Here is a 208470-nt window from a genome sequence, read left to right as displayed (position 1 = left end):
CAGCCGTGTGGTTCAACGCGTTTAACCACACCCCTTGAACCACACGGCTGGCAATATTAAAGCACTGCATTAAACTTTGAAAAAAGTGGTACAGTGCACGTGCCATTAAAATGCCTGGATGTCTCGATTTAATCATGCAATGTAGCAGGTATGGGAATATATATTCCCGTGTTCAGATAACGCATTCATCTCCGAGCAGATTAACTCTTAAATGTATGGGAAAACCATGACGTTGAGAGCTGTTGCGAGGAGCATGACAAATGTAGGAAGTATCATTAGAATATATGACCTTCTCCTCGGAAAATGACCAAATGAATGAAAATGATTATTTATTGATGAATTGATGATATTTCGGTCACAGACCTTCGTCTAAATCGAATTCGTGAAATCGTACAAGGCAAAAGTAGCGGCTTTTTTTTCACTCGCTACTTTTGCCTTGTACGATTTCACGAATTCGATTTAGACGAAGGTCTGTGACCGAAATATCATCAATTCATCAATAAATAATCATTTTCATTCATTTGGTCATTTTCCGAGGAGAAGGTCATATATTCTAATAAGGAAAACCATGACGTCTTAGCAAGGTGGTATTTCTTCTGTTTTTTTTTCTCCCTCCCTTCCTACCTTCCGGTGTTTTCAACTGTAGCCAACCGTGCTGGATAGCAAAATGGTTTATATTGGAGGTCTTTTATCGATTCTTTGTGTTCGTAATGATTTCTTTCTCCAGTGAGAAATTGTCGTGCAACAAAAACAGCTTCTATTCATTTCACATTGTATTGCATAAAACAAACACACTGATGGACAATAAATACGCAGCAACAGGGACAGGAATCACAGTGGCATTCGGACTAGTTGTACTTGGGGGCGGGCTTGTAGGGAGCCGGAGCGGGCTTGTAGGGGGCGGGGGCCGGCTTGTAGGGGGCGGGCTTGTAGGCCGGGGCTGGGTGGTACTCGGGGTACTGGGCCTCGCCCTCGTACGTAACCTCGGCGTTGAATCCGTTGTAGTGGTCGGCGACGTACTTGACGGTCTGGATGCGGCCGTCGGGCAGGGCCACCTTGTAGTAGCCGGTGGTCTGCTTGCCGTCGCTGTTCTCGTTGGCAGCGAAGTCAGCGCCCGAGTAGCCGTCCTTCACGGCATAGTCGAAGGCGTACGGCTTGGGCTCCTCCTTGTACTGGGGCTCCGGGTGGTAGGGGGCCGGCTTGTAGGCCGGGGCCGGGCGGTAGGACGGCGGGTTCTCCGGGGCCGGGGCACCGGCGGCCACGGCCAGGACGGCGGCAACGATGAACACCTGAAAAATAGAAAATATTTAGTTAGATCACCGGGTTGGAAGAATTCCATGCATAAATTGATGCAGATAAAAAATAACCGTAGTCATTTTTAATTCTGTCGTCAACGCCCTGGAGAGCCTGTGCACACACTTACAAGCACACTCGGCAATTTTTCTTCCGGTGTTCACGGCTGACACAGACTGGGAACATTTAACTATTAACCTTTCGTCTCAATTCCGAAACACTCCCTGACCGAGACCCACTTCGGTACCAAATCGCCGCGTTCGCTCTCACCTTCATGATGTGGTGATCCGGTTGTGAGCGTTCCTCAACTGATGTCGGTGTGGAGTGAGAGGCCGCTTATATAGCTGGGCACGCCCGTCACCCCTCCCGGCAGTCAACTGGACCGATCGAACATATCTTCAAGGTCGAGTGTCGACGATGTCTGGTGGACACTGGACAATGGACGTCGAAGTGACCAGCGATGCGTTTTGCTATTCATACACTTGAACCAACGACCATGTTAGTTTTCGATGACGGCTTAGTTTTTCGCTTAAATAAAAAATGCAGGATGTCAGGTAAGTGTACCGCATGTATTTGGAACATTATGAAATCTCACAGATGCACCTGATTCCCATAACGATGCTAGTCAATTTTTTCGAGGAGATTGACTTGAAACCAGCACAGGCAATACAGAAGTATCGCAACCATTCTGGTAATGCCCTGAATCCCTCATCTATGGACAGGTAAATAAGAGACGTCCGGAATCATAGTCGGTTTTTGAAATGTCACATTTCGGCCACGCATAACTTATTACAAGACTTAAGGCTTTAGCCATCATTTGTAGCTCATTTAGAAAAGGGCAGAGCGGGACACTTTCGTTCATTGGGCACATTCGTTTCCCGCAGTTAATGGGAACACGAGTGGCTGCCAAGCTAAAGGTAAATTATAAAAATATGTTCATCATTGCCGCCCCCTGTTCTCCGTAGAAGACAACACTATTACTGCTATCATGCTTGATAAAACCGCAAAGTTGCATTATTCGTGCGCTTTTTAAACTTTTTCATAACATCCACTTTCGTGATCCTGGCTCGAAAATGCGGATCAGCTTTTCAAAATTTTACGGCGAAGAAGCTCACGTTATTCACGGAATTGCTGCAAACTCGTTTGTTAAAAAAGGTGCCATTTTTCAACAAGAAGCTCTAAAATATATTACAAAAAAACGTTGTGGGGCAGCTTCATGTACGCACTGCCCAGGGGCATATTCCTGCATTTCTTCGTTTTTTTTTTGCGACCCATGACTATCTGTAGAAGGTTTCATTTATGACGCTCGCCTGACTCAGTCTTGGCTGCTTGCGACGTCGTGAGTCGTGACAAGTAATTCACGCGACCTTGGCGAGGTCACGGAGGCGGGCTGATGGCCGGCAGTTGGCACATTATTGTTAGCCAGCCCATTCTTTCTACATTTGCTGTGCTATGCATTCTTGTCGAAAGGAATCGAGTGAAATGCCCCTCTGACAACTTCTTTTGGTAAAATATGGAAATGCCTGGTTATTCCTCGAACTTTGCAGGGTGCACGGAAGTGCCCCACCCCTTGCACGAAAGTGCCCTATACCTGGGGTAGTTTCGTGCAAACGTTCAGAGTTTCTTAAAGTCATATTTTCTAATAGAGACTGTAATTTTAGAGGATAACTATTAATGAGGAAAAATACCTGCCATAGTTCCTTTCCATATACTACAATCAACAATTTTACCATTGCATCAACCAAAAAAAAAACAGACATATGGATTTATCCATTTTTTTGCACGAATGTGCAATGTGCATCACTCTCCCCTAAGTACAAACATTGCTAAATAAGTAGTAACAATTGCATATTATCAATCAACCCGCGCCCCGCTGGTATATTAACTAGCTGTATGCGCCTCACGGGTGGGGGCAGACTCTGCCAGCTTGTCTAACTTCCGATTTAGGGATTTAAGAAAGACAACGGAAACGGCAACCGGAAGCTCTCAACACTACGGACCTTTGGAGCGCGAATTGTTTTGCTTAACCCGCGCACCGACGGGGGGGGGGGTCAACCTCCCTCCCTGAGGTTTTTCGTGAATAGCGGAAAACTGCAGGGTGTAGCGTCGCGAAATTTGACATGACTATTTCCTCATTAATTTTACACAAGGTGTGCAAGTTTCAACCTATTATCTTTCAAGGTCGGGTCACCAGGTCACTTCGAATGACCCAACCCCAAATCACTTTTTGCAACTTTCTCACCGTGATAGGGCTACAGTAGATGACGGAGGCTTTTGAAAGTCGCAGGAGGCAATGAGGTCATTAGTAGCTACAATTTGTTTATATCGGAATTTCGAGACCGATGACCTAAGGTCAGGTCAATTTCTTGACCTCCCCATTGTAAGTTTTTTTTTTTTGCTCCGCCAGCCTAAACCTATAGTCTGGAACCGGGGGTCATCATTACATCTGGCAGTTTTGGCCAGGAGCGAAGTTTTACGTTAAGCCGGTTTATGTGAACCCGGAAGCAATATATGTAGGTAATAGCAACGTGGGAGCCTAACCTTAGCGCTACTTAGGCATCTTACCCTACAATTGCATACAATGCTATGCAAAGGTCAAGGTCAAAGTCAGGTCAAGTCAGCAAAGACGAACTGTAGAATAGGATATGTGCGACACAAATCTTAACCCGCGCCCGGCTGGGGGTCCTGGATTTCCACGCCCTGCTGGGGGGGTTGTTTGAACAGCCCCCCCCCCCTTCTAACTCGGCTCCTGGGCCACGTAGCGATACGCGGAAGGCGGCGTTCGAAAGAGCGTCAAAAATAATGAGGAAATCACTTCGGTCAATTTTTTGGTCAGGTCAAAGGTTAGGTCACCAGAGGTCATTGAAGGCAGAATTTCGCCGATTTCCAGGTCGAATGTCGACAATTTCCAAAAAGCCAGCGCATAACTCGGTAACCAATAGAGCTACAGCGCCGCGGAAAAGCGCATTCGATAGCTCTATTAACGCCCTTTCTGAGTAATTTTCTCAGATTTGACCTAACGTCAACGGTTTTGCCTGCAGGGGGCAAAAACTGCAAAAATAGCCGATTTTTTCGGGAACAGTTTTTCTGCAATAACTTTTGACCAAGCCTTGTACGAGCTTACTTTTACCGGCATCGTGTTCCTCTCGTTAAGACGCATCGAATGAACTATAACTTGACCTTCAAAGGTCAACTTGAAAATTTGACCTCAGGTCAAGGTCATGACCTGACCGGAAAAGGTCATGTTGCATATCAGTCGATCCGTATCGTCGAGCTGAACACATCTAAGGCGTTTTCATCGCTCTAGCATGCCTCTATCAAAAGTTATTTGCGAAAAACTGTTAGATACAATTCGTGACCTAAGATGACCTCAGGGCATAAACAGGGGTCACGGACACCATTTTCATGTTCAGTGTGTCTAAACCACTTGTAATTCAGTGTTTGGGAGTGTTTATAATGTCTTTCGTCCAAAAGAGGCGCATTTCAATTATCTCCCATTGACTTATAATGGGGAGGTCGCAAAATTGACCTGACTTTAGGTCATCGATATCAAAATTCTGAGACATACATTTTGTACATGCTATTGCTCTTAGCAATCGCTGAAAGTTTCAAAGCGATCGGTCACTCGGTGTAGCTATGACAGACATTGAAACTTTTTATGAGGTGAGGTCACTTCAAGTGACCTGGTGACCTGACCTTGAAAGACCTTGGTCTGAAATTTTCACAACATGTGTAGAATTGATGTATGATAAGGTGTACCAAAAACGGCGGCGCTCCGGGCCGCCGTTTTTGAGATATTCGCGAAAAACCACAAGGGGGGGTGTACAAACACCCCCCCAGCAGGGCGCGGGTTAAGGGTCATTCTGCTCATAGAACTCAACGGGCATGCTCAATTAGTGATATGGGCCATATTTAGAAGAATTTCAGGTCGAGGTCGCTGGAAAAGAAACGCGCTGGAAAAGATAATGTGTGGCTGGTTGTAAAACGGATCAGTTCGAATGTACGCTGAAGTTTCGTCGCGATCGGTCGCTTTTTACGCGAGATATTCTCGAAAAAAATTTAGGGAGTCCGTTCGACCCCTTATAAGTGCCAGGTTAAAGACCCAAAAAGGTGTTTATCTGATGGGGTTACAGCAGTTTTTCTCGAAGAATCGACAGGTGTGTGTATGTTTCCGTTCACACACCTGCACGGTGGATTTTGGTGAAAAAGCACATTTTTATTTTCCCGTCTGGTGCATTTTGGGCTGGAAAAAACACCGTTTCTTTTATTTGTGGGCCATAATGTCGCTAAATTTCAATAACTACAACATTTTGAACCGATTCCTCCCGAATTTGGAGATTAAAGTTGCACACCTTCCCTCTGTAAAATATTCAATTTTTTGAAGAACTTAAAATTTGGCATTTCATAAAGGCTTTGAAAAAGTTTTTTTTCATTTCGGATGAAATCAAAAAAAATTGGAAACCTAGCTAGCCATTTAAATGACAAAACGCAATCAACTACACGTTTCATTTATGCCTTGATTCTTAAAAAAGTACCTATATAATAGGCATAGGGTTTTCAAACAAAAAGGCGTGACGTTACGTAAATAAAACGTCATTTTTCGAACGTTTTCGGACGGATTTTCGTTCGATTGATAGTGAAAAAGATGATTATTTGCTTGCCTCTTATCATACAAACGTCACTAAACAAATAGTGTTCTGACCAATATTCAAGCTTCTCTGTCGCATACCTATCATCATTGTCTTGTGCTTATTGCCCGAGGTGGAACGAGAAACATTTTGAACATTTCCCCGGCGATTTCTGAAGAATACGGAGAGGTATCCACCCTGCTCCAGTCATAGATAAAACGGTATAATTCATCTGTTCACTCACAAAAGGCTATCAAGTAGAAGGCAGACAAAATCATGTATTATAAAACGTGGCAGGTACGAACGCTGACAATAAATATCACAACACAAACAAGAAATGCCGCGTTGCAGTCAATTTAGTAGGCGGGCTTGTAGACCGGGGCAGGCTTGTAAGGAGCCGGGGCAGGCTTGTAGGGGGCGGGGGCAGGTTTGTAGGGGGCGGGCTTGTAGGCCGGGGCCGGGTGGTACTCGGGGTACTGGGCCTCGCCCTCGTAGGTGACCTCGGCGTTGAATCCGCCGTAATGGTCGGCGACGTACTTGACGTGCTGGGTGCGGCCGTCGGGCAGAGCCACCGAGTAGTAGCCCTGGGTGTTGTGGCCGTCGCTCTCCTCCTTCTTGGCGAAGTTGGTGCCCGTGTAGTGGTCGTTGACGGCGTAGTCGTAGGCGAACGGCTTGGGCTCCTCCTTGTACTTGGGCTCCGGGTGGTAGGGGGCCGGCTTGTAGGCCGGGGCCGGGTGGTAGGGGGCCGGCTTGTAGGGAGCCGGGGCCGGGTGGTACGGAGCCGGGGCCGGCTTGTACACGGGAGATTCCGGGGCCGGCGCGGCGGCAGCCACGGCCAGGACGGCGGCAACGATGAACACCTGAAACATAACACAAAAAGTTAATTCATAAAGGCCGAAAAAATATCCCTTATTCATTAAAAAGTGCCACTTCTTTGTTCCGTGAAATGAATGGAATCATACTTATGCTCAGTTACAGTCTATGGCTCAATGCAATACAGTTACTGGAAAAATATCACCTACTGCAGTTAATGGCAAAATGCGCTACCGCAACCCACGCCATATCACTGTCGCCACGTCAGGTCACTGCACGACACTGCACTGCTCGCCGCGGTCCGCTGTGCTGGTCAGAGGCCGGCCGGCTGACCCCGGTCCCAGCGGTGGAGCCGGCCACTGTACCGCCGCCAGCTGCCAGCGACGCTCGCTACACGGGGGACACGGACAACTGCACGTGCGGCCGTACCTTCATGGTGGTGCGGTGTGATCCGGGGTGGAGCAGAACTGGTGCCGAGCCGTGCCGCCGCCGCCGTTATATAGGCGGTCCGGACGGCAGGGGCGGGGGTCACGGCCGCGGCGCTCCGGCGGTGCCGCTGTGGAGAAGGGGGCCCGTGTCGCTGGGTGGGCAGGGCAGGGCGCCGACGGCCACGGGCTGTTGCACGGGACTCTATCGCACAGTCCACGGTTCAGCGAGACCGTGACAGAGCTGCGTATTGGAGATTCGGAAACAGGTCATGCGGCGAACCTGGGAGGCTGAAGAACCTGGGAGGATTTACCCCGCGGTCGTTTTTGCTGGTTTGCCTATAAATCCCTTCTAGCCCGTATACCTGCAGACTACTCTTGATACCTCTAGGTGAATGTCGTCACACGTGCAACGTGAAAAGTCAATGATGTTCAAGTTGTTCTGCTGATGTAGCGTCATTGAGAGCCGAGGCCTATATCACAGCAGCCGCTGAAGAGATTGACTTGCGGCAATTTTCGTAAGGTAGGTTTATCTCCTATACCAAACATCAGATACTATCGATGCGTATGAGTGACCCCCCACCGCACGTGCGAAATACAAAATGAAGAGGTGTCTAGTTTGCTCTCGTTACAATAACTCGCACAGCTACTGTGACGCCGCTTATGTTTGGTATGCATGTAGGCACCTACCGGGCAATGCAGATCCATTTGTCGTGGTTAGAGTGCTACCGCACGTGCGCACGTTGGGTCGCTTCCAGATCTCGAGAACGACTGGGCCAATTGCGCTCAAATTTGGCATACGGTTAGGGACCGGCGAATAGGGTGCCATGCAAAAGTCAGATGGGACGCAGTTTGCTCGTGCGCATATGCAGGGTGACTCTTCCAGATCTTCAGAGCGGCTGGGCTGATTGCGTTCAAATGTAGCACACTGACATATACCGGTTAGTAGGGGGCCGTGCACAAGTCAGTTGGTAGAACCTACCCCGTTTTACTAGCGTGCAGGGCTCACTCTCTTGCGCGCTCGCTTGTAACCCTCCCAAAAGTCTTAGGTACTGGTTTTATGTCTTTTAGCATATTTTCCTGCATTTCATCTCGGAAGCAAGATGATGTGTTTTATCTACTAGGTCTATCAGGGAATCAAGGCCACGCAATATCATACATTTTACGGAGATATAATGCTGTGGTGTGTCGGATAGGCTATTTGATGGATTCGGTCTAGTCATACAGGTAAGTACTTTTTTCATCTCAGTTCTCCTGAGTCCTGAGTCTCTAGATCATTGTTAAGAGCAAGTGGATATCAGATCAGAGATGAATGCGTAGGAATATGTTGAATACCTATGATTAATAGGTACCTATGATTCGCCATCTGTCACGGTTATTCAAGGCTACCTGAGTTCACCTGGGGTAAACCTCAACCAACGCTATTCCTAAACTTAACCCGCGCCGGGCCGGTGCTCTGAGATTCCGCGCCGGGCCGAGGGGGGGGGGGTCTGAACACCCCCCTTCTAACTCGGCTCCTGGGCCACGTAGCGACACGCGATAAGCGGCAATCGAAAGAACGTCCAAAATAAGGACGAAAACACTTCGGTCATTTTTTGGGTCAAGTCAAAGGTCAGGTCACCAGAGGTCACCAAAGGTAAAATGTTGACTATTTCAACATTTTGGAAACTGCCAACGGCTATCTCGGGAACCGATAGAGCTATAGCGCCGCGGAAAAGCGCATTCGATAGCCCTTTTACAGACCTTTCTGGGTAATAATCTCAGATTTGACCTCAGGTCAACAGTTTAGCCTCCAGAGGACAAAAACTAAAAAAAAAACGTTTTTACGAAAATCGGTTTTTCGGCGATACCTTTTGACTCAAAAGAGCCATGACGTTACTTTTGCCAGCATCGTGCTCCTCTCGTCGAGACGCGTCGAATGAACTATAAGTTGACCTTGAAAGGTCAACTTGAAAATTTGACCTCAGGTCAAGGCCATGACCTGACCGGAAAAGGTCATGTTGCATATCAGTCGATCCGCAACGTCGAGCCGAACACATCTAAGGCGGTTCAGCGCTCTAGCACGCCTCTATCAGAAGTTATTAGCGAAAAACTGTTAGATTCTGTTCGTGACCTGAGATGACCTCGGGGCCATAACGAGGGGTCACAGTTGCCATTTTCCGGTTCAGTGTGTCAATTTTACCTACATCTCGATGTTTGAGTGTCTAGAATAGCGTTCGAGCAAAACGGACGCTTTTCAATTTTCTCACATTGACTTGTAGGGGAAGTTGGGGCAATGCCGGAGTTGGGGCAAAGCCGAAATTCGAGATATTTCGAAAACCGTAAGACATGGATGCCACCTGTCAGTGATGCTCTGAAGCTTAAGTGACTACAATTATCGCATGTTTGTTACGAGTCGTCATTCGGAATACTTCGGCTGTGAGAGCGCCAAGAGCGTTTTCAAGGTACGCGTTCCTTGTACTACATGCGCCTTTGAAGCTGCATTTCTTACTCATTATGCTACCGTTTGTCTGGCCAATTCGGTCAAGTAATCTTCAGCATGTCTTTGCATAAAGTGTGCTGCCTATTTGAAATTTATACGGCACGTTGAAAAGTTATGGGCCTGCAAATGAAAGTATGGCTGGCTGGGGTAATGCCGAATACGTGCAATTACGCACGTTAAAGCACGCTACGTGGACTTTACTGCTGTAGAATAGCAACGCGAATTTTTAGTCACACAAATTACACTTTCAACCGACACAACGGCCTGTTACCTATAAGGAATTATTTACCTGGCATTTTCTTATTATATCACACAATTATAACTTCCACTGTGCACCAAGCGTCCTCAAGCTCTTAAAACGCGTGTCAGCTTTGATAAATTCTGGATAAAGTTTGAGATAAAGTGGCAAAACATCAATGTCGGCATTCCCCGAAGATCATTTCTCCCATTTTCGGCTTTCCCCGCAGTCCGGGGCAACGCCGAAAAAGTCACTTCTTTGATATTTTTAGTTTGTGCGCTTAACGGTATGCGAATTCATCAAATGCGCCTGGTATGTTTGAAAGGCAAAAGACTGGCCTCTCGAATGACGCCAACAAGAATAGATTATGTTGTCTACCTTGCGTGCTACGGGCGTCAGAAAAAAAGTATTCGGCGTTCCCCCAACTTCCCCTAATGAAGAGGCCGCAAAATTGACCTGACCTTAGGTCACCGATATCAAAATTCCGAGATAAACATTTTATAGACAATGTTGCTCTAATCAATCGCTGAAAGTTCAAAGGCAATCGATCAATCGGTGTAGCTATGACGAGCATTCTTATTTTTTTCTGAGGTGAGGTCACTTGGCGTGACCTGGTGACCTGACCTAAGGTGACCTTGGTCTGAAATATTCACAACATGTGCGGAAAAGATGCACAAACAGGTGTGCCAAAAACGGCGGCGCTCCGCGCCGCCGTTTTTGAGATATTTGCGAAAAACCACAGGGGGGGGGGTGTTCAAACACCCCCGGCCCGGCGCGGGTTGAAGGTAGTGTGCCACCTTCCAATGATTTCCCATTTTATTTTTCCTAGGATAAGAAGCTTCTGTTTTTACCTAATATCGCAAAAAGAAATCAAAAATGGGCCTAAAATAGTGCTTTTTTCGCCTAAAAGTTTATCGGTTTTCGATATGTATAACAACTGTAGTGGGCTGACCTGCAAACAGGCGCCGGCAACAATCGCGAATGCGGCGCACATGTGACAATAAGCAAAGGTCATTATAGAGTTACGACGTACGGGAATGAGTTATCAGCTGTCTAATCGTAGACAACACAATGTCGAATTTAGCTGTAAGCCTGTATTGGTATTGTTTCTTTAATTTGGCTGTCGAACATTAATTTATGGTTTGAAATATGATTTTATGTAAAATAATTGATATGAAACAGCCGTCTCTAAAGTTATGATCCCATCTCACCACATGAAAGTGGCAGAAATGACAATGATCAGCTGACGCATTTTTCTTGGCCGAAGTCAGAGCGCGCGGCCCGACGCACCACCACCGCACCACAAAGTATGAGCAGAAGCCACCTGCAGAAGACCGCGCCCAAAGCCAGGGCCCCGGTAACGTGAGGTAGCCGAGTCGGGGCAGCGTGCGCTGACCCAAGCCGGGGCCGCGGCTTTGGGCGCGGTTTACCGCATCCCCGGGCAGCCCCGGGCTATCACATGACACCGGGAGGACGCGCGGCCCCGGCTTGGGTTAGCGCACGCTGCCCCGACTCGGCTACTTCACGTTACCGGGGCCCTGGCTTTGGGCGCGGTCTACCGCACCACCTAACAGGCGTGTTTGAAACCGCAGGAGATGATGATGAACGGGTTTATCGAAACTTGATTGGATGAGCCTATCGGTAATAGCGATTTCAGTGTGTGCATTTATTGTTCATAGTGGTGTGAAATGTGGTTGGGGTACGACCGACACGACAACCCGTCGAGGCGAATTTCGCACTGGGGTACTCAAAATTTGAAGAATTTAAGACGTTTTCATGAGTTTTGAAGGTATGGATAAGTTCCAAAAATCCGATTCTCCTTATCTGGGCCATTAACTCCATACGGTCCAGGAAAGCTGGCACACTACCTTTAAAGGAAATCGTGCAAAAGGCCTAGACACGATCGACGTAAATGTAGGTAATGTAATGTTTCGCACCAAAATTTCGTCCTGGGACCGTTTTTTGCCAATAAAAAATGTTCGTCAAAGACGAAAGTCCAATTTTTGGGTCGTTGATTCGACTCTCATGACTAGTTACCATACTCTGTATTCTGCGTTAATTATTTGAAGTAGCAAACTTTAGGCACTGCAACCCAGCTGAAATCATCATAAAACTAAATCAGGTGATACACAGCATATACATAAATACGAGAAAAGAGGCGACCTAACATATGCTTAGGATAGCTTTTCTGAGAACGAGCAAAACTCACTGACGTTTACTTCAGACCTGAGACATGGAAAATGACTACCCTTTTTTCTCATAAACGGGAGCACGTTCGTTCTTCCGCGAGACTCTGGCTGCTGGCTAGCTCAAGCATGTATGTAGGGCTAAACACTAAGGCGTCGTACCAGTGCCCCCAGACTCGTCGAAGCATATGCCTACTGGTCATTGAATTTCCTCTTTGATGAATGTATAAGGACCAAAGTCCTTATACATTCATTCCTTTGCGTTAAAAACGTAGAACGTGTAGTGACATACATTTATTGGACACAAGACAGCAACAATTGCACAATAAATACAATATTCAGTATTCACATCTGCCACTCAGACGTAAAACCACCGTTTACTGGTACTTCGGAGCCGGCTTGTAGGCAGGAGCGGGCTTATAGGGAGCGGGCTTGTAAGCCGGGGCCGGGTGGTACTCGGGGTACTGGGCCTCGCCCTCGTAGGTGACCTCGGCGTTGAATCCGTTGTAGTGGTCGGCGACGTACTTGACGGTCTGGATGCGGCCGTCGGGCAGAGCCACGGTGTAGGAACCCTCGGCGTTGTGGCCGTCGCTCTTCTCGTTCTGGGCAAAGTTGGCTCCCGAGTAGTGGTCGTTGACGGCATAGTCGAAGGCGTACGGCCTGGGCTCCTCCTTGTACTGCGGCTCCGGGTGGTAGGGGGCCGGCTTGTAGGCCGGGGCCGGGCGGTAGGACGGCGGGTTCTCCGGGGCCGGGGCAGCGGCGGCCACGGCCAGGACGGCGGCAACGATGAACACCTGGAAAATGTCACATGAGCAAAATTAGTGCCGATCATTGCAGCAGAGGATGATAATGATTATTGAACTGGACATTATATCAAATACCTACCAATCCAGTTCCTATTCCGGGCTTGGTAGACATGATATAATGTGGAATTTTAGAGATCGTAGCCATTCATAAAATTGGCTCACTTTAGTTCCAAACGGCCATTCGTTAGTTTCTGTGTTACCTTCATGTCTGGAGTGAGTTGTTCCGACTGTTGTCTCGGCTGAACTGATATCGGTCGAGAGTGAGAGGCGGCTTATATAGCTCGGTGGGCCTGACCACCTGTTGTTAGGCCGGAGGGTTAGTTAGACCGACACTGAAACATCAGGTACGATGAGCTTGTCGACATTAATGAAATATACGTTTTAATGTCATGTGATGTGGCGATATTATGTGACTTACCTTCAACAAAAGTGCGTTTGGTGTCTGTGGCCGATCTCGTCGAGGGATACTATGGCTGCAAGCTACACCAGTCTCCATGCCATTGTATAATGCATAGGGCAGCCCACTGCTTCCCGTGACTCATATTTTTCTAGCAGTCATCACAGCTCTTAACCTATAGCAATTAGCATGGTACTGAAATTAGAGCGGAATGTAGAGAAAACTTGTGCATATAGGATGAGTTAGGTACACTACAAACCAGTATAACGCCTTTTGGGGCGACTAACGGAGCGAGCGAGAGGGTGGGCCTTGCACGTACGAAATTGCGAGGGGGTTCCTCCAACTGACTTGTGCACGGCACCCTACTAACCGGTCTCTAGCGATGTGCCAAATTTGGGCACAATCGGCCCAGCCGTTCTCGAGATCTGGAAGCGGCACCCTGCACGTGCGCACGTGCAAAATGGGTCCCAACTGACTTGCGCACGGCACCCTACTAACTGGTCCCCAACCGTGTACCAAATTTGAGCGCAATCGGCCAGGCCGTTCTCGAGATCTGGGAGCGCCCCCTGCACGTGCGCACGTGCTGTAGCACCCCAACCTTAACACATGCAGATGAATTATCTGATGGAGACCTAACTGTGTACCGAGTTTCAATTCAATCGGCCCAACCGTTGTGCCGTTATTGAGGTTGCAATTTTGGGGGTTCTTAAAAAATGTCCAACTTTACCACGCACCACGTGCGGTAGTTGGCAAGAACGCATGGTGGCCATCACACCACAGAACTTTTACGTCCAAGTGACATTCAGTAAAGAAGACCGCTTGTCAATCGGATGTCCCGTTCCTAAGATATTAGCTTTTGAAGAGCGTCCCCACGGCCGGCCGGCCGGCCGGCCGGCCGCTCATACTCAGGATTTTCCCTTAATTCAGTATGAGACTCCGCTCGCTTCGCTCGCTCCGTAATCATATATGACCTCGCCTTTTGCGGCGACTAACGGAGCGAGCGAGAGGGTGGGCCTTGCACGTGCGAAATTGCGAGGGGGTACCTCCAACTGACTTGTGCACGGCACCTTACTAATCGGTCTCTAGCGATGTGCCAAATTTGAGCACAATCGGCCCAGCCGTTCTCGAGATCTGGAAGCGGCACCCTGCACGTGCGCACGTGCAAAATGGGTCCCAACTGACTTGTGCACGGCACCCTACTAACTGCTCCGTAACCGTGTACCAAATTTGAGCGCCATCGGTCCAGCCGTTCTCGAGATCTGGAAACGACCCCTGCACGTGCGCACGTGCAGCAGCACCCCAACTCTGGCACATGGATATGCATTGCCTAGTGGGTGCCTACCTACATGCCAACTCTCAGCGCAATCGGCCCAGTAGTTACCGAGATATTGCAACAATTACAAAAGTGACACCTCTTCGTTTTGCACGTGGCACGTGCATAAGGGGTCACCCACATGCATCGGGAATAGTGCAATACTTGGTAGAAGGAATGAAGCTACCCTACAAAAATTACCGCATGTAAATCGGTCAAGTGGTTGCTGAGATATAAGCCTCGCAAAAGCGTGACCACGGCCGGCCGGCCGGCCGGCCGCTCATACTCAGAAATTTCCGTTAATCTAAGGAAAGACTACGCTCGCTTCGCTCGCTCCGTAATGACCTTCTCAGTTCTCGTTGTTTACTACTTCTTCACTTATGAAGAGGAAGAGTTCACCATCTGTCATCAACGACAGAAGGTATAGAGGAAACGCATACCGTAAGGCATTTCCTTGAAATCGACTTCAATCGAAACAATCATTCAGAAGCGTGAGTGAGATGTTTTATTTAGCACAAACATAAAGAATCACAAATAAATAAAATATATACTTCAGACACATAAGTTGCCTAAATCACAACATCTTAGTACTTAGGCGCAGGCTTGTAGGGGGCGGGAGCGGGCTTGTAGGCCGGGGCCGGGTGGTGCTCGGGATATTTCGCCTCGCCCTCATAGGTGACCTCGGCGTTGAATCCGTTGGTATGGTCGGCGGTATACTTGACGGTCTGAATGCGGCCGTCGGGCAGAGCCACGGTGTAGGAACCCTCGGCGTTGTGGCCGTCGCTCTTCTCGTTCTGGGCGAAGTTGGTGCCGGTGTACTTGTCGTCGACGGCGTAATCGAAGGCGTACGGCTTGGCCTCCTCCTTGTACTGGGGCTCCGGGTGGTAGGGGGCCGGCTTGTAGGCCGGGGCCGGGCGGTAGGACGGCGGGTTCTCCGGGGCCGGGGCAGCGGCGGCCACGGCCAGGACGGCGGCAACGATGAACACCTGGAAAAAGAAGGAAAAACTAAAACTAAACAGAATAACAAAACGTATTTTTCTAAACTTCGATATCACACGCACCAATTTAGATAGGCATGTTTAAGGAATGAATAAGTGAAGATGGGAACCCGTTGGATGAAACCCGTGGATGAAAGTAACGTGCGCGGCGCGCGCTGACTGAAAATATGGCACATCCAAGGTGTTGGAACAGAAGATAAGTGATGATGAAGGATGCAGTAGTAGGAAGTAGGAACCATAATCCAGCAAGACTTAATAGAAATGAATTGGAGACGAACGAATCTCAAAATCAATCCAAGCTGCGCGCTCGTAGTCTCTAGTTTATTGCAGACGACTACATTGATTAATTATGATGATGATTCACCCATGACTAATCGACATAACAATCAGACGTTGCTTATTTTTATTTCTTACATATCGGGCAAAGCTCTGGCGGCCAATTTTCACGGTAAAGAAATCGAGCACCTGCATTTCGAGTATCACTATGACCCGTACCATCTACACATTTACTCTACATTTTCCCAGAGTGTAATATGGCGTCAGCCTTACCTTCATGTCTGGAGTTGTTTGGGGCTGGAGCGTCACCACAACTGATGCCACTGTGAAGTGAGGCGCGGCTTATATAGTTCGGTGGCTCTGACCACCTATCATTAGGCCCGAGGCCCAGTGTTACATCGCTGGTTAGCATCAAGGATAAAGCCATTGAACACATAGCCTGGGGCCGCGTGTTTAGCCTGTGTGTGCCAGTTGTTACTATTTTTATTCCCGCCGAGTTTGTTTCAAATCAGGCAGAAGAATCTCTCAGCATGAACAATATTGGTTTGGGCACGGAATCAAAATTGATGGGTCCATCATCAGCCATGTGCCGGTCTCTGATTTGTCCACCAGCTCAGTCCTGTCTAACCCATCGACCACCAGTCCAGCACCACCCCTGCGTCGGCCTCTGACCCACTCAAATCCACCCAGCGCCGTCTCTGATCCATCCACTCACACTCGGCGCCCTCCCCGGCGGCTGGAGACGCCCGTACCGGTCTGACCGGTTCACCTCAGACCGGCGGGGATGTCCCGAGTCGGACCGAACCGGTCGGAGCGGCCCAGACAGCCGGGTGCCGCCGGCCTCGGACGTCCGTTACTACAGTTCCTGTCTGCCGGGCACAGACCGGTTCTGGCTGCCCACCTCGGCCGGACATGGGGTGAGGTGTGTTGACTCAGCTGGGAACATGGCGAATGCAGATGGAAAGTCAAGATTTTTGTTGTCTGTTGAGAATATGTTGATGTCTAGCCAGGCAAATACAAGACTTCCACTTTTTCGCAACATCTCAGCCGAAATCATTGATCTTGCAAGGCGCCTGTAAATATCTTATCACTTGCTTACCCGAAAGTCGTGAATGATAAGATCCTTTGATAGGTTGGTCAGATCGTTAGACACAAAGGTGCCTTCTCACAGGTCATGGGTGCTGGTCATTTGCTATGCACTGTCTTTTGCTTGTCCACGGTCTGAATGAGATATTGCTGTGGGGTGTGGCACGCGATGAGTGCGCTGCATTTCATAGTGCGGTGCATTTCATACTGTATACAGCATCCAGCAATGCGCATTGAACATATCTCGCCAATGCATGGGCGGCGGGCGCCTGTTGCGCCGCTGGGTCATTCCGGCTGTCTCCGCGACCTCAGACGCGCTGTCTCGGAATCCGCAGGTGTTGTCGGCGCTCACACATGCAGTCGACCTGCAGAGGTCATGGGAGCCAGGCTCCGGAGCCAGCCGGCGCGCCGCCTCGGGGCCGCCGAGGTATGGCGTAAGCGGCCCGTGCGCCTGACCTTGTCGGCGTCTCACCGTGGGTGGGTGTGGGTCAGCAGCCAGCAGGCAGCCGGCCCGCGGGCTGGTAGTGGTAGCCAACGTAGTCCATGGCACGGCTACCACTCTGACTCTGGCTGAACTGTGCAAACGATCGACAAACTCATTCGTAAATCGTACAGTACGGCAATAGCAATGCTGAATGTCATTATTCAACCTTGTTAGCTGAACAGTAAACGTTAACGAGTCGTTCATTCATCCCTCTTGACGTTTACCCACTCATGCTGTTTGTGATAGCCGATCCCTTGAGGCATTAACAGTCTATAGTTTATTCTTCATGGTAAATTTACACCATGACATTTGAAGGTCTCCACCGTGCATTAACCAGCACCGAGCGACAAGTGAGCTGTAACATACAGATGGTCATGAGGTTGGTCAAGCACAATGCCAATGAACTTCTAATACCACGTTATGTGGTACCCATTTAGCTCAATATTTAGCGTTTATTGCGCAAGTGTGCAACAACGACCGAGGTAACTATGGCGTTGCGTGCTGAGAGTGATTCTGAGAGGCACTCACGAGGCATTTGAACCACGGTATCGTCTGATTTATGTGATAGCCCGTTTTCCAGTGGCACGAGCGGCCTGGTGGAATAGTTGCGGCGGGTCGCGGGTCAGGTCTGTGTCCCAGTCGACCTCACACAGGCAACTGTGCGCTATGATGGGAGGCACGACAGGTCGGTGTGGTTTGACCCGAGGAGGCTGGTTCGTGAGATGAAGACGAGGCATGGCTGCGACGAGGCGTATTGGATGACGACACTGAGTGATAGCTATATCTTATTGAACGCTATATCTCATTTGACCCGTCAATAATTTGTACTTTGGTGGCCTACCGTTTGGTAATGATTGGCAGCACTTCAGTTTTTCTTTATTATATTACAGCTTTTGCAAAATAAAGCCTATAGAGGGCAACTATAGACTCGTGCAACATGACACAATTTGCATCCATCTCGGGAAAAGGTCAGCCATCTAAATCATAGAGAACCCAGAATGGTGGATAAATGAATCTGCGAATAAAACATAGACCCTGGATCGTCTACGTTGGTACCGCGTGACGACCATATGAACTATGAACAAGCATGTCATGAAACCTGTAAACGATGCTAAGCATGCAATGTCGTTGTTTCGTTGAAAGACATGTGGCCCTTACTCAGTGTCATGTGGCCCCTCTGTTTCTTTCACGTATATTGCAGACATTTCAGCTGCCTGTGTCTGTAGGTAAGTCGGTGCAGACGCTTCGAAATGAAATTGGCTGTTTTGCTATACCTAGTGGCCTTCAATTTCGGCAGATGGTGGACAGGCCCGCGTGCCCTTCTCCCTCTCCTCTGCAGACATCGGATAGTGATTAGTGTATCATGCCTGTAACAAACCCGGCGTGACAAACTCGGCGCGGCGGCGTATAGTGGCGCAACGAGACACCATGACGTCACTGAGTGACACAGGTGACGCCCGAGGTTCGCACCCGGCTCTCTTTGTGAAGGCTCGGGACGGCCAGAGTGCGAACTGCGAAATGCCGCGAGTCTTCTGTGACAAATGCCCGAAGAAAAGGAGACGCAATGAACTGTGAAGCGGAGGCGTGATGCTCGTATGCTGGGAAGCATGACTGGTCTGAAACCCTTGGACAACCCTGTAAGCTTATAGATAATGCAAAAATAAAATGCCTTTGAAGTTAGGACGGAATTTTGAAAGATGCGTTTGGTTTTTAGATGTCCGAGGCTGGCCTTTTGTCCTTTGACCGGCCGATGCAGCCGGTCGGTAGTCAAGCGGATCGTCGTTCTAGCATAGGCCTGTCGAGATGCTTGTTTTTATGCAAATAAACATAAGGTCATTCGTCTCTTTCCCCTCTCTCTCTCTCTCTCTCTCTCTCTCTCTCTCTCTCTCTCTCTCTCTCTCTCTCTCTCTCTCTCTCTCTCTCTCTCTCTCTCTCTCTCTCTCTCTCTCTCTCTCTCTCTCTCTCTCTCTCTCTCTCTCTCTCTCTCTCTCTCTCTCTCTCTCTCTCTCTCTACCTATCTATCTACCTATCTCTCGCTCTCCTCTACTATTCGAATCAGCGCTACCTAAAGCTGATTCAATTGCACATTATACGCAGTGGCTTATAGTAAGCATTTGCATATAGATCCAGGTCAATGGACCATGAACGTCAGAGACAAACTTCAAAGACCTTTACTGTTCAATACCACTTGATGATCTCTTCAAAACTACCACTCGCTATAATACGAACGCACTGTGTCGTTTTACGACCGCCATAAATCGGTGCCATGACGCGGGGGTTCACGGAGTAATCAACTGCCAGCGGGAGCGGCGCGGGTGGCGGATGGCGGGGCGGCGCCCGGGCCGGGCAGCATCTGACCGGCACGCTTCATCAGCTCCGTCGGCCTTGGGCGTAAAGGAGCACAAGGGCGCGCCACGCCGCAGAGCGCTGCTCCCCGGTCCGCTGGTGACCTCAGTGACGGTCGCATGGTGGCTGCGGGGACACTTCGATGGCCGGATATACTGCGGGAACAAGCCGGCTTCCTGTTGAGCAATGCCATGTCGACTTGACGTTATCTAACATTAATGGGTTTGTAGCGCTCAGTTCTCGGCATAAGGCCGGACATTCTTGGGACACCATGTAGCCCATTAAGCATGACTCATTGTTACTAAGAAAATCACGAGAATCTACCCCAAAATCATCGAAGCGATATTCTGCAATCGCTGAAGAATGAAGAAAGCTCGAAGTCAGTCATGCCCAAGTGTCAGTTATCGTGGTATGTTCACTAACCCGATCTACTGGATCAGACCTTGGCACCAGCCCTTGCGGTTTCTCACACATGACTGGAATGCGATAGGCTCCTTATGAATAGCTGCAACACAAAAGTGTTTGTCATGGCGCGGGTATGAGTTGCGCCACTATCCACGGCGTCTGACCACACCCCCATTCATCATTAGCTGAATCGTGCCCTGTTTTCACAAACTCGCACCGATTAGGCAGGGAAGGCTGCGGCGAGCCGCTCGACCCGCCCGCAGAAGGCGACTGAAGCCGCCATTACCGACCCGATAAGCACCGGGCGAGGACAGTGCCGTCTTACCCGACTGCCTGGCCGCTCTGAGAGGGCAGGGCTGCCTCCAGATCGGCCCTGCAGCCGGCCGCGACGCCAGCTCATTAGCGTAGCTATACCGGCGGCGTCGAGTGCACGGCTGCGGGCCTCGCACGACCGAGAGACACACCCGCACCGGTTGCGTAACAGCGCGGACCCACCCGGTGCGCAGCGCGGCACGGCCGAAACTGTAACTGGGTCAGCCGATCGGCGTCTGCCCCCCCCCCCCCCACACACACACACCGTCTGCTGTAGGGGCGTTTGACCAATACATGGTCTGCTGTGGGTGTGTCTGCTCCCCCCTCCCCCCCCCCCTCAGCACTGTCTGTTGAATAGGGGGACGGTGCCTGCTTGTCTGCTTGTGTTGGAAGGGCAACTGAAATTTCTTTGCCACCCCGACTGAAGCCCTAGATAGTGTCTACCGGGCACTGTCTGCACAGATGAGGGTGTTGCCATTCATTCCTGGCTGGAGGAACGGCTGGTATTACCAGTTATCACTGATTGAGGAGACAGCTGACGTCTATGTTGACATAGTGACATCAACTTATTCTGTTCCAATTCCCGCACCTGAAGGGATAAACAATGCGGTTAAAAACATGCGAAATTAATAATCTCTTTTATCCCACTGCCCATATCCAACACATGATTCCCGGGGAATATTCTTAGAAACGCTAAGGCAATAATTTCATGGACCATGGGCAATGTTATGAACCATGCAGATCTCGCTTCTGACCCGTTGCTATCGCTAGTTTCTATTGGTAGATAGCAAACCCGATCTTTTCTCTGATACTCAATGAATGCATTGTTACGAATTAATGCGAAACATGCTTCACACAATCAACATGTTTATATGTTCACACACAAATGCAAACAGAGAAACAGTCAACAAAGGGCGTACAAAGTCTAGTCTGTGACTATCATTGCATGATAAAGATGTGAACAGATTTTGTTAGTATTCATCGCATACTGCATTATTCATATGCCGTTTGGCACTGAACAGTGAACACGTGATGCATTCTTCTTATATTTGCGGTATGGCTCCAAGCTTGCGGGGAATGATGGCAATGAACGAGTGATATGTCCTTATTGGCGTTAAGGTTCCGGGTGCAAAGAAATGTGATGTGTTCTTATTTTGACATTAAGGTCCCTAGCTGCTGGGTTAGGATTACACCGAACACTGGACAGGTGATGCTTTCTTACGTTGGCGTTGGGGGTCCGTGCGTCTGGGGAAGGATTTTACTGAGCAGGTGATGTGTTCTTATGTTGGCGTTGAAGTCTCGAGGATGTGTTTTTATGTCGGTGTTGAAGTCTCGAGGGTCTGGGAAGGATTTCACTAAGCAGGTGATGTGTTCTTATGTCGGTGTTGAAGTCTCGAGGGTCTGGGAAGGATTTCACTAAGCAGGTGATGTGTTCTTATGTCTGTGTTGAAGTCCAGAGCTCATTGGTGGGCCGCAAGATTACACTGAACAGTGAACTATGTGATATGTTCTTATGTCGGTGTTGAAGTCCCGATCATTTGCACTGAACACTGAACAGGTGACATGACATGTTTTTATGTCGGCGTTGTGGTCCCGAGCTCCTGGAACATTTAAGTAACAAGCATTGTGCACAGACAGGGTGTTGGTTCTTGTGTCGACGTTGAGGTCCCGAGTTTATAGGGAAGGATGGCAATTGCCACTCAACGAGTGGTGTGTTCTTAAGTCAGCGTTAAGGTCCCGAACTTATGAACATGAAGTGGGACCGGTAAGATCTGAAAATATAATGGGCGGCACTGTGCTCTGAACCAACAAAAATGTCTGTTAGCTTCAAGAAGATGCGGATAGTAAAGGAACTCCTAAATCCTTATCAATCGTTACAACTGATGTGTGACATTGCTCTCATGACAGGCAATGTTTAAAAAAATCATATCACGCGGCGTTCATCGAGTAGAAATGTCATCCTTATGTGCCGCTGATCACAATTTCATCGAAAATCTGTCATTGTGACCATATTGTGACGTTCGATATTCATGGTTGATAGCAAGTCTGATCTGTTTATTTATGCTTTCATGAACAAACTTTCGAAGCTGCTGGTTACATCGGATATTCTTGAGAAAACATAACGTGCATATATTCGATTTCTTAGGGGTTGCTTGCAATCATGACGTGAAATACTGTGCAGGGTGAGCTTTCTTTTGCAGCATGAAGCGATTTCTGAGTCGCTGTTGCTATCTTTGTAAGGTGCAATATGGAATTTGCTATGCTAAGCAGTTACCGTCATTACAATATGTGTGTACGTGTGTGTGTCTGCCGCACATTTCATGGACAGGTGCCGACCGCTCACTAGCTGCTGTTACATCAGAGCAGGGCCGACCGCAGCACGCGCAGAGTCGCTCCGGCCCGCCCAGCCAGCGCGGCGGCGCTATAGCGCAGTTCGCGCGCCAGGCCTGCCCTGTGAGACGAGTATGGCGCCAGAACTGCCCTATGATATAAGCGTGGCGCACCAGCGCCGGTATGACGCCACGCCTCTCATTTAGGTGTCGACAAACGCTGTATGGCCGGCTAGGTCTTCGCCAGGCGTGAAGGGATTTTTCTATCTCGATCCGCGCGGCCGTTTAGAAAGTGTTCAGCCGCGCCGAGAAGGGAAGGAGTGAACTGTGCCGAGACAAAGGGAAGCATGTTTGGTGGCAAGACATCGGCCACCTGTTGTCCCCGGATTGCCACAATATTTCAGCGGCTTGCTCCACCGGGCATGGTGCAACCAGACCGGCTACGGCCATCGATTGTATGCTTGTCATAAATTGCGTCGTGCTCTCGCAACGCATCAACGAACTTAAAGCATAACGTGGTCTTAGCTCTAAAATTACTGAACATATGATAAATATCGCACCGTCCTGAGCTTTCGCTATTGGGGTGCAATATTAGGTATTACTACAGAGGGAAAACATGTTTGAAGTTCGGCATTTTAAGTCTCATTAGCTCTTCTGAACCTTCACTTCATTTATAAGTATTTGGCATGCATAAGCGATACATGAATATTATTCTTTAGGTATATTGACGGAGCAATAACCAATTAGTTGGATGTCGAATTAGTCAGGAAAGTGACCCAGAGCGATTAGAAGCTTTAAGGCGTTATCCAACAGAAACCGATATAAAACGTGTGTTTACCCAGTAACAATTTCATTCATGACGTTTTTTTCACCCATAGCGCAGCCATCAGCCTCAGGAAGTGTCCCATGTCCTCGTCACCACAGAGGTCTGTGCTGTGCTCCACCGAGTCCCACGCCGCCCAAGGTCTGTACCGGAAGTTCGCAGCCCTCGGGGGCGCCGCGCTATTCTCGGCGGCGGGGTGCCATCGCCGGGTATCGGCTCGCCAGCCCGGCGGCGCGGCGGGAGCGTCGGCCGGGGCCGGAAGCGCCGGTCGCTCACACCGCCCGGTGAGAGTGAGAGTGACCGCCGCTCTGTGGGTCAGTGAGCCGCCGCCGCCGCCGCCCCAAGGTCACGGCCGGCGGCGCGGTCACTGACAGCCCCCGCCCCGCCCCGCTCTCCCATTCGGTCCGGCTAATTGGGCGCGGCATTGGGCGGTGCCGCCGGGCGGGGGCGGGGGCGGGGGCGGGGGCGGCGTGATTACCGGAGGCGGCGCGCCGGAGGCACTCTGCCGCAGCCACGCTGCCGTGCGCACCCGCGCCTTGACCCACTTGGGCGCGGCGCCGGCACAAAAACGACAAATTCGCCGCGTCTCAGCGGGGTGCGGCGCATGATTGCCTTACATCTAGAGCACTTCAGGATATGTGGACCAACTCAATTGGCCATTATAGTCGCTTTGGTTCTTTCATGGCCGTAAATGGTTAGCAGGCGTAAAGAGCTTAGCTCGACCATCAGGAATGACCTTGATATCGGAAATGAGTTTGTGATGTAAACATTTGCTTCCGTTTTGAATTTAAAACAAGTTTAACAGTTTTGGAATTTTTACGGGTATGACTTCGTTTTATTCGAGAATCTCGTAGCGCTATAGTACAATGATACCTATAAAAATAAATGAAGACTTTCCTCGTTTGCAGCATACATCTCAAACTGATCAAATCATAAAATGGCATGGTTTGGTTCTCATTCACCTGCTGTGCTAGCTTATTAATTAGCTGTGACGATTTTAAGGCATCCTAGCGGCATCAAAAACAAACATTTAAGCGCAACTCTTAAACATTTTGTTTCATTGCTGTTTCGCACATTCAGCTTTCGAAATAGGCATGGACCTAATTAATGCAGTTTCGGTCTGCAGTAAGTCTATAATTATCCAAACAGCGAAGTTTCTGCCAAACCTACACCGTTGCCTATGTTTAGCTCAACATAAAAAGCGGCTCTTTTTGTTCGTTATCGAAACCTTCTTCATTGAAAACACTTTTTTTAAGAACACCATATGGATCATCACTTTACATGTCTGACATCCGCGCTACTTCCCCTAACCTAATAACTTCCATACAAAGGAATAAGAGCACGGAAACCTGTCGTTCCGAAAATTCTCCCGCTGTATAATGCACCAGTGAATGTTGCACCCAAGGCCGTATATTAGGTTGCACCTATCGAGCTCTGGTTGCACCCGAGTTACCCGACTTATCCTATGCATATTTCACAGCGGTTGGTTCCGCTGGCTGGCGTGTATCGGCAATGAACTCCGAGCGGCCCTCATCCATGACTTCCCACTTCCCAGCTCACAGCCACGGCTTAGAGAATTGCGCAAGGAACGTGACGGATTGTAAATTATATGTGAGGGCAGCGTTACCTTACTATGCTTTGGTAACTTTGTTATGCTGTTATATTATGCTTAATAAAGAACTGTAAAGAGCTGTGATGCTTTTGAGATAAATGGAGCCGGAGGCATAACAAACGCTAAATCAGGCATTATCTAGCAGTAGTCTGATAAGTTCATGTTTGTACCTAAGCTAGCAAATGAGAGCGAATTATCATGAAGGCAACGCTAAAACACGAGTGAAATACACCTAGTAATCTTCGCACCTCCACATGTTTAACAAAGCATTATGACAGGCAAGTCTCAGATCATTTATTCGAAGTGTTACGTCTTATTTGCAAATATGCGCCCAAGCAGTCACGACTCTGGATCCTATACTTTTACAAAACTTTGACACCGCATTTGGAAATTCGCCATTAGCATGCGCGTATGTTCACGCTGGAAGAGCACTGCAGCCGGTACAGGTTGAGGTGGTCGGCCGCGCGCGTTGGAGCGCGGAGACGGGCGGTGATGACGTCACCGGGAGTTGCCTCACGTCACCGACAGCCAGCGGTGCAGCGGCGGCTCGGGCGGGCCGCCCGCGTCGGTGACTGGATCTCGGCAGTGCAGAGCAACTCAGTTCGGGGACCATCTGTCCAGTCCACGTCACCGGAGCGTGACAGCAAACTCAAATGAAACTGAGCAGCCTGCCCTTCGCTAGATGAGAGAAATTAATAATTATATCATCGCTGAGATGTCTTCATCAAGGATTCACATCAGTGGATGTGTGACAAATGGCTGCAGCTTCCCGAAGCTTGCGCCGGCACTACACATGACTGTGATTTAGGAAGGAACAAAACTATTAAATGCCGTTTCGAATTAATTAATTTTCTTAATGGCGGCCGCCAGAAAGTGTGATAATCGAAAGTTGGAGCACTTATTCATTCATAGTTCTATAAAAGGGAAACCTCTCAAGACCACCTACCACATTCAACCATTTGCAGGTCATCAATCATTCTTAGATCAGAAACTCTCAGTAAAAGGTTTCATTGCCAATGTGGGTCGAACAGCCAAGGTGAAGTGCACTTGTCTCCTCTGAAGCAGAATGATGTCAATGAGCCGGCCCGACTTTGGTACCACTGCCAAGGCCAGGCGTGGGAAATGTAGATCACTTTTCATTCACAGTGCCGCCTTTCTAAGACTGCCTTTGATGGCTCAGGCTCGACCCTGTGCTGCGGTATGAAATGTCAACGAGTCTCAATATGGGCTCATTTTCAAGAGAAGCTACTTCAAGATGGCAATCAGTAACCAATCAAGGGAACGTGAATGTGCGGAGGTGTACGTGTATAGTAATGGCGAAAACGTTTCTCTGCAGCGTCGTATACCTAACGCAGCTAGCTGCTCCTTATCTCTGGTCACTCATCCAAAAGTCCGACAGTTAACTACCTGGCATGCCTGCATACACAGAACCTGCACACCTGATTCTTGTTATATATGGGATATCGATGCTCGGACGACAATTATATCTGTTAGGCATGGCTGGTCAATGAAAGGATACCTACTTAGCCGCAGTGCATCAATCATTTTAAAAGAAACAGCGTTTCCTTTCAAGCTCCAAAGCAATTCGGATAAGCTGTATGAATTGAATCATGTTTGCTTTTACACCGTTTGGGAACGGAGCAATGAACCCATTTCGTTTAGGTTTAGAGCTATTCGGTCTACCGTCGCCCGTCACACTGTCTCGGCAGCCTATTCCCGCGGGCTGCACCACCGGGCCCTTCACGTGGCCAGTGCTCGGAGCGCGAGAGGCAGGCAGGCCCTGTCGTAAGCGGCCCGTCTGTCAGCATCCCGGCGCTGGCGTAACGTCACCACATTGAATTCTGGTCGCCGGCGCGGCGGCCGTTCCAGTGGCCAGTTTCGGGTGTTCGCGGTCGACTGCCCCCGGCACGTGCCGCCGGCTGCTGGTCGGCGCTGCTCGCTCCCCCGGGGACGGCCCACCACCGCCGGCAGATCCCACTGCTTCCCGACACTCCCTTGTGTGTGCACCGATGCGCGGCGGTTCTAGCAGCAGATCGCGACACTCGCGGCGCGCTGCGACGACGGCGGCGCGCTCGAGTGGAACAGTGCCGTGAATGGCGCAACGGAGAGCGGGGTCCGTCCGAGAGGCGTGTCTGGGGTGCAGGTGGTCAGCCACCTCACCACGGGGACCAGCTCAGCACGGAGACATGCCTGATGCCCGAATCAACCTGCTCACCACGGAGAAATGTCTAATGTCTGGACCGGAGGATCTGTGCTCATGTGCTCGCAACTTACTCAGACACTGACGATACCTGTACTAACTACTTACCGATGTAACTATGTAAGCTGACCGTTGTAGCTAGACAGTGACACTACACAGAAACTAACACCGCTGTTTGAAACCGACCGTGTCACACAGTCAACGACGCGCTGTCCTTTCATCATTGACTTCTATCGGCACATATCTCAAATGCTTGAAACGTGCTGACACCGATAGCCAGCCTCCGACATGATACAACTTCATCGACACTGACATACTGACACCGACCCAGACACGAGCACCCTCTCCCCTCACCCTACACCCATACTGACACAATCCCCACCCGAATGCCAAGGCACCGTTTGTCATACGTGGGGGCGAGTTGGCGAATGTAGGCCGAGTCTAACTCAGGCAAAATTACTAGTGTCTTGTGAATTTTCACGATAGGGAACGCAGCGGCCTTCAGGCTGGTTCCATTGTGCGCATGGCCCATGTCTAATGCCGTTGAACAGGTATGGCGCGACTCTCGGAAGCCACATGCAGGCCTGTTTGGAGTCCTACATGCTAAACGTCTGTGTCATTGACGATTATTGCATGTTCACCCACTCGAACATGATATAATGGCTGTTAACTCGAGATAACCTCTTGGAGCGCGCGGTGAGCGGAACCGGGCTAAGTAGGTACCGAGTTCAACCCGTCCTCGGACTGTGAGAAACTGCACTTTGTAATGCCTGTCTGCTTCTCATACTCATTACTTATACATTGAAAAATGGTTTCAATGAAAACACCGACTACAAGTGCACCCACTTGACACGATAAACCGTTTTTAGCACGGCAGTATGCTCATTGGCTGCGTATAACTTTTACATACAAAGGAGTTGTACCGGCCAAAAGTATCACCTGATCGCCAAGATTGAAGCAAATAATTTGCAAAATTACGATGTAGCTTCATTAGTAAATTTCATATTGCTATTTTTTCATAAAACTGAACATTCTAAATCACCGATGGAAAGGCATTCGCCACACTTCCTGACTGATCTGCACTTTGAATAATTCAACGGCGTGCTAGTGCAAATATTGCAAGCGCTGCTCTTGGTTTCTACATTGGCGTGGTCAGCGATGTGAGACGAGCCGCCTGAGTTGTCGGTGTGGTGTAATAATTTTACAGTCTCTGTCAACTGCCGTGCACCTGACGCCCAGGTGACTCCTTTCGAACAGTTCCAGGCATCAGCGGAAGGCGCAGCTAGAATAGATGGCTGTGCGCAGTGGTCGGGGATAAGCGCTCTCTGTGGAAAGTTGAGATCATGGACGGATGAACCAATACCGCTGTAACTTTAACTTGTTAAATCTACATCGGCACATCCGGTAGTTTTGGCTCTATGCATCTCTGTAGGGTTCTTTTGCAGAACATCTACTTCACAAATCGCCCATCGCTCCAACTTTCGAACCATATCTGTCAACAATGCCATGTCTAAACCACAATCGCTACCGATCCATTTCCCATCCATTCTTCTACATGAGGGTGTGCCACCGTGTGTGCCCACCGCGTGACTCCGCGATACCAGTGACCCGATGACCTCCGTTGCCCGCTGTATGCCGAGGGGGCCGTCAGGACGAGGTCCCGTGCGGGTCGGTGTCCTGGCCGGCCCTCTCAGTTCCCACGTGTCTGGAGGACATTTCGAAGGTCCCTACCGAAAGTGAGGCGCCCTTCCCACGGCCCGGGGCGGTCCCATGTCCGGCGCTCGGGTCATCAAGCTCGATAGCCCGCCAGGTTCCCACACAGAGGGGCAGTAGCAGCGACAACAGCTCTGTTTGCGAGTCGAGGAGCCCACGCCGTACCTAGCCTGTGGTAAGCACCGCCGAGCCGAGGGGACGAGGTCAGCTCGGCGGCCGCCGCGGGCCAGGGCGCGCCCTTTGACGTCACTGGGTCAATTGACGTCAGCGGCGGTGGGTCACGAGGTCAGGGTGGGGTCAGGTAGGGTGTTGGGGGGGGAGGGGGCGCAGAGGGCCGGGTGGGTGCTGCCAATGGAGTGTGTGAGCCGTGAATGATCGGCTGTCTCGATCAGATGAGATGACGTGCCATGTCCTCGGTTGGCGGACCCTCATACATCACTCGCATGATATTGGTGACCCATTTCCAGAGACGCCATCATATTGACTCGATGGGCTTTCATCAGCACCTGCCTCGATCGCCATATTGTTGGCGGACAAGTGTTCTTCACAGGTATCTCAATAAGTCGCAGCTGGCGAGCGGTGCGAACAGAAGGTCACGGTCCCGCCTGGAGGACGGCATCAATCCTGATCCGTCGATGGCGGCTTTGTCGACAGCCCTGTTATACAAGGCCGATACCGTGAATGCCTGATTGTCACTCAACCGAGACGCGCTGTTACACCTGACTGAGAGTTTCCGACAGTAATATGATCTGATTAGTAGAAAACGAAACGGTCCTAACAAATGGCCGCCTAATCATAGGCTATTAGATCAAATAATCGGTTTTTAAATGCCCACGCGGATGGAGTGTGTTTCATTGAATAAATTAAAACTGCGCTTCCATTTGCAAGCAACCATTTGCATTTTAATTTACGGTTACTGTAACTGAAGTGCTGTTAGTGGTCTCTCACGGCGAGTCGACTGTCTGTCTGAAGCAGAGGCTCGGCTGCGTGCTGTTGTTATGCCATGACATCGTGATTCAGCCGAGGCCAGGTGAACCCTACACCAGCACAGCAGCAGAGGCTGGCCGTTTGTTTTGATCTCGGCAGCCATTTACCTGCGCGCGCGGCCTCCACCGCAGCTGTTTACGAGCCCCTGTCAGAACGGCGTGCAGGTGAAGGCCTGCGTCTCGGGGTGCGCGGGCGCGGCGCACCGCCCCGATCTGGGTCAGATGCCATCTGGGGGCACGGCCAGGCCACGGCGGCCACGGCCGCGGGGCACGGCCAGGGCGCGACGCCGTAGCCGCCCGGCGCACCGGAACCATCGCCCGGGGAACTCGGGTCGTGGTGGGTGAAGTAGAATCTCTAGACCCTGACAGGATCTGTCCATTCCGAGGTGCCATTCCGAGGTGACCGCTTGAGCGGCTGGATAGTCTGCCCAGGGGCACTGCCGTCGCGTCGCCACGGATTAAGCAGTAGTTGTCACTTTTCGGTGCTCTGTATCATCGTTAAAAGAGTTTAGTGACCTAGGCAAACAAAAACGAGAAATCATAATATTATTAGATCCTGCATCCAATGCTGATCCTTGAGCACGCCTCCCTGTACTGGGCTGACGGTTACCGCACTCAAGCAGCCTGTGAGGGCAGCAGCTGCCGGAACATGCCATTCCGAGGTGACCGCTTGGGCGACTGCCTAGTGGGTCCAGGGGCACTGCCGTCGCCACGGAATAACTCATTAACGACGATAATTCCGTGGGCAAATTTCGGCAGTTTTTCTTGATGCCCTGTGCTTCTACATGCACTAGAAATGCACATACGGTGTATTGAAAAATAGAAATATTTTTAACATATATTTCTGGACTGGCAACTATAGTTGCCACTCGGCGTTGGCGTAGTCAAAAATTGCCGCTATCGTAACTTTTCATTAAACAAGTACTAATCGCCGGGATGCATTGAATCTATTTATGTCCCAACTTATCCCCCACGAGCCTTAATCCAATTTCCAAACAGAAAAAAGTGGTTACGCCACTTCAATATAAATTTTTAATAAGATAATTACGTCTAAGTAGTGGAATCTACACTATGCCCTATGGTATAAGCCTGTAGCCTGTGCCCAAAGCAGCTGCAGTCCTTGGCAGGGCCTCGTCTAAGGAATTTTCACTGGGGGGGCAGAGACTGAAGGAGCCAAACCTAGGGTACCCCCAAATCCTGTTTTCTCACCGGATTCAGGCCACTTGTTTTTCGTCACAGCCCTGAGACCATGATTTTTTAACAATTTTCTTTTTTTAATTTGATTTTTTATCCCGCGCCGGGCCGGGGGATTTTTGAACACCCCCCTGCGGTTTTTCGCAGATATCTAAGAAACGTCGGCGTGGAGCGCCGCCGTTTTTGGCACACCTGCTCATGCATCTGTTCCGCACGTGTTGTGAAAATTTCAGACCCAGGTCACTCAAGGTCAGGTCACCAGGTCACGTCAAGTGACCTCACCTGAGAAAAAAGTTAGAATCCTCGTCATAGCTGCACCGACCGAACGATCACCTTAAAACTTTCAGCAATTGATGAGAGTAACAGTATATACAAAATGTATATCTCGGAATTTCGATATCGGTGACCTAAGGTCAGGTTAATTTTGCGACCTCTCTATTATACCTAAGTCAATAGGAGAAAATTGAAAGGCGCCTTTTTGGACGAACGTCATTCCAAACACTCCCAAGCATTGTGTTACAGGTAAACTCGACAAGCTGAGCCGAAAAATGGCACCCGTGACCTCTCCTTATGACCCTGAGGTCATATCAGGTCATAAAAGGTCCCATGAGTTTTTTTTACAATAACTTTTGATAGACATGCTATAGCGATGAAAACACCTCAGATGTGTTCCGCTCGACGATACGGATCGACTGATATGCAACATGACCTTTTCCGGTCAGGTCATGACCTTGACCTGAGGTCAAATTTTCAAAATACCTTTCAGCGTCAAATTATAGTTCATTCGACGCGTCTCGACAAGAGGAACGCGATGCTTTCAAAATAAATGTCACTTCCTTGAGTCAAAAGTTATTGCAGAAAAACGTTTTTCATAACAACGGGTATTTTTTAGATTTTGGCCTCTGGAGGCTAAACCGTTGACCTGAGGTCAAATCTGAGGACACACCGGCGAAAGAGCGTTAAAAGAGCTATCGAATGGGTTTTTCCTCGGCGCTTTAACTCTATCGGTTCCAGAGTTAGCTGTTGGCAGTTTCCAAAATTGTTGAAATGGACAAAATTTGACCTTTGATTACCTCTGGCGTCGGCGATATCAACTTTGAACTTCCTAAAAACATGACTGAAGTGTTTCCGTCATTATTTTTGACGCTCTTTCGAATGCCGCTTAATGCGTGTCACTACGTGGCCCAGGAGCGGAGTTAGAAGGGGGGATTCAGACACCCCCGGTCCGGCGCGGAAGTCGCGGAGCACTGGCCCGGCGCGGGTTAACATTGTGTTACCCCCTCACCAGACAGTGATAAACATACTTATCCGTGTTGGGCGTTTGATTGAGTGTGTGTGGGGGGGGGGGGGCAAACACGAGCTGGGTCACTGGCCAGCTCTGCTAATTGACAATTTGCTAATTGGCGCTCTCAGCTCTGAAAATCACAAAACTCTGGCTTTTCCCGTAGCCATGAACAGTTATTGAACAAATCATTTAATGTTTCTCGTTAAATCCATGTAAGACTCCTAGCAAAACGTGTTGCCGATAAGGTAATTTTGTGAGAAGTTCACGTGTTGACTGGGGGGGCAAATGTTGGCCACTGGGGGGGGCAATCCGCTCGACTGGGGAGGCAATTGCCCCCCCAGTTAACATGTTAGACGAGGCCCTGGTCCTTGGTATCCAGGAAACACAGTTCATTTATCCATCAATAAGTGTTTTTCTGTACCAAAGCAGATGCTCTTTACCAGTCCTTTTTAACCATTTATCTTGACATGCATAAATAAAATCTGCTCGAAAACAATTCAACAAAGAATGCATATTATCTCATACGTAGTTCTCACCAGATCCCTATTTACGCGTACATGGTTGATGGCAGGTATACCGTCCTATCACAAAACTTTCTACCGGGTATGATACATTTGTAAAAACTCGGGGTACAAAGCAACTCGATTATTCATGCCTATTTGCGAGCACGCTGATTACAGGCCTACCGGAGCCATGGAATTGTATAGTATATTTCTGATTCCCGCATACGTACGTACTTCTGCTGTCCTTACCTAACCAGTAAATCCGTTCGCCTTCGAATGTTTTTTAGACTGTTCGGACGAGAGTCTGGACAAATTGGATCCCTTTCGTGATCACGACTCGAGCACACACTGGCGGTTGTACTTCAGAATAAGAAGGGGGATATGTTGATTGACGAGTAAAAGTGGTGTAAGTACAAGGCGACCACCACTACTTGCACTTGAACACATTCCACGTGTCATAAAAATATAGTTCAATTTCATCTAGTTTAGGACAACTGAGCAGGCCCACATATTTTCTACCACCTGAATCCCCATTTCCTCGTTTCCAGCTGGCAGTGCCAGGAATCAGCACTGCCCCAAGTCAGGCGATGTCTCGCCTTTGGTTCACAATTTTCATTCAGTCCCATGAGACAACATCAGCTACGTGATCGTAACCTAAAGTTTCGTGTGCTGTTATCCTCGCACGAAACCCAAAGCACAAAGCCGCCTCCACCGTCTCATTCAGCTGAATCACCAGCATCTGCTGTGAAAGTTCAGATAGCAAGCAGCTTCATCGGAATCAATTCGGTATCACGACTGTGTCAAGGTCATAATCGGCGTCAATGGGAGCTCAGCGGAGGAGGTGGGGGAGCTTTCGTTTATGGGTCCCTGTTTGTAAACGTCATACAGCGTCTTTACGATGCTAAAAACTTAATTTGTTGATGCAAATAGGCTTAATACCTACGTGCCCCTCCAAATTGAAACACGAGCTGGTCACACGATTTAGCATCATGGCACGGTGCCTGCAGATGAGCATGCCTGAGTTTGGTTATGCATACTGCAAGTGGCGCGACTAACGAACGCTAGGAAAAACCAGCAAAGCATAGTCTTCGACATAGAAAGCGAGAGCGACTCTGGTTTATCCAGAAAGGTGATAGGTGATATCACACGCAGCAGGGTTTGAAAATTCTCGTACCTAAACTTCTCGGATTTCGGTTTGTTATAAATGCATTACTGTGCAATCGTAGGCAATCTTTATCGTATAAATGCCGTTTTAGTTCTCTTTCTTTACAAAGAAAACGAAACAAAATCGGGCAAGTCGGACTCTGTGAGCTATGAATGTCCGTAATGTTTCCTGCATCCGCCAGTGGAGGAACAGGGAAAGAGAGCGAGAGAGAGAGAGAGAGAGAGAGAGAGAGAGAGAGAGAGAGAGAGAGAGAGGGAGAGAGGAAAGAGAAAGCGAGATTGCATCCCATTCCACAAAAATATCTTCAGTAGATGATAAACATAAACAGATTTAACAATGTCGAGAATAGACCAAGAAAACAATGGATGGGGGTAGGGTTCACTATGGTAATGTATAGACATGCATGTATTTTTTAATTAATTTCTGCCTTAATTGTTAATTTATTTGCAAAAGTCCATGTAACTATGTCCCAAGGTATACACGGGGACAGTCTGGTTGAATAACATATGTTTCGTTACAGTATATCCGTAAATACAACTATTTAACTATGAACCGCTCATATTTTTGACTACGCCAACGCCGAGTGGCAACTATAGTTGCCAAGTACAAATCTAGTACAAATAACTACAAATGAGTAGAGTGCTTTCAAGTTTTGAGACACTGGTAGCCTGCCTACATCCTTTCTGGATCAAAATAAGCCGAAAATGCTCGGAAATACCGGACACTCTGGAAAAACAGCGTCGTTTTCTTCGGGACCGTCAAGCCAATATGGCGGCCGTCTCTGCAACGTCTGACTATTTCTTGATTTGTGAAGCATGTTGCGCACAGGACGTGACTAAAACCGTCTGATCATGATGAGAAGGGACTATGCTGATTAGGCATCCCACAAATGCTGTTCTGACGTCATTAACTTGCCTTCAGCAGTAGGTTTTTGTAGATGGCAACTATAGTTGCCACTCGGCGTTAATGAGATAAGACTCAGCCGCTGCACTGTGGCGCACCGGTAGGTGGTCGGCCCAGTTCAATACCTTCTCGTGCCTCAACCCTGACGTTGAATAGGAAGAAGCCAATCCCAAGCCAAGAAAATATAATAAAATAAAACTTGCACAAAGAAGGACCATGTCATCACGGATCGACCTACAGTATACTCATTCAGTATAATCAAAATACTTTTAATTTAAAGTTAATACAATTAATAACGTCATAACATACGGGAAGCGTTGCAGCATAGCAACTTTGATGGGCCAACGAGGAAATAGCTTAGCCTATGTGATGCCTTTATTCATTAATAGTGAGAGTGGTAACACCTAATACGTTCTACTAAGTTTCATTTAATGACAGAACGCTCCACATTGCGTACCTGTGAGCCTTGACACTATAAAGGAAGTGACTGTGACTAAATTGGTTATTTCTTCAACCAGAAGTGCGTTCAACCGACTGCGCCAGTGCACAGCACAGTAACGATTTAAGCGTGTGCAGCATGGTTACTAATTGCCCTTACTACAAAACGCACATGCATGAGCGATGGTGAAAGGGTTTCATGGCGAGGAGGACCGATTCAACCACGAATGGTCCTTTAGGGGGCACCGGCAACCTAGGTGTCGGGCCCTAAATATTAATAGAAATTTGATGTAATAATGAGCTGAAGGTCCATGGCGTTCTGCTGGCGTTCAAACAAGTCACTGAATATGAAAAAAATGACAGAATGTATAAAAGCCAGAAGCATTATTTCCCTTGGGATGTGGAACCACCCATTTACGGCCTCGGCCTCACGGCTCCGGCTCCGGGCAGACAGTAGGTACCGGCTATGGCTCCTTATCCGGGCAAACTATGCGTATTGCGTGTATACCGACCTTGTCTCCGGCTCAGGGGAAAGTGTATTGCCTCCGTGTAGGTTTCGATTCGGCATTCCAGATATTTCCGAAAGAAAGTAAAGCAACAACTGACGGCCCAGTCTTCAGGTAACGAATCGTTCATAAAGTACAAAATGAAAGATTAACATAAATGAAAACAGCATTTTTCAATAGGTACCTACGCAACAGTTTGTCAATGGATGGTGATCGTCATAAAGCTAAAGATATTAATTAGTTCAGATCACCAAGATAAAAAAGAAACAACATCATATAGAATGTTTGATGTCGAGTAGAAAAGAAAATAGGCCAGTAAAATAGAACATGGATTAAAGTATCTAATCCAAAAAGAGCTGCAAAAATGTAGACATCACCAAATTATAAGGAAAAAATGAACCTTTCATCCAACTCTAAAAACTATACCGAGCACTATATACTTGGTGGGTATTCATAGCTCATGTATGCTGAAACTTGCGTTGGTCACTTCGACGTCCATTGTCCAGTGTCCAACAGACGTCGTCGCCACTCGACCTTGGAGATATGTTCGATCGGTCCAGTTGACTGCCGGGAGGGGTGACGGGCGTGCCCGGCTATATAAGCGGCCTCTCACTCCACACCGACATCAGTTGAGGAACGCTCACAACCGGATCACCACATCATGAAGGTGAGAACGAACGCGGCGATTTGGCACGGAAGACGGATCTCAGCCTGGGGAGTGCTTCGGAATTGAGACATGGGATTAAAAGTTTGTTCCCAGTCTGCTTAGACCAACCGTGAACATCGAAGGAAAAAATTGATTGTGCTACAAAAATGTTTTTCTCATGGTTATAGGTGAGATAATTTATAAATGACAGCACCTTTTTTTATCTGCGTGAATTTATGTATGGAATTCTTCAGAAGACCACCAAGTGATTAAACTAAATGTTTTCTTTTCAGGTCTTCATCGTTGCCGCCGTCCTGGCCGTGGCTGCCGCCGCGCCGGCCCCGGACACCCCCGTGTACAAGCCGGCCCCGGCTCCGTACAAGCCGGCCCCTGCCCCGTACAAGCCGGCCCCGGCCTACAAGCCGGCCCCTTACCACCCGGAGCCCCAGTACAAGGAGGAGCCCAAGCCGTACGCCTTCGACTATGCCGTGAAGGACGGCTACTCGGGCGCTGACTTCGCCGCCAACGAGAACAGTGACGGCAAGCAGACCACCGGCTACTACAAGGTGGCTCTGCCCGACGGCCGCATCCAGACCGTCAAGTATGTCGCCGACCACTACAACGGATTCAACGCCGAGGTCACCTACGAGGGCGAGGCCCAGTACCCCGAGTACCACCCGGCCCCGGCCTACAAGCCCGCTCCCTACAAGCCGGCCCCTGCCCCCTACAAGCCCGCTCCGGTCTACAAGCCCGCCCCCAAGTATAACTAGGGTGCTAAGCTGATGATTATTTAAGTGTCGTGTTCGTTATTTATTGTCCAACAGTGTATTTGTTTTTGGTAATACAACGTGAGTCGGAATATTTTGGTGTATTCTTTTGTTGCTTATCTCTCCCGACTGAGGGGTGCCACTCCTAGGTGTTTTTTTTTCGCGACTTGATAGGGTGCTGAAAATCGGCAGGCTTAGCGCATGCTTCAAGTCGGACATTGTGACACCAACCATGTTCTCAGATCAGGTCATGTTACTGACCTATGACGTCATAAGTGAGCCTATGCACTGCGCAAAAACGTCGCCTGTAGTGCAAGGGGATCTTTCGTAGGGACGAACGTCGTTTTAAACACTCTGAAACATCGACTTAAAAGTCAACATGACACACTGAATCGGGAAATGGCACCCGTGACCCCTCTTTGTGCCCCTTTGGGTGACGAAATGTCCTTTTTCACGAAACATTATTTTTATTTAACAAAAGCTTTTGATAGAGATATGCTAGACCGGTGAAAGCACCTCAGATGTGTTTAGCTTGACGATACGGATCGACTGATATGCAACATGACCTTTTCCGGTCAGGTCATGACCTTGACCTAAGGTCAAATTTTAAAATGACCTTTCAAGGTCAAATTATAGCTAATGCGACGCGTCTGGACGAGAAGAACACGACGCTGGCAAATGTAAGGTCGTAACTAGATAGACCTCAGTCATTTGCTTCGGTATTTGGCAATGACCAACACATCTGAAAGGACAAGAAAAGAAGCATCAGGACAGTGGGATGTACTCAGCTGGGAGTGTGGCAGGCATAGATTAAACAGTTGCAAACGATACATGGATACCATGGTCCTCTATCCCCCCCCCCTCGAGACTTTAGGTACCGTGGTGCCAAAGTCTGACGACAAATGGGCAAACGCAAAGAATTCTGTTGACAATGAAATAGAGCAACATCGTAACGCACAACGGAATAACACGTTACTCGCAAACATAGTCATCGAGGTACTGCGGTCGGTGGCGTTCCAGGATGCTACGACGAGTATAGTCTCTCTTGAAAGTATCGCGTCCTGGGCTGCGGCGGCTCAGCGAACTATTCCATTTAGTTTGAGGACCCCAGTAGGGAGGTCATGGCCTGTATCATAAAAAGTACGCTGTAACACGATTTCACGCCAGCGGTAGAAGGAAAACTGCTATATGACGCAGGCCCCAGCGGCTGACAACTGGGTCAAAACAGGCGGAGGCCGGCCAAAGGTCATGCTCGTATCGCTCTCCCTTGACCCCGTCCACCGCCCCAGGCGTATACCGGTGCCTCTTGGGCTCACCAGCCGGGCGCTCATTGGTGTGCCTTTCTGGGCGCCAATCACTCTGTGTGTGTGACGCGTAAAATCACAACGAAGCGAAGTTCTGCCATAACCCTTACTATAATGAGGCCTTCTGAATGACGTAAACAGGTCATGCGGGGTGTGGGGGGGAGCCTGACATCAAATAAGTTTTTAAAAAGAACATGGCTGCACAGCATTACTTTTTCTTTTTTGTCGCCGTTCACTAACCGGCTCATTAAAAAGAGAGAACTTCAAATATAGGACTAAATGGCTAGACAGCGAATGTGCGAACTGGCTAGAGAGATAATTCTTGTTTTTGAATTCGCTTACGAGTGCATGTGCAAGCACGGATGCATTCTGTTAGCGGTGCAACTGATGATTTTTGGGTATATTGGCACGAGTTTCCGGATTTTACCCCCCCCCCCCCCAAAAAAAAAGGTGACAGTCGTGCCGATGACGAGTCAAATTGCTAACTTTGCAATGAAACAAATCTCAACAAATCCTCTGCGAGTAGGGTGGCCTCCGTTGACCATATGCTTAGCTGCCATCACAAGTTACCGGATGGCGACTGCCCCCCCCATCCCTCCGCAGTCCGCAACCACTCCCCTCGGCCCGCTGCGCCGGTTGCCTCCGCGTGTCAGGCTTCGGCCAGTGCTACCAGCGGCTCTCAAACCTTTCCGCTCAACCGCGGCTGGGACAGGTGGCGCCTTCCCTCGGAGTCGCGATACTTTCAAGAGAGACTATACATCGCGTGAGAGCAGAGGGCGAAGTGGCGGGTTCCCTCTCGTGCGCGACCGGAGCAGGAGAACATGTGCGCGCTCTTCCCGGGCGAGCGGTTGAGTGTCGCGGATGGGGCGAATTGGTGGGAAGGTGATACGCTGTCTGGCTGGCTGGCCGGTTCAGGTGCCGGCTCACGGGAAACGGGAGAGCGGGGAGACGAGGCCATGTCGCTGTGAGGCGGCGGGGTGGACTGGGGCGGTTGGCGAGTGTGCGCGAACAGTCGCCGGCGCTGTGGGACAGTGGCAACCCGCGCGATGGATCGTGCCTGTCTCTCTTCACAGAACTCTCGTCTCGGAACTGCGTACATTGTTGACCTTGTGTGACGTCATATATCATGACGTCATTAAGGTCATAATAAGTTTTTTGTCAATAATTCCCGATCAAACTGAGCTATACCTGCCGAATCGAACAATATGCGATATAACCTCCTTCGACCAGTTTCGTGACCTGAGGGCTCCGGAAAGCTATTTATCAAAAACCGAACCCGTGCCCTGGGTCACTTGACCTGACCTCAGACGTCACCGGTTGATCTGAGAGCTTAAAATTGGGTACCAGTCGCTGTGTCTCGTAACGGCGCACACACTCCATTTTTCCGCAAGGCTCTAGCTCCATCAGGGGCGAAACGGCGAGGGGTTCGTACACTCGGGGGCAGATTGATGTTCCACCACTCCCTACCCATTGGGCCCCCATGGCTCAGCACTGGCCGCTGCCAGTGTTGCCTGCCCTCAGCACTGCTCAGCACTGCCTGCCAGTGCCAGTGCTGCCAGTGCTGCCACTGGCAGCAGCCAGTGCTGAGCCATGGGAGCCCGATGGGCACGGAGTGGTGGAACATCAATCTGCCCTCGAGTGTACAGGGACCCGCAGTTGCTTCTGTACACACTAGTATTTCAGCGTATTCTTGGCCTGTGACACCGTTGGAGGCGAATTGGGAAATGATTGTGTGCTTATTAAAACCACCACCTGACGGGCTTTAAACTGATGTGCTGCTCTCCTAATTCAGTGAACTGTTTATGGCTGTATCAGCAAAACATTGTTTTCAGCGCTTTTTCCTGCCCCATTCCTTCTGAAACCTGAAACCGCTTATTCCATTCACTCCTGCCATCTGACGATGGTCGTGCTGATTACTAGTTCCAGCGCTAGTTACTGCTCCAGTTTTGCACCCGGCACAAACTCAGGCGGCACCGGGCCGTGGCTCGACCAGTGAGGGTCGGACCGAGCCGACTGCCTGGGGCGCGGTTAGATCGGACGCCTTGCTGGGGAAGGGGACGGGAGTGGGTGGGAGGGGAGGAGGTGGTCACGTGGTCCGTCCAAGCTCGCAGACGACCTGTCCCGCGCCCAGCCATGTTCCGTGATCCAAAATGGCACTAGAGGGCTGTGGAATGCCTGGAGGAGACGCTTCGAAAGCGAACTTCAGCAGCACTAATTGAACATATTCTGTGGATATAAATGAATATTATCTTAATGCAGAAAAAAATTATGCCTTAGCTGTATAAGCTGTATCTTTTTTAAAGCTGTAAATAGGATTATTTTTGGGGACTTATAGGTTTCGTATACACACTGAAGTGTTACATTAAGCCGTTTCACTCATATGGTTTGAGAACTGAAGAGTTCTCCTTTTTTCTCACAGGGAATGACAAGACAATAACAATACGAATAAAACCAGACGTTTCGCACAAAAAAGTGCCTCCGTTAGTGGCGAGAAATAAGTAACTAGGCATAGATGTTTTCTTTCGATAAAATCGATGATGTAGTTATCTTTATTTTTTAAATATATATTTTCAACAGTTTTGTAAGCACATCATGGGAGCTTATAAACATTTGTGTATTTTATCGGCAACCCGGCTGGCCAGACCGAGACTGTGCCGCATATAGTTCTCATCGATGTTAAAACTGAAACAGACTCTTTCCGCAGTCAGGAAATCGCATGCGAGAGCCCATTCAAATGCATGGAAGCACGCTCGCCTCAATCGCACGCACCTCCCGCAAGCGATTGATGCGAGAAGAATTATAATGTATTTGAATAGGCTCTCGCATGCGATTTCCTGAACGCGGAAAGAGTCTGTTTCAGCCTTTAAACCTACACTTATTTTTCTTCACTGACGAAGGCATGTTGTTGTCCGAAACGTTTGGTTTTATTCGCTTTGTTTTTATATTGTCATTGTCCATGAGAAAAACATACTCATATGGACTGGTCTCAGTTCATGTAGAAATTGTCGCACATTCATCAACATGGATAAAATGAATATTAACCCTCACCACACATATACCTAAGTAGAGGTAAGTAGACCGTGCCCCCTGTTTTTCACCAATAAATCGCGGCAAAGCGAAGGATTGCGACGATTCTTTGGTGCCCTGGAGGTAATCAATTTTACAACTTCCCGGAAAATTAAATAGCCCTTATAATTTTTGCATCTTCTCCGAGAATTTTAAATCCCTGAACCAAATTACCTTTGACCTGTGATTATTTTTCTCAAGATCATGTCAGGCCAGAATAGCAATTGAAAGTCAGCGCACATCTTCTGTGTGTTTCCATAGTCGTTTCGTGATTAGGGACGTGACAACATGTGATTGTGAAGTATACTATCTAATGTTTGTCTCATTGATTGTTGTGGGTGCCAAGGTCACGTGAAACTCAGGTTAAGGTCATTTACTTGAAATGATCTCGGTTAACTTCCTTAAATTTACACCTTTTTACTGTGGTTTTTAGGAAGTGTTGGTTTGAAATTTAGCACCCATTTTAGCATTTGAAAACTAGGCATACTTAGGTATCAGTTATAGTGCCTATGCAACATGTTGCAAGGCTGTCAGAGCTGGTTAACATTCTATGGATGGCCGGCGGAACGCCTAATGGGTGATCTGGCGTGACCCGTCCTACCCCAAATGCTTTGATACATCATCTTTGATCAAAGCAAGTACAAATTCGGAGTCAGAAGCAAGCCAAGTCCCAGCAAACTTCACTTGTAGAAATTCTAGCAGGACCCAATTTTCCGTGCTTTTGGTTATATATCTGATCTGGGAGGTCAACCAATGACCTAGGATCTCAACATTGATCAGGACATAAAATAATTGACTTTCTCTCGTCAGCGATAACCAGGACCCTAAAAACATCGGATTTCTCTCGTCACGAGCAGCACGCTCTTTTTTCTTTCTTTCTTTTTTTCTTTTTCAGCGAAGCTCTGGCTCTTTTATCAAGGGCCGAATGGCTGAGGGCTTCTACGCCCCTCCGTTACATGTAAGACGCTGAAAAAAATGCCTAAATGGGTGAGGATTTAATATCGATTGGTTTTTAATTGCCAAAGCCGAAGACTTAAATTTACTTCGATAGCAGTTTTTAAGACCAACGAGCTCGAATGCTATGACTTCTTGAACAACGTAAGCATCACATAAAATGAATCGTGAGAGAAGCGGCTCAAGATTGAGGAGCTATGAGACACTTAATAACTTAACTTGCACTGGTTTTTAAACCTTTTCGTTGCAGACTGGTAGATCAAATTTTAGGATTGATTTCAGCTGCTGCTCAAATGATGTAGAGCTATTCATTCGTTCATTCATGCGACCATCCATTCATAAAAAGGCCAGTGATAAAAATTTTCATTTTAGATAAGTGTGAAATACAAACTCAATAAAAGTTTAATGATACGGCAAATTTGACAGCTTTTATAATAAATAGACAAATAACTTTAACAAATCAAAGTTGAGAGCCCCAAATTACGTAACACAATTGAGGGCATTTTAGGCCATCACAGTATTTGTCAACAATTGCTGTTGGGGGGACTGGGGAGGGTGGTTGCTGGCTCATAACCTGTCACCCCCCCTAAAAAAACGAAATCGATCATCCGCGAAAAGAAGAGCTCGAACCGAGGTGACGAATCGATTTATATGGTATGCAGGATGACTAATGATGCCACTTTTGGACTTCTTGTGTCATATAAATTCCATCATCTGGATAGCACGTCAACATTCTATTTGATATTTTGCAACAAACGTATACTATTTGGCGCGACTAGCCTCAGAAATGTTCTGAAACTAGAACCGTTTCTTCGCAATTAACTTGGCCCACGTCACCCCAGCTTATGCACGACAAAAATAAAATAATGCTTCAGGATCACTGGCCTGAATTCCAATGCTTAAGGTTTACTCAAAACCGGTGTGGCTGAGGCACTTCGCTACATCTCGTGACGGCCTTGTGTTGCATTTTTTCGGTAAGCTATAACTTAATAAGGAAAGGATTGATGAGTGGGTTGAAAACAGCCCTCAGCCTCCACCCCCCTTCTTCTGGAAACATAAGTAACCGAAAGATCTGGCGATGGTTTATCCACCTCGTCTGCCACCGCGCTGCGAGGCCTCGATTCGTTCGGTATGTGGATTCCTGAGCGGTCCTCCCCGGAGGCAAGGTGAAAGGTCATGGCCTGTATCAGAAATTTATACGTTCCTGAATATGTTTTACAGTTCTTCCAAGGCCTTGGACACCGTTTTATTATATCGGATAAGCATTGCACTTTCTTGTCAATCAATACATTTAAAGAAAACCTTATCATACTTTCATACTGCGGCAATTGTAGTTCTGCTTACGGTTGCCTCTTTATGATACGGGCCACCACCACCTCCACTGCGCTGGAGCTCTGGCGTTCTACCCCTCCCCGCTACGGACCGGCCCTCGGGCTAGGTGTGTTAGTACTGAGCGCAAACGTGTAGGTAGTAGTCACGTGACTTTCATTCACGTAGCGGGAACGGAAACTATAGGCGATACCAAGGACGGGCTCTGGGGAGGCAACCGGCACAGAAAAATAGCACGATTGTAGTTTTGAAAGAATATCTGTTGCGGTAAGAGGAATTATACAAAACATACGTCCTAGGAGCAAACATGTGGTATTCCTCCATACTTTGCGCTACATTTCTTTTCTCCAATGGCCAACACTTAGCAAATAATAGCACAATTCTAAATTGGTAATATATGTGTACACTAGCAACTGCGGGTCCCTGTACCAACATCCCCCCCCCCCCTTCAGCCGGTGCGTATGTAGAAAACCAATAGGTCCGGCGAGGGTTGAGGTCTAGGGCAGGCCACTACTGAACCTCACGCGGTCCCCTATCACCGATCTATCTTAAACTATACAATAGCCACGTTCGCCGCACCGTATAATGGCTCAGCCCTGTCCAGCTCAGGCTCGCCATGTCCCGTGCCTAACCTGTTTCTGTCCAATGTCCATGCTCGCGGTGCACTTCTTTCCCACGCTCCTGTGTCCTGTTGTCTCAAACTATCGCACCCTCCTATCCCAGACTCATCATATCCTGCTGTCCCAGACTATGAGACTAGGACACCCACTGTCCCAGACTACCGTATACACTAGCGCCCCAGGCCTACAGTGCCCTGCCCCACCCCGGCGACACGGGCCCCCTTCTCCACAGCGGCACCGCCGGAGCGCCGCGGCCGTGACCCCCGCCCCTGCCGTCCGGACCGCCTATATAACGGCGGCGGCGGCACGGCTCGGCACCAGTTCTGCTCCACCCCGGATCACACCGCACCACCATGAAGGTACGGCCGCACGTGCAGCTGTCCGTGTCCCCCGTGTAGCGAGCGTCGCTGGCGGCTGGCGGCGGTACAGTGGCCGGCTCCACCGCTGGGACCGGGGTCAGCCGGCCGACCTCTGACCAGCACAGCGGACCGCGGCGAGCAGTGCAGTGTCGTGCAGTGACCTGACGTGGCGACAGTGATGTTTAGAAGTGCCTTTGCACCAAGAAAAGTGCCCAGTTTTCTGGCCGCCGAATGTAGAGATATTTATGAGCTAAAAAGATTGCAACATTAAAAAAGAACACAATTCATATTTGCAAAGAAACAGTAGTTTTGTTCAATCCAATGCCGTCGATCCATAAATGTATTAAATTTCGACTGTGTATCATGTTTCAGGTCTTCATCGTTGCCGCCGTCCTGGCCGTGGCTGCCGCCGCGCCGGCCCCGGACACCCCCGTCTACAAGCCGGCCCCGGCTCCGTACCACCCGGCCCCGGCTCCCTACAAGCCGGCCCCCTACCACCCGGCCCCGGCCTACAAGCCGGCCCCCTACCACCCGGAGCCCAAGTACAAGGAGGAGCCCAAGCCGTTCGCCTACGACTACGCCGTCAACGACCACTACACGGGCACCAACTTCGCCAAGAAGGAGGAGAGCGACGGCCACAACACCCAGGGCTACTACTCGGTGGCTCTGCCTGACGGCCGCATCCAGCACGTCAAGTACGTCGCCGACCATTACGGCGGATTCAACGCCGAGGTCACCTACGAGGGCGAGGCCCAGTACCCCGAGTACCACCCGGCCCCGGCCTACAAGCCCGCTCCCTACAAGCCGGCCCCCGCCCCCTACAAGCCCGCCCCGGCTCCTTACAAGCCTGCCCCGGTCTACAAGCCCGCCTACTAAATTGACTGCAACGCGGCATTTCTTGTTTGTGTTGTGATATTTATTGTCAACGCTCGTACCTGCGATGTTTTATAATACATGAATACGTTTGTCTTCTATTCCTTGATGTTTTATGGGCGAATGAATGAAAATGACGGTCTTCCGTTGAGTCAGACCTCTATTGAGCCACGCCGGTATTGGCCATTCTGCAATCTGCAGCGCTCGACGAAATAGGCCAACCCCTCGTGCGTTGGATCCGTACTCCGTAAGCTAGGCTTTGCACGTAAAATGAACGCCCTGAAAAGGTTGCTTAATTTATCAACGGACTTGCTTTCAGACACCACGCAGGCCAGGTGCCGTCTGCGTGGCGCCGGGTGACCATCAGGGGTAAACTCCGATTGTGAATACGGCCACAATAAATAACCCGTTACACGTTACTCCTACCCCTACCCTTAAGCCGTGATTATGAATACAGAAGGTAAAAACTGCCAAAGGCATCCGTAAATGATCAGAGTCTTACCGAAAACGTTTATCTGCATTAAGTTTTGATAGCAAAACTGGAATAGTTATTTACCAGTATCGTGTTCCTTTTTCTCATGTTTTCAAACAATTCATAATTTGAAGTAAAATGAAAACTAAAATTAAATAAAAAGTTGGTCTTAGGTCAATGTCATAATCTAATCAGGTATAAAGGAATCATACATTTCATTTAATCGTTATTGAGTTGAAGAGTTTAATACGGTGGATGATCTTTGAAATGCGGTAAAGAGTTATTAATAATCACAAAAAAATGTGTAGAATGAATTTCGGCTGCAAAAGGCGCAGTAAAAGCTTCGTTTGCTTACATCGAATTTGATACTAAAACATTAAATGATGATATTTTTAATGCCGCCAAATTGTACTGACTTGCCGCCACCTCCAATGCAAAAAAAAAAATCGGAGCTATACGTTTTATAGAGCAGGATACTTGTTCATCAATCGCTGAAAGTTCCAAAGCAGATGTTCATTTGGCGTAGCTAGAGTATGGAGGCGAGTTCAACAGCTGAGTGACCGGGTGAGTCCAGAATTTAGGTGACGTGAGACCGCTTAATCAGCTATGCCATTCGAGGTCAGGGAACCAGGCCACGTAAATCGACTTCCATCAAAAAATGAATGCAAATGATCGTCAGGCTAGATGAACTAAATGTATAACTTACAAGATATATAAAACGCTTATTTGGAATTTTTTTTATCGATGGTTTAAAGTCCGGTCAATTTTGCCATGCAATCTCTCCGTTACCTTTGTTGGCTTCAGGAGCAGTAAAAACCTTATTACAAGGCATGTCGTTATATTCTTCATGTAAAATCAAACGTTTCCTACCGTTACCTATAAGTAACTAGAAAAATGTGAGCTCTACCCTTTTTGACAAAAGACTCTCAAACATCGTGTAGCAGACTAATGCAATATAGTTAACCAGAAAATTGTATCTGTGATCCTGCACCTTTTAGGTAATCATCGGTCATGAATGGTCACTGGCGGTTTTTAACAATAATTCTTCTAGAAACAAGCTAGTGTGCTAAAAACACCCATGTTGGACTCAACGATGCAGCTAGACTGATATGCAGCATGACCTTTCCCGTCGGGTCATGACATTGACATTTAGTCAAATTATAGTTCATAAGATACGTCTCGACTACAAAAGCACGATGCCGGCCTATAAGCAATGTATGTAACTATATCACAGTTTTCACGTCAAAAGTCACTATAGAAAACAATGACAACAAAAAGTCAATTTTGACGGTTCTTAGTGTCTCTAGACGCTATACCATTGAGTTGGTCTAATTTTGGTCATATTGGTGAAAAGCTTTAAAGGAACAATGGAATATGTTTCTCTTAAATACTCTAGCTCTATTCGCTCAAGAGCTATTAGTTGTCAAAACATGTCAAAATTTTCGAGGACCTCTAGTAACTTGACTTTTGACTTCATCTAAAATGACCAGCTTATTTTTGACGATTCTTGGAACGCCGCGTACGGGTGTCACTACGCAGCCTGCAGGGGCCTATCGCGATAGGGAAGAGAGGAGCAAAAACGCCCCTCCAGCCTCGACAAGTTACGATTGAACCACTGTACTCGTATTACCCGCGAACGCCTGGGGGGTCGGATCCGACCCCCCTCCGTTTTTCTTGAATAACTCATGAACCGCTTTCGCTATCTACTTGAAACTTGGCATACCTTCTCCCCCATCAATTTGACGTCTCCTGTGCAATTTTTAAGAAAAAATTTCTAAGATTTTTTTAAAAGATATATCGATTTTAGTGACGTAACTACATTGCGTTTTTAGTCAAAAAGTGGTACATGTTAAAAAAATCGCCAAAAATCAGGGTTTAAAGCAAATTGCAAATTAAGGACATGAAAAGATGCAGCTCAACGAGTTCTTTAAAATGGCTATCTCGGATTTTCCATAAAATGCGTTTTTTACCCCTAAAAATTAAAAAAACTACATTTTTTGAAAAACAGCTAATAAAATCCAAAATCTTGGAATTTCCAAAAAACCTGAATATATGTTGTAGAGCTCTATCAGAACATTAGATGCCCCAAATTTCAACTTTCTATCTTGATTTTTGACCCCCAAATTGTAAAAAATAGCTCCAACATGCATAGGGCATGGTGACGTCATAAGCATTTTCGTGAATTAGAGGCACTTCTGAACATCGCATGTAAAAACAAATGGCACCACTAGATTCCTGAGACAAAGCTCGTCTAGAAAAGTGCATTTTCATGTCAAAAATAAAAAGTTGAAAAATTGACTTTTTTCTTAGCCCTCGTTCAGTTATGTATGGTATAAACGATTTTTTTATGCTTTTAATGCACACTTATCACCAGCACAGTGACTTGGGGTCACATATAACCATTACCATCGGATTCGGCCTGAAAAATAAGCCATAAAACATGTGTCGCACGCCCATGTAGCAGAAAGTGAAAACCGTGACCTTTCGTGACCTGACCTGACCTTGACCCGTACTTAGTATGACCCCTATACGCACATGGTACCTTCACTAGGCCTTTGAGGTCATTTTTGGTGAGTTTCGAGCAGCAGCTATCGATTCCGCTGTCCGTAAGCCTAATCATGCAAAACCCCTGAATTTGACCTTTGACCTGACCTTGACCCGAAAGTTGACCTCAATCTTAAAATCTTAAGAGTGCTTTGGGAAGGTCTCGTAGAGACCTCTCGAACGCCGCCTCGCGGGGCTCGATACGACCATTGGTTCTCGAGATAACAGGGGGGGGGGGGGTCGGATCCGACCCCCCCCCCCCCCCCCCGGCTGTCGTGGGTACGGAAATAGCCCAGGCGGTGCCGGGTTACATTTCACGTTAAGATGTATGTTATGATGTGTTAAAATGGTAGTGCTTTCGACATTCGAAAAGAAAATGAAGGGAGGTAAAAACAAAAAAAAAGTTAGGTACCACGGTGTTAACACTACAATTCATGCACAATCGGTGCATATAAGAACATCTACATAGAAATCTAGAAATCGCCGTCGCCCCTCGACCTTGGAGATATGTTCGATCGGTCCAGTTGACTGCCGGGAGGGGTGACGGGCGTGCCCGGCTATATAAGCGGCCTCTCACTCCACACCGACATCAGTTGAGGAACGCTCACAACCGGATCACCACATCATGAAGGTGAGAACGAACGCGGCGATTTGGCACGAAGACCGGTCTCTGTCGAGGAAGAGTTCAAGATTTGAGACGAGGGGATACAACTTAAACTTTCCAGTCTGTGTCAAGCGTAAACCCTGGAAGAAAAATTCAGTGTGTTTGTAATAATCTACTCTGGGCTGTGGTGGCATAACTTAAAATGACCACGACTTTTTTAACTGCATCAATTTATGTAAGTAGTTATTCGGATAACCATCAAGTGATCTAACTAAATATTTTCTTCTTCTCAGGTCTTCATCGTTGCCGCCGTCCTGGCCGTGGCTGCCACCGCGCCGGCCCCGGACACCCCCGTGTACAAGCCCGCCCCGGCTCCGTACAAGCCGGCTCCAGCTCCCTACAAACCGGCCCCGGCCTACAAGCCGGCCCCCTACCACCCGGAGCCCCAGTACAAGGAGGAACCCAAGCCGTACGCCTTCGACTATGCCGTGAAGGACGGCTACTCGGGCGCTGACTTCGCCGCCAACGAGAACAGCGACGGCAAGCAGACCAGCGGCTACTACAAGGTGGCTCTGCCCGACGGCCGCATCCAGACCGTCAAGTACGTTGCCGACCACTACAACGGATTCAACGCCGAGGTCACCTACGAGGGCGAGGCCCAGTACCCCGAGTACCACCCGGCCCCGGCCTACAAGCCCGCCCCCTACAAGCCGGCCCCCGCCCCCTACAAGCCCGCACCGGCTCCCTACAAGCCAGCCTACTAAATTGACTGCAACGCGGCATTTTACGTTTGTGTAAGTAAGTGTTGTGATATTTATTGTCAGCGTTCGTACCTGCCCTGATGCATAATACATGATTACGTCTGTCGCATACTCGTATTATATTTCGTACTCTTGAGCAGGGACGGCGCCACGCATTTCGCCTTGCGTGGGCAGGTTTTCAGAAAAAGGACCCAAGCAAGATGGGGGCCCAAACTTTCTGAAATGTCGTCAGTACTATGAAAGCCTTCATTTGTACCTTTGACCTACCATTCCTACAATCGGCGTGGCCCCGGCACGGGCCCTCGGGCACAATCGGCGGCAAGGCAAGGACCCGCCTTGGCCCGGGCCCTTTCTACAGCGTCGAAAGATAGGATAGGGCCACAATCACCCAAGATACAAAAATGAATGATTTTGTTTCACCTTGTTTTGCTAAATTAGGCCCTTTTCCAAAAACATGGGCCAAAGCTCATAAGTTTTATCTTGTGAGAAGGCCCCCTTTGGCTTGATTTCCCACTCCTTCTACAGCTCTGCCCAGAAGGCTTCTTTCTGCACAACCAGAGAACATTCCGCCCATACCTTGACCTGCTGGCTGAAAGAGGGATCCCGTTGTTCAGAGTTGGGGGGGGGGGCGGCTGCCCCCTGCCCCCTCCCTGTGGCGCCATCCCTGCTCTTGAACGAATGGTCAGTTGGATATGTGGGCACTTCCTCACCTGACCCGTGCCCTGCGCACGGTGGTCTAATCTAAGTAACAATTAAAAGTGAAATGCTAAACAAACGTCGTCCTACCTCCGTTTTAGCCCCCTCCCCCAAAAAAGGTGCAAAACTTCAAACAACTGTTATAACATCTTCAGTTTTTTTTTTAATGAAGATGCTACAAAACGCATGTAGGTACCGTTGATCCTATTTTGTCATTCAAATGGCGATCTCGGCTTTTCGAGAACTTTGGATGTTGACCAAAAAGCTATTTCTATGGAGAGAAATCGCTACAAAATCCAAAATTCTAAATTGATTTAAAAACGGAATATATTTTAGAGGGGTACCTACTGTCCGTGCACCTACATTCGACCTACATTCCGAGAATCGGCTAAAAATGCAAGTTAAAGGGACCCTCCCACCTTAACATTAGTTTTGAGTTGAGATAGCCAAGTTTGCGGCCAGGCTCAGAAACCACCATTTATCCTGGTCGCAACCCCTGCAGCTTTATGGTGTTCAAGAAATTTCTTCCCTTTACTTGCAGGGTGGGACCAGCGTGGTCCCTATCTCTTAACCATTACGGGAATCTGATGACGTCATCAGGCTTTCGAACGTCCGTTGAATGTTTGACTAAAACGTTTTGTAGCACGCGGTGGTATATGCTGCTTTGCGCGCAACAAATGCCGCACTTTCAAATAAAGTCGCTAGGAACAGCGGAGATCCCAAAAAGTAAACAAAAGTAAAAGTCTAATATCTTGAAAACCGGTGAATATTTTTCGATGAAATTTGGTAGATATTCGTTTTTGCTCTTTCTGAACCGAGCGACAACACTTTCATGCCAATTCATTAACTTTTTTGAAGGTGGGAGGGTCCCTTTAATGCATGTTTAATTAAGTCACGACGCACCGAATAAAAAGGGTATTTGTAGACCTTGAACGGGAACACAAATAGCACTATTCTATTTGACATGAAAAACAGCATCCGATAGACTGCAAGACACTTTTTTGGGTCTTATTAATTTTAAAATTCCACCTTACTTGACCTGACCTCCAGCTGAACTCCATCCTAATATGGCTTTATCAGTCACTAATTCAGTATGCTATGCTCATTAAGCTCTTAAGAATAAAATGACCCATACAACATGTGTCGCATATATCCTACTCCATAGTCCATGGTTCGTCTTTGGGGACCTGACCTGAGCTTGACCTTGACCTTTGCATGCCATTGTTTGTAATACATCTTGTTTTAGTAGCCAAACCCGGCGGCCGCTGGGCCTCCGAGCCACCCACCGGCCGCTGGGGGGGGGGGGGGAGGGAGCATATAGTTCCCCCTTTTACTTCTGCGACGATATTGTCGCAACGCGAAGAGAAAGAGATGCGAAACTTTGCACACATTTCCCTGAATACCTAGCCAAGGTCGTGTCCAAATTTGGTGTCCATCTCATTTAAAATGACGTCACAGTGACGTCAGAAGTCAAATTATAGATTTGCGACTCTCAGTGTTTCCTCACAATATATCCAATATATGAGACCGAATATAAAGGACCGATTATCGGTCAGAAACTAGTTGAAAGTGTACTTAGATGTTTTAGGATGACAGTAGGTGCTGTCTAGTTCATTTTCAGTTGAATTTCATGCTCAGCGACATCACTCAGAAACGGTCCATATCGGAAAACGACAAAAAAATTTGACGTCACTGTGACGTCATCTTAAGTGCTACAACCACCAAACTTTCCTCAAACATTGCCTAGGTATTCATTTGAAGATATGCCAGGTATCACGTTTGCAGCTTATCAGGTTTCGAAGATATTTTACAAAACGTAAAGGGGGCAACTTTATGCCCCCTCCCCAGCGGCTCGTTGGCTAAGAACGCAGTTTGGGTAATCAGTCTCAGTCTATTTTTCGCCAACTGCGCTCCAAAGCCGATAATGTAGAAGCTTGCAGTTCTCACCCTTGACCTTACCTTGACCTTTGCAAGACCTTATCGTTAAATATGGTCGTGCCTTTGCGGTACGTCCATAACCTTATTTGGTGGTTTGTATATTTTGAACTGACATGAGTCCATATAATATTAAACAAAGGTTTCCCTGAATTCATAAAAATTCGTTTGTTTTTGCCAGAAGACGCCAGAAGATGAATAAACACTATGATGAGTGTGAAAATAACTATGAAAACATTCTGAACATTGAACAATTATTACCAAAATGCTCATCGGATTGTGAAAGCCATGTGAAGTCGGCCCCAATCTCGGCCTCGGCTAAGAGCCATCACCGACGTTAGTGATTTAAATTTAAATCACGGAGGCGATGCTTTAGTGATTGGGACGGATTCAACAGATCTGGACAAACAATCGAGAGCTAGGTAAAACATGCATCTGAAAATCATATTCATCGGCACATTGAAATCGGATTTAATGTTTCTTTTCCGAACATTGTTGGGTGTTACGTGTCAATATCCTCAGCAGTAATACCGTACTTAGATATTTATGATATTCACTTACTTAGATATCATTACTACTTAGATACTTCTTAGATAGATAGGTACTTAGATATTTATATTAGATATTTATGCATTGCAAATCTAATCAGACTCAGATTCTAAAGGTCAAGTATAACCGACGAATATCATCCCGATCAATTATTAGCTGTCATTCCGGTAAATTGCCAGCACAGCCAACCAAGGACATTAACGGCTGGAAAGTAAAGGCTCTATCTCTAACATTGGGTTAGTGATTCGTTCGTTGTGGTTATTTATCCTTGGTGGTTAACACTGTCGGTCAAACCCTCCGGCCTAATGACAGGTGGTCGGAAACACCGATCTATATAAGCCGCCTCTCACTCTTGACCGATATCAGTTCAGCCGAGACAACAGTCGAAACAACTCACTCCAGACATGAAGGTAACACAAAAACTAACGAAAGCGTTTGAGACTTGAGAAAGGCAAATCTTATGACCGGATATAAAGCCTCGAAATTCTAGACTTTCATGACAACAAAATCCGGAATATCACCAAGACCGGTTTACATGTTAATAGCTAATTGTATAACTATTTCCATCTTCTGTCATGGTTGCCCACTGACTTTGTTCCCGTTCTTTTTTCCAGGTGTTCATCGTTGCCGCCGTCCTGGCCGTGGCCGCCGGTGCCCCGGCTCCGGAGAACCCGCCGTCCTACCGCCCGGCCCCGGCCTACAAGCCGGCCCCCTACCACCCGGAGCCCCAGTACAAGGAGGAGCCCAAGCCGTACGCCTTCGATTACGCCGTCGACGACAAGTACACCGGCACTAATTTCGCCCAGAATGAGAAGAGCGACGGCCATAACGCCGAGGGTTCCTACACCGTGGCTCTGCCCGACGGCCGCACCCAGACCGTCAAGTATACCGCCGATCATACTAACGGATTCAATGCCGAGGTCACCTACGAGGGCGAGGCGAACTATCCCGAGTACCACCCGGCCCCGGCCTACAAGCCCGCTCCTGCCCCCTACAAGCCTGCGCCTAAGTACCAATAAACGGTGAATTCGATTTTTAATGTTAGGAATGAGTGCAACATTATTTATTGTCCAAATGTTCTCGTCCTGCGCTAAATAAAATATGCAAAAACCAACCTCGGCACGGTGAAGGGGGCGAAAATACCCTCGACGATTATATCAAATGCAAAGGGGTCAGAAAAGCGCAAAACAAGTTCAATGGACAGTGGACACGATAGCTCTCAGCGACCACTTTCGAAAGAATGTAGGTAATCTTCTTCAATGTGAATACTTTAGCTAATGAAGGTCATAAAAAAGTTACATTCTGCGATTTTCCGGACTGAGGCCGGTAGATTCCGACGCCGTACCTGGGTAGGCCCTAAAAGAACATATGTACAGGGTGTCCAGGAAAAAAGATACTACGGAAATTAAGTAGCATTGGGTCCCGAAAATTCTTCAGAAACTAGAGAAATTATCTACGAGAACTCTAGAGAAATTCTCGTACTGATCAATTAGGACATTCAGGGGAACATTATCAGATCGAGCAGATCGCCCAAATGCCGGTGGCTGCGATAATTTCTCTGTTTCTGAAGAATTTTCGGGACCCATGCTCTTTTCATACTGGATCGCGTGTGCCTTACAGAAACTGAAAAGTTCTTCCTATATCAAAATATAGAAAAGAATATTTTGTTATAAAAAGGTTTTATTTTCTTTGCTGATTATTTTGAACATAAAAAATCATAAATCCGTTGCAAAAAAATAATTTCGTGAAAGTGAACTATTTCCTTTAACGCACGTGCCGATTTCTTTCCAACTTCATGTGCTTGTAGTGCAAGATGTGGCAAAACTCATGCGCGCTGTAATACGTCGTTGGAAAGTTGTCTGCCTGCCCTCCGAGATGGTCAACATGACATCAGTCATCTGCAGACTGTGCTAGTGCTGGAGCCAGTGGCGGCGCCACGCATTTTCGCCAGTGGGGGCAAGATTGAGGTGACCCGACTGTTGTCTGATACGCCGATCTGCAAAATCCATGAGCACCTTGCCCCTAGATGTTGCTATTCAAAACTATTATGGTTTCAGGTTTCATGCATTTCGTATTGAGCTGAACCATTAACCCTCGCGGGCCCGCGCGGAAGAGAGGGGGGGGGGCGTTTTTCGCCTCCCCCTGGCGAATATTTGCGATGCCTCACGAACGCTTAGGGATAGAAAGCCAAAATTTGCTGTACCTTATCACCCATTAATTTAACATTTTTTGAAGCAACAAAATTGGACATAGCCTCCTTGATAACGTCTCAGGGCCGATTTCTCCAGGCAAACTTCGGCGCCACAGACGTGAACTTCAACCACCTGCCAAAAAATAGAGTTTTAGAGATAAAGACAAATTACGAGCGTGGTTGTGTAGCATTTGACCGATAAAAAATACTTAAGTAACTTTGGTGACCTGAGGTCAGAGATCAGGTCAACGACCCCGAGCTGGGGCTTTAGTTTTTTTTTCGCAAATAACTTCAACAAAAATGATGCTACGGCAGAGATATCTTCGCATTCGTCTCGTCGAGTCGCGTCGAATGACATATATATTGTTTTGAAAAGGTCAAGTTTTATGTTGACCTCATGTGACCTCGAATGACCTTTGGTTGACTTTGACACATGAAAGGTCGTTTGTGATTATTTCGTAGCCGCTGATCACGATTCTGGCATCCATTTTGCTCTAAGCGTAAGCATTCGTTTAGAGCCTCAGGATTGCAAAACGTGTCTTAATATAGGTATTATGCCTGACTTGAATAAGTGAAAGAGAAAAAGTATAAGAAAAATGTGCAAAGTTTGTGGCCAATTTTGAGCATGACCGTGACCTTGAATTTGAATGTTATGCACATCATGGGAATTCCAGACTCTCGTCTTTCGTTTAACATCTGCATTTTAGCCGGTTTTATGCACCATGCCGTCCTCTGGAACACGTACTTTGAGACCACTATACAAAAGTGCCGGTTTTTGCCTTTGACATTGACTTCTGGCCTTAAAAATTTACCTGAGGTCAAAAGGTTTAGGGGTTTTAAGAATCTTCTCGTAGATATCTTTCATTTGGTACCATTTTTGTTTACGTAGCTGCCTTATTTACGGAGTTAGACAGGTGGGGGGAGGGGGGCTACCCCCGGGCTGCGGTGGTTGGGATTACCCCCGGGCCCGGCCGGGTTAAAAGGTCGCGAGCAAATAAAACTATAAAACTAGATTGCGAGACACAAACCTGTGAAAACGTTATGTTGTTCGTTGAGATGTAAAATGGTCTATTCCTCCAAACAATAGTTAGTAAGTACCTAGTTCTCTTTTTCCCGTAGTACGTATGTATATGTGCGATTTCTCACACACGATTGATACCAGAATAAGCTCCATTAGGGCGACCCACACACATTTCCAGATAACCAGGATCACCCATCACATTTTGTCACACCTTCCTGAGCTCAGTCTCAGTCTAAGGTTTCCCAAAAGATCTCTTCTCTGGCCGACTTTTGACCAGCTGCCTCTCAACCTCCTCGAGGTCAAGCTCGAGGGCAGCCTTCTGGTGCAAATGAAAAAGAGTAGAAGAATGAGTGGGAGTAGGAGATATGCGACAGACGGTCCGAGAACGAACGTTTTGCTGATGCACTTGATACGGGGACGGTCAAAAACAGGCGTACTATTATGTTATTAACCGCCTATCATGAATGTTGCACCGGTCTTCTGTTCCCTTTTCAACATCAGCCAAATTTTGTGGGGGCAAAAACATAGTCTTGCCCCCACGGCCTCCTGCCAGTGGGGGCAGTCTGCCCCCACTGCCCCCACGGTGGCGCCGCCCTTGGCTGGAGCTGATCCGCCGGAAGGCCGCTCACATTGAGAATCTGCTTTGAGGAGCTGCCGTGACTGACCAAAGGGTTTACATGTCATGTGGCACCTGCTGTCTGTTTTGCCATATTTTTGCGAATACAAGCATGTACCATTTTAAAATGTGCGGTGTTTATTTTTGGAATTACCTACAGCAAAAAATAATAGTATCCGTTTTTTCTGGACACCCTGTAGATGGGCAAAAAAAAGGGAATCGGTAGTTCAATGACAAACCTTCCCGTAATTTGTCGACAGATTTCACGCTAGGTGAACCGCCTTTCGTAAAGAGTTCAGAAAAATCAAGGATCATCACTTTTCGCAGCTGCCGTTTTTTAACTCAAATTTTACCCGTCAAATCTATTTTGCTATCATTACATTCATTACATTACATTCTATTCACTATCATTACATTCCTCTCAATGAAACTCGTCGAATAAAAAAGGTCAAATGTAAAAAAGTCGAAGGTCATGTTGCAAATCAGTCAATATGCGTCGCAGCAACACGAGCACATTGAGATCATATACCTACAGCGCACTAGCTTTCTCCTTGCAAACATTATTGACAAAAATGTTTATAAACTCAACTGACCTCAACTGACCTCCCAGCTAGCCGCTGGCCATCAACTCCTTGTTTGTTATTGCACATAAAGGACACAGCAGATAAGTTATGATTATGAAAATATATCGTGGCATAGACATCTGGGCCCTGCACACGCCACACCAGTACAGAGTGTAGAAAGAGAAGACTAAGATAAGAGTAGGTAAGAGTAAAAAGTAGCTGATTAGGTAACCCTCTCAGACCGAGGGAGCGGGGTGGGTGCCACCCACGGAGATAGCGCTGGATTTAGATAGCTGGAAGTCGGCACATCCGACCTTTGATTCAAGCCGGATCTTGCGATACCAACCGCAATTTCAGGTCAGGTCGGGTCACTGGTCTATGACGTCATAAGTGAACCTCTGTACGGTCCTAAAATGTCGCAACCTCGCAAAGCCTTCAGTGTTAGAGAATCTTTCGCAGGGAGATGGAACTTTCAGGACTTCGTGAACTCCCAAGTGCTCTAAACTCGTATTTCACGAAGGTTTCATAAAGTGCACCTGGGTTTAGGTCCGTTACGTGATCTCACCATTATCAGTCAATGGGGAAAATATGCAAACTGCTATTTCGGCACCGAGAATGGTTCAAAACTATCTCAAGGACATGGAATCGCGATTGAACACACTCCTGAGTCCTGGCAAGGTCTGATGCTTGATAGTTGCATTGCTGACCTTACGTGACGTCATATATGACGTTACTCAGGTCATCGAAATTTTTCGTCAATAAATCCCGATCAAATTAAGCTGGGGAGTCGGGAAAGCCACCAATGGACTTGGAAAGACCTGCCAAAGCGAATCGTGTCCAATACGACCTGTCTCGACGAGTTTTGTGACCTCGGCGGCCCTGACCCAGCCTTGACATAAGGTCAACACCATATGTTGGCAAAGTTCAACACAACACACTAAGTTGACTTCGCCCCCCCCCCCCAAAAAAAAAAATCACTTGACGCGACTGGCCATTAATAACACAAAATCGAGGTTCTGCAACTATTTAAGCGAATTCATTCAATAAAGACCTAACCCGTACCTTGGGACATTTGAGTTGACTTAGAGGTCACTGGCTGCCATGTGACATTAAAATTGGGTATTAATCGCTACGTATATTAACGGCACACGCGCTTATTTTCTCTGAATCCATACCTAGCGCAACTGGGGCGAAACGGCAAGATGTTCCTCCCCCATCCCCCATCGGCCGGTTCGAACGCAGAAAACAGGTAGGTCTGGCGAGGGCAATAATAAACTCCCATATATACTGCCGTTCGGAGCTCGCAGTGCCCTGCCCTAGGCTGATGGTGCCCCATGCCCTACAACTGTCGGCGCCCTGCTCTGCCCCACCCGGCGACACTGGCCCCCTTCTCTACAGCGGCACCGCCGGAGCGCCGCGGCCGTGACCCCCGCCGTCCGGACCACCTATATAACGGCGGCGGCGGCACGGCTCGGCACCAGTTCTGCTCCACCCCGGATCACACCGCACCACCATGAAGGTACGGCCGCACGTGCAGCTGTCCGTGTCCCCCGTGTGGCGAGCGTCGCTGGCGGCTGGCGGCGGTACAGTGGCCGACTCCACCGCTGGGACCGGGGTCAGCCGGCCGGCCTCAGACCAGCACAGCGGACCGCGGCGAGCAGTGCAGTGTCGTGCAGTGACCTGACGTGGCGACAGTGATGTTTAGAAGTGCCTTTGCGCCAAGAAAAGTGCCTAGTTTTCTGACCGCCGAATGTAGAGATATTTATGAGCTAAAAAGATTGCAACATTAAAAAAAAAACAGAATTCATATTTGCAAAGAAACAGTAGTTTTGTTCAATCCAATGCCGTCGATCCATAAATGTATTAAATTTCGACTGTGTATCATGTTTCAGGTCTTCATCGTTGCCGCCGTCCTGGCCGTGGCTGCCGCCGCGCCGGCCCCGGAATCTCCCGTCTACAAGCCCGCCCCGGCTCCGTACCACCCGGCCCCGGCTCCCTACAAGCCGGCCCCCTACCACCCGGCCCCGGCCTACAAGCCGGCCCCCTACCACCCGGAGCCCCAGTACAAGGAGGAGCCCAAGCCGTTCGCCTACGACTACGCCGTCAACGACCACTACACGGGCACCAACTTCGCCAAGAAGGAGGAGAGCGACGGCCACAACACCCAGGGCTACTACTCGGTGGCTCTGCCCGACGGCCGCACCCAGCACGTCAAGTACGTCGCCGACCACTACGGCGGATTCAACGCCGAGGTCACCTACGAGGGCGAGGCCCAGTACCCCGAGTACCACCCGGCCCCGGCCTACAAGCCCGCCCCCTACAAGCCGGCCCCCGCCCCCTACAAGCCCGCTCCGGCTCCCTACAAGCCTGCCCCGGTCTACAAGCCCGCCTACTAAATTGACTGCAATGCGGCATTTCGTGTTTGTGTTGTGATATTTATTGTGAATGTGAACAACTGTACCTGTCGTATTTTTCATAATACATGAGTACGCTGTGGACGTTATTAAACTTTGCCTATATTAAACCTCGACGGCCGAGAAGTGGGGGCGGGTCACTGGGTGTCACCCCCTTGACGTTTTTCAGCGAGTGCTCGGAAGCACCGGGGATAGAGAGCTGCAATTTTTCACAAATGACCTTTGATTTAAGCCACATCTTGTGATACCTACAAACCGTATTTTCATGTCAGGTTAGGTCACTGACCCGTGAAAATATAATACATAGAAGCTCTGCACGGCCCTAAAATGTCGCAACTTTGCAACTTCCTCAGTGCAAGAGGAGCTTTCACAGGGAGATAAAACTTACCGGATTTATTAACACCCCAGTTTTCACGACTTGTATGTATATCTCATATTTTTTTCCTGAGAGTCACCTGAGGTCAGGTCAGTCCTCAACCTCAACCAACCTCAGAGTTCAACCTCCATCGACCAACCTCGCGATGTGACGCGATACGACCTCCATCAATCAACTTCGTGACCTGAGAGGCTATGACCTTGACCTGAGGTCAACACCCTAAGTTGACCTTAACCAACCAAAAAGCATATCGTTCGACGAGCCTGAGCATGGCAAACACGATGCCGCCATAACCGCGGCTCTGCGACCATTTTTGACGAAGGTAATCCAAACCGAACCCGTGTAGAAGACATATGTCCGGTGCCTTTCAGAAAAATGAAAATAACCGAAAACAACAAACAGCACCAGTAGATTTCACTGTGGCGGTGGCCGCTTCAACGTCTTTCCCTTTGTTTTTCACAAACATTCTCAAGCATTGCCGTTTTTTGATACACCTTTAGCGGAGTCGTCCGAAAACCGTGTCGGAGATCAAGCTGGTGTATGATGCATTACTAATACCAATCGAGGATAACCTATCCTTAGCTCTCCAGCTTCATGAAGCTCCCAATAAAAAATCCTCAGCCACCACTTATGTAGCCTGGTGCCCTTTCATGACGCCATTAGTTTTAATCCGAACACTTACGCCGATCATTGCCAGCTTTCTCGCCGGATTTCTCAGAACCACACAGTATTCACTCGCCGCCAAAGCGATTCGTCTATTAACAGGCACGGGCAGACACAGACAGACACACGCTCATCGACTACCGACCAGAGTTTGAAATAATAGACACGGCAAAACGACCCCGAGCCAGGGAAGCGGGGAGCTCCCGGGGCAGCGGCTAGAAGGAGAAGAAGAACGTCGAGCTAAGAGGAGAGGCAGGCATGGCAAAACGCCGCGGAAGCTAGACTAGGGTAGAGATTTACGAGAATACCTGGAATTGGAAGTATCACGCACACGAGAAGAGGCTTCGCAAATACATCGGATCAAAACTAGCCCGAATACTGCTGATCGAAGCGACTAGGATAATCACAAAACGACAGCTCCACTATCATAGCTAAATAAATACCCACATGAAAAGATAATCATGGATTCGAAAACGCATGACATCACAGTAGCAACAAAATGAATGTACAAGCGCGGACAGTTGGAGCGCACTAGCACCGAGCCCTCTCATACGCCGCGGTGATTGAAGACAACAGACGGCCGGGTCACCGGAGCGGGCGCGGGGGATTACCCGGCGGGCCCGTGTCAGCGCCGGTGGCCACTAGGGCGCTCGGCGCGCGCTGGAGCCTCTCATACATACAGGGGGCGCGACGGTAGTGCGAAACTCGCGTCAGAACACAGACCGCACAGACCAGACCAGACTAGACAGACCAGACTGGCCTGGCCTGGGTGATTGGGCCGACAAAGTGTCAAGATCAGAATGAAGGTACCAAAGTTTTAAATCCAATAAACTGTGCTAAACGATAAATTCGACTAGACTCACAACCTAATGTAAGGTCGTTCTTATGGTCTTCTAGTAATTGTTGATTAACTTTTAATCGATCGAAATCGAGAACATCAACCTTGTCAATATAATATAGGTAATCATTGCAATATTCAACACGAAGAACTACGTGCCGTCGTCTTTGCAATTAGGCACCTGTTTAAACCGCCTAGTTTTCTAATTTATCCTGATCTACGAGGGGAATGTTCAACGTGGCCTATTTGGCGGCGCAGCGGGCCATCCAATATTGCTCTCACCAACAACACGTCCACACGATCGACGATTTTCTGCTGGCCCGGCGGCAAACACTGAGCTCCTATAACGTCACGGCAGACGGCCGGTGACGCACACAGAACCTCCCACTGTGGATATGTGAATCATAGAATAACACAAACCGACTCGAAACCGCCTCACTACCTACCTACCTCGACCGCGCAGTGTCGCCGAACAAAGTAAATCGACACTGAACTGTACCGCGCTGTAACTGATGTCTGTATGCCGGTGTGGGGGTGCCCGGGGACCCGCGCGGGGTCGACTCACGGCGGGCGGCGGTGTCAGGGTGTGAAGAGACCGGGACGGGGCGCCGGCGGTCGTCAGGCGCCCGCCGCCCTCCGCACAGCAGGTGCGAGCCGCATTAAGAGAGTCGGGCCATTACTGCAGACCGTATCCTGGAACATCGAGGATAGTGTCAAATTTACCTCCACGAACGGAGAGCAAAGTGTCTATGCAAGAACTTAATCAAAGCAATCAGGCTTTTTGGACGCTATCCTGAATGAAACCACTCTTTTAACTACTACAACTCGCATTACTTAGCAGCAAGTAAGCGCAAAAATAAACATATTGACCAAGGCCGATACAAAATAATATGGTGTGTTCAGCATTTACATTCAATTGAATTCATTCATGCTGATTTTACCATTTATGTTCAGCAATTTTTCCGTAGGTAGGTTCTTTAAGCCGAAGTGTATCATAAAAAGGCAAAGTACCAAACATTCTCTACGACTGAGCCCTTACAGCAATGAGCGTCAATTCTCACAGCCCGCAAAGCGACACTGCTCACACCACCACCCTTCCCCTGACCCACCTCCAGTGGCCGGCTCGGCAGCGCCCATCGTGAACGGATTGTTGGGGTTGCTCGACTGATGCGACAGTCCCGGCTGGCTCTGGTTGGCGCCTCCCATCGGGGAGGGTGCGGCGGCCGGCGGCGGCGGCATGGCGAACGCCTGCGGCTGGTTGGTGACGGGCTCCTCGGCGGCGCCCGCCTCCAGATCCACGTCCTCCTCATTGTCACCCTACCGGGGGAGGGCCGAGCGAGAGGGACGGTCAGATATAAGGAGTCACAAATCACCGTCACCCTACCGGGGCAGCGCCCACAGAGGGACGGTCAGAGATCGGGCACGGTGTGAAAGGGGACAGTCACAGATCAGTAGTCAAAGATCAGGAGAGTCATTGATCACCGTCACCCTGTCGGGGCAGCGACGGGTGAGAGGGACAGTCACAGATTAAGAGAGTCACAGATCAGGGGAGTCACAGATCAGGGGAGTCACAGATCATGAGAGTCACAGATCAGGGGAGTCACAGATCAGGGGAGTCACAGATCAGGGGAGTCACAGATCAGGGGAGTCACAGATAAGGGGGGTTATAGACAAGGAGAGTCACATATTCCCGTCACGCTGCCGGGGGGGGGGGGGGGGGCGTGAGAGGGGGCAGTCAGAGACCGGGTACAGTGCGAGAAAAATAGTTACAAAGCGGGAACGGCCCATGAGGTGCTCAGTCTTCACAGCCCACAGTCTGAGAGCACATTTGTGACTGGTGGCGGTGTTCAAGAACAAACACTGTCAAATTCATCACAAAAAACTAAAACCAACGAAAAGACGAGCGCTTTAAAAGCATCTAGTCTGGCGTACGAAATGCATGCACTATACTAAAAAAAGAAAAAATAGAGGCATGATACATAGCCCCGACATTTTGCGATACCTTACCGACCCCGGCGGCGGGGGCAGCGACTGGCTGACCACTGACGGCTGAGCGCGGCTGTTCGGTGACAACAGCGCCTCCCTCCGGCTGGGGGGAGCAGGCCAGCAGACAGTGACTAGACTGGGGTGCACGGGCAGGTGACGCCTCCAGAGGGTAGCTACATGCGGTCTGAGGCGGGGACAAATGCAGCCGATACGGTACGTATGGTGCAGAGCATACCCCTGGGGTCCGGGGGGGGGGGGGGGGGGGCTGAGTTGTGGAGGCGAGCTTGCTAACAACATGATTAGAGGCATACAGGGATCAGTGTCTGATAATGGCCTGTGGTTGGACAGGTTTAGCTACTACGAGGGGTAAGGCAAACGAGTAAACAAGTAATAATGTCATACAATGGGGACATTGACATCACAATCGTGCGAACGATCAGTAGCTGATGGCTTATTGGTCTGTCATGCAGATAATGCATTGCCTCGCATGTCTGGCGCACACACAGGCATTATCATAAAACCGTTTTCGTGCTGACTCAAACTATATTAAGTTAAACAATGAGGAAAAGTGCAAGTAATGATAAACAAAGGAAGTGCAAGTGGCCTACAATGCATCTGGCATCACTAAGCTTAGAACCAACAGAATTAATGGCCTCACATCAATGCGACAACCAAGCAAAACTGTAGCATTCTACCATGCATTCTGACTACTAAGAATGCAGTTACACACTGCGCTGATAAAATTAACAAATAAACCATCATACACTGATATTTCTAAAGTCCCCAATGAGCCAGATTGCTGCATAGTGAACACCCCTCGACTGTACTCACGTTGAGGTTATGGTACGCTCCCGACTCGTCGGGCGGTGCCGGCCGACACTTTCCGCAGCAGAAGTTGCAGCAGCAGCAGAAGCAGCAGCACAGGTAGCAGCCGGTGATGACGCCGCAGAAGACGAACAGGGCGCGGCACCAGCCGGACGTCACCAGGAAGTAGGTGTTGACGTTCTCCTCGCCGAACTGCTCGGCGATGTACAGCCCCAGCGAGCCGTAGTTGTCGTAGATGTTGCGCTTGATCGGGTCGCTGAGCGTGGCGTGCGCGCGGTTGATCTCCTTGAACTGAAGGGTGGGCGATCAATAGGTGGGTGGAAAGAAGAGGGGTGGAAATGGACTGTGTGCATTTCAGTGAATGCACAGTGCACAACATAGACAATGGGCAAACATCCACCTATTGTAACTGAATTAGAGGTAGTCATTTGTTGTAGGTAACATTAATGCGATATTTATTCAATATCTCACATTAATCATAATGCTGCTTGAGCTCATTTCACATGATAACCATTAGCAATTCATCATCTCTGCTCTGCCTTCTGCCCTGTGTTGATATTTTCTATACCGTGTCCATCTACAGGGTGTTTCATAATGAATGTCAATTTTAAACTGGGGAGTTCAAAAAGAAAAAATGTGTCTAGCACGTGCAAACTTTCAAGTATTGTTGGAAATTGATGGACATTTTATATAAATAGCATTCAGTGCCAAAGTTGTTGTCATTCCTTTTTCAGAACGGGATATGTCGGGTTCACCTCGCGGCTCGCCGTGCTCAAATGATTAATACGCCATTTTCGAAAGAACAGAAGGCGTGGATAGTGTTACAGCTCGGAAGCCTCAAGAACATCTCCAAATTTATGAGAAAGTTTCGGCTTCACCTTAGAGTTAACCCTTCGCTTTAGGGTTCGCTTTAGACTTAGAGCAAGACTTCGTTGACTCCCCCATGGACTGCGAAGAAGTGCTCCGAGCCGTGCGCCATATCCGTGGACGGGCCCGATAGTGCATAATCTTCACGGGGCTGTCGTGGAACCGTTTGTCTAGATAGAGAAAAGTGAACAGACAAAAATCAAATGTCCAAGTCTTCTGGTGTATGTGAATCTGAAAATTATGCAAATATATTGTTTTATATGACTAATATGGCAAATTTAAAATTGACATTCTTTATGAAACACCCTGTAGAATCATGTCTGTATCCAGGTACCTTTTCAGCAGCCTCAGGGTTGTCTGGGTTTTTGTCAGGATGAAACTTCAGTGCCAATCTTCTGTATGTCTTCTTTACTTCTTCCTGAGTTGCTGTCTTAGGTAAGCTGAGCAGTTCATACAAGGAATCTCCCTGAGTCCTGTAACAAAGGTATTGCATGTTATATGTTAGAGGGGGAGGAGAAACTATGATGAGATCAATAGGATGATATTCAATCACTGTGGTTGAATACTCATTACTCATACCACCTTTTGGATAGATATTTCACAGGGATAAAAATTGAAATATAGCTTCAGAGCAAGGTTTCACAGTCACAGCCCAGTCTGCAAAGTAAGGCTCGCAGGTCGACGAGGCGCACCGGCCCAAGTTTAAAATCCGCACCAATCCTTCAAACAGAGCCGGAAAATCCGCAGCAAAGAGTAGTCTGAGAGAACAAAAACAGAAAAAAAAAACGCACGAACCCGCTACATGAGCCGAACGCAACGCCGAGCGCATCTCGTTTACGAATGCTGCCGAGTGCAAAATGCAGCAAACTCAGATTCTTTCAACGCAACCTTTTAGCTGCGTCGAACGTACCCGATAAATTGTTTGCATTTGACAGCTTGCAGCGGCGGAGCGGTGATTTTCTGGCCCTCTCATCGGCCGTGCTCATTTCCCTCACACTACCGCCGGCGCATCGCAAAGCCGAGTGGTGCGTTTCGAGTTGCAAGAGTGCAGAGTGCGAACTTACGGGCATCCCACGTGATTGATGGGACCACCAGCACTGGCAGTCCATTCTGACCACCCCACACTCATTTAGACCCGGGAGCACACTGAATTATGAGAGCACACTGAATTACGTGATGTCGAAGCTCCAACGTTTTTTTCCGATTTTCCTCATCTATCTCGTCTGGTCTGTCATGTCTGTCACTCAGTCAATTCCACACCGCACTTCAATAAATCTGCACCGCACCAAGCCATATCCACACTGCACCTCACCAAATCCGCAGCAGCCAAACAAGCCTGCACCGACGACATCTTGTTGAAATTGCCATACTTTGCAGACTGGGTCACAGCCAGTCACTTAGAGTCATGGCAATCAGCCAGGAAGTTGAGTCAGCTGTCAGGACAGTCAGAGTCATCTAAGCTGCTTTGACTCCCTCCAGGCATGTGCTAAAAAATGCCTATGAGTCATGACTTGCCATGAGAATGATAATGACTGAAGCAGCACTTCATCTAAATTAAGTTCTGTATACTTTCAATTAGTTCAAAAGAAAAATAAGCTTTGAACTCATATCATAAATTGGTGCAGTGCAGGTCATCCCAAGTTTTCTTGTTTTCAAATTTTTCTTATCAAATATTTTCTTAAATTTTCCGCCTTTCATCTGCAGGCTCGGCAAACGGTTCAAGCAAGGCGCCTTCATTCCAAATGAGAAGTTATTTGTCAAAGCAGTTAACATATGCAAAAATGGCAGATTGATCTAGTATCAGTACCTACCTATATGTCTTGTCTAGAAATCAAGTCAGTCGGAAAAAACTAAGATGTGTCAAACGAAAACCATCTTTTATCTTTGTGATGTGAGGATAACATACTTATTAAATGATGAATATATTAGCCAATCAGTTACAATATCGAAAAGACAATTCAATGACACAAAAGACATAAAAATTATTTAACAGCGACTCAGACGATAACGGGGCGCAAGAGAAAGCTCGATCGATTTCAGAGGCTCAGGGCAGATACTCACGACAGCTTTCGTCGGTCCATCTTGTCAATTCAAATTTCACACGGATTTACGATCAATAATCTGATAGCGTAAAATCGTAAATATACTGGTTAAATCAAATTTGTCAACTATCTATCATCGCCGTAGATCTCCATTGATCGGCGCCGCCCGCCGTGCCTCTGCAAAATTATGTTTGTCTTCGTGCGCAGTTTTTGCCACCCAGCACAAGGTAGCCTTTTTCAAATACCCTTTAGGAAAACAGCAGTTTTGTGACGTCACAAGTCATTTCATCTATGATCATGGTGATTGGTGCTTCGGGACCTGTCGAGTGTCGCGCGCGCATTAGTTTTCATCTAGCATATGCTTGTTTAGTAAATGCATCTGGGATAGCAAAATATTTCATCTCTGGGCATAAACCCTCAGTAATTCTAGGGTTTCCATCATAGGCGGAGGAACGGGGAGGGCACCGGGGCACCGTGCTCCCCTTTGATTTTGGCATTTTAACATTAGCCCTATCGGCGTTGCATGGAAAGAATGGGACCAAAAGTCGGCAGTGCCCCCCCCCCCCCCTTGATTGAAGGTGTTCCGCCGCTACTGGCATATGCGGCGGAACAGGGAGGGCACCGTGCCCCCCTTTGATTTTGGCATTTTAACATTAGCCCTATGGACGTTGCATAGAAAGAATGGGACCAAAAGTCGGCAGTGCCCCCCCCCCCCCCCCCCCTTAGCTGTTGAAGGTGTCCGCCGCTAGTGTGTCCAAGCTGAATATAATTACATTTAATACCTATTTTCTTCACACCTTCCTACCAGACACTCGAGTTTGCAGTTCCCATAGCCAGTGAAAGTGCACTTCAGTTACGTCAAACACGTTGGCAGATACAACTTCGCAGTATCCGCCACGCCCACAACAGCATTCAGTAACACTGCTTCAACGAATCAGGTATATATTTTCATGTCATAAATCATCATTATAATATTCACTTCACTCAATGATATACAGTCATAACTGTAAACATCCACAATGCGTTACGATTGGTAATACATCCACATATGTATACAATGCACACACCGGCGCAAGCAATCAACTCGCACCACAAATCAACACAATCCATTCGTCGAAAAGCGCAAGCGCAATCAGTGGTATCAGCAACAAGCACTCTCGTTCTCGATCTCGACTCTTTGATCCAAAAAGAGGAGAGAAAACGTGCCGCGCAGCCCGTGGCCTCTGCACAAGCCTTTGGCAAGCCACTATATCTCCTTGAGAACACCTGAATTTTGATTATGCAGCGGCTGGTGGAGGCGCGGAGGCGCAACACATGGGGATTCGGCTACGCCACAGGAATACTAACGGGCTAACAATAAATAGTGGGGTCGGAAGCACTACCGATCGGCCAGCGGGAAGCCGCAGCGATCGATGATTGTGGCAGCATCGGCGGGGGCGGGGGCGGGGGCGGTGGAGTGGGCGGGGAGCGGGAGGTGCCTGAGAATCAAGGACATAAGTGCGGGGCAACACACTATTGGGCTGTGTTAGTGTGTGACGCTGCGGCGGACACTCGCACAGGAGCCAAACACGCGCTCTGTCGCCGGCGGCGGGCGCGGGCGGGGGCGGGGGCGGCACGGGGCGGCTCACAGCCGTCGGTCGGCCCGGGACGCGCGGCGGCGGCGCCACCTATCACGGTATGTGGACCCGGGGCGGGGTCGGCCGGTGGCGCATCACGCGTCCGACTCGAGCGCTCCGTTCTGTCGCGGCCTCAGCTCCGGGTCAGAGGTGAGGGAGAGCGGCGACAGCGGCGTCGACTCGGAGCCGGCCGACCTGCCGGAGACAGAGAGACGGTGAGGTCAGAGGTGATGTGGCACCCTCAGGGGCACAGCGATCGGTTAGTAGACACGGCCGGGGCCCCAGTCAAGGAGCGACAAGGACTCACAACATACAAACGCTGTGAAGTAGTGTAGTCATTTGACATTTCAATTGCAGAATGACTTATGATAGGAGCTGCAGTACCAAAAAGAGTTAGCTGCAGAAGAGAATCCGCATGTCAAAACGAACTGAAAGCAGCTACGTGCCTCAGCATGTTCGATGGACTGCGCAGCAGGTAACCCACATTGAGATCTTTTTAGATAACCCTATCGGCAAAAAGACCTTTGATCGACAATCTATCCGAATTCATGTTACATTAGTTACAGACTAACGTCGCGACAGGCTCGATAGTTACATAACAGCCGCTTCAGAAACATAATCGTAGACGGATCCATAATATCGGCCCCCCGACAGTCCAGTGACTGCTGCCTGATCTATCCCTCCTACGTCCCTGGTCTGTCCCTGCTCCCCATCGTATCTCCCTCCGTCACTGTCTAAAACTTTTTCAGTCAATCCCTCAATCGTGGCGATATAACTGCCATTCTCGTCTGCGTCTCTCGCCTCCATTGCATGATCTCACCTCCACTCTTCTTCTACCCCACGTCCCGTCATCTCCCAGCCATATTTCCTCCGTTCCGTTATTTCACGTCGTCTATCCTCCGTCCCACATTTCCCTCCCTTCGCGTCTCCCCTCTCCTCTCGGTCTCTCGCTGGTCTCACCTGCCGTCGGTGAGGATGCTCAGCGGCTGACCGGAGGCCGCCGCGGAGGTCCTCCGGCCGCCGCCCGCGCCCGTCGCCATGTGCGCCGACAGAAAACTGTCCAGGTCCTCGTCCGAGTCAGAGCCGGCGTCCGAGTCACTCGGCTCAGACTCCAGCTCACACTGCCGGGACGGAGTCATACAGGGGTCAGAGAGGGGGCACAGAGAGGTCAGAAAGGGGGTAATACAGAGGTCAGAGAGGACCACACAGGGTCAGAGGGGCTCACAAGGGGTCTACAGGTAAATAAATTAACGGTGTCATTAAGGGTGATAGGACCGCGCGGACAACACGTCAGAGTAAAGAAGTCAAACGTACTGTAAGGTAAAGGACGGCGCGTAACTGATCAAGATGTCAAATCAGGATCAGAGAGCCAGTACCGAGACAAAACAGAGGTCAAAGCGCACATCATAAGATTAGATCAAGACCGGAGAGCTGGACATTTTTAAAGACTGCTTTTCAGACGATCGATCTATAAGAAGTCAGGTACGGCGCACTATCAGACAACGTATCGTGACCAGGAGAGCGAAAGTCGGCTCCAAATACAGACCCGCGCCCAGATCCCGCTGCATATGGAAAGCTTGCGTCAGCTCGGCCCCATCGGAATAGTTTGGGCGACCACAGGGGTACGAGACATGCCTTACTACGACCGTGCCGGCAATGCCACATCCTGTGGTGATCTAATCAGCCAGTCCCGGCCGGCCGGCAGATAGCAGCAAACGACATGCATTATGGATAGTTAGCCCGGGCGACCGCCAAACCCTCCGAGACTCCCTAAATGGGCAGATCTAGCGTATTCAGTAGCTGAATGGACTGAATGATCACCGGCCAATGAAGGTCAATGATGACCGGTTCGGTTCCGGAAGGGGTGGATGGACAAAACAGTCTGATCAAGGCTAACCGCCCCATTCCACCCACCCGACTCCATTCCCGGGATAGATAGGTGGGTTTGATCGCAACCCTTCCGGTTGATAAATGTAACCAGTCGCCGCCTGCGTCTGTCGGCTTACCCGCATAGAGTAATCTAGTCAAGTCCAGTGTAACGTCTAGTTTAGACTCACCTGCATTGCGTTTTGCAGGTCGGAGATGCGTTTGAAGGCGAGTTTGAGGTCGGCTCGGGCCTGGCTGACTTCGCCCTCGGAAATTTCCAGCTCCTTGGCCAGACTGCGCGCCTGCAGGACAGCGTCCGACTCTTTCCTCTCGGCCTCAGACAGCTGGTCTTTGCTCTCACGCAGCTGGCGGAGAGGGCGGGTGTGTTAGTGAAACAAATAGCGACATGCGATGGTGCTCACTGCTCACTGTTCATACTGTTAGCTAAAAACCATAGCATTCAGTGCGCAAATACACCATGGAAACTTTGTAGTTTTAGGGTCTTGGAAATATTGTTATCAGATGCATGTGAAATGAATGGCTTGGCTTTGCACTTGTGAGCTATAACACACACATGTCTGTACCATTCAAAATCTACCTGAATAATACTCATTTTTCAGTCCGATTGTCCAACAGAGCCATCATGGTCAGGGACGCGATTCGCGTGCAAATATTGCAAACCCAGTACAATATTTGAAGAAACATTCCTTGTAGTTACAAACTACATTCCTTGTAGTTACAAACTAATCCCCATTTTCTTATAGCAGCACACTACCTCCCCTCTTCTCACGTACCTGTCTCTGCAGTTTGCGCAGCTGGTCGGCCGACTGCTGCTCCCGCTGACGGGCCTGCTCCGCCTCATTGCCCGCTTTCTCAATAGCCTCCTTGAGTCTGGCCGCCTGCGTCTCCAGGCGCAGTTTGGTGGTCTGCTCAAACTCGCAGCGGCTCTCGAGCTCGCGCACGCGCAGCTCCAGGCGGCGCTGGTCGTGCGCCGAGGCCGTCTCGCCCTGCAGCGCGTCCAGCCGGGTGGCCTGTTCGGCCAGCTGCTCGCGCAGGGCGGCGCGTTCCGCCTCCAGTTGGGTGAGCTGGCTGGCCTGGTCCTGGAGGGTCAGCTGGTCGACAGACAGCTGAGCCACGGCAGCCTTGTACTTCTTCATCACCTGCCGGGCAAGGGCAGAGTGGAGAGGTCAGGGATGGATCTGGTAGAGTGGTAGAGGGGAAGACTGGAAGAAGCCTTAGGCAACAATGGAACCATGAAAAGATATTTCCGCGGGCATTGATCGGTTACATCTGACAAGACAATCATAAAAGAAGTCAGGCGATACTAAAAATAAAAATATCAAGCTCGCACAAATTTGAGCGACGCCGAATTTATGGTCAAAATGCACGGCTCCGACAAGCGCCATACATGTTGGCCTGTGTGTCCATTTTTGCATACGTCTCCTGCTGGTAAAACTCTCTGTATGGGTGTGTCTATCACGCACCTCCTGTGTCTCCTCCTCCTGGTCGTCGACCTGCGCCTGCAGCTGGTGCAGCTCGCGGCTGGCCGTCAGGTAGCGCGTCTCTGTGTCGGTCCGCGCCCGCTGCGCCTCCTCCAGCAGAGCCTGCGTCTCCTGCAGCTCCTGGGACAGCGACTGGCGCGCCTTCACCGCCGCGTTACGTGCGAACTCGGCGTCCTCCAGCTGCGGAGAGGGAGGGGGAGACGGTCAGTCAGTGCAGTCAATGGGTAACGTGTTGTGATGGGGGAGAGATCAGCTGCTCAGTATAGTAGAAACAGTCATGGGAGGCTTAATGAGAGGGAGAGGTCGATGCTTTATAGCTCCTGTCGCAGACGTGTAAAACACAACAAGAAAAAGTCTGCTGAAAAGTCAGCAACTGTCTAGAAAACCATGTTCCAAAGTTTAAACACGCTGCCCCGAAATATTGCAGATTACTGGGATGCAAAATCTGCAGAATACAAACGACCATGAATTTCCAGCTTGCAGGCTAAATGTCAATATTGTATAAGCAGAAGGAAAACGAATTACAGTGTACATAGGTACCAATTTCCCTAACGCAATGATCCCTAATGCAATGATTTCGCTATTTCTTCCACAGAGTCACCATACTGGTTTCGATGGCGACTGCTTCTGAAAACAATGACCAAATATACTATCCTATATTTGGCTGTGGATATGTCCTAATCATACTGTGGATATGCGCACGTATGCAAGCAGTCGTTCCAGTCGTTTGTCACAACGTTTGGACGTGAATACAATAAAATGCTGTTTAATGGAGAAACGACTTATTTGTATCATATTTTGAAAACAACGATACTTAAGAACTAGAAAACTTTCCACACAAGAGACTGATCTACCGAAAAGGGGCGTCATATTGCTTGAAATAACCAAAGCCTCTCCCACCATCAATCTCCAAAAGTTCAATCTCCCCCCGTACCCTCCCCCCGCCCACCGTTGGCACGCACCTGATTCTTGAGCTGTCTGATCTGGACCTTGCTGGACGCCTCTGACCGCGCCTTCTCCAGCTGTGACTGGGTGTCTTTGAGCAGCGCACGCGTCCGCTTCAGGTCCCGCTTCAGCTTCAGAATGGCCTCCTGGTCGTCCTGGCTGATGGTGCTCTCGTTCAGCATGATGATGCGCCGCTCGAGCTCGTGTTTTTCGCGGACCAGCGCGGTGCGCTCCTCGTGTTCGGTCTCCAGCTGAGCCTCCAGCGCTGGGTAAGAGAGAGAGAGGGTGGGCAATGGTAGAATGGTGGCTTTAGAGTGATGCTCGCGGTGGGAAGGGTGAGCCTGGTTGGTTTTTAGAGACGATACGGCACGGTGGATTCCGTATTAACTATTAGCTTGACTCAACAGACACATATTCAGCAAAAAGCTGAGCATGATCGGCTGTGCCGTATCACACCCATTGGAGAATGAAGGACAAGAAGCTTTGATACAGATGGCGCTAATGCTTCTATTAGCCAGTGTTAAATCTAATGGAGTATAGAGCAGCTATTTGCCACCTGGCAAAACAACTAATTCAAGTGGTCAAGCGAGTCAAACAAACGGCTCCTATCCCACCCTTCCTAGCATCAACCCGTATCAACCAACCACAGCTCGACATTCCTCCGAGGCCGGGCTAATCCGTGATCCCTGCTGAGATACGTCCGTCGTCTCACCTTTGAGCTTTTTGCTGGCGTTGGCTCGCACCTCCTCGACCTCATCATCCTTCTGGGCCACCTCGCGGCGGTGCTCCTTGCGCATCTGTTCCAGGCTCATCTCCAGTCTGAGTTTGGCCTGTTCCAGCAGACTGAGCTGGCCGGCCATGTCGTCCAGCTCCTCCTCCTGCTCCTGACACTTGTGCTGGAGTTCGAGTCTGGAGCGGCGCAGGGCGGCTACCTCGTCCTCGGAGCCGCCCGAGACGCCCATCTCGTCCAGCTCGCGGCGCAGCGCCGACACCTTCTCCTCCTGCATCTCCAGCTCCAGGCGCATCGCCTGCGGGGCAGAGACAGACAGGGGTTAGATACAGGGCTCACACAGCGCCGAGATCTTCTGCATTTCCAGTTCGAGCAGCAGCGCCCAGTGGGGAGACATAAATCAGACTTACGGTCACACAATGCGCTTAGGAAATGGAAAGAGACATGACAGCCGCATGCATCTGTGCCACAACGCCACATTTATGTTTGTTCAACCAAAGCAAAGGGTACGAAGTGACGAGCGTTAAACCTCAAATGGTGGAGCTTATTTTCGTCCGCAGATTTCATCGACTTCCATCGAGAGATCAGTTTACTGTGATCAGAGTCCCTTTACTCTTTACTCCCATTGGAAGTCAGTTTACTCTCATCCGAGTCGTTTACTGTTTACACTCGAGCGTGGAGTGAAACCTCATCTGTCCTATGGCGAAAACCATACATAATCAGCACCGCCCAGTCCCGTAATAAACAAGGTCTCTCGCGTACACACACCTCAGACATTAATTATTGAAGCGGGTCAACGTCAGGTCAGTGACCAAATCAGACCAAACTTGGCTAGCGGTAACGACTGCGTGCGGAACCGTTCGATTCGGACCACACGTCTTCCCATATTCGTCTCGTGTTTATGTAACATTACGAGCGCACAACACGCCACAGAAGACGCCCACTGCTGTGGCTCAAGATGCCAGGGATAAGGCGACTGACCCGACCCAGTACCGACATGCTTGCTCACTGACCGAGCTGACGGGAGGAGACGGAATCAACTCTGCCGTTGGTAGCGGTCAGCTACAGTAGCTTACTGCTTTCTGGTAGGCAGACATGTAATAACGCCTCAGCTGGACCCGACACTAGCCTGACACTCTAGCCGCACCTATCTCAAGCCAGGTGACACCCAAATGACGCCCCATGTGACGCCCAATATGACGTCCCGTATGAAGCCCAAAATGACGTCCCTATGCCGTCCACTATCACACTCTGCAGACCCGGCTGGTAGATCACCGTACGATCAGAGACGCCGCCGCCGCCGCTGCTGCAGCTAACGCCGACAGGGCGACAGCGTCACTGATGACGGCGGTGACGCTAGTCAGTTTGTGTGCACTGTGCAGCAGAGCGAGACGGAAATCAGAGCTAAGGGGTTATGGGGCAGTAAGAATGACAGCGACCTAGGTGGAACAGGACGGCACTCGACCCCGGCGCGATAGAAAGGGACGGACGAAGGAATGAGACGTAAGACCGTAAGCTAGCCAAAGGGGAGAAATGGGAGTGACAAGACGCAGAGCTGTGTCAGCACAATTTCACATATTTACACATACCGCAAAAATCGGCTCCTTTGTGTGCAGAATTCGTTGCAAATATCAACTGCAGCGTCAAAGTTGACACACATCTCACAACATCCGGCGTTTCATTGCCTGCCCTCGGCTGCCATTGTGCTCATCCCAACGGTCTAATTAGTTTGTTAGTCTGGCTTTCCGGGCGCGTCGCCTGCGCAGTCATTCCCTCGCTCCCACCCCGCCCCTCTCCTGGTTACCCCTGTCTCTACCTGTCGGGGCCCTGTTTTCTATCAGTGCGCGGTCCGCGCTCTGTTTCCTATCCCTCCATCCGCCGCTGTTTCCGGCGCGTCCCGGGGTGCTCTACTGTTACACCACCCTGTTTGTATGGAGCGGCGCCGGCCTGTCGCCGTCCCAGCCCCACTGTTTGGCCGTCCCACAGACAACACAAACCAATCGGTCGGCGCTCCGGCCGGTGAAATGGTACCGAGACAACACCCCACCGCCGAGTCGGTGAAATGGTACCGAGACAACACCCCCCACCGCCGAGTCGGTGAAATGGTACCGAGACAACACACCCCACCGCCGAGTCGGTGAAATGATACCGAGACAACACCCCACCGCCGAGTCATTACTCGTGACAGGCCCGACCAGCGTGACGGACCACTGCCTCGGCGAGCGGGCAGTCTGTGGGAAACACTACCAAAGCCTCGACTGGGTCTGATTACCGTGCGACTCACTCCCAGGACATGAATAGCCAAGTAGTCACTGAGTAGCCACTGAGCTGGCCGCCACTGAGATTTGTGACACGTGCGCATACCGCCACAACCCGGAAACACGCCAATCGTATCCGCACACCTGCTGGGCGTTTTCCCGTGTCGGCCTGTACCGCGGACCGCCTTTCCGGCGTACTCCGCAGCGACTTGTCCAGTTCCACGTGCACCATTTGATTGACCAGCCGTGACCATTTGTTAGCCGGCAGACCACCGTAGAGTCCGCTAGACTGTCTGTTCTATCTGGAAGCAGCTGGTCGTGGATAGACGGATCGACGGACTTGAAGTACGGATGCTGTGAGGGCAGATGGAGTGGACTGTGAGCGGTGAACCAACAGATGATCTGTTACTGGCGAACTGTGGACAATGAACTGTCGGCAAACGGGCTGTTTGCGGCTAACGAGATATGAACGGCAGACTGAGACGTGCGTTGTGGACTCGACTCAAAGCAGACGGGAAGCTATAAGGTGGCCGTCGGCGGACTGTGGAATACGAACGGCAGACTGTGAACTAGGCTGGCGGACGGGCAGCGAGTGATTGGCGGCGGGCACTGAGCGGTCATCCAGCCGCAGGTGGGCTGTGGACTCACAGGACACAGAAGGACTCACACAAGACAGACAGTGAGTGACCGGTATCGGACTGAAGACTGTGAGCGGTGGCCGGTGGACTGCGGAGTGTGGACTATAGTCTCACAGCAGACGGGCAGTGAGTGACCAGCGACCGCCTGCCGCCGGCCGCCGCTCTCCGCGCCGGCAGCACCGTTAGCTGGCGGCCGCCGCGCGCCGGTCAGCCATTATCGCTGCCGTGTCCGTCACTCCGCCCTGCCCGAACTGCCGCCAGCAGCCAGCGCCGCCGCCCGGGCCACCGGCACGACATAACGTATCACACTCAGTACAGCCTTCCCTTCGTGAGCATTGGAAAGGGCTACCCGTGGCGGCGGCAGTCGAGCAGTCGGGCAGTCGAGCGGGTACCCATGCAGTGTTCAGCCGCGGGCCACTGAACCGGTCCGGTCCGGTCTGGACGGACCACTCTGGTCTGCGTGGACCGGACCACGGCACTCGGTTAGTGGGCCGCTCCCGGCTCCGACCGCCTACCGGGAACGGTGAGCCGCGTCAGCGAGCGGCGAGCTACATAAACCGTGTAGCTGGCAGGAGCGCCAGGGAACAGCTGGACACAGCTCAACCACTGGCGGATGACGCTGTGAATCACATTGAAACTTGACATTGAAACCACGTATTGAGTCACATATCGAATACTTCACGGCTTCCATATTATTCAACCCGACCTCGTTTGTCCATGCATTACCGGTTAACCGAACTGAAGAGCACTGGATTATATGCATATCATTTCCATTCATCCCTCTATCTGTGATACATCTTCAGGGTCGCCAGCCTTGCACCGTTCCCACTCACCGCTAATCCATCTTCCTGCGCACCGTTTGTCAGCGGGGCCCGCTACCGACCGACACCGGTCCATATCGCCCCATCAGTGCAGGTCACTAGTGCGGCCTTATATGGCGGTAACCCCCGCCCGGTAACACACGTGACCGCCCCTCCCCCGGCCTGGTAACACAGTGGGAGCAGGTCATGTGACCGGCAGCCGTCATCACCGGTCCAGACATCAAACGGAGAGGCCCCGGGCGAGGTGACTGTTCTGAGAAACGTGACCATCGCCGTCCAGCTCTGGGACGCAGGTGGCCGGACATTATGTAAAAAGTGCCTTCGTGATGCTGTCATGGTCGTGTACGAGTTTCAGTAGGCCGCTATTCGCATACCAACAAGGCATCTCGACTCTCCGAATCGCCGAACGGATTTATCGCCATCTGGGCCGTCACATATCTCGTAGCCACATGGCTGAGGGAGACTGTCTAGTGTCTTCTCCAGACACTACACTCCAGCCAGCTAAGTCAATAACTCGGTGCGGCGGTGGCTTCCTCAGGTATCAGCCACCTAAGTGTTAGCCGTCGGAGTCGCACGGCACCGTGTGTGCGGGCTGGCTCAAGCAGCTCGAGTCCGACCTCCATCCTCCGGCCGCGGGGCGGTGCCGCCGTCAGGGCCAGGGCCAGGGCCGGGCCGGGGCCGCGCGCCGTAATGACACGCCGCGCTGCCACTGGGTCGAGGGCAGCCCCCACGCGGCCGGAACTGCGCCGCCCGCGGTCCTGTCTGCCGGCCCACCGCGCGAGGAAGCAGAGCGCGCCTCACACTGCCGAGAGCGCCGGCAGCAGATGACGGTAATCACACGCCGATGACCGGGGATGAAGCCGTCGAGGCGCGTCTGGCCGGCTGATGATGTCCTCCGAGAGACGGAGAGACCCGTCTGGGACTGTCAATGTTCTACCACCTGTTACACCATACCGCGGTGATTACTAGGAAGTACTCCAATACGTGTCACAGCAGACTGTTGTAAAGAAGAACCGTGATGGGCACATGTGACACGTCGGCTAAGCTCCCACAGATGTGGAGACATTGCGGAGATGGAACAGAGGGGCTCCGAAGACCAAATAAGAACTCAGACCATGGCTAGAGCACGGCAAGCACCGATAGCATAGAGCCCACAGACGGACCACACGAAGTCTTCGATGACCTAGACAAACCAGGAGAACTGGATAGACGGCGCTGACGGACACGACGGGACGTAGCGACTAGAGACACTCGGAGAGAGCCGGCCGTCACGTCGGCCCCGTCGGCTCGGGAGACGGTCGTCACGGAGGCGTGCCGGTCCGTCACGGAGCGCCGGCGTCACGCTGTCACGGCGTCACGCGCCGGCCGGCCCAAATTCAATGTTTTCTCAGACAGCGCCGACCACCAGAAGAAAGTTCTCTCAGGGTCCAGAAGCGTCAACAACGGGAGCCCAGAACTAGAGCAACGGGAGCCCAGAACTAGATCGGTACGGGGGATTCAGCTTCAGGAGCCGCTTAAGTAGGCCGCTTAAACCGAATCAGTCCATAAATACACCCCAGCTTTTAATAGCCTACCACAGCAACCTTGCACTGTGCTAGTTATGTCTGGAAGCACGGCGCCTCGGGGTTCCAGTTCACACGAACTAACCAGCGGCACCATTTCTCTCCCGCTCCAGTGAACTTCTGCCGCTGCCCTTCGCTGTTCGGCGGGTCATCCAGCCTGAAATCAGGCCTCACCCTGCCGCCGAACCAGCCTTCCCCTCTCCCCTTCCCCCGCCCTGCCCAGCCTTTCCCTCACCCTCCCCGCCGTCCTGTCATGTTCTGGTCGAGCCCTAATATCGATGTTTGGGCCAGCCGGCGCGCAACCCACCCTTCACCCGGTATTTATCGGACTGTCCCGACTGCGTCCCCCATGGAATGCGCCGGCGCCGTCCCTTTCGTAGTAATCGGTATTTAGCCGGTGCCGTACCGCCTACCCAGGTAGCCCGCCGGGCTAAAGAGTGACAGCAGGGGCAGCGAGGACCACTGAGACGTGCACAGGTAGGGGCCAGCCTCTGCTTGGAAATAGCGACGGATGCCTAATTGCTACACGATTTCCCCATGTATGACTTCGGATAGATTGAGGAGGGAATGCACCAGGAGAGCAGGGGACCCTGCACGGGAACCGCTGTTGTGACCACCACAACAAAAAAGCTCTCCTAAAAATCGTGCTCCAATGGCTGGGAATTTGCGGCTTACTACAGCTATACGTGCGTGTAACTCATCCCCGTCTGCCTACCTTCTGAGCAGCCTTGAAACGATAAAACCCACCAACACACTACACAGTACACACTACAGTCAGTATCCAATATCCACACGGGAGCACTCGGGCTTGACACCCAGGACAAATGCGCCACCCGTGCACGTCATATACCTTGTTGTTCTCCACTTTGACGGGCGGCACTGACGGTGTCACTGACGCCGTCGTCACAGGCGGTGTGACTGGTGCCGTGACTGACGGAGTGACTGATGGCGTCAGTGGCGGTGACGATGACGGCTCCAGTGCCGGCGCCGGTGACGACGGCAGCGGCGGGGGCCGCGTCGGCGGCGGTCGGATGACGCTGGTGAAGGACCGGCCCGCCGGCCCCGAGCGGGGCTTCTCGAACATCAGAATCCGGCTGGAGACCGGCGTGGCAGTCGCGCTGTTGGGCATGGCTGGACCTCAGGAGGTGCGGCCGAGATTGGTAAGCAGTTCGGATGCGAGCGTTGCTACCTGCGTCTGAGAGCAGGTAGTTGCGAGAGAGTACTCAAACACGCACGCTTCACACACCGTTCAAGGCAGGTAGGTGTTCTGGGCTGGTTTCCGGATTCTCGTCTCTCCAACACACCAAAAACCAGCAGCGACACGTCCCTCGCTCTCGCTCAGCTCAGCTCAGCGGTCCACGGACTCGCTCCACTGTACCTCGCCACCTTTCTACAACTCACTACTCCCCAGTCCACGGCCCGGCGCCGCAGCCAGCACTGGCTTTTTTTCCGGCCGGGGCAGGCGCCGCGCGGCGCTCTACCACTCCCCACCGTTCCGACGAGAGCTGCTCGACCAATCAGCGCTCCGTCCGCGGCGCCACCGCCTGTCTACCCAGGTGAGCGGACCGGCCGGTCGCCCCCGGCGGACGGTGCACGCACGGGCCGCCGTGTGCCGGGGAGACTGGGGCCGGGGTCAAACCAGCCGGCCGGCCGATACCTAACCGCGGCGGCTCGGCGGCTCACACAGTCCTGCCTGCCCTGTCAGACCCAGCAGCGCGGCTCCTCCGGCAGTGGAGGGTAGTTTCTGGAAGGCGGTTTGCAGTCGGTCAGGTAGGGGCGGCAGGGCGGAAGAACACCGGGAGGAGCCGGGTCGGTGGCCGGGCGGAACCGTTCGCAGCTCGGTCCTATCGCCTCTCTTCCTCTCTCCCTCTCTCCTCTCTCGCCTCAGGCCTCTCTCCTCAGCGGTCTGGTCACGGCCCGGCGACCAGCGGGGTCAGATCGCATGCCCTCGGGGCACAGACGGCCCTCGCCACTAGTCCATCACCGATCGGAGTCGCATACCTCGTCCCATCATCTAGCCATGTGCGAGAGGCGTTTAGGCCGTTCATCATTGATGACGGTACGGCGCGGCCAGCTTCCATCTTGCCGGGATGTCATTAGACCTCAGTCTTCACTCCAAGAGGACGAGGTCACACACCCACTCTTCAACGAACGGTGTGCAATCGACCGACCTCACTGATCGGGCTCTGCAGGCTGCAACTAGCCAAACACCCAATACAATGGTCAATGTACAATGTACGATAGAAACTACGTCGAAGTACACCACACAATAGCCGATCGAATCGCGTCCACTCAGCACGGACACGACGGCAAGTTACTAACTCAGCACTTAGTGCGTGCTCAGTGAGTTTGTAGTGAGTTTTGGGCTACTGGTGGAGCTCAAAACTCACTTCAATCAAATGTCTCTTCAGCATGGCGCGTATATACCCCGACCGTTCAACAGTCTCAAACTCAGCATGGACCCTGCTCGAAGAGTTCCAAGCTCCGCACAGCTATTCAACCAACGGAGCTTTTTCAGACCCCAAGTGAGGGACACCGGTACGTCCTTTGAATCAAAGTATTTTTTAATGTCATATTCTTCCGTTCTTCCGACTTCTTACAGATACGACTCGTAGTTGGCAGGCCTAGTGAACAAAGGCAGAGAATTATCCCTGATAAAATACAGCAGCATTCATTGAATTACGCTCCAATGGGTGCCATCCCATAACTGGAAGGTTGAAAGGGAGCGTTTTGATAGTGCCGACATCAACAAGGTCACTCACGACACGACATATGCATGTTTACGTTATATCTAACCTGCTAACGTGACGAGCTGCTTATCCCAGTGGCGTGAATACGACCGTCTACACGGGTTTACAGGGTAAATTTGGCCACGTTACACGTCACAAACGACATCCAGAAGGACGGCGATACGGCCCACTGTGTATCGTGACCGACTGACGAGCCATCCGTCATAGCGAGTGACGTTTGACGCGTCAGTCGACGTCAGGGGCTGCACCGAGCGGCTGCAGGCAATGACACCCTCCCCTCCCATCCGTCACAGTGCAGCTGTGGGGAGGTAGCTGTGGGGCTTCCAAAGCCACCGTGGCGACAGGCCACACAAATCGACCAAACAGAGCACACAAAGGCACAACACAATGACCCATGGTGTCAGGATGGTCGATGGAGGTAGAGCAGGAAATGTGTGTTGGAGCTGCGTCCTCTCTGTAATGTAGTTGTAGTTGTGTCTGTATTAGAGACGTCAATCAGATACCAACCTTTTGGTATACCGATACCAAACCGATACCAACTTGGTATTTGGTATTTCAATCCTAAATGTGTTTGGTATTTTGTTGGTAGAACCCTTACTAATGTATAAGAGACTAAGAAATTGGTAAAAAGTTGGTATTTCCCTCATCTTTCAAAGTTGGTTCGGTTTCGGTATTTCCCCACGGTTTTGGTTGGTATTTGGTTTGGTATCGGTATTCCGATTTTCTGTAATTGACATCACTAGTCTGTATCCATCTAACTGTTTATTTCACACTTCCGCAAAATTTGCGCCTACCGCACAAAGCACATTCAAGTGGAGTTCTGTTTGTTTCCAATCGGAAGCACTTCAATCACAATCGAGAGAATGACAAAGAAAGACTATTTACAGATGAAATGTGCGGCTGATACGCCTATCTAAACTAGATGCCGGCAGCGCTCTTGCGTTGCCTTGGGCCAGAATTGGAGGAACGGTACTGAGGGCACACACCGGGCCAAACCACCGAAACCCAAACTGAGCTTGGACTGAACCTGAAACCAAACGAAACATCCCAAAAATGCTTCGAAGCACGTGAGATTGGTGCGGATATCTACCTACAGTATGGTATGAATTAACTGCACGAGCATAGTTCATGTCCCAGGCACCCCAGTGCAGTCATTTTCATAACATCATGTAGCGTGTGTCTAGTTCTATCAGTGTACCGACTTTTGTGTCGCTAGATCGACGTTTCCCAGGATCAGAGGATCCCTAGTCAAAACCGTTATCCGCCCCCCGCACGCGCAGCTTGCACCCCTCGGATATTATCTCGCCGGAATGTCATGACTCAATGTATTCTTCTTATGACCTGCAAGTTTTGAACCAGTTAGAGCGGCCGTTTACCCTGCAGGCGTGGCAACGCACGAAGGGGTGCAATCGGCTTGCACGTACATAGCTCATGCACCACAGAGTTTAGCTCAACCAAATGTGCACTATTTTGGAGGCCTTGCCTGAGACTACCATTGAACCGATTTTGAGGTTGATAGCTCAAAATTTCTTTGAGCCAGAGGACCTCACGTCAAAACGGTTTTCCGCCCCCAGCACGTGCAGCCTGCACCCCTCGCAGACGGTGACCCCCCTGGAAACTGGTTCAAGGTGTTACCGATGTGTCCCGCCAGTGTGGCTTTGTCCGTGACCTCGGGTTGACCTGTAGCCTTGACAAAAAATTTCGTGTCACCGAAACTTTGAAGCGGAATAGCATGTGCCACGAAGCACTGAGCGAACCGAGGCCAGTACCAAAAGTTTACCTCGCCGGAGACGAGTCGAACGGTCCCACTTTCGTCCCGATCGGTCCACCCATTTTGACTCCAGGTCCAAAAAAGCTTGGACAAACTCACTCACATACTCACTCACATACTCACTCACATACTGACAAACAGGCTTGGCCGAACTTTTCTTCAGCGACCCACCAATGGAATTTCCGGATGCAAAAGCATGCTATCGCATGCTTTTGATCCTCCAATTCTGGACTACTTCGTTATTCAGCCACATTTGCCATGCGCAACAGGAGCAAAGATCACAAAGAAATCATTTTTTATCATCAAGGCTCACACAAGATCCCATCCCCTTTCCAACATTTCGATTCGATTCTTCTATCGGTGTTGGTTGTAACTGGAGGCCAGGGGTCACAACAAGCAGCGAAAACTCTCCCTTTCGACCTACAGACCAAGACCAGGAGTGCTGTAGTCGAACCGCTCTAGAACCATCCCTAACGGTGTTCCAATGGCCACGGAAAACGCCACCAAACAAAAACGAAAACACGCCATCCTTGAAAACGACCGACCCACTAGTCACGCCGTTAAATTCGGAAAACCGGCCTTTTGTTCGTAAATCGCATGCAGTAGGCCGATGCTCTCCTTTTCCCGGTGTGCAGGTAGGCTGCTCATCAGTCATGCACTGTTCGCACCGCTGTCGATGTCAAGGACTGCCCACGACACGTTAAGCAGCCAGCAGCATCTTTTCCGCCAGATTCACCGCACCGATTAGGTTAACGGTGCATTGGGGAGCAGCCATTGAACTAAACGGGGAATTCGGCCGCAGTCTGTCGGCAGGCCAGGCTGGAAGGCGCCTAGTCACAGCCATCCCATACCCGCGGCTTTTCCGTTGTTCCATCCGACCAATACAACGCACGACGGAATAACCGGAACAACTGAGGAGCCTATCCTAGATACTACTCGTTCCTGCACGGATTTCCTTTGATTCTCTCATCGAGTGGCGTTATTCGGTCTGAATTCTGGGTCGGTCGGCGGACCGGCCCGGTCCACCTGTGGTGCGCGTGGGCCATACCGGGCGGCCGTGGGGCGCGGCGGAAGTCACGCTCCACATATCGTGAAGGGCAGAGCCGCCGCCGCCGCCGCCGCCGCCGCCGCCGACACCCTTCACCGGTCGATCTGGTCACGCCTGTCAGCGGCAGCGGGTGCCGCCCCGGGTCCGCGCCTGTCCTCGCCACCGGGCGATCAGCCGATATACCTGCAGCCGACGCAGTCCGATCGCCCATCGGACGGTGTAGAGGAGCGGTGATTGCCATCGCTGATCGAACCAGGGCGGACCCGCCGCTTCACGGTCGGTGTGACTGGCCAGGTGAGAATCACCGCGTGCTAGTTCTCACTGCTCTCTGCCAGCCTCGGACGCCGAGAGACCGACTGTTTTCTCCATAGCGTGGCGGTCACAGACGCAACCTTGATACGCCACAACCAACACCGCGCCGGCGGCGACGGCGAGGCGGCGCCGGCAGAGGAAGGGTGGCACTCGGATCCGGCGCTGATGATATGAACTCTACCCACCACACGACCCGCCTGACCCAATTAAACCGCAGTGGATATAGCAGAGTCTCCTCACGCACACAAACACACGCGCACGGGTACGCGCGCGCGCCGCTCACACGCCGACAAACAGGAGAGTTGGCGCCACAAAAAGGGCGCCAGCGTATCGCACCGCGCCATCGTGGCTGTCGGCCCCGACCTGACGCGAAGGTGGACGGGAAACGGCGCGAGCGGCGCGCGCACGGTGACATCGCGCTGACACTGACACGGGGGGGGGGGGGCAGGAAGGGGGCACATCCGACACACGGAGGGTAGCGGGCTGAATGGCGAGTGTGCCGCGACAGGCCAGACCAGTTACAGTAACCTTGTAGAAGCAGCGTGGACGAGACGATGGGTGTGAGTATGAATGGCAGTAGATTTGTGCCAGACCGTTCACAGGGCCGTGAAAAAAGGACCCTGAAGAACCAGGAAGGTAGGTACGGCGAATGATTTAATGAGGTTAATTAGGCCGAAGGACTAGTCAGAAACAATGAGACATCAAAAGAATTGGGCATAACGGGACAAATTAGTGAAGCCGAGGCGAGGCTGGTAGGTATTCAAAATAAGCGTGAAATTATCCGTCACAAGAAACAAAAATATTTTCAGTGGAATAATGAAATGAAAAAGGGAAAATCAGTAAACAAGTCATAAATTATTTTCAAATTATCACTTGGATCCCCTGCCACCAACAATGTTGCAGGCATTGAAAAGAGAAAGCTCACTGTAACTCGTCTGGATGTTGCAGTCGTTTAAACGACAATTACATCCCTGAAATGAACAAGTCAGCCAGCCTCTTCATGTCAGTTTCAGGCGAATTTTTGTCTTGTCAGGCAACGTTTCGCCACTGGGAATCGCCAGATTCGGGCTCAGGAGCATAGATGAATCCCACGACTAATCCTTCCAGACTCTGACATCTGGTCGGTCGCCTGAGCACACCGTACACAATAACTACTTTTCAAAGACAGCTGGCAGACTAGTGTCACCCCAGATCGGGAAAATACGACACAATCGGTTCACACACTAAGCCTCCAGCTTAGTCAGTGACATCTGGTTTCAGCCCAGTCCCTCAGCCAGTCTGGCATTGCTTTTTGATAGCTTAAGCCGGGAACATTGAGACAGGGCACAGCTCATATGGTGACACAGCGTCCAGCAACTTACTGGTACAATCCAACAGCTATTACGACAAAAATACCATGTCATACCGTTACCCTGCAATAGTTTTTGATGACATGTTTCACAAGCACACCGCGAAAACAGCAGTCTCGCTCAGCTTCGCCAAGCGACTTAAGGTGAATTTTCCGCATAGAAACCAAAGCCAACATGTAACAAAGAGCTTACGTCAAAACATAGAACAGCTCAGTTCAGTTTAGTCATTAGTAATTTGCGTATTTCGCCAGCCTTGGGGCTTGGACCGATCCCCGTACCCTACCCCTCCCAGTGTCTCATGGCCACGAGCCCCGCCCCATCCGGTGTTTGGGAGCGCCGTTCCTCAGTCCTTAGCCACCCAGCTCGTAAACCGCGTCTCGTTCTCCCGGACCTCCCCGAACGCTGCCATGCCTACCGAAACGGCCACATTTGCATCACATTAGCATGACATGCCGCACCTGCCATTCTAACGCGCAGCACGCGTCGCTGCCTCGACTGCACAAACAAAACGGCATCAACGCCATCTGTGGGTAAGGTGAAGAACCTCAAGTTCGCTCCCGCACCGTGAGGCACGGCTGTTCAGCCTTTGCCAAGGTGATGACAGACCAGGTGGGACGAGACTAATGCCACACTTTTGACAAATGTGTCCCGTGTTGGCAGCTCGTGTCAGCGATAGTGTTTTTATCGCTGTTGCAGCATCGCCGCGCCGGAAACCAAGAGGCTCGTGCCAGCGCCCTCTGGCGAAAGACGTGACTGGAGTGGACTGTAGACAGGACTTGCGCCAAATCTTATCGAATATTGGCGAACCGCATGGCCCAAAATAGCGCGAGAAGTTCCACAGCTAGAAATTACGCAAGACTGGAGTTCGAAAACGTATGCTGTTGTGTCTCTGCACCGCGTCTTGGCATGCAGCAATCCGTCTTCTGGCTACATAGACACCAGACCCTCCTATCCCAGCACCAAGCCACATGCCCGACTACCGACAAACCGACTCTCCACATAGTCTATCCTCGTTCCCGAGCTGTACTCACCGCCACATCGTTCTCGAGTGAGCACTTTTCGCGCTGGAGCTGGTCCACCTGCCGCACTGCCACCTCCCGCTGCTGCTTTTCACGGCGCAGATCCTCCTGCACGACAGGGCACGGTCAGGGAGTCAGTGATACAAAGACTTACAGACGAGTGACAGGATTATATGCGGTCAGGGAGTCAGTGATACAAAGACTTACAGACGAGTGACAGGATTATATGCGGTCTAATGTCATCACATCTGAACTTCAATAAAACGGTAGCGGTCTTCGATCTCCAGGCATAAAACTCTCTCAGCCCAAAATATGTTTCGCCAGTCCTGTTCTAGCCAACAATGCCATTAACTCCTCAAAATTCCTAGCCAAATGCCTTAGTGACCGTGAAGTCTACTCAGTATCTGTGACACCCCGTGAACTGCAGCTAGTGCACTGACCTGCAGTGCGTGCATGTCGATGTCGAACTTTCTCTGCTTCTTCTCCAGCACGGTGTTGCGGCTGGTCTGCTCCTCTAGGTGGATCCGCAGGTCATTGGCCTCGCCCGTCAGGCGCGCCACTTTGCGCTTCTGCTGCGCCACCACCTGCCGCTGTTCCTCCACCTCCTCATAGGCGGCCTCCACCTGAAAGAGGTCAGAAGGTGCCGTTGATTAGACGATGCCTTTGTTTGGGCTGACAGACGGGTCAGCGCACTGTCAGTCTAGGGCCATCTAGAAGAAGTTCCGAGTCTGCAGAATTTGCTCGTCGAAGCTGTGTGACGTGACAATGAATGTGAAATCGACACATCAGCAAATTAAGTTAAAATGGGAGCCTTAAAAGTCATAGTCTATCGGTTCTGGCAAAGGTCTATTGGCCCAACCCAGGTATATGCGTGTATTTCCTACAAAAGATAATGAAAGGGAGGTGACGTTTGACCATCAGACTACTAAATCTCACCATCTAGCCCTTATCGCCTCACCGGTAGTCCAAAATGGATCAACCATCTGCAGCTACACGCTAGCCTGGCCACCCACCTTTTTGTCGAGCTGTTTCTTGAGGACCATCATCTGTTCGACGTCGTCCTCGTGCTGCTGCTCGAGCCGCTGCTTGGTGTAGGCCAGCTCTCGGGCCGTGTACTCGTACTTGCGCTGGTAGGCGGTGGCCGAGCCCAGCTCGTCGGAGCCGTCGGAGCCGTCAGAACCGATGGCCGACAGCTCGGCAGAGGCGCGCCGGTACAGCAGCTCCTTCTCCAGACGCTCGTTCAGCGCACTCGTCTTCTTGAACTCACTCTGTATGGGGGGGGGGAGGTCAAAGGTTTGTGAGAACCCCTCGGTGGTAGGAAAGTCCGATAAGTGAAGGGCACGGGCAGAGGTTCGATGTTATTATGAAAGATCATCCGATGACGGTGTTCCCGATCTGAGCTCAGACCGTTAAACAAATGACGTCGGATGGCAGGACTTGATTTGGCTGTCACTGATGCAAGCCAATAAACAGCTGGGATAATGGCCCATATCCCGTTCAACGTCATACGTATATTTGTTCTATAGCAATGATACTGATAAACGATCAGCAAAGAGCACCTGCAAAACCAACTAAGCGTGGGCCCTGTAACCAATCAGCATATGACACCGGGCGGCCCCAAGATCCCACAGATATCCCCCAGTTTCTGCCACGTTTCTCGACCTTACCTGAGTCGACTGCAGATCGGACTCGAGTCGCATCCGCTCTGCCTGCTCTGCCTCGAGCCGTTCGGTGGCCAGAGTGGCGGTATGGTGCTCCTCAGCCAGGTCGGCCGTCACCTCACCCAGCTGAAACATCGGAAAATGGTAACGGTCATTGGATGTCACAGTTCTATGATACACAGAGGGACAGCCGACATGGTTTGGTTAGGTTAGGTTAGCAGACGCACAGCGAAATGCCTACATCAAAAGATGCTGCCTCCTGATGCAACAGATGGACGAAGACAGATGACGAATCTTAAGATCATAAATGAACGTAACTACTTTAACTTATCGTTTACCACACACAAACGTCCACTTTCACTGCCTTTGGAACTAGCTCCGTAACCCCACACCAGGTCTCACCAGTCACCACTGACCCTCCCACACTACAGCTGCACCAGCCCGCGCACCAGCACCATCCCTACAGTCCTTCATCACATTAAACCACATCACTGACGGTCGCTGATGGCATCATCTGCAGCGGTGACGTAAACACGAAAACACAGGCGTCCACAAGGCGGCGGAGGCACCTCTATTCAACCGTCAGCAGATGTAAACGAACAGGCCCGTTACGGGAGTTGGCACGGTCGTCAGACGCATGGAATACCAGTCAGACGCGGTACACAGCTGGTAGATATGTTCGTCCTTCAATAAATTACCTACATGAGGTGGTTTAACCCGAGTCACGAGGATGTCAAAGGAAAAATTTGATACACAGACACACATATAACTCGTGAATGTAAATGATAAATAACCTTGGATGACAATGCTAACAGACGGCCAATCAATCACACATGGGTGCTGAAAGGCGATCGCTCTGACTAATGATTGACCTTCGCAAACATTAAACAATTCGGCATTAACGTGCTGAGAAGGTGAGAGGGCGATTCTCGGCCCCTGGACACGGGGCCAGTCACAATGAATAAGCGCAGCGAAATGTGCCGCCGTCGTGACATATTCTAAACGGCTTTGAAAGAAGTCGAATCTGGCACGCCTACGCTATAACTCCTGCACAGTCGCACGATCAATTCAGTAACACCTTCATCTTGTCTATGTATGGCGTATCATATAAATCATCAGCCCAGGCCCCAGCACAGAATCGGTCATGATCATAATTCCTCCCACTAGATTAGGTAGGTGAGTTGTTATCCCACCCAGGCCCCAAATACCCCTACCCCCTGCCAACCGGCGCGGTGGGTGTCGAGTTTCGGGCACGCCGGTGACAGCGGCGAGCGGGGGCGCTCCTGTCAGTGACCCCCACCCCGACCGGGCCGGACCGGGACCCCCTGGTGGACCGGGCGTCCACCAACTGCCTGACGGGGGATGGACCGAGCAGCTGTTCAGACACGGCAGACAGCGGCGCCTGCCAGCGGTCACCTGGCAAAAGGAGAGGAGAAGAGGGAGAGGGGAGAGGAGAGATGACGCCAAGGTAGAAGACACGAATAGAAGCAGAGACAGAAAGAATCAACAGGGACAGAAGAGCCGGGCTGAGTTCAGAGTAAGAAATGTCAGGAAAATGAGCGAGGAAATGGCCATCATTTTGGGTTGGCAACAGATCAGCTTCCGTATCTACTTTTATCGAGTATGTATGATCTGTCAGAGCTACAGCTGACCCATGCCATCCCGGCCCCGCTGCCAAATGTCCCTAACCGAACCGTCTACCGCCGGGCACCGGGCGCCGCCCGCCGGGCGGTAAGCGCCGAGAAGGCGGTACTCGGGGCGGCACTCGGGGCTAGCCAAGGATCGCCAATGTCGCGCTCGATCCCATCAGCTGGCCAAGTCCCACTTCAAAGGGCTCATCAGGATACCACCGGGATTCTACCAGATTGATCATCCAATGGGCAAACATCAGGACCTGCTGGGCAGCAAAGCACACATCCGCGAACCAGGGGATGCACACAGCACATCCGTGGTTTTACACCAGCGACATCAAAAGAGCGCCGCCTCGACATGCAGGCTGTCACATCTTCCATTTTTCACTCCTGATCCTGGCAGATCCTGGCCAAAACCGAGTCTTGGCAGTCCAGTGCTTACGTCACTACCATTGGGGTCACTTGGCGTCATGAATGGGCGACGACCCAGCGGACGACGCGACGACGACGACGCCGACAGGGCGACGGGCGGGGGCGGGGGCGGGGGCGGTGACACCAGTGCCAGTAAACACAGCCCCTGACCCGTGTGCCAGCGTCGACCGTCAGTCATGGGCGGAGCCGGCGGCCCCGGTCGTCAGACACCGCTCAAATGGCCCAGATCCAGGCCGTGGATTGGTGGCACTGATGGCAGTCGGATACAGGGAGGCCGCCATCACTGGTCCATGGATAGCCAGGACTGGCTATTAGAATCTGGGCCATGACAGCCCCGAACTAAGGGCCTCTATGGTTGGACCGGATTCACTGCCAGTAGCAGTGGCTTCTAAGTAACCCCAGCCAAGCCGTGAGAACCATTTTTCAGCAAAATGTCAAAATAACGCCAGTCTAAATTGCTCCGAGCCTGAGTGGTTAGGTTCGAGAAGGGTAAATGTTTTGCTTTGTCGTGCTATTGTGACGCAACTAGAAGGTTAGCGCTAAACTGTTCCCGACATAATAGCACCTCCCCACCACTGTTTAAACGGACATGACGAACTGACTGTATACATTGTCTTCATAACACTAACAACCATCGAGCCTCGCGCTGCGCCGTTTCCCGTGTTAAAGACGCTGATCCTGCACCACGTATGAGTCAAACACCGCGCCAGCTTAACCTAACAACCTTTGCGTCAATATCCCCTAATATCTCCCCTGATGATGGTAGCTAATTATCAATCACATTTTATCATTTAATCTAGGATTTCTCTTGACGCGTATTTGAATCACCCCTCATGGTATAGGGATCCCACCGTCTCCCCATGAACCCTCCCTGTCATCAGTCAATCCATCACACCCCAGCACCCAAACCCTCCGTCGTACCTCGTTATCGATCTCGCTGATGTCGGCCACGGTGCCGGCCGACCGGTCACGGGTCAGCTCGCGCACCTGACGCCCGGCGTCATCGCTGACCTCTCTGTACATGCTGCGCATCACGATAGCCGCCGAGCTCCGCGCCCGTCCGAGCCGCGCCGGCGGCTCAGCGGCCGCTCGCGATCGGCGCCGAGTCAGCTTCTTCCACGCGTCCATACTGTGATCGGAGCGCTTCAGGAACGAGTCGATCTTCTTGGAGAGGCCGAAGGACTGTGTGTAGCTGACTTCTGCGGCGGGGGTAGCGCGGAAAACGGAGCTCCCGACGCGGGGCCGGCCGCCGGAGGAGCTCAGGACGATACTGCAGGAGAGAGAATCGGAGCGAGGAGACATCTCTCTGCGTACTGATCCAGCCCGGAGTGGAGTCCGCTCCCGGAGTGTCGAGGCGCCGGACAGTGGTGTTCTCTCTCGGAGAGTTGATGTGGTGGACAGAGGGGTCCTCTCCCTCAGTGTGGAGCTCCCGGAGAAGCTACGTTCTCGAGGTGATACAGGCCGCAGCAGGTGGGCCGATCCGCCGGGGGAGGGCGGAGGTCGCAGCAGCAGCCCGGAGCCATGACCGTTGGTGAGACGAACCGACGGACTGTGGCCATTTATTAGCGGTATTCCGTGCAGAGACATGGCGGATTAACGTTCGTTCACCTACGGCCACATCAGTCGGACGCTTTGGTCACCTTCTCGAGCACAAACAGGTAGCTGCTGACGGATTTACACAGCCATCTTCACAGCTCACACATTCCAACAGCTAGCTTCAGTAGCTTCTCGCTTTCCAGAAACTTCTCCCTAGCTTAGTCTTTCAGCCGAAACGGTACACCGTCGGTATTCTCCAAAGTTCTTCACCACCTGCTTCTTCAGACTTTCTCCTAACTTCATTAGCCGACCGCCAACAGTTACACGTGCACCTTCTCTCCTCGTCCTCCGCCGGCCAGCCCGACCGCCCCGGCCGGTCCGCCGCGTCTGCCGCCTCCTCCACCTCCGCCGACGCATCGCGACCGATGCGGCTAAACATAGACTGCAAGGCGCCGGCCGAAACTGTCCGTCTCAGTGCGCGCGGCACGCGGAGGGGACGGTGGACGTCGGTAGGACAGTGCGTGCCACGCGTGCTGCATTGGCTCCGGTCGCGCGGCGGTGGCAGAGGAGGTGCAGGTGGGAGTGAGGGTGGGAGCAGATGTGGGATAGACTGCAATGTATATGTACTGCGGTGACCCGTATCTGGTTACGTGTCTGAGTGTTGGCTTGGTGATCATCTTTTCGGGTGTGTGAATATCAAACGCAAGCGGCTGATGTTAGACAACTTGTAGCATTGCTGAGGTACAATCAACCCAATGCATCTCGGATGTTGAAGGAATCCAGCTATACACTGACGGGTGAGCGTAGCCTCGACAAAACGGTCGAAGGCGACGAAAGTAAGCAAACCAGATGTAAGCAGTGGACAGACAAGTAACCGAGTGGACAGTAGACCGGTCCGCAATGTCCGTTGTCAGGATCACTACCGCATCCCCACCGTCCCTCCGCCCACCCTGACACCTGGCCCGTCGCCAGGACACCCGCCCGGCAGTGCAGTCAGCGTGCCCGCCGCGCGCCGCGTCGGCCGGCGGAACGCACAGCTTCCGCGCCGCTCCGCAGGCGGATGGCTGTCAGTACACGGTACAACACGGGGCTGGGAGTAGCGGCACAGGAGGGTTTATACCCCAGCGCAGAGCGGCGGCGGTCGGTGGGTGCAGCAGACTGGCAGGGTGCCAGGGACGGGATGGGGAGGTAGGGGATGGAAGTTGGTACAGACTGGAGGTAAACAGCAGCTGTATTTGGCCGATTAGGGTAGCGTGGTGGCAGAATGGTGCGACGCAGGACGCTGAATGTCGTTGAGCTAGCACGACGGATGAGTTCAAAACAAGAAGGCAAACAGATTGATCTCAACTCGACTTACGTCTGGTACGGCGATGAAGCTGGGCATTATATTACAACGTACGTGTTATCAGCTTGGAAAATGGCTTCCAACCCTATCTGCCAGGGGCGCACAGCCCCCAGTCATTTGTTGGCTGTCGATCTTGAAGCTGCACCGCTCCACCACATGTTGCCGATATAAAAGCCTTTTTTGTCATACATCATGACGCTCCGACGGATTTCAGACGCGAATGCAGGGAGCCCAGCGTTGGCTCACATCTGACAAGACAAGACAAGACAAGACGCTCAGTAGATCTCTAAGATCTCGCCCTTATCCACCATCGTAGACTAGGACCCACCTTGCTCTCCAGCTTGTCGTTCTCATGTTTGTAGACGGTGTTTTCCTTCTCCAGCTTCTCCACCCTCTCCCGGAGAGTAGCCAGCTCCTCCTGGGGACATCACCAACATCCAGCGTCAGAACGGCGTCACACTACTACAACGAAAGAAACGTGGCGAAACTAACACGTAGTCACTCGCGGAGGCATGTAACGTGAGGTTTAGCACGCTGTTAACTTCATTCGACTGCGACATAAAATCTCAGTAACTGCCGGGACCCCCGCAGAGTACAGCTCCCGTAACATCATAGCAGTGTAGTTGTAACCAGCCACTCATGACAATAGGTACTCTCACGGCTCGTAAACGGGGGACAACGGTGTGCCATACCACAGACACCGCGCTCTCTAGCGTCATACTAGCCGGAGAGTGACAGGGGCAGGTGGCGCTACTGGTAGCCGCACCCACCCACAGCGACCCGCCCACCGGCGCATGAGCTTCTCACTGTGGTCATTCCGAACAACAGGGGCTGTGCATGCCATTCCGCCGTCTTTATGCCATTCCGCCGTCTGTGCATGCCATTCCGCCGTCTTTATCAGCAGCGAAGCATATCAAAGCTTCACTCACAAAGAGACATTTGAGCCCATAAAGTCAGCAGACCCCTCCTTTCTCAACTCGATATTTGAGCTGTTGCACTTGCTTACTCAGTCGCACCTTTCTTTTCCACTTCAGCCCACCCACTCACCACAATTCACCCGACCTCATCCTGTCCCATTGAAATGGGAACCCCTCCCTTCTTCTCTCCCTCCCTCCTTTCATCATCTCCCTCTCTCTTACCGTGGCGGACTGCAGCTGCTGCTCTGTCCTGTGCACATCCAGTAGCGGGGTGACGCGCACCAGCAGTCGCCACCACGGCCAGTCGCGCACACCCACGTACTTGCGCACATTCTTCTGGATACACCGGATGGCCACGTCCTGGACCTATGGAGATAAGTGGGAGGGAGTTGTCAGCATGTGGAGATAGTGGAAGGTATTCGCTCTACGGCGGTCTTGAACCTGCGGGTGATAATAAAATAGGGCCTAGGACGTCAACATGTTGAGAGGCCGACACCTCGTGGTTCTGATGACATCTAAACTAGTGACGTAATATGAATATGCACCCGTCTAGCGATTCGTTGCAGTATTGGTGAGATGAACCGCTCAGCGGTCAATACATCCCGTTCTGCCTCACTCATAATCCGAGACTCCGATGACGCCGATTTTCAGTCAGGGAGGCGTGTTGTATTCCGCCCCCTACCCACCCACCGGAACCGTTCACACCACTGCGATCAACCGGTAAACAGCACAGCTGTGACCACTTCTCACGGAGAGCGGTACCGTGACTGACCCGCGTGTGGATGGGCCACCGGTCATCCGAGTAACGGTGACGGCTCACAATGACCGTGACCGTCCGCCCCCGCTGTCCAGTGGCCACTGGCCAGTCTAGGTCACCGGCTCAGTGGAGCGCGGCGAGAGTTTTATGGCTTGGATGTTTCGCTAAGCGGAAGCCTTAGAACTACAGCGATTGTATATGATGGCCTCTTTGTTATTTACATGGCGCAAACATTTACTGAAAACGTGTAAGGCGTTGGAATATTCGAATCGCTATAAAAGCAGAGGTATGAGGAAGCCAAACAAAACAAAAATCGCAAGACATCAAATACTGGTCTTTAAACTGACGCCAGTCATCAGTTTGGTATGTTTAGATAGCTACGCTCCAGCCTTCCAAGAAGTTTGCATCGCGCAAAACACACATCAGCACCACAAAGATACCGCAAAGCGGCCGCGATAAAACTCTATAAACGAGGAAACTTGTAGGAGCGATCAGGTCGGCATCGGTGTCAGATCACCAGACACCGGCTATCATCCACCGGCGCAGGGGACACTTGGGGCCGGTATGTACTAACGGACTTTACACGGTTTGCGAGCGGGCCGCCCCGTATGGACACATCAAGACACCAGTCGGTTGGTTGGACTCTCCAGAGCGATAAATCACTGACCCATCCCGCCGCAGTCTGACGGCCAGTTTTACCACCGCGCCCGCCGTCATCTGCTGCTCAGTTTGACCACTAAACTGGGAGTGAACACAACCACAAACTGACCACCGGCTGACCGCCCTACAGCCTCGTCAGTTACCGGGGTTACATGAGCAAGTAAATGCGTATCAGGAACGGATTTTCCTATTCGCTCACTATTGTAGTCCGTTTGTAATGCGTATTAACTCTGCTCATGTAACCCCGAGCAGTGAGAAAGACCCCGGACTAACGGGTCGGCGGGGCCCGCACGGGTAAGGAGACACCGGTCACGGGTCAAACCCACTCCGGCGGCCAGTTTCCAGCGATGACCAACAGGAGACACCCCGGACGATGACCGGTCACCGGCTCTTAGCTGTCACCTGAGCAGCACCAACCGCAGAGATACCGAACTGGTGGTGCCGGGTGCTGCAGTGGCAATGAGCCAGCTCAGCTAACGGAACTAACAGGCTTGGTTTAAATCATTAGGGTTGTAAGAAACACGAGATAGTCATTAAACACTTGAATTTTAGCTCAGAACACTGATCTATCAAACCACAGGCAGAAACTCGCATTACCTGATATTATCCTACTTAGTCCAGTAAACCTTACAGAGTAGTCTCTTAACACATTCTTCACTCACTCAATTCGGTAGCAATGCATGACCTGCCCTCAGACTTCCCTCTTCGTGCCAGTGTCCACATCTTTCACATGCACACTTACTTTTCGTCTAGCGAACTGTCTTCTAGCGAGCAGGCCTCGACAGCGCGCCTGGAATCGCACGATCTTGTCCTGGAGCCGCTCGTCTCGCCGCTCTTCCAGTTGAGGAAGTGCGCTCGAACGGAAGAAAATCTGCAGGGCGGAGAAACAGCGGAGTTAGATAACGCACTGGTAAGACGAGGGTGGGTGATGGGGAGAGAGGGAGGGAAGGGGAACGAGAGAGAGAGAGAGAGAGAGAGAGAGAGAGAGAGAGAGAGAGAGAGAGAGAGAGAGAGAGAGAGAGAGAGAGAGAGAGAGAGAGAGAGAGAGAGAGAGAGAGAGAGAGAGAGAGAGAGGATAGGGAAAATGTGGAGAAGTGCAGTACGGGGCTAAAAGAAGGAATGCGAGGGTAGGGTGGCTAGCGACAGAAGGACCTGTGTAGAGCGGGAAAAGTTAGCAATGGAGAGCCAGTCGGATTAACGCTTAACGACCACAAGCACACACCTCACAGGTTTGGGCGCCAGTGAGCCGCGTAATGTGAACTGTACAGAAGGGACAGGTTGGTGGGAACACGTGCGTGGCTGGAACCGGTCCCGGCGCAGTGAAAAATCGGACCAGAGCCGGGCCCGGTACACCACAAAATGAAACGGTACACGGGTGGTGCTCGCTACCGGTTGACGCTATCGGGGACTGGAGTAGCAATACGCCATGGCGATTGATGTTCATGCAGTAAAACGCTAGTAATGGTTTGTGCATTGTCGTCAGCAAGAGGTGGCAAAGATGCTCATACCTTGCAGCCTCTGTTGCGCGCAGTTATCAAGTTTCCTTCCTACCAACTAGCTGTCTCCGTCCGAAAGTCTCATTGCCAGTTGTTCTAACGCGCAGACCTCACACGGCCAAATAGCTGCACACGTATCCACTTTTACCCAGTGACATTCGAGAAAGCCTGCACGTCTCGGTCACACCTCCTCGCACAGAAGGCGCACGGACGCGGCAGGCAATGGACAAACATGCAACGGTCAGTAGCGGACTTTCACTTAATGATGCAATTAGCGTCAATGGCTTTACATGACCACGAGGCTTGATAATCGCCCATGGCCACAGGGGGCGATAGTCGTGCTGCCATGGACAGTTTGAGATGAAAGTTCGGCGATGCTGTTCTCCTCTTATCTCGGAGTTAAGAAAGCGCGACTGATTAAAAGCACGCATCACTTCAGCTCAAACGTGGAAATCGGGCAACGAGACTGAGAAAAGTTCGTCGTAATATTTTCAAGATCAAAAGACAGTAACTCTCCAGTCTTCTCAGTCACATTACACGCAGCAACGTCCATCAAGTGTAGCAGCTCCTTTTGGCCTCCTTGTGGCAGCAGCCCTTCCTGTCCCGATACGTTGCATAAAGCAGCATTCGTGCCGTAGAACACCATTCTGCGTTATGTATGCTCCAGTCTTGGTACCGTCTCCCGCGTGCGCCTCGACTGTGGTCAGCAGGCCCAGCCACCTGTCGGCCCCACTGTGGCCATCACGGAGCCGCCCCCGCCACCGGGTCCCACGATAATCAGCCGACCGCAGCCGGCACGGCAGGGCCTTGGCTGGACAGGGCCGCAGCCAAGGTCCGGACTCTCATGGAACATCGTGGACTTCAACAGGAGCTGTTGAAGGGTGCCGGATAATAGCAATACACTGTCGTTCAAAATGGAGGCGTCAGGTAAGGGCGGGACAAGAATCCAGAATTCATAGCTGTTTATTCCTGAGTAAATTATCAAGACTCATGAAAGTACGCACTCTTGGTTTCATGATATACATGCGTGAATTACAAACAGCATAAATGTGGCCGCATTCACAAAACCAAACAAATACTAAGCTGTCAGACCTCGCAAGCATCTTTAGGCGATGGAATCTCCTTAATCTCCAGTCGATCTCGAATCAACATAGCCCCAGCACTGCGCCGGTGACCGTCTGACCCCACCTCTGACCTGATCTGTGACCTGACCTCTATAACCCAGCGCCGTTACCCGTCCGGCTGACAGCACCGAATGACCCGTCATTAATCAGACATCAGCATACTGAGCAGGCGCCGGGGCGGGCGCCCGCGGATGGAGCGTGGCCATCTCAGCACACACAGTGCGCCCTCCGCTGGACCGGATAGCAGCACAACACAGCCGGGAAGCGGTCTGATCGGCGCATTAAGTCATCAGCCGATCGGGACAGCCGCCATCAAATGCCTCATCCATCATATACCGGTACCGGCTGCTGGGCACTCAAACGGTGACTGAGAGTCGTGACCCAGCTTCGTACCGGTGAATAAAAACGGCAAGAGAGTGCGTTGACGCCACAAGCCTTCTCACTTCACCTCACAAAAACGCTGATCTCCCTTGATCGTGCAACTCTCACTCAGATTATACAAGAAGTAAGATAAAAGATATCCAGCGATAGATGTTCTTCTCTAACATAGACTGACCGCAAGGAGGCTGGGATAGGTCAAAGGTAGGTCACCAATTAGCGGCACACTTCAGCTAAATTAATACGGCTCTGCAGGAACTGACCTCATTATATCACCTGGAGACCATATACGGGTCTCACAGCGACCCCATTAGAAGCTCCATTAGTAACACCCTGGAGCTAATAACCACCCCACGACCTGGCCATAGTCTCACTGGGTGGGCTCACGCCCTGCCCTCCACCGAGCCTGAGATATGAGCCGGTGACCAGGTCCATCTCTCCAACCCCAGCACGGACCACTGACCAGACTCTTTCGCCCAAGCACCAGCCTCTGCTCTTGCTCTATCATCCCAGCACGAGCTGCTGGCCAGACCCTCTACTTCCCATCCCGACACGGGCTGGTAGCCAGGTTTTCTGGCTCCAGCACGAGCTATGTCACTGGGTCAGTAGTGCTGTGATCGGCAGGGCTGTGGTGACCGCGGCGGAGCGAGTGAGACCACAGCGGTAGTGGCGGTGAGGAGGATGTGGTAACGGCGGATACCGCGGCACGATCGAGGATATACCGCCACTACTAGCGGACACTGGGCATTTAACTACCCGCAGGTTCGCACACTAACCTAGACCCACGAACATGCGCAGGTCCTACATGCGCACAAGAGCCGAATACTCATAATAAGCGACACTAAGCGACATCCACTGTGGAGGCCGAGACTTATGAGTTGTTATAAAATGTCAACGAGTCGTCATCCAAGAAGTCTTACAATACGAAATGCTTGTGAATCATCCCAAGTAAACAACAGCCAAGAAAGTGAACTTTCAACAGATTATCGGCATTCCATCAAGAACCCAACACAATCACCAATTGCATTGTTCCTTCGAATCCATTGCTCCGCGCGGAGGAACTAAACCACCTTTCACCATTCTATTTTCTAGCGACGGCTCCCTTTCATCAGTCTTCAGGCGGGGTCCGTAAATCCGCCTTTGGACACCATCTCCAGCATTGAAAAGCAGTCGATCGGAGCTCACTGCTAGCTTAATACGCCGGCTTTCAACACAGACCGTCCACCCTTCAGCAGAGACCATTCACCTTTCAGCAGCTACCTACGTTCAACTATGCCGGTCCAGCTTTCAGCACGGACCTTCCACCTTTCAGCAGCAGTCCCAGCCGCGTCTGACGCGCCTGGAATCCAGCACTGTCTGTATGTCTGTGTGTCGGCAGGAGTGAAGGAATGCAGCGCAGGGTCGCGGCGGGCGGCGGAAGACGACCGTGTTTACTCTGTTGTGCCGTACGGTACCGGTGAACAGAGAAGTGACAGCGGCGGCGGAGCAGAACAGTCAAAGGGATAGAGGTCAGCGATGGTACTGGCGTCTGAGGGATAAGAGATCAGAGCCACATCTACTGGCCATCAAAGGAAATGTCAAAGGGGATAGAGTTCAACGGTACCGGCTATCACGGGAATGAAAACATGCCGCACTCGTCCTGAAACCGAGCAAAGGAGTGGCACAGAGGCCAACGGCACATCAGGTCAGATGGACAATGCCTGAGCTACACTTGGGCCGAAAACATGCTGCCCACTTTCACAGAGCCCACAGACGACAATGGTTTTGCCATTCTGAGCCCACGTTCCGCTGCAGCATCCATACCGGATCAACAATCAGCTCTCAGTGCGGCCTGGGACCGGTCAAATTCCAACACAGGGAGCCTCCACCCGGTCGGCGTTTCTTCTGTCACTCTGTCGGTCATTCCACTCCACTCCTTTGGCCACTCCACTCTACTCCACTCCACTGTCGTGTCTCATTGGTATGCAGGTTACCCACAGTCGATACATTGTGTCAGCTGGCAGCGCGGATCCACGGTCAGGTCAGCGGGCCAGGAGGATGCAGCGGTCAGGGTGGGCCGGCCGGTCACATTCAGCACTAACGGGAGGCCACTCCCGCCGGGCCAGGCTACGCTGTATCATCGGTGATGCGGTGTCTACGTCCATATCATCTCATGTGAGGCTTCAGTGTTCAGCTGGAGGAGAAGAGCAAAATACAAAGTCGCAAAGCCACCAATTAGGTCACCAAACATCACCGGGCAGCCTTGTGCGAATGAAATCTTTTCACCAACCAAGAAACACACTTCCCTCCATCTCCAAGATCCACCCAAAGCGCCGAGATTCCGCAGATACCGGCGCAGAGCCGCTATCGTCCGTCGCTCTCTGCCGACATCGTAAAGCGTCAGCTATAAAGCAGCTTCCCGTGGCCGAGTGGCCCCACACAATGGCTTCTGCACGGCTTGGTGCGCACCAAATGACTGAAAAACGTCCACCATCCGACGGGCCAGGTAGTGGCGTCATTGTTCGGGATCAGCCGTTCACGGGTGAGGGACGCGCGTGAAGTGACCGATCGCAGGGAGGGAGGAACGGAGAGCCGGCACCGCCGAACGGTTGGCCCGGCTCGGGGTTTGGAGGGAGTGTGGGGATGAAGCGATGGAGCGATGGAGCGAGCCCCCAGCCGTGTCCGTTCCGCACCGGGTGTAGAGCCGCTCGCTCGTGCACGGGGCACGCGTGTTCGTGAGGGAAGCGTGCCGGCAAGACGGTAGGGAGTGGTGGTGAAGACGTGGCACACGGCGCTGGACGGCCGCAGACCGAGCGGCCAGTCACGCCCCGCGACAGAGAGAGACACGGCCTATATCATCGGCCGGTCACGACCGGACACGGAACTGGACCACCGTGTCGTGGCGTGTGGTATGGACCGCTGCCAGACGGTGCAGCTCGGTCAGAGCTCAGAATGGCACTCTGCCGGCCCGCCCACGTACAACATAAATCACATAACCGGCACACCGCCGCTGCAGACTTTGAAGCCACTCTGCCAGCCAGCAACTGCCATCGTGAGGATCTCACAGCACTAATGTGCCGGTCGCGAGGTCAGGTCACCCTCCCGTGTCGCTTTCTCGCCCGGACCGGAAGGAGGCCCTTCCGGCGGCAGAGGCACTCCTGCGCCCTACGTGCGGTGAGTTCCAGCAGTGAATGTAGAACCAGCCGGTTCGGACACAATACGACACGAAACGCTCGCCTTCAGAAGCGCCGCCACCCGTCTGCGAATAGCAGGTAGACGTCCAATGAATTACGAACAACGACGACCTAGCCCGCCTGACGCGGTGGTATGCGAGCGGACGTAAAAAGTGGAGGCGGGGAAGGGAGTCACCTTGCCGCTCCCTGCTCGTTCGTTTCTTTGTTGTATCCATAGGTCGATTTTTAACACCGATCGCGGCCGATGCATAAACCAGCAGAGTGTAAGCTGCCAGTGTGCCCTCAGGTTACGATGAACAACCTACAAGCAAAAACAGCATCCATTTGCATGAGTTGTCGTGGGGAGGAGAAAGGTAGGTTCTCCGTTATTTCATAACAAAAACGGTGCGACCATCTCACAGCGACATACATATAGCAGGATGAGATGAATCTCTGAGAAGGCAAAAATGTACCACACCTTACCTATATGATGCTCAAGGCCATTCTTTTAATTATGATGAAGACGATTGCTGTTTGTGAGATGATGCTATGAAAATAATTGAAGGATACTGCAGCCTCTGCAGACTACCCCATCTCCCACGGTAATTATGAAGCTGTCAAACAATTGAGCACTTCCAAAGACCACCAGACAAAAATGGCAACACACCACACATGAAAAATAGCAGCTTAGCCTTTCTTTGCGTGCCGATGAAGCAACTAGAGGTACGCTTGAACAGAAAAATCACGGTTTTGAGCACCAAAGCTAAACTGAACACCACTTCGAGGACGAGAACGTTGCAATCTTTGCACCATGCACTGATGGCGAGGGTGGCATGCAAGATAACTTCTACTCCGTTTGATCACTTTACAATGATTAAGGAGGCTCGCCTGCCTTTCTTCCACCGTTCAGCGCAGGATGAGATGGATGATACGATACGGGACGGGATATCCGCAATTCTCCCGGGCGCCGCACCAGCACCCAGCCACCCAGGCGTGATGCCGTCAACAGGATACGGGTACGGGGCCGGTGGGAACCGTCCACAGGTGGGGCTGGATGTCTGATGGCACCCTTCTCAGGAAGGATGGTTGATGGAGATCTCACTCAAGGTATGAAGGAAGCAGAGAGTACCGGGTATCGGGCGACACCAAGCTAAGCACAGGTCGGTGTGCTAGGCTCCGGGAGACATCCAACTGAGCACACAGACACTGAGAGTTGATCAGGATACTTAATTTAGTGCTCAGCGGTTCCCCTACACCCTACGGCCATACCAGGAGGCGTTCAGCCCCCACTGACCCAAACGTTACACCTGACCTCACCGCCATTCCCTGCGCTCCGCCGGCGCCGACACAGCACCACCTCGTGACCTCCGACACCGAGTTAACGACCCCATCAGCGGCCTCCCACGCCCAGCTCACCCGGACCTGGGTCCTGAGAGCCCCACCCGAGGTGCGGCACGGACGTCCTCCGGCCCAAATCACCTCCAACAGCCAACCACGGAACTCGGGACGGCTGTAACGCCAATCAGAGGCAATGAAACAGTCCTCAGAACTCGGGCCTAACTCTTAAACATTTCCTGCCGCGGTAAACTGCGCAGTACGCGAGGATAATGAAATAATCAAGGCGCGGATTTAATTGCATCCTTGTTAGTGGCGCCTCTATGCGGATAAGTTGGCGTCATGAAAAGAAGACGGCTGAAGGCAGAGGTAATATACAGAAGTATATTTGACAAAATAACTCTCCTAATGAGGCCCCTCGGAGCGTAGTAGACAGATAAAGATACTAATTTTAGCAACACATCACGTCAGCTAGCTTTGAGAGCCGGAGGAGGCATAGGAGACCGAAGGAATACAAGGACCCAATGTATATGGCAGCAGAAGGATGCTCCTACGATCGCAAGTAGGTATACCGCACGCCAAAACAGCACACTGCCTGCCACTATTCATCCTCCCCCAACTGCGAATCACCGCCCGTGTTCTTCCCACGCTCGCCCACGCTGACAGCCGCTCGGCGTGTTCTTGCCACTGGCATTAGCCGGCGCGTGTTCCCACAGGGGAGGGACGGCAGTGGCTACCGGCCGACCGCAGAGCCGGTGACAGCAGCGGCAGGACAGATGGATGGACGGGCGGCAGCGCTAAGCGCAAAACATCAACGGTGGAGGAGCCCAGGTGGTGAGCGGGATCATCTAAGGCATTTGAGAGTGGTCATTGGGGTCAGATGATCACCAGTGGTTACTGAGGATTCCTCCGCTAGCTACACTCCGACCACACCAAGGCCGAAACAAAATAAGCGACGTATTTAGCGGTATAAAAAAGACAAAACAAAATTGGCAACGTTCATTTTGCTGAGCGCAGGTGCCAGGTGCAAATGCGAAGTCAGGTCCTCGGGTTTGCACATTGTTGCAAGTCTGAGCCGAAGCCACAATATTTATTGTTGTGATGGGGCACCATCTCATTTTTTTTTTTTGGTGGAGAGCGAAAGGAGCGTTTGCAATCAAGGCCAGCCCCTGGTCTCTGCACCTCCAATAATAATCCATTCTACACCGCCAAATGCCAACGCACTGGCGATGGTAGGTAGTGGTCTCAGTATATGTCATACACATTACTGAAGATGGATTGATGTGTGACCTGATTTTCAGGCGGTTATGTTGCAAAATATTGCCGTAGATGACACAAATTGATAAAACCCGCATACCAGAGCAGAATCGATAGAGCGTTGGAGGCTAAATAGGCCAGCGAACCATTGAAATCCACGCAATGGCTCACCCATCGAGCGCGTCATACCTGCATCTCGCTCCGATAGACATCCTCCGTCTGAACATGTTGGTCCCGTCGCTGAACGGCTGGCGTCGGCGGCGGCGGCGGCGACGGCGTCTGCGTCGGACTCAGCGGCGCCGAGGGAGTCCGGTGCGAGTCCAGGAGACTCCGGGCGCGCGCGCACCGCGCCGCTGCCACCCTCTCCTCCCGGTCCTCATCACCGGGCGAGCACGATCTCCAGTCGAGATCGCAGCTGAAGACAGGGGTGAGCGCCCCGCCGCGCCGGCCGGGCCGCGGTGAGGAGGCGCCGGCGGAGAGCACCCCGCTGTCGCCACTGTCGCTGCCACCCTCGTCCAGTTCACTGAGCTGGTGGAGCCGATCGGCGCTGAACGCCCGCCGCCGCTGGCTGCGGACGATCGCAGCCACCATCTGCGGACTCTTGAGCAGGCACCCGTCGGCCGCCATAGCTGCAGGGAGACGAGACACTCGCCGAGACCGACCGACACCCTCTCCGCGGGCGACAGCGCCCGGGACCCGTGCTGTCGGCGCGGCGCCGCCGCCGCCACTGCCGCCCGCCCGCCGGTAACGGTGAGACGCTCGCGCCGGGGACGCCACGAGCGCCACGATCGGCGCGGGTCACTGGTCCGGTGACCGGCTCGTCACTCCGGTGACCCGCGTGGTGACGCTAATACGGCTACTCGCTCCGTGAAAGGTTTGACTCGGTTCGCCGCGCTGGCCGATGAGCACTCGATTGGGTCGCAGCGGGTCACGGACGGGCGTCTGACCAGTGACTATACAGAAGACAGGAAAGACGAGCAGAAAGACGGTGCGACACTTGATAGTCGATTAGCCCTGCAGGGTCTTCCTTCAGACGACACTGTGACGTATGAGCTGACGTCAAGCCACTCGCTGGGCTAAGTCGAAAGGCTTCTGGTCAAAGCGGCGCAGGGCTGATCTGGCGATTTGGTAACAGAAAGGTAAGCCGTGTAAAGCTACTACCAATGCCTTCGGATGACGGGAATGAGCCTATGGATTACCACAGAGGGTCGCGTCAATGCCGGGCCGTGGCAATTCACAGCAAGGGGTATTCTAACACAGAGCATGGATGCTTATTTACACGACGATCTGCATACTTGCCCAATACCCTTTCCCGGTCGAGTCAATAATTATTAGTTTTTGCCAGCTTTCAATTTCAGCGGTCCGAACGGGAATAATACCCGTGTTTTGGAGGCCGAGATAGTAACATATCTGATCATCGGACCTGCAGCATTGACGCCCACCAAACGATGCATTTCAAAGCTCGCACGTCCTAGCCATTTGGCTTGTTTGTCAACATAACAACAGACAAGATGCACGTTTCCAGACAATGCCAAAAATCTGACACACCCCATTAAAGCTTGCAACATGTCTTAGTTACGATCATACAATCTTTTCTCGCTATCAGTCATGAAATCAAAAACCAGCGGTACGACGCAGATGAGATTCGCAGCTTGCTTTCACAAGTTTACCAATCGATCTACGCGTCGCCAATCAGTTATTCCGTGATATCACACACGGCTAGTTCGGCGGTGTCTGTTTAATTCCACCCCTCCTGACCATCCACCCGTGACGCCTGGCGATTCCTGCCTAACGGTCCGTGGCAGATCGTATATCCACGGCCCACGGGGCACGGCCCGATCACAGGCAGACTTCGTACCCGTCCCGCCCCGAATCAGCCTTATCGTTATGCATCCTCGGCCGCCTCAGGGCTGAAATTAATTATCGATTAGCCCACATGAAAATCAAGACATGCAAGAATTGACATGCAAAGCACCGCTCCATCTATCACCAAAAACATGTGAAGAAGGTCCCACAGCCTCGCCCTGTAACAACTCCAGTCGCCCTGGGTTCACCGAGGACGGACGGGCCTCTCCTGACCGGAGAGGGACGGCCGGCGGGCGAGGCGATCCCTCTCTCACGCGCTGACTCCGATGGTCACACGATGATGCCGATCCAGGTCCGGCCAGACGGTCAGTCTCTGCCAGACTGCGAGGCCCACCCACGATCGTCACCGCAAACGGGAGACGCCCGGCTCCCGATCGCGTCCAATCCAGACATCTCGGTGGGCATCCAGACACCATCCCAATCGACAGCGTGTGGGAACAGCGGCGTCAGATGAAATGCGTGGCTAAAATAGCGTGATTTACTGTGCGATCTGTGACTAGTGGAATTTTAACGTGAAATATGATGGGAGCAATTGAATTTGATTTCCAGACAGCTAATCCGATGTTTTATAAAGCCAGAGAAGATAATCTTTTGCTAGATAATTGAATGTGCAATGATTCAGGCGACCTTCTACACCATGAAAAGTTTATATGATAGCATTGTAAGGCGCCAACTTGCATGCCGCACCAAAGGGCGCACAAATAAGCAATACACTCAAGATATATCCAACAGCTGTATGAGCTAACTAACACAAAAGAGCAGATCTGTTTGAACTTTGTGCTTCGGCACCGGCAAAGATAGAGTATAACGGATGATTCCGCAACGACAACATCCCGCAAAATTTCGCCAAAGTAATCTAAAATCCATCTGATCTTTGTAATAAGGTGGCGAAGTACTAGAATGAGCAGCATGATTGAATATCGTAGAATAGCAGTTCTAGAATAATCAGCTTCGACGAAACAACCATTGTGATGATTTCACGACACTCACATTGGACCTGACGTTGGACTTCGCCTCAGCCACCGGACTAAGCGAATGTTCCGACTCCAGCAAGCCTGGATGATGCAAGGATTACGTTAGACTGAATATGAGCGCGTACTTCTGGCATGTCCCGTGCCACAGGCACCCTATAACCTAACATTCAACCAGGCAGGCCTGATGACCTGATGTCCAGCCAGACCTTACCATGAGTGACCAGTCAGGTCAGGTGAGCTGACGTCCGTCTAACCAGAGACCTAGACCCGACCCAATTACCCGACATCCGACCAGGCCTTCGCTCGCCGTCCGATCAGACTCACTGACCCGATTTCCGACCTGACCCCGTGACCCGACCAATACAGCGGATCGGAACAGCGGCGGATCTCCGATCCTAAGCGAATCCGTCGGCTTCTGTCGTTTCCACCGACCAGACGCTGACAATGACCGGTGCTATGATGACGGCTGTGTGCCATGAACTGACAGCTGTGACAGCCCTGCGACAGTTATGACGGCTGTGTCCGACGGACCGACAAATGTGACGGCTAAGACCGTCTGACACGTGTGTCGGCCGGGATCTTATCTCGCCAACTAACGGCGGCGGAATAGACTTCCGCGGAGGCACAGTAACGAACCTCGGGACGGCATCTGTACCGTGACGCCATACCCATCAGACCAGTAGACCGGTGAGAGTAAGACTGTAAACCTAATTCACATGGGCTGACGAGACTGTGCTGCACAGACTGGCGAGACTTTAGATAATCTACAGACTGGCCAGGGAGCACCACCAGTTGCGTAATAAACAACCGACGGACCGTGCAAACCAATCAGGTTCAGAGCGAGTCGTGCCGTACATCCCGTGCTGGATTGGTCACGGTACGCCATAAGATTCACGTAGATGGTGCATGGTGCTGGTCGTGCGGACAGGGAACGGAGCAAGGCCACTGCCACTGGACATTGAGAGGTCACCACAAGAGACTTGCATAAATAGCATCCATTTTGTGAGCTCATTCTGTCTACAAGCGAGTATAGCCACTTCCATAAACGACTTATTTGTGGAATGTAGCTCCACTCTAATAAAACCTAAATCAGTTTATAAGCTGACATCATCCAACTCTTTCTGTCAAAACAATAGATCCATTGCGGTTAAAATTCATCATTGCTGTACTCGTACCAATATCGGCAGCATCTCAGTCATTCCTCAGCTCTAAGCGTTGAGTCACAAGCCGAAACTTCCACCTTCACTTCAGACTCACGGTCCCACCGCTAACCACAGAGCCGGCAGGACAGGCCGCCGGCCGCCGCGGTAGTCAACACCGCACCCACGAATAATTATGACGTATGTATGGCACCGTATATTATGACGTAGGTATATATGACGACTAATTGTGACGTATGTATGAGCGAAGACCGGCCGACACCACCGAAAAGCCGCCTGTTACCGAATTTAGTTAGTTCCTTCCCTCCAGCCGTCTACAGTCTGTATGTGCTGGATGTCAGAGAGGACAACGAGCGAGCTGAGTGATGGTAAGATTAGCAACGGCTATTGTGGGGAGTCCAGAAAGCGGCGATGATAGAGGAAGCAGTAGCGTGTCGCCCTGTCCTGTTAACGCCAGGTGAACCATGCAGTAAACCACAAGACACGACAGCTGCTGTCCGTCGCCCCAGGAAGGCCACATCTCTCTTACATCAAGACGGAAAACACAGGTCTTACCACTACGATACGTTAAAGCAAGCATGTTTCCTTGTTGAGACGAGACACATCGCTCGACTTACGGTGTAGCACGAGCTTATAATAGTAACGTTCACGTTACTAGTGATATCCAACTAGCAAACAAGAGCCATAAACCTCAGGTCAGTGCACTGTCCGTGTCTTCACCACTCGTTCTACCACAGTGGACTGGCAACATACGGTGGAACACAGCGTTACACGGTGTCACAGGTGACCCCGGCGTCACGGTCAGCGTGGACGTCACAGCGTCACGGCCCGAGTGGACGTTACCGCGTCACGGTCACGGTGGCCAGCCGTGTCACGAGTTCATCTCACGCATCGCTGCCGTGATCAGCCCCGCCACACGCCGCAAACACGATAAGCCAGGGCCGAGGGCAATGCCCTTAACCATTGGCTAAAGAAGTGACAAGAGAAACATCAGCTTTGGTGGGGTTATATGGGCGCATTGGTTGAACACGGAAATTGAAATGAGAGTCGATTCACACGCGGTACACTCAATCCTACTCGCAGTACTGACTTCATCTTGTCCTTGCATTGTTTTGAAAGCCAAACGCAATAAGGAAAGTCCTGAGTGTTCAGGAAGCTAGATTACGATCAACCCGGTGTTTTTCTTGTTTAAAAGCGATCATTGCACACCTTTTGTCGGACGCCGTTCCCATCGCGACTCGATGGGAACGAATAACAAGTAAAAAACCGGTCAGACGTCAAATTTACTTCCTTTACCGGAACAGTACGATCGTGAAAAGATCCCAATCCAAAAACCAGATCTATCACAAAAAATCGGGAACCAACACTCCGCGCCACAACAAAAATGTCCAATCCTCCTTGCTGCCAAGTTCGGTCCAGCTCCTGTAAGTTCATGTTAGCCATCCAGAACGATCCTGTCAGCCGCCCGAGCCCTCGGCCGAACATATCCGGCGCGGCGGTCGACAGCTGGCGCCTGCCGGTCGTTATAGAGCACCGTTAACGCCTCCACTGGTCTCCATTTGTCGACTAGAGCTGACCACAGCGGTATGGTAACGCACAGACTAGCGTGGACGCAGCATAGGCGGTGGACGGTGAGCGTGTCTGAGAGAGTAGCCCAAGTCCGTACCGAGCCGGCCAGCTAAATCTCCAGCCCGTAATCCTGCTGCCCCGACGGACGGCCAACCGACTCTGACACCTGACTCGGATGACTTAATGACTCAATACCGATCGATGGTGACTCGGAAGCGTCAACAGGTGGCGGACGCGTCCTGTCTCTAGCGTGGATGTAACGGGGCACGCGCGAGAAATGGTGTAACGGAGGCGCGACGCTCGCAGGCCCGCCCAGCCATCTGTCCTGACGTCTCACTCCAGACCCGTCACTCGGCACTGTTACGGCACTTAGACGTTCTGTCACGCCCTCAGATCCGCCGGATAGACTTCTGTAACATTTAATTAGAACAATTAGCATTTCATTCTCCTCTGAACGTGCTGTTCTGTATATCTCGTGCCGTATAAGTACCGCTTCTCCCTGTCCGGCTCCCCTGCTGTCTTGTGTAGTGTATACTGTATACCATTGTATATCAATATCCCATGATGTTGTGTTAACTGCATCTTCGTGTTTGGAGAGTACTGTATCTCTCAGCCCGACTTCCGTGCAGTGCCTGATCTTATGTGCACTACCGCAAAGCTCTCCACTCCCAGCCCGTCAGTCTGCCACGGGAAGTGACCGCTGCCGTGTGACCGGCCCGGCCCTCCGATGATAAATGACCCAATGGCGTGAGGACGGGGCCTGCCGGTCCCAGCCGCCGCCGTCAGCTCACCGGGCCGATAGAGACGAGACGCGGCGCGACGGGACGTGAGAAGCCGGGAAAACGGAACGATACCGCTCACGTCAGCGGCACATAGGAAAAGGACTCGGTATAACACTTCCTTAAACATAAGTGATATGTAGGAAGCTTAATTATGTACAAACTCCATTTGTGTCCACATAATAAAATCAAATTAAAATGGTGTATCACATAATGATTAAAGAACTATGGATAAAGTTGGTCAAGGGCATCCACTCTAAGCTCCGAAGACATCTCAGGGAAACTCACCAGTTCACACAACGCCAAATTTACGAGGATATCCGTGACATCATGACGACAACACAAAGACCAGCCGTGGAAACCCGATGAGAATCAGTACCGTACCGAATGAATATCAACTGCGCCATTAACAAGCATGAAAGCATGGCGAGGGACATCAAACTTATCATTGATGAAGACAGGGTAGTGTATCAGGCTGCCGTAGAGGAAGTGTAACCGGAGTAGAGGAAAACCAATCGCGATTACTGCACTAATAGATGCAGACAATGCAGACTTCAAAGGTAAGATAGTTATCATACTTTTCTTTTCCCTTATTACTACGCTGATAATGAGACTAAATGAAGATTTCCAAGGAACAATGGACTGTGGAACAAGATGTCTCCATCAAATGTGAAGCATACCGACCAACTCACCTATACAAGAGACAAAAAATACCTCATTCACCATTACTTCCGGCCTTTCTGCAATACAGTGACGCACTTTCCACTGTACGTGCACCGTGCAGTGACCTATCGACTTCCTCAAAGCCCAGCCCCGTTGTGACGGTTGGTGACCTATCCAGGTCAACCAATGTGAGAGCCGGAGTGACGAGAACTGTGTCCGAAGTCCGTCACAGTTGTCCAGTACGCTGGAAACGAACCGAGATAGCCTCGATAGCCGAGACGCTGTACCATCGGCGAAATAATACGTCTGGTGTGACTCCAGTGAAGACCGGCACACGATCGGTTATGGCTGAAGAGACAGCTGATGAACAGTGAGAAACAGCAGCCAGCGAAACGCTGATTATTGGTCTCAACCAATCAAGGAGGCGAGTACGATTATGATATCCAAACACGCGAAGGCAAACAACGAGATCCAGGGGTAGCGTACGGCAGTCACACAGAGTGGATTCGCTGTTAGATGTCACCAGCGCTCGATGCGTGATTCGAAGCCCGCAACACGTGTCAAGTATCTGCTCAGACCAGATAATGCTGCCTCATGGACCGCGAAGGTCCATTCGACAGCAAAACGCTATCACGCTGTGGACCTGCCCTGATACTTCAGTAATCGGTACCAGCACAGTATGTATAACGTCTAACGATCCCAAGCTTTGTGGTTGCGTCTGACTGCTGCTGGTCGGTAAACTATTGAAAGACCCGGACCCTGGCAGCTACAGCTTGTAGCTGTCAATTCGGAGACTGTACCCTGCTGTTATTGGTGATCAGCAGACTGCTCAGCCGTGTTCAGCAAGTGTGTGTGCTTGAGATGGTGGGCCGTGATGTTGTGTGGGCCTGCGACTGTTGTGACTACAGAACGTTTGAATGACTGACGAATGTCACGGTCGAATGAACGAATAACCAAACAACCATCCCGTCCAGCGAACTGACCTGGCTGAGTCCGAGCCGGTACGACGCGGGGTCCACATCCAGTTGTAACATCAGCTGATCGACGGCCGCCCGCTCGTCTCCACCCGCCGTGCTGCCCTCGTCGACAGTGACATCTGGCGCCAGGAGCGCGAACCTCCGTCGGAACTCGGCGAACGGCATGTGCTCGGGGTAGCCCTGCTTGTGGAGCCGCAGGGCGTCCAACAGCTGGGCGCCGCGCAGCTGTAGAGGGGGGGGGGGGGAGCGGGTTAAATGGTCACTGGGTCAATTAACACTGGGTGTTATAGACAGTCATAGAGATAGATGATAGATATGATTCTGAAAAAGCATAGCAGCGAATGTGAAATGGGTGCAAGCAAGGCCTAAAATGCATATAAGGTACATGACAGCGGTATGAGCTTTTCTTTGACCACATTGTCGCGACTAAAACAGCTGATATGCTTCAAAGAAAAACAGACAGCAGCTGAGCCACAGCCACTCATAACCTCAAGTGGAGCGACCCTCGAGCTGCAACGACCAATGCCTCGTCTACAGTTCACACTAAGGATATGACCCAAAGCCGACGTCGAACTCCCGACACGACACTGACCTGAGACCGCAGGAGCGGCACGTTGATGATGATCTCCTCCGGACTGGCCGTCTTCTGGCCCGCCGAGGGCGCCGTGGTGTTGGCGGTGGCGGGCCGCAGCTCACACAGGCCGGCTGTGTGCTGCGGTAGCAGGCAGTGGACGAACCGGGCCCGGGTGCGGCGCAGCTGCTCCACCACACCGTCCTGACGGGAGGGTAGGCGTTAGCATCGTGGTTAAGGGGAGGGACAGGGAAGGATGTGGGTGCACGTAGCGCCCTCCACGTGTAGGCCTAAATACCCTAAGCCCAGTCAACATTCGAGTCACCCCAACTATCCAAAACATCCCTTGACAGCTGCCGCTCAGCTACCTCTCGCCTGTCTCTTCTTGCTCTTGCTCTAACGAAATATTCTACCAGCACCGTGGCACAGCATGACTTCCCTCATCTACCTTCCCGTGGCACTAGCGAGCCTTCAAACCCTCTCTCCCCACACAGAACCGCCCTCTATCCTCCCTCCCTTCCACTGACCAGCTGGAACTTGACGAGCAGCGCGCGGCTGTTCCTCTTAATGCCCGCCGCTCCGGAGGTGAAGGTGCGTCTGATACTGGAGGCGCGTCGTAGTGACAGGGAGCCGTCAATGCCGACCACGGAGCCGCCGGAGACGGCTGGACCGAGTCCGGCGCCGCGGGCCGACACGAACAGACGGCTCAGGGACTCCCTGAGGGCGGGAGAGGGGTAGGGGTCACGGTCAGAGGGGTTCTGTGGGACGGAACATAGACTCGACTGTGAACTAACACTAGGCTAGCCGAGCTGAGTACATTTTTGGACATTTTCTTGTAAATCACACAATCTATATGACTAACGATAATGTTACACAATCATCGATGGACTGACGTCTGACACTGCGATGATATATGAATTATGACACATCAGCACTTTGACTGTCACCATCATAGACTCATCGTATCCTCTATCAACCCGATGGCAGCAACCGCATCCCCTTTCCGTCCCATTAGAGCACCAGCACTTCCCCTCTCTCCCGTCTCACTTGGTGGACTCGTGCAGCATGGTGGCGGCGGCGCGCGAGGCAGCCGTCTCCCGGGCGGCGCGCACCCAGCCGTGCACGTTGTACGACACCGGGTTGGTGCCCTGGAAGTGCTGTAGGACCAGGTGGCCCTCCGCCGGGCCCCGGGTCAGCACCTGCTGGTCGGCTGTGGGTGAGAGAGGTAAGAGTGTTAGAAACGGTTAGAGGAATACAATTGTGCTGAATGATTTCACAACACAAAAATTAATTGTAAGCTGCAGAATACAGCGGTACTGGATAATTGCACAATATACAAAGCATTGTTATCAATGAAATGACAAACAAAACTCGTAGTTCGTAATGTGTGGCTTCAATAAACCGTAAAATAACTGGTTGTTCAAATCACAAGGGAGTCTCAACTGGAAGTGTATGTACACTATATTACCATCTACCTCAACAGGCATTAAAGTCTCATTTCAAAGCCTGCGCTCATCTCATCAGCAATCTGTATAGGCGTACCACAGTCTCACCTCGCGGGTTGCACTACAAAACTCACCTCGCGAGCTGTACATATCGAGCGCGTTCTGGAGGAACCCCGCGTCAGACGGAGTCGGCTGCAGGGCCTCCTCATCCAGAAGCCAGAGCAGGCCGCGCCGGTCGCCGTTCCGCAGCTCCGTCTGTGAGGAGCGCACCAGCCGAGTCGCCGGTGACCGGTCCAGGGTGTGCACCAGCGGCGCGGGCGTCGAGACGTCCCCCTCCAGCTCCGACATGTTCAGAGCGATGTTCTCCTGTGGGGAGGAGGTAGAGAGTGGTTAAAAGAGAGGGCCAGGCGGAGACTGGATATCAACAAAGAAATTACGAATAGCTGCCAAGGAGATGTCACTCTGCAGCCACCACCAGCAGACATGGCACGGCTATGGCGCCCAGCACATCGACCAGCCAACCCACGCGAATCACGCATTCTCCGCACCTGTGCGTATCTGTCGCGCTCGTGGATGAAGGTCTGCTCGTGGAAGAGCAGCTGCAGCCGCTCCTGGGCGTAGTTGAAGCAGAACTCGTCGAAGGTGGCGCCGCCCGGCCGGCCGCAGGAGCTGGGGTTCTGCAGACCGGGCGCGTCCACCACCACCACTGAGTTGATGGTGTGCGCCGGACTTGAGATGGCCCTGGGAAGGCGGAGATCACCGGAGGTCAGCGGAGGAAGGAACAGGGCACAGACTGAGGTCAGTGCCGAACGAGAGGCAGGAAACGAGGCCGCAGTAAGGCGATGACTGAAACTGCTAGAAAAAAAACGAAGCGAGAGGCTGAAGTACGCTATTCAAAGAGCAGAGCGGTACATACTATAAGGGCCCAGCCAATGTCCTAATACGTTTCAGCGTCACGCTGCAATAAATAAACGGTAAGCTAAAAAAGAAACTAACAAAAAGGTGCAGTCGTTCGGTCGAGATCGGTTCATTTTACTAGCCGCATTCCCTATTCCCATGTTTCACACAGTCCGCTCCCACCCGATTCCTGCTAACCTGTTGATGAGCGACACCAGCACGCCGACTAGGTCACCATAGAGACCCGCCACAAACGCTTCGAGCGCCTCCCGGCCCTGCAGGTCCTGGGTGGCCTCCTGGGCGCGCGGCGGCGTGCGGTAGGCGGAGCGCGCCAGAGTCGCCGCACCACTCGACTGGGAGGCGAAAATGGCGCGCGCAAGGTCCTCTAGTCTGACACCGAGCAGGGCGGCGGCCCGGCGCGCCGCAGCCGGGTCGGCGAACTGGTACTTGTCTGACGGACCTGCCGTGGGAGGAGGTTGGTTCGGGGTTACAGGGGACATACAGACGAAGAGGGGAACTCTGAGGTCCCGAGATACAAGGTTGTGGGGGGAGGCTACAAAGTGTACAACGTCATATAGCATCAATAAGAGGGCTAGAATAGAAAACAAATTAAGCGCATGCAGCTATGTTAAATACGAAGGCCGCAGGAGGGGGGGGGGGGTGAATAAACGATTACGCACAGGCCCCTGGTGATATCATCATCGGACTGCACGACCAGGTGAGGGACCGTCGTAGCGCTCAGAAGATGACAAGTGGCATGAGCACGGATGCGTCACTAAAAAGATCCGGGTGAGAAGGAAACAGTGTGTATTGAGAGCAAACAAGGGCTACACGGTGAACACACCACAACTACGCCACTTGGGGATGTTACATAAACGGTAAAACACAATCAATGCTTACAAAAGGTCAATGACTCATACAACAGATGAGCTCAAACTCCCTCGCTCGCCCTCAGAACCCCACCAGCATCCTAGTGGGGAGCCAGGGAGTCAAAAGCCAGGGAGGTTAGCGGGTCAGGGAGTCAAAACACCATCCCACCCTATCAAGTTCACCCTTGCTCCGTCGCACTCACCCTTGCTGACTCCGGCGACGCCCAGGTGTACGATGGCCGCCAGTACGGACCAGATGGCGTCGGTCTCCGCCGGCTGAACAGACAGTGTGGCGGCGGCCTGCAGCAGACGGGCCCAGGCGGCCGCCGCCCGCTGACGGTCCTCCACCTGGAGAGCGGAGAAAGACGGAGGTTAGATAGGGAGGAAATAAGAAAGGGTTTGAGAGGGAGGGAGGGAGGGAGAGAGGGAGGGAAAAAGCGAGGCAGGGAGGGGAGGTTGGAGAAAGATGGAGTGGGAGGGAAAAGAGGGTGAACGGAAGAAGGGTGTTTAATTGTAGAGTGGGAAGTGAGTGGGAAGTGTAGAGTGGGAATCTAAAATGGCTTGCATTCGAGTATGGGTTTAGGACTATTGCGCCTACATCAACACTTACGAATCTCTAATGACATGCATTAATCCTTAGATTTAATAAAAACGACAAAACATATAAGTGTACCACATGCTGAGGTGAAGTCTTCTCCGGACTAATGGCATACTTTCGAACCAAATCCGCAATCACTTAAGCAAGGTAGACGACATCCCGCTACCACAAAGATGCGGTGCACACTGCACATAAATACCAAAAATGATGGCAACCCCTAAGCCATTTCTCAGGGTCTTTGGATTGACTTCGATCCATGCATGACCACGATGCACAATCGTCCCTGGCGTAACCGCCTCAAGACAAAGGCCGTTTGTCGTAACTCTGCCGACGAAACTGTGCGGATTTATTTGGCGTGACATACCATGCATTGCAGTGCGATTGTTCAAGCTCAAGCACGCTTCGCTCGAATACACGGCGCATGGCAACGATGCGACTAAGTCCTTCTTGCATCTAACTGTTCCAGCGAGGGCATGCAGCTTGAATGCACTGCACGTTAAGATTTCAGGTATTTATATTACCCATCCCGTAACACCATTTCGCGCTCACTCCAGAAACGTCCGCAATGTCGCTTTACGAGTCCAGTCGCTAGGCAGGTCGGTGAAAGGCCGCCGTGTCCGAACTAATGCCCCGTTCATACCGCACCAAACGGCCCGCCTCATGACCACAGCCGTGCCCAGTTCAGCACCATGCACGGAGCCCAGCCTATCAGACCCCATGACTGCCATCTTTGTGACGTGTTGTTCCGAGCTGCCCCGCCCGGTCGTATTTGGTGTTGCGCGGCTGTGGCACAATGCTCGCCCAATGCGCGGGGTACAGCACAGTCAGTCGCTATCTGAACGCCCAGCGTCGGACACGCTGCACGTATTTGGTTACGGATCGTGAGCGCGACCACTCAGGGCGTGTATCGGACCCGGGACGGAAGCACCGAGCGGTCCACACAGCTCGGGTACGGCTTCGGTGGCTATCTGCCTGACTAGCTGGTAAATTGGAAGTTAATGCCACTTTACATGGCACCTGGAACAATGCTCTGAGCAACTGACGCCTTTACCATGAAACGTTTTTCTTAAATCGGAATATCCATCTAAGAAACCTGTGTTTTACGGATACTGAGCCTCAAGGTGTTGCTGCTGCAATAATGCCTATTTATAGATACTTAAAAGAATGTAAGGTAAGGAACCCACTCGTTCCTCTGTGTCCTTTGTGTCCTATACGCTCAGCCCCCTCCACCCGACCCACGTACCCTCTGGAGCGGCGTGACGAATCCGACGCCGTCGCCTCCGGTGGCAGCTCCGTCGTCCAGCTGAAGTCGCTGCCGCAGCGCTGGGTCGGCGCCGGCCAGCAGCTGGTAGAACACGTGGAACGAGGGTTCGCCCTCGGGCCGGCGCACCACCCGGTCCCGCTCCAGCATCAGAACCTGGCGGGGAGGGGAGGGAGGGTCAGAAGAACAAATCATTCTGAGTGATGAGCACTGAGATGTGGCAGTTCAAGCTTAAGCCGGAGACAGAGGCCATGCTACAAGGCGAAGAATCAAGACGGGATTATGACTTTGTACCGGAAAAGGAAAGCATGCAAAATTGCTTTCATTGTTATAGCTATCGCAACACTTGTCTTTAAGATTTTCTAGCTTTGATATCCTATCATTACACCCACTGATGTATAAGCCTTGTTGCTTTGCCGCTACGACACGTTAACATCGCTAAGGTCCTGACGCCTAGCACACGCCCTCTGACCTCTGGTAACCCCTGGTGACCTCCGATGCCCTTCCATGCCCTCTGACCTGTATGGATCCGGAGGCGGCCTGGCCGGACTGGTCAAAGTCGAGGCTGAACACGGAGGTGAAGCGGGTGGCGTTGGTGTTCAGCACCGTCCTGCAGTTGCCGAACGCCTCCAGCAGGGCCCACGCCGCCGCCAGCTTCTCCACTGAGCAGGGGAGGGCAGAAGTTAGTGCAAGGACTTGGTCTGCACCGGTGGACACACATCACAAGGTCAAGAAACTTGAGAATCTAAAACAGCATTGCTTCTTACATCGAATAGTTCGGCGAGAACAAATATTATTTCCTGCAGTCGCATACGAGTATAAACACGAATTCGTTTTATATAGTGATATAGATAGACATAAATATTATCGTATCACACAGACATAAAAATGTATTGTAAAAGTTCAGAGCAGCAGGATCACCAGTTCAATTTCCGGCGTTATCCCCTCTCCTCACGACTACACTCCCATACCATTCCCCATTATCGGATCGCTATCACGTCGTGCTACAGCCCATCTTCCCGTGAACGCTCCTCTGACAACCACCCTCCCCCTTAGCAGGCCATTCCGGCCCAACTTCACATCACGCTAATCCCCGGCGCGCAGAGGAATCCAAACAGCAGTTTGGTCTATCCCCGGAGCACGGGGTGGGGCTTCGTTACGTCCACACCCTGCCAATTCGAACGGTCGTAAACTAGCGGCGAGTGCGGGTTTGCTCAGCGTTCGTAACACACCCGTTTGACAACTTACAGACCACCGGGTACGCGTGTCTAGTGTCTACACACACACGGACGGACAGCGACAGACACACGCACCCAGACGCGCAGACCGCCACAAATCAGCTGTCAGACGCCAGCACTGACACCGCCAAATGCAGTCACAAATCAAACCGGACAGCAAACGGTCGCACAAAGATAGAAGACGACCGAGCTGGGCTAATAAAAGCTGTGCCATTAGCCGGTCCCGATGTTCGAAATATGGCAGTTGAACACACGGTACGGCTTTGAAGTGTCGCACGGATCAGCAATATTTCATCACATTACACAGCCTAGCACGTAATCGTCATTCATAAGTTTCCTCTTCGCTTGCACATTTCGTTCCAACTGCTATTTACTATGTACGGTCTATGTACTTATCCATCCTAACTCTACATGTGAGTTGTGACTTTTTAACATCGGGATCTGTTGTAGTCCCTGCACCCCTACAGCTCCTACGCCTTAAACGGTCACTCTAAGTCATCGTACTGCACACCCTTGCAGTGTTGGGCGGGGGAGCGCGCATTCATGTAGAATGTTCCCTACACCAAACCAGCCCTAGTATCTCCCCTTATGCTCACATATGGCTGCCCGGTTGGCGGTTAGCCCCTAGTAACCTTCCCTATACCCAGTACCCACCTCTAGTATCTCTCCCCATACCAACCTGTGACGGCCCGGTTGGCGTTGGGCGGCGCCGCCGCCGTGGACGCCGTCACCAGGTAGTTGATCAGGTGTCTGGCGTTGGTGGTTTTACCGCTACCGCTGCGTCCCAGAAGCACCACGCTCTGATCCTGCCGCTGAGAGAGCAGGGCCCGGTACGCCGTCTGGGCCGTGCTGTAGATGTGCGGTGGCATGTCGTCCGGTTTACAGCCGCGGAACATCTGAATCACCTGTGGGAGAAGAAAGCGGACAGTCAGGCATGTGCAAGTAAGCAAGGGAGCCTCCGTTGGATCACACAAGCTTGCTACGCAAGTTGCTAAGTGTATTTGGCTGTGTGTTTACTGCGTCTTTGAAGGGTGCCGGCCGATACGGAAAACATAAAATAGGAGCAAGGACCTGCAGGATGGGTAGCAGTCGGTTCACTGAGGAGATCTGGAACAGAGTTTGTTTATGACTTCTCTACCATTTATCAATCGTGATTCACCATTAGCATCTGTGTTTTGGCTCTGAGATCGCATCTCTCGGGTTCATATTACATTCATTGGCTAGGAATGACGGATAAACATGATACAGTTTACAGGCGAGCGGCAGGATGAAAGGCAGAGAATATAGCGTGACTATGCAACATACTGGTGGCAGAGCCGGTTCAAACCACCCAAAGCTGTACATTGGGAATGCCGCAAAGACCGAAAACGAAATAAGGAAAACTAAATATGTCAGAATCCTTGGCGCTTCTTATTCTTTGTCTTGGAGATAGTTTGATGGAAACATAAGATCCGACCTTGAATAATGTAGTTAGTCGCTATTATCACTGCACATCGCCGACATTGCGCATTCTGGTTTTGATAGAATCTTTGAGCTGCTTCTGGGATTCACGGATACTCCGAATCAGGCACGTATGCCCTCAAACACGGATGGAACTCGAATCTGCGTAATGGATTGAGCCACTGACAAATGCACGTCTTACTTCATGTGAATAAGACAAAGCCCATACGGTATATCACTTTATCAAACTAGGAAACCGCGGCCCGGCGGACGCGCAAGTCAAAGAACACTTTACTGTCGTAAAACTGCGATCAACTATCCGTCACCATTCATTCACGTCATATTTGGAAGTGATAGCTTTCTAGATCGAAGCGAGCGTGGCCAAAAATGAATGACCTGGTCGGAACGAGACAGCGATTTCAAGAACCTCGTGAAAAGATTCAGCATATCCCTGCTAGACTCTGCAGAGACGAGTTCCATGCGTGGCATCCCGATCTCGTCGATAACCTAGCTCGCACACGCAACCTTACGGTACGCACTTGCATGATGAAAACTGATCCTGACATAATGGGACAGAATATGTCACAAGTTTCCCTGTGGTAAATGGGGCTCATGGTATCGTTCAATCAACCCAAATGTTGATCATGATTTGTCGCTTTATGTGACTTTATAAGGCATGGATGTTATCGAGTGAAGAGAAAGTGTCCACGTGAAACCGTAAATTTTGCATCCAGTAATAAACAACTAGCTAAGCCCGTCAGACGGATATCGGTTCATCCAGCCAGGTTCATAGCAGATCGCTGGAACAATGCAGCCATTGCGTGGCGCTCGGTCATAAAATGGCACGTTCGACAAACGATGGTCAGCTCTCACATTGTTAACATTTCATCTAACCGCTCAGCCTGGTGAGATGACCAATCGCCGCTGGATTATACCCATTATCCCCGTCATCAAATTGCCGCTATTAGCCACGGCCGCGCCCATCCGTCCCACAGACTCGCTGTATACAGAGGCTGTGGAGATGTCTGAGGCGACACAGGACGACTATATGTATGGGTGTCGGATGCGCACGAAAAGTAGGGGATTATCATCGTCCCTGGCGGAGACTTTGGTGACAGTTATGAGGAATATCCTTGGGGTCTAACAAAGAGGATGCCCAAAAAGGTAACGCAACAAACGGGAAGCATCGCCACAAATGACGTCATAATGACCAAGAACGCTGCTTCCAAAACGCATATATTATCTCCTAAATCCGTTAACGACGTTATGACAAAGCGGCCCCCGTTAGCCGGTAATCTATTTCCATTTCACAATCACGAACCTCCCGCCGACCCATTACTGCGGCCGCCGCGGCGTGGTCATCCGGGCGGATCTGACTTGGCGAATCAGCCTCCACAGTCCGCCAGTGGGCGACATCGCTCCATAATAGTCCCGGAGGGGCCCCCGCCGCCGTGCGGGCGCCCACCGCCCCCCGCTGCGTACCGCCGCCGCTCGGTAGCTCAGTGCGGGCCATAAATCGGGGCCGATTGGAGCCGGCTACAACACCGATATGTCTGGTGACACGGTGGATCCGTTGGTAGGGAGAGAATCAACTCACGGGGTCGGAGGGGATGAGTGGAGTCCAAAGATGCGCCAGGTGTGGCATGACGACAACGTCATCAAAACATGGAACGGCCCACATATGTAGCAGCGCACGAGGATACACGGAATACGGAGGCGTACATACAACATTCTGGCTAAACAGAACGGGACAGAAAATTTAGTGCCTTCACATGCCAACAGGCTTTGATGCATTCGAACGAAACATCCATGGTGCAAGCATTAGACACATCGAGCCGCCTAACTGCCCTGAAGGTAGCTTGCGTTCCGTTTACCCACACCCGAAGATTCGCCGAATACGCCATGGATCCTACACAGGCAATGCCACAGATCAAAGATCGTCACATAGGACGTCACATATCAAACAGGTGACATCACTGGTCAAACAGTGACAGTCCGCGTGTTACCGACGAAAGCCATCAGCAATTCGCCGTGGTAAATACAAGCGGCGTGAATTGTTAACAGGATCGGCCATGACACCACCGGGCCGGAGATCAGAGATGACATCTAATGATCGCTGAGCGGTGGGCGGCAGATAGGAGGGCGTGGCTTCCTCGTCTAGTCCCAACACGCATACAGAGACTGGGATCATCTCCATATCTTTTCTCAGTACGCGATCAGCCGATGTCCCCCAAATACTAGGTCGACACCGTGCCTATCATGTAAAACAGCGAAATTGCTGCTACCACGTGGTATTTGTGAGAGCAAGGACAAAACACTTTGATGGGAGATATTGGCGTCATCGGCATTCGGCAGTGAAAATTGTTAGAGGAAAACTTCGGGACACATTGGTACAACCGCTATCTTGACCCAGTGAGAGGCGGAAAACTATCCTAAAGTACTTATTTTCATCGATTACTAGATGCAGGTCAAAACAAAACCAAGCGCGCTCGTTTACCTACATACCTATTTGGTGACAAACCCTCAACTAGCATCGCACAACCCAAGAAACTTTTTACGATATTTGAGTCATACCTAACAATAGCGATTATGAAGTGCGATTTCAGCCACAATAGCCCTGCTAATGTGCTTATCTGATGATTCTTACTTCGCAAGTGTCGTTAAAACTGCATCAACCTGATCTACAGTAGCGCTGCGTACCGTAACCCCGGAGAGCCTACCCATCCTCGCCAGTGAGCGATTGTATCGCAAAACCACTCAGAATCGTCACCCGCCACCTTCACGACCTTCAAGCCGACCGTCAGGCATCATTCCCGATGCAGCAAATTCAACCGGCGCGCGCTCAACAAAGAAATCGTGTCCCGCAGCACGCGTTCCTCTCTGGAACTCAGCGGGCGCAGCTGGGTGACGGCCATACAATAGGTCATATGACATGAGATTACTATGCATTAGCGAAAGTCATGGGCGTTTTAGGCCTCATAAATACCATGATAAAACACATTACAACACGGTGCAGAAAAAGCACCAGCTCACCACGGCTCACCAGTCGAAGGCACGGAGAGACGTGAGCATGCTGAGACAGATGGCATAAACAACCAACGCCCCTCGGCGGCCCTGTGCAGCCTTGGAGCGGCGCAGTGCCACCGGTGGGACTGAAAGACGGGCTCACCGACACCCTTCCGCAGCAAAACACCGACAGCGGAGGACAGTGAAGAACACCGAGACGCGGAGTTAGGGCTGAGAGGCGGGGAGAGGCTGAGAGGCAGAGAGGGTGCAGGATCGGCTGCTGAGAGGCGGGGTCCCCGCGTCTTGGGAAGGACTGGTGCGTCTGCATCCCAGTCACTGCCCCTTGAGAGAGTCCGTAGAGTCAATAAATCACCGTCCATGAAGAAATGGCTGGAAAGTCTACAGTCAACGTTCCTATAACGGGTCTAGCCGGGTCTGCAATTCCTCCGCAGTGCCTTTAGGAGGGACTGGCGGATATGACGCCCCCACCATGTTTTCGGGAGGCACCGACGGGCCGCAGTCTGCTGCAGGAGCCCCGGTAAACACCCCTCTGCTGACAGGCCACCGGACGTCGCTGACGCAGTCCGCTATCGGCCCGACCTTCGGAGGCCCATTTCGGCCGCATCGACTCGGTGTGTGGCGCGTGGCCGGCCGACTCCGACTCCAAACGGCTATCGGACTCGGGGCATCGCGGCGTCTGCCCGCGACTCAGCATGCAGGGCATCCGGTCGGCGGTTTGTCTGACCACCTGGCTCAATGAGCCGGTAATTAGCTCATTTTACCAGATATCTCAGTGAAGTCAGTAGCTAGCTTGCATGGCCACCTGACTAACAATGCCAGCAGTCAGCTCACATGACGACATGGCTCCCTGGCCCAGCTATTAGCCCCACTGGCCCAACACGTCAGACTTCATCATACCTCATCTTACCTCACCAGTCACCCTCCTATCTGTCTCTCTGCATCTGAGACTACAAGGACTTCATTTAGACCGCGGCGGCCTGAGTGATCTCCATCAGCGGCGACACAGCAGACCGTGTCCGCCACAACTCCCGAGTGACCCGGCCTGTCTGTCGGCGCACTCTGAGCTAACCAAGGTTGTTCGCGGGACTGACGTGTGACGAAGAGTGTTATTGCAGACGCTGACCCCTCCAGACCGGCTGGGATGAGAGGAGCTGATAGCAGGCAGAGGTCATACGCGACGCTAACTTTGCTGTGACCTAAACCCATCAAGAGTCAGACATTGACCGCCACCGGAGCTGATATGCAAAGGAGCTGTATGAGAAAGGTGGTCCGGTATTAACATCCGTTTGTTGGCGAAATCGAGAGGCTCCGTCTCCCACGCCAGACTGATCCCTGGTGATAATGACGATCCAAAGAGTGAAAACGTGCACATCCCATCGCGTCGACCACAAATCCGCGCTGCTACCTGGCCGCTCTGCACAAGATGACCATTGATACCGCGCGTGTGAACAAGCAACCCATGCAGCTTACAGCTTCTGTACGGACATATGGTACTGGTACATGATGCCAATCAGTGAAATACACCGGTTCCAAAATAAGCAACACTGATGGCATCAGCCGCAGGCTTCTCACGTCCTTGATCAAGCATCCCATAAGAAGCTGAGGACTCTGGCCGAGCATGCAACTCAGCCCGGGACGGCACGGGACGGCCGTATCAAGGATGCAGGCTCGGCGGCACGCGCACGGAAGGCCCTTTTGAGCCGGTCCATGAGCCCGATGGCCCCGCGAGGTAGGGAGCCGCCGGAAAGGCTACCGCCCCCGGCCAGCCGCCGCTCCCTACTCCGCTCGACATGGAAGGACCGGTCACGAACGGCTTTACTAAACGCTGGCAGACGGTACGGCAGGCAGATATGACCGAGACAGGGACCAAGTAAGGGTAGAGACAGAAGGGCCGACGGTAATTATTAAAGCTTATTGATTTCAGATGAACGTAAAACCCCAGGCTCAAAGGCGAAGCTAAAAGCAAGAGAAGCTCAAAACGCTCAGCTTGTTGAATGTCTTCTGACACATGACCGTAGTTAAGCTGCAACACGCAGCATTGAGCTAATCAGTGATCACAACTAAAAGAAAGAAAACATGCATAGCACATTCCATCTCCTAGAAAGCAGCCGGCCTTTCCATCCAATACTCCCGTCCCTAAGATCAGTCAGCACACAACCGAATCCTCCACCTCAGCCCATCCTTCGCACCCCACCCGGCACCTCAGCAGTCGGTGGGCGGGGGCGGCCACTCAGTCAGAGTTCCCAGAGAGAAGAGGCGGCGAGATGGCTAAAGGTAGGCTCTATCAGAGCAGAGATCAGGTCCTTCGCGGCCCGTCGCCGCACGGAACCAGCGGTCCACCGCGCGTGGGACCCGCCACGGCCGCCTCGGCGGGCCCCATGGCAGGCACGGGATTAGGGGACAATTACCAGAACTGGCTGTCACGCCAGGATAGCTGATACCGGTAATGGCATGTTGACATGTTTGGGTGCACGGGCTGCCGCAGCTAACTGGCGATGTTTGCGAATTGACAACATGGGGCAGCATGAACTGAACAGCTGCAGATAGTCATTGTTTTCGAACTTTGGTATGGATGAGGAATCCCTTCGTTGTAACTAGCAAGGCCGGCTGCAATCCATCTATTGCATTAGGCATTACAAAGAAAATACTGATGTGGCAATAGCAACAGAAAGTCTCACATCATCCAACACATGGAAGAGGGACGCAGTCGGGAGTCACTAGTTCCCAGCCCGCTCATGCCAATGCTATTTCTATTTGTTACCTTCGTACGTCGCCAGTGCAAACAGACAGTGTCCGCGAGTGTCCGCGATTAGTGCCGAGGCAGCCGCCAACGCGGGGAAGGGCGGGTCCGATCGCTACCATCGAGTCCCGGAGCATCCGAGCCACCACCAGGGTGGAGCATCTCTGCCACAAGGACATCAGTCGGCCCCGTCGGGAGAAAACCCCCACGGAGAGCAGCCCCGCTGAGTCCACAGCCCCCCATCACCAACAGTGATCAGTGGACAGTCATGATAGAGGGCCCCGGGCTAGGGCATGGAAGAAGATTAGGATGAGTAGGAACAGCGCCCTTTTACAGAAACCTTTACAACACCAAGGATGCTCTGTAATATTTCAGGTGAGAGGGCATGCATATGGGTCCCTCAGGTGACATTTCACGGACCCCGCTATCTCGAAACATGTCACTGGTGCACCATTCCGCACCACCATGGCTCGCCGACCCGTGCCTATCAAACAGCATCCGGCTCAAAAATGCATAATGGTCCGCCTCCCCCACTCGATCCGCCCACCCGACACGCACCGAACATCATCGCACAGCGATCTCCCGGAGAGCGCGCACTTCACACAGGGCCAACTTCAGTGACCAGGACCTGGTGACAGACGGCACGCGTCCACTCCACCCACATGAACCCGGCTCACGTACCCTCCCGGACGCCGAACTTTCGTACCCGCGGTCGTGATGCGGAACAAAGAACCCTGATATTGGCGATACAAGTATGGTTACCATACTGCACCGCGAGGGTCACTGCTCTGACGTTTCTGATATTCCTATACGCTGCTTGACGTCCGTAATGTAACGCACAGCTCTCGTAAAACGCCCAAGACAGGTGGTTCACCCAGCACCCGAAACCTCAATCACCCCTCCATCCACGGTCCCTTCCAAGCCAAGGTGAGAGATGTCCGTGTCTGTGCGTTTACGTCTACATTCACACGTCGTCCCACACCGCAGCCGCCGGCAGTGGCGGCGACGGCCGAGCAGCACGGGCGACAGCCTGTTACCGATATCGTCACCGACACGGTGTTACGTTACAGCGGTGACGGTGTGATGGTGCGATCGGGAGTCGCCGCGGGGTAGACGGGACGACCACGGACGTTACACAAACGCAGCATGACAGGAGTCGCCGCAGCACACATGTACGAAGGAAACCCGGCGTAGGAAGATTGAAACAAGTACAATAGAGCATGCGTAAACTCCAACCTAGGTCATCCCGCTAGCTGTAAAGCGCGACATTACCACCTTCACCGGGTGTCAGCAGGCCCCGACACAGACACCCGATAACTGACCACCTTGTCTCCTGTCGGGGCGACACCGGCAGCAGACGTCTCACCGGTCCGGACAAAGGGATATTTCCATGCAGCGGACAGGTTCGCGGGAGGCAGCCGTGTCAGTAGCGGTCCGGGGGCACAGAGGCTGTCCCGAGCTGTCGCCAGAGCGCGGTTTGGACAGTTGCAGCTTTCACAAGGGTGAGATCTGCGCGTCAGTCTCCGGAGTTGAATGCAGGCATGATCCTGAAATGTTGCCGATACAGAACTGACTTCTAAACTAACAGCCGAGCACACTTTCCTCGTAGGGTCCGACCAATGTGAGACTTGCATCACAAGCCGCTGAGACAAACTTGACCCCAGAACAGCAGCCGACAGTGACCTTTCGGTGGCCGAACTGCTAAACTATGCCCGGTCGGTCGCTGCCCTCTGAACGCCCAAGTCAGGCTTCTGTCATACACGGTGTTCAGGCGAGGAAACACTCCCCGTTCCCCCCCCCCCCCCAGAGCAGAGCCGGAGAGGACCGACTGCTCAGCTCTCGTCAGCGGCACCGATCCATTCCGTCAGCGAGCGTCTGTCAGTCCGAACACAACACCGAACGGCCGGCCATCAGCATTCATAGCTCAGTCGGAGGATACACACGGCAGAGCGACGGCCGACGGCCGGTCAGAGAGTCGGAGGGACGGGCAATGGCACCCCGCGGAACAGAAACAATGGGCTGAGGGCGTCCGGAGACCGACCCTGGCGGAGAGGTCACCAAGGGTCATACCGAGGTCACTTCAGGGTCACTCCCAGGTCATCGAGGGACCGTGACCATTCGTCAGCACACGGCGGTCGGTCGGCGGAGACAATCGCGCAGTCCGATATGCTCATTAGCGGTCACAGCGAGTCTGGCGTGCCTCGAGCATGCTTCATACGGACGGCAGAGGTCACCAGAGGGTCAGCATGAGCAGTGACACGGAAGGTCGTCACGAAGAAGCTCAATGGGCGAGGCGTGAAAAGACGCCGTGGTCAGATTGACGACAAGCAGCCCATTAAGAAAATGTTCCTCGTGTTTTGGTAAATTAGACAATCGTGCATCTTGTTTTGAGGCAATTTCAGAACAATTTCCTGCAATTACCATCGTAATTACAGAAGACAGCGTAATTTAGTCGAGCAGCCGTCCCATTAATAATTGGTATTGTAAAACGCGACTAAATACCCTGCTTACGACGCCGCACCAGAAACTTTCGGTTTCATCGGCGTCTCAAGGCCGCGGACTGGCCGCCTGCCGGCCATCTGTGGTCGCCCAGCAGCTTCACGCACGTGCCTGGACAGCCAATACCGTCACTAACGTCACTCCAAGTGGCCACTGGACACCACAATCACCACTCTCCTCCACATGGTCGACAAAAGGTGCTGCCAGACGTTTGGAAGCATTACAACCCATGAGACTTTTGCTCGGTTGACGTTAATGATTGGGATTTTGGAACACACTCTCTGACCTTCATTCAAATTAGGCAATGGGAATGTCATTTTTGCTACCCTAAAATGCTGCAAAACTTATTCCTTCGTGGTTGACAGTTACGACGACAGCGAAGCAGGGCGAACACTGTATGAACGCCGCCACTTTACACCGAATAGCGCGATCACAACAGAGGAGATTGGTGCCCCTAATGCCGCCTGGGGCAGTATCCTCACCCACAGCCCGGTGCAAGAACATCGCATAGACGGCATCCCATGCACGCCTGCATACCAGCGGCAGGAATACGTGTCGGTATATCCCCTCTGGCCATTGAAGCTCCCTGCGTGACACTGGTTATGGACAATGACCATGGCACGGCAGGGGGCTGACAGTGGGGTCGCCCGGGGCGGGGATCACTGTCCACCAGCCACGCTAGCCGGGGAGCTAGCTCTCTATCCGCCGCTGCCTGTTGTCCGTTGCGAGCTGTCTGGTGTCCGCTGTATAACTGGTGTCTAATGCCCGCTGTCCGTTGTCCGCCATCTGTTGTCCGTTGTCCGTTGTCCGCCGGACAGCGATCCCGGCAGGACGGTGGCGTCGGGGAGCGGTGTTCAATCGTCCCCTGCGGCACCTAACGCCCGCCGTTGGACCGTCCAGTGTCGCTCCCGGCCCAGACAGGCACTCAGTATGCACGGCGCCGGGCGCATCGCTAGACCCGCCCTTCCCATCGCTCCACGCCGGCATACCGGCAGACAGACTGATAGCAACAGTCGCGGCTAAACCCACACAGGGTGGCTAGAGACAAGCAATGGATGACAGTGGAAAGTCGGGACCGCTTCAGTGAAGCTGGGTGGAGCCGCCCAACCCCGAGGCGACAGGGAGCGAAACGGAAAGTACGAACGGTTCAGTAGAATATTGTAAGGTATGTGGACAGTTACTGGAAGCCACAGTGCTGCAGGCTGACTGAGGGGAGTGAAACAGAAAGTAGCTGGGCGAAACCGGAGCGGAACGGCCAGTGGTGTCCATAGCTCGTCAGATATCGGCGATATCTATCGACGGGAGGGGGAGATAAGTGCATACGATCAGACAGCACGATATAAATCTCAGTAGCCAGTAGCCAGATATGATCGGAGGTTCGGGATGCTCTCCTATTTTATGATGCACGTAGAAAGTCGGCAGCCTGTCATCACTAGTAACCAAACTGGGATGGCATTTCCTTCCCCTTGTCATGGGTGGGGACGGGAGTCTCTCCTTTGAATACCACGGGATAGCCTTTAGCCCCCTTACACCCCACCCCGTCTTTGTTCTGAACTGCTGGCGTGTTTTCCGTCGGCATTTCCCTCTCCCCACTCCCGCCCTCTCTATTCTCTCTCGCTCTTGCCACTACAGTTTCCACCAGCCTCATCACCGTCCGAGCCGTAAGAACGCCGTCATCAGACAGGATCTGGCTGTAAACCTAGTCTCATAGCTCGGCTTTCTTCTCACGCGCCGACACGATCAACGCCACCGGATTACTGTGGTTCGCCCTCAGAGAACAGCTCTAAAGATCGGCCGACCGGGTAGACCCGAGGTCAAAACACGGGTCACATGCCGCCTGAACATGGGTCGAACGGGACCAACAGAGATAGACGGGACAGTCGAGCTGGCGGAGCGCGGCGTCCTGACGAATATATTGAGTACCCCGACTCGGGTTGGCTCGTGTGCTGGCGGTATTCGGCAGGGACGGCAGACACTAGCAGCTCCTGGATTACTGAGTGAGAAGGCAGCAAGCACGGTACCAAAAAATCTAATTTTGGAATGATGGTGCAAGGGAAATGCCATATGGATTTTAATATGAAAACAATGAGCAAAGCTGTGTGTCCGCTCTTGCATTTGCCGTGTTCACTGCTCTTTCAGCAAATCTCAGCCCTATCACGAAAGGGCACCATCGCCGGTAACTGACCGTGAGACCGCTACAACTGCAAACCGCATGACACTCATGTCGCATGGCTATCGCGGCAGCCAATACATTACAGCCAGACATTCATCTTTTCTCTCGGAGACAGCGAGAAGCTCGGAAGACAGCACAACAGTGCTGCAGTGAGATGCCTGCATATCTGCTGCTGCTGACCATAGCGACACGACAATGGTGCAATGGCACCGCTACCAGCAACAGCACCAGCACTATCAGCAGCACCAGCACCAGCTCCGTCACCAGTGCCGGCGGCTACAGAGTCCGTACTACGTCGCAGCATAGCTCTCCGTGCAGCGAACATGATCATTTGTCCATGTCACATGACATCACAGTGGTCGCCACGGTCACGCCGGGAGAGAGCGGTTGGCAAGAGGGGAGGGGGCGTCCGTACACCGTCGAGGCATCTTGAAACTGCACGGAGATCGGAGACGCTAGGGCATGCACGAAGATGCCAGGATATTCATGGAAATACACTGTCATCTTCTCAAACGATAATGTTACCGAGATAGGCTGTGGTGGCTGCAGCGGCGGCAGCGGCGGAGCTGGAAGCTGGTTCCGACAGTAGAACCGACAGAGCCCGTTCGGGTGTGACTTCTGAGCTGGCTGATGCCTCAGGCGCCGACTATTATAACCCACCGGTTTCAGAATATTCACCAGTTATGAGACGCCCACATTCCCAATTAATTCTATCATACTGTCTGATAGAGCACCCGATCCACCCGCCCCAGGCACAGCTAACCACCCAAAACGGCTCACACAGAACCCGGAGACCACGTCGGTTCTTATAGCCCAAGACTCGGTCCGTTCCAGCTTGAAGGCATTGCGCATAAGCCCGCCAGAGACACGAGTTTCATATCGGTTCAACACCGCTATGAGCGCATTCCCCTTACTCCGCCCAGTGCGCCGACATTTAGTAGTGAAAGCCCAATTGACAGCGATCGGCGAATTAATCGGGGTATTACGGGCGCGCCGCTAGGTATGGGATGGGAAAGGGAGGAGACGGCGCTGCCATGAGAGGTGCACGCTCGGTGATTGAGAGGGGATGGCAGCGCGACGGTACAGGGATTGAGTGGTTGTGTGGTTAGAACGGCCGGCTTTTTTATCATTGTGGCGGAGATGTAGCAGTTGGTAGCAAGCAGATACCTTTACTACAAGGTCTTCAGACTATACTCATTGGCATCTCGAATTTGCTCGGTTACGCTAAACACTGAACATTTTTGTGTGGAAGAAAAAGAACTTGTTATTTGAACGTCACGCGTGAGAAGCTCTTTGCCCTCAAGCACGACCGTCGCTCATGCTATCACACCTCTTAGACATTCGACCCCGATCATCCAATCCCACCCCTACCGCTCCCAGCATCGTCATCCCCCGTTCTCCCCACCCCGCGGCGACTGACCTTGTCCGAGTAGATGGCCAGGCTGGACATGGGGTTGATGACGACGGTGCTGGCCCCGGCCGCCGTGTGGATCAGGTTGCCGCCGTAGCGCTGCCGTAGCGTGTGCAGTACGGAGGACTCGTTGAGGTGTCGCAGCTGGGAGAGTTCTTCGCACTGGTCAAACTGCGGCGGGTTGGCCTGTCGGAGTGAGGGGAGGGTCAAACTACGGCGGGGGTTGGCCTGTCGAGAGGGAGGGAGGGTCAGACTGAGGCGAGTTGGCCTGTCGGAAAGGGGAGGGTCAGACTGAGGCGAGTTGGCCTGTCGGAAAGGGGAGGGTCAGACTGAGGCGAGTTGGCCTGTCGGAAAGGGGAGGGTCAGACTGAGGCGAGTTGGCCTGTCGGAAAGGGGAGGGTCTGACTGAGGCGAGTTGGCCTGTCGGAAAGGGGAGGGTCTGACTGAGGCGAGTTGGCCTGTCGGAAAGGGGAGGGTCTGACTACGGTGGGGGTTGGCCTGTCGAGAAGAGGGAGGGAGTCAGACGCCACTGCAGTCGAGGCAGCCTGGGTGGGCCGCGTCAGAGGGCTGTCGAAGGAATGTCACCGGTGTTCTTCAGGTTCGGAGACGTGAAATTCAAGAGACCTAATGACAGAAGATACCCGATCGACAGGAAAAGTGCGTTGTGCAATATTCGTCTATTACACAAGCTAAACATGATTACAAACAAAAGCGTCATATAGAAATGAAAATCGGAAGATGATAGGTGATCAGTGGTCATACTGACGTAATTATACGGAAATACAGGCGGATATTGAAATGTTATCTATGCTGGGAAAGCAAGAATACATCAATTCCCAAAATATCACGACACAATACTGATGGATACAGAGACAAAACTGTGCCAATATTTCAGCTAACACGGATGTAGATATCAATGAATTACGTTAAAAATGCCTGCAATCGACGTGCAATCATCAAGGAGTCGAATGAAAAGTGTTGTGGGAATATTGGTTGATAACGGAGCTTGTCTCCTCCGCGGTACTGAGCTCTAGGCTTAGAGACCAGCACATAACAAGAATGCTTGTCGGCTTGAATCTCCAACTACACTCCTGAAACTACTCTCCCAGGACTAAACAAAGACAAGCTTGTTGCTTTCGTTTGAGGTCCTCTGTTACAATGACGACATGGATGGTTTTGTTTCTACTGCAAACGTGCACAATACAGCAGGATGGTAAAATGAAGAAAATTAGTCAGAAACAGCAGTGCGACATGGCACAGTAACTGGACCGACACAGTGTCCGTCTGGGAACGACCGGCTAGCAACAGTGCCGGAACGATGCACCTCTGTAGTATTTACTCATTCGATCATCATAATACACCCATAGACAGTGTGTCGATGACTGCACAAACACAAAGCAGCCGGGATGGTGACAAATGGTAAACAGGCTACCCATTGTGCGCATTGTGCATCATAATGAGGCATATCAATACGAGACGTAATGCACAAAGAAGTCCGAGAGTTACAGCGGTGAATAAGATGCAGTCCAAACAAACCACTTTTTGCACTTCCACTTTTCGGGGGTGTCCTGTTCGGCATGCTAATGATAGCGCTTTTTAAACCAATGTACGAGCCATTATTTGCTGATCTCCAGAAGTTTCTCGGCGTGAATAAGTCGCATGATGTGAGACCAACTTGTCAGCTATAAAATAGAGTGGCATCTTGAGTCATATTATGGGCGCTGAATACATGCCACCCTTTTGCCATCCTTTTCTAGCATTCAGCGCCCTAACCAGTCGGCTATCCAGATTCGAGAGCCCACGCCCTCCGTCGCCGTCGCCTACCTTTTCGATATCATCCTCGTCGACCTCGATGGTTTCCCCGGTATCCTGGAGGCGGATCCGGACCCGGCCGGACGCCGGCGGGTCCGTCTCCGCCCCCGCGCCGGCCGGGGTCCGCAGCAGACGAGCGGCTGAGAATCCATCCTTGTGGACCAGCCACACTTGTTCGGCGTCCAGCCAAGCCTTCTCAGAGGCCAGCTGGTCCTCAGTTTTCGCCTGGAGAAAACACACACACACGGTATAGTCAGTAAGCAGTCAGATAGCAAGACATAGCCGGGTGGGAAAGCGGTGTGTGCATGGAGATTGGGGCTACACAGGGCGGGGGTGTGCCCACGTGACCATACATGGCGAATTTTTACACTGATATATCATATACAAAATGTTCATACGAGCACAATGAAATGAAACACAAGACAGTCATGAGCATTCATTTGTACCTGAACGGTAGTCAAATAATGGAATGTGGCAGCCAGCGGCATATTGACTAATGATCACAAAGCGAGTTGCATAATGCAAGTTTAAAGCAAAAACTTTATGAACAATGCATCAAACACGGTAAAAAGACCCGATTCAAAACAAAAATAAAGAAAGCAACTATCAACAATAACACTGATAACAAAGCATGTCACCGCGCACAAAAGAAAACAAACCCCTGCTCATTGTGCAGCCGTTTATTTATACAACCCCGTATAATACAGCTCCATCGGGGGCGGCCGGTTGGCGCTATGAACAATCCATCTTCCGGGCCCATTTCACACTGCCAACGCTGCCGGCCTGGACCATGGGGGAAGTAATCAGCCAGCCATTGTAGCGCCACCTGCCAGTCATCGCTCACCATATATGAGATGATCGCTGATCGCGGCCCGTTTTTAAGAGCACTCAACTCATCCAAACATCCGCCCTATGCATAATCAATCACGCCCGACGCCTGTGCGGGGCTCAATCCACTCGGGTGCCGGAGTCTCATCCTCCGTCGACCTCTGCCGTCTCGGCACCCGAGCCTCCCGCTCCGGCCGCCCCTCCCCCGCATACTTCAGCGTGACGATGCCAGCCCATGACACAGCCAGGCAGCCCATTACCCCTGCCGCCCACACCCTCCCAGCCCGGCCGGCCAGCGCCTTTTGCTGCATAATTAATACGGGATCTGCGCGCGGACCCGGCGGCTGCTGCGATGGTGCGGCGGCGGTCCGACGGACAACTGAATGGTGCTGCTGCCCACGCGCTGCCGACCCGGCCCGGCCCTCTGCATCAATTAGACACCCGCATGCAAATACAAAACACGCTCTCTATTCGTGCGATTCTGATCTGTCAGAATGGAGAGTGGTGGTGGCGGCTGCTGCACGCGAGTGGGCCGCACAAGGGGCGAGCGGGGACGGTCAGGAAGAGAGACGGTAGGTGGGCGGAGTCGGACCGACGCCGCGACTCTATCCCCCTCCCCCTAAACGGACCGACACCTGGTCCAGTAACCGACCCCAAGGGTCGGTTAGTCGATCCTACACCCAACAAACTCGACCTTACGCCATCGCTCCTACAAGGACACTCACCGGATCTAAGGGGTTCAGCAGCTCACATGTCGAAAAATCGCCCGCTTACTCTGCACTGACCAGAGGTCCGCCCTGAATTAGTCTGTCCAGCCCCTCTCAGCAGCTTCAGCCCCTCCCCGCAGGCCACCCAGCAACAGATCACCGAGTCCAGTGCAGGACGCCCTTTACCACCCAGCTCCACCCGAGACCATCTATTCAGCCAAACAGCCTCCATTCACCAATGCCATGAGGCCGTACCCGATTAACCATTCAGCTCGTCGGAGACCAGACACCAGTATTATAAAATTACGACCACCCTTAACTGAGTCAACAACCGCGCGCAACAAAGAGCGACTGTAAAATGTTATCTGCAAATAGCCTGAACCATGAGTGTTCCCATTTAGAAACCACAAAACAAATCGAGCTGTGTCCCACACATGCGCAAGACGGAGTCATTCACTATCCAATGTAGGTTTACGAGATCTCTTGCAGTGTTCACCAAGATCGCTGTCAGCGAAACTGCTTAAAGTTAAACGACATAGCTGAACAGCAATAAAGCCAAAAATAAACCCACAAATAAGTATGTTCAGCTACTTACAAACAACAAGGACATGCCAGTAGCAATTGCAGCTTCTACAAATCGCAGCAGCTGGATCAAATCTACAAAATGAAAACTAATAGACCCAACAAACTTTCCCAAAACCAATATGAAACACTTTGATAACCAAAACCAAACCGGAGCAGCCGTCGTTTTTTCCCAAGCGGATTTACACCATAAAATACAGCCTTCAGAATGCTCAGCTGGGCAGCAGGAGTCCATGGGATGTCCAGGGGATCCAGCTCCAAAACGCAAAACACAGCAGCGGCAGGCGGATGATCGGGATGCCAGCGACACCAGCCAGCACTGCCAGAGGCGACATCGGAGCTGCGGAGCGACCAGCAATCTCACCGGAGCCGGAGTCAGGGCCGGAGCCGGAGCCGGAGCCGGAGCTACGGCCGGCGCTGGGGCCAGGGCCGGGGTGCGGATAGTCGACGGCAGCACGACCGGGAGAGAGCTGAAGACGGGGCCAGCCGCAGAGGCGGCACCAGCCGCTGAAGCGGACCTCCCTTGCTGCTGCTGCTGGTGCTGGTGCTGGGTCAGCCGGCCGGCCCAGCACATCAGCAGGTCCACACACTGCTCCCAGACGAGGCACCAGCAGTGGCGGCACGGCGAGGACCGGTGTGATCAGCAACGTTAACACACACACTTACACGGATGGATGATGGGGGCACAGTGACGAAAGACAAAAGAAAGACACACAACATAATGGTATGGGGGACGTCAAACATTGGGTAGCTCCAGATCGAACAAAAGCTGCACGCACTTACCTGGAAGGCTTATGGAGAGGTTGTCTAGCCGGACAAGTGCTAAGGTCCATTCTAATTTGTGTAGTGTTATGGTCTGTTGACCTCTAGCCCTGAGTCCGTACCCAGAAGTCATACTGAAAATAAATCTGAGAAGTTTCATTAAATTGAACGGGATGCTACAGGCTTAGAATATTCTCTGTGAGATCGACAACCATTCGACAGTGATAAGGAAGCAGTACATATACATACTATCGCCGTCATTCAGAGATCCTTCATTCAGCCTTCCCGTCGGCACGTCAATAACGCCGGATCGACAGACAGTCGGGCGGGCGGACCGGCGCATGTGACCCCGAAGTGTGCCGTTCCATCTGGGTAAAGGTCACCAGAGGCCGTCCGACACGCCAGCTATGGGCCGAACGCCGATCGCCGCGCCAGATATCGGCGCGCCGCGCCAGATTTGAGCCGCCCGCGCCAGCCGCGACCCCAGCGCGCCGCGTTTGGCGAGACAAGCGCGTGCTTCCTTCCTTCCTGGTGGCTCACTTCTGCCGACGAGGGCCAGTCGTCGGCACGGATCCAGATGGACCGATTTAGACGGGCGGTAATCACCAGTGAGCCCTGACGCGCGCACGCACACGGCGACCCCGCTGCGGCCGGGGTCTGCGCCAGCAGCGGGCGAACGTCAGCGTGACGGACAGGCAGCGTCAGTGGCGGCGACAGCCTGCTCAGTGGTCCGTCAGTGGCGGCGACAGCCTGCTCAACGGTCCGTCAGTGGCTGTGGGCCACACGGGAACCGAACCGACAGTACTCGACACCGAGCATAGAAGACCGGGGTACAAGGGAGTCCAACCGGGGATCTAACCAAGAGATAAGCCAGGGTCTAACAGAACAAGGAGAGAAATTCCAGCCAGAGTCGGAATTCGGAATTCACCACACTCGCCCGAGATGTGGACAATGATATTCAGGCATCCGGAGGACGAAATATGCGCGGCCACCCACAGACCTTGGACTACCGGCAGCCCACCTCCGGGGTCGGGTCATTAAAGGACCATCAGAGGTGACAGTACGAGGAGAGACTGAAGGCCAGCGTGCGGACTGAATTTAGATCCTAAAACAAGGACGGGAGCCAAGTTTGGTGTGTTGAAATATGACACCATTTACTTATATGGATAGCTAACACCGCGGAAGTACTCTTCATATTATCCAAATATAATGAAACAAAAGACGCAAAAAAGCATCAGAGACCTAGCATTTTAAAATGTACGAGTATAGCAATACAACGGTGATTGCAAGCAAATGGTCCAATACAAGAGCCAAATACACGATCCGCATTTACCATTCGAATCGTTTGGCGAATGACAGGCCAAACCCGGCGGCTCGCCTGGCGTTTTCCGGATACCCCGGGGTTGCACGGGGAGGCACCCTGGCACCCGGAATGCCCCAGACTCCCGCTAATGTCAATTGTCAACATCAGCTAATCAATACGGAATTGCATGAAATCAGCAGCGATGTATCCAGTCACGTCACACGACTGTGACGAACAGTTGCAGATCTCCAGTCCCGATAGTGCTCATGTCCAGATGAACAAGCTCCAAGTTTACTCCACGAATTCCCAGGGTTGAACAACGGAATAACATTTTAGCTGCTTAAAAAAAAGCACACTGCAGCCTGGTCCGTCACTGCAGTACACGTCTCAAATCATCTCAGATCGTGGCCTGGCCATGAAGCTGACCTCTGCACTTTATCGTGCCGCGCCGGCGACCCGCGGCTTGCTGCTATTGCCGCTATTGGAAAACATCCATCCCATCATCACCAACAACACAATTCGTTTGTCTCCGCCTGTCTCCGACAACAAGCATCACTCCGCGCCTCTCATCCGAGCTCCGTCCCAATCTACCGGCTATATAACTCGCCCTACCCCACCACAGACATCATCTACCCCAAGCGTGCGTCACGTCCACAGCGTATCATCCAAATCTCGGCGATGATGACAATTCAGCTTTACTGCCGCGCTGATTGCCGGTGCCATAAAACGTCACTGCGCCCTCGTCTCTGAGGTCACGGCGGGCTCGGCGAGTCGTGACAGTGCACCAGGCACCTGTTTGGATGCCGGGACGTGACCCCGCATCACCGCCAGCTGCTGGGATCAAACAGAGCGCCCTGACGAGCCCGGCAGACTGTGGTGTCTACAGGCGGGGCCGATCGGCCGGGCACCGGCAATAACGCAACGGTGGACCGAGTTATAGCGGAACGGCACGGTTGGATGATAAGAAAGAGAACGATCAGTCATTTTGTCATTGAAGGATTAATTGTTTAAAGCACTTATTAAGGAAAAGCTAAGAATTGAGTTATATCATTAATAAGTTCAAATTATCGATCATTTGCTTCATAGTATCTATCAAAAATCAATCCCCAAAGTAGCAGAGGCCCGAACAATGTTACACTGTGAAAATCTATCAGTAGGAAAAACGGCGAGGAGCCGGGACATTCGACAAATGGAACGTCGTTGGCTCCCTCGCATTCAGAGGGGCGGGACGGAGGAACGTCAAACAGCGTGGCACTCGAATGTCCTCCTGAAGAGAGCGAAAGTTGGGCAACGAGGGCGGTGAGCGCCGAGCGAGGACGGTTGTGGATGGCAGAGTGCGCCCAGCTACGTGCTCGGGGATGTGAGAGGGGTGCACTCCGGGAGGTAAGAGAGTCCGTGCTGGGGGCGCAACCCTCCCTTCAGGCAGACCAGAGTAGGACACGGCCCAGTGTCCTGCACCGGAAGGGGGCCACAGGGAGCAGCCTTGACATCAGGGCGTCACGGAAGACTCAGAGGAGAAGTGGAAGACAGTGGACGCTGGCGGAGGCGGGGAGACGCGGGCGGTCCGCAGAGGAGACAAATGACAGGGCGTACCGTGTCCTGTCGATACCCTCAGACCCTGGGCTCCCCGCCCCCGACCGGACACCGTGCCTTATGCAAGGCTAATGAAGCGACAGCTCAGGGCCAGTGGATGCCACCATTGATCACCGGGGGGCTAGGTCTGGATTGTTTGTCAACAGACTGGGCGCGGCAGCCCCCGACACGCCAGGACTATATGTCTGACTGACCCGGACACGTTTCTTTGGGTGTCCGTGATGATGACGATTAAGGTTTTGGACCATCACAACAATGGAGTATTATAATAACAGCGCATCACTGAGGTGTTCACTATATCTCATGTCCCTTCAGAGAAAGACTGATAGAACGCAAAACATGGCACAGAGCACGACCGTGCCATGAACAGAGACAAAAAACAAGAGACATTTAGCTTTCTTATGGACGACATTTTCGGCAGCGAGAACACGGCCCACTTCTCTTCCCACCGCGTCGGTAGCACCAGCGGCACGTGCGCGGCCCACCCTGTTGACTCAGGCGGCAGACCGCAGCTGAGACACGTCACACCGTGCCGGAAGAGACACTCGGTCCGAAATAAGCCCCCGGAAGGCGGGCCAGCTGTGTGCTGAAGCTGAGAAAACACGTCTGATGGGACGCAGCGAGGTGGCTGAGGGTGCCAAGGCGGTTCAGCGCTTCTTTAGCCGGCCGGGCGGCGGTGACTGATGGTCTCTACAGAGGGAGGTCCCGGCATTAGACACCGGTAAGAGCGTCTAGGAGGCGGACAGGGAGCGCTGGGTTCCCCGGCACAAGAACAACGCAACTGTGCGTGAATTGTACGGCAACATTGGCCGCGGTGACTGACGGAAAGTGGGCGGACTGGTATTGGATCAACAGCCTCGGTTACAAGGCACTGTGTTGCAATCATCCACTTACGTGCATCAAACTCGAAATAACGCAGAACTGAAGTGAAAGAGCTTGCTATTTTATCGCTTTCCTGTAACATTTTTATTTTACACTGATTGGTTTATATTTGATAAAACTGTTTTGCCCTGCGATCTATCGCTTGTTTCGTTTTCTACAGCGGGAACACCCTTCTTCGCTGTTCTCTCTCGGTTTGTTGATACAAAGATGTGCCAACACGTGGATGATCGTGTCGAGGCATCTTAACGAAAGGCAAGTTTTTAGGCCGACGAAACGAAAAGTAGAAGTCATTCCCAGTGTGCCGAATAGCCAATATCCTACAAGAAACAATCAAACTAAATCAAGCTAAAAATATCAGAAGCTGTACCCATCGCCGAAGTCTACATGCAGTTCTTCCATCATTCACCGCCACCATTCCATCGCGTGACGGTCTGGGCTGGGGCGACGGAGCCGTCTCCTCATTCCGTTCCACATCGCCCCGTGGCGAACCTCGCGGTCCGACGCCGAGCGTCCGGCGGCGGGGCGGGCGCACTTCTCACGACACAAATCAATCGAGCGGACCATAATTGGGAACGGGCGGGACCGAGCGCGTCCATCCGGGGCACTCCCGTCAGTGTCGCCCTTGAGGTCAGGCTGTATCGGGACAGGATACGTCGTGACATGAGACGGAACAAGGCGGCGAGGAAGGGGAGGATCAGAGTTCAGGAACAGAGGAGTCAGGAAGCGGAGGATCTCCTTCCTGGGCATGACACTGCGGTTGGAACACCAATGTTTATGTAATCCAACGACACCAGGGTCAACGTCGTCCACGGATGTCATCGTCATCCTCCTCGTCGCCTCGACGTCTTGTTGTGACGGCTACCGGCATAAGTAGCACGGTTCGATGCGATCAGAACCAGTGCATCGCCGGTCGGACAGCGGTTCGAAGCTGATCAGATCTCCACGTCGAACGTGGAGGTCACCGTATGGTTGTGAGACGTAAACTCGGGATGATCGCATTACTCAGTCGGTTCTCGACCCGACCGGAATATCAATGTGTTTAGTAACTGGGCTGCGGAAGTACTGCACTGGATACAAGGTCCGATGCCGAAGAGAAAACTACCATAAATAACAGGACGGCACGGAAGGAAAAGAAAACAGCGGAGAGATCCACTTAGTGAGTGGGCGAAAGCAGCCGCCGGGCGGCATCGGCTTGTTGCAAAACCCAGTTGTCATAACATCGTCCTGCGGCTCCGTGCAACAAAAATGCGGGCAGCATCTGGTGACCATGATGACTCTCAAAGAAGAAAAACAGTCGAGAACACTTGAAGTCACTTACCGTGCTCTGAAGCCACCGCGTGTCTAGCATGCTATCCATTGCATGCTACATTTGTTTACAACGTTCCGAAAAATCCCAGGCTCCAGCCACTCAGTGCGGCACCATCTAAACTCAGAAATTATCCATAGTCCCGACCTGACCGCGCTCGAGTTCACCCTTCCGTCAGTTTGTCGGTCGGCCGACCGCCCGACCGTCCCGCCGGCATCACCGATCGGGGTCAAGTTCATCGCTCCGTTTCGGCCAGCCATTGATGGTTTTCCGGGCGGAGGCGGTCGTGCGTGGGCAGCTCTAATCAGTCTGCCCGCCCATCTGTCTGCCATATCCGCGCCAGTTTCCGCAACGCGGAGAGCAGAGCTGGAGGCTGTCCTTCCGCCACACCATAGCCAGAAGCCTGATTAGTAGATCTAATGTCCTGGACACCCCCGCACTCAACAGATATGGAGGCCCAGCTGAAATGTGTCCTGATGTCGACTGCAGTCTGCCCGGGCGGGGCAGCGTCTGCCCTAAGTGCCACGGCGCGGTGGTCCGAAGGTCTCAATCGGGCTACACTGCTCAAGCGATGCTGGCCGATATGGCAAAGTGCATGAGTGGGCTTCGCAACCTGGACGCCAGGAAACAAACCTGTCGGCATTATATAGTTTCGTCGACAAGCGCAACCGTCATCGCCTCTCATCGATCAAGGGCAGGTAACAGCATGGCTGTCTAAGGGTTAAATAATATAGAAAATATGGAAATCACCTTCACCAGAGTAGGCGAGCCAGACCCTGACAATCACTGCATTCTGTACTGAGCCAGGGACCTCTTCAATTTGACGCAGCAGACGGTCAGCTACGAGGATCGAAGCAGCCAGGAGCCCGCCCACTGACCAGCGCGATGTTCGGGGACGTCCAGGAGGCAGTCCCCAGCGAACACCGGACACGACGGTCCGCCGACACGCGACATGGGCCGCGCTCACCGGTTCCCGGCGATTTATGGGACAGCGTCCACGACACTACACGACACGACACGACAGACGACACAGCGGCCTGCCATGAACCAACAGCTGCGCAGACGGTCGGCCCGAACAGTTAGCAGGTACAGAAGCGCTGGGAGCTCCCACGACATACGTTGCATTGCATCGACTCGCGTCCCTCGTGCACCGCGGAGGACGCGACCAGACGAACCAAACCGAGCCCAGCAAGGTCTCGGATGTCCTAGGTGTGCCAAGGAGAGACTTCTTCGCGCATCCCGCCACAGCCTGCCGGCCCATCCCGAGCCGAAACCTGGGTAAACACTCGGTGCGCAGAGGTGGCGTGAAGCGTTCAGCCCCGCATGATTTATCTGCGCACGATCTCAACGGGCCCGCATTTATCTTGCCGGGGCCTTGGGTCGGCAGCGTCGGCCGGGCCGGCGTGACCCGCTGACCTGGAGAGGCCGGCAGCCGCCTCCTCGCCATCAAGGGCACACGCCAGTGCCACGTGACAGGGGTGGCGAGCAGGCGCCGCTGGGAACTGTCCGATCGCGCTCCGCCAATTATGGAAATGGGCATACGGTGCCAACGGCGCGTCATCGTTGAGTTATGAGTCTGATAATGGCGCACAGGTGAGAGCGGGATATTGTGTGATGTGGGCATAAGGCTTGTTTTCCACGCCCGCTCAGAAGACCGGATGGTGCATTCCACGCCTGATTAATGCATGCGTGTGATTGTGCCTGCACCGGTGCACTTTTCTTCTCTCCGCTCTGCTGCCTTTGGGCAGCAGAGGCACAACGTCAACCATCAACCACAACGTTAGGAATGGCACAACGTCAGCCATCTATTTCACGCAATCAACAAACATGAATAAATCATATGCACGGCGCCGTCATGAAATGGACGATAAATCTCATTTAACGTCTGCTGGCTGTCATTGCAGAGGCCCCCGGCGCTGCGAGCCGGGTCAGCTCGACGGTGCCAGGACAATGCCGCGAAGGTCAGTCGAGACCAGCCTGCAGGCTGATGGCACAAGGCTCAGCATGTCACGCCCAGACCTACAGAGACTAGTTCGCAAACGAGATGGTAGCGCCGTAACCTATCCAAGCTGACGTGGGCCAAACTATTTGGAGGCCCACATAAACTCCTTTGGCGTCAAACAAACGTCGATCATGAAGCAGACCACCCTGATCGGAAGCTGTCCAAGTCAGCCCACCAGAGACTCGTCCGATCGCTTCATCTCCGTTCCACCGCACAAAAACCATCCACAGACCCCACCGGCGCGTGCCCGCCCCAAATGAACCGTCCAACACAATGCCTTCCCGCCGCACGGCCTCACCGCCGCAATCCGGCCGGATCCTGGCGGCGGCGTGGCCACGTATACCACAGGCGCACGCACGAGAGGCCTCCGGCACACGCCATCTCAAACCGGGGCAGTTCGGTACGGATCTCAGCCGCTGGCAGGGCTGAGATCCAGCCATAAACATGAAACAAATGGGCTCGTTTAAAACGGCAATAAATCGCCGGACCAAGGCAGATGCCTGGTCTGATCACGCGTATTGGTGGGTAATAAGGTCACAAACATTACGTTACCGGGTCGTCAAACGGATGCCGTCGAATAACTGTACCAAATACAAGGTTGACAATGTAAGAAAGCCGAATCTGTGTGTGCTTCGTGATGAGACATTCGTCCACGTCTCAGATAATTCCAGAATGCACACGTCGAACAGCCTAAATTCGGACTTGAACAATGATAATGCAATCAGGCCTAATACATGAATTGCATTATTAATTTGCGCCGTTTACTTTCTATGCATCACACAGGTGACACCAATCAATACTCCCGAGGTTCGTAGGACTTATTCGTGGCCATACTCGCCGAAGGAAGTTGTCGATCCACGCTTGCTGCCCAATCCATAACCATTGCCGACAAATTCACACGAAGATAAATCCATAGACTGAAGCGATACCTTGTCAGCCTTCAGCCCTCCTTATTCGGTTAGCCAGGAAGACAAAACAAGGCCTACCTGAGCCTGGACATTGTTTGGGCATAGCCACATCAATCTCGTCTGGTCTTGGCTGTCCGAGAAAATAAATAACGAAGTGGATGTTAAAGGGCAGGGCCAAATTAAACACTTCCGCTGGCACTGATGGGTCGAACAGGGCGGTGCCGCCGCTCATGGAAATTCATGAGCTGCTACACTAAGCCATGCATGTTCTAGACAAGGTCAGAAAATGGCTTGGACAGAAGCCGATCTGATAAAGACGCCGTTCGATCAACTTCAAGTTCGTAATGGACAAGGACTGCCAAATAATGATAAAATAATGGATTTTGGGGGTGTATGCGAGACAACGGGGCTAAAAAGAAGCTTCGTTATCCGCAAAACGAAGACACATTGATTCAACCTCAACTTTTGACTGCAACAGACATTGAAGGTAGGGACTGAAAAAGTAGGTGCAGCGGGACAGACTGCGTCGGCTAGATGAAGAGGACGCGCCACCAAGGCCTGGCCGCGGAGATGGGCGCGGCCTTGGCCGACCCCCACACACACCTGGAGGTAGCCGCAGAGCCGGACACCCGCTCCCACGGCCACTAAGTGCGTCCGCTGCCGCCCACTGCACCAGCCGGCAGGCACACCTGCGTAGAGCTTCACTGCTGGGAACTCAGTTCAGAACGGCTTCTCATGTCCGTTCAGACGTCCATAGTGGCTCGACCTTTGGAAATGACCGACGGGGACACCCACATATCTTGGGGGTCAGGTGTCCGATAGGACATACCGGATTACTCTCACGAGCGACCTCCGCTGACCGCCTCAGGAAATGCCACAATCAATATTAATGTTAAACAAGTCTGATTTGGCTGGCCTCACTCAATCGTTGGACTTGGTCCCGTCTGGTCTCGAAGTTTACTGTCTAGCCATGACTCACGTCCATGACTCTCAAGAGTCTCATCCATGATTCCGTGACTCAACAAGGTCGAGTCAGACTACAAGGTACGATACAGATCGTGTTAATTTGGCACGGTAATTTTCACACTTACAATTTCTGCTCACCATAGCCAAGCTAATCACACCTAAAAAAAATATTCTATGTATAGTTTGCTTTTTAATCAAAAGTGGTTTGACTAGGTTTTTAAGCTATTCTCTTGACAAACGCCCCTTCGAGTGATCATGACTACGACAGCATTCGCAGCCCAGCGCTCACTCGGTCGGCAGTGTTGACAGTTGTCACTGCCGATTGTAGAGAAATCCACCGGTGGCACTGGCTCGTACTCACACGCACGGTCGCACACGCGTATACACAGCATATCTGGTACACGGTCGATGGTGAGGATGGAATACCAATGAGGCTGGCAGTCGAGTCTGGCTTTGTGTGCGTGTCCTGGTCCCCTTCTGGCGATCAAACGTGGAACAGACCAGCCCCACATAGACGCAGAAGGTTCTACTGCAATCCTACCACTAGTTGCAGTCTCATTGTTATCGGGACACACTAGGAACGCCCACCTGGAAGTCAGCATTGCCTCAGCTTGGACGCAGTTCCTGACTGCTGGAGCTCAGCGCAGCTGTGACCGAGGCACGTCCTCATTCTAAGGCGCTGCGGTTGACTCGGCTAATTTGGGCACACAGTGATTTGCACATGAATCGGCCGCCGCCGCCACCGTTATCGACCCGAACTTGGACAGAAGCCGGGAGGGGACGGGCGTGACGCTACTGCTGACGCCAATGAAGGCGCTGAGGAAGATGATGATGGTGGTGGTGTCTAGGAGGCTGGACATCGGTTCCCTGCCCGTCCGTCAGTCTGTCAGCGGCTGCAGCCGTCAGTCAGTCTCCAGGTGACCAGTGAGGCCGCCGAAGGCCCCCACTCGACCTTCGCTCGTCTCAACGACCGGAGGACAGGCCGCCGACCGGCCGCGCTAATCGACAAACACGCCCGCCACAGGCCGTCCGCCGGCCAACACACCGGCGCGTACGCCCCAACACGGAATGGATGTAAATTAGAGCGTTGGTAAATCAACGGGGAAACAAACAGCCACATTAACTTCACGGGGAAACAGTGTACAGCAGGCAAGGTCACACGGCTGGGCGCCGCTGGCCCCGGGCGGCCCTTCAGCCCAGATACTGGCGTCCGGCGCACCGGGACATAAAGGCGTAACGGAGCCGCCGCACAAACGGTCTGATGGGCGCACCGGCACCTGATCGTCAGTTGAGTTCATTTCATAAGTGCGTCATTGCCAGATTAAGCCGTGACCCATTGCCCTGGAGTAATTTACAATCAGGAGATGACTGTAAAAGCGTGGTTGAGCACCAAAAGCTGGCGCTATAAGAATTTAATCGTCGATTTCGTCAACCGCGTCAAACATTCGCCTCGCACTCAGGCACGCGCTAGGCCGAGCTGAAGCGTTCCACCTTTATGTGAGCGAAATAAACGTCAGTTTGCGCTCATAACAGAGTCGATGTCCCATCTCCGCCCATCAATCTTCCTATCAGTCCTTAAAGCGATTTAACCCAGGCAAACCCGTTCGCCACTCCCTGCCTTTCTGAGTCATCGCAATCCGACGCCACATCAAATGTCTCCAATGCATCGGAGCGATGTTTATCATGACAAACATGGAGAGGCGTGCAACTGGTCCTGTGGCGACCTTGTGACCACTGGCAAGGTCAGACAGGGGATGGTAGATCTCTATCAGCACCATTTACGGCAGAATCTACCATCAACACAGCAAATCGTGCCGTGCGTTAAAACGTCAGGCATTGTCCCGGCTGCAGCATAATTTCCAGACACAGCCAAGCAACAGATTCTAAGCCCCGCCGGCGCTCTAAGATTGGATCCAAGAAGCTCCACAGCATCGCCAGCATCGCTCTCTCGAGCTTCACGTGGTCCGCCCCAAACGCACACCTCCTCAGCCGCGGGGTGGGTCGGGCGGCGGGCGGCCAGAGAAGGCCCTCTCAGTGGCTGCTCAGAGCCAGTGCCGCTCACGCAGCCGCTAACTGGCCCTCATTGGCGAATCACCAAGACGCTCTCAAAGCTGGCACGGGGGCGCGTGGAAGCCCGAACTGAGAGTTCAAGAGGGTATTATACTGAAGATGGAGGCCTCATTGGAGAAGGGAGCTTCATTTTCAGGCTAGACGCTCACAATGCGAGTCAAGTTCTGATCCCAAACTAAGACATTTTGCAGAGAATGAGCGTATTTCATAGGAATGACACGAGTTAGATGGTGTCAAATATAGCAACAACAGATGACTATTCAGAGCCATAAAAGAGGATGAGGTCGGGACAACGGCTTTGGACTCCTTAACCGGCAGTCTATGTGAGCTTAGCGCGAGTGATGGCGCCTTGTGCAAATAGTTTTGACTCGGAATGGGTATGTAAATCAGACAGTTGACCTGATGGGATCAAACTAATCGGTGATCAGAGCGGCCTAAAGCGGGCTTACACGGGGCGTGTGACCACTCGGGACGGCGGCACGAGCAGCGCTAACTGACATCGGAAACATGCAGCACCCATCCATCGGCCGAATGGGTCGGCGTGGTGTCAGTTACAACCTACAGCGCGCCGTCCCGCCCCGTCCGGCTGTCCAGTGTGGTCAGACCGGCAAGTCTGTTGACGATGGAGTGTTCACTCTGACCATGTCGATTGTCGAGCTTTTAGATGTCAATCACCCGACAAGCCTTCAACGGATAGTGTGTCAACGGGTGGCTCGCCTTATGGGCTGTGCTGAGCCGTGACTTACCACTTACCAGTGATGCAGAATCTCTGGAAATGCCGAAAAGCAATGATGACTCACCTGAAACAAAAGAGAACAGGGTATTAGCAAAACTTTTCAAACAATCAAAACGTTGAATGCAGTGCGAGTTCACTGATCATAGTACAATCGCTTTGCAAAAGACGAAAATTTACTTAAGTTAAGGAAATATGAGTTTTTGCGGGATCAGCCACCAATCTTGACAAAAATGTTGCGCAGACTGCTGACAGGTAAATGATGGCTTAACCAAGTAAAAAACTGGCAAACACCTTTCACACAGGAGCCTTTCGTAAGGCCTCGATCATCGATACACGATAAATGCTGTCACAGTGTCTGCGTGTTAATCCGTGATGAACGAGAGGACAGAGCCGACAGCCGGCGACGCACACCACACCATTAATCCACCTTGGACACAGACCTGAGTCCTATGACACTGCAGTGCCAGCAGCAAGAACCACAGATGACAGCCCTGTACCACCAGTCAACGCTATCTCCACTCGATCCCTTGATAGGCATTTGTGTCTCTCGACGTTATGAGCATGATACAAGTCACCAAACATAACATATACCTACCTTACCAGTAAAACCCCTTTCTAACCAAATCCCTTCACCGACAAAATGATAAAGCAGCAGATTCGAACAAACTTTAGAAAGCAAGCACAAAACACCACCATTTTACATTACGGCACGGAGATAAAACACAACCGCATTAGCCGGTGGTCGTTCTTCATACGCCAGACCCGCTCGCTCGAGAATCGAAGGAGCCGAGACCGGCAGCATACGCTTCTCAACCGTCATACAGAACCTTGGAGCCAGCAACACAGCGGTTACCTTTGGAGACGATAATACCACGGAAAGTTGCCATGAGAGTGGGATGGGTTAAACGCTACCTCACATTTCAGATCGGGGAGCATGTATCGCGTGTGCCGCTGATCCACCATGAACGAACCACCTCCGGCTCAGGCTCAATTATAAAGGCACGCACGCCAGTCCCATCTATATCAAAAATGCATTTAGATCAGCACCGAGTTCCGCAGGGAATGCACTGTGTAGGCATTGTTGTGTGTTGATCAAAGTATGCCAGGTTGTTGAACTCTGAGAATGCTTGAAAATTAGCAACCAAACATTCCATGCATTGCTCAATGCTCACAGTTGGTTCTAGACATCACAAAATACCGTGCATTATTCCTAGCATCACTACTGGGTTATAGGTGCTGAAGATTATGGTAGAAGCCCATTTGCGGCTGGTCTTCCGTTGTGAGTTTCTCCAAAGATCAAGCCGGGACAATTCTTTGGAATCAGTTCAGCCCATCCCATTAACCGCTTATCTCTCTAATCATAGCCAGTATAAGCCAGAGCAGTTATAACCATCATCCATATCCGCCTACTTTACTCCTCATCCATCCTCCAACACCCCATCTTCCTCAGTTTTCTATCCGGCTCTTTTGTCCCAACCACCCTAGAGTTCACCTCCTCCTGTCATCCCCCGCTCGACCTCGTCTGATTAACCTGCTGACGGATTGACGCAGGGGCGTATCGCTAACTGGGCCCACCCGATTCAGATCGAAAAGTGTGGGAAGGCAGGGGTGGGAAATCCGCGGTGGTTCACGGGCAGCGCTGGAGAAGAACGGAGAGACTCGTAAATTTTAGAAACCAGCGAACAGCCCAATAAAGGATTCTTGATTCTTACCGTTCTTCTCACTTCCCAAATAGTACACCCCGCATCTATTGCAGCTTTCGAAGACAAGCTCGCAGTGAACATTTATACGCAGGTTTACATTCGCCGTCACAACACCATCCAAAGGGCAGATACTCTCATCACTTACACATTTTTTAGCAGTTACGGAGAAGCTTTGGATTCGGCTGCCCCGAATCTGAAAGCCCCCAAATACACACTAGCTTTAGCTGTCAAGCCACCCCATGGTCCAATGCCCATCATCGACAACAATGACGTCACAGGTGCCAACAGAGATGACATCATCCATACTCACACACGCGGCAGGCGATGCGTGTCGGCCGGGGCGCTCACGCAATCTCACGCACACGCGTGGCGCGAGACGAACGGTCGGCGGTCCGCGGGGGGTGCGCACGGTCGTTGTTACCCAACGGCGGGCGGTGAGGTTGGTCCGACCGCCCAGAGTTGGGGCACGGGGCTCACACCGATCGGTAATCAAATAATCGTGGGAGGATGTCAACTAATAAGTAATGTCCGTTATATGACCTTGTGAGTGACCAATACACAAGATTTATCGAGTATTACTACTGCACTATATATTCTCTCGAAAGGGAAGGCAGAAAGGCAGCTCCAACTAATATAGCATAATGCACACAGAGTGCGTTCATAACTCCATCCATGACCACGGCCGGCAAGAACCACCCAGCCGAGTATCTGATGCGTAGTTTGAGCGGGGGAAGTAGGCCCTCTCATTCGCCCCTCTCCCGCACAGCGACACCCCCTCCAGCCGGAGAGCTAGAGAGGAGCCTCTCCGGAGCCTGGGAACGCCGCCTGCTCACGGACCTGAAGCGGCGTGACGTACTGATGGCGGGCCAGTAATTAGCGATGGTGCTCCGACGGTGACGGTCGCACGGGTCGACCGGCGTGAAACTGAAGGCGCGAGTCACCGTCGTGAAATCACGCCTGCCGTGTCCGTGTCCGGGCTGACTCGGCATTGCGCTACCATGAGCGCAGAGTCTTTAGATGGCAGACAAAGAAATCACGTTTAGTTGAGAACACCTTAGTAAGCAGGGTGGCACCAGTATATGAACCGTGCAGAAATTCAACTAATGTAAACCATGTAAAGCAGTATTCGAGGTAGTGGCAGAGAGGTAGACTGACATCCTGCTTCGAGCCCAGTCCGAGTGAATCCAATGTGTTACAGACTGCAAAGTTCGGGTGCAGACGGGAAGTCTCGACCTCAGAGCGACGTCCGCGATACCTCCCCGGTCCAGGGATGTGGAGCAGAGGTCGCGGACTGCACCCCAGTGCGGTACCAAAAGTCGGCCAGTCTGGGCGGGCCGCGTCGCCGGCGGCTGCCACCGCAGCGTCCGTCCGTCCGTCCGTCCGTCCGTCTATTCCGGGTCTGTCCGTATGTCTGTGAGTATGTGATTGTAGGGCGGCTCACGGCACATCCGCGCGGTAGGTCAGCCGCTGCCAATGAGACCGTAATGACCGGCGCCAGGTCACCAAAGGCCACCGAGCTCCGTCCGCGCGTCCCCTGACAGCGGGTATGTGTCTGTCTAGAGCGACCAGCTGGGCGCCAGGTCAGACAGCTGGGCTGTAAATAGGACCAGCGCTGACCCGAGAGATTTCCCACCCACGAAGACAAGGCTCTTGTAAAGCACCTACCATAGACCACTATATATCTGGACTGTGCACGGAAATTAGGGCCCTGCCATTAGGGCCCTAACTTTCGAAGGTCATCACAGCCAACTTATTCGCCATATGATGATGTGCTTTGGGAAACATCACCACTAGTCAATTTGTAATCTGAGATATCTTACATTGAGCAAAAAATATATAATATTAGCGCAATCATCGAAAAAAGAAGGGCATTTTCTGCCCATTTCTTCCATGATTTAACATGGTGTGGATGATGGTTCCCAGCTAATTTTCACGAGAATTAGCAAATTTTCACAGACATGTAGCGAAGATTTTGGCAAGATTATTGTTGTTTGTTGTTTATCATTGACATGCAGGATAGTTCTCTTTTGCCTTTAAATAAGATGAAACCTTTTAATGCATACATGCCACTGAAATACAGTAAAATGTGCCGCTAGTGATAATCACTTCAGAATATCCTATGAACAGAACAGGGAGTGAGCATATTCAAAGAGCCAAGACAGTGCATGCAACAATGTCAGTTTTCCGGTTCCTGGCTAAGGCATCAATATGAAGTCAATTTCTATATGCTCTAAAGCTGAAAATGTCTTGGAATTCTGACCACTGGGCTCCCTGTGAGTTTTATTACATGCTGTGACGCTGGCCGAGACCGAAAAATCGAGCAGAAGACAACTGTAAGGAGAGGTGCCAGTTCTCCCCTCTGGTCGACATCGGCGGTCACTTCCACAATTCATTGAGGGAGATACATGCATGCAAACATGTTGCACATTGCACACGTTTCCAGACTGGCGGCTCCTACAATATCAGTCATAAGTGAAGCCCAAAACTAGCTAAAGTCTTGCAATTTGGTCAAGTGATGGTCACATATGTTATGGCTTGCGGAGAGCTGGCGTGCCCACATCAGCAATCTGTGTTCCGCTCCTGCATGCAAGCCATGGGTCCTGCTCATGGTAACAGCTGCCGAGTCGCTCTCTCTTCGGCACACGTATAGCTTCAAACGTGTGTTTCAAGACAGCGCGACTACCATTGTAAAGGAAAACGATGACTTTCTTCACATTGCTCGCTGAGGGAGTCACACTGTCGAGAAGCACCTCAAGTTACAACGCTACGACCTGCATTCCTTCAACACATTGATGTGTATAGTTGAGCGAAAAACAAACATTGCAATTCATGGAGTCAATATGGACAGTATACCGTCACTCAACACCAGCGATGCGCGAACAGGCTTCATGAAATAAGAAAGCTTCATGAAAATGAGAAAGGTTGAGCCGCAGGACGTAAACACAATGCAACATTTCTGGGATCAGTTTGTCTATGCAATCAATAACTACGATCCTTTTCGTCGATGTGTAAGCAGTAAGATACCTACATGGCTGAGAATTTCAGATGTGGATATACAATTCGAATAGTAATTAAAGGCAAATGTAGCACAAGAACTATAAGAAAGTGCATTCCTAAGTGCAAAGCTCTGCTGCAGTGTCCAGTGAACCGAGATCTCGTGACTCCGTCTAAATCTCGAATCTCGATCGCCATCACCCGCTGCAAAATGCGGCCACCGTCACTGCCAACGGTGTTCAAAAGTCCCCTTCTCTCGAGAGGGACAGATGACAGAACCCGTCTGTCCCTATGCTGAGCATGAAATCGGCCTCAGTGGAAGCAGGGAACAGTTGTGGCCCAGCAGGTCACCTCGGACGGTCTCGCTAAAAACGCAGCACCGGCAGCTTTGTTATTTACCTATAGGAATCTTCGTAATTCCGTGGCGCAGATCGTGTGGGCTTTCAAAGCATTGAGCCGGGTGCGTGTCTGATTTAGACAGGCAAATTAATCTGCAGTGTGTCCAGTATGTGATCAGACTGTCTCTTGTCAAAAACGACCGATCACGGATTGTTCCTGTTTATTGATGCTTTGAACTTAATACAGTGTGATATACCTGTCTATAAGTGCTTTTATCTATTTATCGTGTTCAAAATCATGCTATAAATTATAGGTACATTTATTAAAATATACATCACATTTAACTAGTTACTTTCATTTAAATGGGCTTACTAGCGCGTCAATACACAATTCCGCGTGCTACGTCGAATTTTCCAGCAGGGCCCTAATGGCAGTCGGCAAAATCCGTGCACAGTCCAGATATATAGTGGTCTATGCACCTACATATGTGTCGGAGCCGCGCGAACCAGGCATTACGCAAATGTGACAGACAAATATTACTGATCATTTGTCACATTGACAGCACAACAACCAACTTACAAACAGAACTTGTCCTTCATAGATTCTCAGTATTCAAAACAGATTCACAGACATGTTCACTTTTCAAAGCATGACTACAATTCATGTTTTGTGGTAAGTGTTTGGTAAGTCATGTACCATTCAAAATCAATCACTCTATTTCGTCAATCCAGATTGGTGGCAGCAAATGGGCAACTTCAGGACAGTCCTTAAGTCTGACAGTCTCTGTCGACCACAACATCTGTCGAAGAGGTTTGGAGGTCTGAAAGCCAAGAGTACGATAGTCTAGTGGTCTCACAGTCTCCGAGCATGCTGCTAGGACATCTTGTTAGTGTGTGAGCAGGACTAGCGGCGCCAGTGGTCGTTCGTCCACTCCGCTGTTAGTGACGACCCTCCACGTCCTCCGTCGGCCTCCCACGCGGTCACCAATCACGGCGATAAAGCGCGTCACCCGGGCCGGCCGACGCCCTGGTCGCTCAGACACGAATGGCTCGTGCTGAGGAGGGTCCGTGGGGAGTCGAGAAGGCCCAGGGAGCACTGACACCACAAATCACAACCATGGGCTGTGAAAAGTCAAGAAGGTCAGCTTCAGTAGAGTTTAAGAAAGACTATACGAATAAAGACTTGGGTTGTAATAAAAGAGAAGACCATGGCACAGAAGATTCAGAAAGATCACGATAAATTTAATCAAAGTAGACTCAAGCTACCTGACCAGACGTTTCAGGGTAGACGGACCAATATCAGCCAGGCAGACGAGCAGACATCAAAGCAACGAGAAGCACACAGCGGCATCCTTCTAGGCCGACCTAGCCGTGCTTCAAGCGTGGGACCCGCAGCTATCACCCACTTAGTCGGCGGTATTCATCAGATCTCTCTAATTACCGAGGGGCGCGGTCTCCGCCGATCGCCAATTAAACAATAGGCGCGGCAGCTCATATGAATTTCACCTCCGGGCCACAAAGACCACCGTTCGGTGGTGGTATTCGCCGGCTCATAGCGCCTCCAATGGGCGCCGGTACGGCCCAGGCACTGTGGCACTGAGTGATATCTCCTCCCTGCACTGTGCACAAGTAGGCCACGACGAATGGCCGCACTATTCAACAACTGCACCCAATCAGTTCAGCGCTGTGCGGTCTGGCACGAGCAGTAACCGGGAGAGGTGCAGTGCCGACCACCGCCGTTACCTGGCAGAATATAACGAGCAGTGACAGAGCACTGCGCTTAGCGCCGCTACTACCGTTAACGGACACTAGTGAGCTTCGGCAGCATCAGTGGAGGAGGGCGCACGGCCGACAGAGGCACCCGACACAGCTCTGCCGCTGTTGGCCGGTGACTGATCATATACCAGGCCTGGCGTGCAGATGAGCGCGCCGCTTAGCGTAACTCTCGTCACGCGTGCTGCCGACATTACGACCCACGACCAGCAGGGCGGCTGGAACGTTCGGCAATGAAACACTTCCGATTATCGAGCTATGAGAATACCAGGAGCGGTCGTCATTCATCAGTCATTTATGATATTCAATCATGAATATGCAAGCACGCAGGCCTCAAAGCGCCGATATTTTCAGCAGAAACGAGCATGAGTCAGTATTTCCTGAACGGGCCACTCAAGCGGTGCTGAAACCTTGTGCCAGAACCCGTCTGATCTCCGAACCGCCCTGCAATGATTGCCGATCGAATGTAGCACACTCCGGCGGCCCACAGCGCTACCGTGGGGCCGGGCGGAGCCGGGAGTCGAACTGATCGGCGATCGGGCCCGCGGGCCGAGCTGATCGGTCTGAGGGCCGGTCTGTGGGCCGCCTAACTGTGCAGGGACAGACGGGAGGCCCGATGGGAGCTCAGAGGCTACCGGCAGCGCCACAGACCGGTCTGAGAGCCAGCGGCTGGCAGGCGGGTGTCAGGTAATCAAAAACAACAGCCGGCGACTGCGTAGTATTATATGTAAATAGAAAAGGAGCTGGGCAACGGCCAAGTAAACAACGTGGGCATGACGCAGATTCATAGAGCTCCAAGATCAAAAGAACATGAGAAAATCGAATGTCGACAGGATAAACGCAAGAAAATGGCCATTATGTCACAAAGCACCTGATCGTCTCATCTTCACTCGTAGCAAAATCGTCACTCAAATCCACCGAGTATAGGTAGAGCCGTCAAACCTACACCTTCTCCATCCAGCAGTCCCTGCCACCCAGTGAAGGCCGTCACCGTCCGGTAGCCGATGCCGTCACCGTCCCGTCATCCTCGCGGCGCCCCGCCCGGCGGCCCCGGCCCCCACAGCGGGGAGTCTGCCGGACGACGCAACACCACCCATACCCACACACACACACACACACACACACACACAGGCGTTCAGGAGAGTGAAAGTCGTCATAAGTCGGCTCGCGTTACCGGAGCTGTTCGGAGTCGGATCTGAGAGGCGCTCGATGCATTATCGACACCCGGTCAGATGGCGGGACGGGGCGGGGCGAAGTCCGACAGAGACGCATCTCTCCTACACAGAGCAACCCCGAGTTTACAGAACATCACTGACGCACCAGCTGCTGAAGCTAGAGCGGGAAAATCCAGTCTGGCTTCAGTGCTGAGTGCCGACAGTGATCCCACTGTGTTTAGCAGGTCTAAGCACGACACGCCCCAGCTAGAGGCGGCAGAGAGGGAGCGGCATCCCCGGAGACCTTTAATGCCTTGAGGACCATCCCGCGATCCACACCCACGAAGTGAACGGCCCCATAACGCCTCACTCAAGACCTTCAGACGTCGCTATAAAAATCGATCCTAGTATATTCATCAAGCCTCAGGCTAATGAAGATTATTAAATTATCCAGATCGACCGGAAGCCAGTCGGTTCGCCAGACTCTGTCGTCAAGGGGTGTCTATCAAAATTAATCAGTGCCTCGGCCCGGGAAAGGCGCCAGTTCACGCCTGAGCTACTGGTTCAGAGTAGGTGAGCCGTGAAGAGCTTTGATTAGATTCTACAGCGCTCGGCGCGGTAATTTGTGGTTATTTGCCGCTCACTTCACCCGGGTGGATAATCTCGCTATCGTCTGATCAGCGATCTGACATAATAATGTCGTGCTTTGATTCAGTTCAGCAGTCATGTGGAACGGTGAAGACGGATGCTGGTCAGCGGTAGATGAGTCACGCGGAGGTCAGAGGATGGCTCAGAGAGGAAGGCTAGCCGGGGGAGGGGGGAGGGGGTGAACGGCTGACACATGATTAGAGTCACGGCGTTGAGCAATTTAGCCTTACCCGATCAGGCTTCGAGGAGGGCGGTAGTTGAGCCCTGAGAAAGAGTCTGCGTGTTTGTCATTCGTCGCCCAGCCACCCCTATAACTCATTTTTCCATCTAGCGGGCTGTGCGACTTTGGATCTTGAGATGTATGACAGCCGAGAGAAGAAGTCACAATTGACAAGATAAACAGGTATGAGCCAGCCCCCAACACGCCACAAGGTGGCAGTGTGTCGCCGCTATTTTTCAGCTGACCCGACTCCATCATCCCGCACACCTCGGCCACTGCAGCGCGGAAACGATCAGCAGCCAGCCGTCAGCAGTGCCGCCTCCGCCGCGCCGCGCACGCGCCACAAAAAGGGCGCCCGCTGGCGGCGCGGCCTTGTCTGGTGCCAAAGAGGCGGCGCCAGTGACACCTCCGTGGTAAACACGGCGCCCCAGCGGCGCCCCGCCCTCGGGGGCGCACGGCAGGGGCGTCCCCGGCTGCCGGATATTGCAGCCCGCCGGGGGCGCTGGCGTGACGGCCTGAAGTCATCGAACAACAAATGAAGTCCTTTTTGGAACCCATGATTTGTCGGACGTTAATTCGCATTTTACGAAAACTTGAGCAAAATGAAAAAAAAAATAATGCTGACCAGCTAGGTCACACAACAAGAACGACATTATCATATCGTGATCAATTTCAATCGCTGCATAATTAATGGCGATGTCCCGAATGTCCCTCCCCAACAGCAGCGCCAGATGACGTGGACACACGTCATCCGGGACATGTTTATCCAATCTGCGCGGGACAGCGGGCGGTGCGAGTGGCACCCGTCTACCCGAGGTCCCCGGTCCACAACAAGGGCGGGCTCGGACTGGCCGGTGACACCGCCCCGTTTGTCAGGAGTCACGTCACACCTGGAGGTAGGTATTGCTGGGATAGTTATTACCGGGATTTGCTGCTACAAAGCCAGGACCAACTACCAATCCACGCTGCCTCCAATGCACTGGAGTGGCCACCGAAGTTGCATGAGCAAGTAAATGCGCATTACGATTACGAACGGTTTTTTTCCCCTATTCGCCGTTTGTAATACAATCTCCCCCTCTCTGTCATTCAGACAAGGCATACGATACGGCAGACTGCACCAGACAGGGAGGCGCCTATACTATAGGAGTCTCACCTGCTCAGCGAAGCTGTCTGGCATCTGCTGACAGCGGCGCATGTCTGGCCACTATCACCCATCCCCAAACACGGGAGTCACACTATCCAGTTACATTTCCCGAGTACCAAGCACAGGGTGTAACCATCATCTGCCCGTGTTCTTCGTCAAAGGCGGCGTCCCGACGTCTACAGTTCCCTCGGACACCGAGCGTTGTACGATGACAATGAGCATATGTTCAGGATCCTTCCATGTCCACTGAGCCCCAAACAGGGTGTTCCCCGCATCTTCTGTTCCCGGACTGCAGGTCATCGTGTCCCTGTGAGCGGAAACGAGTCGCCCACCGGACCCGGTCTCCAGTTACAGCTCTGTCACTGCGCCACGAACAGCGGCGGCCCACGCGATCCCACCGATCCCAGGTGGTTAGAAGGGCAGGCGAGGAGGCGGGCGGACGGAGAGACGAGAGCGAGGAGGTGGACAGAGGGAGAGACGGCAGCGAGGAGGCGGACGGATAGAAGAGTAGGAGAGGAAGGTGAGGCTGCATGGATGGGGGCGGCGGGCAAAAAAAAACGAAGATGTCATGGAAGACACGAAAGATCAAGAGACGTTGCTAGTTAAAAAAGCGGGTATAAGAACACAGTGACGAAGAAGATCGGTAGACAGATAGGAAAAGAGTTACTATGTTCCACAAATTAACAAATAACTGCTAAACTAAGAATGAGACCATATGGGGGCCATTTGCACTGCTCCGTACCAAAACGAGACCTCCTTCGACGATATACTGGCCGTGGAAGAAAATGAGACAGCGCGCGTGCAGACGCTATCATCATCTGTCACGTTCTCGTCACATTCCAAAGATGATTTGAAACTGATTATAGCTCATCTCATTCGAAAACAGTCATAATGATGAAGATATTGGAGAGGCGTGACAAAAACAAAACGTCTCGCCTCCCGATCATCTTCATCTCCGTCCGTCATTAACCATGAGTCTGTCGACGTTTCAGGGTCGATTGACCTCGCAAACTGGCGAATCACCCATCACGGCCGCCGCAAATGCTCAATCTCATCCAGGAAGACGAATTAAAAACCCATCGGAAGCTGACACCCATCGCAGGTCGCGTGGGCTGCGCAAAAAGAACAGCACGTGCTCAGGGCTAAACGTTCGCCACAAACCGAGAGGAGACACCCAACCGGAAAACACAAATAAAAACCGACAAAAGTGGGAGAGTCGGCGGCCCTTTTGCGGACGATCGCGGGCTGTTAGAGCGTGTAACGGCGACATCCGGTGTTTTGTGTGGACAGAAAAGTGGCTTCGTCACGCATCGTGACACAGGTAAACTGAGAGAACGATTCCGCCACCGCGGCTGAGGCGCGGCCCGGGCCAAAGGACGGGACTCGCAGAGAGGTAGGGGGGGGAGACGTACTTTGATCGAGACGCTGATTCAGCAGTAATGGGACGCGTGAAGATCACACTAATTTATTGCCGATGGGCAAAATAAAGGTCATTGAATGTAGCCGCTCCAACACCACGCACACAAACCGCTGCTCACTCAATTACTATCACAGATCACTTGACACATATCCCGGTTCCGGACACGACATCCCTGCGTGACTTCCCCAGGTCACGCCCCTCCCCTCCCTCTCCAGAGGACAGAACAGTGTCCGGCTGAGGGTCGCTCCCCTCCTCTCCTGCACTGTGCTCGCCGAGGACCCCACCCCTCCTCTACCGCTCCCAGGGGTCACGCATCGTAACAGAGCCCTCCACTCAGCGCTGTCAACAGCGTCTTTGATCGCCGCTCGGAGCGACACAGTGGCGGCGAGACTGCGTCTCTGACGAGCAGCTGAGAGCCGATGGCGAAATCCAAACAGAGTCGCAGGACGGCGACAATGCCAGTGTGACAGACGAGGGCGGCGCTCTTCAGTGGCGGCCTTGGGGACCGCTGAGGACGGTAGACGGGCCGAGGGAGAGGTGACACTGGCCTGCGACCCACGGCAGTCAACACCGAGCCGCTCCCAGAGTGTCACTGGCTGACACAGAGGTTAGCCGTCCAAGGATCCCCGGGCCGGGTCAGAGCGGACTGAGATGACTGGACTGGGTCGGGGCATTGGACCAGACCGGGACCCTGGACTGGACGGACTAAAAGTGATGAGACTAGAATGGACTCATCAGACTGGACTGAGAAGCATCAGCAGACGGCATATTAGGACTGAGGAAATTGCTGAGCTAACAAGCCATCTTTCACTGAAATCAGGGAGCTTTGAGCCCATGGATAGTGCAATCCCAGGCTCTGGGAGGGGGCTAACGCTTGTATGACTACAGGCACTTGCGTTGTGAGGAGACAATCTGCATACTTTGGGGGTATGAATGGCAGTACCACATCATCCGTGAACGTCCGATGACCCAACGTGCTAGCGAGAGACTCCCCGCTGCTAGAAACAAGTGTACTGAGCGCATCACTCCATTTTTATACCGAACGAAACGCATTGTCCGATCCGAGAACTCATATTTCCCAATCAAACCGAGCCTTAAACAAAGCCCTCCCGCACAGAGACTTAAACGTAATACATGCCAGTCACCGGTGTGTCTCTCTTTCACTCGTCAGGGGTTCTGAATTTTCATCAGGGTACTGTCGATCCATTGGTGAGATCGATCTCGGAGAGAAAACGGGTCGTTTGCGTGAACACGGGTGGTGATGCGTTTCTGTGTGTCACCGCAGTCTCTGTGTTAGAAGCACATCCGTCGTCGCAGTCTCCGTGGTCACAGCAGTGGGCCCTGACGTCCGCTCACGTAACCAAGCCGTGGGAGGTCGGTAATGCCCATCGCGCAGCCAAACAGTCTTTTGTCGGCCTTTTGTCTGCGCCGACCACCGACAAAGCGTTCGGCACCATCCTCTTCCAAACGAAACCAGTCACGGGTTTCCCAAACAAACACCACCTAGACCCACTGGCCGACCCCATTCAGTGGCTGAACAGCCGCAACAATGCCCAACAAAGCTCGGCCTGCACGCCGCAGCTCGTCAGGGACGCGCTGCCGCAGCCACAATGGCCGGCACGGTCCACATAGGGTAGCCACGGCGGCCTGCTGCCCACCGGGTCACGCTCCCAGCCTGGTCGGCCGGCTCGGGTCGGTGACTTACATGGGCCGCGACCTATACGACAGGCAGACAAAGTCGTAGGCGCAGTCATGAACCCATAGGGACTGGGAGAAAACTGAGCTTGTAGGAAAAAGGCCTGGTTGTCATGGAATTAATAAGAGGCCTGGGATTATGTTTAATGCCAGTACCTGGCATTCCAGCTCATTATCTAGCATCCTTTATTCACATTATGCAAAACATGAGAAAATTTAACACCGCCCCCGACACCATCGACCCAACCGGTACCACCAGGTTGTCCAGTTTCCCACGGAGAGCCGTGAGGGTAGTCCTGGCTGGGCCAGCGCCGGGCAGTCTGTGGCCACTGGCCTGCCCTCTGGCAGTGGTCCGCAATGTGAAGGCGCCGGGCAGTCTGCGGCCGGGGGTCGACGCGTTCCCACCGGGTCAGCAGGTTACAGTGGCACACCGGGACGGCCGGTAATGTCAGGTAAGGTCAGGTGAGGTCAGGTGGAAATGGTGCGAAAGTGCCGGTCGGTGGCAGTCGGTCGGGCATATGAATAGCGGCACAGGAAGGAAGCATGGACATGGAAAGGTGATGGCAGAAAAGACGACAGATTAACACGAAAATGGGCAAAAACGAATGGAATAAAAGAAAGAAGAGGGAATCTGATACCAAGCTACCGTGATAAAGAAATGTTATTGCGTCAAATAATTGTCTTATGGATCCAAAACAAGCCAGCATCTCGTTCCACGCTGAGCTTAGATGAGCTGAGCAGCCCTGAAGCCTTGGCGAGCCGCGCACCCCCCCCCCCCCCCCCCTCCTGAGCTGGCGTGCAGCAGCTCCGCCAGAGGGGAGGAGAGGGGCACGTAAACACGTGACGCAACTGCTCAGCGGCGCCAGAGCGCTGCCGGCACGCCCGCGCGCGCCGACAAACGCCTCCAGCGCGCCGACAAACGTCACACGGACGTGCCGACAGGCGATTTAGCCGCGCCGCGTCTGCCGCACAACACAAAGCGCGCCACAATGCCAGCCCACCTCGCTCGGCGCACTCAGCAGGTGTCCAGAGGTCAATGATGGGGCAATTGGCGGGCCGGCCGGCCGGTTGGTCGAATCAACAGCCGAGTGGTTGTTGGCGGCCCACACTGGGTCTCGCAGCAAATGAAAACGACGCGCAGCTGGGACGTGCCGACAGCGGCGGGGTCGCGGAGGCGTACGGTGCAGGTGTGGTGGTGAGAGTGATGCAGAGGTACGGACAGATACTGCTGGGGGGAGATCCGGCTGCTCTGAGCTGGGGGCGACGAGATGAGTGGAGAAGCGGAACGTGTAACGCCAAGGAAGAGCCTCGAGTGTCGGGTGACCAGGATGTGGTTGGCCAGATCGGAGCGTGAGGGGTGGGGGAGCGTTACGGTGGAGCAAGCAGTTTACAGTCACGATCAGGGTAATAACAGAGCTGCCGCGGGCCGACTGGCAGACCTAAAGTCACGTGCGACACACCTGTCATCAAATAGGACAGAGCTGTCATCGGCTGAATGGCGCACTCAGCACCTCGCGCACGGCACGTACTTTCGTAAAATACCATGCGCAGCAATAGCAGCGTTTTGCATTTCCGGAGATTTTCGCTCATGGGAGGAAAATGGAGATTTTTCCTCCGTCGGTGGATAAAACCATAACGTTTTGGACTTTTATCAAGGCAGATTAGCGAACAACAAAATATTTAGCATTAAAATTACACCAGCAAACATAAAAATGCACATTGCACTCTCGCAAATCGGACTCGCACACATTGCCGTGTGCCAGACTAAACGGGTTTGGTTTGCACATGTAAAACTTTCCGCTGACATTCCAATCCGTAATGAGTAGAGTTGGAGCTGAGTAACCTTCATTTACCGTGCATTACCACCTTCATTTCCTTGGGCACACACGGGCTGCAAATGTTCCTCTGGTGGGGCGCGGGCCGTCTGTTTACTCTCCATTCAATGACCGAGGGCCGCGGCCGGTCGGACTGTTGACCATCACCTCCCTGGGCGATGGATGGACGCCCGGCCGGCCGCCCTCCACCGGCCGCTAATAGACTCCATTCCTCGCCAATCAGAAAAACTGTTAGCATTTCAAATTGAGTGCGGCGCCCGGCGGCGCCCGGCGGCGGCGGCGACGGTGCGGGGTCCGTTCCGGCTGACCTTGTCTGTGGCCGGCCGGCCGGGGTCGTGGGGGTCAGGACACGCCCGCGGCCCGTTCAGATCACCTGTGTACCCACTGTCTCCAACCCGGCGCACCTGTGCGGATCACCGCTTCCAACGACACTAATGATGCGCGCGGTGTCACATCGACGGCCGATCGATCGTCTCCAACGGGCCCAGTGACAGTGACAGCGCGGTCGGGGGCAAAAAGCGGCAACCCCGGCCCGGTCGGCCCACCGGGACACGACTGCGACCACGACCGCCGGAGTGGGTGGGCGGTGTCACGACGGTGCGCGGCCCACCGCCGACCACGACCGACCGGCACGCCGCTCGGCTTTCACCGTCGTAACGTGCCCGTGGATAACACCCACAACCTTGCCCCTGTCCAACTCGGGACTCGTTCGTGAGCGATCCGTAATCACGCTCAACCCACGGCTCAATCTCGCTGAATATCAATTTGAAATGCATGAATACAGACGAGTGAATGTTGGCGACATTCCGTACATGAGTTTGAACCTCGTGAACCCTATTGACTATTGTAATGCATTCTACGACAAAACCACAGACATCTGATCAACAAATCGAGCGTCTTCTACTACTTCAAATGGCGTGAGCGACTCGCGTTCAACGCCCCATGTGCTAGGCCTCTGTGAGCCAGTGTTAGCAACAAGTCAGTGTCAAACTCCCAGCCAGCCCTCAGACCTACCGTGTCTGTAGTATCCACGTGGTGCTCCTCAAGGATCCGCGTCAGGTCTTTGAAGCTTTTGCCGTTCTGTTTCTTCATGCTGCGCACTGGGAAGTAGATAAGTGCGCGTCTCGGTTCGGCCAGACCCAGCTCACGAGCTTTTCGAGCTTCGCGCAGTAGCTGTTCCACTCTCGAATCGCTTGCCGTGCGGCTCAGCGGCGTGGACTCATCGTTAAGACCCTCGCCTGAACGACCGCCGCCGCCGGCGCTCTGCGTCTTCGTCAACGGTTTACGTGCCGACGCCGAGCGGTTCGCCGACTTTCCGTCACACTTGCCCATGGATTTGGCCGGCACAGAGACGCTGCGACGGAGCGTCAGTTCAAACGGCGGTGGCGTTTTGTCTCGCGTGGGGCGCGGCTGGCTGTGACAGTGCGCGCGGCGGCGGCCCGTCGGCGCCGGCGACCCGGGCGGCGTCGGGGAGTCGGAGCGAGCCGGAGAGCTGCTCGCCGAGCTTCCATCACTGCCCAGTCGCCGCTGGTAGCCATCTTTGCGTGCCACCCTGCGCCGGTCGAGACTACCACCATAGGGCGGATCAGTACCGGCGGGGCTCTCTGCGGCACGCGGCCGGGCGCCGGCGGTGGCGCGGCGCCGGCCCGACCGGGGCGTGCCCGGCTGTTCGGCTGTCGGTGCCGGTGTGATGTTGGGCAGAGACCGACGGCGCCGCATCACCGTGCCGCCACTGTGGGCGCGCTCGTCCTCATCACTGATCTCCAGTGTGATCAGCTGGGAGACACGAGGCCCCTCCTGGAAGTCAGACGTCTTCACCACCTTGGAGGCGAGTTCCACGAGATTGGTGCGGCGCAGGGGTCGCTCGGGGGGTCGTTCAGGGGGCGCCGGACGCGTCTTGGCCGCCGACGCCAGCGTCGACGAGTGGTAGAGCCGGTTGGTGACGGAGCTGACGGAGCTGGCCGAGCTGACGGAGCCGGGCGGCATCCGGTCTGAGAGGCCGCTGCTGGGCCGAGTGGACGCCACAGAGGGCGTCGGCGAGCCGGAGAGGTAGTGCAGGCCGGCGTCGGTGGTCGACGAGCCCGGCCGAGGCGACACGGTCCGGCCGCGGCCGCGCACACTGCCGCGAGACCGGTCCGAGCGGCGCAGGGAGCTCTCGAAGGTGCCCAGCATGGTGGGGCGTGCAGGGTGCAGAGGGGCGGGGGGCAGGGGCAGCGCCCCGCGCGAGTCTGGGGTAGAGGCAGAGGTCGGCTGTCGACACAGCCGGGCGGTGAGACGCGGCCGGCGCGGCCGAGCGGTGTGGACTGCCGCCGCGCGCGCCCAGGGTGGTGCGGAGAGGGCGGCTGCCGCCAGACGGCGCCACCGTCGCCGTACCGGGCACCCGCCGGGGGATCGACGAGGACGGGGTCCGATCGACGGGGACGGGGACGGGGTCCGATGGACGGGGTCCGACCGACGAGGACGGGGACGGGGACGGGTCCGACCGACGGCACCTGGAGCTGAGCTGAGCTGGGCTGGGCTGGGCTGGGCTGGGCTGAGCTGGGCTGGGCTGAGCAGAGCTGAGCTGAGATTATCAGGTTCATAGGGACATCGAACACTGTCCTGGGTGCTGTTGGTGGCGTCACCCACAGCATTAGCCCAGCGGGTAGTTCCATGGGAGTTTGAGAACTGCAACCATCCAGCAAACGACTGCCAATCTCAGCTCGTCAGCAAACGAGTAACTCCGGCTTCAACTTGGCATTGTCTGAAAGTCCACACAATCGCTTTGTGACCCCAGCCATAAAAAGAAGTCTAAAAATACCGTCATCATGGAGTAAGTTTGATTCGACCAATGATGTCAAGATCGAATAGGTGCCGGAAGGGAGCGCAACGGTCTGTAACTCTAGTGAACAGCACAGGACATGCATCAGAAGCTGGAACCTAGTGTGAACTATTTGGGAATCCGTGAGAAAATGAGTTACTTCACAGCTACATGTGTTACGTATATGGGCACACCAATGAACCAGTAGGTACTAAAAATATTCGCAAAGGCATCATCACTTTTCCAAAAGACATCACCCAATAAGACCATGCCGACTCCACTCCACGTTCTCGTATGGGTCGGGCCAAAATAGGACCCCATCGATAAACCGAGGCACGAATTGTCCGGCACAATGCCGCCCACTCGACACGTGATACATCACTGCGAGTCTGTCTGTGAGGACCCAAAGACCTGCGTGCAGACGGAATGATCTTTGACAGATACTGTCAGCCATAGCGAATCGAGAAGTACTGCCACTATAGCGTCAAATTTTCCGATTGCCTGCTTTCTGGCAATCGAAATAAGACATTAATATTTCATATAATTAAGCTAGTAGAGAAACTGCTGTAAGAATGCATGACAATATTTTCGAGGAATTTAATTAATGGAAGTTTCATGGCGTGGTTGCTGCCTTTGTTCGATAATGTGCACAAACGTTAATGTAATACTAGGCCCACAGGTGGACTACCTTGTTTTCCTTTGGCAAGAAATGGTTATCACTTATCTGACAACTCACAAAATTTACTGGGGAAAAAATAAAAAATAATGTTACTGAAGCTGTGTTGACAAAACAACAAAACATTTGTGATTAAATGAAGGATAAAACAAAAGGATCATGCAGTATAAATAGATGCTGCCAAAATGTTCTGGGCGAAACTATTTCAGAGAAGGTTCGTTCTTCACGCACAGCTCAAAGTAACGCGATATGAATTATGTTCGGCACCTGGCACCACCCTTACCTATCAAAGTAAGCGTGATGTCTTGCGTGCCGGCGTGTCTTCAAAGACACTTCCGACACGCTCATTTTTGCACAGACGACATGGGCATTCTGCATTTTTTCGGAGCTGCTGAAAATCCCACTGCGATCACCAATGAGCGGTCGACACGCGAGCCGATCATCCCCCAATGGACGGCCGATGGGAGCAGCGACTGCCACAGCTGCGGGAGCGGCACGTTAGCTGGACGGGCCACCATCCCGATACCGGCCCCTGGTCCAGACAGGGGCAATCAATCGCCGGTGACGGCTGTCATACCAACACGCAGCGCGCCGCGCGCCGGGACATCCACCGACTCCACACCTGGCCGGTACAGGCCCTCAGACAGGCACCTGTTCGGATTGGGGAGTTCGTGGCTCAATTAACATAGTCCATACGACTGTCACACGAGACGCAGCTGGACTATCGCGATCTAGCGCGTCAAAAGGCACTGAAAGTGAACGTTTTTTTCCATCTCATACCGCCAACCATCACAAAAAGACTTCATTTTTCAAAACGAGATAATATCACAAGTTCGAAATGGGGAGCACCACGTGTGAAAAGCTCACTCCGGCGTACCGACGTAAACTTAGTGCGCTGTCGACTCCCATATATCTTCCTTACGCGATTCATTTTACACCGGGTGTTCACGAAAATGTCATGATTTCGTTGTGCCATTATCGCCAGCACAAAACAGCTAGAATCAAATTTATTTCTGAAAAATGCTGTCATGAACTTCAAGTTTTGTTATAGACAAGCTTTGCATTTACAAATTGCATCCCACGCAAACAACTAGCATTCATTATGTCCCAGCATCTCCACTTTGAGCACCCTATCTTCCGATTACAAGCAGTTAACACCTCATCTCGCGACTCCTTCCTACAACCCAAGCACCCCAACCATTGCACGAGGACAGCAGGAGGCAGGAGGCAGAGCAGAGCGGGCGGGGAGCGGGCGGGACGCGTGAGCGGGGGGGGGGGGTGGCAGGGCCTTCACGGAGTGATCACCAGATAATGGCCCGTCCCTGGCTGGCGCACGTAGCGTCCGGGCGCGCGCCGCCGGCACCGACGGACCCAGATCACGTACCACTCTACTTCCCCGAGGACGGGCCCGCCGGCTCTACAGAGGCCGGTAGTGGCCGGCCAAACAACCGGTAGTAGTGGTAGTAACAGATCGAGAAAAAACGGGTGGCAATCGGTAGCTCGACGGAGGCGGTGGCAGCAGAGGCACAAATAGGTAGAGTTTGAGATTTTGATGCGTCCGGACTAAATCTACCATAGGCGCCCATGAACAAATCGGTAGAAGCAAATGAAAACTCCGATAGCAGTTAGTGAAAATACTGTGGCAGTGGTAGCTGCCTAATGGATGGCGACGATGCTGCAACGCTGTCGCTCAGATCAGACAACAAAGTAGGCAGCGTGGCTCATCAGTAGTTGCAGTGCATGACAGATGTGGCAATGTTTTCAGGGCAACCTGACGGCGTGACATAGAAAAGTTGCGCAACACTGCTACGCGTAAGTAGTAGCTTCACCAAAACTGGTGCGGCGCGCATGCAGCAAGGTCGGCAGGGGTGCTGCCGCCGGAGGGCGGGTGGGGTGCCTCGGGATAGCTTCGGGGAAAATAGAGCTGCTAAGACCACGTGCAGCAGTCCTGTGTCTGTTGAAAGTGGGTATATGGAGAGGATACACTACATAAACATGGGCTACGCTGGGCAATTGTTGCGCGCCGTAAATAAGGGGTAACTGGACGGCATTGTATCTTACCAGTTACCAGTGCACGTAAAACGTTCGGGCATGGATACGAAAGTCGAGGGATGATACCAGAAACCCGCAGGGACATCATTGAGCTTTCCCGAGACAGGGCAGACAGCTCGAGATCAACTCGAGAAGTGACGGATATCAGACACTAACATGGCCACAGGAATGTGGCTACAACGACTGAGCATACCATGTACAAATCCATCCTAATTTGGGCGTCCGGTATCTGCAGCTATTTTAAGACCACCATTCAATACAGCAGAGTTCCACGCGTGCAAAGCTACATTCAATGAAAATAAAAAATCATCATCAGATCGCCACTGTCCAATACAGGAGCCCATATGATATGCGATAGCCTGCTCCCGAGGTTCCAGCCAAGATTGCTGTGACACGAATGACTAGGATATTCTGAATTATTCCCCGAAAAATGTTATTTTCCGCAATGATATGCCTAAGCTCTTCAATAATGGAAACATGGCCAGCTGCATGTCATATCAGGCTATTACCCTTCACGTTTATAGCGGAAACAAGCCATTGTTTACACACCGCTGTCCAACAATACTTTAAAAATAAGGATATCATTAAGATAGTTTTTACAGCTTGCAGCTTGATCAAGAAAGAAGCCTGTTGTGCAGAAAATAAGAAACAGACCGACAGCAACAGACAAACCATCTGTAGACCAGATAAGACTCATTCATTAAACATAAGCATACCGAGGGGTAAAAGCAGCGCAAATGATTTCTCAGCTCCAGCCGCACAATATTAGACCACCGGCACCGATGTAGGCGCTACAGACTTCCATCGGGCCCGCCTCCCAGTCCTCGCATAGACGCGCAAACACGCATAATATCTGGCACGCACGTCAGACCAGCTCACCTACAGGAGAAAGCCGAGCTGGTCATCCCGTGTGTGTGTTTGTGTGCGCGTGTGTGTGTTGGTTTTCGGGGCTGACCTGCCAGTCTGCTGAGGTATCGTCGGCAGTGTGAATGGCGGTCCGACCAACTATCGACAGAGGGGCGGCACAGACCGTCAGGAAGGGACAGGAGGGGTGGAAGGTAGGCTAAACTGAATGCTGAGTGCTGACCAGCTGAACAGCCCGCACTCTCAGGATTGCGTGGAATAGAATAATGATATAGTATGAAACTTGAGCGAATTATCTAAATTAGCATTATATTCGTAAAAATATAACAATGCTCTATAAAAGGAAATATAGTTTTAAAAACATTTGTATTCCGAAAACAAAAAGGAACAATTAACATATACCAATTAACATAAGCGTAGGTAGGTAGGTATGAGATACCTACCTACCTACGCTTGCATTTTGAAACCTCCGAACCTAGCTTATTCTTCAGTTCTATACCAGTCACACCACCGAAAGGTAGCTCATGAGTACCTAGACGTAGTCTTCCTTTCACTAATCACATGGAAACTTCATAACATATCCACGAAAACACTGATCCTTTCCCACGGCGCCGCATACCACTTTCGCCAAGGTCACGGAAAGTGGGCTCATCAAAACATCCACTGGGCGTGTTCGGTGAGCCGTGTGAGGGGACCTGAGACTGTAATATAGTCACCTCTTTATGCTCCGACTCCCTCCATCCTTCAAAACACGCTGCCGTCCAGCACAGGGCATCAATAAGGCATCGCCGTAACCCACTCAGCACAATACGCGATGAGTAATGGAGGCAAATGAAACAGCAGTGAGGGCAAAGTAATGCACACGCCTGTAAGGCACGCTTGAAGGCTGGACTTTGCGCAGAAAAGAAGCTTATTTTGAGCATGACTATTCGTGATATGGTCTTACGATGAAGTAGAATGTATGAGGAGGGTTGGGAATATCGGAAACCACATAGGATGGTGAAGAAAGTAGTGTCCTTCGGGTGACCAACCAACAACTCCGTTGATGTTTCTCAGAAGCAATGATGACCCAAGATTTTATACACATATGAATGCTGAGACATCGAAGGAAACGCAACAGCCGTTACAGCTCTGTGCCGCTTGGACGAGAGCAGTTGAGCCATTGCTCCATTACGTGGGGACATCATTCAGATTCACATGAGGATTAAATCGGATCAGAGCGGCAATATCAATTGTGAACTGATCTTGCACCATGCATGACAGTGACCCAGAGGGATATGGGTCAGCTGGACAAACGACCGACCGGTTGACTGCAACAGGTGGCATTTGTAGACGGCAGCCCGAGAGTATACCCGTGGCACCACGAGCACTGAGCGTGAGTTGGCCAGCTCGAGTTTACTCATACACCGTCAAAAACGTTCGTAAGCTCCACTGCTAGAGGGGAAGGGATGCTGATCGGCCTACGGACCCCGAGTCCATCTGCTCTCGACCATACACAATTACACAGCATAGCAGCTTCCCGCAGCGGCAGCGCAAAGCTCCGAGCCGACACCTAGCGGCAGGTCCGAAACCATAGCTTACAGAGACGCCAACTAGCCCAGGTGGCGCTGTTATATCAGCAGGTCGACAGCAACGGTCCCGTGGAGCCGAGAGAACACTGGAGAAGTAGACCACCTACCACACCATACGGATGCTCGCATCAACCTCCCAAAAGTTCACAGTGTAAGGATCAAGTTCCCCAGGGCGGAAATAGGACAAAAAATGGGCAAATATAGTCAAAAGACCATAGGGCGCCGCGACGCGTCAGTGGGTGGCTGAAAGCCGAGCTACGGATGAGAGCTTTAGCATCAGTCGCTTGACATCAGCATTCAGTCGTCAGCAATCAGACAGTTATATGTCAGCATCGGTAGTCAATTGTCCAGTCGCCAACTGTTATAAAAAGGCGTCACCCATAAGTCACTAGCTAGTAGTCAGATGTCAGTCATTAGTCACCAGTCCCGTTAGTCACTGACTGACGGCTGGGTCCACATCAGCACCCAGCCGTCAGCAGCCGTCACAGCTATCCACCTGATGCCCAGGTCCGGGTAAATGTCATAAGAATGACGCATCCTTCGCCCTAACACCCGACCCCATTCGGAGACAGAAACGCTAGTCTCTGACCCCCGTATGGGCTTATCACCAACAGCGGCACTCCCGTGGGGCTTCTCGCTCTTGAAAGGTTTCTCTATCCATTATAGACACGTGTCATGACTTATGACCTCAGAATAGCCACTTCCTACGCGTCTGTCACGGTCGATCCAGGACACAGCATGCGACTCGAACCGAATGCGACCCGAAACCCTAGCCCGGTTTAGTTACGAAATGTAAGCAAAATAATATTAAAGGGACCCTCCCACCTTCAAAAAAGTTAATGAATTGGCATGAAAGTGATGTCCCTTGGTTCAGAAAGAGCGAAAACGAATATCTACCAAATTTCACCGAAAAATATTCACTGGTTTTCAAGATATTAGGCTTTTACTTTTGTTTACTTTTTGGGATCTCCCCTGTTACTAGCGACTTTATTTGGAAGCAATAATTTGGCAGCCTTAAAGTGCGGCAGACGTTGCGCGCAAAGCAGCGTATACCACCACGTGTTAACGATGGTTTTAGTCTAAGATTTAAAAATCGTTAGATCTCCGCTGACGTCACAAATTCTAAGGGGGCATTCCAATGCATTAGCCCCTTAGAATCCGAAAACTGCAAGTTTGAAATTCCATATCTTCGAATTAAAGCATTTTTCGATGTTGTGAGTGCCCAAACCGGTATTTGCAGGCCATGGCCACCAATTTGGCTATCTCAACTCAAAACTAATGTTAAGGTGGGAGTGTCCCTTTAACTGAACTATCTACTTCCACAAGTCGACACGGGCAGAGTAAAATAAAAACTAACTGCTTCTTGCTCTTGACAGACCCTTCTCATCCTCCAAATGCCGGCTCCAGCAAATTTGCCATCTCAATGTTCAACACTCAGCAGCCGCCAGCCCCCTTTCACAGCCGTACCCAGCGATAACCGCACGGTGTCGCCACTACTCCACGTAGATGTCGCTGCGGTCGCCGCGGCGCAGGCCGGTACACTGTCAGTCAGCTGACACCTGTGCTGGCGGCGCACACTGGTCGGAAACGCCCTCACGAGAGGCCACGGGCGATTCCGGAGTTTCGGATTATTTTTTATATAGATCGATTTGAAATTGATCAAATTATTATACTTAGGCCAAAAAAACTAATCCGGGTGACCAAAAATAGCTGTAATCAGCCCCCGAAGATGGGGTATCCCAGAACTCGGAAACTGACGCGGAGCAAGAGGTTTCTTGAGCCGGATATTCAGAGTCTTATTGCTGATAGACACCAAATTGAAATCCCACATATTATGCATCAAAATGTTCGTTATGAAGTTGCCGACTGGTCAGTGCAAAATTTTTGGGATACTTTTTCCCTAACTAAGATGTACTATAGCTTTTTTATGAAGGCTCTCCTACAGTGATTCTGGAATATAACTGCAAAGTTTAGGTAAGGAAACAACAGGTAGTCCCATCTAGTTCCACTCTGATTTTTTGTGAGATGAAGTAGGATTTAAATTCACACCAGGGCAACATAAAAGCTAACTGCGCATATTTGCGCAAAATTTGCAGGAGCCGCTCTTCCTACCCAACTACCGCCCGCCCCGCCCCAGTTTCGGCTCGGCCGCCGCGCCCGGCTTACGCTGACCTGTGTGGCCTGCACGCATCCATGCGTAGTTGACTGGTCATTAAAAACAGATGCGCTTGAGTTTATGAATTTTGTGAAAAGCGCGTTTTATGTATGCATTTATGTATGTATTGACATCAAAAGCCTTCCACATATTGCGTGGCGATTACGGCTTGCATTTAGAGACCCTTGCTATTGACAACCATCACTCGGCTGAAGAACGTGGAAATTGAAACCTTCGTGAATATAAGACGCTGCAAATATAGGACACCTGTCACTGACGTCGGGTTACCTTGGGCCGTCTTTTTACATTAGATCACAATTCCGGTATTTAACCCTGGCCGGACCGATTGGTTTTCTACATTGACCGGGGAGGGTTGGTACAACTCCCTCGCCGTTTCGCCTCTAATTGAGCTAGAGCCTCGCGGAAAAAACAAGCTTGTGTGCCGTTATAAGACGCAAAAATTAGGTACTACCCGATTTTAAGGTCTTAGGTCAGCCAGTGACCTCTTAGGTCAGGTAAGTGCCACAAGGCACGGGCTCGGTTTTAGGTTAATTACTTTGCCAAAAATGGTCGCACTGCCGCGATTTTGGCATAATCGTGTTTGTCTAGCTCAGGCGCATTGAATGCTATACTTGGTGTTCGGGTGAAGTCAACTTAACCCTCGCCGGCACAGGCCATTTTGCGTCCTTTGACGGCACAAGGGGGGGGGGGGGGGGTACGACCCCCCTCGCGTTTGGCCCCTGATCGAGCTAGAGCCTCGCGGAAAAAACGAGCGTGTTGCCCGTCACCAGAGGAAGCCGATGATACCCAATTTTAAGGTCCTAGGTCATCGGGTGACCTTCCAGGTCAGGTCAATGACCCGAAAACCGGGAAAATCGGGACCTGTTAGAAAGTCGTAAATTGTGGCTGCTATGTGGTTTTCCGGGGTGCTGATCACGAATATCGTATTAGTTTTGATCAGAGATGATGTCTTTAAGCATTTAGACCAGGTCGGGTCAGGTCAGGTCAGATCAACCGGTAGGGGTTGTGACGGGTATTCGTAATACGTGTCAACCGCCTCTGACAGCTTCGTAACATGTTACGAAGGCGCCAAAACTACTTCGTAAATGTTCAAATGGTTGCTAAATTAGAATTCAGCTCCAAAAACTAGCCTAGAAACATGTAAAACTCGAAAAAGTGAACCGAGGTCACCCGAGGTCACCAAAGGTCAATGACCTGACCTGACCTTCAGGTGACCTTGACACCCATCCTAATGTATGGAAGCAACATCAAATCACATGTTTGAACGTTTGAAACCACGAAAAGCTTGCAAACGCGCGGCATGCGAGCCGACATACGCCGAATCGCGATTTCGGCCAAACATGGTCACGGAAAAAAGATCACAGGTCAAAGGTCATTGGGGTCAGGGTCATGAAATTTTCAGGGTAGGTGTAAAATTGATGAATGCGAGGGTACTGAAAGTTTCGTCGCGATTGGCCGCTTTTTACGCGAGTTATTCGCGAAAAACCTTAGGGGGGTTGCATCAACCCCCCTGTGCCGGCGAGGGTTAAGGTGTTAACCTCGGGTCAAGGTCAGGTCGGAGCCCCTCAGGTCACGAAAATGGTTGAAGGAGGTCATATCGCATATCATTCGATTCGGCAGGTCTTCCTGAGTCCAATGGTGGCTTTCCCGACTCTCTAGCTCCATCTGATCAGGAGTTATTGACGAAAAACTTACATGGCCTTAGTGACGTCATAAATGACGTCACGCAAAGTCAACAATGCTAAAGTCAAGCACTGGACCTTGCAAGGAGTGCATGAAACCATTCCCGGTGCCCGGATAGCAGCTCCCAATTTCCCTTGTTGACTTAAAGTGGTGCTAGATCCTGTATTATACTCAATTATGACGTCATAACTTAACAGATTCACGTCATATATTTAGTGCTTGACATCCAAATGATAGCTTACATATGACAGAGAAGGTATGCAAAGTTTTATGAAGTTTGCTTCACTAGTTGTGGAATAACAAGCAAAAAACTTTTGCGGAAATGCCGCTGGCCTCTCGCTGGAGCGTTTCCGACCAGTGTGCGGCGGTCCGTGTCGGCGCCCGGTACCGTGACCCCAGACAGCTGACAGCTGACTGCCGGCAGCCGGTGCCGGAACTGATGACGGCACCGGCCGGTCGTGACTGAAGGAGAGGGGTCCCAGGGTGGCATGGAGGTAGACGCGTGGAGGGTAGGTGTAAGTAGACGCAGAGGTAAGGTCAAAGGTGGTAGTGGTAGCGGTTTAGAAGGCGGAGAAGGTGGCATAAGGGAATGTTAGAGGGAGTGGCAGGGCTGGTGGTGGCTGGGATGACATGGAACGTATTGAGAATGACGAGCAGGGATTCGACGGGCGGATGCAGCTAGGCGGCATGTTGAAAACGGCGGGGTACCTACGTGACCTGCGTCTCGAACATGTCGCTAGTCAGCCACTTCCGACAGCAAAGAAAACATTCACCTCACACCACCCAGCCGCATAGAACACCTACCCCGTCCTCCGCAGAAAATGGAAAGAAAAGCCGCCTGGTGCACCATCTAGCCACATAGGCGCGGGAGCCGGGGGCAGTGGGGGCAGCTTGCCCCCCCCCCCCCAACTCTGGGGCCGTGGGGGCGGTGCCCCCACAGCTTTGAGACGGAATACCACACTTTTTTTGCAAATGTTTTCTTTTTTTGTTGAAAAAGCCGAGAGGTGAAAAATAAGTGGCCTAAAACCGGTGAGAAAACTAGATTTGGGGGTACCCTAGGTTGATCTCTATTATGGTGTGCCCCCCCCCCCCCCCCCAGTCGGAAAGTAGTTCCCGCGCCCCTGTCTAGCCAGGACCCTCCACTGCTAGGTAGGTATCCGTCTAAAGACACGTTCCTTGACTCATTAAGAGGCTGCGCTCGGTCGGCACGGTGCGACCTTGTCACGGTCACCTCCGCCAGCCCGAACGCCCGGCCGCGTGCCCGACCGTCTCATCGCCGACCGTCCGTCCATCCGACCGACCGCCCGGCCAGCCGGCGGCGACTGGGTGCGTTCTTCCGCCGACTCTACCACCGTCACTGCCCCTCCCAGGTCACCCGACGCCAGGTAACAAGGCACCGTCCGAATTCCAATGGAGAGCGATATGGTCTAATCTGATACGGAGATACGGAGACTGGAGAGTGGTTCGCATGTCGCGGAAGGAGATGGTTATCGTTTAACGGAGACGAAGAAATGGATCTTCGTGAACGTCTGGTGCCATATGGTATTATACCTATAATCAGCATCTTTAGCTATTACTGCATCATCCATGAAGCAGCCATACGTAGACAGCAGAGCACGTGCAAGCCAAGTCCCGGGCCACGCTCGCCGAAACATAGCAGCGACGGAAAGTGTAAGCTGAACGGGAAGACATCAGCCACGGCTTAGTGACCAGACAACCCACCTAGCCGAACCCTGAAGACCAAGTCTGAGGCCGACTAAATTGTGCTGCAAACTGGCCGGAATTGAAAAGGGAGGGTGATGTGAGGTGAAGTGAGGCGGGGTGGGGTGGGAGGGAGGAGGGAGAAGGAAGCCACGCCACCTGCCGCTCGGTCACGGTCAGACGCCATTCACTCACGGCTCACCTGAACACTTCAGTGCGTGGTGGGTATAATTCCTCACCGTGGATACACACGACCTTTGGTACTTGAGAAACACAATCATTAATCGCATAATGAGCCGGTATCCTCGATCAGACACAGACCAGACCACAGAAAATAAGCGGCCAGACACCGCTCGATATGCGCGGCTCCTCTATCATGAACAGTCAGGTTTGTGGAAACTATTTTCTTGCAGATCATTGGTATCGGCTGCAGAACAGTGAACACAACCTAGTCGAAGTCAGAGTAGTTTGGTGAAACGGTGCTGGCGACGGCCAGTGACCAGTGGTCAGCTACCATTGGCCAACAAATATACCCACGATGTCAGGCACAGCACGGTTACGCCTCTGACGCAAAGCCAATAAGCAATACCTAGTTATGACAATCGTCGCTGAGGGTTCGTTGTCGCCCTAATTATATGCATGACACTGACGATAACCGAGCGAGGCAGACACCACACCAGAGCCGTCGTCTATTGTCCACCGGAACAACTGCACCCATCCGTCAGTATCTGGTCCCATCCGCGACGATCAGCCCGCCTTTGTCAGTATCATCCCGTCTGTCTGCGTCATAGCGACACAGTATCGTCTTGCCTTGCCCAATTCAGCCCACCGCTGACATACGTGTAGTTTCAGCTCGTCTATTCAGTCTCAACCAGCCTAAACTCCACTCCCAACCCACCTGTCAGCCTCAGTCCTGCCAATTTTTTTTTTACTTTATTTTTTTTTTATAAATTTAGTCGAACCTTTTGAATGGAAGGATTCACAAGGACAGAGCCCACGCTAAGCGAAGCTTGTTGCGTTGACCCTGCCCTCTACCCTCCGATCGCGCAATTCCGGTTCTATGGCAGAATTTGGGATCCAAAGTTTAACGTCCGCACATAGCCGCGCACGGCCGGTCCCCTCACTGACTTCGCCTGGCTACGGCCTGCCACCAACCGCAACCATACCTGTCAGGAGGCCCATAAACGTCAAGCGCCTGTCGCGCTTCGAACCCGGACTATTGTAACCGGGAACGCGTGCTCTCACCACGCGGAGTCCAACGCTCTACCGACTGAGCTACGGGACTGCCAATGGCACAGTATCGGTGCCAATACACAGCACCGGGGATATCACGTATATCGGTATCACGATATCAGAGCAGAGAGCTAACATGGCGCCAGGCGGGGACGGGCTGCCACACAGCTGATAGTGACACAGAGTGGTAAATACGCCATGGTCGCGGCACATAGCGCATTGACACATATAACAGAGATGCCAGTGACACATGCAACAGAGACGCCACACAGCACAGGCGTACCCGCTATCGAAGTGCCTGCGGTGAAGGGACGACGAGGAATGGATAGATTGCGCGGTTGGAAACTATAGACGGTCCGATCACTTCAGTCTCGTGCAATATTTGGCTGACTTTTCCTCAGATATTTCTATTGACCCTGGCTTAGCAACCAGTGCGAAAAACATGAAATAAAATATCACATTACAGCATGCAATAGTGTTCATGCTACATCAAAGGGTAAATCAGTAGGCTGTCATTACCAAGCGTCCATCATAGCGCTCTGCCAGCACGGCAACAATGACCAGTGACAAGTGACTGCTGACATGAGTGGCCGCCTAGTACAGAAATCTAACACCTGAGGTCTGAGGGACGGTGGTAGGGCCCGTGCCCGTCTTCCTGCCGTGAAGTCAGCGCGGCCCAACGCCGTCCAATGGCCGTGGCGGCACGGGCGGCCACCCGCATATCCGGCCGGCGTAACGAGCGCCGCCCCCGCCCCCGCCCCCGCCCCGCCGGCGGCAGGTGCCGGCCGCCTCGCCGCCGGGCTTGACTTTGTATGTGGCCGACGGCCGTGAGGGCGGTGGAGCGCGGGCCTTGTGTTGGGCCAGGGAAGGAAAGAGGACGGTAGTTTAACGGTCCCTGGGACGAGCGCTTGTTAGGTGGGCACTTGCATGAACCAAAGCAAATCACCAATAATTTTGTGAAAATATCCGAAGCATAACAATCCGCAATCCGCATTGCTTCCACGCCACGGTCCTGGCATACATATTGCGCAAGTTCAAACACACACTGGTGGTTCATAGTCACACCAGCCCCCAGTCTCAGACCTGGACTGACGGCCGACGTGCTCCTCCCCTCCCCCCCGCCCGATCGTGTCACAGAACCCTCCCCGGCTCATCCTGTCCAGTCCGGTCACGAGCAGCACTCTCCTCCGGAGCCGTGACCGGCCACAGCCGCCGACAATCCGCGCTGCACGCTCACGGCCAAATGTGTGCATTCTCTGCAATCTTGCACGATTGCACCGGCTCGCTTCCGAGTTTCAGCACGATAAGGATGAGTTCGCGGTATACTGCCAAGCGCAGCGACTGGAGACCACGAAAATGACGCTGCAATCATGTTTTATAGTGCTTGACGCAATAAAAAGTGTCTTGGGAAATAGATTCATGGCAGAAACAAACAAAAACATTGAACCTGGCAATATTTCGATTCCCGACATAGCTTGGTATCAACACTGCAGAAAAAAAGAAAAATGTTTAATCCAATCCACGATTTCGATGCTGTTATCAATACAATACCACCGAGCCAAATAATGCAGAACTTGCAGTGCCACGGCCGAGCACTGGACGAGAACGGTGGGGGCGGGGAAGGGGTGGGAGGGGTGAGTTGAGGTAAGGGGAGGGGTGCGGTGGCAGACCGCGCGGGCCGCACGGCGCTGCACGGCTGATGTCACCGGTCGTCGCCCACGCTCGCAACGTCAGTCAGCGCCGCACCGGTAAACAGCTCGGCCAGAGCCCATCAGAGACGCAGCCGAGGAGCGGGGGACGCATAGACTGCGCAGAGTCGGGGGACACTCAAACTAATTGAACCGCTCGCTGATGCACAAACCGTCTGCAGCGCTAGAGGAGGCATCAACCGACTACGCAGCTCTCAGGGCTGTTCAGCTACTAACGAGACAATGTGGGCATAATACAATCACCAGCCCTGAAGAATGTGAAAAGACCTGTCTCCAGGCCTGCTATCCTTATAATGCAGATTAGACCCCGCCCGCCCTTTGAGATGTCACTGTGGAACGCACAGGGCCTTGACGGAGCCACAGCCTTTTCGCTCGTCCACCAAACCTTGTGCAGACGGGTGAAGCAGTAAGCGCATTGGAGCAAAGTGCAGGCTGCAGCATTGTGAGCAGAGAGAGAAACGGAAATGCTAGCTTCCAACCATCGGGCCCGCAGGCAGCGCATCTGAGGGAATTAATGCCACTTGTGAGTTGGCCAGCGCAGCGAAGAAAACACGTCAGTCTGCATTTTGTGGCGGGTATTTCATTCCCTCTGAGGGCTAGCACAGCAAAACAACACGCTGTTTATCTCCTCGGATGTGTGGCATCCTTCCGGTTTGATCTCGTCTTATAGCTCACATTGGCTAAAAAGACGCACGCATTACGTAATTGTCTAATTAACGTGACATTGCGTAAATAATTTGTAAAACCTTATGAGATAATTTACACAAACATCTCGAAAGCATTGATAGTGTCCTTGGCCTGCGCTATTGGCCCCTTGCGAAGTTCTGCTTACCCAGACAAGCTACAAAGTAACACCCGGTTCGGGACAATATGCATATACCTAACTCTAGTTAACACCGTGGCATACCAGCAAAACTTCCGTTCGGCAGTCTCCGACTATCAGCTGTAGGTAACCTTAGGATTATGCTCCTGCCTTCCTTTGAAAGAGAACCTGGCGTCGCTTGTCTAATACCATTGCCCTCCAGTGACAAACTTAAAACGCATCGACTGTGAACTCGACCTACCTTGTTGACTAGCCTGACGCCGCCCATGGCTGTGACCTTGACCTAACTTGTTCGCAAACCTGACGCCGCCCGTGGCCGTGACCTTGACCTAACTTGTTGACGAACCTGACGCCGCCCGTGACCGTGACCCTGACCTACCCTGGTGGCGAGCCTGACGCCGCCCGTAGCCGTGACCTTGACCTACCTTGTTGGAGAACCTGAGGCTGCCGGTGCGCCGGAGGGTGCCGTCTCTCCGTATTGCATTGAGGCCGTCCTCAGGTACGGCCAGGTGAGACCCGTCCACAGCGCGGCGCTGCGAGAGCTCTGAGACCTCGGGGATAGGCTGGACCTGGAAAAGAGCATATGGGAAAACTGTGACACAGAGCAGACATACTGAGATGTATAGCAGATTCTGACAAAGATTAGACATACTGTAGCATGCATAAAGCAAATCCATTGTGGCGAAAGACTGACAGCTACGACAGCTGTGGCATAAGGACGATAACTTGGACAAAAGGCAGAAGCAAAGTGAAATGTGGCAGGCACTTAATGAAGCGCGTCAGACAAACTGTGAGATAAGGCGTAGACAAAGTATGACACACAACAGACAGAAACAGTTTGTGACACGACAGACACATTGCATTGTAAGATAAAACAAAAGACACGCTATTGTGTGACGCTCAATTTCAGCAGTCCGCTCTCTGATATCGGTTTTCGACTCCTCCACAAACTGAAGGTGGGTGTGTCGTCCGGGTGCCATCCATTAGTGGCATTTACAGAGTAAACGACCGGACCGCGACAGACTCAAACGAAACCAGCAGTGAAATAAAAACGGAAAGAGGGGCAGGGTGTCCTTGGCACAGTGTGTTCAATAGATAGCACTTCTGTGGGAAGTGGGAAGGGGAAATAAGGGGAAATGGGAAATGAGATTTAAGAGAAGAGGGTGATGACCTTCGACTTCGAATAAATAAGCTGGTGGTGCTAAAAATTACATTCTCAATTCAATAGGTCTATGCAATGAGGTGTTCGCTGCCTGAGGGACAATGGGCTGTAAAATAAACAATAAACATGGTTGCTTATTGAGTGTCTGGCGTCATCTCTCTGACGTAAGCTAGTGACCAATCAGCACGCTCTCGGCCACCTCACAGACACCCGCAGGTATTCAGGGTCACGGGAGTACACCCTACACCGGGGTGGTGATGTGGCCTACCTCGCTGCACGGCTGAAGATCAGGTTACATTTGCAGAGTGCTGGCGCTTCGGTTTTGAAGTAGGTAAGTGGGTGGGTTAGAGAGTTGACGGAATCATAAATAATCATAAAAAAAACTTAACATAAACTGTGGATAGTCCAACACGACCCAAGGACACGGCCCAGTCAAATTTAAGATAAACAGAATCTTGAACCAAAGCAAATCAGCGCATGTAAGACGAAATCTCGATCCTGACATCATGTCACGTTATCTCCTAGTCACGGCAAAAAAAAAACAGATTGATATCCCCCCCCCCCAGTCAGATCCGAGCCCGATATTCGTCATGATCTTCGGCCACATTTAACAAATCGAAATCCTTTTTGGGCCCATATCCTGGCTCTTATCCTCCTTTTGGGTTAGGCTTTTAATGCAACAGGGACCATGATTGTTGAATGGCATAAGCAATCAAAATGCTAATGTTTCCGCCCCAAGACATATGGTGGCTCTTAGTGACAGCGAGAGACAGCTCAGCGGTGTTTCATCAGCCGGTCCGGCGGGGCTTATTGTTGTTGTCACGGGAGGTCCTTTGAGGCCACACCCTGCCAGAGGCATGCCTGTCACACTAGCATTCTTTTGGTGCCAACAACAACACCGGGTCAAGCCACCCAACTACGCCACAACAGAAGTCATGCCATCAGGGTCACTTGCTGCTTAGGCAAAAACCACCGAGTTTTTTGCTAGTCTTCTGACGCACAATGCTGGTCCTTCACGCTCGTTCCACGCACACACACCACAACCACGCATACATTTCACACCTGACTCTGTGAAAGTTTTGTCATGACCAGTCCCGTACCAAACTCTGCCCCAAAAAGCTGCCCACATTGTAGCTAACGGAGCCGGGACCAGGGGATACACGAATAACATCTGCCGGTACAACTGTGCAGTAATCCACGACATTCCTGACACCACTCTACACATGTTCTCTCTCGCCGCCCGGGAGTTCCACACGCCAACACACACATACAAACACACGCTCGCACAGAAGCGGCGAGTTACCGCACACGGTAAACAGTGCGCAGAAGGCGTAAACAGACGTCTCTCCTCGGCGGACGCGCGTCCCCCGCGCCAGGGTCGTGGTCGACTCGGCACGTCACTCCCCCTCCACCCCCCCCCCCCCCCACCCCCCGGAGGGCCACCCACGGAGGTCAACCGGGCAGGCGAATCAGCACGGCGCTCGGAACGCTGAGCTGAGCTGAGAGCCCTCGAGGTGCGAGTTAAGCTTCGGTGTCCGGCGGCAAGGAGCATTCCTTGCAATGATGTAAGGTGGACAGAGGAAGGTGTCAACCGTCTAATTGCTTCACTCTACCGTAATTTGGTAGAATGAGGTCATTACCCAGGCACCGTGGGAAATTCGGTGGCTTAGCGATTTAAAAACGCGAGTTGTGGTAAGGATTGCTGCCGCACCATCAATTATAAGGATTATGTAACTCAACTACATAGCAGAATGTCAGTCAAAACTACGCTGTCTTTCTGTCACCTGAAAGGACAGGTCTTATCCAAGTGACAACAGATACACACTAGCAAACTTATAAGCGTATGTAGGGCAGGTCACGATTACACATACACGAGCAGCGCGTATGTCTGCAAGGATCTGTCATGAAGAACTGTCATTCCCCATTCCAAACCCTCCCGTCACCACATTCTCGTCGAGTTCGCGGCGCGCTCTCGGCAGGGGTCTATCCAAACGAACCGGAGGACACGGACCATCCCCAGTCGCCGGTCCGGACCGGTCCCAGTTGGGAGGCCGCCGCAGCTCACCACGGCGTGGGAACCACGACAGGGGCTTCCGGACGCCGGTCCCACGCGACGAGCATCGCGAGGGAGCGGAGCTCTGCAACCGGCATCATATGGTGCTGCAGTGAGACCAACAAAGAATGACCAACGAAAATAGAGGAACTAGTTTTCCCACGGGCGGAGTAAAGAGAGCTTCACACGAACTCGGATGACATCGGGCATCCATTCTGTGTTCATTGCACCCTATCAGGCAAGGTTAGGGTGATGCGAGCAATAACAGATGGAAGAGGAAAGAAAAGTTATCACCACGAACTCTTCTAGGATACGAGAGATGTTCACGGCGATGGTAGCCTGAAGAGGCAATATCAGACAAAGACCGCAGAAAGATTGATTCTGGCGGCCCTCTACTCTACAATCTTCACTCTACGGGCGCTACTGTGAACGTCGCAAACACACGAAAGGGTGGTTCAGTAACACACTGCCCGACGGGAGAAATCTATTTTCAGAAAAACAATGGAATAGCTCGAAAGCCATATCATGTCATTCACCGTTGCGTGAAGAAAGCGATAAGTAAAAAAAACACCTACTCGATTACACACCAGTCATCATGCAATCTTGACGACAAGCATGAAATCGCAAATACCCGAGAATCAAAGGCGCTGCTGTGCCGACACACCTAGAATCGGCTGTAAAACCGTTCGAACCGGATCACATAGGGGCATTCCACGTCAAATCGAACAAAAATCGGCTGTTTTGCACCTTGCCATCAGCGATTTCATTATAAATTTGTGAGCGAGTTCCTGTGTCGCCCCGGACATTACATTGATGTTTTTTGCACATTCTGACCACAGGTCTTCTAAAGATAGGGCATCAAATTTTTACAAAATGTTGCATCTTTATATTTTTGAACGACCATAACTTTGGTTGTACTTGTTTGATTTGAATGAAATAAACCTTACTGTTTAGGTAATTTCTTAAGCATTTGTTTAGAATTGCATCGACTTAAATATATGACCTTGAAATTTGCTTAACTCTGTTCTTAAGCACAAAAATTGAAATAGCAAAAAACACGCCACCTTCGATTTGGCTCATTTTCATATATTTTATTGCCTACCATATTCTTAACAACCTGTGAAAAAATTAGGGTGGGCCATTCATAAGTTTTGAAGAAAATGGCACATATGCAAACGTATGTTAGCACGCGCAGTGGAGGGGGAAGAGTGAATTTCGCCCCACCCCTCCTGTTTTTCGCCAATATCTCATAATATTGATGCGAAATTACTTATGGCTACCTGTCCAGAATTGAATTGCACATCTCATCGTGCAAGCAATAAGAAAATCGGTTCACAACTGTTCTAGTAATAGCGGTGTAAAGTGAACATCCTGTCGCCGCGGCGACGCGGCGACTCGGCAGGCGGCGCCGACCGCTACGCGCCGCCTGAATTGTAGACTGTGCCGGGACGGAACGGAACGGTTCCGTCTTTACATCGCGCTCCTTACCGTTGATTACGTTCGATTCGCGTCAAATTTTGTGAGAAGACTAAGAAATGTACAGGCAATCTTATGGTGAAAGAATTCTGAAAATAGGTTGGTAAACAATTGAAATATGAACGTGTAAACACAAAATTGTGACTGCTGCGTTTCCCGCGTCGGCCGATCCCGCCTCAGCCGGCGACATGTTACTCTTAGCAGGACTCTAACTGCCATATTTATTATCGGATTAACTAGAAATTCCCCATACATACAAAAATGTATGTTCTTTCGTATAGTGAAGATCAAAAGACGTGAAGATATCGTTGCGTGATAATGTTTTCGTTGAATTTATTTCATGATGCATTTCCACACGGCTCAAAATTCACCGCAAAATACCGTTTACCTGAGACACTTTTACAATGGAACGTGAATGCTTGACTACGATGACTATGCATTTCCATTCTCGCAGAGTTTGGGATATCACTAATCAGCAATCATTCATTTCAGAAAGTGTACACAAGCAAGCATGTCTTGACTCTGTCTTTCAAGGTCACGTGCGGTTGCGTGATGTTGATGCATGAAAACGGCGTTTGCCGCGAAAGTTATGAATGGCCCACTCCAATTTTTTCACAGATGGTTAGGAACATTGTGACGGACATAATATGTAAAAATTACTCAAATCGAAGGTGGCGTGTTTTTTGCTATTTAAATTTTTCTGTTTTAATTCAAGGTCAAATGCATTTCAAGGTCACTTCAATTTAATTTTATAATTAAAAATCAAAGCCTTATCAATTGCCTACAAGACCCTGTTAATATCATTTTGATACCAGAAAAGGAACCAGAGTTATAAGCATTTAAAAAAATGATGTGTGGCATTTTTGGCTATATTCGATGACCTATATCTCGGCGATACGTTATCAAATTTCGAAAATATTATACGTAACTCAGTTTTGAACCATGCCCAGTCTGCCTACAAATTTTCAGAAAAATCGAAGGGGATGACGGATTTCGGTGTTTGATTTGACGTGGAATGCCCCCATAACGACACGCCAGCCAACTTCCCGTCGATACCATCATGCACGTGGGTGGTGGCGGTAGGCGTTTCCAGTGTGGGACAGAGCCCATCCCGACACATCATACCGGATTGATGCGAGATCTACGTGATCTACGTAAACTGGTCGGCCCTTGCTATGGACGCGTCAGTGTAATTTAGGTGAAACAGATCGAAGAAGGCACTGTCGGTCAGCTTCAGAAAACGGACAACACCGTGAAAAATTCACTTGACAGTTAGCTCGCATCTTACGATGAAGTTCACCGTCGTTCGCAAGACACGGCTTAACGAGTTAAGTCACATATTGACAACCAGTTATGGCATTCACAAAGCTTCTGCCAGCGCGACTGTTGGTTGTATGACTCAGTTGATTGTGATTCAACTGTCGACACTGGTCTGTCCCCCAATCGTTCAGGTGTTTCCCTGCAAGCCGCGCTAGCTATTCGACTGGATGCTTATCGGTTGTGTGGCCCACACCGCACACGGCAACAACACTCGGATCGCTTTCAGCTGGCCGAGGTAATCGGACCCGTGCCCCGTCGAACACGCTAATAGCAACAGCTATTTAGTTGCTGCTGTGGCCGGTGCAACACACAGCATCAAGAAACGCGATGTCTACATGAGTAGGTATGCTGGACTTTTCACGAAGTCTTGCAACTTTCAAGAGGCATGGGCTGCGTCATGAAGTATTGAATCTCACTGCAAACAAGACATTCCACAGTCCACACTACAGTACACACCACACTACACTACGTGAGAGATTAGTGCAACAGTTGACCTCAACTACGCGACATGGGTAGTAGGTATGTCAGAACATCATCTGATAAGTGATGACGCTAAAAATGGACAAACCGCTTCACAGAAAAAAAAACTAATCTAACAAAGAGCAGCATTCTCAAAGCCCAACATTTCCTATCAAGAAGAGAATGTCAAGTCCAGGCTCCCCAATGTCTCTTTTCGGCAAAATTTGAATGAAGATGAACCATCCCACCCGGTATCGGTTTTACGCAGCAGCCCCCACCCAAAAAGGCTCGTCCATCAGTCTCCACATCCGCGGGAGACGGCAGAGGTATGCAGCAGCTGCCCTCCGCCGTCCAGTACTGCGCAGAGCCGCTCCAGTACATTGGACCAGTTCAGCCAGTTTATGGACAATGCGCAGTCAGTGGCACTTGCCGTGCAACAGTCCACGCTCCCCAGAAGGAAAGCAGCTCGCCGCGGCGGCTACTGTGGTGCCGAGTTACACGGAAAGGCTGGCCGAGCGCTGGAAAACCTCACCAGCCGACACCACCGGCCGACGACCTCATGAATAAGACTGAATAAGAATCAGAACCATGAATAGCAATAAGGTGAATAACGCGACTGCTTGGCTTCCTTTGAAAGCTGCAGGACTCAACTAACGGTGGATAGATGGGTTAGCAAATCACACATGAAGTGGTTTCTAATTAATCAACACCGATTATTAACACAAAAGAAAAGAGTTCGGAATTTCAAACGATCTATGCTAACGCCAGACAGTGCCGGTCCGAGGCATACTGTATCGACCAGTCTGCGCGCCACCTTTCTCTCATTCCGCATTGCGTGTGACTTCCCCGTGATGAAGGCGGACGATGCCATGTGGCATGACACACGCAACGTCTGCCAGCGCGAGCACGGTGGAGACACAGACACCTTCGCTATCGACAACGCATGGATCGACAGTCGACACCACTGAGACTAGGTCGGAGGAATCATCGACGCCGGCCCCGGGAAGGGAGGCGTGTGCTGGTTAGACTGGTGCAAAGTGCTGCATGATGTGTGTGATTACTCGAGTGTGATGTGGGGTGATGTGTGTGGTGACTGGAGTGTGATGAATGGTTTGTGATATGTGATGACTAGAGTGTGGTGGCGTGATGTGATGAGTTACGTGTGGCGTGGGTACGTCTCCGTGGTTTGCTTTGGTGCAGCGTCGTCTGCCAGTGATGGCCATTGTGATACAAGGGAAGTGTTTGGTGTGCGGTGTTCCTTGTGGCGTGGTTTGGTAGGCCCCGCCGCCTCTGTGGTGTGGTCCTGGTGCGGCATGTGGTAAAGTGGTTTCCGCAGCACGCCCAGTTTCCGTCACCCCGCCAGCCAGTCGGCGGGAGGGTTCTCCTCACCACAAGCCACACACCAAACCAGCAGAGTGACGGGCCGACGGACAGACCGAAACCACACACAGAGCCACGGGACTGAAGAGTGGACTATCGCATTACCGTAAGGAGTCAGATCTCAAAACATCAACCTGATGACAATCCTGCTGACCTTCTGCTAACATCCAACTGATGCTGAAATCCTTATGGCGATTCCATGGCGATTTTAAGACTTCGACGTAACTAAGGGCAGCATTCGCTATTGGCAGCTACCAACCAGCTCCAAATTTCCAGCAAAGTTGTCATCAACAGTTAGCGACGTTGCCAGAAATGGAATATGTTATCCCCAGTTCCCGAAAGCCCTAAAAAATTTGCATAGTTACAGTTAAACCCACGCACTGGAACAGTCACCGGGTCACCAGGTCACCGTGTCAGTCCTGGAATAGCTGGCAGCACCGTTCGCTGTATCAGGGTGGCTGGGATGACGCACACTGCAGCTTGTATTGACCGTTCCAGTTGGGCGGTAGGCACGGCCCGGGTGGGGTCCATGAGTCATAACGGACGGAGCTATGGCAGGTAGCGGCGAGGTCAGGTCACCCATGGGTCACAGCCGCGTGAAGTCAGGTATGGGTCTGGAGTGTTGCAGATCTGACTTGATCGCGTTCATTGACATTAAATTGACGAAAGGAGTGAGCAGACCCAGGGGCGTAGGCAGGGGGGGGGCCACTGGGCCATGGCCCCCCCCTTGGGCGCCGAAGGCGCCCTTTGCGATTGGAGGGCGCCGAAGGCGCCCTCCAATCGCAAATGCAATTGTGATATAATCGAATCGAAAAACAATCGCGACTGGAGGGCGCCCTCCAATCGCGAATGTGTTTACAGGGAAAATACGGATGGAGGGCGCCCTCGGAGGACGCCCATTCCAAATACGCCCTCCAAATACGGTTGGAGGGCTCCCTCGGGCGCCCTCCAACCACATTTGTAGGCTGAGTAGCTCTCTAAGCGTAACGGTGGTCGCCTATGTAAGCCGCTGTCCTGTAAATAAGCGCCCTCTCACCCGAAGGCGCCCTCCTGTAGGTCGCCACCCTGCTACACATTGCCGCCCTTCTGCTGATCGGCGTCCTCATAATTATTGGCGCTCTCCTACCTATTGAGCCCTCATGTGAAATTTTGAAGGTCGCCTTTCTCCCTTTTGGCACCCTCTTGCTCAGTGCCGCCCTCCTACCTATTGGTTCCCTAGTCCTTCCTGTTGAATGTTAATCGGGGCCCTTCTCCTATTGGCGCCCTCGTGTAGATCGCCGCCCTCCTAACCACTGGCACCCTCCTGTTGATCACCGCCCTCCTATACACTGGCACCTTCCTGTTGACCAGCGCCCTCCGCACAGACGCCCTCCTGTTCGTGTCATCCTCTTGAGCAAAGGCGCCCTCCTCACCATTGCCACCCCCATTTTAATCGTCACCCTTCCGCTCATTGGCGACTTCCAGTTGATGACCGCCCTCCCACCTATTGGCGACCTCTTGTTGATCGCCACCCTCCTATTGGTGCTCTCCTGTTCCTCGCCACCCTCTTACCTGGTGGCGCCCTCCTGTTGATTGTTGATCGGCGCCCTCCTACCTATTGGTGCCCTCCTGTTGATCGCTGCCCTTCTATCCATTGGCGCCCTCCTGCTGCTCGCCAACTTCCTACCTATCGGTGCCCTACTGTCGAAACTCGGGATGTTGATCGGGGCTCTTCTACCTATTAGTGCCCTCCTGTGGATCGCAGCCCTTCTACCTATTGGCAACATCCGTTGATCGCTGCCCTCCTATCATTTATTTACTCCTTTGGCATGTTTTTCAACTTAGTCGTTCTATTGCACATAGTTGATGTCTTGCCTGTGAAAACTGCCACAAATGAACGTGCATTCAGCACAATGAATGAAGTATCTATACCTACCAAAACTATCTACGCTCTACGATGCACAAAACACGTCTTTGGTCTTAACGGATTGATCCTACTTTACGTGCATCATGGCATCTATATGGATTACGATTAAGTATTGTCAACAGGTTCGGGCGCAACAGCAGGCATCTGAAGTTTCGGTGATTGAAACTGGTTATGTGGGTACACTGTATGCATCTGTGAGAAGGCTATGAAGGCTGGTCTGAGGTAATTTGGATGATGTTTACGCATCTCGCGCTCCGGTATCAATCCGATACGGTGATCTGGTGCGTAGATATGCCACCGCCAATAAACTTTTATACATCGACACCCATGAGCCAAGCTTTCTGTACAGTTTGTGTGGCAGCGGCCCGACCAAACCTTAGGTATTTTTTACACCTTCAAATTTGGTAAAAGAGCGAGAGGAGCTTTGAACAGTGATCGTATAAAAGGCGTGCCTAAAAAGCGGAGGAAAAGGTTGTTTTCAAAAATTTCGCGCGCCTTCGGCGCAGCATTTCAAGAACACTTGACCTTTTGTGACCTGGAGTATAATGAATACACACGATGCAAAATCAATGCAGCACGACCTATACGAGGTTACGCAAAAAAAAAACTGGTGGCATGGTAAAAAACGCCTCCCAACCCCCCAACCCCCACTGAGCGATTTTTTATCTCGCGACCGTATGGCGCCCTCCTTGGGTGAGGTGGCGCCCTCCTTGGGTGAGGTGGCGCCCTCCAAACCCTTGGCCCCCCCCTTCGCGATTTTCTAAATACGCCGCTGAGCAGACCTAATAGGGATTCGGTAGGTCAAGACTTAGCAAAACAAGGTCACGGAATGCCTGGACAAAGTCCGTGTCTCGCAGACCAAAATAACCCAACAAACTACCGTCTGCTCTGGTAATACCATCAGGTCTGGCCATTTTCCATGCTGTCGCCAGTTACTGCCGGGCTGGGCCATCTCACGGGATGAGTTTCAGGCCGACACGCCATGTCACCTGAGAGGCGAAATGGACCCGGGACCGCTGGCCAGACGGCCAGACGGTCAGACGGACACACGGGCAGACATCCAGACGGGCCAGACGAATCAGACGGTTAGAAGATCCAGACGACCAGACGACCAGACGGCAGACGCACAGACAACCAGACGAGCTAAATGACCATACGAGCCAGACGGACAGGCTCACCAGACGAGCCAGACGGCCAAACGAGCCAGACGAGCCCATATCGACCGCGAACGGTGGCCAGGGGTCACGAGAACGGCCAGCCACGCTGACCGAAAGGGCACTGAGGTCAGCTGATTCACCGATGAGGTGGCTCGGAAAGGGGAGGTGTGAACTTTGGGCCCACTGCGCGGTCGGGTTACGGTTTGAATCAGCTTCTAGTGCACTGTGGAAGTCCGTGGGTTGTTGCTAGTTCTTCATACAGTTAGAAAGTGCCCGACTGCACGGGGGTTCCTCACCGCAGTGAGAGGTGAATGAAAGGCAGGCGTTGTCACGCAAGTGAAAATCCCGGTTGGTAACGAAGGGCTGAGGACTGAGGTCTGGCCAGCAGGACCAAAGACAAGCGACGTTAACAGCCCTACAGAGTACAGATGCTGCGATATAGTCCCATGATATTGTCCATCGACGTCGTTTATTTACACTGCTTACCAGAACATCCATGTATTTTGTGAGATGTTCACCAAACATTGGTCATCGAGCATGAAAACGTCACCCTAGAGAGTCACCGATTCATTGGCGAGTTTCAGCTGAACTCACAGAGCTGTCCCTAATTACATTAACATGTGACGTTTGACAGTGATCAGACACTCCACAGCTGCAGAAGCATGTCCGAGTCAAATGACAGTTCCACAGAAGTTAGGTAGGTTGAAGCCACCAGAGCCCAGAGTGACGCCGCTAAAAACCAACGGACCGTTCGACGGTGTCCAGACTCCTCTACTGAGCACCAGTCTTTGGTCGAAGAGCATATCACAGCCTATCCAATCTGTGTAATGGCGTCACCCAATGACGTCATAGTGTGACCGCCGAGCTGCTGGTTACTAAGCGCGGCGGCAGATCGGTTCGCGGAATTTGGTTTGTCACACACACAGAGACGGGGTGGACCCTGACGCCCGCCGGCCCGGCGCCGTCGGGCAGCGGGGGCGGCACCGTTGGTAACCGTGGCTGCCGACAGCCTCCGCCCACTCAGGCGCCGATCGGTCATAAACTTCAGGTGTGTCAGACTCGCGGCAACCAATCCTGTTGGTAGGGGATCGCGAATTCACAAAAAAAAAATCGTCGCACTGTCGGACACAGCGCACTTCTTGGTAAGCCACGGAAAAAAGACTCCAAGGACCGGCTAACCCAAAGTGAGTGGCCGATGAACGGTCGCTCATGACGTGTGATCCCGGGGATGGTTGCCGGGAGCAGCCGAGCGTCACCCACAACGTTAGTTCTGCCGACGGATGCAAGGCCGCTCTCAGCCCGCTCGAGTACCCGCTCTGGTCAGCCTGGTCACTATTCACGTCAGCATCACGAAGGTTTCGCAGCATGCGGTGATTGATGCACAGTTCTCACGTATTTCATAGTCACAGGTCTATAAAGAAGACACGTGTATTTCGGTAAACGGATGCACAACAAATCAAACCGGATGCGAGACGTCAAGGTATGTTGAATGTTCCCAAAGCTCGAAGTTTCACAGGGAACTGAATGCCGAGACTGTTACGTACGCAAAAGCTCGCAGTTCCATACGGGGCCTGAGGCATGTCAAAAAAGGTCCGGAGTTCCACACACACAGAACTCCCCTGGCCGCAGGGTCACGTCCCGCTGACAATCCTTTCCGCTGTCCACGACTCCCTCACCGTAGCCGGATGGAGGGTCTGACAGCAGCTCCGGGTGGGGACGGAGGCCGACAGTCCACATTGTGGACCTGTCAGCGTGCACGGACGCCACCGGGCCGTGCACGCGTGCACACAGCGGCGGCGTGCAGGCGTGCAGGGCCGCGCTCCGGCCGACCGAGCGTTGGACGCGGCACGCGTGTCGACGCACGGAGAGCCGCTCGGCCGAGGCTGGGCGGACGCTCGGCAGGCTGACCGGTACAGATATGGCGTCGGAGCTGCGAGACGCTGCTGTGACATGGAGACATGGTCCGTTCCTGCAGAGTTGACTTCATATCACTCTCCAAACTGACCGGATGTGGTACATGAGCTTAGAGATTAGAAATCCCCGGCTCCGTTTCTTCCTGTTTGGCTCAAAACTGTAGACAGAGCTTCTTCAAAACAAGCGAGAGTGAAGCATTGCTGAAGCCGCGGTACCATGCAAGTGTAAGAATTCACAGCCAAACAAAAACAAAGCATTCCCTGTAGTCCAACGCCAATCGGATTATCCTTGCACTCCGCTCAACGAACATATTGAGAATGAATGAAACAAGGTAGGCATGAATGCAGGTAAAGGCAGTACCGCAGTAACCCAGGAAAACATTATTTCCTTTCATGACTGTCTTATTACACATTCTCGCAATGAGCAGTAAGCACTGTAGTGTACAAGTAAAGAGAGCAAAAAAATGATCATGAACATGTTCAGTCATACCAGCAAGTAATTATCCACAGCACACGGCAATCAACTATCGACTGTCATCCTCCCCCTCGACTTCTCTCTTCTCTTCCCCAGTTTGACGAGATCACAAACAGGACAGCAAATTTCCCTTGCAACCACCTTCTCTGGCTTACTACGGCCAACTTATGAATTATTCGCGCTCAGGCCACGCTCGGACCAGCGATTGGGGACCAGGAGGTGTCAATCCTAGTGTCGGTGTCAGCGGTGTCAATATCACACGCGGTGGCCGTGTTGTGACATTGGAGTCGCCATCACTGCCAGCCTCTACTGGTGTCGGCGTGGCGGTCTGTCGGTACTCCGTTGTACTCTGTGCCGGACAATGATGCGGCTGACCCGCGCGGAAATTGATGACGCAGACAGTGAATGAGTCAGCAGAGAGGATATCAACAGGGGTGCCATCTGCTCATGAGCTCATTTGGGCTCATATTCGCTGCGAGCTGAGCTAATCGCACAGACCATCCACATCCGGCGGCAGTGCAATGCGCAATGCGTAGGAACGGTTCTACACTCTGATGATGGGAGTCAAGTACCAGTATCTTCCCTTGCTGACCACAAAGTACACATCACAATAACGTCATTGTAGAAGCCAAGTCTCTATCACCCTCTGTGCTGATCGTGCACATAAGATATGTGCCAATAGGCAGCAGATGTATCGCCCCTGTTCAGAGGCTCTCGGCGGTCGGCGATCCGGTCAGTCGGTCAGACGGCAGCTGACCGTACCACCAAACACGGAGACGGATCGAGTGGCCCCTCCCCTAACCTCTCTCCCCTCACAGCAGGGCACAGTGCACAGGACATAGGTCACGACTCTGCAGTAGCGGAACGACCAAACATTCAGAAATGCGGAGCGGGGCAAAGGGAATGGCCTGGCTGGCGGTGGCGATTCCACGAACAATGAGCATCCTCCAAGAGTCATTTTATCTTCGTAGAGTCGTTTTATCACATCACCAGTTACGCCCTACCTTCTTAATTAGGAATCATAATTTCTCTCAATCTTGTATTTTCCCCGGAGCGAAGAGGGAACGAGAAAGAAGGGTTAGGGCAGGGAATAGCAAAATACGCAGAAGGCATCAGGCATCACACTCGGTTGACAGCATTCAAACCGGCAGTGGTTTTAACGCGAACTAGCGCTTTATGGAACGGACAAACAGTTCCAAGCACGGTGACGTCAAATATCTCCTCACATTCCTTGAAATGTAGAACAGGAATGCCGGCCGTTGCATGTCACCAATGCCACACTAAGGCCTCTCGACACGACACGTTGTGAACACGCATCCGTGAACTGGAAGACCCGGCCTCGTGGTTGCCTGCCATCCATCCATCTTCCTGACCAGTGTTTTCCGCTGTGACTTCGGAAGAGTCTCATGTGAACACAGTCTCTCCTGTGTTTCTCTGTGTGAGAATTCGTTACACACATCACACGGACTGCCCTAGACTCATGGTGGTGGAGCATAGACAACTGGGTAACGCCTTGGCAACGAGGGGATTGGGCACTGTAAGTTCCTGTAAGTTCCCAGGGCAGGAAAGCGAGCCTTCGGGTGTGGTGCGGGATACACCAGCAGCAGCGATGAAGAAAAGTGGCCGACGGACTGTGTTCTAGTGTTCTCTGATGTATTCGTTGCCTCTGTGTGTTCTTCACACGACCGTCGCTCTATCGCCGCTCCGCCCGACGATCAATCGCCGAGTTCCGCCATCGCCTCGGCTATCACACAGCAGAGGAATGTCGCCCGTCGGGTGGATTAGCCCGGCCGGCGGAGGGTCGCTGGCGACGGGCAACGGCCCGCCGACGACGGGTGGCGGGGTACGACGACGGACGGTGAGCGGCGGAGCAGTCGAAGACAACAGCTTGACTATGTTAAAAAGAATTCGCCGTCAAAGACTACCGCACACCACCAAGCCCCACGGTCAAGGAGCATGACACCGTCGCCACGACGAGGCACCATCCCGGTACCGGCCGGCCGCGCACGGGCCAACGACCGAGCCGGCGCGGCGGCCTTGGCCGTACCGCGAGCTGGCCGGACCGTCCGCGGCAGCACGGCCGGTCCGTTCACTCGGTGACTGCTGGATTATACACCGCGGTCAGCTGGTCACAGCCAGTCGCATAGAGCTATCTATATGGGGTGGTCAATGACCCTGAGCGCCGGTACTGCGGCAAATAATCCCCTTGCGTGTTGGTGCTCTGACACACTTCACACTTGCGCCGGACTGGCGGCAACCATTCACGCCTCGTTCATTAAGGTCACGGGTGCAGGTTAGGGCGCACTATATCACCTGACTAGCCCGACAGGTGGTGCAGTGTTTGATTATGGACAGCGCCCGTCACGAGCCGGCCGATTGAAGCCGCTTTTAGCTGGCTCGATAGCGTTATCATGAAAGGCCAGCGGCCCGCCTGCCACGCCCCCAATGAAGTGGGCGTGACCTGGTGCACTTGGGCGTATCCGATCAACAGGCTCATGCACAACACAGGAAGCACCGGCGGAGGGATAACTACACCAATATAACCTTCCTCTTAGAACGAAACATCCGTCTAATGATAAGCTAAAAATGTACCGATATCAACAGCAGCATTATAAATCCTATTCCAATATCTTATCAGAAATAGGTGTCATTTGATACTAAGACAGGCCAAATATAATTTGGCGGTTCCGCTGTAGTATCTAGGACCGCTTCACCTATCTGCCCGCCGACGGGCCCATCGCCGGTCGATATCCCTCCCCTCGGTAAGGCGGGGTGACGGGGGGGGGGGGGGGCGCACGGACGTGAGAGGTAATATCGGTCACTGTATCAGGCGGTGGCTGGTCAGATAGTGTCATGAGCCCACCGGCAGGGCGGCAGGTGGCAGCGGGGACAGCAGTAAGCTGACTGGCACTGCAATGAGGACAGCACACTGGTCCTGTTGCAGGGACAGCACACTAGTCATGCAGTGGGACAGAAGGCTGTCAGACTGTCACTGCTGTAAAGATAGGGAAATCGGACTGCAGCGGGACACCGGACTGACCAATGAGACAACAGAATGGCCTTACGGAGCCAGCAGACTGGCCCCAGACAACGGGACAGCAGTTTGACCACAGAGTGAAACAGCAGTCTGGCCCTACTAGCGAACGGTAGCATACTGCATCCGTACAGTCGCACTAACAGAATGAATGGATTCAATAGACCAGCCAACAACGACGATGAGAGCAGCATGCGCAGTAGCAGATGGAGGTCAATGTCAACCCTGGACAGCGCCATGGATAGAGACTAGACAGCTATAAAGAGGGAAATGCACTTTAGGCTTCTGAATATAATTTGTAAATGCCTCACAATATTCCTAGTTTTTTCACACTAAGTGTGAGAAGCGAGACCTACCAATTCAGCAAGCAGACGTTTCGTCCCATGGCATACAGCGCCTTCCTCGTCAACTCTATCTTACTGAGGAAACTTCCTCGACGACCTACCGTCATCTTTAATGATTGAATCACCCACCTGGGCACGTGGTTATCGTCGCTCATAGGCACAAGGAAAACGCTTTGGGGAAAGTTTGGGGAAACCCCATCGACTATAGATAAAGTGGTTCTGAAGTGCTACCGGTATAAGTAAAAAAAAAAAAAAATGTATCGAGATAGATAGGGCGGCACAAGAGTGGCAAGTAAAGGGCACGGGAAATGCATTAGTGTGAGTGCTGCTGTTGACACACCTTCATGAGTGGTCTGATAAGACATGGCACAACCCTCCCAGCTCCAGCCCCAGATCGGAGACCCACCTTGAGGACGACGGTGTCTGCCGATGACCTGATGAGCGCCACCACCTTCTCCCGGTCGGCGTCCTCCACGTTCACTCCGTTCACCTCCACCAGCCGGTCCCCGGGCAGCAGGCCCGTACCGCCCGGTTCGCCAGTGCTGCTGCGGCCCGGCTCCGCAAATATCACCGTCTTTCGGCTCTCGCCACGCGCCGTGCGCTCCAGCACGATGGAGCGCCGCAGCGCGAACCCAAAGTCACCACCAGGCTGACGCGCCACGCGCAGGATGCGGGCGGGAGGCGGCGGCGCGGCGGCCAGGGCCGGCAGCCGCAGCTCGTGGCCGGGGAAGCGGTGCGGCGCGCGGCCCCCGGACGCCTCCCCGGCGCGCGGCTCCGACAGCGTGGTGGCGGAGCTGGCGGAGGACCGCACAGAGCCGCTGGGGGACAGGGTCGGGCTGCGGCGAGGCGTGTCGAACTGCCGCGCCAGCCGCTGCACGGAGGAGCTGGACGGCGTCGAGTGGGTCGACTGGGAGGGCGACGCTGCTGGCGGCGGTCGGTTGGGCAGCGGCGGGGGTGCCGATGGTCCGGCCGCGCCGCTGGCCCGCCGCTGCAGCAGGCGCTCGTAGTTGAGCACCTCGTTACGGACAGTGCTCTCCGTCGTGCCGGCTGGCGTCTCGATGTTGTCCGCTACCAGCTGATAGTCCTGCAGACTGCCCTTCAGTGACACCACCGAGCCGCTGCCACGCTTGGGAGGCCGCGGCGGCACCCCGGCATCGGTGGCGCTGCTGCTGCCAGCCAGCACACTGACTGCGCCGCGACTGGCCAGCGCCTCACGCTCTGCCTGCGTGAAACTCTCCAGGTAGTCGGCTGTGATCCCGCTGGGCAGCTTTTCCTTCTTCTTGGTCTTGCCGACCAGACTGCGGCGTGCCTCCTCCAGTCTCCGCAGCTCCTCCAGCGTGATCCGGCGCTCCTTCTTGTCCTTTTTCTTGTCCTTGTCTTTGTCTTTGTCCTTTTTCTTATCATCTTTGTCCTTTTTCATGAAGTGAAACATTTTGAATGAGTGTATCTGCAATGAGGAAAAACACAAAGTAAGAACAAGTAAAACAGAACAAAATAATTAATCCTTGTTTTCATGAGTTGAATTCTAAAATAGTCACATTGCCAACTTCATTAAGCATTTTTCAACAAGAATGGTACGGACCTAAGCTTGATTTGACAGGGGACTCTATTCCATTGCTGCACATGCAACATGTGTTATCATCATTATAATCCACAATAAAGTATATGACCAACCAGCTACCCATGCAGAAATCCAAATGGGATTTTCACAAGACAGACACAAGACACAGGGTCAGAGAGAGGGTATCTACCTTGGCCGCACAAAAATTACTCAAGTTAACTCAAGTTCATGGATGACGAAGATCACAGCAATTATTGGCATTACGATCAGCATTTGTTATTATACATGGGACTCATGCCAATTTTTACAGAGTGATAATGCTTGGGATATAATGCTGTTTATATGTAGAATCTAAGCTTAACTTTCTGACAAAAATGAGCTGCACATACTGCAACTTACCAGCTACTAGCACCTTACAGCTCCAGACCGTGGAGGGCACCTTTCAACTTGTGATGGTGCCGAGGTAAGTCCAGACACCGATTCCTAAGGATTTGAGCTATTTACCCTGATCCTAAATACATTTCAACGTAACTGCTGAATCCAACCACTTCCCCACGACCTCATTCACGCACAACCTTTGACTGCCGGCTTCAGCCAAAAGCACACCGTCACCGCAACACTGACAGGGACCACCCACCCGCCGTGACCTCCTCGGGGTCCTCGGGCTCTTCGGGCCTCGAACGTCACGGGGCCCCGGCGCGCGAGCACACACCCCGCGGTCAAAGGAACGGGGCGAATGAAGCGCACGATTTTGTCGACACTGAGGTACGGAAGATGCAGGTGCAAAAATGGATATATCAGGCTACCGAAGCAAATTTTCAGCTAAATATGAAAATTGCTTTTCATTTTTAGCTGTGCTCACGGTAAGATATATTGCAAAAGTGTTCAAAAGCCGAAATACTTACCATATTGGCGAAAATATTATTTTAGCAGCGTTTTAGGGTTTCTTTTGCTAGGCCAGAATGGCTCATTGCCTGCCATCTATTGGCAAGTACCCTAGCTACGGCTATGAGTATTCAGCATTCAGGTGTCGCCACTGTAGCATGCCAGGCGACAGCGAAATGGATGAACCGATGCGGCCGAACTTGAGTAGCCCCACGAGGCCAACGATCATTGGGAAAACAGTGATCCTATCGCACAATTAAACGACCCTATAAATTTTAGTTTGTCGTGGGCTGCCAAGCCGAGTAGGTATGTCGGTTTTGTCTCGGAGTCGGGTGTCCGCGAGGTGCCGCCTTTGGTGTCCCGAGCGCGGTCACTCCGGAAGTGTCTGCAGGGCCTCGTCTAACATGTTAACTGGGGGGGCAATTGCCTCCCCAGTCGAGCGGATTGTCCCCCCCCCCCCCAGTGGCCAGCATTTGCCCCCCAGTCAAAACGTGAACTTCTCACAAAATTACCTTCTCTGCAATGCGTTTTTGTTAGGAGTCTTATACGGATTTAACGAGAAACGTTAAATTATTTGTTCAAAAACTGTTCATACTCCATGACTACGGAAAAAGCCAGCTGCCAGAGTTTTGTGATTTATAGAGCTGAGTACCCACTGTGATTCTGTGATTTTGCTACTGTGATTCAAGTAGCAAATTGTCAATGGGCAGCTGCCAGTGACCCAACTCGTGTTTGTGTCCCCCCCCCCCCTCCCACTCAATCAAACGCCCACGGCCCAACACGGATAAATATGTTTAGCACTGTCTGGTGGGGCAATGTGAGGGGGCAACACATTAATCTTAACTCTCGCCCGTATTGGTGTTTTTCCAGCCGCGAACGTATAGCGGGGGGGGGGCGTTCTACCTTGCCCCTTGCCGTTTCGTCCTTGATCGAGCTAGAGCTTCGCGGAGAAAACCACCGTGTTGCCCGTCACGAGAGGAAGCCGATGATGCCTCATTTTAAGGTCCTTAGTCTTCGGTTGACCTTCCAGGTCAGGTCTATGACCCTAAAGTCGGGAAAATAGCGGGACCTGTTACAACGTGGTAAAGGGTGGCTGTTATGTTTTTTTCGGGTGCTGATCACGAATATCATGTTAGTTAATTATCACAGATGTCTTCATGCATTTAGGCCAGGTCGGGTCAGGTCAGGTCAGGTCAACCAGTAAGGGTTTTGCCGGGTATTCGTAGTAGGTGGCAACCGCCTCTGGCTCTGACAGCTTCGTAACATGTTACGAAGGCACCAAAACTACTTCGTAAATGTTCAAATGGTTGCTAAATTCGAATTCAGCTCCAAAAACTGGCCTAGAATCATGTAAAACTCGAAAAAGTGAACCGAAGTCATCAAAAGCCAATGACCTGACCTGACCTCGCGGTGACCTTGACGCCTACCCTAATGCATGGGAGCAATATCATCTTCCATGTTTGAACTCTTGAAACCACGGAAAGACTGCAAACGCGCGGCTAATGCGAGCCGACATACGCCGAATCGCGATTCCGGCCAAATATGGTCTCGAAAAGAAGTCACAGGTCAAAGGTCATTACGGTCAGGGTCATGACATTTTCAAAGTAGGTGTAAAATTGACTAACGCGTGGGTACTGAAAGTTTCGTCGCGGTCAGCCGCTTTTACGTGAGTTATTCGTGAAAAACCGGGGGGTCCGTTCGACCCCCCCCCCCCTATACGAGCATGGCTCTGTTTTTTGTTGTTGTTTTTTTTGTTAAAAAAATTGGTCTCAGGGCTGTGACGAAAAACAAGTGGCCTAAATCCGGTGAGAAAACAGGATTTAGGGGTACCCTAGGTTTGGGTCCTTCAGTCTCTGCCCCCCCCCCCCCCCCAGTGAAAATTCCTTAGACGAGGCCCTGAGTGTCTGGGACATTGCACCTGCTTTGAGCCTGTCAGGAAGCTGGGTCGTGCCAGATGTTCGAACGGTAGGTGGGTATCTCTCGGCCTCAACCATTTGCTTGCTATTCTAGCTCTAATATAGGCTAGTATGTCCGGCAGGGCACTGATAACTTTTTTATCCCCGAGCTCCAATGAGACAGATCGCTGGGCTTCGGGTGTTCACTGTTAAGTTTTGTAATCGGTGTCGAGAACAGCCAGGAGTTCAGGTCCTGCTGAAGGACATATCGCATCCTGATTCGTTAGGTATATCCCCGTCCTCTGTTCCTACTTCTATCAACATTCGAGTGGCAAAGTCTGAAGCGAATTCAAAATTGATCGGAACGTTCTTAACAAACGGCATGCCACTCAATCAACATTATTTGATATAAGCTTCAAGCCTGCACGGACTAGCCGTGCCGCCTGACGCCTTTCATCCTGTCCTGCTGTGCGGCTCCTACAGATCACCTGATCACCCCTCTGGATCAGCTGCCCCCCCCCCCCCCCCCGTCAGACACCAATGGGTGTGGCCACCTGCACGCCCCAGCCGGATGTACCCGGCGGAATAGACGGCGTTGGGCCTTAAGCTGTGTGACCGCGCCCAGCGAGCCAAGGACACGGACATCACCCTGTCCTCCCGCTCACTTCACTCACTCACTCAGTCACTAGCTAGCTCATCCTCTCACACAGTCATACACACACAAGTCACTTGCCTACTCGCCCACTCATGGGCTCACTCTCTGAGTGCTAGCTTGCTCACTCACTCAACAACTCGATGTCGTCACTGCAAGAAGAGTTCCTTTAGTGAAAGTTTCCTCTTCTTTCCTATTAAACCGCGAGTAGGTAGAACAAATCTTTTAAACGTCGAGCCGATAGGCGAGACGTTTAAAAGATTTTTCTACCTACGAGTGGTTTAATGATTTTATCCCGTACCGCCGGTAGCTTTCGAGCGCTTAAAGGTAAAAAATACATTTTCTGTAAAAAAGCGACATATTTCAGACTACACGAAATGTCTACTACATAGACGTTGTAGACGTTTAACAGTTTGTTAAACGTCTAAACGTTTAACAAATCGGTTAAACCAAGGCGGTTAAACGACATCTGATAATTTTCTCTCTTTGTACGTGAAGCAATTGTAAACACTGTCTACGGTGCGGGATAATTTTATTTGTAGGTACATGCCTACAACCGTTGAAAGTTGATTAAAAAAAAAACGTTCAATCGAGGTAGGTCCTATACTATCTATATAAGAGCATGTTTACCCACTTTTTATTTCGAAAAGGTCACCGAACATGACCTAGTGGCCCGAGGTGAGCTGGCTGAACCTCAGATTTTCACATGACTTTGTGGAAAAGATAATGGCGAGGTGTGCCCAAACGGCGATGTTTGGCTGCAAGTAAAAAAGTCCCGTGTTTCTCTATATATTTCCTGTTTCGGCCTTCACTGAAGGAGAAAACTATCTGTTTTTAAACACAGTCAATTGTGATTTAATGAGTTGTGTTGATTACTGGCTTGCCTTGAATACAAGGCCGAGGTTAAAAAAAAAAACAATAATAATAATAATAATATTTTTCTACCTTGTTGTAACCTGAGACGGGCGGGGAATTAAAAAAAAACAAGCATTTTATGTGGGAAAGATATAAAAATGGCACGTCGTCAATACACAAAAGCCCTTAGGCAGGGCTAAGAACGCCACCGCCACGTCGACGGATAAATTAATTGGGCGTATGACTATAGCCTTGGGGCTTGGGCGTATATGAAACTGGTCAACCAGGAATGATTGCCCACATGAAGTAACTAGATGATAAAAGATAAGGCTTGCCTTTGGATATGGCCGTTCAATCCTTTTTCCTTTACTTCTGCAGCTTTTGGAAGCTAAGAAGTAAAAACGTATTTTATGGCCTTTGATATGTTATTTGCAGCTGAAATGGTTTGGCCAAAACGTCTACATCGCACTTATCATTGAGCCCCGAATAAATGTTAATTCCACACAAATTCGCCATTCCCGGCCTGGTGTACATATGTATTATGTATCCAGCTTTTCGAGCTTGCAGGATCCTCGCCAGGTTCGTCTGGGGTTCAACAACACAAAAAAAAAACGGTGTACTGCGCCTGTGATCCCAAAATTAGCGTCCCGTCTTGGTCCCGTCACTAGTTTCTAGGATAAGCTTATGTAACCGAGCACATTAGCGTTGTTGCGCAAAACTTTGTTTCGCCTCAGAGCAGTTTCGAATTGCGTCACTTCTCATTTGTGACTGATAATGACCCATCATTTCTGTAACCGAGCGCCACAGCACCGGTTACCAGGCTGAGTAATCTGAAATGCTCCTAAACATAATTTACGTCTTCTCGTGTCTGTCAGCCATCGTTCACAGAGTCGTTCAAAGAGTACCGCGGCTCTGGGACTCCCCGGCGGGCGGCCGTCCCAGTGGGACAGCCCGATCAGTGTGTGCACCGTTCCCAGAACATCCGACGAGAGCTGGGTACAAAAACTCGCGCCGCGGCGCCGAGAGGAGTCACCTTGCGGCGTGCGGGCGACCACACCCTGCCCGGGGGCGGCGGTCTCGGTCCGCCGGCCGTCCCAGCCCCCTCCGCTACCCGCGCGCCGGTCAACGGTCGCGGGGGGCGGGCCGACGGGGTAGGTGGGGTCGGGTCGGCGCGTCATTGGTCTGCCGGTGACCGGCGGACGTCGGTGACCGGTCAGTCCCCCGCGAGACAGGCCGGTCAGGTCGCCGTGAACCCGCCGCTGCTGCAGCTGATGGTGGTGATGCCACCGCTGCCCTTGAAGGGGTGAAAGACCGCACGCTCGGCGGCTGACGGCGGCCGGTGAGGGCCGTCTGCGCCCGCGCTGTGTGCGTCACATTTGCGCTATTTTTGTGCGCAATCAGCTGGTTGGTTTAATTGCGCCGGTGGCGGGATGAGTGGCCGCGTCGGGGACGGATCGTGCTGTCGCAACAAGCCACCCGAGCCCGTCCCAGAGGCCCGGTGTGGGGGCAACTCCGATGGGGTCAACGGCTGCAACGGAACATACGGCGTAAAATCGGGTTTCGAAGGACCGTGGGGTCCTGTTTAACACGTCTTGCATATGATTTGTTCCATTTTGCTTCGAAATTAATTAGATGCATTGATAAAACGGGACATTACAGGCTTCCGTCTAAAAAATGTACAACCACAGGGGCTCAGGCCTATAGTTCAAGACCGTTCACCAGTTTTCGTTTGTTTCCGTTTCAGGCTAGATTCAGGTTGGGCTTTTTTATCAGTTTTATAAACCATTAGTTATAATATAAATAAGCTACCTATTGGCTACTGTTTGAATTTATACTTAAAACATGCCAGGCATCGTGCTAAGCTATTATAAATCCGTCCACAGCCTGTTGGCCTTTATAACGTCGTGACGGAATTTAATTAATACTCAACCAATAAATGCTTAAATGTGTGAAGTATTTTGATCCCGGATAATAAACTGGTTGACCTATTGGTTTAAATTCCGGATATTTGTGCAAGTGGACAATGGACATAGCTCCTCATCTCGCAGCAAAAGTGAAAGGTTACGTACCGTCAAACGCCCGTTGAAATCAAAACGTATATGTATAGACAAGCTATGGCTGAAAGGTCCATTTGAATCTGTCGTCCTGTCGTCTGTCGTCTGTCGTGATCATTACCTCTTATAATAAGGATTCCTTTCTAATATGAAGTCATATGACCGCCTTGGAGGCACATCATTCAGCGATCAGCTTCCCTCTTCATTTCAGCATAACCATGCATTGATTGTGCTGCGAATTCATCTGTAATTGCCGGATGAACGCATCACTCATTTGCATTATGTAACAGCTAAGCTGATCGTGAGCTATTCACTGATATCGTGTCCTCATTTATCAAAAGCCGCTCCTCTGTCATCATCAGCTGTAGTGCACTCTCTCTCCGGAAATATCGGTGGGCAGTGCGTGGCTGCCCCGCGGGGCCGGGTCTGAGTCTGACTCATCCACCTTCCCGAGTAGGCAGCTGCGGGGGCGGGGGCGGGGCGGGGAGACTCCCGCCCAGCCCGGCTGACCGCGGTGGTCCATGGGGTCACTGACCTCATGACCGTGACTGCTGCCGGCGTGCATGGTCGGTGCGGCGTCCCTGCAGCACGGCGGTGACCGGCCGGAGGGAGGGGCGCCGCCTAATCCGGTACTGATGACTACAGAGCGGGCGGAGACGTGGGGACTGGGCAGGGTATGCAATGGAAACGAGAGAAAGGACTGCTAGCTAAGGTTTTGAAGATTTAATAAAATGTTAGAGCAAAATACAAAGGTGACCACGTATTGCAATGAAACCAGACATGAGCTTTCTGAGGCAGTGCTGGGAGGGAGTAGCTGGTGCTGACGTCAATCTGCGGCTTATCCTGCATCTTAGGATCGGCCGCATCTGTTTGAAATAGCTCAGCGTCAAGGAGCACCGTCTAAAAGTGCAATGTTACGATCCTGAATGTTCATGTAGCCATTCATTACATGTCCGCTAGCCGGTGACTGTGTCTGGTTATACACAAAGACAAATCTGGTGGATAAGGTCCGGCATACCCCCTGAACTTTGTACTAAGTGAGCCTTGGTTACTGTTCCAGAAAGAGCAAAGGCAGACTTGACGACACGGGAAAATTCAGATCCCTTATCTCGGTTGCAAACGGCATACCACAGAAAAATGTCGATAACTTTTACATAGTTGCGTCATTG

General features: G+C 51.9%; 11 protein-coding genes across 13 annotated transcripts; 5 read left to right on the top strand and 6 right to left on the bottom strand.

Moving 5' to 3' along the window:
• Positions 1-758: 758 nt before the first annotated feature.
• On the bottom strand, positions 759-1590 carry LOC122383210 (cuticle protein 7-like). Its single transcript, XM_043369377.1, has 2 exons — positions 1564-1590; positions 759-1289 (listed from the first exon to the last, which is right to left on the bottom strand). Exons 1-2 carry the CDS (start codon positions 1567-1569, stop codon positions 849-851), a joined length of 447 nt encoding a protein of 148 aa, XP_043225312.1. The 5' UTR covers positions 1570-1590; the 3' UTR covers positions 759-848.
• Positions 1591-6179: 4589 nt separating this feature from the next.
• Positions 6180-7214, bottom strand: LOC122383208 (cuticle protein 7-like). The gene is made up of 2 exons (XM_043369374.1): positions 7164-7214; positions 6180-6781 (listed from the first exon to the last, which is right to left on the bottom strand). The coding sequence occupies exons 1-2, from the start codon at positions 7167-7169 to the stop codon at positions 6278-6280; spliced, it is 510 nt and encodes a 169-aa protein (XP_043225309.1). The 5' UTR covers positions 7170-7214; the 3' UTR covers positions 6180-6277.
• Positions 7215-12344: 5130 nt separating this feature from the next.
• LOC122383207 (cuticle protein 7-like) lies at positions 12345-13120 on the bottom strand. Its single transcript, XM_043369373.1, has 2 exons — positions 13072-13120; positions 12345-12859 (listed from the first exon to the last, which is right to left on the bottom strand). Exons 1-2 carry the CDS (start codon positions 13075-13077, stop codon positions 12443-12445), a joined length of 423 nt encoding a protein of 140 aa, XP_043225308.1. The 5' UTR covers positions 13078-13120; the 3' UTR covers positions 12345-12442.
• A 1942-nt stretch (positions 13121-15062) lies between these two features.
• LOC122383206 (cuticle protein 7-like) lies at positions 15063-16171 on the bottom strand. Its single transcript, XM_043369372.1, has 2 exons — positions 16128-16171; positions 15063-15566 (listed from the first exon to the last, which is right to left on the bottom strand). Exons 1-2 carry the CDS (start codon positions 16131-16133, stop codon positions 15165-15167), a joined length of 408 nt encoding a protein of 135 aa, XP_043225307.1. The 5' UTR covers positions 16134-16171; the 3' UTR covers positions 15063-15164.
• Positions 16172-36657: 20486 nt separating this feature from the next.
• On the top strand, positions 36658-37652 carry LOC122383203 (cuticle protein 7-like). The gene is made up of 2 exons (XM_043369368.1): positions 36658-36812; positions 37085-37652. Exons 1-2 carry the CDS (start codon positions 36807-36809, stop codon positions 37559-37561), a joined length of 483 nt encoding a protein of 160 aa, XP_043225303.1. The 5' UTR covers positions 36658-36806; the 3' UTR covers positions 37562-37652.
• A 7200-nt stretch (positions 37653-44852) lies between these two features.
• LOC122383202 (cuticle protein 7-like) lies at positions 44853-46164 on the top strand. Its single transcript, XM_043369367.1, has 2 exons — positions 44853-45190; positions 45563-46164. The coding sequence occupies exons 1-2, from the start codon at positions 45185-45187 to the stop codon at positions 46064-46066; spliced, it is 510 nt and encodes a 169-aa protein (XP_043225302.1). The 5' UTR covers positions 44853-45184; the 3' UTR covers positions 46067-46164.
• Positions 46165-49571: 3407 nt separating this feature from the next.
• Positions 49572-50546, top strand: LOC122383204 (cuticle protein 7-like). Its single transcript, XM_043369370.1, has 2 exons — positions 49572-49710; positions 49977-50546. The coding sequence occupies exons 1-2, from the start codon at positions 49705-49707 to the stop codon at positions 50445-50447; spliced, it is 477 nt and encodes a 158-aa protein (XP_043225305.1). The 5' UTR covers positions 49572-49704; the 3' UTR covers positions 50448-50546.
• A 3331-nt stretch (positions 50547-53877) lies between these two features.
• LOC122383205 (cuticle protein 7-like) lies at positions 53878-54734 on the top strand. Its single transcript, XM_043369371.1, has 2 exons — positions 53878-54034; positions 54239-54734. Exons 1-2 carry the CDS (start codon positions 54029-54031, stop codon positions 54641-54643), a joined length of 411 nt encoding a protein of 136 aa, XP_043225306.1. The 5' UTR covers positions 53878-54028; the 3' UTR covers positions 54644-54734.
• A 4751-nt stretch (positions 54735-59485) lies between these two features.
• LOC122383201 (cuticle protein 7-like) lies at positions 59486-60519 on the top strand. Its single transcript, XM_043369366.1, has 2 exons — positions 59486-59534; positions 59908-60519. The coding sequence occupies exons 1-2, from the start codon at positions 59529-59531 to the stop codon at positions 60409-60411; spliced, it is 510 nt and encodes a 169-aa protein (XP_043225301.1). The 5' UTR covers positions 59486-59528; the 3' UTR covers positions 60412-60519.
• A 1016-nt stretch (positions 60520-61535) lies between these two features.
• On the bottom strand, positions 61536-68229 carry LOC122383199 (dnaJ homolog subfamily C member 5-like). 2 transcript variants are annotated; one of them, XM_043369364.1, is made up of 6 exons: positions 68046-68220; positions 66319-66457; positions 65124-65408; positions 64309-64395; positions 63416-63623; positions 61536-62999 (listed from the first exon to the last, which is right to left on the bottom strand). In XM_043369364.1, the coding sequence occupies exons 1-6, from the start codon at positions 68063-68065 to the stop codon at positions 62983-62985; spliced, it is 756 nt and encodes a 251-aa protein (XP_043225299.1). In that variant the 5' UTR covers positions 68066-68220; the 3' UTR covers positions 61536-62982. The 2 variants fall into 2 exon arrangements, with proteins under 2 accessions (XP_043225299.1, XP_043225300.1); XM_043369365.1 differs by lacking the exon at positions 64309-64395 and having other exon boundaries at positions 68046-68229.
• A 726-nt stretch (positions 68230-68955) lies between these two features.
• On the bottom strand, positions 68956-201670 carry LOC122383198 (unconventional myosin-XVIIIa-like). Of its 2 annotated transcripts, XM_043369362.1 has the most exons (30): positions 201360-201670; positions 199806-200846; positions 183146-183289; positions 135876-136088; positions 134061-134237; positions 121441-121666; positions 120043-120185; positions 119506-119679; positions 117868-118012; positions 116994-117255; positions 116447-116639; positions 116033-116264; positions 115501-115663; positions 114981-115170; positions 114475-114657; positions 113889-114107; positions 97895-98023; positions 95958-96101; positions 95147-95236; positions 89881-90000; positions 89227-89481; positions 88654-88836; positions 88226-88321; positions 74668-74983; positions 73973-74220; positions 72993-73190; positions 72303-72668; positions 71700-71873; positions 70603-70763; positions 68956-69837 (listed from the first exon to the last, which is right to left on the bottom strand). In XM_043369362.1, the coding sequence occupies exons 2-30, from the start codon at positions 200829-200831 to the stop codon at positions 69738-69740; spliced, it is 6270 nt and encodes a 2089-aa protein (XP_043225297.1). In that variant the 5' UTR covers positions 200832-200846; positions 201360-201670; the 3' UTR covers positions 68956-69737. The 2 variants fall into 2 exon arrangements, with proteins under 2 accessions (XP_043225297.1, XP_043225298.1); XM_043369363.1 differs by lacking the exons at positions 183146-183289; positions 199806-200846; positions 201360-201670 and adding an exon at positions 166447-167727.
• Positions 201671-208470: the final 6800 nt, after the last annotated feature.

Source organism: Amphibalanus amphitrite, unplaced genomic scaffold (genome assembly GCF_019059575.1).
Source record: "Amphibalanus amphitrite isolate SeventyFive unplaced genomic scaffold, NRLGWU_Aamphi_draft 000158F_arrow, whole genome shotgun sequence".
Classification (NCBI taxonomy): domain Eukaryota; kingdom Metazoa; phylum Arthropoda; class Thecostraca; order Balanomorpha; family Balanidae; genus Amphibalanus; species Amphibalanus amphitrite.
The sequence above is the reverse complement of the archived record's forward strand: the minus strand, read 5'-3'. Positions and strand labels throughout refer to the sequence as shown.

What these genes read in the sequence shown, in the direction of transcription:
- LOC122383199 (XM_043369364.1), bottom strand. Translation starts at nt 68,065, where the DNA reads ATGGACCGACGAAAGCTGTC. An exon ending in ATGGACCGACGAAAGCTGTC is followed by an intron (nt 66,458 to 68,045) that starts GTGAGTATCTGC and finishes CCTTTGTTACAG; the next exon opens with GACTCAGGGAGATTCCTTGT. An exon ending in CCGCCGCCGGGGTCGGTAAG is followed by an intron (nt 63,624 to 64,308) that starts GTATCGCAAAAT and finishes CTCCCCCGGTAG; the next exon opens with GGTGACAATGAGGAGGACGT.
- LOC122383198 (XM_043369362.1), bottom strand. Translation starts at nt 200,831, where the DNA reads ATGTTTCACTTCATGAAAAAGGACAAAGATGATAAGAAAAAGGACAAA. An exon ending in CAGACACCGTCGTCCTCAAG is followed by an intron (nt 183,290 to 199,805) that starts GTGGGTCTCCGA and finishes GCTCTTTTCCAG; the next exon opens with GTCCAGCCTATCCCCGAGGT. An exon ending in TGCCGCTCCTGCGGTCTCAG is followed by an intron (nt 114,108 to 114,474) that starts GTCAGTGTCGTG and finishes CCCCCTCTACAG; the next exon opens with CTGCGCGGCGCCCAGCTGTT.